Below are 272,547 nucleotides of genomic sequence, written 5' to 3'. Positions count from 1 at the left end.
GGACTTGGCTTTTTCATCTTTTAAAAATAGGATTACTGTTTTGTTAATCTGATTACGAACCTAAACTGTGTGGGCCTGTCAAGTGGGCTCTTGCCGGCTGGTCTGGGTGCTAATCTCACTGGAGTGAGTGGGATGGGAGCACGGAGACGGAGCACACATGACGTGCATCCTCTTCTGATTTTGGAGAGCCCTCAGAACATTTCCTCATGCATTCCCACACAGAATAGAAAACATGCTGCATAAAAATGTGTTTATGCTTGTGTGCAGTGTTATATGAGAAAAATACTGTGCCTTTTCATACATAGTAGCTGTAATATATAGTGTCAACTATGTATTGAGACTAAGAGCTGTATTAATAGGGGAAGGCACTTAAATGTGATTATGCAGTATGACCTTTCTCTGCCAACCAGATTAAAAACATACTCTAGGCAGGTAACGGCAGGGTTATAATTCAGCTGGAAGAATTAAGCTATGCTCTTCAAGTTTTCCCTTGATCTTCCTTTTTTTTTTCTCTCTCCTTTTTTTCCTATAGTGGAAACAGCGGCTGCTCTATGCAAGAACAGGGGAGGGGGCAGAAGCAGTAAAAGGGGCATTTGCCCACCTAACATTTTGGAACGTGAGTTTGGTGCAATAAATGAAATAAAGCGAGGCATTTTGATGTGCTCAGGAAGGATGTGTGAGCATCACAGCATTCCCAGGTGCTACCCCCTCTTTACAGCTGGATGTTGGTGGTGGACTACAGCCGGTGGTGTGATCTCACACAGCAGCAGTGTGAACTCCAAGTGTGCCTCCTCTCTGGGTTTAATCTTGGCACCAAGAAAGCACCCCTTCCTTCTCCTGCCCCTTCCCCAAGTGCCCTCTGCTCACCCCCTGCATGTGGCGAGGTCCAGGACTGTAATTTCTCTGGAGGCGGGGGGCGGTGGGAACGTGCCAAAAGAGAACTTGGGGCAGAGGAGATCTTAACACGGGACTGTACTGCTCTGCTTCATCGTTTCCATGTGTGCTGAAGTTGCATGAAGTTTTCAATTCTGATGACTAACTACTTTTGTTCATGGGAAGAAGCCAAGTGACAGCTCCTCAGCCCCAACCCTTCTCTTTTTTATTGCCTTTTAACCACGCTAGCTCTGCCTTTTCCTGTAATTCATAGGCCACAGTGGCTTTCCCTTGAATCAGGAGGTTTTTTACTGCTGATTTGGAGCACACCGAGAGTAATCCCATTCCTGTTCATGGACCTGCCACATCTGCCTCTCTTGGAAAGGAGTGGCCATACTTTTTATTTTAGCTTGAATCCTGTATTTCAAGACCTGATGATCAGGCTTGTGGGGAAGGAGGGGAAGAAGCAGTGTTTGATGAGGTTCCTTTTGAAGAGGCTTTTGAAGGTGGGGTAAATGATCCACGTGTGCAGAGCGGCACAGGCTGAGGATAACCCCAGGCTTTGCAGAAAGGGATCAGGGCACCAGTAGTTAGAAATAATAGCGAAGAATTGCAAATCCTGGGAAGCAGAAAGGAATTACGGGGTGGGGGGTGGCGGTGGGGGTGTGTGGAGAAGGGAGGATTTCCCCATATGGAAGGGATGGAAAGGACAGATAGGAGAAAAGGTTTTCTTGGTATAAATAGGGGTTTGGGGTTATTTTACTAGGAAAGAACTGAGGTGAATCTTGCATCCCATTCCCTGTTCCCTGGAGGAAGGTCCCAGAAACACAAGGGGCACAGCCCTGGGTCTGCCCGGTGCCTGTCTCGGGGGGAACACCTCCACGCCTTGTGCATTGGCAGCCTTTGAGGAGTCCTTTGGGTTCATCAACTTCTTCTCCGCCTGGTAGCACACGTGAAGCTGTTGGGAAGCTGTTAACATCGATTGCACCCAAGCTAGTGCTGTGTTTGTAGCCCTTCCCTGGTGTTTTGTAGCTCTCAAAGGCATGCGGCCTCAGCCTCAGAAACTCTTCTTGCCTTCCAGCTGGCTTCTGCCGAGTGATGGATGGTGCTCCTGTACTTCCCTGGCTTTACCTGCCTTCCATCTGTTCCATCTTGGACTTTTTCTTCCTTTTCCTGTCTTTCACCATTTAGTTCTTACATTCCCCTTCCCGCAAATATACATCTCACTGCTCCTGTGTTCTGCCTGTGGGCAACTGAAAGCAGAACTCCCGCTTTTCTTTCCTGTTAATTACTTGTATTTCTTCTCTAGTTTCTATTTATATTTAATCTTATTTTTGTTTAATACCAGAAATTGTGTTGGCGTTTCCCCTGTTATTTGTTGCTCCTGATATCACGAGAGTTCACTGGTGCTGACCTCTGTATGAGGATTGCACCATCACAAGAGCAATACAACCCCCACAAAAGCATTGTTTTCAAGACATATCACAGAGTTCATCAGATAAGCAGATCGTGGTATTACCTGCTAGTGCCCAGAGGCGTGACAGTTACTTATGGTACAAGGATGTAAAAATCTCTCATGTATGCCTCTTTTTGGCTTATTAATATACACCATTGATTTGGTACAGTTTTGATTTGGTACTCTTTTGCAACGGTTTTTGCTCAAGAGCAGGCTGCTGTTATGCTGAGGCTTTCTTCTTCTCAGTTTGTTGTGGATGACACCACAATATAAATAAATTTTAAAATGGGAAAGACTGGCAGTTGGAGATGTCAAAGTGCATAGGAAATGCAAGAAAGCGCCACGATAAGCAGGAGGTCAGCGGGTTGCACTAGATATGTTTCTTCTGTAAAGACTGGAGGCTTTTTTTCCTCCAAGATGTCAGGGGTTTTGGGGCTGCAGTGTTTGAAGCTGAAGCACTCTGTAGATGAAACGGGTTGGAGAGTTAGTGCAGACAAAGAAAAAAGCAATCTTCACCTGCTACAGCTAACAACTTATTCACTCCTTTGAGCAGTCATCATAGCCCCTGGATGGAAATAGACTGACCTATTTCTGGTCGGTTTAATTAGCAAGATGGGGAAAAAGCTGCCTGTGCTTTTGCTCCCCTTGGCACCAGCGTACATGCTGCATGAACACACCAGCGCCAGGTGAAACCAGGGCTGGGGGCCCACTCCTGACCGCTGTGACCCTCCGGCCCTGCACGCACCATGGGCCGCAGCGGGATGGTCCAGGGCCTGGGCTGCAGGGTCCGGCAGTGCAGGGCTGGGGAGCTGCGTCCCTGCCTGCGGAGACTCGGCACGAGCTGTGCTGGGTCTCTGCGGGGATGGGCGATGGACCTCTGCTGCTGGGCACCAGTACCTGGTGCCTGGCCTGTGTCGGGGAACTGGTCTCCCAGTGCCTCCCCATCCCGGCCCTAAGGGTCTAACTGGAGTCCCAGTGCTGGTCCCTGTGCCAGGGTTCTGTCCTGGGGTCTTGGTGCAGGGCGCTGGGCTGGGGTCCCTGCCCTGAGATTACACCCAGGGTCTCAGTCCCTGTGCCAGGAGCACCCACGCTCTCCCGGGCTCCTGTCCCAGCCTCCCGGTCTGGGCAGCAGGGCCGTGGTTCTGGGGTCCCCGGCTGGGGTGCTATCCCAGGGTCCCCGGCCCCTGCTGCTCCCGGGGCCGGTCCCTGCCCCGGGGGTCTCGGTCCCCCGCCCCAGGCCCCCTGTCCCGGTGCGGGCCGGGGGCGGTCCCGGCCTTTCCCGCCGCGGGGTCTCCTCCGCCGCGGCCCCACCGCCACGGCCGGGCGGGGCCACGGGCCGCACACGGCGCCTGTGCCGAGGGGCAGGGCCGGGGAGGCGGGCGGCCCCTTCCCCTCCCTCCCCTCCGCTTCCCGTCCCTGCCCCTTCCCCCATGGCGGCGCTGGGCGACTCGGCGCGGCTGGCGGCGGCGGCGCAGCGCGGGGCGGCGGCGCTGTGAGGAGCCGCGCGGGGCCTGCGCGGCGCGGCGCCGGGCGGGCATGGCGGGCCGCGGCCGCCGCGCCTGGCTCAGCGTCCTGCTGGGGCTGGTGCTGGGCTTCGTGCTCGCATCGCGCCTCGTCCTGCCCCGCGCCTCCGAGCTGGCGGCGGCGGCGCGGCCCCACCGAGCCCGCCCGCAGGGCTGCCGCCCGCCGCCCGCCGCCGCCCCGCCGCGCCGCCCCGGCCCGCCGGCCCAGAGCTTTCTCTTCGTGGGGGTCATGACGGCGCAGAAGTACCTGCGGAGCCGCGCCGTGGCTGCCCACCGGTGAGCGGGCGCGGGGGGGGCGGCTCCGCTCGGCTGCCTGGGGCTGCCGGGCTGGGGGCGGGCGGGCGCGGGGCGGGCCGGCCCTGAGGAGCGCCTGAGGGAAGAGCCGCCGGGCGGGGGTCTCCTGCGGCCGGGCCCTCAGGGCCGGGGTCCCCCCGCCGGCCCGGGGGCCGCTGCCCTTCCCGGGGCAGGTGCGAGCGAGCCGGAGGGGTCCCTGCGGGCGCGCTCAGGCCCGGCTCCCCTCGCCTCAGCCTGGGCACTCACCGGGCGGCCGGGCCGGGCTGTGGGGTGAGGGAGGAGAGGTGCCCCCGCTCTCATCTGCCGCCTGGGCGGGTCAGGGGCGGTGTGCGGGGCCTGGCTCAGCCGGGGGCTGGCAGAGGAGCCAGCGGTCCTGGCAGCCCCGCCGTAGTGAGGGGGCACCTACTGCCCATCACGGGGGAGACGTGGTCGCCAAAGCGCTTCCCTCACTGCCTGTGCCCTGGGCACGGCTGCGTCACGCTGGTGCAGCCCTCAGCTGCCACTTCAGGAGGGAGCCGGCGGCCTGAGCGTAACAATAACCATAAACTTTGGAGACCACTGTCACCCCATGGATAGGTTCAGAAAAGACCGCTGCGCCAAGCTGAGAGGGTGTGCTTAGGAACGAGACTCAGAAAACACATCTGGGAACAAAGAGTAAAATCCATCTCTGTTTGCCGCAGCTGTCGCTGAGGCTGGAGCAGGTAGCTGAACTGCTCGAATGGGGAAAGTCAGCCTGGGTGAAACGCTGGCGGCTTCGGCGAGTGAAGCTAGCGCAGGAACCGGAGTCTCGGAGCCATGTGTTCATTACCTGAGTGTGCCTGGTTTTGGAGCGGGGATGATGGTTGTGCTTTGCACCGCCTGCCGTCGCCCGTGGCGTGCTCTTCAGCTGTAGCTGGGTATGGCCATGAGTGCTGTGTGCTAACGGGAGTCCTGTCCAAAGCCTCGGCAGCATCGGAATAATCATCTCTTCTGTGAGAGATGTGTCTGTGGCTTTGGTGAAACTCTGCTCTGCTGAAATGTGCTTATTGCTTTGGTGTTTGCACCGCCAGGCCGTGCTGGGAGGCTGTGCAGGAAGCCTGCTTGGGAAATCTGAAAGAGTTCAGAGCTAAAATGTCAGCTTGGGTATATACCCCGACTAGGATTGAGCACTGCCATCAGAGGAGTAGCCAGGAGTGCTCTGGGGCAGATTTTGCTCTAGTAAAACATCGCTTTTAGTCTTGTGCTAGAACAAACCCTTCTCTGCCTCCTGCTGGCCCAGGTTGAAAAGCACTTGGCCCTATTGCCCAGTAAGATCAGGATGGCAAGACCCGTGTATGATGGACCATCTCCCCCTTCCTCCTCCACCTGGCCAGCTGTGGTTTGGGGAAAGGGTAGCTCTCTTTATATCGGCATCAAATGCAGTAAAATTGCTTAATTTGGGCAATCTGAAGCATGTTATCCACCAGCGATGGTTTTAATAGAAACATAATGCCTTCTTTCAGCAGTAGACTTGTAATTAAGTTACAGAGAGTGCATGATTGATGCTTTGAAATGGGTGAAAGAATGTGTTTCTTCAGGGTTATGTATTTTTCACTATGTGGGATGGAGCATTTTGGATTGCAAATCTCATGAGCCATGTAATTTACATTTACATACAGAAAGGCTGGAGTCGTGTTGGGACATCACGTAACAGGTTTTGTGCAGAGTAGTTTGTCTAGCATCCATCAGATTTTGCGTCAGGAATTCAAGAAAGGGAAATTTATCACAATACTGTCCAGAGATGGGTGTTAGTTGGGAAGCATTTCACTTTGCTGATGTGGCTGAAGGATTCTTGTCCTTGGCTTTGCCCGTGCTTGCTGAATGGTCCTGTGCTGTGGGAGAGCTGGGTTTACAGAACCAGATCTGTGACATCTACTCGCACAAAAAAACAACTAAAGATGCAACTTAACAAATCCAGCTAATGGAATTGGGCTCCTTCAGTCCTCAGAAGGAGATCTGAGTATGGCTTTTTACTGCACTGCTGTTTTGGTTTAACCTCTGGAGATGATGCCTGCTCTCGTAAGGGACAAATATAAAGAGACCTCTTAACGTTGTGGTAGGGCTAAATGCATTTTTCTCATCTCCTTTGGTAAATGAAATGAGCCTAATGTCCTGGTGATATGAGGGAAAGGTGGGGAGGAGGGAAGAGGAAGACAAACCTGAAATCTTAAAGGGCTTTTGATTGCCACGAAGTACTCAGGCAGACAATTGCTGGGATTACTACATTGACAAAGCATCCTGGTGAGCTGAATCGCTGGCACAGCGAGTGAAATGGGAAGCTGCTAGCAAGGCATTCCCGGGGTGGCAGCGTGTGCAGAGCCTTGATACCACGCTAGCCAGAGCACTGAAAGGAATTAGGGATTCAGAGGCTGAATACCTCCAAATTGCTGTGGCTCAAAGGCCATTTACAGACACAGCTAAAAGGGACCGGAGCGGAAAGCATTTGCTGATCCTTGCTGCTGTGAATCTAGATAGGGTCTAACAAGAGGGGAAGCAATCCACTTCCTGAACATCAATCATGAGCAAAATGACCACTGCAAGGCAAAACAGGCCTGCTGGATTTTCAGGAGATGCCGGCTCTTTGAAACAGTTGTGCTTTTGTAGTCTGGGAGGCAGAGAATAAGCTTTAGATCTACTAGTTTTCGCAGGGCAGATTTGTAGGTTCAGCAGTTATTGCATCTGACAGCCAGGTTAGCAGAGCTTCCCCTTCCAGGAGGCCAGTGAAGTGCAGCAGCAGAAACTGCGGTGTCACATCAAAGGACAAGAAACAGTCAGGAAAAGAGCCGTTCAGGAAGGAGTTAAGGTATGGCTGGGGTTCAGGGAAAGTGCAACAGCATGTGCTAATGGTTTTGCAGTTGAGGGGAGTTGTCCTAGAAGAGCTGCAGGAAGGAGAGGATGGGAAAAAGCAGTCTCCCAGAAGATTTAAGTCTGCTGTCTCAGGAACAGAAATATCAGGCAGTTAACCTTTTTTATTTTTATTTTTTTTTTTTTTTTTTTTTTTTGCATAGCAACTAGATTTCCTGGGAAACATGGCAGGAGACTAGTGTGAATGCAGCTAATGGCAAGATGTCAGAGGTTGGCCTTTGGCAGTATCTCTGCAGGCACGCAGCCGCAGCACTTCTCAGTTTGGGACAGTCTCCACGGCACCTTCAAGTGCCATGAGGCCACACGCACGAGGACATCAAACGATGCTGGGGCTTGTGCTAAGCTGTCCCATTCTTGCAGCAGAAGGATACCCTTTGGGAGGCTGCATTTCAAACATGCTGCCACACGGTTTGCGGTGGCTCGGAGGGAACAGACTGCACTGGAATCTAAACACCTGAGTGCTTGGAAAAGCTTAAGTGAAAGGCAGCCAGTAGGATTTGGGGTTTAGAGGAGTTTGTATTATCTGTCTAAGCCTGCACTAGCTGCTGCAGAAGTGTAATACAAAACATATTTTTCTGCTTATTTTAAATTCAGAGCCTGGGTCAAAGCTGTTGGGTGTTAGGTGGTTTTGGGCCTTTCTGGTTGCTAGTGAGGTAAGATGATGGCAGGACAAGGTCATGTAAGGTGAGTTTGAACATCCTGACAGCACAATACATGTTTTGCTTAATGTATCAATTGTACTGCAGTATTGAAATAGTGAGAACTCAACGTGTCCTGCTCTTGTATCCTCTAGCAGAACTATGACATACCTGGGCTTTCCAAGCGGTAAGCGTTTACCTAAAATTTGCAAGAATGTTTAAGGAACAGGAGGAAACAAATACAGTGAGAGCAACCAGCGTGGATGCATGGAGGAAAAGGGGAAACAAAGTCGCCTACATACCCCAAAATAACCATGTGGCTCAAAGCTCTGGGACACTTGGGCTTTGGTCTTAGTCTGACCCACTGAGTATTGGTGTGCCTACAGATAATGGATTGGTTTCTGTCCCTGTTTCCACAAGGAAGGTGGATGGATATCTGTGGACAGAAAACTGCCATCCTTTTAAATTGCAGGAGTTTGATTCAAAGGGTTGGACTCAATGATCTTCGTGGATCCCTTCCAACTTGACATTCTATGACTCTAAAGAGCTGTGGAAGCTGCTTGGGTGTGCTGTTAAAGCTAGATACCAAGCTGTCCTGTAAAAAATAGAAAGGAACTCTCCCTCAAAATCTGAGTTCTGTAATGCAGATCTTAACTGACAAGCCCTTTTAGACCTATTTGTAAGTTTTAAGAAACAGCTTGTTTTTCTCACCTCTTATAACAGTCATCTGCAGTACCATGTGCACTAGCAGTGTGTGGTTTCCATGCTCAGTCCTGGCTAAGCTGTGGTTCATTGCTTCCCCTGTAGGAAGCATTGCTGGAAAGATGGGACCTTGAGGAACAGTTATATAAAACTAGACATAATTCAACATGAAATTTAGCTGAACCATGTATTCAAGAAATCAGCCTTTTTTTGTTCGTTATCTCACTGAGTTCTTCACAAGTTATGATTTTATTCAGCATAATTATACAAGATGACTATTTCTCAAAACTTTAAATGGTTTCTCTGATCCTCTCAAAGGGAGGTTCCCAAGTTGCAGACAAAAAACAAATAGATTTTTTTGTAATCGTCTCCAGTTTGGGTCTCTACAAAGGGAGCACTGTCTGCATAAGACCATTGACTATGCTTCTGCTGAGTCTGCAGAGCTTATAACAAAGCAAGGTAATACAAATAAATAATAAACACTGGGAACTGAAGGTAAAATATTCCAGATCTCTGCTCCTCCTGCTCCAGGCTATGCTTTTGAAAGTTCTTTTTAAATGAAGAAATGATTTATGACAACATTTGGTGACTATAGTAGTGGTCACTTTTTAGAAAATACTGGGGTTTTTTAGCATTCTGATTGTGCACGCATTTTTCTGCATTGCATGAATACCTGTACCAGCTGTGACAAAATCTTTGCACCTAGTTTCCCTGGGACTTGCTCAGATTAGGGTACTCATAGGATATCCAGTGTGCAAAACCAGTTAAGGGATGGTAAAATCGAGTTGGTAGCCACCAATACTGGAACATTACTTGGACTAACGTCCTCTGCTATGAGGTTTCTTCCAAGGAAGCGTTACTGAATTTTTCTATGTTTGTGTTTGTTTAAATTGCACTTTGATTCCCTTGTCAACACTAGCTTCTGGTTTGTTGGAGTTATGTGCCCTGTGTGCTGAGAGAAACCAGGTCGCACAGTGTCGTGCATGTTTTCAGCGCTGCTCCTGGGGAAAGTAATAGAGAGGCTTGCTGTCCTGATTCATGCACATCCTCCTGTTTAACTGAGCAGATTCAGATTACACAGAGGAGATAAGGCTGGGATCTGTCAGAGCAGTTCAGTTGCTGGGTTTTTAAATGACCAGTTCAGTACACGTATCGGTTGTACTCAGAACCTGATATTTCTCTCTGGACAGAGTCACGATGGCCTTAAGCTGCCTGAAGCCACCAGTGATCACTGCAGCGGAGGTGGTCTTTGCACATGTAGATACAACATTTCTGCCACCAGACTCCTGTGACTGCATTTCTAAATAGCTGAGGGTGATGGGGAGACCTTGTGGGCGGAAGGAGGGCATCAAGTTTTGCTAAAAATATATATATATTTTTATTATTAATTAACAAACGTACAATTCATTTGCAGATACGATCTGCAAGTCTTATATTGGGGAAGTTTTGACCAGGAAAGCAATGTCAGCTGGTGGGGCCAGAGAAGCAGGAAGGTGTTGACACAAGAGCTCTGCCTAAGGAGCTGGCGGGGTCAGGTTGCTGCCCATAACCTGAGAGCAGACATGGTAAACTGAACTGGAGGTGGGAGGACAGGCAAGAAATGTAGCTCTTAAAACACAATCTGGAAAATAGCTTGTGATTGAGCCAGGTCCAATTCTTCACAATGTCAGATAAAAAAGTTAATAGTAGCTTTGATCAGAATTCATCTCTGCACTGACCAGTCCTTAGTTCTGCTGATAGCTGGGGTCAGAAAAATGTCCTTACAGTTCATCTTACAATTTGTGGTTTGGCTTCTTTGGCTGAGTGCAGCAACATGTTTCCTGAGCTAAGTGTTCTTTCTGTATTCTCTCCCCCAAAAAGGACCGCATCCAGCAGTGGGCTGTGGCTCAGGCATAAGGAGCAGCACGTGGTGACTCCCATTGTTTCAGTCTCTGCCGAACAGCGCTTGCGTTGACACAGGCACACAGGCAATTTTTCGATGTGGGAGCATATTTCATCTGTCTGAGTTCGAACAAATGCTCAAAGCTACAGTCACAAATAACACGGCGAGTTGTCTCATCTAGAAATTGCGTTGTCGCAGGAAATGAACAAAGGCTTAGTCAAGCTGTGCTGAGGCATGGTTGACATGAGATCCCAAGGCTGAAGTAATGTGGTGCCAACCCAAGTCTCATGCTGATCCTTGGGGTGTGGTTATTGTTAGGGTATGGTCTTTCTGTGTGCGTTGTGCTCCCCACATATGCACGAATATATGGGGAATATAAAACTTAAATATGGCCCTGTTCCAGGAAAAGATGGGGTCAAACTGGCTTTGAAGTGAGGGGTTTAGTGTAATGGGAAGACTGGGAATCAAGTTTGCCAGGGTTTACGGTTGTATGTGCATTTTGTTCCTTCTCCATTGAATGGGAAGTCTTCTCTTGACAATACTTAGGGGGTTCCTGAGGTTTAGGTACCTGGTTGGAGTGCAGGGAGTAAATTTAAGCTAGAAATCAACAGAAGGGGGGTGGTTTAAAAAAAAAAAAAAAAAAAAGTGTTGAAGATTGCTCCGCAAGGGTCCAGAAAGGAGCTAAAGCTTGGAGTAATGGAAGACATCCTGCATTGTCCATAGGTTGTAATCATTACAAAGGCAGATCTTTCCAGATATTGAGAGCAAGTCTGAAAATACATTTTTGCTTTTGAACCAAAAAAGCCAATAAGCAGAAAATTCCATAAGACTTTAGCTTATAACTTCATTTGGTGATTGTCTGGGAAGTGTCCTGTGTCCGCCTGCAGCTGCATTGGGAACTGGTCACAGTGGATAAGGTGAGATAGCATTTCTCCGTAGCTTCTTCTGCCTTATCTATGAGATTAAAATTTGAATGCCTCAAGCACTTCAATGGAGAAGCCTTTTAAACTTAGATTGGGAGTTGATATGGGAAGAGCAATTTACCATGTAGTCCTTTTGTTCAAGACCAGATGATTTGTATCTGGAGTGTGGGTGTCAGAAAATAAACAGCAGGACTTCCTTAATGGTTAGTGAAAGCTCAAAGTATGAGCGTGTCTCAACGGGCAGTTTTCAGTGCTTTAACGGGATGTGACTATATAATCAGTAGTACCGTGCATTAGTTGCATCACTGATGATTAAAGGCCTCATCAACTCTGTGGTGAAATCAACAGGAATGTTTCCATTAGCTTTACTGTCCTCTTCGGGGAAGCTGGGATCTAAACTTTTCCTATGAAACACTACCCATGGCAGTAGGAAATCCAGAAGACAAAGCTCTTAAAGTAATTGGGCAACATTCATTAAACAAAGCTGAATTAGTGTGTAGCTGTTAAGGTGTTGAAGTTGATGTTTAATTAGTACTAATTAAATACATTTGCATTTCCTGGTGGAACTTAAGGAATAATCTTCTGAAATATTTTTACATTTCAGACTTTGTATGGTAGCTACCTCTGGAGATTGCAAATTTCAGATGGTCTGTACTGCCCAAAATCTGCTCTGCTTTTGGCAAGAAACCTGTGTTGAGAGGTATCTGGTAAAAGTGGCAGTGATGGATTGAGGGAATACTGCGTCCTTTACTTTGAGAGTGTTTTTACATTCAGCTTTGAGTGTAGGTTATATTCTGAGCATAGTCGCCAAACATAACTAGAACATATTCTCCCCCTATACAAACAGGGGCAAAACCTGTTGGTTTACCAATGGACGTAGTTTTCTGTGAGCTCCTGTGAAGCATATGTGAGCTCTGCTTTTCCCCAGGTAGAATCTGAGAAAATGATACTGAAAGCTTAAAACTTATGATTTTTAGGGCAAGGCTGTACCAGTTACATGATTGAAAATCCTCCCTGGAGGAGGTTAAGTGTTCTGCAGTCTGCCTTGAGGAATCATCCTACATCTCTTCCTGCAGTATAAGTGACCCAGTTTGCCCACGCAGATGGGTTGGATTTGGCAGAGAGGAGCATGGAAGGTATGGAGCAGATGTCGTCGCTGTGCTGCTTCGCACAGAAAAGGCTCCTCTTTCGTGTTGTTCCTTTCTACTAAAATGTGGTCTGAAGCATGCAGAAAGCTGCTGGAGGTGTGGGTGTTGGTAGCACAGGTCATCTGTTGGGATTACATGATTTGCATGCATGGGGCTACTTTCCCACTAGTCCTTTGCTGGTGCAGGCAGACCCATTTGAGGTTACCATTGCTATCATGCTCTGTGCTTCTTTGGCTGTTGCAAACGGGCAGGAGGATTTTATTTCTGTCAAAGCCCTGCATGCTTCTCCACATAGCATCTGGAGAAGTTGCTGTTTGGTTGGTTTCCCTAAGGATATTGATTCCTCACAAGTTCGTGCAAAATTTGCCTCTGTTTACTCTCTAGAGTCAGAACTTCAGAGTGCTTTGAGCTGTTGGGGGACTTGGAGGGAATGGAAGGTGGATGTGATGCTGAATAACTTGCAGGGATGCTTTGGAGGCATTAAATCCAGTTGTATGTGAATTGTTTGCCCATTATGGCTCCTTTTGGCTTCGCTCTGTGTCTTGTAACCAACACCTATTAAACCATTACAGAGTGTGCTTAAGAAATCCTGCTTGCCACTAGTGAACTACTCTATTGAATTACCTTTTGATCAGATGGAGATGCAAAAATGATATTCAGATGCTTGTCATATCAGAACTTCTTGTGTGTTAACCAGTTGCTGTGGGTACCATGTGAATGTCCTTGTTTGCATGGAAAAAAATAACCCTTCAAGGTGTGTAAAAAGAAAATTTGTAAAGCAGATGAGGTGCATTTCCTTTGCGTGGTCTCTGGTAGCACACTCTGCCTGCCTTGGTTTACATACTTAATTAGTCCTTATTGTCTTTTTCAATTTAGAACGTGGTCCAAAACCATTCCTGGCAAGGTTGAATTCTTCTCCAGCGAGGGTTCGGACACCTCTATTCCCATCCCCATCGTGGCGCTTCCAGGTGTTGATGACTCTTACCCACCCCAGAAAAAATCTTTCATGATGCTCAAATACATGCATGACCACTACTTGGACAAATACGAATGGTTTATGAGAGCTGATGACGATGTTTACATCAAAGGGGACAAACTGGAGAACTTCCTCAGGAGCTTGAACAGCAGCGAGCCCCTCTTTCTTGGGCAGACTGGCCTTGGCACCACGGAGGAGATGGGGAAGCTGGCGCTGGAACCAGGTGAGAACTTCTGCATGGGAGGACCAGGAGTGATCATGAGCCGGGAAGTCCTGCGGAGAATGGTGCCCCACATTGGCGAGTGTCTGCGAGAGATGTACACCACCCACGAGGACGTGGAAGTGGGGAGATGCGTACGAAGGTTTGCGGGAGTGCAGTGTGTATGGTCCTATGAGGTAAGGATGAGGGCATGGAGAATGAGGCATGTGTTTTGGGGGAGGTGGAGGAGAGGGTGGGAGAGGCTGGCGACAGGGGATTGCTGTCGTACGGCTGCACAGCAGTGTCTACAGAGCTCACCTCCCTTCGCAACTTGACCATCCAACTGTGCAGTTTCTACACTCTTTGTTTCCTACAAGTGTCACCCTGGGAAAGACCTACACAAATACGGAAGTGCAACAGTAAGGAGGGAAATGGAGCCTGACATCAGGCACACTGGGATGGGGGGAAGAACACTGATCATTCATAACTGATGTGTTCATTTAGACAGAAAGGGAATAAGCTTAAATCAAAACAGCCACGGGTCCCTGCCATCTTGACTGTCCAGGCCTCTTTTATCTTCTTTAGCTGGGTATGTCACAGTATCAGTGTGGAAAACGGATGATACAATCACTGTGTTTCTTACTACAGCTGAAATGCGCAAGGCTGACAGATGTTTGCCCTGACAGTGACAATTTTTTCCCAAACTACAGCCATGGCAGAAATGTCTCATGGTGGCTGGTGCTGCCTCTCAGCCTGCCGGCAGCCCAAGTCTGCTACAGCTCAGGGGACTCGCTGGCAGCCCCATCCTGCAGACGCCTGCTCAGCAGGTCCTTGACGTCAGCAGAGACAAACCACCACTTTTACACCGAAACTTGGGGTCTGCCCACACTGATATTGCTGCAAATTTGACACCTTGGGGAAAAAAAAATGAGTCCCCAGCCTGTTTGTGGGACAGTTTCCTGCTGCTGTTCCTGCTGGTTATTGGGGGCTCCTCCCAGAGGTGAGGGGGGCTTCTCCTGCCCACGTGTGTTGGGCTTTTGAACTGAGTCCTGGGTGTTTACAGACTGTCTGATTGAAAACACCTGCTGGGTTTGAGCTGAAGTTTCTCTGCTAGTACCAGGCAAAATGCTGGTGGGTCTGTCTTAGAAATAAGGGAGAAGTTGAGAGCAGAAGAGAGGGATGAGCAGTTTGGCTTTTTACACAAACATTTATGACTTGTATGCAACTATTGCTTTGTCCTTTTATGAGATGTGGTAAAGAGGAGGATTCTTCTGCCCGCGTGACAGGGTAGCTCTAGTAATAGATAACGACAGATTACTGCTGCTGGCCTGTTCTTTCACTGGCCAAGACATGTTAAACTTTTGACACTTCATTTCAGTTTACAGTTCAGTGATGGGAAAGCCTTTGAGGAAGGGGAGGGAGCTTTCCAACTGCAGTAATTCATTCATATCTTTTGTACATTAAGACTTTTTCAACTAACACTGGCCTTCCACATTCCCTCCTTACAGACCTGGAGCTAGTTTATGTATTGCCAACATCATGCTTAGCCATTCATAAGGAGTCAGTAACTTTTTCCGCAGTTTTCAGCAGCATAAAATTTTACTGTAGACATTCTGAGTTGAAATAACTTCTGGTGTGATTGCCTGTACCATGTGGCATTTGATAACTCAAAGTCAGCATTTTGGTCCTACTAAAACTGGCAAAGACCTACTAAATTTGATGTGATCAAATTTTGGCTTGAAATGGCTAATGATAGCACACAACTGTACTAGGAATGCTATCAGGCAGAATTAGATTGGGCTTTTCTCAAAATCAGTTCTGTTTGATCAGCTTCTGTTAAATTATCCATAGTGCTATATTCTCCCAAGTGCCATGAATTACTTAAAATTGTTTTGTGTGAAGTGTATAAACTGTAAGATGTTCAGAAGTAACCCATGAGTGCGAGGTGTTAAGGCTCAGCTGTTTTGGAGAGAGGGAAGAGTTTTGGTGTTGAAGGCATGCTGCTTCTGCAAGGAGTAGGTCCACTCTTGTTTAGTTAAGGCTTTTCAATTTAAAAACCTGTCATCTTTTCCTTTTTTTGATCTGGTCCTTTCATTGCCCAGACAACTAGATTAAATGTGCCCGGTATTTTATTTAAGATAAAGCAATAGCTGTGTGAAATAATACAGCTGTTTTGACAGCTGTGTTAGGAAAGCTTGGTGTCAAAATGACGTTTTCCATGTCTTGTACCTTCACGAACATCAAGTAACAGGCCACTGTAAGTGAATTGGAAAGTGTTGTATTTCAGTGAGCTTCTGATGGAGCAAAAAGTTTATCTGTGCCTGCTCTGCCGGGGCACAGCAACCACATTTGTATAATTCCTGTTGAAAGGGAAGCAGCGACAGCATGAGGCTCAGCAAACAAAACAGTGTTGGCCTCAGACAGCCGAAACCTCCAGGCTTCTCCTTCGCTTCCTGCACTTCCTATTCTGGAGAATCTCAAGTGGCAGCACAAACAAGGAGCTCAGGTCTTTGCAGTCACCCCCCCAACTCTTTGGTTTTTGTTCGTAGCATCTCAGACATGGAATGCCCTGCTGGACCTCAGCGTGGGTGATTTTATTCCCTGTGCTGTTCTTGCGGTGGGCTCTGTGCCCAGAGTTGTTTTACTCATCTCCATGTCTGTCACTGCCCTCTTTCTCTGATTTTAGGATCCCACAATGTCTTTACTGTGCTGCTCATCTTCCCTGGGTCTGGCTTTGGTGGTGTGCCCAAACATGTCTCCAGGCCTGGCTCTGTGTTATTTTTTTCTGCTCGCGGCAGTCTGTCTCAAAAACCCCTTTTTCCCCCCTTCCTGTGTTTCTGTTACTTTGCCGCTCTGCCGTGCCTCTTAGACCACTTCATTAGTGGCACCAGTTATTGCCCGTTTCAAGACTTGTAAAGATTTTTTCACACTCTTTCTGCCATCAGGAGCTTTTCAGCAAATACAGTAAAGGAATTGACACCCTGGTTCTTTGGACTTCCTGTCTCATCTCAGCCCAGAAAAGAGGCAGCCACAGGACGTGCAAGCCTGAGGAGGATGGAAGCTTCGTGGGCTCTGGGGAGCTTTGTTGGATGCACCCAGGCTGCTGCTTTGGGAGCAGTTTGCAGCCCGTGATGGATTTTAGGTCCTCTGACCAGTCTTGTAGCTGTTGTCTTACTGGCTCAAGTGAGTCACAGATGAGACATACCTCTTAAAGTCTCAGGTTTTAACGGCAAAGATTATCATCGTTGTAAAAACAAACCCAAGACTGTTACTGCTATTTGACAGATAGCTGTGAAACTCAGCCGTCTATAGGGTGGAGCAGCCAAAGCTATGGATTGTACATGGCAAACTGAAAGAAAAAAAATCGTAAGAAGAATGGAGCTGTGAAGTCTTTGAAGCTTGCAGATGGGAGCTTGGCAGTTTATGAAGCAGTACAGAGCACAGTCCTTCCTCTTCGAGAGGACAAAAGGCTTGTACTACACTTCCTAGGACGTGATTCTACGTTTCTAATGAATATTGCTGTTTTGGACTTCTGGCCCACTGCTGGGTGTTTGCCTCAGAAAAAAGTTGTCTCCTTCCTTTCTCATTTCCTCCCACTAGTAGCTCTAGTTCATCTTGCATGGATCGCAGAGACATGCTGGTTTTGTTTTCTCATACACTGCCATGTCATGCCATGCACAGTCTTGGCTATTCAGCCTGGAACAGGTTTCAGCTTTGATGACAGCTATCTCATTTGCGATTTAAACATTCCCAGTGTATTGTTGATCTCAGTTTTCATTTTGAGTCTTACATTTTCTGTAAATGCACCTAAATTACAAAGCCATTGCTCTATAGCTTAGTGTTGTTTCGTAGCTGCTGCTGCACATTGTTCCAATTTGTTTTAATATCCTCACCTTAACAGTGCTGGTGACTGTGATACAAGCTCTTCATAGCTGCTAGAAATCAGGGCAGTGCTGATATATATCCCATTAATTTCTTCAGTAATAAAACCCTTCTGGCACACGTTGCTTTCAGGTGGTACTAACAGCTTTGTATCCTACAGCACAATAGAAATAACTGGATCCAACGGAGCAGCTTACACTACCTCTAACTACTGGTGCAAATGCCCAGATGTTTTGTCCGGTTTTCCTTCTGCTCTGGTTGAGGTAGAGGGAGAAATTAGGTAAGAAGCAGCAAGTGTGTCTGTGTGGAGGGGGCAGTGCTTTCCTCCAAACTAGCAGCAAGTACTCTTAAATGTCCTGAAGTGAGACAGGATTCTTTTATAATATACGTGGAACAGAAGCTACGACAAAGGGAGTGATCACTTCAGGAGACATGGGCATCAAGGAAGAGCAAGTCCAACTATTTGGACGTTGGCGAGGGGAAAAAGTAGGGCAGTGGTGACTAGGGATAGTGGGGGGCTTCTGGCAGAAGAGGGGTTTGAATTAACGTATTGTGTGGTCTTTCATCTGGAGTAACTTAAGATAATTGCTACTCCAAAATTCACTGAAGTTAGGAAAGCCCTTAAAGCGCACCTTATATCTGCCAAGTACGTTGGCAGTGCCAGAACATACCATTTCTGGAATGGACTCTCCCATGGGCCAACCTGAAGTTTATGGTTTTCTGTGAGATAGCATGAAGTAAAAAAAAAAAAAGTCCTGCAGCAATTGATCAGAACTGAAAGGCTGGGGACAAATGCAACTGTTAATGGCTAACCTTCAATTGCCTTTATCCTCTGGGAAAGAACCTTCCTTCATTAGTGGAAAAGGAGATTCATCCTGTTTGTAGCTGGCTGGTAAGTGGCATGCAGTGACTTCAGCAGCAAGAGCTGTACGTCTCGAAGCAGGGCAGGATGGGGTCTGTGAGGAGGTGCTTTGGGCAGGATGCTCTGAAGCACCTCTGTTCTCTGCAGTCTGTGCCGGGTAGTGGCGTTGGACTGTGATACGGTATCGCTTTTGTTCTGTGAACCCTTGCCTTGGACTCTAGGCAGCAAATGTAAGACTCAACGTGTCTTTGAGGTGGGAGCATCCAGCAGCACTTCTGAAATCAGATGCTTTAAGACATAGGTACTGTCCCAGCTTCAAAGCTTGTATGTTGTTTTGAAGTCAGAACGCAGAAACCTGGCAGACCCTGACAGCAGCAGATACCTTGTCTTGGCGTGTGCGTGTATCCCTTTGCACCTCTTCATTCACGAAACATACAATACAAATTGTAGGTGTGTGCAAGAGGGAGGGTACAAGCATGCCCGGTGTTTCAGGGTGGATGTTTAGAAATCATCTTTTCTTAAGCACAAAATTTAATCTTTGAAATACTTCAGAGATGTCTTTTTGGCTTCAGAGTAAATTGAAAGTGGATGGCCATCCCTTCTGGGGATAGATGGAGATTGAGCTTCACGGCGGTAATGAGGAATGGCATTTTGTTGGAGGACAGACAGGTAAGACTAGAGAAGAGCCGTTATCTGGGCAGGGAATGTGGTGCATGGGGCTCAGTGTGAGGCTGAAATACATGACTGAGTAACAGGGAGTCTGCGATGACAGTCGAGGAGGCAGTGTGGTATGACCACTGCGGTCTAATTTTAGTAGCAGTGTTTGCTGAGGAGGAGGGTGGAAGGTGATGTCAAAGGAGAGTAAAGGCTGCCGTCTGGGTTTGTGAAACCAAGGTGTGGGTTAGGAGGGTCTGGAACAGGTGACAGATCTTAGATCTGCACCCAAGTCCTGAGGTAGCTCTTTCACTTCAGAAAATAGTTAAATATTTGAGAACCAAATATTTCAAAGAGGAAAACTTGACATCACTAAGTTATTTCTTAGTGACTTCTGAACTCAGGTTGGTAAAGGTTTCCTGTTTCTTGTAGAAATCAGGAACCACTTTGTATGTAGCGCTAAGTGTTGTAACAGTTACTTGAGTCTGGACTTCGTGACTTTCTGCTGGCCATCATTTTAAAAGAGGAAGGCTATGTGATCTGTGCTTACACATACGTGCCTTTCCAGGCTATAGGGACTGTTTGAGACTGACCTAGTTTTTGTGAGCGCATGGTTAATCTGTCCCAGGTTAGCTGGATGACTTGATCTAATGCCTAAGCTGAGAGTTGCTGAAATGGGGACTTTGATGGTGTTGTGCAGACTCTAAGGAAGCTTCATCTGTGAATCCAGCAAACAGAAGTACTGCTTTTTTCCCTGTTGTTGTCATCTTGAAGTGCAGTGGGTCAGTTAGAAATCAAGATTTCCGCAGCCTGTTGAGTTTAGGGAGCCATCAGGATCAGTTTTTATCTTGAGGACAAGTCAGGAAAGGCTAATCCTTTATTGCACGACAGAACAAAGAACTAATAAAATATCTCATCATCCCTGTTTCTTAAGGCACTTAGAAGATAATTGAGGATTTGAGTTTGTTCTGTTGAGCAGCAATGAGAATAGGCAGAGGATGGCAAGTCTGAGACTAGAAGCCTTCTTATGTATGGGAGTCTTCTGAACTGATGGGAAAGCCATCCCTCTTTTGCTGAGTAGATACCTGTGAAACCCAGTACTTGGAGGAAATGACGTGCTGTGATCAGAGCTGCATGCTGCACTGCCTCTTGTAGGTGAATTCCGCTGGGCTGGAGACCTTGGAAGGACACTGTTACATTCCAAATCTAATCAACAGAAAACCCAGTAATACCTGTGTAGTCAGTTAACTCCCATGGGTCAATTATGTCTGACCAAACTTTGAGTTGGCAAGTTTCCTTTTCCATTTTATTTGGTGCTTATCTCTGTGTGTAAAAGATGAGGGTGGGAGAATAAACCACTTCATGACTACCTCTGTATAAACAGAATGTCTATGAAACGTCCCACGTGACTAGACAGTAAAAAGAAATTTTAAAAAATTGTCTTTCTTAGCTGAAGTGGACATGAACTGTCTTCAGCTGGGGCTCTCAGTATGGAAGATTTTAGCTGATCGATATGTTCAGGGTAAGTGTGATCTGGATATTTGGGGCAGAGATGGGTTAGTTGTGTAAATTTGGTGAGAATATTTGCTTTTCTCCCCTCAGTCTGTTAAAACCAAGTTCTGTGAGGAGCTTAAAGCACCAACAGCAGGGCAGTATCAGAGCCTGTAAGCACAGAGGAGAAAAGTCAGACTTCTTTGTTGATGGGAAATAGAAATTAAATGCTGATGTGGGGAAGGGGCTTAATAAAAACTAGCTGAGATCACCAAAGGGATGATAGAAACCTATTCAGCTGAAATAGTTTCAGTGCTAGCTGTATTATACTCGGAGTATGGTGTTTTGAAAAATACATTTTTTAATAAAAAAAGTTGAATTATTACAGAGAAGAAGCAAAAGGTGAATCTTTTAAATGGATGGATGGATATGATGGGGTTTGAGATATCTATTACTTTTTTAAAAGACCCTGAATTTAGTGTAAAACATCCTTTTCTTTTGAACTTCTGGTGAACGAACACAGATAACTATCCAGAGTCGCTTTAGACAGTGGTTATAGCCAGCCATGTTGGTGTGTAGCACTAACCTGCTGTGAAGACTTTTCTTGATGCTTTTGGTGTAACTAGTACATAGCAGGCTAACTCAGCCTTGCCACAGCACTGAGCAGCTGCTCCGTGAGCATTCCCCACTCTCTGCGCTGACAGCATATGCGGGCAGTCTCTGTGGACGCATTTGTGATCTGTACCATTCTGTTTTGCCAGTTCACTCTGTTCGCAGTCACCGGTCTGCTGCTGGTGCTGGGACATGTATTGAAAAGAACTGTTGACACCAGGTGACTTCACCTCAGCCCAGGAACTGCCGAGCCCCCTTTTGTTTCCCAGTGGCCTACTTCTGGAGTCATTATCCTCGATGGACTTCGTGGTCCCCCGGTGCTGACAAGGCAAAAGATGGCATTCCGTGTTTCTTTTTTGATAGCTTGCAGCTGCAATTGCTAACGAGAGCTGCATATTGGGAGTCTTGCCCTGAGTTGTACCCAAGTGCACTTACACGTCAGTAAGGAGCCTGGCTTTTTAGCTGTGGTAAGAGAACCATTGGTTTCATGGATGAACAGGGAGGATGCAGGATGACAACCTGCAACACCCAGTCCTTGCAGCAGACAGGTAGCAGTCTGACTTGGTGCTATGTGCTGTTGTCTGATGGCTCTGCGGGTAGTGTGAGTATGTAATTTGGCTACACAGAGGATTAATTGTCCGGGATTTGTCTAACCTCATTTCCTGTAGATGTCTCCTGGCTGAAGAGCTGCTGCTGCTGTTTTGTGTTCTAAAACCATCTGATTTGGAGCAGGGAGCTCAGTTCTACTTTGCTGGACTGTTGCACCATCTTTAATTGATCCTTAAAATGCTTAAAACATTTTAGCACTAATTTCCTGTGTTAAAAGCTTGCCTGGACTCCTGGCGGTGTGAACTTTCATGATTATCAGCTGGAGACCTCTTAAAATCTTGCCAGAAGTCCTGATTGCCTGAAGGGTGGGGATTATCTTCTTGCATGCCTAGACAAAAATGACCTTTATGTGTCACAAATAAGTTGGGAGTGTAATTGGAAGTGTTTGGGGAATAACTGGTTTTGTTTTGTTTTCTTAAATCCTGAAGTTTCAGCGGAAAGTGTTATTTGGGAGTCCTTGCAGAACTGAAAGTTGTGTTCTGGTTTATTACGTAGAAGTAAATTTCTGCTGGTGACCTCAGTGAAAGCAAGTTAGTTGTCAGTGGTTCTTTCAGATGTGTTTTGAGCAAGTTAAAAGTGCTGTCACGATAATGAAGCAAAAATAAAATCAGTCACAACTTTTACATCAGGGGATTCTTGAGGACCAGCTGAAGTTCATGCCAGTTACTTGCAGCTTGTGTGCTAATGGTGACTTCAGTAAAAGAGTCAAAGCCTGCATGTAATTTAAATTGCTGTTAGGGACCCAAAGTGTTTTTTAAGACTTTTTGAATTATGCTTTGTCCACACTGCAGTGTTGTACCTGGATGTGAAGTATTGCTGATAAGAGGAAAGGCACTACAGCGAGCTCTCTTTTCCAGTTGAGCACCCAACAGTTTTTCTGCTTCATGGGAAGCTTTGCATTCTGCGTAATACCATTTTGCCGGTGCTGCTGGCAGTGACTTGCTCCCAGGATTGCAGTGTAGATGAAGCTCCAGCAATCAGCTTCTGTGCTTGGTGGGCTGATGTCCTGGGAGCATTGCTAGGGTAGAGCAAACTGTTTAATTTAATGTCTGTTCTGGTTTATAGCTGAGAGCACATGTCAGCACAGGATGGGAGCCCTGAATGTTTATGCAGAGCTGTGAGATGAGGCTCCTAGAGCCAGTCCTTTAGAGTCAGTAGTTTAGAAAGAGGCTTAGGAAGAGGCACAACATACCCTTGTGTAATGAAGAGAGCACAGGTAGGGTCATGTCCACTGGATCTAAGCTCCATCCAAGTCTCTGGGTTTAATCCTTCCTACTGAATGGCTTTAGGGAGCTCCAGCTGAGTGCTATATTTTTGTTCTTGGAAGCAGTCTTCAGAAGCATCCGGTACTCTTTGTGGATTAAACACAGGTTCTTAGACAGAGGCTAGGATTAGCAATAAAATAAATGGGAACCCATAGTTTGGGTTCAGCCAGCAGTTCATTAGAAAGCAGAAAAGGGTAGTAGGAAGCTGCTTGCAGTTCCAAAAGTACTACTGTCACCTTCCTCCAGCAAAGAAAAGCACATTATCAGAAAAATAACGAAGCATGTTAATCAGAAAACTCATCTACTTTTGGGTTGTCCCAGCCTTTCTGGGTAGGCAGGCAGCCAGCCAGCATTTGGATGCTCCATCCTTGCCCGCTGTGCTCAGACCTTGTGCTGGTGTGCTTTCTGAAAGGCAAGCACAAGTTTCTTCATGAAAACTTGTTGCCTGCTCTTGTTTGTGGTTGCCACTTCAGATTGGTGCAACTGGTTAGAAAAGTGCTCAGAGAATAGCAGCAGAGTGTTAATGAAGGTTCCTCTACTCCATAGGCCTTCAATGGGTGTAATTACTTGGCAGTAACTTCTTTAAACCTTATTTGAATTAAAGCTACATGTTTTGGCTGGTTATGTCACCACTGTATTAGTGAGGAATGCAGGAGAGAGTGCTAGTTTGCATTAACTGAGCTGCCTTAATCCTTTGTAACCATACTTTTTAATGTGTGTTTCTGTCTTACAGAGAGAGAAAACATTTGCTCAAGGGACAGCAGAGTTCACTCCTCAGCATCTCTGCATAAGGGCAATGTTCTTTGTCCTCAATAAGTAGTAGGTGTTGAGAATTTTCTTTGTCCTCAATAAGGTGTTAAGAATTAATATTATGTGTAATTCTGCATAAATAATTGCTGGGGAACTGTCTGTATTTTAGGTCTGAGTTTTTTCCTATGGTCCCCCTGAATGTATGGGTGCAGAGTGGGTTAAATGCCTGACTCAATTTTTTTTTAATGGTTTCATACAGCCTTCAGGCCAGATGCTTCACTAAAATCAATGCTGTCCAACAGGAGTGACTCCAGAATGTACACCTCTCACGTTCATTGTCCAGGTCAGCAGAAATAATATTCCCTTGCATTGCCTATCTTTGCTGTCCTGACGAGAGAGACATTTACTTAACCTTATCACAGATGATTTGTCAAGAAACCTTACCCTTACTTTACCTTGTTTGTTTAACCTTATCACAGATTACTTAACTGACATACTTGGGCTTACGTCCTTTTCCTGTTGAAGATGCTTCCTAACATCTTTGGCCAATGGAAACTTTATTTTTTAAAAAAAACAAAAACCAACCAACAACAGAGAGGCAGTTGCAGATTTAATCTTTGTAAAGGCAGCAGAGCTTTTGCTTCTCTGGAAATGTCTGTGAGCTGCAGTGTTTGCAGGTTTTGGATAAAAGAATTTTTCTTTGACTTTTTCAAATAATTTTTTTTCCCCTCTCTGACTCCTTAGAGTTGAAATGTGAGCTGTAGTCCCTGCAAGAGCCTCTTGCAGTTGCACTTTGTTTTGCTGCTTTTTACTGGGTTCAACTGCAAGCCACCTCTGATTGTATGGAATAACGTGTTTGGCTGAATCCTGAAGTTTGTGGATGGTAGCATTGCTGGTGCATGTGCTTGTACCGAGAAGAAACTGTCCACATAGTTTCTTACCTTCTCTAGACTAAAAATAACACTGTAGTTCCTGCGGCCTTAAAGAATTAGCCTAATTTCAGAATTGGAAACTAGGGTGAAGATGAAAAGGATATTTCATAATATGTAACATAGGAGCTGGGTGCCTAAACATTAGGATGAAAAAAGCCTTTGTCTGGACCTTTGGATGGTGAATCAGAAGGATTTGTGATGATCTTTTTGCATGGATTCCCCTGCAGGGGCAAGTCTCTGCTGAATTGCAGGTCTGCTCAAATTTAAACCAAGTGGTGCAGTTTGATATGGGAACTGCAAGCAAGGAAGATGGAAGGTGAGGGCAATGTAATCTTCCTTCTGGTTATAATGTGGATCCTCCAGATCCCTGATGCAGCTCCACAGAAGCAAACGGGTCATTTCTCTAGCCCACGGCGTCTGCTTTGTGCCATCTGCCCTCATAGTTCCTGGTGCAGAGGAAGTGTGAAATGTGTAACCCCATTTATTCTGCTAGGTGGTCAAGGCCGTCTCCCTTACAGAAAATGCCTTGTTTCTGTTCAGCCAGCACAAAGGCTCTTTTATAGCTGCTTGGCTATACATCTGTCAAGGTGCCTCAGACTGTTAGCACTGGTTACTGTTTGAGGTATGCAGGCTCTGAGGCTGTGATGCACAGTGATATGTTGTTTATATGTTGCCTCCCTTTCCTTTTGAGGACAGGGAGCTGTGCTGTGTCCCGCCCTGAACAAAGCTGGTGTTAGTTATGCGATGGAGTGGTAGCCTGGAGATTTTCTCTTTAAAAGCAGGACTGGAATCCTTCTGTTTCACACTTTGAATTAAATGTCTGAATTTGGCAATTTGCAGGACAATAGAACTTTCTCTGGGGAAAAAAGTGTGTTGAATTTCTGCTCCAGAGACAGGCCTGACTTGAAAGACAGTGTGTGCACCAGTGCAGAGGGACCCCCGTCCTTCACAGGGTACTTAACAACTGGAAGAAAAAAGCCTGACTTCCTAAAGTTTTTGAACTGTATTGCAGCCTCTGGATTGATTTCCTCATCTTTTCCCCCTCTCCCCGATATTTTTTCTCCTGCACGTGTCCTCATACTTATTTCACAAAGAGACTTTGCTGAAACCGGTTCTGCCCAGAAATGCACAGTCATCTTTTGAAATGTAGGGGAGTGAGTGAGAGGAGGCTCTGTAAGCTGACAAAGTCCTGGTGAGTTCTAAATCTCTGATGTTGTCTCCTTTGGCTTTCAGACATCTTAAGGTTTGCCATCTCCTGGCTCCTGTGTTTGGTTTTCTATGTTGGTTTCTTTAACCCCACAAAGCTATCTGACAGCTCTTCAGTTCCATTCCCAAATAGCATTCTGATGCTGTCACTGCTGGCTTCTTGACTCAAAGTAGAGCTTGGGTGGAAAAACAATTTTTCATCAGATTGCCATGAGATAGGTCTCATGGGATAAAGGAAGAGCACAAGAGGGATATGCTCTGTTTCATGTTAAGTTCTTATGCTTTGATGTTCTCTTCTGCCCCATTAGTTGTGATGAATATTGAAATCTGGTAGCTGACTGTGGCAAAAGGTGACTTGGGGCAGGTCCGTGGTGTGTTCCACCACTGAGTCCGTGTCCCTCCAGAGCAGCAGCTCTGCCCTGCCCAGGCCCTGGCGTCAGCACCCAGCTCTGGCTTACGGACATGTGCCTGTACTTGCTCTCCTCTCTGGGGAGTATTTCTCATTGAAGATCTGTTTAGGCTTTGAAGATGCATTTAGGCTTTTTGTGGCTTCTTTCACAAGAGGGTGAGAAGTTATTTTTCAACTTAATTTTAGACTGGCTGTCATTCTTAAGCAAGCTTGAAGTGTGGTTTTGACCTTGCTCACAGGGAAACATGGAGGAACCTGATTTCCCAGTACATTGAGGGAACTGTTACCTCAGGTCTAGAATTTTATGCTTCAGCATCAAAGTGCTTTGCAAACCTTTCCCATGCTCTTTCTATCCTGTGGAACGACAGCTTTCCCTGCATGGCACGGGGTTATCTCCAGGGCACAGGAGGAGGTACCGTCAGGGCAAGGTGTAGAGTGTAAGAGGTCCTGACTCTGTGTCCTGCAGCCAAACCACACCTTCCCTCCCCTCTTTCACCAGTCACTTCAATTAAAATTCCACTGTCAGGGCTCAAGTGAGGTGAAGCAGGAGCAGACTTGTTTTCAGGAGGGAGAGGGAAAACCAAATTTTCAGCCGGAATGGGCCTTTTCCCAGAGTGGGCTCAAGAGATGTCCCCTCCCCAGAGGTACAGAAAAGTCACAGGTAGAAACTGCAAAAATAATCAGCGTTGTCTGCTTCAGTTCCCAGAGGGCATCAGAGTGAACGAACTGAGCTGGAAGCAGAGCGCCCTACAGAGACAAAAGCTGCGGTCCTCCATCAACCTTTCTGAACCATGGCCCAGAGCGCTCGTTAAAGATGATTTCTTAATAAAGCTGGGGGGAGCTGAGCTAGCAGGGTGCAGATGAGACTCTGGTGACACTGGGGAGAAAAGTGGAGGAATGGGGAAGAATCTCCTGAAGGTGAAAGGTGGCGAAAGCAAGAGAGCCAGAGTGAAACCCAGGGGGGTCTTATTAGTGTGGTGGAGTCCAAGTAATTTCAAATATTCTAAACAGAGGTCCCGTGAGTAGAGATACGAGGGAACCAAATTCCTTTGGCATTTGCAATATCAGACTGGCTAAAGTTACTGCTGTTGTGCAACGCTCTGCTGAGGGGTTATGGAGCAGATGTTGCTCCTTTTGTAACTACTGCTCAAAGTGAACCAGTTTCTTGCCATGAGGGAGTCTGGCTGCCTGTGTAGATCAGGGAGCTGTTTTACAGGTGCTCACCTCTGCAGAGGGCCAACACAGTGATAAAAGCTGAGGTCGGAAGTGCTGAGAGTGGAGAACAAGCAGTCATTTGCAGTTACTGAAGAAACTGTCTCCTTAAGGAGTATCAGGACAATATGAATCTTGAACGTGCTTAACCTTAGTGGCAGACAATTTCTCTAATGAGTGTATGGGAGCTGGGCATGTGGTGGGGGGAGATGGAGAAGGACTGAGATAAGCTTTCAGAAAGGAAATTGGTCTAAAACAAGTGCCAAGTAAACAGTAAAATGTTATGAGGTGCAAGCTAAGGAACAACCTGCTGTTTTCCCTGGCTCTTGCTGTGACACAGCTCTAATCCTTAAAGCCAGAAATCATATCTGGGTGGGCTACAGTAATCTTATTTTTTCTAGATGTAGAACTCTTCTATGTCTATTTCCTCTAGGCAAGGAGGAATACCTGCCAAGAAAGCAGTGTGCTCTGAGACTCAGCTGCTTTGGCATGCCAGCAAAACCATCCTGCACTAAAGTGACAAGCGTGGTGCCGATGGGACATGTTCTGGCATGGTATCTGAGTTATATCTAAGTGGGAGCACTCATGCACCTCCTGATGGCCAACAGAGAAAACACTGAGCTGCATGCATTGTAGCTGGTATAATGTCATGCCTAGTTTCAACTCCTTATCCAAAAACGAGGTTTGAAAGTGATGACTTATGAGTATGTTTCCTTCCTGTCCAAGCAGAAAGTGTGCAATGAAGAACACTGGCTTGGGTTTTGTTTTCTTTGGTAGCCAGCGTAACATCACTGGTTGTCTTTGTGTCTGCCTCTCTTTGTGTGGTGGGACAAAAAAGGCGTGTCCAGTTTGGGGTTGGTGCCAGTTTTGTCAATATGGTGATTATATGCAGAAGAAAGGAGCTGCGATGGTTCTTGTGGTGTCTTGATGGTAAATAATAGTAAAATATGGCTGTCTCTTGGTATTCTGGTTAAACTTCCCCGATTGCCACACATTGAAAAGCAGCCCTTTTCATGTAACTGTGTGTGCTCATGCACTCTGTGGTTAGCTTAAGTAAATGTTCACATCCTTGTGTGTGCTGGAATATAACAGAATCACTATAAAATATTCCAGACGCTGTTCCTGAGCATTGTCACTTGGATGATGCTATGGCAGGGTTTTTTTACATTTTTAAATCCTCAAGTGTTTTGTAGAGTTGCTGCATTCCTTTCTGCATCAGTCTTCAGGAATAAAACCATAGCTATAACTTTGAAACTGGGAAATATCCGTACAGGCTCAATCCTGCATCTCACACCACACAATAATGAGCACTGAAAGCTAAACTGAGCCCATTGATATGTTGATGATCAGTACTTTTTTCTTTCTGATTAACATTCAACCTGTGTCTTCTATAACATTTCAAACAAACCATGGGATTGTCCATTCTTCTTAGATCCAGTTGCCCGGTGGATTTCAGCCCATCCTGCCAGAGAAGTTGCTGGTGCTGTATCCTGTTAGGGCAGTATCCCTGTTGGCCCGTGGTGCTGTGGTTATATGTATGATCCAATTTGGGTTGTTTTTTGTTCCCTGAGAGCAGTCCTGGGCTGAAGGTGACAGACTGACAGCACGGAGAGAGTTCCTTCTGTGTTTGTTCCGCTGCAACATGGAGTCTGTAATCCTGTAAGGGTTGCTGTGTCCCTGCTGGGAGTCTCGATGTGGTGAAGAAAGTGCAGAGCACTGTGTGCTGCAGCTTTTGCTTTGGAAAGCTCACATGCCGAGAGACGTAAGAGAGGCACAGTAAATGGCAGGACACCACACAGTACTGTGGGCTGCACTGGCTGCTTTGCGTCCCCCTTAGCTCTCATCTGGCCTGTTTGCCTTGTCACTTCCCATGGGTGCTGCCATGGAGTGGCCACTGGTTCTCCCGTGGGATTGAGGGCTGGTTCCCTGCAGGAGATCTGCTGGGTGTGAGCCTGGGCTCACTGGAAACCCCAGACTCAAAAGGAGGCAGGCCAGTGGGCTAGCAGACTGCCAGAGCTTGGGCATAAGCTGTCCTGTGGCTCTTGAACATAAGAAGGTATTTGAATGAGGCACATAGCATTGGGAAGGCTGGCATCTTCCATCCCACGCCTTTGCTGTGTTACCAGCTTTGGGCAGTTGTTCTTTGGACTTTGAGAGTGGGGACTCAAATGTACCAGTTAACCAGGCTGGGATGGCACACCTCCTGGGTGTAAGGTATAGCAAATGTCACAGCGGCCTCCTGAAAGAGCAAGAGGAAGGATCCATGTCAGGTCACCAAATACAGCTTCCCTCCTGCCCCCCAGCACTTTGGTTGAAGGTCAGTGCTGAGAGGTCTGCTTTTCATGCCAGGATAGTCTGGGAAACTCATTGCTGTTTAATGTCAGCGGAAGCAGGAAAGTCATAAGATCTGAAGGGGAATTAAAACATAATGGCCATACAGAGAGTGCTGGGTCACACTCATCTGTGAATTGTACATTTTAAAACAGAGCTACCACTGCACAGGGCTTTGTCTGGTGGGCAAATGCCCACTTGCCCAAACCACAGCAAATTTAAGAGCATAATAGTTTGGAGAGGCGATAGATCACATTGTTTATTTCTCTGACTTTTGTTTGTGGGGAAATGCTGGGACAATTAGGAATTTGCACATGTGCATGTGGGGGGTGTGTGTATCTCCCTGCTCCCTGAAGGGAGAAGGTACCCTGCAGTCAGTGGTGGGGAGATGCTTTCCCAGCAGTTCTGCTAAATCTTCTCCCTGGGAGCTCTTGGGAACTGGAGCTGTCAGGAGGAGATGAGGAGGGTGAGGGGCAAAATAACGTGGGAGGCTCATCCAGATTTATTCCTTGCTCTGCAATAAAGATGACCTTGCTGGCTTGATCGGTTGAGGTTTGCTGCAAATCTCATCCACTCAGCAAGCTGCTAGAGGAAACTGCTGGCTATGTCTCCAGGTAACAGTAATAAAACTCCAAGTGATTATAATATTATTTAATTTATAACTGAATGAAATACATAGGGGATGGCTGCAACAGGGCGGTTATATGAATGGGCAGGAGGGCAGCACTCTGCTTTGTGGGAAAAGTGAAGGCTGGGGAGTGTCTCAGGCTTCCCAGTGCTCTCCATAGGCACAGCTTGGGATTTGAGCTTGCTTTTTTTTTTTTTTAAAAAAAAAGATTCCTAGGAAATGCAAGATGAAGTGGTCTTTGTTTGGACTGGCCACACAATCCTCTCACGAGCAAACACTTTACCATGCCAGTTAGGCTGTGATGAGTGATGTATTACAGTAGCAGGCTTGTTACTCAGTATAACTGCGGCTGCCTTCATAGCTAGAGAAAACCAGGCAGCGAGCTTGCTTGAAGCTGTTCAGTGCTAAATTTGCTGTTAAAGCCCTTTTAGGGGAATCCTTGTGGTAGAAGGCTTTCACGTTTATTAATCGGTCCAGTTTCTCTACCTAGGAAAGACGTCTTAAGTCATCCCAAAAGTAGAGAATCAAGTCCAGGTAAATTTATATTTAATGGGATAACATTATAACAAAAGGGAACATGGTAGCTATACAGAAATGTCTTGGCCTTTTGCAGTCATAAAATGGTAAAGATCCTTCCCTCTCCCCCCCCCCCCCCAAAAAAAAAACCCAAAAAACCCACAACCTTGCTAAACATGTCTGGACAACAAATGTTCTTTTGTAGGGATGAACACAATCTGGGAGGTTACATTTGCTCTGTAAGGCATTTGTACTCAGAGAATGCTCTTTTACACACACTTCCTGCATTAGAGCAATTAGCTTTAAAAGAAAGTGTTTAAGTCAGACTTCACATAAGCAAGGCTGTACTTAGCTTGTGGTTCCTTTTAAAAATGTCAGTGTCACTTAACAAAGCCCTTGATGCCTTCCTCAGCATTGCTGCCAGTCCCTTCCCAGACCTGGTGCATTGGGGTATCCATGAGCTCAGTGCATGCAGCCAGGCAGTTCTGGCTGTTGTGAGTTTGGAGCAGCCTGTCATAAAGGTGTATCTTTATGTACTCCCCGAGCTGTGCCTTGAACCCCTTTGCTACAACAAAGGCTTCCAGTTTGTAACTCACTGAAGAAGCCTTTCAGTCGAGGAGAACTTCATCTGAGCGGAAGCTCAACGCGAGGCTTTTCTCAGCACATCTTTCCCAGGAGGAGTCTACGCATGTTGTATTTTTAAAAAATTTCTTTTATCCATTCAGGATTATCACCCATAGGACTTTACCTGCAATGCACAGAGCAGACACCGCACAGTGGCGCTCCCTTTGCTTAATGTGAGCAGCTGTGTGTCCACTTACTGGCTTGAGTCACTCCTCTCCATGCATTTGGTTGCTTTTTTCCTCTCCCCGCCCCCCCCACCCCCCCCTTTTTTTTTTTTTTATTTTACAGATAGGTTTTGGCGACTGCTTTTAAAATTGTTCATATTTCCATCTTGACTAGATGAGGCTAACCACTGAAGCCGTCTTGCTTTTAATGCTATTCAGGATGTGTCTTTTTTTTTTTTCCCCTTCTTCAGTCGAGGCTACAAAGAATACTCTGTTTTATGTGCTTTATATGTATGATTTCTTCTTAAAGACGACTCATTTCCTCTACTTTAGAGGTATTTTCTTAAATCTGTCACTTCCTGTCTCTTTCTTGGCTGTCTGATTTCCCGGTTTTTACATTTTTTTATAACTGTTCTGCTCATTAACTTCTCAAATCCTTTGGGAATTACATTTTGCCCAGACGAGGTGAAACTCCATTTTTATTCTCTGGCATGAAATATTTGACGATTAATTTAATTGCTAAATTGGCTTCTAAGCAGAAGCAGGCTTGGAAAACTGAAAGGGGAATTAATCATGCCCGCTTAACAGAAGGGACTTGAAAATGTGGAGGCTGCACTACAGACGTCAGTGAAAACTGAGGTGCACAGTAGCTAACAAGCTTTCAGTATTTTGTCATGCTTTTTTTAATTTCTTGCTCTGCTTGAAGAACAGACTGTTCCCTCCAAGGAAGAGAGCAGTCTTCTCATCTCCGGAGAGCACTAAGGGGTGAAGCTTCTGGGCTTTTGAGTGAACACCTGAAAATTCACATACCAGCACAAAATACACACACAGGAACACCCACGGATGGAGGTGTGTGGGTCCTTGTGCTGCTTGTCAGAAACTAAAAATGTGGTACACAACCTCTCCATAGGTTTGGAGGGTTAAGACTTATTCCATGACCTGGTACATGAATGACCAGCAGGAAAAGCTCTGAGCTGCTTCTTGTAGCCTCCGTGTTCATGGGCTGTACTGAGGCTCTTGTCCTTCATCTGTCGTGCAACATAAGGGCTGGTTTTGCACTCTGGTTCTTTGTGCAAAGACAGCCTCAATCTTAGAAATGTAGCTCTTGAACTTTCTACAGACACGTCTTCATCAATTTGGATTGAATTGTCTTTAATATATACACAATAGGAAATTAATTCTGCTATAATAAAGGGCTTAGTTCAAAATGGTAAGTGCTGCATCAGATAACATTTAAGATTTTTTTTTAATTTATTCATACTGAAAGTGAAATACAAATGAATTACAAGAGCTACTTGTAAATACAACCTGGCATAAGGTTGAATTTTCCTCTGATGTAAATGGGCGTAATTTGATCAGGTAGCAAGGTTATGCTGATTTACATCAGCTAAAGATTAGGCTTAGAAATCTTGTATGTGACTACATACAAGTACTACAAGAAAACAGTATGGTCTAAAGGATGTTTTTGTTCGGTATTTTATTAAAACAAATTGAATCTCTTTTGAAAAAGCTTCTGCCTGCAAGACTGCATGTCTTGGAGTGAGCTCAATTTCATGGGACTCCAAAGACATTATTATAACTTTTGCAATTACCCAAAATAACTGTTCTCTACATAAGATTGGCATGACTTTAAAGCTCAGTGTCTTGGGCTTTTGCAGGACTAGGCTCCGGTAATGACTCTTCCATTATCTAGCTGGGAATCTCCCTTTGAGATGCATAAACCCCTTTATAAATAAGGGGTGTGTGGGGCATGTGTGTCAAGCTGTAAAATATTTTATTAACCATGTAAGATCTGCTGTTGGTAGGAGATGTCAGTAAGGTCTTGCATGTACTTCAATTTGGGAAGAAATGGGAACTTGGGGAGCAAATTTTGTGTTTGGAGAGGTAGGAGAAGCAATTTTGTTACGGGTTGTTACCTGTTTTGCCTGCTGTCTCCATTGGCAGAGGGAGAGATTAGCAGTATTAGGATATTAGATTTGCTGTTTGGAGGTTAAATTAAGTGGAGGAAAGAAATGAGAAATTACAGATGTGAAAAATGTTCTTACATGGGTAAAATCACTGAAGCTATTCCATACGTTAATAAATGACATTTCTTATAAAATGCACGTATAACATTAAAGCCTCCAAGATGACTGTAACTTGAAGAAATACTTTCCTGCAACCCCTAAAGACATTGAGTATTTCTGCATCGTTTGCCATGTGCTAATTCAGACATGCAAATAATGACTGCAAAACCTTAGTTCCATAGTGCAAGATGTCTTTTCTGAAGAGCAAGTAACTTGATTGGTACCAGCATTGTATTGAACATGGGCCTATCCTTTGAAAATCATTTTTTTTTTTTTTTTTTTGGCTGGTTAAACTGGCTGCAACCGCAAATCTTTTTAGTTCTACTCAATTTTAATTGTTTTTGTGTTTGTTTTTAAGTAAATGTTAATAGTCTGAGAACTGCAGTCTGTTTACCATTTTCCCATTATTTATATAGCGATTGGGCAGAACCAATATAAATCTAACTGTTTTGAGCATTGTCGTTAATTTTTCGGTGTATCATGATATAGAGCAGGTGTACATGACAACATAGCTGTGATTCGTGCAGTCATTCTGTACAACTGACTGGTTCAGTACTTACACAACTGAAGAAATGAACAGTTATCTGTCGCACTTTGTCACATAAATTGAGATCTAAAATGCCTGGTTGTGAGTCTGCATTGATTGTATGCACAAATTTCTGAAATACCATCCCACTGAAGTGTTGGTAAAGCATTGGGTGTCTGGCATGGGCTCTGACCTACAGATTGGAAAAGTAACAGGAAAAAATAATTATGCAGTAAAATTGAAATTTCCTAAATGGAATGGGACAGAGTGTTTTTGTAATAGGAGAGAGTAATGGGACTCAAGATGATGTCTATAAACTTTACTTTTCCTCTTCCTTGAAATCTCAAGGGAGAACCCAAGACTTCTTCCTTGCTTGTCCTGTAAGTGCTATGTTCTGGATGTTTCTGTGCATCTCAAGCACTTTTTCAGTGACTTTTTCATTAATCACTTGGAGATCTGGTTTTTCCCTTTAAGTTATAACCAAATAGTGTCTTGTCTTAGAATCAGGGAAGAATACCTTATTTACACTGTTATCTGGTCCCTTCACTTTCAGATTACTGCTTTACAAATATCTGTAGACATTTTAGTAGATTATACCTTGGCCTCTTTCAGACCAATGGCACTACTCGTTCCTTTGTCCATCTGTCCACGGTCTGCTATGTGCTTAGGTAGTTTGCTGCTCTGTTGGGTTTTTCCCTAACTCTTCTAGCTTTGCAGCCAGCTTTCTGCCAGGAATGTCTTCAGAAGTTGCAATATTGGCGTAAATGTGTGGTTTCAGCTCCCTGGCCCTGAATGTGGGGATACCATTAATACATCCCAAAGCGATAGACTTTCTGCTGCATTGTTGATTTCTAGCTTTCTAGCTCACGCTGTTAAGATGTAAAAGCACTGTGGCTGTCCTTTTGTGGGAAGGTCTGTCAGGGGCTATTAAACGTAATGGTCCAAATGCAGTCCCCAGCTCGGGAAACTCTTTGACTGCTGTCTGCGGCAAGCTGGAAAGCACTACAAGGGCAAGGACCATCCTGTTTCTGCCCTGCCACTTAGAGACTCCCTGGAGGTATTCACAACTGCCCACTGGCAGACAAGGCGTTAGCCAGGTGGACCTTTAATCTGGCACAGCTGGTCTGCTATATGTTTATATTCTTAAGTTCTTCCTCTCTGGTACCGCCTCTGTCTTACTGAGTTGTCCAAATTGTTTGCCAGCTGGATTGTAAATTCTGGATGTGTGTCATCTGGTTTCACTGCATCAATGGGATGAAACGAGATGAAATGCATTAACTGTTCCTCTGACCCTGTTTTTCCAGCACTGCAAGCTTCTCTGTTTCATGAGAAATGTGAGTGAAGACTTTTACTGGCTCAGTGTCACCTTTTGCTTTCTTCCTCCATATTTGAGTGATGAGCCCCCTCTCCAGAACGTTCCCTCTCCTGGATGGGTTTGTGTCACTGCTGATGTTTAAACTGTTGGCGATGTTTGCGTCTTCAAGAGCATTGCTCTTAAAAAAAAATTGTACTGCTACTTTGCATCCTGGGTTCATCTTCTCCTGTGCACCCATTTCTCCGCAGGTTTTAATTTCTGGTGCTTTTCAGTCTTTCCCTGCAACCAAATGACTTGTGTGCCATTTTCTATTTGGTTGTAGTGGATTTGCACTGCTTCAGCTCCATGCTTTGTACCGAGAAGTGACATTCAGCTTACATCAACCTGTTTTCCTCCTCTTCTTGCCACCTGGAGGATCTTGTGAGCTCGATTAACAGTCTTCAACCTCTACTCTCTACCTGTTAATATTTTTCTTTGGATTCCTACCATCCTCTGGAGCATTGCCTCTTACTAATTGAGAGCTAATGCTAAGTAGGGCAAACATTGTAAAGGGCAGCTTTTCCATGAAGAGCCTCTTTAATTGCTGGTGGGCGAGGGTTATATCTGTAGTGTTTCCTTTCCTTTTGCTTAATGCAGTTTCAAGTATTGCCCTTCCTGCTGATATGTGAAAACCCTTTAATAAAGGTTAGTGCTTTGTATTTGAAGGTAGTGATTAATGAAGCTTCATGGTATAGAATTCTTTTTGGTATTAGGAAAATGAATGGGCATCTGAATGTGTATATACCAGTGATATCAATCTTAAGGTTATGCAAGCACTTCTGAGATGTTGGAGATTGTGTCTTTCATGTGCTTTCAGAGAAGGAGATTACTTGGAGACAATAGACCAAAGGGACCCTCCTATATTAGGAAATACTAAGAAATGCCAGGTTGGTGGCTTCAGTTCTTACCTGCTCACTGGACGTCGGTAGATTTGCAAGCAGTATTCTGCATGATTGCCCAAACCCAGTACCAAGTTGTTTGAATGTGTGCTGCCTCCTGGTCTTCACCTACAGATCTTGTGCTTTCCTCCTCCTCCTCTGTGTCCTGGGAACATGAAGCATTCAACGGAAAACTTCCTTGACCAGTCTGCAATGCTAAATCTTGTTAGTTGAACTTTCAATTTATAGATGGGGCTGGGTTGCTTTTAATTAGAATGCCTTTTCTCATTTCTCTCCTCTTCCCTCTCTTTAAATCTGCCCTGTCCTTTACAGCACTCCAAAGGGCACTGCAGCAGAAAGGGAACACCTGAACAATGCAACGTGAAGCTGAGAGCCTTTTAAATTTGAGTTAAAAACCTTTCTTCAAAAAATTTGGCCTGGGGCTGGGTGTGTGCAGGTGGGAAAGACAGAAAGGCACATCTGCTCTTTTTACTGATGTCTAATGGTTTAAGAACAGTGCCTAGATTGTTCATTTTTCTGGTGATCAAGACTAGTGATGAATTGGGTTTTCTGGCTCTTAGATGTTTTTTGGTCAGATTTGTGTTTCTTCTCCCTTCTGTAGGAAACTGTTCCATGTTTTGAATAGTTGTACGGCTGGTTGACCTATGCCTAACCTACAGTACATGTTTTTTACCCTTGCGGTTAGTTGGAAAACCCCAGCTGGTGTGAGCACGGGCAGGGTGGGTGTGGGAGGATGGCACTTCTCACTGGCTTGGCCCTGCCAGGGGAAGAGCCACCGTCTCATTCCTGTCACCCCTTGGAAACCTAATTGTGTATGAACTGGTGTCCCATTTGTGTAAGGGTGATGTTAGCAGATGAAGGCATTTCTGAAACAGCAGGCACGTGCAAGGAGTGCAACAGATGTCTGGTGTCTCAGAGAAGATGCTTGGTAGTTATCACACCAAGGGGTAAGTTTTCAGCCAGATCAGCAATCTGAGCTGGCTGCTCCCACAACCTCTATGTGCCAGCGCTAGGGGAAGGAAGGTGGGCTCTTTCCAGCAGCCTCAGCTGGGTCTTAAATAGGCTCAGGCTGCTCCAGAGTCCAGTGCCCTTTCCCTGCTGCTGCACTTCTCGCAAAGCAGCTATGGACCTGACCTGCTGAACCTATCTAACTTGAAATGGTGGCTCATTAAAAACTAGATAGCCCTTAAGTGCTGGCATGGCCGTGAAAGTAGGGCACTGTCACCCTGGCTGCCTGAACTTTTCATTTGTTCAGAAAGTGATTTCTTTGGTATGAGTGTGTATCAGTGTTTAGTTTTAAACCAACAGCTCAAATTTAGTTAGGTTTTTGATGGAGGCAAAGGCTTTTGTGATTTGAGCACTCCTGTAGTAAAGTAATTTTCCAAGAATTTTGTAGACGGTTGGATGTCACTTACGTCAGAAGCTAAGGAGTATATCTTTGTGGACTCCTTTCTACCTCTGATATTATTCAGATAGTCATATCGTGGCTGTAAAGCTATAGGTATTTCTGATAAAGTTAGGCTGGTGTTCGTTCCAGTTGTGCACTGATCATTCTCTTTGTGTTGTGGGGTTTTTTTTAATGTTTCGCATGTGGAGTAAGGGGAGGGTTTGGTAGATCATCATATTTGTTAAACTGATGACATGAAACTGAATGTTTAAATTGAAGGCTTTTTTTGTGAAAAAAAGTTTTGAAAAGTGAACAGCTTAAGCGTTGTTTCCTTTATAAAAATCTGTTGTTAATGGTGATTTGTTGTAGATGGAACATGATATTTTTATAGTATTGACTTAATAATGTTGTCCTTTTTGCTTTGCCTGCAACCTTTAAAATAAATAGTATTGCTTTGCCTTATGAAAAGGCAAATAGCAAACCCACCTCCCCACCCCAAATTTTACAATACCTGCTGTCCCACAGACTTTTCAAAATGCTGGAGTTTTAAGGACAGAATGAAATTAGTCCTTGTTCGTAATCCTTTTTTCTATTCAGGATTATAGCTCCCACAACAGAATCAGACATGAAAAAGGGATTTTTGCAGCAGTGCTTTGCCTTTTCTGTATCTTAAGCACGAAGATAAGCATGTTTATGCTTGAACATGACGACACCGTGGAAAGTAATTGTTGATCTGATTAGCTCTATTGAGACGGAGCTTGCCTTCCTGTGCTTTATGGGTGTTCATCTGCCCGGGGCAGTGAGGGCTGTGTTACTAAAGCTTCTGCCTCATTTCCATTCTGCAGCAACTCAGAGAATCGAACAAGTTTGGACAGCAGACAAAAGGCAGGCCTGCAACAGTCCCTTCTGCATGTCAGGCTTTGACAAGCTTGTGTGTTTGAGGAAGCTGGAAGTAATAAAGGCTGAGCAGAGGAGACTTCTCAATATCTTTAGGAAGAACTGTATTTTTATTTTTTTTTTTTAAATGCTGCTTGTGTTGGTTTTGTTGTTGTTGTCTTGGCTGATTTTTTTCATGAAAAAATGGATTTTTATTTTCACCTCTTTTTCTTTTAATCCAGGCATTCAGGAAACCTGAAATTGAAATTGGCTTTATTGATGGCTAGATAGAGCTGAGAAGCAGACAACTGGAATTTCTCTCTCAGAAAGCAAGTATTCAGTTAAATCAGTAAATCCCCCTATGACAGTTTAATCCTAAACTGGAGTACAAAGTCTTATGCAATGAAACAAATGTCCACAATGTTAGGGAGGACTCTCAGAAGCCTCATTTAACTGCTGGAAATAAAGACATGCTAACATGCTGCTAATTCCATAAATATTTCCCGGTTGTAAGCCATAACAAGCAAATACATTACCTTTTGCCACGGTTATGATTAAAAATGGTAGGATTGCGTACAAAACTCTCTAAGAACGTGCACCCACGTGAGGTGGTGTCTTTCTCCTGTCCTTAATTTTTGCCACAGCTGAAATGCAAAGCTGGGGGCAGTAAAGAATGATACTCTGTCTCTGTGGAGTCAAGCTTAGGAAAATTACTTGTTCTTCGCGTTCACTCTGTTATTTGTGAACAGCAGTGTTGTGGATAGGGTGTGTGCTTAACGTATTCAGTCTGCAAGACCACCACATTAAGGGATAAAGTATGATGGAAGGATCTGTATTTCGTCTGTGTACTATCAGTGTGTAGCCCCATTTCCTTTGTATGTCTTTTCCAGATGTACGTGTTTGGTTTATTGACACCACTGCCCTGTGGTGCTGAGGTATTACCTCACCTTTTGCCTTGTGCTTTCCGCTCTGTCTGTACTTGTCCGTTGTGGGTCACCATACTTTTGATTTGTTAAGTTTGGAGGTCAGAGAGAGGCTGGGGTTTTTGTTGTTGGTTTGGAGGGGTTTTTTTGGGCTGTGTGTGCTTGGTTGGTGGGGTTTTTTTTTTCCCTTTTCATATTGTTACCAAGCCTGGTGGATTCTCATCTGGGGCAAGAGAGAGCCTTTGGCTATCCCAAGACTATAAATTGTAAAAAGAATTGTCTTTAACTTGCAGATTTTGAGCAAATCTTTCTTGGAGTAGCACTGGAGGTGGTGATTAGAGCTGAGGTTGGTTGTCTGATGGGTGTGAAGTTCTCACAGCTGTCTGGCAGAGCTGTCTGCTTCATGCAAATCCTTGTACAGTTGGCTTGGAATCTGTGGTAATAAAGTATCTTTTGACAAGTTCTTCTTTTTTCTTTCTTTCTTTGGTTTTTTTTTTTTTTTTTTAATTTTTATTTAATTTCAGCCATCTCTGACTCCAGCACATGATCTCAGGTCCTGCCTTCATGACAAAAAAATAGGCCTTTTCTTTCTGACAGTGGGCATTTCTGACTGCTTCCCAAATCTCCTGCTGTCCCACAGGCAGAGCTAGCGTGCCTAGTTACAGATGGCTCTGCCCAATCTGTAATACCACTTAAACAGTCTTTCATCTGGCTTATTGGATGCATGGGAGAGCAGTTTCTTATACCTGTCGTATTTCCATTTCCAATTTCTATGGAATAGACATTTCCCAGAAGTCATAAGGAATTTTATAGCAAAACCTTGACTAGAACCTGTTTTGAACAACAGGGCTTGTCTTTTAGTTTTTCTCTTTGTAAGGGATTGTTCTTAAAATGCTGGAGACACTCATTTAAATTCATCCCAGAAGTTTTGCATGCTGCAGAAATTTCAGATTTTTCCAGACACTTATCAGGAAAAAACTTTGGAAATAGAATTGCATGTAATTGGATACGTGCACAGAGATCCCTGCAGGGTGTGTGTTTCAAAGACACATCTCTTCTGTTAGTAACAGCCCAAAAGACCTCAGGCACCTATTTAAGACTTTTTTTACTAAGGAGCACAGCAAAAAAAAAAAAAAAAATTTAATGCAATATTAGAATACCAATCAAATGCGAAATTGACCTCTCTTATTTAAGATACTAGATGAGCCTGCAGTTCCTCATATTTGGACTTTGTTTTGGTTCTTATTATTTAAAGGAGGAGTGAGGGAAGCTGGTGTTTAAAATATCTGTGTGTCTTCTATTCATGGTTGCCTTCCAAGCATTTAGCAGTGGTGAGTCTTACTGCAGATTGTCTATACCTGGCACAGATTTCCAGCATCACTAGCTCTCACTCTTCAGGCCCTGCTGAAGGGTGCATGTGAATATACTGGTAAGAACCCTTAGAGATCCGTCTGCTGTGCCCTTGCCTTTCTGCAAGGACTGGAGTGCTGCGGTCCTTGCTGGCTTTGTGTGGCATGTCAGGCTGAGTGCCTAACCTCCTGCTTAACGCTGGGCAGCCTCTCTGTGTCCGGGCTTGGAAGCAGAAGCGGCTGCTTGGCAGGGAGATCAAACTCTCTTCTGAGAACTGCATGGGTGTGAGACCAGACACAAGGATGGGCGCAGTTCTAGGTTTCCTTCTCTGTCCCTCAGCTGTAGCTTGCTGTGGTCTCTGCTGCATCTGAGAAATCACACAAGCCAGTTGTCACCGTGCTGATCTTGTTTTCTTGCTGCTTGAGCTATCCAACCATGCCTAATTATTGGAGAAGATCTCCTGACAGTACCATAATTTGCTTTCTTTGGGTAAGGTGACCAGATTCTAAGAGTAATTGGCTGGGAGGGTGTATCTGTTATTCCTGCCAGTAGAGCATGCCTTTGGTGGTGGTGGCTGTAATGTGAAACCCTCCCAGAACATATCAAACCATTAAAAGTGACCTTTGGTGAAGAAGATACTTGTGAGCTTCTCATATCTAGCAATATCCTTAGCACAGCTCATAAAACAGCCACTAGCTGTCCTTGGTGGTTGATTAGATCACAGGAATTCCAATGTCTCCAGTGATCAGACAACTGCCTCCTTTAGAAGGCTGCGCAGTGGACACAGAATGGCTCATTCAGAAAGCCAGGTGGCCAGCCGAGATGTTTGCCGTTTTGAGCACACCTCCTGGTCCTGCAGCGTTTGCTACAGGAAGGGCACACGGCTGGTGTCTGCTCCTGTACCCTGCAGTCCCCAGGTACAGCAAGGAAATTCCAGAGGTACGCTGAGGTCATGTTTCCCCCAACACAACTCCAAAATGACTTTTTGTATATTCCCTCTTTCATCTTCTTTGAGAATACTAGTGTGTTCCAGTACGTCATGTGTGCAGTGGCAAGCTTTTGTAAGCTCTGCTTCCCTGCAACCCAGCCTAGCTACACAGCAACAAAAAAAAGGGTTCTTTCTGTGAAGCTTTCAGTCTGGAGGAATATGCATCTTCTCAGTGTTCTCTGGCTACTGAAGTGAGCAGTGGTTGGCAGTCCTGCACGTTAACAGCTTGAGGCTGGGGATACTTCTAGTCTAATGTGTGCTGGTGAAGGACATTAGGGCTGAGGTGTTGTGGGACAGGGAAGCAAAGGTTGGTGAGAGATGATGTGGTACACTTCCCATACATGGATTTAAGTTTTCTCATTGTGTAAAGAAAGGATTTGCAAACCTTTTGGTGTATTCAAATACACTGTCCAAAGGTGTATTTATCATTTAATGGAGTAATGTTGAAGCCTTGACAGTTTAAAGGTACAAATGAAGTGAAGTTTAGAGGAGGAGCCAAGTTTTCTTTTTCTTTTTAATATTATTTAGTCTGAGCAGAGAGGATTTCAAGCCAACAGCCCTTCTTCGGGTTGGAAAAGAAGACTTAGATGCTGAAAGCTTGTCAGTCTCTTTGCCTTCCCAGCCCCCCAGACACCTTGTTTGTATCTGTTGGTCTAATAAAAGGTATTACATCGCCTGAAAAATGTTTCCTCACTAAACATTTGAACACACTGGTTTGGATTTGTCAAAACTGTCTAGGCTAATTAGGCAGGTTTCCATAACACTCCTGAACAGCCTTTAAATCATGAAGATGAATTTGGAAATGCTATCCAGCTTTTTTTAAGTGAGTGGTAAAATTGTATGGACAATACAGAGGCCTTTAATGTTTCCGTTACTGAAAACCACTCTCATTTTGAAGTCTAGGTAGTGTATATTTAATCACTACTCAGCAGCAGATGCTTGCTTTGCTTTTCTTCCTTTTAATGCAGCTGGGCTTTGCAGTTACTGGAGCCTGCGCTGCATCATTGTCTAGTGTTACCTGCAGCTCTTGTTATGTGTTTCTGCAGAAATCTTTGGTTTCTTTAGTGCTACTGTTCACTGAACTCACAAAACTCTTCATTTTCCACTAGATATCCGCACGTTCCTGCCTTTTGGAAGCACTGAAACATGGTCTTAGCCAGCAGCTCCTATGTAATATAGCTCGTCTGCTTTACGAGGTGATGTGCCCTGATTAGCATTTGCTGCCAGCAGACTTGATAATCCCTCCAGAACGGACACCTCAATAAAATAGCTCCCAAAATACCGTGGACATGTCGCAAGGGATGAGAGTCCAGCCTGCACCAGGTCTGGGGCTGCTCTGGGTTTGTTGTCAGTGGGGAGAAGGGCTGTGCCAAGGTGGTGTGCTGAGGAGGGTGTCCCCTCCTTCCAAACACATGGATGCTGTGAAATGTCATGTTCTTGGCTATAGGATTTTTCGTATTAGCTGAGAAACCATATTCTTGACCACTGTTTCTCAAATACCTTCAGCAGGTGAGCCTAGAGGTGCTACTTTAAGGATTGTGAAACCATTAACATTCTTGTGACAAATTCTGACCTTTAAAAGAAAATGCATTTGGTCATATTTGCAACATGCAGGGAAGGAAGAACATGGAAAAGTTAGTACAGCCCTGGGTTTGTTCCCTTCCATAAATGCAGGAAAATTAAACACCCTGCGAGGAGCTGGTTCTTGCTCTTGCTGCACTGCTTTTTTGTATTAACAAGCAATCTTTGTCAAAGTGACAGTGTACCAGAATCTGTAGTCTATGAGACAGCTCGACTGATCTTTCTTAAAATTAATGTTGTTTTTAATCTGGTGAGTGAAGGTATATATTAGCTGGATCTGGCTATCTGGCGTTTGTGAAGATCTGTCTTTCAAGCATGCAGTGGTCTGCTTTTCAGTGGCATTACTGACATTAGTGTTTTAAAATTATTTTGAATGTATTGACAGATCTAGGTTTTTTTCCTTAAAGTGGGTAGTTACAGGCTTACAAATAACGGCTCCTGTGGATGGATCTGTAGTGCAGGCTGTAGGGCGGTGTACAAGCAGGGGCCTGAGCAGTAAGGTCTGAGAAACACATGGGCTGTGGCAGTTGTGTACATATGCAGCAAGCTTTCTTCCCACAGTAAAACTGCCTGATACCTGAGCTAAGGCATTTCAAGTCAGTCTGGGTGTTGTTATGCTGGGTTGTAAATACCCCTACTTGTTCTGTGTGGCTTAGACTTGTATCCCACCATCAGGGAAAGGACCACACGAATGCAGCAAGATGCAATGTGAAAGAAGTTGTATTTGAAGAAGCTAGCGGCATCTGATTTTTCTCATGCTGCTTGTACAGGCCTCTTTTGAATGCTGCAGTTTTCCAAAAGTAGATTTGGCCTTGAAAATGCATTTGCTAAAATTGGGTTTAATTGTACTTTTCCTGTACTTAGTTAATTTGTTCAGTTCCCCGACCCTAAAGAAGCACACTTAAAACTATCACAGGCACTTCCGTTTCTTAGCTTCTGTGTCCTACTGACTTCCAATTCCACACAAACTTCAATTTAAATATAAAGAGGTTTGTAAACTTCATTAAGTATCTCTGAGAAAAACAAAGTTAGTAGACTGAACTCAGTGGTGCTGAATATCTGAAGGTTGAAAATAACTGATTTCCAAAAAGCTGGTGCTTCCTCTTAGGTCATCTAGACAGAGTAGGGAGGTTTTGCATGGGAATTTGAGAGCAAGGTCCTTTGGGCTGTGAGGTCTTTCCTCTGAAATCATCTTACATTTTTTGGTGAGGACAGAGGGCTTAGTCTTCAGTTTCTGAACCTTTTGACCCAGAGGAATTTGGCCTCTTCCATTGCCCACAGGGGCTAGTCATGATCCCATCAGAGTTGGAAGACTCCACAGAAGATGGGTGGGACTGTCACTGCTTACTCCTCTGCTGCAGAGGCAGTTTCTTTTTCTGCTGGGAAGGCTTTTTTACTTTTTTGAGTCCCTGAAGTTCTCAGGAAGAAGTGACTGTAGGAGTTCAGTGCAAACTTAATGGTTTCTAAAACAAGCAAGCATCTTATTTCTTCACATCCTACCCTCTGTGGAGGTTTCCTGCTGGTACTGTTGATGACATTTATAGCTGTTGCTAACAGGGAAAGGGCAAAAAAAAAGAAAAAAAAGAGAGACTTGTTATTTTTGCTGTCATAGCAGTACTCAGGACATCAGCTTTAGGAAATTAGAACTGGAGAGTTCTCTTACTAGCTATTAGTCTTCCTCTCCTTTCCCTGCATGCTCCCCCAAACTTCTTTGCAGTATTCTGTAACGTGAGGTTTTGAAGCATTTGATTATTCACTTTAACCACAGTAACTGATTTATATGCCATAAGAGACAAAAATCTTTTTTCTTTCCTTGAGCAGCTGCTTTCGCATCTTAAAGCCACCAACAAACTCCAGAATACAGATTGTTTCAAAGATGCCAGGGAAAATGAAACATTCACCTTCTGTTGTGAGTTGAAGGGAATAAGGTGTTTTGCTTCCTGGCCTGTTCTTTAATATCCAAATAGCTGCTTAAAGGTTTTTTCCACTTCTGAGATGTCTGTGAAGAGACCAGGAGCTCTGTGCTCTTCCCCCACATGGGAGGTATTCCAAATGTTTAAAATGGTTTGAGAATGAATCTAGAAGAAGCCTTATAACAGACTGGTAAAGCAGAGAATAAATGTGCAGTATTTGGAAACGCAGCATTTGGTGTACAGTTTTTTTTAAAAAAAACAGCACAAAAGACTGAGGAAAATTGGCAGGGAAAAGGAGACTGGAGATCACAGTTTGTGCATGGAGTGGTGTTGAAATCTGCAAGCCCTCTTGAAATAACGGGTTTTAAAGGGAGACTTACTCTAGACCCCTGCCTTTCTGATGGCTCTGCATCTCGCATGACCCGTGTTTTTAGTACGCTTGCCATGTCACAGCACTTAACGTGGGATATTGTTCTATTGAAAGCAGTTAGGTTTACATATCACCACTAGAAACAAAATCGTTTCCCTGCTTTTGCCTCCCTCTTGGTTTAAAAGAGAGTTAAGTGAAAAAGAGAGCTGACTAAAAGCATGTTCACGCAGCCCTCTGCAGTAGTGGTACAGCTCTTTCTGCACGCACACTCGGCTGCGTTTCATCATCCTTGCTGCATCCTTAAGGTTTGGCTTCTGTGGCTGTTTGAGGTTTGCCCAACTTCATTTTAGAAGGTGCTGTTCAGACTTGCTGTGAAGCAATAATCCAAAGGGGGGATTTCTGATATTTCTGATCTTTTAAAGATACAGTTTAAAATTTGGTCTGACACCTTGCTGCGTTTTTAGGACTTGGTGTGGTGCCAGGCTTTGTCTTTGCACAACCCTGCAGAACAACCCTGCAGAATTTGAGAACTTCTCTTTTTTCATTGCATATCATTGCCTTGTAATTTATACAGTTTGCTTAAGAGTGCTCTGTGGTGGTGGTGTGTGTTTCCAAAAAGCTTTAGAGAAAGGAGTGCAGTTATGGAGACCTGTGAAAATCTAGGTAGGCTTTGCTGCACACTTGAGAAGACATCTAGGGGAAGAAAGTGGTTCTGGTTTTGAGCTCACCCTGTCATCCAGACAACACAATTTCCTTAGGGGTCTCAATCTTTTTTTTTTTTTCCCTGAAGTTACAATTAGTGCATTGCAATGGCAAACTGCTAGTACTTTTCCCCCCATCATTTCTTCCAGTGTTCTTGCTTTGTTCATGCTGTAAATATTAATATAGGGATTAATTCCTATGGTAACACCATGAAAGTCTTTTTTGGTAATTATTAAAGGTAACACTTCTAGTTTTCTTGCAGTGCTGCTCCTGATCCACTCCTTAATCTCCTTTGACTGAAATTGAAGGTTGCTGCTGAGACCCTAACAGGATGAAAGGGGGGGTGGGGGTGGGGGGGAGGGCAGCGGCAGGGTGGTGGTGGTGGTGAAGTAATGACCCAGCTTTAAAATTTGGTTCTTGCCAGTTTTCAGCCCAAATCCTTCCAGCACGACAAAGGAAGAATGATCTCTTTTGCTGTGCAGGCACAGAAGAATAAAATTCTGTGTTTGAGCTTTAAATGGATTTGCTGGCATGCACTTATAAGATGTTAAGGCTTTGACAGAGGGAGCTTTTATTGAAAGGAAAAGGGGAGATGTGGTAGTTTGTTTGGCTTCCCTTCCCAATTAGGTTTCGGTAAAATTAACTTGATTTCCCCCTTTCCCTTTTAATTTTGTTACATGTGCAGCTGGAAATCAAATGATGAGTGCATGCAATTCAATTTCACCTCTGGGAGAGCTTTGAGATTTCCTATATTGGTCATCGTGGTACTCTGCACTCTGGGTGAAGGAGCTGAACATCCTTAAGTCGTAGCAGCTTATGACTTTAACTCTTTCGTGTCCACAAGCTGGGATGTCTCAGGGAAGAAATGATGCTGTGCTGTTCTGTTGATCTCTGGCACCTTTGTAGCAGGGGCCAGCACACTGCCATGCCATGTGTGTCCAATGTAATGGTGCAACAGAAGGGCCTGAATTTTTAATCACAAGAGTGTAATTTATCTTGCTTGCAGAAATCGAAAGGTTGTAATCATCTTCTGAGAGAATGTAAATTCAAAGTGACACAATTGTAAGGTTGTTTGAGGGTTTTTTAAATATGCTGTCTCAAGCTTTGATTTGACCAGTCCACTCTTAGTTACTTTGCTTTTTCCTTCTAAGTCTGAAAACAGTAATTGCTGTGCTAACACTGTCATTATGCTTTTTACAGTGTTATTTCCTCCTTCAATGGTTCAAAGCCCGTTTAATTACACTGTTTAGAATGTTAGGCCGATTTTCTGATCCGTATCTGATGGGAGCTTTGTACCTCCCTCACACCAAGACCAGGACCTTTCAGGTGTCTGCACTGGTGGACTTTTCTAACAGCTCAGTGCAGCAGGAGAGGGACACGCTGGGCAGAGCATTGCCAGCAGGTCGGGGGCGGGGGTGTGTGTGGGTGTCCTTCCCCTCTGCTCAGCCGTGGTGAGGCACATCTGGAGCGCTGGCCTCCCAAGTACAAGTGAGACACAGTTATACACAGGCCTCAAGAAAGTTGGGAGGACTGGAGGACCTGGTGTACAGGGAGAGGCGGAGAGAGCTGGGGCTGTTCAGCCTGGAGAAAGGAGGCTTGGGGGGATCTCATCAACATGTGTAAATACCTGGTAGGGTGGTAAGGAAGATGGAACCAGTCTCTTCTCAGTGGTGCTCACTGACTGGATGGGAGCCAGCGGGTCCAAACTGGCATACAGGAAATTACATTTAAACATAAGATAAAACTTCATTGCTATGAAGGTGGTTACATACAGGAACCGGGTGCCCAGAGAGGCTGTGGAGTCTCCATCCTTGAACACAGTCAAAACCCAGCTCGGTAGGGTCCTGAGTGACCTGCTTAAGCTGCCCTCCTTTGAGCAGAATGGTGGACTAGACGATTTCTAAAGGTCCCTCCCTGCCTCATTCATTCTGTTTAAGTTACTGAAGTGTCTTAAATGGCCTTCAGACTGGAGTTTACCTTTTGCTAAACCACTGGAAAATGCAATCCTTTTGCAATTGCAAATGCAACTCCAGTTGAAACTGCTTACATGTATCTAAGACAAGGAGGCCAAGTTACTTGCTCATAAAACATCTGAGACTCGAGGCTGTTGGCTGCAAATTGGGCAATACATTTAAATTTGGGTTGCATGCGGTAAACCTCTATCTGTGTAATACAAGGGCAGGGAACCTTTTCATTGCTAATGGCCCAGTAAATGTTTTCAACACATTTGATGGGCCACATCTTGACACACACTTGTTACTGTGTGTATTGTGCTATGCATAATAAACTAAAACAAATAATATGGCTGTGAGCCATATGTTCTCTGTCATTGGCTTACTAAGGCAGAGATTTTCCGAAAAGATTGAAATCTTCGGCTTCCTTGTATGTGGCGTCTTGCTCAGTCATCCCTATTTGTGCCAAGTAAAACTGCACTTGTTCTTGGGGCTTGTGGTCTTGAGATAGAGGCTGAGACGTTAGAAGTTACAGGTCTGTTACTCTTTTGGCACCATTACACGCGTGACTTTTTCCCCATCAGGCTGGGGATTTGGGTGGTCTGCACCAGCAAGTGTCATGCAAGTCTGTTTAATCTGCTAGTTAGCACATGGACGTTGAACATTTGCAGGGGGGCAACCCAAAACCTATCTTCATTAATTTAAAATACTGCCTCAAAAGCATTCATACACAACTGGCGCGGTACCCAAGGAGTTTGTCCTGCCATTCAGGCAAAATTACAGCCTGCAGTAAATAGGACTGATTGTGGGAACTGCCTTTCCTGTAAAGACAGATCAGGATAACAAGCAGTTTGATGGGTGACTTTCCTTTTTGACCTCCTGCAGTGCTTTGAAAGCCTGGGTGGTCAGTTGCAGTGTCAGCATCTTCCTTTATTTTTTTTTTTAAAAAAAGGTGAAAAAAGAGCTTTTAAACAACTGTCAGTCCAAGAGGCCATAAATGAGAACAAAGGACTTGCAGAGAGATGTGGTGGTTAGTGCCTGGACCCAGTGCATGGGAGCCCTCAGAGGTGATGTCCTGAGGACACTGGGGTGAGCTTTAGGTCAAAACACATCCCTTTGGGGCATGCATCCAGCACCTCGCTTACCGAGCAGCACGCTTACTGCCCAGGGAGGTGCACCTGCGCAGGGCTCAGCGGTGCAGGGCTGACACTGGGTTTTTCCCTTCTGTGTGGCTGGAGCCCCCCCAGCACGGTGTCCGCTCCCTAGCAGGCAGGATGTGTGGGGGCAACAGGGCTACAGACCTCCAGCCTGCAGCTCCCAGCACAGCCTGTATGACTCAGAAATGAGCTTGCTTTGAAGAGCGTAGGAGAAACTTCAGGGAAAACCAGACAGGCATATATGCTATGTGGAGGAGGGAGAAAGATGTGTTTTCTCCACCTCCATCCCTTCTTTAATCTTTCCTCTCCAGCTGTGGGATCCCCTGGTTTTGGGGGGGGCTGATCCATGTATACATCTGGGCTTTGCTTCTCTCCTTGATAGCCCTTTGGAAGGCATCAGTCCAGCTGGGATGTGGTGTATGGTTGCAGTTGCGCAGCAGGATGCAGAGGCAGCCCGTGGTGGACTGCCAACTGTTGAGGGGTCCCTGGGGATCTGTGGCAGTGGTGATGCTCATTGAACCCTCAGTGCTTAAGGCTGCAGTAGGAGGTTAAAAAGATAAAAGTCTCAGGGCTAACTGGCAGAACTCAAAGATGTCTGAAGCTGAACAATCCTGGAAGCGTGTACAGTAACTTTGACTGTGCTTTCTTCCCCTGCAGCTTGACATGGCATGTGAATTAGTTATTTGAAAAGAAAACCCCCAACCCGACCCTGTTTTAGTTTTGGGGGGTTACCCCTCCTTTCTCAGCAGATGCAGTAGCCTGTGAGAGCAAAGAGGCTGAGCTGTTACCCATGTCCTGGCTGTGCTGCTGAGTGTGAAGCTCTCCAGCCAGCGTACAAAAGAGGGTGTGATGCGGAACAGCAGCTCTTTATATCTCCTTTAAGGTGAACAGCTGTTCTCAAAAGAAGTCCAGTGCTTCTTTCTTTCCTCTTTTTCCCTGAAGTAATGGAGAATGTAAGGAAGACCAGGGCTTTCCTTGCCAAATCTGATCATTTAAGTGGTTTTTCAGGATGCTACTGTTGATTAAGTGTCTATTTACAGAGAAAAACATTATGGATTAAACTGCCCTATTTTTTCTCTGATTACATAAAGGTTGGTTTGTATGTAGTCTAACAGTAAAAATGTTACAAATTGAATTGTTTATAACCCTTGTGCCTTAAACATATTTAATACCTCTACAGTTTGTTTTAAGCATGAAACAACACTGGTTCAGGGGAAGGCACATGTGTTAATATTGTCATGTTACTTTTGCATCTTTAATGTCTGACTACCAATAAACTTAACATTACCTAAACTTTCAAGGCGAGGAAGTGCTGTGTTACCCAGATTTTTATGCATGTATCTGTGTGTGTATTTATCGCTTTTTAAATGGGGAAAGTGGATGACAGAGGAGAAACTCTTCAATCTGGTATCATAGGTTATCAATAGGGGATTTAACGTGGTGGTGGGGATCCATTCAGACCAATGAAGGATAGAGGGGGGGATCATGCAAAAAATGTATTTTGAAGCAAACTGTTTTCCTTTGACTTAGAGGTTTGTAGAGACTCCAGTTAGCTTGGAGTTGGGCTGACACAAATGTTGTGCGGTTTAGAAGGAAAAAATGTAGAATTCTGCACATGGAGTGGAATGATGCCTGTGACAGTACTGGCTGGAAAGGGCATTAGGTTGGGTATAAACCCAGAATGCAATTCTAACAAATAAAGCAAGATGTTTATTATCTATGTTAGAAGCCTGGCCCGCAGGATGAGGGAAGTTCTTACCACTTCTGCTTGACACTGGTGATACACATCTAAAATAATATCCTCTCAGTTCAAAAGGTCGTGGAGAAACTGCAGAGAGTTTAGCAGAAGGCCACCAAGATAGCCAGAGACCCATGAGTCACGGATTACCTCCAAGGAGGAGGTGAGGGAGCTGGTCTTGTTTCCTCTGTTGAAGCTGGTAAGGAGTCATCTAACGGCCACCTACAGCTGTTTGAAGGGCAGATGTGAGGATGACGGAACCAAACTCTTTGGTAGTGCCTGATGGTACAAGGAGCAACGGCCACATAATGAAACTCATAGGGTTCAAAGCTGTGCCAGTAGCCCTGCTTCAAGCAGAAGCTTGGGCTAGAGCCCTTCAGAGATCCTTCATCAATCAAAGGTTCTGTAATCTTGTGAAGAGCTTACTCAAACTTGAGGGTAAAATGTGCAACAGCTGTCTACTGCTGTGGTCTTGAAGCAAACAAAACCTGATCTGACAAGCCTGAATGTGGCTTTGTTCTGATGTCTTCTGAGTGACTAATGCCGTGAGGAGGTGGGAGGTAGGCACGGACAGGGAACATCTGGGTTGTCACTGCTGTAGGCCAAATCGCCTACAACTTTGGCTTTCTGTTTGGCCACTTGCACCTATTTAATGTGACTGTGACTCTGGTTGTGTTTGGTTTAATGTTGCATTTTATTAAAATCCAAATTGTGATGAGCCTTCTGGTGATGGGTAGGAGCATTTTTTTAATCCTGATCTGAATGTCAGGCAGGAACCGGTTGGTGCATGAGGGATTGAAGTGAGACACGTTCTGTGGGCTTGCCTGCGCTGGAGACAACTTTAGGATGTTGTTGTCAGGGTTGAATTTTTAGGCAGGACATGGTGAGGAAGTGAAACAGATCTTGTTTTCATGTCATATGACATAGATACTCCACTGCAGTCCCTCCTCCCTACTACTACCAGGTAGAACCTCTTGTGCGTGTCAGGTTAACACCCAACAGGTTTTTAGGTTAACATTCATGCGTGTTTCTCAGCATGCCAGCAGTGCATGTGGTAAAGAAAGTGTCTGCTAAGCACATGGTTTTGCCCTGTCAGAATATTGCTTGGGACAAAATAGTTTCATTTAGGGCTTATCAGCTGATGTCAGGATATATGGGGTCTGGCTTCTATCCTGGGTCAGCTGCACCTTGTCAGGGCAGGCCAGCAGCTATTTCTCCTCTTTTGGCTCATGGGATAAATTCTTCCCTCGCAGGATCTGACAAATTTTTGTTGACTTCAGCATGAGTTTGTCGTTCTCTGTGGGAAGAAGTGAGTCCAGGACAGACACTGCTTCTCTTGAGATTTTTCCTCAAAGTTGTGTGAATCTATTTTGAATCATTTCCATTGTTTGCTACGGGCCTGGCCGTGCCATGGCGTGGCTGAAAAGCCTGATTCCTTTACGTAGGAAGTCAGAGCTCAGCTGTGTCTTGCACTCTTGGCTCTATCTTGGGTTTTCAATATGAAACTGATAAGCTGACCTTCAGGCTGAATATTTTTGAAGAGGCAAGAGGATGCAGAAATTATTGTGCAGTTGGTACATCTTGTATTAATTAAAGGTGAAGCTGTGCTTGAAAATACACTGTTAAAAGGCACTAAGGAGAAGATGGCTTTAGGAAGGCAAAGCTTGGAGGCTGACCACACTGCTTTGCTGAGCAGTGTTCCTGCATGTCTACAGGCTGTCCAGTTTGGTACTGATGGCTTAATTTAAGACTCTGCAAATGCTTATAAGACCTTCCTGAATGTGAAATGGCACAGTGGTGTAACATTGGCAGCACTGTTCTGCTTTGGCTTTATTTTTGACTGGTTGGCTTAAACTGTTCTATCTTGTGTGGTGACTTTTCGTGATTCATTTTTAGACAGTGCAAGCACGGAAAGTTGTCTGTCTGGCTTATTTTACAGATTATGTCCAAAATCTTCAGTAGCTTAGATATGACCACGGTCTTACTTCCTTCTGTCTGAAGGATGGCCGCCAGATTGAGAAGTAGCATGCATCATACCACTGACGCACATCGAGGGAAATCCAGGAGCTGTCTGCTGGAACAGCTGCTTGCCCTTTTTTTGAAGGAAACTAGAAAGAAAAACAGGACAAAATTGAGCAACAGTGTGTAATGCTTGAGCCACCAGTGCATAGACTGATTGTCTCCACTGCTGCCTTAATTGGACATTTGATAAGCAAGTTAGAGCAGCACTTGGGAATTTTGAATATAGTTGAGATGTCTTAGTTTATGAGGAGTTTCAGGGCTGTGCTTGTGGGCGAATTATTCAGAATAATGATTATTCAGAACTTGAAACTTCCAAATCAGGGAGGAAGGAAAGGAAACTTACTCAGGAGCTGAATTTTTTTATTATTTTACGTGGAAAAATTCTAGTCAGCAAGCTTTTAATTGCAAGTGATGCATTTTAATGTTTTTCCTTCAGCTCGTGTTGCTAAAGATAATTATTTCCGATACAGAGAATCTTCTTTATCTCACTACTTTGTCCAGAAGAAAGGTTGAGTAGCTGTTCACGTTCATGTTAAAATCCCTTAGTGCTCTTTCTGGGGAGCAGGCAGACAGCAGAAAGCACGGAATGATGAGAGACCAGCAGCGAGATCCTTTGCAGTGCCGAGGTGAGGGATGCTCAGTGCTGCAGGAAAGTGAGGACACGAAATGAGTAATGAAGTCCAGCTGCTGTCAGCCCCTCTGATGGCCTGTCCAGCGCTGTGTTGTAATACAAGTCGCTTATGTCAAGGTGGCAAAAAAGAGTGTCCCGGTTGCGCTGTGAGTTGACACAAGGAAAGACGTTGAAGCAGATCCTCGTATGTAGCACAGGCTAAAGCAAGCTAATGAGCTGTGCACTCAGCACTGCTTCTCGGTGTTAAAGCCAAGGGGGACAAAAAAGTCTGATTTCTCCAGGATTTCTTTTCCCCTGTGCCACGTATTTTTGCTGGGCAGTTGTGAAAATAACACCTCATGAGTATGAACACTGGCACTGGACTTGTTTAAAAGGAAAACAAAATTACTCCTTCCCGATAAACTTCTTATATCTGTCTTCTGCATCATCATTGCTTAATTATTGCCAGTGATTACCAGGGAAGTTAAAGGAGAGGCATTCATAGAGTCTGTAATAAAATCTGCAATTGTACAGTAAAGGAATAAAATCTCTAATTATCCAGGCTGGGAGTTCAGCTGTGATAGTATGGCTATGTATTCAGCAACCATTATATTCAAGGTTACATATCCTTCTGGACAGATCTTTAGCTTAGCTTGCTCGGTAGGAGGTTTCAGAGATCAAGCTAGAATCCTGTAGTATGTAGAGTACGTCATGCTAGGAATTGCACGTGCAACTTCCATCTATTTTAAAGGGTCATTTTCTGAAGCATTTTGTGGATGGGAACGTTTGAATTGATGGTCAGCAAGGAAAATAGCACAGCAGGGAATTTCGCTAGGGTTGATGCTACAGAGACATGTATATGAAATATTGCAACTGTATAAAATGCAGCTTGTATGTGTGTTCTACAGTGTGTACTTTGAAAGGCTTATGGTCCTGGAAGCTGTATCTCAGCTTATTGAGAGTATAAATTTTAAGCGTTTTTTCTTCCAATAAAAAAATCAGGTAAGTAGTCTAGACAGATGTGATGGAGGATTTCCCTCTGAACAGGAACCCAGTAGAAGCTAGAAAATGGAGTGAGTCTAATGGGAGAGGACAGGACTTGGGGCTGGTCGTCTTTTTTTTTTTTTTTTTGTTCCCTTAAATTTTTTCATACTGTAGTTAGCTGGCAGTCCATCCAAAAACAGCTGGCTATATTAATTCTTCTTAAGTGAAAGCTTTACATGGGTGTAACTCTTTCTTTTTTTTGGCAGCCAAACCATTTTTATTTCCAAAGGCAGAAAAGTCTGGGGTTTTTTGTCTTTTGGTGCCATTTCTAGGTAAGGGAGCTTCAGTTAACCCAGCACTTACAAACATTTAAAATGAAATTAAAAAAAAATAAAACTGAGGGAAAGGACTCAAATGCAAACTGGGAAACTGGGACAAGGGCAGCACTGCAGCTGGCTGCTCAGCCAGACGGCATGGAAAGGGCACGGTGGGAGGTGGCGTCATAACGTTTGAGAAGAAACACATTTTAAAACTTCCAAAGGCATGCGTTTTATGTAGCACCCATTAACCCCTAAACCTTGTTGCTGCAACATGCTGATCTGCCAAAGCCCTCCATGGGGTTCGGAAGGATTATGGCCAGATATCAATATTAGCCTTGGCAGCCATACTACAACAAAAAAATGTGCATTGGTTGTGAGCTTTCCTGTGCCAGAGAATAAGTTAATGAGTAAGTGGGCTTAAGAGTGACTCTTTCAGCGCAGGTACGGTGCTGAATGGAAGTGCCCATTCTTGGGAATCCCAGATCCAAGGAGATCTGGACCTGTCTGCTGCTCGATGCTCCAGGTGGGACTCTGCTGCTGATCTCCGTGTCTGTCAAGAGCTGGAAAGCAAGTTTAGTACATGGGGGGAAAAAGAGGCATCACAGGAGATGCTGGTTTGGTGTGAGCTCACTATGGAGACAGACCCTGCAGAAAGCAGACAGACCAGCCGTGTAATGAGCAGGTATGTGTGCCCTGTCACTGCCTGCACGGCAGCAGTGCAGTGGGGAAATCGTTCACTTGGGCTTCTCCTCTCTTTTCCCCACCCATGATTTCTCACTAAGAGCTCTCCAGAGGCAGAAGAGGCTTTGGTCATGTCTTCAGATCATAGTATTTTCCTTGCCAGGGCAGCAACAGGTTTTGTCTCCTTTTGGCCATGCTGCTGAGGCTCCTGAATTGAATCTTTCCTGGCACCTTCCTTGCAGTGTAGCTGGGGCCATTGGTCAGGTTATGGATCCCTACCCAGATTTCCAGAAACTCGCAGTCATCTTCTCAGCTGTGAGATGCAAAGCCTGAAGTCTCAAGGCATTGCCAAAACAGCAGAGCTCTTCTGAGCAGCCTTCTGTGTCCCACCGGGGACAGGTTGGTTTGGTGTGTTAAAAATGAGGTCGTGCCAGCTCTGTGGGGAGCGAACTGTCGGGGTGTACAAGCTATCACATGGAACAGCTCATATAAAATGTGCGTTTTAAGCTGCAGTGTCCTGTATTTCTCCTGTCCACTGATCTCAAAACATTATATGGGCTCGGCAGGATGCTTCCTTGTAAAAGAGGACTGAACGTTTGAATTCACAGTCATGAGGAGGGAGGCGTTGCAGGGTTTTTGTGCTCAGTGTGGAAATTGTGTTGTTTTGTTGGGTTTTTTTTTTATAGTACCTAGAGATTTTTTTAGCACAAGGACCATTTCCCCCTCCTTGATGTCCCTGGGAGCTGCAATGGTTTTCTGCAGGGGCTCGGTCTGTCCGCTGGCTCTGCAGGGCTTTGGTGCTCTTTCTGTCAGGGGTATTGTGTGTGGTCGGTGTGTCTGAGATCTAAGAGCTGAAGGAAGTAAAGTCTGTGTTCTCAAGTTGAAATACTTGAGGGGCAATAATTGACCATAATCTGACAGCAGATCTAGCTATGCAGAGGACAGCTCATCACCATGTTAACAGAAATGGGCTTTCTAACGGAAATGGAGCTGATGGATGTTTTCTAATTATTCCCTTGTGTTGCAAATGTTAGAGAGCCAGCTTGAAATCGCTGCCCAGAATTCAGAGCCTTAATTTGTTTGAGCTTTCCACTGCTAGAGACACAAGGCTGTATGAATTGCAGTCATCTCCGTTAATTTCTCTATTGTTCTGGGGATGCAAATGAGAGTGTTCTTCTGCAAAGACTGTAAGATGGCGATGCAGTTCAGTGGTAGGCAGTACTTCCCCGAGTGTGTGAGGGGAATGCTGAGCCATGCCTCACTGGAGGATGATCTTCCAGACAGGCTGAGGGATATCCTGCCTGACCGGAGCTGGAGTTTTGTTTAAATACACTGATGCTGGAAGGATTTCTTTCCCTTGCCGTAGAAACAACCAGATATTCTGGCAGATATATTTTTCATAGAAGTGCCTTGATTTTTGCCTTTGGAGACATCCATTTTGACAAGAATGGTACATTTCAGATAACATATCTCAAGGGTGTATAATGCTCCAGTATCATCAAAATATTATTCCAACTAATCAGCCTGAAACCCCTTTGAAAGTGCATGTGTGTTTTCCACTAGTTTATTGGGGAGACTTTTTAGGCTGGCTTGCTTTAATGTTTTAATGAACAAAAGATAATAGCTGTGAGGCATCTGCTAGTTCAGTTGCATGTCCTGGTAGCAAACGTGTGTGCATGTGTGTCGCTCTCGGTCTGTGAATCACCAATGGGTGCAGCAGTAATTTTTGGTAACTAGGAGGCAGATGAAATTGCTGGTTATGATTTGAAGTTTTGCCCACAGCAGAGCAAGCAAAAGCGCTGAATTAGAGACAGGAATAGTAGCACAGCCTTTTTTTCTTTTTGTGTGCAGGAAACCTCAAAGCATATAATAAACTATTGCCGTTTTGATTACCAAAAAAAACCACCCCAGCATACCCCACCCCAAAAAACTGAATGCAAAGATAAAATAAGAAAACCTCAAACTTAGTGGTTTTGCCAGCAATAAAAATACATCACAAAACAAAAGACTGCAGAGTGTTTTTTTTATAGCTTGTATTCAGTACACTGAATTGAAAAGAAATTGGCAATAGTATATTTTTAAAGTCCCCAGCTCGCCTGTAGTTTCTTATTTTTGCCTGGGAGGAGTGCCTTCATGGCTATACATGTCAGCAGCCAGCAATAATAGTGGCAAGTTTGGGAAAAGACGTCATTAGGATAGCATTAATTGCTCTTATCGGAGAATGTATTTTACAACAGCCTTTTAATTCAAGCTGCCCCACCACAGTTCCGTGCACTCTCCAGTGATGTCTGTTTTACTTGTGGAAGCTGCGCAGGGCCGGGCCAGGGACTTAAATGAAACCCGCCACTGCTTTTTGACTGCACTGAACAAAGAGCCATTAAATTACACAAACGCAAAGCTCCTTTGGGCTGTTCTGCACCGGTGGGACTTGTTTGAATCCTTATAAATACATTGAACTGACATAGGCACTTTAAGTAAAGCTTTTCATCTCCTTTCTATATAATGAGTATATCCTTGGCTGCGGCCAGTAATCTGCTTCCTTCTCTCATCCCTTCCCTTCCCCCCTGTTTGAACCTGCTGCTTCTCATTTATTGAGGCTCATCCCGCTGTCTGCAGAGCTTCCCCACATCACAGTGCAGCTGAGGCATCATGCGCTGCTGGCAGGTCTTGCGAGAGGGGGAAAAAAATTGTAGAGAATACTGGTTTTGGCTGGACACAAATGAGGCTGTATTTTAATGACAGTTTGCTGAGTTTTGGTGTGTTGCACTGATACAGATTCTCACTGAGTGTCTTCTGCTGTCTGTTGGAATAGCCCAAAGCATTATTTCTTTCTTATCCTCTTGCTTTGGGTGTGGGAACACAGCACCTTTCTAGCAGTACTGAGATGTGGTGGGGCGAAGCTAAAATCCTGAGTCAGCATTCCCTATGCACTGCTCTTTTAAAATCAAACTAGGGTTTATTTGGTCTCCAGCGCTGACAGAGGATACAGTTGTACTGCACAGCAAAGTGCCTTTCGGGGATATCTGGACGAGCTGCTGTGCTCCACCCAGGGTAATTGCCTAAGCAAAGCAAAATGCTGCTTAAGCCCAAGTCACTTTTTGTTCCCACAGCTTAACTTGGAGCTCCTGCTCTCAGATACTTGTCCTTTGGGGTCAAGGCTTGGATCACTTCAAACCAGTGTCATTACTGAAGCAGCATAAAATGTGCAAGTGGAGTTGCCGGTGCCGGGAGGAATATTGTGTCCTTGCAGGTTCATGGGAGTCGCCCGTCCACGTTGATGGGGAGACTGTGACTGCTTTCAGCCGATTCTTGGCAGCGTTTAACTAACTGGCTTTGTGCAGTGTTTGACAATGGTTTTTCCACGAGGTGCAGCATACGGCAGTGCCTAGAGCTGGCTGCTGTCATGCCATTACTCGTTATGAAATTGGATGCTTGTGGTTGGCACCACCGTGCCGTGCTCCCCGTAGCAGAGAGGGAGGCAGAGCTATGCTGCAGCTGATGCAGATCCACCATGCTGCAGCTGATGCAGATCCACCATGCTGCAGCCTTCAGCCACAGCTCTGAGTCTGCTCTTTCTGCATGGAGCATAAGCAATTGGAAAAGCAGGCAGTGCTTGCACTTAGAGTTGTAGCTTGTAGAGCACTTAGTCGTGTCCCCTCATGGACTTTGCTCATTTGATCTTGCGTGCATCACAGGCTGTTAAGTTCCACTCAGGTATCTCTGTATTAACTCAAGAATTTCAGTCTGATCCAGTTTTGCTAGGGAGAGACAAGAGAGAGGTTAATTCCTGATCTTTTCCACAGACAGATGATTGATTAGGTGAGAGGTGCTTAAGTGGTCGTCAGAGAGAGGCATATCCCACTTTGCAGTAGGAGAGCACTGTAGGGAAAGGATTTATTCTCCCATCTGTCCTGGGATAGAAATTATTCCTAACACCAGCTCTGGTGACCAACAGTGACCATCAGCATGGCTAACTAGCCAGACCTCTTAGAAAAAAGGACTGTATCTTACAGTCAGACTTGGTCTGGCATGAGATGCTCAGCAGCTTTTCAGAGCAAAGCACCTGTGCCCCTCTGATCTCCTCCACCAATACCTTTTGCTGCCACAAATATATTTAATGGCACCAGATCTTCCCTGATCCTGGTGGACAGCTGCTGAAGCTCCAGAATACCAGATCTAGTAATAAAGGTTTAGTAACACAGGGCTGTGAGCGGTAGGAAAAATCAGAGCAAGATAAAAGCAATTGAGTGAAGTAATGAGCTATACAGAGAATTTGTGGGTTCCAGTCCAGGTGGGATGGTCACATCTAAGCAGCCGGGATGCTCTGTGCACAGAGGCCATGCAACAGCTCCCAGAAACTTTACTTAAAGTATATATTTGTTTAAAAAAAAGGTTTTTAATCTAATTTTGAAGTCTGAGTAGCTGGGCAGTACTGTATTATCTTGCCCACTATCACAATTCTGGTGAAGCAGTTCAAAAGTTTAGCCACTTTGACAGTGTGGTGCCCCTGTTTTTGGCTCTTGGATCTCATTACACCTTTAAATCAGTAATGAAACCTCATTTCCATATTGTCAGAGAGTAACTGCCCACATCTAGTGTTTAATTTTTGGCTTGGCCTTTGTAAATGTTTTTTTCTTCTTAAGCTAATACCCATTCAACTAAAGAAAACGAAGGCAATCCCAGCAGTCTCGCTTGCAACCGCTTCTTTCCCATTCCTGTGCTTTTTAAGAACATCCTACCCTGTTACTCCTGCTTCATCATAAAACCACACTGCAATGGGCAGTACTTGTGGTGACAATTCTTTTGTGTGCCAGGCGCTGAAGTAATGTTGAATTTGCTTTGCCCAAGAGAAGTAGGTGTCAACAGCTCCTATTTCAGTTTCTTGTTCTTAAGAGTTTTTATATTGACTAGTTTGTCATCTGCCGTCACGGTCCCTCGGGTAGCAGAGGCTAATTCTGCCCTCCAGTCCCATTCTGAGGTAGAAAAAGTGGCACGTTTCTACTGCCAATTCAACAAAACAGTGACACATAGCAGCACTGCTCTGCTTTGTGGTCCAAAGAGCATTTGAAATGGAATAAGTCTTGCAATCTTGTTAAAACCATGCCAAATCACTTTCCAGACTGGGTAAATATTAATAGCAGGCTGACATGAGTTTCTTGCAGGCTGTCAACTCTAACTTTAGCCCCTTTGGGCAGGAGGATCTGCAGGGGTTATCTGGCCAAAACCTGTGAGGCTCCTTCTCTGCAGGGAAAAGGAACCGATGGTCAGATCTCCAAGATTATGTTTAGTATGGTCCCCATGTAAGCCATCAGTCCAAGAGTGGAAAGTCTGTGTTCCCAGATCTTTTAGAAGAGTCACTCTTACAGGATGAGGTTGCCAAGTCTTCAAAGACTTTAATTATCATGCTGTAATTCCATCTGCGGCCTTAATAAAGATGATGTCTTGAGGGTTGATCTGCTTTCGTCCTCCTTTTGCATACTGTGGGCTGATACATGAATGTTTGCATTTTTGGCATTCTTGATTTTTAAGTTTTTCTCTTAAAACGAGAAGAGAGACTGTATGAAAGTCAAAGGAAGTACAGTCAGTCGTCAATGCAGTCAGGGTAGAATTTGCACAGCTGCCAAAATGAGGTTCAGATATTTTACTGGGTGATACAAAATAAATGTTTAATTCATAGTGCATAACACTTTAAATAAATATAACTTGGCCACCCTCTAATGAGGATACGCTTGACCATGACCATTGATGCCTCATATTCTGAAGGTAGTTTCTTTGACTAATTTTTATGGAAGACGGCACATTTTTAGAAAAACAACATATAAAACACAATTCATTCAATCTCATCTAAAATGAGTCTTCAGTTTTGTAACATCACGTTTGAAACCCTACATTTCAATTGCTGCTTGAAGACAGCCTTCAGGATAAAAATTGGCTTTTATAGAGCAATAAACTATGTCATATACCAGATGGTAGTAACATATAGCTACTGCGTACTTTTAACTAAAGACCTTGATGTTTCTCCTCCATTTTCCCTTCTTGAGCGATGTTTGCTTATTCCCTGCATCCCATGCCGTGCTGGATTCACCTGCACGTAGGTTCCCTAGAGGTTTACCCTCTGCTTAAGGAGGGGGAGCAGCTATTTAATTTTTGAGCCTGGCTGCACAAAGGAAACGAAAGTTCATTTGGCGATTATTGTTTCCCTCCACAGAGACTAATGCTGATCTCCCTGCTTTTTGTCTGATGACTAGAGCCATTTCTTGTGCTAACCTTTAGCCGGAGAGGGAAGAGGAAGGGAAGGGAACTGTGAGCACAGAGCGGCTGCAGGGGGGCTCCTGCTGCTTCGTGTCGTAACGGGGGGGACGGCGAAGAGAGCAGAAGTGTAACTGCAGCCATTGGAACTACGGATTTCCTAGGTAAACAGGGATTCGTGTAGGGCAAATGTCATCCTCTGAAATGTGTTACTTGTTGCAGGTGTAGGGAGTCCCCTCTGTTATAGCCACGGCTGCCGTTTCGAATTGTGCTTTTTACCTTTTCTTAAGAGTTGAATATCTGATTTTGGGCAGTCTTAGTTCTTAAGATACTGTCACGTTAGTACTGTGCCCTCTCTTTCTGGGAAGATAAAAGAGTTAGGATTAAGTGAAGGCAGATAAGGGGGGGAGGCAGTTCTCGGCCGCCAGCGTGTTTGCTTTGTGGGGCTGTGGGCTCCTGCGGGCCCTCCCACAGCTTTTCTGTCAGCTTCCCCTGGGTTTATGTCTGCAGCGAGACCCACGCGATGCCGGTAACTGTTTGGCTATTTCAGTTTTGCTGAGGAGGGCTTGGCAAGTGATCCCAGACCTCTCCCAGCCATCTTCCCGGACTGCATTTACAAAGGGGCTGTAGCTCTTCCACGTAGTTCTTGGATGGAAAGCATTGCCCGTTCTGCTGAGGAAACCTGCTCCAGAAGCTCACTAGCACCACTCCCCCATCTTCGGGCACAGTTGTTTCTGCTGCTTGTGTCAACGCCAGGACTTAAACATCAGGGAAACCAGAATGTTTGCGCTGTGAGCTAATCTACTCTTTAAAGATGTTAGATAATGTAATAAAATAGCTCAGTGGTACGTTGCAATTACCTTTCACATTTCATCATGCCTCTAAAATTTTTGTCTTCTGAAACTAGGACTATATTTTTAGTACAGTGCAATCAAAAATGTCTGGCCAAGAACCTGATATAGTACCTAGGAAAATGGAAATATTCCTTTAAATGTCTTCCAGAGCTGTGGTTTCCTCTGAGTATTAAACTCCATTTGTTATGTCCTGATTACATACTTTGGTCTGGGTTATATACGACTTGGATTTATAATTCCATGTATATGGACAGTTTGATCTCTGTATTTTTAATAACAGAAAGCACAACGTAGACTTTTATTTTAGCATGATGTAAGCATAATTATTTAGTGGGCAAGAGACTAAAGATTACATTCTTCTGTTTGCCACTGAGGCTTACAGCTTGTTATTATTATTTCTTTTTCTTCATGGTTATGACCAAAAGATTCATGCTGTTAAAACCTTAACCATTATGTCAGGGTAATGGTTTCTGTAACTTGCAAGTGAGGAAAAAAACCTAATATAGAGCTGGCTAACTCACAGCGCGAGTGGATTTGACATTCAGATTTGACATCATTCAGCAATGACATGAATTGGTGCATTTCTTACAAACCTGCTTCTTGGTCAATTCACGCAGTTCACTGTTTCTGGCATTTCAGAGCGCAAATTATTAGCAGTAGTCCCAACTACTCTCATAAACTCTAACCCCTTACTGTGTTCTGCTCTTTTCAAGTCTTCAGTATATCTCTTTTCCTGTAAGGAAATTTCCAGGCTGGCATTTATCACACCGCTTCCTGTCTAACATGGTCTCTGTGCAGAACTGCTGTATGATCCCCTGCAGCTCATAAAGCTCCAACTGCCACCTTGAGCAAGTCGTCGGCTGTTGTTACTGTACACTTTCTCATGCCCGTGAACCATCTGATGCCTGTCTAGTTGCTCTCTTACGGCACATAAAGCAAAACCAGAGCAGAGCAGACCAGCTCAGGGAAATGTCCTTTCAGGACAGTTTCCAGTCTCAGTACCAAGTGGGCGTTGTCTGGAGGATGAAGATAGGAAGGGTGTTTTGGATAGGGTTATGTTTTGATGCGTGCTTTTCATGTTGTGGGGTTGGTTTACTATTCCAGTGTATTTTAGCCCTTTGACAAAATTGAGAAGCTGACATTTAATGAGTTGGGTGGTTTCTTTCTCATTCAAAATGGGCAGGAGGGTTACGCTACAGAAAGAACAACCTGCAAGGAGCCCAGGAAGCTGGGCTCTTAGGGTGTGTGTGGAAGGCTTGCTTTGACCTGCTTCTTGACTCATTGCAAATAACACGCTACATCTGCTAAGATGATGCTGTTACTCTGCCAGTGGGTCAAAAAACCTGGACACTCGTCCTTGCTGCCAAAGAGGACAGTGCTTTGTGTGATGGGAAGTTAGCAGCAGGCAGGTGCCGAGTGTGCTGGGTCCTTAGGTTTGGACCATATCACTTCAATTCCAGCCATAAAACCTTTTTCCTTAGAAATCTTCTGAGTGTGAAATCCCAGACCTCAAGAACAGGCAGTACTTTTGTTGAAAATCAACATAATGAGCAATCCAGCATGTTGTGTAAATCACATCTGTCTGTCTGCTCACCCATCCCAAGTAAGGCAAAGTAGTGTTCTTTCTGGGTTGATGGATTTAGTGGAGTTTGTATGTGATTTCTTTTAATGTGCTTCAAATTAGTCATGGTGCTTTATTTCCTAGGTTTCATTAAGCTTGTGGTCTGACCATATTGTGGTAGTCACTCCTAGCAGTTTACTGAATACTAGTTTTAATATCCGGATATAGATTTCTTCAATATCCTGCAATGCATTTTTCAGTGCTTTTCTGGATAACGCTAATACTAAACAGTCTGTGATGCACCAGGCCCCCAAGCTGCATTTTAAAGTTAGCATAATGCTTTCCATCTTTCATCTTTGCGCAACACAGACGGCTGTTATGTTTTGGGGGTTTTTTAGGACATAACGTACCCAAAAGGAGGATCTTGCTTAAAAAGTACTGGTTAGATGACACAGTGGTGCTGTAAGCTTGCCTCTTCTGGTCTGCCATTATGCGTTCTCCCTCCGTCTTTTCCCATCCTTTGCTTCTCTTTTTTTATCTGTGGGAATTATCATAATGATGCACTGTTTCCATGAAGAACAAAATGCCCAGGAGATCATCTCTGTATTCTTCTGGCTTAAAGACCTGTAGAAACAAATGTCATTCTGGAAGGGAAAATAAAAGTTCTCTTTTGACAGTTTGATGCATCAAAGGATGGCACACTGAATAGATTAGGCTCAGTTTGTCACCTGTGTTCCTGTGGAACTACTGAATTAGCTGTTAAAATTTCTGTGAAGGTGGAAAACAACCATTTTGCAAGTCAAGAGGTCAAACTTCCCTGAGAGACAGAGGGTTGTTGTTCACTGGTGTGTATTGAAGCACTTCTGGACCAGGTGTAGATTTGCCTTCTCCAAACAGAAAAAAGCCTTTGAACATATTATCATTGCCTTAAAAACAATAAAGAAAAGTATCCCCTCGGGTGTTTGACAGGAGGCCAGACCTCAGAGGACATCTGAAGAGGGAGAGGCAGGTTTCTAACATCTGTTTCGGGTGGGTGGATTGTATTTGACTTTGGCATTCGCATCAAGACAAGGCAAAGGCGGCAGCGGCACGGCTTGGTGAAAAGCATGGCCCAGCTCCCTGCGTGCTGACCCGCTGGCGCTTTGATTTAAAAAAAAACCCCAAACAGCGATGGGCAAAACAGGCATGAAATGAGGGGTGAGAATCCTGGGGTACATGCGTAGCTCTGTAGGCTTTAGAGGAAAATACTAACAGTGCTGGATTTGGCCTCCTAATCATCAGGTTGTTGCTATAGAGTATGTCCTTGACAGATGTCCTTGAGCGGCGGGAGAGCTTTCCTCCCACCCTGAGCTCTCTGGGTGCCTCCAGGCCCTGCCAGATGAGCTGTGTTGAACGGTACTGCTATTTTAAGATGCAAATAGTGTGTCAGTGTCTACTTTGCTTTCTGACACAAGGTGCTACCCCCAGGGCTGAGTCAGCAGTGGGGAACATGTCTCTCTGCCGCCAGCTGAGCCTGTTTGCAAAAACTTGCTTTCAGTAGCGGTTTTAAAGCCTGCTGTCGGTTGTGAGTTGGGAGCGCACCTATTTGCTCATTGGGTTCACGTCAGAGCCCTTATTAGCTCCGGCTCAAAACCACACTGAACTCGGGAACAACCTGCAGTTCAGATGATACAAGTATATCTCAGAAGAGTACTAAGGAAAGTGCAGCAGAAAGTAGTCCTGTGTGTCCCTCTGAAAGCCCCATTGAAGGGCTCTGGCTCCCTCGTGGACGTGCCTTCGTGGGACAGCAGAAGAACACAGTCCCCATCCATGCACCCTGCCCTCCCGGGCCAGTGGCCCGCCTGCGTCTGAACCGCGGCGATTTATAACACCCCGAGGAAGGGAGTACCCATTTCAATGCAGCTTTAAGCTGTCAGGCTGTAAATTGTCTTGGTTCGGGAGCTACTTCAAAGCAGCCCTGCCTTCCTGCAGCAAGGAGAAGGCTTTTTGGCAAACCCAGCATAAGTCATTTGCTATTCATGAGTCAAATCCCTGAAATGTCCTCGATCAACAACTAAAAATGGGTCATAAGAAGACAAGGCATCGCTGTCTGGTGAATGAAGCTGCTAAGTCCACCAGCCTTCTCCATCTGTTGGCTAAAGCTGCTTCTGCTTTCTCAGCAATGGCTTTTCCTCCTTCCCTGCCTTTCTCCGTTGTGCTCAGCACCCACAAGTTTTCCTGAAGCAATGGGACTTTGACCACCCAGAAGATCTCCATGTTTCCCTGCTCTTCCCATTGCCTCCCCCTCCCAGATGATGAGAAGTGTTGACGGGGTAAGGGGAAATCACTAATGAAACTGTTAAAATTCCTCCGAGCTGCCTGGTTTCCAAATCTGGAAGGGCTGCAGCGTTCAAGGGAGAGGGAAAGAAAACACTAGCTGGGTGCAGGGATGGAGGGACCAAGCAGCAGTGGCTGCAGGTAACAGGCACAAGTTTTGGAACTGGATCCACTCTCCCAAAACTGCACCTGTGGCAGCTTGGTCACAACCAGCAGAATGAAGTGTCCTCCAGGTCAGAAGCAAAGGAGCAAAGAAAACCCTACAAAGGGACCAGAAAAGTCTTCATGTGTGTGTGGCTGATGTTCAAAAGAGTTTTCAGTGCATTGTGTGAATATCAAATCCTTCACCAAGCTTGGGAATATTTGAGGCAGCGTTTATTTTTTTCCTTTCCATTTCTAATGGCTGCTAATACATTTACACTCAGCGTAACTGCATTTATTGATATGGACATCTGCTTTAATTTAGGGCATTACAAAAGCAACAGTTGAATATTCTTTTTGTCAAAACTACATGACGGATGCCGTACATCAGCAAAGCTTAAACCCACCCGCTCGGAGGTGAGCCCCGTAGTTTGACAGACCGTGTGTAATACAAGAGGCACTTGGTTACAGAGCGCTGCAGAGTAGCGCTGCTTGTTGCTTTTCCAAACTGTGCCAGACAGCAAACTTCCAGAAAACCTCGGACCATATACAGTTCGCCAGCAACACTATACAAAATCTTTAACCATATTTGAACGAACGGGCTAACTTGGACACTGTGAGGAGGGAAATGCCAGTCTGCCTGACAGCTCGTTTTAATAATGAGAAAGTTGTTCCACTGACAAGAGGACAATAAAAGCTGTGGCTGCGTAGAAAGATGTTGCCTTTCTTCTAGTTCTGAGCATGCTGGTCCCAAATCTGCATATGTGCAGCTGTGCTTTTCCATTCTTTCACTGCTTTTCTTTCTGGGGTGTTGAATCTGCACTCACTCTGCGAACCTGATCCAAATGAGGCTCCAGTTTACATTAGCACATTGCTACTTCCCCCTAAAATGTGCCTTATTTTAAAGATATTATCCCTTGTGCTTCAGCGAAGCAAGTAATAAAAAAGGTGAGCTTTGTGGTTAGAGCTATTAATGCACAATTTATGGGGCTTTTGCAATACAGGGCATGAAAGTCAAGTTTTTGAGAGATCATCTGCCCTCTGAATGGGCATAGTTCCTCTGCTGACTCCCCCTGTGTATTGCAGGTATTTTAGATGGCAGGACTGAGGCAGAGACCTTGTCACTGTACGGTTTTGGCAGTGCCACGTCTACACTGGACGGTGTACATATGTTTTCCAGCAATGAGACAAAGGATAGATTTTGCTTTTAAATTCAGCACAGAGTAGTGGGCAGGCTTTAAGGCCTGCGTGGTAGTGCAATGAGCACAAGAAAAACACTTTCGCAATCGTGACATCTCACTGTGGAAATTCTGTCTGCAGCAGCGGCGTTACCGCATGACGCTCTTTACCATTGCAACCTCCTAAAGCTGCGTTATCCCAGGGCCAGGGCTCAGCTATAGGATCCTCATTGGGTTAACTGAAACATGTGGCTTCTCCACATAAAACAAGGGTTTGTGGCTTTATTTCCCTCCCCTCCTCTGAGCAATTATTCAACAATTCTTTTGGCAAAAAAAAAAAAAAAAAAAAAAAAAAGCATGCGTTTAAAATGCACACTTCAGAACAATGCTGCGCAGCTTTAGTGAATGCTGGAAGTTGTCATCCTGCACTGCTCCCCATGTGAAACAAGCTGGTGATTGAGTCCAGGCCCTTGTAGACAGTCTTCAAACCGGCTCCAGAAATGGTGGCTTCAGCTGAAAAACCAGATTGAAGATGAAGAACTGATCTGAGCTTGCAGGCTGGTGAAAGAGGAGCAGTGGAACCATTGCCTGTGTCACAAATGTTACATATTGGGCACCAGTTCTGCACAGAGTTTGTAAGGAATACCATAGCTTGTTCTTATTTTCCACCAACAGGAATAAAAGGAGATGTTTTCCTAAACCCAGCTTAATTTAGGAGAAGCAGCCAGAGAACTGCGGAGTGAGTTCCCACTTCTTTGCTGGATGTCTGGGAGGGGTGTCCTGCTGACAGCAGTCCCAAGCAGGAAACCCAGCGCTGCCTCGTGCTGCCGGCTCCCCTCCCATTCAGAGCAGGCCAGCTTTCAGCGGTGGCCAACAAAGGCAGGCGGCCTCGCTGTGGCAAGCAGAGGGAGAGCGTGGTCTTTGCTGAGAAGCTTTTTGCTTTTGGGGGGCAGATATATAGTTAATCGCAGGGCCCGGTGCCTTGTGCTCAGCCACAGTGGCTCTTCCTAAGTTTGCTGAGCTGGAGGGGTAGTGGGGACACCTGGGGTGGCCAGCGGCCTTCATACCGTGCTGAATTACTAACAGGGCTGGCGGCCAGACGGGGGTGACTGTTCATCACAGTTTCCACCATGGAGGTCCCCACCTCTTGCAAGCTCGGAGCTGCTGCATGCCCTTTCTGCTGAGGGGCTATGGGTGTTCAATGCCTTAAGAATTGGCTGTTTCAGCACGACCCTGGAAAAAGCAGTTAGTGAGCATCGTGGTGGAGCACTTGTTAAAATCCAAGCCTGGAGGAGAGACGGCTGTGCCATCCTGTTAACACAGCACCAGTTTAGCCTTTACCTTGTCCTTTATGCTCTTGCAAACTGGGTGACTCCGGTGAAACGTGAGCAGAGCCGAGCATTGATCCAGCTTGTCCGTGCAGACCCAGCAAGACCAAGTGGATGGAATGAGCCCACTCTCAAAGTTTTAAAATGCTGGCTTGCTCGGTGTTTCAGACATCGCTGCCAGCATGAGGTGGTGTGCAGCTGCCACCTCCTAGGGACATTTGAAAGGAGCCAAGGTGAGGTTTCAAGAGTGTGTCCTGAACAACATCCCTCCTTCTAGCAGCTTGCCTGGCAGAGGCACAGCGCAGCAGCATCCGTGGGAGCAGCTCTTGTGGTGGCTGGGAGGAGGGCTTGCTAGCAGAGAAATCAGAAATCTAATATATTCCCTGTTTTCTGTCAGTTTTCATTAGCCAATACTGATGCTGCTGGCAGAGAAGTGGTTTTACCATCGGTTGTTAGGAAAGCGTAAAGCAGACATTTCTAAATGCAGTTAGGAAAGATGCTCTGTCGCTTTGAGGCTGTTCCTGGCGCTGCAGGTTGGAAGGGCCACAGCTTTGACACAGGCAGTTCAGCAGTTGGCCTTGTCTTGGGGATTTTATTTAGCCTTCCCAGCTCCCCTCTCACCCCTTCCCAAAAGATGTATTCCTGCCATAAGTCTTCGTGAGGGATCAGAAACAGCAAGTGGGCCTGTTGCCATAAAAAAGGGAGCTGTGTCCTTCCTCATCAAAAATGGTGCTCCTGAGGCTGGAAGTGCCAAAAGTCTTGAAAATTAATGGTTTTTTTTTTAAATACACCCCACCTTTTTACACCCAGGGAAGGAACTGCAACAGTAGCTATTGTGAGGCCAAGTCTTTGCCTAATTAAATTCACAGTAATCTTCTGTGAAGGCTCAGAGAGATTTAGAGCTTTGCAGTGGTGTGACTGCCTCTGTACTGTCCTTCAGCCCAGACCTGTTACTGTGACATTGTCTCTATATATGGTACTGCGTCCCTGCTCAGGGGTGGGGGTTCCTGAAACACCTTGCATCAAAAGAAAGCTGTGCTGGTGATGTGGGCAAGGCTGAAGGGGCTGGATCCTGCAGCTGGATTCACTGGGGCTGATTTTTTCCCCAGGGTTCTTGCAGAATCTGGTGTTGGCAGAGACCTGGAGACGTGGGCTGGTGTGTGCTACAAAATCACTGCACTCCCCATCCAGTCTGGCAGAGAGGCTACGCTGCTCCGGCTTTATTTCTGGTGTTGGGCTGTTGTTGAGATGATGAGTGGATGCCGAGACTGCAGCTGAAGTTTCTCCAAGCAGAGGGTTTCTTTTCCACCCTCCTGTAAGCAGCAGCTTATGGTAACCTTGCCAAGTGTTTTGGGACCAAAAAGGTTCATTGTGTTCATGGCTCACAACTCCTACAAAACCACTGGATGTGGAAAGTAGCTCCCAAATAGGGATCTTTGAATTCCATGGATAAAAGTATTTCTAAATGATTACATTACTGCCTCTTGAAAACACATGGTGGAAAATCAAAGAGCAATCCAAGAAGAGGTCGTCTTTTCTATAGTCTGCTCTGAGGAGACTGCGTCCCTCTGTTTCTGGCATCCAAAAAAATACTTGCCAGGGTATCAGAAGCTTTCTGCTCATCATCTCCAAGAAGCTACCCTTCAAGGGTCATGTGCTGCTCCCCTGAAATCTTAGCACTTTGCATGAGAAAGAGCAGATACACACTTCCAAAGCTGCGGCTCTTTCTTTCATGGGCCTGCTGAAATTCCTAATGAAAACCAAGTTTTTCTTGTGCTGTGCCTGTACTGCGGAGTGTTAAAGTGTGGAGTTGACAACAAGGAAAAGAAATCCCGGGATGCTGTCTATTCGGTGGGCCAGTATTTTGGCATCACCCCTGAGTCTGGCCTTGAAATGAACAGATCAGCAGCGAGTCCTGTATCCCTGGTTTTGTTTGGATCTGGGACAGAGGCTGTCCCTCTCAGCTGGAGTGGGAGAGCTGAATCATTTGCCCCGTGGGTCGAAGCTTTGACTTGAGCAAGGGAGAGCCATGTGCAGAACAGCAGTGTGCACCAGGGCTCGTAATTTTGACATTATGCTAGAAACAAATTTTGAGCACACTTTCTCGAGCAATAGCAATGATAATTAGTCATTAGCACCTATGATGTTCTGCTTCTTTAATAGCTGTAGCATAGAACATATGTTAATATTTAGTGGCGTTTTATTTGGTTTTGTTTCTGTTAAATCAGAACCTTTTGGATGAAAATGCTGCAATTCCATCCAGCTCTCCCAAGGTCTGCACAGTTAAATCCAAATATTCTAAAATGGCACGCTCTGTTTTATCTGGTTACTCCTAAGGTACAAAATGCTTTCAGGTTATTTTCTGCTTTTTGCTTTAAAAACATAAATCTGTGTCTCTAGAGAAGCAGTTCCAGGCTCCATGGAGTGCACAATGGCACCTGTGTAGTTTTTGTGTCAGCTGCACCCAAGGGGAAGGGTGTTTCACTGAATGGGCAGCCGCCTTCTTTCGAGAGCGTTGCGTGATTGCATTAGTCTTTCTTTTCTGTACACACCAGGTCTAATACAACTTGTCCCCCTTATCCAAAATAGGGGAGACCTGAGGAAGTAATCCTTGCTGCATTACTAAGAGGAGACCAGGATCCTGTATCCTTGTTTAGAGCAGGAGGATGAAGTTCAGTTTAATGCAGGGTCAGGGGGAGGGAAGTTTTCCTCTGCTTCATAGCTGGAGGATCTCGGTTCGCGAGTGCGGTGGATTGCTCCCACGTGTAGGTTTTGGTAATGAGATCGTCAAGCTCAGGGTCAGAGGTGAAGTACATGATGCCAGTTTTGAAGACACATTCATTTTTGCAGGTTTTCTTCTTTCTGTTGCCAAGCTGCAAATACTTTAAAGGCTACTTGGTTTGAGAAACTGTAAATGAATGAGTAATTTTTAAGCTCTTCTACTTGCTTGAACAAGAAAGGGTTGGGAGAAGGGCAGTTGTTTAATTAAACAGCTACTTGGTACTGTTAACAAAAGATTGAACTCGAGCAGTAACTCTCCTAATTTACAGATTCCTTGGGAATTCAATGACCTTGAGTTTGCTGTGCTTGAAACTTGCCTTAGATACTTGGCTTCTGTTCTTGACTGCTTTGGAGAGGAGAGCGGTGCAGAAGGCACCGCGAGGCTCTTGAGTGAGACAGGCGCTGTTTCGCTTAGTATCGTATAAGAGCCAATTGTGTTGTACAAAATAAAGCTCTTGCTTCAGAACATGCCTGGAGTTATTGCACTCAGAGGTCGCAGTATATCACAGCTGGATCTGCCTCTGCTTCTCCAGCAGTCTGCTGTGGAAATTTTGAGTAGGCTGTTTGGGATGTCCAGCTGATTTTCTTACCCCTTTCTAGCTTATGAAACAAAGTAAATGCGAACCAGTGGTACGTGATGAAATTTGTGCGAGAAGTAACTCATCTGAGGAATCACATCGTTTAATCACTCTGCAGAGCTCGGGGCTTTGCTTGTCAGCTGAGAGGGAAGTCTGACCTCCCGGTGCCGAGTGGTGTTTCCTGCATTCTTTCCTGTAGTGGCAACTGGGGAGGTTACAGGAATGATCGAGTGGCCAACTTCACTGGAAATGAGTGTTTATCCATTACTTCCCCGTGTTTGTCTCCACCATAATAATTCTGCCTAAGAGTGACTTCAGTCATGTCAGTGGTTAGCTGTGGGATCACTCGTAAAGCATTGGGATTTAAAATGAAAAGATCATCGTTAATAAGAACCCTGAATACACAGAGTTGTATCCAGGGGAGGTCACTTCGGTCTCCCCCCCCACCATAGGCAAGTCAGCAGTAAGACCCACTGCTCCTTCCCATGGGATCTAGGTGCAAAATATTTTATCAATTTACCTATATCAGTAATTTAAAAACCAGAAAACTGCTCTGTTTTGGTTAATCGCTCCAAAGTGGCAAAGCTGTGTTAGTGCAGCTACAATTATTTCATACAGTTACTTGGGATGTGGGTAAAAACATCTTTCATTTCACTTCCAACCAACCAACAGGAGTTGCCCCCTTGCACTGCTACAGCTGCATCTCTGGGAGGAGGAGCGAGGCGGAGATGCGGGCGAGCATCCTGCAGTTTTGGCAGCAGAGCTGTGGGGCAGGGTAGGGGCTGTTACTCCCACAGGAGAGCAGCGCTGCTCCAGCTGCAGAGGGGGACCTGCATGCATGCTCATCCTCCCCCCGAGGTGCTCGGGAGTTAGGTGACATTAGCCATCTTTCGAGCTTTTAATTAGCTTGGCTTTGTATTTAAAGCACATCTAGGGCATTTTGAAGCCTGCCATACGACATGTCTTGTCCATGATTGCTTTTCACGAGGCTTGCGGGGCTGCGTTTTCTGGGCTGTGGTAGTACAATCTGGAGCTGTGAGAGAAAGCCCTCAGGGGCTAATCCGTGGCTGCGGGCCAGTTTCTGCATAAACTGGTCTTATTTTTAAAGTCCATTTTCTCCAGTACACTTTTTTTGGCCTGCAAAAGACTTCTTCATTTAAAACGAAGAACGTAACACTCTCTCCTTTCAGTTGGTCTTTTGGACACGAGCCAGTAGTGCCCACAACAGCTGTACCACAGTTTAAACATTCAGTCTCTAATGGTTTGGGGAACATTAGGGTTTTTAAGGCTTCAACAGGTCTAGAGTAAATAGTTGTCAATAAAGAGTAGCTCTTCTTTGTATCCCTACGCTCTCAGTGCTCTGCACTAGAATAAAGCATGCTTAGAATATAATCATTGCAAAATTAATACCCATGAAAGGTTCTTTTTTTTGAAAAGATTCATAGAGAAACCTGTTTCACTAAAAGAAGAGTTTGCAAGAGTTCAACTCACAAGAGTCTGGTAACAGGCATGGGGAAGTTTGCACGTAATGTCTGTTAGAGACGTGCATGTTCTGGGCTTGTGTCTTTCCCCAAGTGTGTGCTTAACGGCTGCTACGTGGGGGGAATAAATTACAGGTATTACTTTCTCTGTCATCTTCTCCCACCCACCTACTAATGATGTACACAAGAGATAATTAGGAATTTTTGTCTTCCTTATGGCTTGCCAGTGTTGCATGGAATCAAAAGCCCACAGGTGCTAATAGGTAATGTTTAGCAATAGTGTTTTGGACCCAGATGAGGTAGAAACTACTTTAGCAGTGATGGGCGATAGTCAGGCGTTGTCCTTGGTAGTGACTGAACCCAGTGCCGAGGACTAGCACTGCCCTAAAGATTTAAGCAAATTAATGTTGGTAGACCTGTCAAACTGCATGGAGGGAGCTGCTCATTTCTTCCAAGTTTTGTAGATGTGGGTGAGAAAACACAAATCCGTGTGGGGCTCCTTATTGTGAGGGAAAACCCGCGGGCTTCGCAGTGCTTCGGTGGCATTGGGCTGGTATCTGCAGGCACCTCAGCCCAGGAAGGGTTAAATTGCTCTGTTGGCCACTTGCCGCTTGGACTTCATTTACAGCACTTCATGCCACTGCAAGAACAGTTTGTATAGTCGTTGTACTCTCTGTAGGGAATCGGTTAACTCCTTCTGATACCCTTCCCTGTGTTTCCTTCTGGCGGTGGCGTGGGGTGTACCTTGGTTCCTGGTGGGGGACCAGGGCTGCAGGACGCTGGCACGTCCCCTGCCCGCTGCAGCTTGCTGAATGTGAGGAGACAAGAGGGATGCTGGAGTAGGAGAGGGGGAAACTTCCTTGGAAAAACAATGAAAGTGCTAGCCTTGCAAGGCATTCTTCTGAAAAATAGGATTATATAAAAGCCTGGCTGCTGTGGTGCTTCTCATTAGTTGTACTGCAGGGCTGGCCAGAGCACAGCATTTGTTACAGTTGTCACCTCTTTGGCTGGAGCAAGGTGGACGTTAATAGATGTTTCAGTTGTAAATTGCTTTGTGTTGAAGCACCAGTAAAGTCTTGCTGAGATCTGTTTTATTTTCAGTTCAGTTTTCAAAGTTAGCTGGTGTTTGGAAGAAGCAAGAAGTAGTATTAAAAGTTCAGAAGTTAACCAGCCTCGCTGAGAGGTTACTTCTGCATGGCAAGCCAGAGCTTTAAAATACGCTTGTTAGTTTTATTTAGGGCCATTTGCTCAGGGTTCATATCTTTACTTCCATTGGGAAGTTTCATAACATTTTCCTACCCATCGGTATTCTATTAAAACGTTGTTGTGTAATCAAAAAGCCTTTCTGCTTTTCATGGTTTTGTCTTGTAGCGGATTCAGAATGCCCTAGATGGCAATTCTGGAATAAATGCATTCAGGCTGCGTGGTCTTGATTTTGTTTGCTTATAAATTCAAAACAAGATTTGAAATTAAGTCCTATTGTCAGTTTTCCTTTATACAATAATTGCCTAATGATGTGATTTAAGAATTTTTATCTAATGTGACAATACTCCTGGAAAAGTGTGCCTATAGTTGTCTCGTAGTTAAAATGCCAGTGAAATCTGTTACTGTACACATTTAATACTTCTAGTTCTATACATACAGTGTTAGAAAGGATAGATCAGTGGAGTCAGTAAAAATGTATGTGGGGTCCTACAGTGTCGGACTGGCCTTGCTCTTGCAGTGTGAGCCCTCCATTCTAATAAATTGTGCTTACAGGTCTGGCTGTAATGAGTGTGATTTGAGGTCTCCTAGAGCCCTTAACAGAAGCAGCAGAGGTTCAAAGTGTGGATAAAAAGTAAAGTGTTACTAGAGGAAACAATACAGGGATACAAATTAAGGACAGTCTTTGGGTGAGTAGAAAAACATGCTTCTTGGGAAAGGCGAGGTGCGTTCAATCTAGGCAACGCTGGTGAATATAGGATTGGATCAACTAACCTCTGCCCGTAGCGCTCCTTCAAACCTTGCAAGACTTCTGAGGGATATACATCTCGACAGGCAGCTCACCTGTGGCTTGCCAAGAGGCCATCACCAAGACGTTCTCCTTTGGCTGCGCTGCTCTGTGGGATCTATCTAATAAGAGACAGCCTCTGGCCCGAATTGCTCACAGACAGCACGAAAGCAGCAGGAATCACTCGGGGGAGAGTGGGCAAGAAGGTGAGCATGAGCAGGAAGGGAGAAGGGGTCAGGGATTGGTGACGACCCATGAAGAAAATGGCCTTTCTTCCTCAGTCCAGCTGAAATTCCTCCCTCCCTTCTTTGTAATGAATTACATTTTCAGATTAAACCTCGTGCTGCCCATTTCAAGTAGACACAGCTTGCTCCTGTGCCGTCCGCAGCGATACGCTGAATTTCAGGTTTCAGTATGCGCCCATCTGGTTTGTTAAGATAGCGGCAATTAAATCCAGGTGTAAGTTTATCCCTTAGATTCGATGTCTGTCCACAATAATGGGAAAAATGCAACTGAAGGCCTAATAAAACAGGATTTCTGCTGGGTCTGAACAGCTGGTAGAAGCATCACTCGTGCTGTCTGTTAAAGGGAGGCTTTCTGTGCTTGTGACTTTCCTTTTAGTGCTCTGTTTAATTGCCATCGTATTTGAATCATTCTCTCTTCTGTTCATCTTTTGGGTTTTAGCTCTTTGCTAATCTTCATAGCCTTTTTACTTGTGCTTTATTGACTGCATTACCTACAGCAGATTCTGCTGCCAATAACATAGATTGGATCCTGTATCGAATGAAATTGTCGTGTCAGCTCCTCTGGCAGGTTAATGGAATTTTTGTTGTGACATGGAATGAGCCCGTGAGCTTTTAAAATGTCCATTATCTAGGCTGGTATAGAACTTCAGCCTTGAGGTTGGGTTTTTTTCTCTAGGTTTTGGGGCTTTTTTCAGCTTATTTTCCACGTTATCATCCTGGTTTGCACATGCCTTTTATTATATCAGCTATTGCCTGAGCTACCGAGAGCTGTAAAACTGGTTTGCTTGCTTTTCTCAAGTCGTAGCTTTCCGTAAGGCTTGTGAATCTAATCTTGGCTCACTATCTTCCGTGTTTTGAAATAGCAATTTCCACTTTAAGGATGTTTTTATTCTAGTGTACATATGCATCGTGTATTACCTGCCTTCTGGAACTACTGCTAGGAATCTCAGGTGCATTTTACTTTCTATTGACATTTTAAAATTAGAGAGGAACTGTAGCTTTGCATTGCAGCACTTGAGATAACATATTTGGCATCTTGACTAAAACATTCCGCAGGCTGGATTTTTAATGCCTAAACAGCATTTGGGTGTAACGGAAAAGGTGTCGTCATACTTGCTTACTATGTACATGGCATCCTTTGTTATTGTTCTTTATTGTTATTATCATTATTATTAAAGCCCATGGGAAGCAGATGAATAATAGGAGTTTTGTAGTGAACGCTGAATGGTTTATTTTTTCCTGGTGATGCTGTGTTGTCGTGAAAAAATGAGCTTACAATCCACTTACTGCTCTGTTGTTGGACCAACGGTGCTATCTCTAGGATGGGCTGTAGTAATCCTGAATCCACGGTAGATGTTTCTTTCACCAGTTTACAACGAATAATCCTCTTAATTTCCTTGAATAGAAGCTGGTATTGCTACAACCTGTGCCTAAACCCAAGAACAGCGTATTCGGAAAGCCTTCTGGCCCTGCAAGCCAGGAGGAGTTTTTCTCCCCGAGGGGGCTGCGTGGGCTGACTTTCACAAGGACAGCGCTGCCGAGGTGCTAACTTCTCCTTTCTCTCTTCTAGATGCAGCAGCTGTTTTATGAAAATTACGAGAAGAACAAAAAAGGCTATATCCGAGACCTGAGGAACAGCAAAATACACAGGGCTATAACGCTGCACCCCAATAAGAATCCCCCGTACCAGTACAGACTTCACAGCTACATGCTGAGCCGCAAGATAGCCGAGCTGCGCCACCGGACTGTACAGCTGCACCGGGAGATTGTCCTGATGAGCAAATACAGCAATACAGAAATCCACAAGGACGACCTGCAGCTGGGGATGCCACCCTCCTTCATGCGATTCCAGCCCCGCCACCGGGAAGAAATCTTGGAGTGGGAGTTTCTTACGGGAAAGTATCTGTATTCGGGTGCCGACGGGCAGCCCCCTCGGAGAGGCATGGACTCTTCTCAGCGTGAAGCGTTGGACGACATCGTTATGCAGGTCATGGAAATGATCAACGCTAACGCTAAGACCCGGGGGAGGATCATAGATTTCAAGGAAATACAGTATGGCTATCGCAGAGTAAATCCGATGTACGGAGCAGAGTATGTTCTTGACTTGTTGCTTCTGTACAAAAAGCATAAGGGGAAGAAGATGACCGTCCCCGTCAGGAGGCACGCGTACTTGCAGCAGACGTTCAGCAAGATCCAGTTTTTGGAGCACGAAGAGATGGATGCCAAAGAGCTGGCCAGCAAGATCAACCAGGATTCTGGATCCTTGTCTTTCCTCTCCAACTCGCTGAAGATGTTTGTTCCCTTCCAGCTCAGCAGATCAAAAGTAGAGAGGAAGGAACTCAAAGACAAGAAGATCAACATCCTGATTCCTCTCTCGGGACGTTTCGACATGTTTGCAAGGTTCATGGGGAATTTTGAAAAGACGTGCCTCATTCCAAACCAGAACGTCAAGCTGGTTGTCCTGCTTTTCAATTCCAACTCCAACCCTGACAAAGCGAAACAGATCGAGCTGATGAGAGATTACCGCTCCAAATACCCCAAGGCTGACATGCAGGTTTTACCAGTGTCGGGGGAGTTCTCAAGGGCACTGGCTCTGGAAGTCGGATCTTCTCAGTTCCAGAACGAGTCTTTACTTTTCTTCTGTGATGTTGACTTAGTCTTTACCACAGAATTCCTCCAACGGTGTAGAGCCAATACAGTTTTGGGTCAACAAGTATACTTTCCCATCATTTTTAGCCAGTATGATCCAAAGATTGTTTATAGTGGAAAAGTTCCTAGTGACAATCATTTTGCCTTCACCCAGAAAACAGGTTTCTGGAGGAACTATGGCTTTGGTATTACCTGTATTTACAAAGGTGATCTTCTTCGAGCAGGTGGCTTTGATGTCTCCATCCAGGGTTGGGGCCTTGAAGACGTAGACCTGTTTAACAAAGTCATTCAAGCTGGCTTAAAAACTTTCCGAAGCCAAGAAATTGGAGTAGTCCATGTGCATCACCCTGTTTTTTGTGACCCTAATCTTGATCCAAAACAATACAAAATGTGCTTGGGGTCCAAAGCTTCAACTTATGGGTCCACACAACAGCTGGCTGAAATATGGTTTGAAAAAAATGACCCAAATTTTGGGAAAAGCAGCAATACTAATGGCTCAGTGAGGACAGCCTAATGTCCAGCTATGCTGGAAAAGACTTTTTTTTAATTATCTAATTTATTTTTGGGAAAATGTTTTTTGATAATTCACTTTTAAAAGACCACACAGGATATATTTTAGAAATCATCATTGTTTTCTTACAAAGCGCTCGTTTTGAGAAGAACAAGGCCGTTGGTTTTTTTGTTGTGTTTTTGGTTTTGAACAAAACTGTGATCAATATTTGCCTTCAAACAAAAAAAATTGTTTAAGCATTATCTGACCGATGAGCGGAAATCTGACTTGAATTAGAATTTCCTTATGAAACAAAAGATTGTTTCGTACCTTTTCCGTTGCTGTCTTCGTTGCTGGGATTCTGTAAATTGGGACCTGAGCGTGCAAGCCAAGTGACAAAATGGTGTGTCTAAAATGTTTTGTTGTGACTGCTACCGTGCAAAGATTCTGCTTCTTTTATTAAGGATAGCCATTATTTTTTAAGTTGCGTTAGAACAAAACGAATGGGTGTGGCGCTGGTAAAGGTATTGATCACAGGAGGGTGGTTTTTTCCAAATGGCTGATTATTTCAGTTTAAAAATACACTTCCACTTATTATGGCCAGGCGACTTCAAGGGAGGGAAGAAAGTAAGCACAACCTGCTAGCCAGTTAGTCCTCGTAGAAATTTTTGTCTTTTGTATTTGGTCCATATATATGGATGTCATGTTTTAAGAATCCGTGGTGGGTTCTGTGTGTTGTCCTCAACCGCTGTGCTGATGTGATCAAGAAATGCTGAAGCATCGTGAGGGAGGGGAAGAGGACGGGAAATGTGAATCTCTTGCAGCAAAGCGACAGTACGCAACGAACAATTAGAGATCCCTAACGAGAACTTTGAAAAATCTCCTATACCGAGTGTACTGCACCTGATTGCATTGATTTTGTTCAGTCGGTTATGTGATGTTAATGGGAACAATTATTACATTTGATTACTAGTTTTGTTTTGGGATTATTTTTTTCTGTATCTGATAGACTGTTAATTTATTTAATATCCATTGTTTTAGGTTCTTGACCTTTCCTTGAATATCTGTTAGTCTTTTTAATATTTTATATATATATATATGTGTGTGTAAATATATATATATATATTAGGAATGTATTGCATCTTCTCTCTGATAAGGTAGTGTACATCATACTTGCAGTAAATGATCTCCAAAGATTACTTTCTAAAATATTTTTTCATGGATCTTTTTTCCCAAATTTCTTTAACGTTTTTGGAATGACTTCAGCAAGCGTAGGAATTTTTTTGGTGTTCTAAGCGGAACTGGGGATGGGGAGGCCGAATACAAGGAAGGTGTGATCCCTATGAATTAACACCTAGCAAGGTAAGAGAAAATACACAAAATAAAGTGCCTTAAAGCCAGAAAGGGAACCCTTTACACTGAGATTCAGACAGTGAATGGACATTGTCGTTGAAGCAGATGATTTATTGGGACGTACCTACCTGTAAATATCTTGCTCAGCAGAAACAAAAAATAAAAACCAGCGAACAATATATTTTTCTATCGTATCCTCCAGCACCATTTTGTCTCATTGCTCTCAGTTCCACTTTGCCTACTCTTTGGGAAGTGGAGACTCGTGAAGGAACGGAGAGAAACCGATGCTTAGGTTGTTGCCATGTTTGAAGGGATGTTACGGAGTAATTGCTATTCCAGTAGAAGAAAAAACCATTGTTTACACGTGTATGGAATATGAACTGCAACTAGTGTAGAGTCGATGTCTTATAATGTTCATCGTTTTTTGGTGACAGTCCCAAGGATGTAGGTACTTGGATGGATTCAGTGCATGGAAAAGCTTCTTTTTTTTTTTTTTTTTTTTTTTTTTTTTAAGACTTGCTTCTAAGATGCAATAAAGTTTTTTGATTTGCAATCGGAGCTCCTCATGTCGTCTGCCTCAGTCCGTATCTTTCCATACAGCATGGGCACAGCCGCAAAGGCAAAGCAGTTGGGGGAAATAAGTCCAGGTAAAAGGATCTTACAAAGGGGTTTGACCTCTGCCTGGTGTTTTGGCCTGGAATAAACTTAATGCCGCATACCTTGGCTCTGGGGAGAGGGAGAACGGATCCGTTCATCAGACTCTGGTGTCCGCTGCCGTTGCTGCCTGCGCTGACAAGCTGCGTGATTCCGTGGGGCAGCTGGTCGGCTCTAACACAGGGCTTGGACTTTCTCCTCGCGAAAAGATTAAAAGTGCTTTTGTTGTCTGAAAACTTCCATAACTGTACATTTAAAATGCATATGATGACAAGGCTGAATAATTTCATCATGTTTTGTGTATTTGAAGCACAGTAAAAATAATTATTGTGTCAAGCACTTATTTTTTAATAGCTCTGCCTGTTTTATCACAGTTGTTCAATATTGGTGTGAGGCTTTTTTATGTAAAAATTAAGTCCCAAAGCAAAAATTGTAGGGATTACAGAAGTGTTTCTTCACACAAGGGAAAAGGGGGGGGGGGAAGCGACTGGCATTTGTGGCTGCAGAAAAGAGCTTGAAGAATATGAACCCTAAAGAACCATACCAAAAGAAGGAGAGGGAGGGGGAAGGCCTGTACTTATACTGTATTTATTAACATTTATGATTATGTAGGACTTTTTTTAGCCCATAACAGCCGATAAAGCAGGATGCACGTAAATGGAAAAAGCTGTTTAATGAAAAGCACCCACCTGGTACTGGGTGTTTGTCCGCTCGGTTGCCACAGTTCGGATTCAGTTACCAAATCTGTCCAGCATTAAAAGCATGTTTTACACCAAGCTTGCAGGCGACTCTTGAGGGCCCACATCTTAATTGACCACATATTTTATGGAGTCACAACTTAAGAGTAATCCATTTTAAAGTTAAATTTTGAATTATAACCATCTGTGATAAGGTCTAACCTTATAAAACCCATTTTATACTAAAGTAAGTGGTATTTGCTGCCCAAGTTGTAAGGAGCTTGACCAGGTGGAAGTCATCGGCTGGCAAGTGCTAACCCAGCCTCTGACAAAAATCCCTCCTGGGGCTGGAACGTTTCATTCACAGTTTACTCTGGTTGTTTGGTTCAGAGAGAAGTTTGCTTCGTGCCGAGGAGCCAGTTGGTGTTGGAAAACCCGGGAGGGTTTGCCTCTGGTCCATTAAGAAAAAAACACGGTGTGAGAAAAGGAGAGATGGTGTCATCCTAAAACTGAAGAACGTGGTGACCCAGAGTCATTTGCTGAGGTTTGCTATATATTGAGATGCTTCTTCATTAAAACAATTAAAAATACAAAACACTTCTTTCCCTCGTTCTTCCAGTGTACGTAACTCGTGCCAGATGCCGCGCTGATCGTGGGCACGCTCACAGCAACAAAACGCGCGCAAGCAGAGCTTTGCAGCCCTTCGGCACTTGGGTTTACACCCTGCCGCTTTTTCGGACGCCCATGGGCGCAAGCTCTGTCGTCAGAGCTCAGAAACACTTTGCCATTCCTGTCTTCCCAGGGCTTGCCGCGAGAGACAGCATCACACCGCAGTGTCTCACCCATGCTGGCACCGCTGGCTGTGGCTGGTGGCTCGTGCTTGGCAGGTTGGTGGCTCCGCAGGGCTCTGGGGGTCCCTCGTGTCTGCTGAGCCGCAGCCACCTCCCGCCAGTGGCTGGCGAGGGCCCGTGTTCTGAGGGACAGATGCAATGACCCGTCCCCATCCTCGCCTTTTGGGTATCTTTGCTCCCCAGCCCCACATTGTTTGTCAGGGACTTGACGTCCCCACCCTGATGCTCCCCAGGTCTGATCTCTGGCAGTGACCGTCCCCAGGGGTTGTCCTCCAGCAGCCTGACGGCTGCTCAGCTCTGGGGTAGGTTATCACCAGCAGAAGATGGAGCTAATGAACAGGAGGGGCGGAGGTGAACTTCGGGGGCACCTGCAAAGGAGCCTAAAGCCAGCCTTGGTCCTGCCTTCTGGTAGGGACGTTCGTGGGGCGGGTTGGAGAGCCTCGTTGTCCCAGGGTGGGCTGCCAGGGGGAACGGCCAAAATTCACTGTAAGCCTTGAGCTGGGGCGTCTGGAGGCTGCACTTAGCTCTTTGTTCATGAACGTTCATCAGTCACTGGAGTTAAATTGCATGTGAAACTTCAGGCAGAGGCAACAGCAGGGGAGCCAGATTTATTACCGCTGTTCTCTAAAAGCACTTCCCTCCGACAGCTCCTTTCCTTGCTCACGGCTCGACGATGGCAAAAGGAGGCAACAAGCCAGGGAAAGCGCGGAGCCGGGAAAGGCGGCGTGGTACTGCTGGTGACCGTCGTGCTCGATGCGGCTGTTTACAGGTTAACTAGATGTGACTTTGCAGAGTCACAGTCCATGGAAGGATTTCAGGGTTTGGGAATTTAGGCACAGTGGGGTTTTATTGCCCTGAAAATCCAGTGACCAGCTCCAGCCTCCCTGCAGCTTCCCCGAAGCCGGCTGCACGGCTCCTTTCAGCAAAATCAGCAAGTCAGTCCCGCTGACCCCAAATCTGCTTACTCTGAACTTTTGTTGAAGCTCTAACTTTACATTGCAAATTATTAGCCTAAGTCATTTCGCATGAATACTTGCTAAAAATACTCCGCTTGCACAGCCAGCCTCACTCGAGAGCTTTTTGGGAAGAAAATCTTTCAGAAGCATCAAAAATGGAGAGCAGGGTAGTGCCCTGCCTGGGGCAGATGCTCCCAGGTCCCACCGGGTTCCTCCTCCTCCGCTCGGGCGCTCTCTGGGCTGGGGGGACACCGCCCACCTTAGGCCCAGTTTTAAACAAATGTTTTTGTGCCCAGGTCTGCACTCGCCCAATGTGAGTCGTTGCGCTGACTGGAGCAAATTCAAGGGGTTTTTGGTCTCCTCCGTGGGGCATGGGCAGCCTTGGAGACATCCCAGAGTCCCCAGCCAAGGCGTGTTGAGCTGCAGTGCAGCCACATCCCACGAGGTATCCTCTCCCGACTCTTTTACTGGATTTCACCTGGCTGCTGCTGCCAGAAGCGCTTTTATTCCTCACGTCCAAACTGCGCCTGACACTTGCCCAGGTGCAAGAACCCATCCACATCTTTTCCGAGCTCCAACACCCATCTCCCAGCTCTCCTCCAGCCCATGAATCTCTACCACCCTTTAAATCACATTTATGAGCGGGGTGAAAAAAAATGAATTAACATCAGAAAAATAACAGACTGAATACAGGGCTGGCTGTATTTACTTTCACACTCTAATTCAATAAACCCCTCAACTTTAATTGACCTGAATCGGCTCCAACATTTCCAGCGTGCTGGGCTCGAGTGTCTGGGAAATCAGGGGTCCCCACCACGCGCCTGGGGGTGCCAGGAGGAATTTGCCCAGGCCCTGCTGCGCCTCTCGCCGGCTGTTTTAGAAAAGGAAGAAAAAAAAAATAGAAAAAAAAAAAAATCACCACCTTGGTGCTTTATTGACTTTTCAATAAGAGGTCTCGCACAAAGGGCACAGTTTAAAGTAATTACGCAGTAAAACAAACTTTGAAAGCAAACGGGCTGTGACACGGGGCAGATAAGGGCTGTTTGCTTCCCTGGCGCTGGCTCTGCGCGCGGCGGTTTGGGGGTTCAGGAGCGGCACCTGCCCCAGGTGAGCTCGGTCCCCACCCCCACCCATGGCCACATCCTCATCCCCCCAGCTCTCGTCCACCTGCCCACACAGCAAAGATAATTAATGTCCAAATGCAAACGGTGGTTGGAAGTGTGAGCCTTGGTGGAAAGGGCTTTTTGGGAAAAAAAAAAAAAAAAAAAAAAAAATTGCATTTCTGTAATTGCTTTTTCTCTGAGCCTGTGCTGGAGCTGCCCCAGCCCATGGCACAGCGGGGCCTTTGGGGTTCGCTCCCTTCTGGGATCGCTTTGGGGGGCAGGAGGGGGGTGGGGCGGGACACACAGGGCACCTCTGGGGGCTGGCCCCGCTCCCCACCACGGCTCTCCTGGGGGATTTCTCCACTCCTGGGCTGGGTTGCAGCTCTCAGGGCGATTGCTGGGCAAAGCGGAGCTGGATTTCACACCGCCCTGGTCTCCCGCCGCCCCGCGGGCCGTGGGTGTGCGGAGCTGCCGCCCCCCTGAGCATCAGAAGCCAGGCAGGAGCGAGGGGCTGGGCGGCATTTGCGTGAGAAGACCAGGTGGGTTTATTTTTTGGAAAAAATTCAGCCCAATTTAAAAAGTCTCGGTCTTGCCCGGGGCCCCACTCACCGCAGTGTGAGCAGCAGAACGTTGGCGCGGTGGGAGCGGGAGGGAACCCCCTTTCCCAGGGGTCAGGCCGGCGTGTCCCCGGGGAGGTGTACAGGGCCCGGGAGATCGCGCGGGAGCGTTGAGTAGCGGAGACGGGCCTGCATCTGGGGCACAAGCAGAGCCTGGGGTGATGGCGTGGGGGGCTGAGGGAACCCCGGCCTCGCCTGCGGTGGGGGCTCGGCCCCAGCACTGGGACCCCCCCCCAGACCCCCAGCCCAGCTGCCGGGGGGTTCCACCCTGCGACGCACCGTCCTCTGACCCGCGTGTAACAGAGCCGGGGGCAGGTGGAGCAGGACGGAGCCGCGCAGAGGAGCCTGCAGCGCCCGGTGTCTCTGACGGGGAGGGGGCCCTGCCGCAGGATGCGGCCACCTCGGTGCTGCTTTCAGTCAGCGTGGCCCTGTGGGGCCCTCGGGACGGGACGGGGCTCTCGGGACGGGGCTCTCGGGACGGGACCCTCGGGACGGGACCCGCAGGACGGGACAGGACGGGACCCTCGGGACAGGACCCTTAGGACGGGACAGGATCCTCGGGACAGGATGGAACGGGCTGGGGACAGGGGCTTTAGCCAGGGCCACATGTCCCCTGCCGGCAGCAGGAGCCACTTGTCCTCTGCTGAACGCAGCCAGGCCACTGTGGCCAAGGGACCTTATTTTGGGGGTGGTTCTTCTCTAATCCTCTGAGCAGGGCGGTGCTTCATAACTTTTGAGAAGGAAAATGGAGAAGGAAGGGGCAGATGCGTGACGTGGGTTAGTCTGTGGCTCCCACAGGTACACGGGGGTGCTGAGCTCCGCCTGCTCCCTGCAAAGCACGTGGCAGACGGGGGCAGCCAGCCCGTTTTGGGTAAGAACGGCAATGGACGGTGAAGGATGTTCTGGTGGCAGCCAAAGTACAGCAGTCAGAGGGACAGGCTCCTGTGACGGCACAGGAGCGAGGTGGGGACAGGGGCAGACCCTGATGGGGTCCAGGCCCTGAGCTCCCCCTGCCAGCCCACCAGCCCCCTGGGCATATGGTGGCCACTTCCCCGTGTCCGTGTGTCACCAAAGCCACTTCCATCCCTCCAAACCCCTATCCCTCCACCCATCCAAGCTGCTTTTCCTCCCTCCCTGCATCCCTCCATGCATTTACCGTGTTGATCAGGTTCTACTGTCTGTGCTGTTTCTCCAGAGGTCAGACCCCACCGCTCGTGTGACACAGACAGACAGACAGACAGACAGACACACACGCACCCCCCAACTCCTCAGGGCTATTTACCCACGTAGCAGGAACGAGCTACAGCTGCACATCGTCCAAGTCAGCCAGCCCACCCCTCCGAAGCAAGCCCACAGCTGCGTATTATCAATGTTCATTAACCCACTGCCCTCATCCCTCCCCAGGCGCATGCAGGGCGGACGACTTGCCTGGTTCAGGGGCTGGGGACACCCCAAGTGCCCCGTGAAGGGCCAGCCCCAGCCCCAGCCCGTTAGCTCTGGCCAGGGGGCAACCAGGAGGGGACCTGCAGGGGCCCCACAACCTGCCGGGGCCAGCCAAGGCTCCGTGACACCGGGGTGGTGGCACTGCGTGAGCTGCCTCCATGCCAGGCTCTGCTGGGGAAGGAGTCAGGGGGTCACAGCTTGGCATGGGGGACATTAGCAGGCCCCAGAGCTCGGAGGAGGCCGATGAGGGGCTGCTGTAAACACAGAAGCACAAACAGGGGTGGGGAATAAAAAATATCAGGGAAGCGCTCCAGCATGGGCAGAGTGAAGCATCTTCCCAGGGACACCAGTGCTGGGCTGGGGGGGAGTGGGACCGGGTGGTGTAAACCTGGCTGAGGGCTCTGGGAATGGCTCTTTCCCAGAGGTTTTGTGGTGGTGGCGGGGTTTTTAAAATCATTTTGCCAGGTGTTGGTGATGACGAGCAGCCACCTGCCCTGGCAGAGCAGCACCTTCTCCAGCCTACGGCAAAGCCAAGGCAGGGCCACGGTGCTGGTTAAGCCGCCGAAGCCTGACGGTGCTGCCGACCCCGCCGCCGGCCCGGGGTGAGCTGAGGACAGGCCGGCAGCCCAAAATAGCCATGATATTTCCTGTCTTTTTTTTAAAGATTTCTTAAAGAAAACTAATTTCCTCTGTCATTTCAGTAGCAGAATACAAAGCAGCCAGCGCTGCCCCTTTCCCCACGTCCCTTAAGAAAATTGCCTTAGTTTTTCCTTCCACTGGAGCCCTCGGTGCCATGCGGGATGTGGGGAGCATCCAGCTGCCGTGTAAATGCCGCCTGCCCCTGTCACTGGGGCATGGAGGTGGGCTTGGCTCTAATACATTAAATTATGGGAGTTTTCTGCACGTTGAAGGTAACAGAGAAGGGAAAAAACATTTGAGTCACCCAGCTCAGAAATGTGTAGCTGAAAAGGGAGCATCCCAGCTCAGCACCCGGGCAGGGCGAGCGCAGGGCGTTTTCACACCCGTGCGGGTTTCGGCGGCAGCGTGGCGTTACGGCCAGAAGGAAGGTGAGTGGAGGCAGCGGGGCAGCAGCCCCCACGCCAGCCCCGCGCCGGCCGGCCCCAGCCCTGCCCGCGCTGCTGGACGCTGGCGGAGCTGCAGAAGAGCCGATCTGCTCAAGGGGAGGGGAAATAAAGTCCTGCTTCTAATTTCTAATCATGCTGCAAGGTTAGAAAATATGATTGGCTTTGCTGTCCTTCCTGTCCTGCTGATGCCCAGCCACCGCCCCCAGTGCCCACAGCACCCCAGCTCCTGCGGAACTGCCGGTTTTGGATACCCTGAGAGCCGCAGCCCCAGGCATCTCTGGGGCTGGGACCGACCGGTGCGACCGGGACAGCACCGCTCAGGGCACCTGTCTTCTGCCAAGGTTATTTTATCCAGCTGGGACTGGAGAAACTTTTAATACCTTTAAATTGCCCTTCCTGCAGTTTTCCTTTGCAGGCAGTGCTTGGATTAGCCGTCAGGATGTGCCCAGTGATGGGACCTGCAGGGTGTAGTCCCATCAGCTGGGTCCTCGCACAGTGGGATGGGACCAGGGTGCCGGGCTGCTCTGGGAGCTGTCGTGGGTATTTGGGCCCGATCCTGCACTGCTGCCCAGGGCAGTGTGGGCAGTGGGGCAACGAACCAGCCCTTCTTCCATTTTCTGGCAGAATCAGCTTTGATGTTGCCCCGTTTTCCTGCACACAGAGGAGCTGGCTGGTTTTGGGCAGCCCCAAGCTGGTGGGGTCGGTGCGCCCACAGTGCGGAGGGCCCCAAAGAGCCCTGAGCGAGCAGGAGGGTGTGGGGCCCCGGAGATGGGGGGGACCAGCAGTTTGCATCCGCATCATGCCTGCACCCCCAAAAAAACATTCAGGCCGTGCCCCGAGCCCTGCCGGGACCGGGGTATTGGGCACGGCAGCCGTTCTTCGGCCCAGCGCCTGCCCCTGCACCCTGCCCGCTGCACGGTGCCAGCGTGAGCCGTCCGTGTCCGTGTCCAGATGGTCACTGCACTTACTCCTTCTAAAGGAGTTAAGAAGCAGCTGAGCCCTTCGGGGGACCCAGGGGTGCAGCGTGCGGCTCCTGCTGCGCAGGGGGCGGCTGGCTGAGCGGTTGAAGCCGGGGTGCTGGGCAGCCACGGCTGAGCAGCGGCTCCAGCACCGACGGCTCCATTAATCCCGGTGGCAGCGGGTCCGGCGCGTCCCACCGCTTCCTCGGTGAGTAATTAATGGCCCCGGCACCCACGTCCCTCCCGCTGCCGCTGCCGCTGCCGCTGCGTGGGGTTAATCTCATTTGGAGCATCCGTTTCCCTCCCGGCGCGGGGCCCTTTCCATGAGCTCCCGCTGCTCCCAGACAGGCTGGGGCAAACCTGACGCTGACAAAACACAACTAAGCTGCTTTCTGGTCTGCCCTCGCCCAGCTGAAGGACTAACCCCCCCGCCAGGCCCCTGCTCAGGCTTATTTTTAGAAGCTGAAATAAAATAGCGGGGACTGTGGTACACGCAGCTCCGCCAGGCCAAGTGCTGGTAACGGGTTTTATCGCCAGCGTCGGGGGGCTCAGGCAGCCCCTTGCCCCGAGGCTTTTGGGGCTTTTCCTGCCTTTGGCCTCGACCCCCTCCCTTTCCCTAGGGACGGATGATGCCCCTCATCCTCCACCAGTCCGGCTGGGAGCAGAACAGGCTTTGCTGGCCTGGGAAGGCTGGGAATGAGCATTGAAATCTCACTTGAGCTGTTTGAACTGGTGGGGTTTTTTATTTTGTTTTTAATTTCTGTATGGTTTTGCCCCTGGGGATTTATTCCTGCAGCACGTGCGTTGCTTACTTAATGGAGCCTTGTGCTAACGAGGTTTCAGGTTTGCTGAAGGGGGAGGAATTTCATCCTGATTCCAGGGTAGCAGCATTCAGGCTCTCACGTTGCTTTTGGGAACCCACCCCCCCATTCCCCCCCAGGTTTTGGGACACTCTCGCACCCATCCCTGCAGCAGGGACCTCTCACCCTTCCCCACAGGGCCCCCCAAGCCCGGCTGCCATTCTCCCACCGCGGCGCCCGCAGCCTCTCGTCCCCTCGCAGCCGACCGTCAGGACGTGGCCGGTGAGGGTGGCAGCGAGGTCTCCGCTGCAGGGACATGGATTTCGGTGTGTCGGGGGGAGGGGGTGTGCAACAGCTGCGTGCAGCGGCCCCGCGGCGCGGCAGCCAACAGAACAAAGCCCCTTTTGTGGCGGGGCCCTGGCTGGTGCCCACCGAAGGTTTGGGAGAGGCTCTGGCTGAGCCCCGCGAGCGCTGGGAGCCCAGGGGGGCACGGCCCCACGCTGGCTTTGGAAGCAGCGCGGCGCCCAGGGGGCTCCGCTCGAGAGGGACGATAAGGAACTGCTGCGGCTATTCCAGATGGGATTTTCTCAAGAGAAACCGCAAGGCTGAATGGAAGTACGAGCTGTTCTATAGCCCCTGTTGGGGCTTCATGGGTCATGGAACAGCACGTGTGTGTAAAAGGGGTCTGGCACCTGGAGAAGGCGACTGTGAGCCGGTTAGACCCCAGCTCAGGTGACAGGGCTGTGCGTGGCAGCCACGTGCAGGCTTCGGGCTGTGCAGCAGGGCAGGAGGTAGGTGACACAATTTCAGGGAAACACAGTTAATTAGCCCTGACAGACACAGACACAGAGCTACTTCACAGCTAAGCCTGAGTCAGGATAAGCTCTCGGGGCAGCTGTGAAAACGCCTGTCAAACCGCAGCCGCCGGGAAGGGCTGAGCCACCTCCTCCCCGTCCCCGAGACAACAGGCAGGAGAGCTTGTCCCAGTGCGGGAGAGCAAACTGGGATGCAGTGGTGCTGCCATAGCTGCTTCACAAGCTGCTGGAAGAGCCGCAGGGGGATGGAGACAGGCAAGGCCGGGTAAGGAGACACTACCTGCAAACCCGATTCAGGCTGTGCTCGTCAGCAGGACCTGTGCTTGAATCAGACGCTGCAAACCCCAAAGTCCTGGCAGCTATTGCAGGCACAAGTTGCCAATAAAAAGTGCCACCAAAGCAGTATCATCCTGGGGAGGAATCTGTTTATTTTAAGATACACTCTGTTTCTGAAGAAGGATATTTTAGCAGCCTGCAACAGAAATGTGAACCAGAGGGTTAACCTGCCCATTCGGCCTTGGCCAGCCTTGCCGATGCTCACACAAGTTTCCTTGGATAGAAAACAAAAAGGTCCAAAATTCAAACTGTACACCTTTTTACAGGGTGCTTAGCCAGGCTCTTTTTACACTGCTGTACATGCTTGGGATAACTAAGTGCAACTGTATTCAGAACCAATACATCACCTCGGGCCACTAATGAAGGTAAAATAAAAGCTGTGGTGAGCGGAAGCTGCACAGATACACAGGCAAATCAAGCTCATCGTGTTCCCCATACCCCATGTGCATTTACCAAGAGAAAGAGTGGAGCAAAGACAGTTTATAAACCTTCCTGGCCACAGGGCTCCCTTCTCTTACCCCAGGAAGTATCTGTCAAACCGAGTGGCTTTGCTTTGTATCAGCTCTATTTACAACTGACTTTGCAACAGTGCAATTAAGTAGCTCACTCACGCACGGAGATTGTGCAGTATTATCGGCAGATTATTTTAGGCTCTCTCACAGTAACACTGTAACGCAATAGCTTTTAGGAACCAGAAACGCAGTGGCCAGCCAAAGCTTATTGCTGGTTCTTAACACCTGGATGTCTCTACACAGCAGTCACAACAGGGGCTACACCTGAAGTAGCCTCTAACAAACCTGCAGGAGGTGGTCAGTGGCCCCGCGGCACAGGGCATCCAGCAGGTGCATTTCTCCCGGGAGCAGCGTGAATTAGCCCACAGCGAGCCGCACTGCCGGCCAGCAGGCAGCGGGGACTGGAACGTGCTCAGGCTCCCAGGAAAGAGCCCGCTGTGGTTAACGGAGCTCTCCCAGCTGACAAGATACACTATAAAAGCAGCAGCAGCAGCAGCAGCCAGGGCATGCTGAAGGTGAGGAAGGAATGTAAAATGGGAAGAGGAAACTGGAAAGAGAGGCATGAGCAGAACTGCAGCCACCTCCACCTTCTGCTCTCGACTACTGCAGGGGAGGGTGTGATGGAGCAAGCGAGTGGAGAGATGGTCCAGCTCCTGGGCTCAGCCCTGCCCTGCTCACACCAGTTTCTTCAGTCCCCGGAAGCCCTGATGGGGCTGCAGCCATGGAGACCCCACAGTGCTCACTAGCAGCACACCAGACGCACGCTCCCCCCACGCACCCCTCGTCCCATGCCTCTCCGGGGCTGTGTCTCGGAGTCCAGGCGTGCTCAGAGCAGGATGCTTTCATCGAGCCTCGGTTCCCAGTGCCACAAGCACTACCTTCTTTTTCGCATGCAGGTTTCAAGCCTTCCCAGCTCTTCATAGGCCTGGTAGAAAATGTCAAAGTCTCTGGCACTCCAGCCCCTCCAGACAGCCAGGCACCACTCCATGTTTTCGTTCTCGAAGCAGCACACAACTGTGTCCTTTGCTACAAGAGCAGCATCCACCAGCGTCCTGGGAAAGGAAGAACAGAGCAGGGAAGGGCATTACAGCGGAGAGCAGCTCTGCTAACACGGCACACTGCTGCTCATCCGCAAGACACTGACTCACAAGCTTTCATTTCCAGCTATCGAATCTCTTTTTTATAAGCTGCAAATCCTTGAGAAAGGAGAACGTAACAAAAAGAGGGATCAGAAACTATGTCAAGGCAAAACCAAGTGGCTCAGTGACATGTGAAAAGATTTTCAAAGGGATTCAGGTGCCTAAACACGCAGGTGGGTGCTTAAGTCTGCTGTGACATTTTGAAGTTGCTGCTATTCTCCCTATTTGCTAAATCCAGACTCTTTTGCCTGCTGCCAGCTGGGCACTTTCAGAACAGCTCTGTCGTGCCCCAGCTAACGTGCTGCCCAGAGCTTCTGCAACCTGAAATACAGTGTGGAAGTGGGACGGAGCCCAGCTGTGCCAGCTTAGGGTATGAGCTTTGAGGCCAGATCAGCAGGTATAGCTATGGCAACAGCCCAGGGATGCGCAAGGTTCGTGCAGAAGCAGTCCTGCACGGCAGCACCATGTTGCATGTGCTTCCCTTCATGGTCTCCCAGCACGTTACCTGATCAAACAACGGGGTTAGAGCAGGCCCTGCAGATACCCCAGAGGGAGGTGGCCAGGCAGAAGATGATACTTTCGTCCTCGCAGGGTTAAAGGGACAGGAAACCAGCCCTCTCTGACAGAGGATGGGGGAAGACCGGCCCCAAACTGTTTCTCCAGAAAGGCCCCTAGATGGGGAGCACCAGCAACAAGGGATGTCCTTGGCAGCTAGCTTTCATCACAAACTGCCCCTAAGAAGCCACCTCACCTCCCTACCCTACCTCTGCACTTGGAAGGGCTTGGAGGAGGCAAGCACTACTGGTTGGGCTTTATCCTACTGGGAAAACAGGGCGAGTCAATGGCCATGGTGCCTGAACCAGCCAGGCTGCGAAGCCGGGCAAGGCTGAGATGGCCGTGTCCTCACTTCATCTGGGGAACGCAATATCAACCTAACAGTACCTGCGAACGGTAAAGAGAATACTCCGCTCCCAACTAGCTGATAAAGACACTCAGTTCACAAGCAGAGGGAACGGCAGGAGCACTTTGATCTCTTTGTTTGTGTTTGCCTCGTGGCAATAAATGATAATTTATAATCTTCAGCACTGCTTAACCTCCATTTCTTTGGACACAAATAGTACAATCCCAGCCTGGTGTTTAAGTGATCAGCAGAAACACCCCCATCTCTCTAGCAGGTATTTATTTACTTGGACTCTTGTTCACTGTATGAAACATTTTAGATTAATGTATATAACTGCTCTCCCCTGGGCTCCAGGAGCCTTCCCCCAGCCCGTCACTGCCGACAGCACAAAGGTACTCATTTAGAGCAAGAACATCAACCTGATCCACGTGAATGCAGCCACAGACAAGCACTGCGCTCTGCATAAATACACCTCTTGTTCTAAACGCAGGGGCCGAGTCTGCCAAGCTCCACCGATCTTCTGCCAGGTGCCCTCAGAACACCAGCAGTCAGCACCAGGTAGGATCAGACCGGTGGTTACTGCATTGTGCAAGACACTCCTGCCTGTCTCGTTATGGGGGTACTTGGCCTCTGTGGCTTTTGGAGACCAGACCGTGGTTGCAGTGCCTTCCCCTCACCATCTGTCAGGCTATAAAGAGCGTGTACATGCCTCAGTGTGCAACCAGCAAGTGTGTCTCCTCTGGCTGGGACCTTTTCAGATGCTTCTGGAAGCCAAGAGGAAGCTCCCAGGAGCCCCCGGAGCCCACAGAGCCACCCTCTGCCCCCTAGTCCCCTTGTGCCCCCGGAGACTGGTGTGACAGGCACTGCCCAGTCAGCCTCACCCGTACGGAGCCAGTTCCCCTGCCTTCAGCACAGCAATCACTCTGCCCCGCTGGGTGCCGGATTCCTTCTCCAGTCCAATAACAATGATATCCCCTCCTCTCCTAGAAAAGAAACGAGGGACGTGTCACATGTACTCAGCAATGGGGACTGCTGACAGCTGAGGAAGATCCACGCTGGATAGGGAGGATCTCTGCTGCACTCCCTCCTGCAGTTACACGACATTTTGCAGGGAGAGGGGCACTGTGATGCAACGCAGGGGCATCCTGAATCCACTACAGTGAGAGCCCCCATGACAGGCAAAATGAGACTCCCAGTGGTTTCCAGCTCAGCAGGAGGCAACAGGACTTGCCAGGGTTGCATCTGAGCAAGGAAGCTGCCTGCTGTTCTTTGTTGCTTCAGTAGCTGGGGAAACAGGGCTTTGACTCTTACCGCCTGCCTTCTCATTCTGCTGGAATCAATCCAGCAAGCCCTTAGGTGTGGCCATTCTGCTTAATGCTAGATACCTTTAAAAGGGGGTAGAAAATCGATGTACCATTGTACTGGGAGCAAAAGTTCTTCATGGCAACTTGACTTTCTGGCCAGGTGAATCATACTGGCAATGCAAAAGTTCCCAAACCAGCCTGAGCTGATCTCAGGTTCAGCCCAAGAGGGATTTTGAGGAAGTGACCCGCTTACCTGGGGATCCATATGAGATCTTTTACTGGAAGAATCTTGACAGCTTGGAGATGCTGCATGCTGTCACCTCCAGGCACAGCATCATGATCCAGGGAAGGCTTCAGCTCACGAAATTTGTCAGACTCCTCAAAATCTGTGGAGAGTAGTGCACTGGAAGAGCTCATGGGCGAGCTGGGTAGGCTGGAGGGGCATGGGGTTACCCTGTTAGGAGGTGAGGAGGAGTAGGAAGACACAGAGCAATAATCTGTGAGCGAGTCCTGGTGGTTTAATATCTGGGTGCCAACCTCCGGGCTGTAGATAATGCTCACATCCACCAGCGGGTTATTCTCCACTGCTTTGTGGTTCACAGGTGCCGTAGCGGGGATGGCTGCCGAAGGCTGCTGGATTGTAAACATGTCTCTGAGGGGGCTGCAGTCTCCGCAGAAGTAGCGCGCACAGAGCTGGTAAGTGGTAACGTGATACATCACCAGGAAGTTGCTTTTATCATCCAGACACCACACCACCTCCTCCCCGTGACACTCGGAGTTGCAGGCGATGGATGTGATCATTGACGGCGGGCTGAACGGCTCCAGCCTCCTGCTGATCTCCATCATGGCACAGTCTATGATGAGGATGCCAGGACCGTTGCTGTACCAGACCTCCGCTCCGCTGTTGGTGATCTCCATGGCCTTCACGGGGTACGGGTTCTGCCGGGGGTCGTCATCAGAAATGTTGAATTTGGACCTGTTTGCTGTGTGGGAGCACAGGTAGGAGCAGCTGTCCCCTGGGATGCCCTGGGACACTGAAAACACCGCTACAAGTCCATCTGACAAGCCAGCCAGCACCACATAGAAGTTCTGCAAGAAAGAGAGAGCAAAATCTCCATATGGATTCTTTACTTCTCTGCAATACAGGAGCTTTCGATCCCAGAGACTCTGGCTGCCTCTCACAGTTCTGCAAGTACACTAGTAACTTATCTCAAATCACTCAGTGATAACATCAACATAAAAAGAAGTGATTACATAGGAGCTGCTGCAGAGCCATACTCCTCTCACCCAGTATTACCTCTCTCTTTATTGGCAAGGGAGGACAGATGGACCTGGCAGCCTGCCCCGAAGGTTAACAAACTCAAGCTGGAGTATGTTCAGAGACAGCCATCACAACCCTAAGAATCCAGCTGTAGAAACCTGGCTCATTTCCAAAAAGGAGTAAAGCTATTGCTGTCAGTGTAGGCAGGAGAGAAATGGAAGAGATGCAGTAAAAACGGAAAGACAGGGAGGCAATCCTCTCATAAGCAAGTGCATGCAGTGATCGCTCTGCATCCTATGCCTGCTGCTTTGACAGCACCACTCTTCCCAGGGACATGCTCTGGGTCTGGGACCCCTGGCAGCTCAGAGACATCCCAGCGAAGGGTGCAGAAGCAGCAGCAGTTCAGCAAAGCAGCTGCCAAGCGCCATGAACAATTAATTCTACAGGTAGTTAAAAACCTGCCCCTAAATGCACAGATGTGTTGGCTGCGGAAGCTGCGGCCGGCGTCAAGCTCTGGTGCAGTGCTCCGCGGCACTGCTGCGACGGATGCCGTCACGTCGCATGGACAGGAGCCGGTGAGAAGGCCATGGCTCACTGGGTCTCCGACTCCTCCAGCTCATCACATCAGTGCAAAATGCTGTTAAACAGACTGGGAAATGGATCCCTCGGGAACAAAACTCCCCATGACCTTGGGTCTGTACCAGAAACTCCCCCATCTGTGAAGCAGATAAAACAATACCTACCTCAAAGGCCTTTCTATTTCCTCCCCGTGGAGCAATAAATTCTAAAAAAAGACCCTTTGCCCAGGGCTTTTTGCTGTTGTTACAATCTGGCTGGACTAAGCAAAGCAAAACCAACAGAACCAGACTGAGCACTGCCAGCTGAACCGACACAACCTCAGCCCTCCGCAGCCCCGATGTGGCAGAGAGCCCTGCCTCCTGGGGTGCCTGGGGCGCCAGCGACGCTGCCCACCGCTGCAGCATGGGCTGGGGACTCAGCATCACCCCTTGTTGCTCATAAATTAAGGGAAAGCCGGTGCCCTTCCAGGGATCTCAGCTGTGCCAGCCCTCAAAGGTCGCTCCCAGGCTGTTTAAACCCATAAAGGCCAAAATCAATCCAATGTGAATTGCTCTCAGATAGCAAGGGGCAGATAGCACAGGGGTAAGTATTAGTTTAATTGATAGCACTGTTTGCAACGCTCATTAAGAGTCTTGGACAAAAAGACACTATCTGCATAAAAAGTATGAGTAAAGCCATGAGCGTGCTGAGCCCGTATGACTAATCCAAATCACAGCAGAATTTTACTGTAATGGGAAAAACTAGGGAAGCAAGTGGAAAGTTGTGAAATGGGACTTGGACTTTAACTCAGTCTAGTCCCAATTCTCTAACCACTAATTAAAAGAAACCCAAATGACCTGCAGCGTTCAGTGCCGTGTCCCCGCTGCCATGTGGATCTGGTGCAAAAGCTCCTGGATATGGCTTTGCCAGGGAGTTGCATCAATAGGTTGGCACACGGCACAACGCTTTACACAAGCTGGGGTTTGGGTTACTTTTTCTTTGGAAAGGAGTTTGATTATTTAAACCAGAACAAAACAAAGCAGAACAACCCACATTTTGCTGGTGAAAATGGTCCAATTTTCCAGTCCAAAGGACCCTGAACAATAGGTATTTCCTACTAAAAATGGAAAATATAAATTGAAATGGAAACATCTGAAATTAACCGAAATGTGGGTACGTCACCTGAACTGCTCCTAGTGTGACACAGGACACTACTAAAGTCTTCAGAGATGTCTCTACTTTTGTCTCATTCAATTTGAAAATGCTGAATTATCCAAACATAGTCTTAATAAAAAATATTTTGATTTCTTTGATTAGCGTCAGCTACTGCAGAACAGAATCCAGATTCCCTTTTGGGTTCCATAGGCCAAATTTCCACAGCGCTGAGCAATCGGCACCATAACTGAGCAGAGCTGCGTCAGCGATCCCCACCCAGCTTTACTGGTAATACCAACTCTGCCAAATTCTAGCCTGTCTGGCACGGCACAATGGTGGAAGCAAATCTGGAAGATGTTTTATGCTTTGGGTCACTTATTGCTCACTGCCTTGGCTATCAGGACCGGTTTCCATCCAGCCTATCTGTTGTTATCTCTCTGTTTAAGGAACAAGGAGTAGGAACTCAAATGCTGAGAAATGCCCTTAACCTGCCATCCCTTGCCTGACTGAGACAAGGAGGTGACCCCATTCACAGAAGACCACGGCAAAGGCCACCCAGCCACGGGTGCCACTGACTCGCCAGACTTTATTAGGTGCTGGTGCAGCCAGGCAGTGAGACAAAACTCTCCAAATCTGGGTATTACAACAGTGACCAAAGGCAGGCAGGGCAGCAGCCTCCAGAAACCTTAAGTAACTTTCTCAGAATTCATTTTCAACATTTGGGCTCCACAAAGAGCCAACAAAAACACACAGCAACAAAACTGCATTTGAAGTCTCCGTCCTGCCAGAAGTCCCACTGTGCCAGGGAGGAAGGCCTCTGAGCGGGGCTGTGATGGTATGTGATGTGCAGGAGATGAGCTGGCACTAGATGTCCTGTCCTCGCAGCTAAGGACAGCACAAGGCTTGGAGCCATTGGGACGGCCACTGCAAGCAGGTTAAAAAAAAAAAAAATACAGCCCCCGACACCACAGCCTTGGTCACCTCCTCCTCTCTTCCCCACAGGGTCTAGCACTGCTGGCAGCAAACGCTGCGGCAGGCTGCAGCCTTTAAATGTAGCTCTTGTTTTCATATGTTCCAGGTTTTTGCAAGAGGCCAGAGGCTTGCACCCATTCAAATTTCTCTCTCCCTCAACATCTCTTTGTAAGAAGATTGCAAACCAATTCAGACAGCATCTTGTTTTGCTGCTCTTAACCTGTTTTTTTGCTCATTTGGTTTTTTTCTGGAAGGAAATTTGCTGAAAATTTTATTGTTTGCCAAAACCAATGATACTGGTGACAGAAAGCATACAACAAAAAAAGCTTAAATTGTATAAGGCTTTTCCTTGGCTGGCGAGTTTTGGATTCTGGGCCCCTTTCTGCTGCTTTTAAATTTCCATGATGCTTCCTTTGGATGAAAACCCAAGTTTTGGAAACTATTTCTTTTGGATCAGTCTTCCCAAGGCAGTCATAAAGAATTCCCCTTCCCAGCAACATCCCTCAGCAATTCTCTGACTGCAAGTTACCTCACATCTCATCAGCTAAAGGCTTTCTTCCCAGGGAAATGCAAGCAATTCTCTTCTCTGCTGGGCAATAACGACTGTGTGATAGCTCAGATACAGCTTACTGTGCCATACAGAAAGTTTGACAAGCGTAAGTTTTCCACTTAGCTTTGCTGGATGAACTGGCTGTTTCAAAAAACGGTTTAGTTTCTTGCCAGCCTGGTCTGCACATCCCTATGGCTGCTGCTCTGGCTATTTCACTGCCAAACTCATTCATAGAAAGGAGAGAGGAAAAAGTAAGTCCAATAAACTAAGAAGGAGTGCGCCGAAGGGATGTGGATTTCTGGAAGGTTGGGTAGGGTCGGGGGAGGAAGGGAGGTGTCTAGACTCAATATTACTATTGTAGGGCCTGGCATTATTTATGACATTTTCTAGGCAAGCCACAAACTGAAAATAGAAACCAGGAGACATAAAGCCACTTGTAATCTCTGAGGAATGGCTTTGCAAGCTGTATGACAGTGGAAAAGCTGAAAGTGAAAGACTCGTTCGACTATCCTGGACAAAACCTCATGCAGCATGAAAAAGAAATTTGCCCTACACATCAGAAATGAAACTCCACGGCACTGAAACGCTGCAGGTCTGGGAGCCAAAGCAAGCCAACAGATGCAGTCTCCCAGCGGGTGAAATTCAGCCCTGTGCCAACTTTACATCTATGCCCTACTTTAGTCCTACTTACACCATGTTTGGAAGTGAAGCAGTACACCTTACACTAACCATCTGCCTTGGATCCAGTCAGCGATGCGGCAGTCCGAGCAAATGAGCCAGAAATGGACAATAACTCAGAACAGGCGTGCGGTATAAAACAGCTCCACTGTCACTCCGAGACCTGCTCCATATTGCGCTTTTAGACACATACCAGTCTGCTGGCATTTGCAAAAACTACACAGCTACCAATAATGTCGGAACATAATTACATGTTTTCGCTTAAGGTGGCTGTAAGCAACCCGGAGGTAATTTAGCCTGAAAACAGTTTTTATACATCTCCCAAGACTTGCCCGCAATAGGCAGTCATGTCAGATTTCTCTTGCCCATAACTGGATGTTAGCAAATCCAGAACTAGACAGATAGTATATAACTTCTGTTATTACCCATAAGAGTAATTATCCATATTACCCATAAGAGCTGTATTACCTAAGTGTTCTCATTCAAACCCAAAAAAGGAGCATGGCTGAACCTAGATAATATTTCAAGACGACTGTGCACACCAACGACAGCGTGCACACACACCAGGAAAGGACTGGGTACAAGAGCTAGGATATAACCAAGTCCTGCATTACCAGTTAATAAATCTCCATTCTAATTATTGTTTCTTGTCCTCTCTATTTTGCTTGATCAGCCTAAACCTTGCCTTCCAGTGATGTGGAAACACAGCTGGAAAACTTCCTTGCAGAGGAATGTGATCTATTTTGACTATTTTCCCAGCAGGCTTGGAAGTGCCAGCTTTGGTCCCCTGACTCAGGTTCTTGCCCACACCTCTGTCTTCTGGCAGAGGCACAAAGACCTGCAAACCTCCTCGCACTGCCAGAATGTTCCTGGGCATTGCAAAGTCCTTCAACACCAGCTAGTGACAAGCCGCGCAAACTCTGGCAGCTGGGCCCAGCTGCAGACAGCTTAGTCTCACTAATGCCCCTTTTCCTTTAGGTTCCTCCTTACCTTTTTCACAACAGGCATTACTAGAAAGCAGCTCACAGTAGCAGGAGTGTCTAAACCCTTCTGCGGAGACTTTAAAGGACACATGCCCTGCAATCCATACACAGAAATCTTCTGGTCCTGTGAAAGAGCACAAAAAATTCTGTAAGTCTCAATCATCTTCCATGCTTTTCATATTTTGTGACCTGAACAAGATCAAATTGGTTCCAAAACCAGTTTTTACTTGTATTTCTTGATATCCAAACCCTGGGTTTCTCTTTGTGCTCCCTGGAGAGCATTTGCCCCGCCTGTGGGTAGAAAGCAGGTGCTGCCTTCCCCAGAATGAGTTGTGGGCAACATACGCACGATCCAAAAGCCACCGAAACCACCACTATAGGTGTTTTATCACCACATCTAAAAGTAGCATTTGACAACCCTGACTGCATAAATCCCAAACATTCCAGGATAATTGAAACATGTTTTATGTTACTTTGTATTAATTTGTCAATGCAAGGAAAGCTAATTACAGTGTATGTGGAATTACACCTGCTCTACACCTCATAAATCCACTAAACTGATATAAAGCACCTGGTTTGGGGAATAGCAACACATTTCATTTTGATCAAAAAGTGGGAATACAATGCTTTAAGATTATTGAAATTTAACTATTATAAAAAAAAATAGGAATATTCGCACTTTACTTCTACTTGGGGACCAAAAAAGTCAAAATATCTTATTTTCCTATGGGGAAAAAAAAAAAAAAAAAAAAAAAAAAAAGAGTTCTATCTTGTCACTCAGTTACAGCATCCATGCTAGGGCGGAGTGAATGAACCAACACAAATTATTTATTCAGCAAGTGTGGCCTTTTTTCCCCCAACTCTGACACACCAAACTTCAGGAACATTTCCATTTGTTTCAGCCGGTTTTTGTTTGGTTTGTGTCAAACAATTGTGTCAGAACCGGCTGACACTTAATGCAGCCCTTACGGGTGGACAGGGCTCCGAGGGATAAACCAGCCGTGCTCTCTCACTCTTATCTTTTTAGCTGCAGTTTTCCCCGGTGAACACAAAACTTGGGTACCCATTTCCCACCGACTTGCAGATCCCTCGGGGCGCTTTCAAAACCCCACCCTTAAACACATGGTTTCTTTCACTGCTTTATCGCTTACAGATAAGGACATTTCCCAGATGAAACCCTGGGTAGAAATGCTACAATCCGGAGAGTTTTGCCTCGGAAAGCCGAGGTTCCCACGATCACTTTGAACACCAGGAGGCACGATTTTGGTCTAGGTACCAGCTATGTAACAGGTAGAAACAATACACAAAGAGAAAGCAGATGCAAAGCCTCCCTGCTTATCTGAGATGCCCATCGTCTCACTCTTAGCTTTACTAATTTCTCTTTCTCTTAATTGGTATCTCTTCCAGCGAGGCTCCTCTTGAGTGGGGCACTGAAGTGCAGGCAAGGCTCACCTCTGTGGCAGCCCAGAGGGCATTCTGGAATTTTAGTTGGCAGCACAGCTTCATTCCTGGGCAGCTCATCCTCTCCACTTCTATGACTCCCTTCTCCGGATTCACCACTGTATAGTTTCTGAAAGGAGCAAACAATAATTTCCTATAGCCAACATTCAGGCTCCACACTGCTACAGGATGGGACTCGGCACTTTTGGCCAAGCCTTTAACGCGACTGTCCAGATGTGGATGATGATGCAAGGATCTACACCCCTCCAAACGGTCATTGTAAAGGAAGAGAAATACAGATGTGCCACGGCTGGTCCTCAGGGGGCAGATACGCAATTGCTTCTGTGAAAATTTAAACTCAGCTATCTGACTTTGCACAGAAATAGATTAGGAGAACTTACATGGTCTGTTACTATAATTCAGCTGTGAGACAAATAGCTCCAGCTGAATAGCAGTAATTAATAGCTGGGAGGTCTCAGCCCATCTTGCCCATTAGTTTCTCAAGAGAGTATGTGCTCGTTCTCCAAATGCACTGCCTCAGTATTATCTGGCTTCATTATTTATTCTAGTAAATAAACAGAAGAGCATGATTCTTCCAAATAAGAGCAAAGATCTGTAACGTGATAAAATAATTTATAAATATGACTAATTAACATTTTCGTAACTAAAAGGTTTTTGTTCATTTGGGGTTTGGGGAAGTTTATTGGGTTTGGGTGTTTGAACAATAACTGGATATTCACAGCCACATCTGTGAGCCCCAGATGTTTTACCAACCGTGGCACAAGCAATTACACATCCTGAAATCTGCCACATATAAGTAATTTGTTATTCAGCAGTCTCCAGCAAGTGGGACTGTCCAGTCAGGAAGCAGATTCACCGAGATATATTGCTGCGAATATTTGGACAACATCCATGCATTCAAAATACATCTGTGAGTCCCATGTGTCTCACCAGTTTTAGCAGGAATAGTTATACTGTCTGCACTGAACGACTGACCAGGCACCACAAACAGCAAAGCAAATTGTTCATGAACAAACCATGTACCTTTCCCATTAGGTTAATGGTTACAAATAATGAACACATTAATATAAAATGTAGATCAGATTGTGCATGTTTCCAAATAAGATCGGGGCTATAAAAATTAGTAACAACCATAAAAATAAACCTAACTAGCCATGGGTCACATGTGGCTGAGCAAAATACCATCATCTCAGTCACAATTTAATAACATTTAAAGCACATGCCTTTTCACTATAGCACACATTTTACTGGTAGTATACACTTGGATGCACACACAGCTTCAGGCATGTGGCTAACTCCCGATGATTTCAACAGGATTTAAGCATGTGCTTAATTGCTTTGCAGAACAGAGATGGAACTGCAGCCTCAATTAGGAAAGGTTTAGTGTTAAATGGTCTCATTAGCAAAGGCAGAACACATCTGTTCTCATGTACAAATGCTTCATCCTGTGTGTGTGAATCATTACACTGCCCTAATCTTCTCCTCATATTAACTGAAGCAGAGTTAAGCTCATTAAATATCCTTTATAAAGCAACCACTGTTCCCAATTAAAAGAGTTTGGGAAAACCGTGTTCACCGTCTCCTTGGCATTCACCCAAATTCACTTTCACCTTCTTTACCTCCCTCCCAGAAGCATAAGTGAAGATGCTGAAGGATTTTTACTTAAAAAGAAAAAAAAGAAAGAAATTACTAATGTGAGTCATCTCACCTGGTGTCTTCCTTCCCATCCCAGAACACCACAGTGTACTCCTGTCCTTGGGAGCAGAAGAAGGAAGACTGCTTCCCACAGGATAGCAGGTACATAAATGTTGCAAAGGTAGGATCTTTCATCTGTCCTACCACAGAAATGGCCAGTGGACGCTGTGGGGAAAGGAGAATAGAAAGACATACGTCACACGAGACAGTTGGAGGTCTAGATGAAATAAAAGACTCATAATAATCATTATTGATTAAAGCTAGAGAGCCAAGAAGTAGGCCTACTTCAATAAATGCTTCTGCTACTTTCTCAAATCTGCATCAAATTCTCCTTATAAATCCCACCTCACTGGTTCTTAGCATCCTCTGTATCTCAGACACTGAAGCCAAATCTCTTCTGTACTTCCATGGTTTGGTCTGTGACTCCTACATATTTTATTGATTAATTTCTTCAGGCTGACAAGTTTTGGAAGCTGACCCACTGTCATGACAGTGTCTAGCTGTTTGTGAGTCAAGCTGGCCTTTGAAGGACAACAGCTCTGAAACAGCAACTTGTAATTAATCAAAAACGTAACGCAGCATAATCCTTTTCTCATACTTTGAACCCTTTTCTTCCTCATACCACTTTTTATAATCTTGGGGATTTTGAAGTCTTTGTAGTTACACTGACAGCAGGATGCTGTAGCTGTTTCTGGAAATTATGGGTAATGTCTCGCCCTGGTGAAATCAATAGCCTAACTGCGATTGACGCCAAGGGACCTTCATGTCACTGCAGATGTCTAAGGCCACCAATCTGCCATCATTTCGTTCATAAAACTCTCATTTAAGTCAACAGAAGTGCTGGGCCAAATCAGCAGGAGGGGTAAATGCGCAACTGAGCTGTTCTGCTGTAGGAAGAGCAAGCTCAGCTGTCCTGTGTGAAGAGGGCTGCTGGATCCTCGTAGCTACAAATCAGAAAGCACTGGTCACGAGGGCTGTCTTGTACCTTTTCTGGCTTAGTGTCCCAACACTCCATCATGAGTGCCTGCATCCTATATAGCTGCACCTCTTCTGGTTGCCCAAGAACGGGACGGATCCCTTTAGACAGCTTCTTTGCAATCTGGAGCTGGTGTTGTCCCAGCACAGGCCGCTGACCAGACAGAAGCTCATACAGGACCATCCCATATGAGAACATGTCAACCTAGAGCCAGAAACAGAGACTGAAAACCAGGGCAGAGCTCCCTTGGTAGGCAGAGCAGAGAGCAAGGAAGACCACAGCGGGAAAGCTAGTGCTGCAGCACCATGCCTGAGGGAATTCAGCCCCATGCACGAAGCCAGCCACCCACTGCTGTCACGCAGAGGCTGCCCCCAAAGATGTACCACAGTCACCTTCTCATCGTAGACTATGCGAGGTCTGATCTCAGGAGCTTGGTAGCCCGGCGTGCCTTCCACACCAAGCGCGCCTTCGTGGAATGACTGCCGGGAGATTCCGTAGTCAGAGAGTTTGATATTGATGTGTTCTTTAACGTCCAGGGACCACACCAAAATATTGTCTGACTTCAGGTCGCAGAAGATGATGTTCTTCTTATGCAGGTAGGCAAGGCCTGTTACAATCTGATACGCTATTTTGTGTGTCAGCATGTGCCCCAGTGGCACAAAGGAAGACCCTGGCACAAAGAAACAGCCTGTCTTCAGTTCTTGCAATAGCAATAACTGCTTTTTTTAAATCTTTTTTTCTTTCTTTTTTAAACTCCAGAACAATAACTAACAAACTTTTAAAACATCACTCAATGCCATCATTTGAAATGACACTGTTCGTGTTACTATACATGTCTGACAGTTCTATTAGATGCCTTTTTTAAACCCTTTCACTTCTAGACCCCTAAATCTTCTGGTGAACGTTAGTGTTTGACTGAAAGTTGACACAAAGCCAAGGTGCCAAGAGGGCGAGATGGCCTCAACCTATCTTGGAATTAGTGTCATTCATTTGACAGCAACAGAAATACAGATAATTACGAGAGAATTTAGAGCGCCAGACACCCATCTGCAGGGGGAAGAACAGAGCATTACCCACGCAGGACTGAAGCGAGATGCATTTCTTATTAATCTGCAGAGAAATTGAAAATCCAGGTCTCCAAAGTAGTTTTGAAAATCCTGCATCAATTTTTACCAGGCTCCCAAAGGCACAGTTTAGGAGCAAGTCCATCCCTCCCACTTCCCGTAGTCTGGAAAAAAAAAATCCCCTTCAGTAAATCAAGCAGTAATTTAAACGCTGTTGACCATTTGCCACTACCATGACTTGGAGAGTGAGCTCTCCCAGGAGGGACACCCTGTTTTTACCTTTGGAGTTTTCAGACAATACAGTGGTGAGGCTGCCCAGAGGGGCCAGCTCTAGGGCAAAGCAGAGAGGATGGATGCTGATGCCAATGAGGGAGACGATGCAGGGGTGTTGCAGGGAGTGGAGCATGCTGGCCTCCTGGCGAAACTCGGAGAAGTTCTTCATGGCATCCATAGCTCTCAGGTGTTTCAGCATGGTATCTGGCAAGACACACGAACCCCTTCTCACTCCCCAGCTGAGAAACAAGGTCAGAAATAATTCGGAAGGTGCTAATCACTAGGCAAATGCTGCAGGAAGAAGGCAGCTTGTGGGGTCATGCCAACAGCAAGGCTTTAAGTTGCATTGTCATGTTGATGCATGAACTTATTGGCTATAAGCAGGATATATATGGCTGTCTCAGGAAGAGAGTGCTCCCCTGGTCCTGTAACACCAACCTCAAGTGCGACTGGCACACACTGTTCTCACAGGTCACCTGGATGATTTTGGAAAACTCGTGCTGTGCTTTTTAAAGTAGGGACTCTCTGGGTGTGGATGCCACATCGCAGACCCTTTGGTGGAAGGAGTCTTCCCTACCCTTTCCCAGATGCTCTGCCAGAAGAAGGACCCTTCACAGTAATTGCCTCACTTTCCTCATTTTTGTTAGGAAAGGATGTAGTGAACCCCTGAGCTGTGGAGGAGGCCAGCTGCTGCCCCAGTGACAAATGACCTTTGGAAAGAGCAGACCTGCCTGAGCAGCCTGTGGTGTCCGATAGCAGAAGGACACTTTCCCCTATCCTTTGTCCACGGACTGAAGCTCTGCTGGAAACCTGGACAGACAGCATGTGCAGTGCAAGAGCCTGTCCCTGCCTGGAGGAGCTGGCAGGATGAGAAGGATTTCCAATATGCTTTCTGTAGTTGCTGGCACAGATGGAGTAAAAGACTTACTCAGAAGTGGAGACCCACAAGTCCTTCATGCAAACCCATGCAAATCCAGACTTCGCATTGCCAAATAGCTTGGGAAGAGGAGATGAAATCTTGCCTCCCATCCCACCTGAGGGCTCTGCCTTGGCACCCTGTGAGTCCACCCACTGACCTGCGGGAGAGAAGCTTCCTGCAGTGCCAATGACCTTCACTGCCACAAGTGCTTTCGTGAAGGACTCTAAGATGCAGCCTCCTCCTCCATGGAAACACATCAGTTTTGCTATATACTTCAAAGCTGTATTTAAACAGGTGCCACCAGCACTTTGGAGAGCAAAGGCTCTTTGGTCTTAAGTTGGGATCGCAGACCGCAAGAGCCGATTCCCAACACTGATTCTGTGTACTGTACCTGCAGCTGAAGTAGGAGAACCCTTGCATTTTTTAATCTGAAATCTCTTCACAGCCACTGGTTTTCCTTGGTATCGTGCCCGATATATAACGGTTCCACTTCCACCCTGGCCAAGAACATTGTTTTCATTTTCACTGCATTCCAGTTTGCTATTTTCCAGGAACAGTCTGCCAAAAAGAGATTGGAGCTTTTTAATTAAAAGTTTCAAAGACATTGTAAATGAATGTTTTAATGTGTTCACATTTTCACAAATCCCTAATAGGTTCTTGTCTAATCTACTGAGAGGACTGGATCAGCTAAACTACCTGGGTCATCTCAGTATACTCTCTGCTGGCTCATGGTATAACAGGTTTCTCAGAGAAAAAAGTAATTCAGGCAAATAAGCAAAAAAAGCTTTTTACTAGTTTATCCCACAAGAATCAAACAGATCTGGAAAGCACATAAGCTCCTTTTCCAAGCAGATGACACAGGTACAGATATTTGTACCATTTATCTGTATTAATGATTTTTTTTTGCTTCATTTACCTCCTGTTCCTCTTTTTCTCCACTGGGGCAGGACAGGACGTTCATGAACAGCCCCACACTCTGAAACCTGATTATTCAAATCAGCTTACTGTTTCCAGGCTGTAATTCATCATTTCCCTGCTCTTCCAGAGACTACTTTTACAGCTGTTCACACTTCAAACTTCTCCACTCACCTCATGCCCATCAAATAGATGTCTAGGAGATCACATGTGAGGAGGGCTGTCATGTCGAGCTGATGGGGTGTTTGCCCCATCATAAAATGACCCCAAGAAAGGAACAGGGGCCAGTGGTAGCACAGAAAGCTCTGATAGCAGCCAACAAGACACAGTTGGTCTAGAGGTCTCATGGCTCTGTATTGGGCACAGAAAGGTCTGAGAGAGTGTGAACCAAAAGAGACATTGGTCTCCTCTCCTGCTCGCTATCAGGAGGTCTCTTGCTCTACACGCTATGTAATAAGGGGTGTAAGACTGAACCCATCTGGGAATGCAGTTAAGCAGCTTAAGGATCTGGCAGCACTGCTACGGGTAGGGAAGAGCTGTTTCAGCTGTTCGACTGCCACACTACTACAATACATCTGACAGCCCTCAGCTGAGCAGGAGCCTCGATTCAATGTGAATTCTCTAGTGGTCTCTATATAAATTCACTCACCTACAGACTCTTCAAAACTAAAGGTGATTTCAGTGCCAATCTTGTGACGAAGCAGCACTTCCTTTTGGTTTTGCCATATTAAAATCTCCTTTCTGGGTTCCCCGAAAGACTTTGCCTACAGAAAAGCTCTGGCCAGAGTACTGGGCAATGCAGGACAGCTATGACTCAAAAAAGAGACCTTCGTATTGCACCACAATGATCTCAAAGGATCCCCTGAAGCGATGACTCCGGTCAGCACACAGCAATTGTCTAAGCAAGTATGCTGACCACCAGGAGTGCAGTTTAGGATGAATTGCCAGAGTAGGGATTGAGAGCAGATGAATTTGTTTCCTGTGGTCAGTATGTTCCTCTAGCAGAGATGACTTAGGAAAAAAACCCAACTGAATTACATAGGTACACTGAAACTTAACCAAAGGCTATCAAATAACATTACCTGGCAGGAAAATCAGTCATGAAAAGCTCTGGGACCAGCTCTTGGAGAGAAACGGGGATGTCAGGGTGGTTAGGACATGTGATGTAGTCCAGTTCAATGGCAGTCAGGACACAGTCCTCCATGTTAAAGTACTGCACGTCCTCCGCCTTCTCACCACACTCATTCTCCTCCGGCTTGGAAGCTGCGCAGATGTGGCAGGGCACATACTGCTCCATCAGCAACGTACCGTCACTCTCGGTGGCTGTGAGTGCTTCAAAGCAAGCAAGCAAACAGAGAACAACATAACCCACACAAACTGAGAAAGAACATCAGCTCCTAGTGCATTCAACTGCCTGCAGTCACTACCTGGATCCACTGGCTGAAAATGGTCACACTCAGGAAAGCAGCAATTTACTGCAGTGTATTGACTGGAATAACAAAACAGCATTTTGCAAAATATACACAGACAGCCAGCACTGAGGAGACAGGACTGCTGACATAATAGCTGCTCTGCTTTGGTCACAGGTAATGCACAGGCTTGAGAAGAAAATGCAGGACCAGTAGAAATTAGAAGTATATGAATAAAGCATCGGAGAGAACCTCCTTCTTGCTGGGTGTCTGTGAGCTGTATATAGGGATCACAGCGTATGCTAAAGAGCATGACCCTGCAGTAGAAGGATGGCAGCTGTGAGGCTGCCCAGGAGCCCCAGCCATGTCTGCTTCACAGACTGCAAGCTGCCGGGTGGCTTCAGGCGGAGAGCAGGCATGGGAATGGGAGTGGGAGTGGACTGGGAGGCACGCAGTGCTCAGGCTGAGTGCTTCAGGTGCAGGCCAGGAGTGAAGCACTCACCTGCAGCACCCAAGGTAGGAATACAGTTCCTGTGGGCTCCCTCCCAGGCAATGTTTTCAGTCCTGCTGGGGGAAATGCGGGTTCTACAAGACTAAACCTTTGGGAGGCTCACACCTCTCCCACTAACTACAGAAGGATTTTGTGGTGACAGGGACAGGCTCCATTAAGTGCCTACAATTAGCCAGGGTGAATATAGGACGTAGCCTTTGAAGTCACGACTCCTCTCAAGTTTCAGTGATTAATGTTATCATTAATTCGAAGGCAAATAAAAACTTGTTTTATCTGCATAACATCCAGAACACGAATATGTGAGAGTGCACAACCGTTTCCTCCAGAGAGCCTCCAATTAAGAGATTTTGGCACTGTTTTCTAGACCAGTGTGGGATGACAAAGAACACTTCAGATTTTGTTTTGATTTTAAACGAAGTGTACTGGGGTTGCAAACAGCCTGCTGGGTAACAGCAGGATCTGTCCTGATCACAGGAAAAACAACTGCAGGAGTCAAGGAAGTTACCTTGGCACAGAGTCCCTGGTATCATATTCACTCATGCCTCTCGCATCACAATTTATATAAATTATAGGGTGTTAGAAATGGTGGACAAATGCTGATCCAAGCTGATGCCAAAATGAATTCTGCCATCAAGGGACAGTGCCAAGTAGCTCAGGCCAAATCCTGCCCCTGCTATGAGCAACAGGAAGAGTCTCGAACTCCCACAGAAGCAGGTCCTGTTTCAACTGTCATGTTTCACCTGTGCTTGCTGTGACTGACAGACTGAAAGACACAATGTCTCGACCAAGGTGTGCTGGCAAATAATCTTGATCTGTCTGCAGGTTTATGAGCTTTTATCAAATGTTATTGGCATGAGACTGTCAGAGCCTGAGGCGTCTTCAATTAACACAAAATACTGCGCACCTGGACAGCTCTGTCAAAGAACCTTCTGTTAAAAAGACATAACACTGCACAGAAAATTGCAGTAGCTCTCTTACCAGGAAACCACTGGTCTATCAAAGAGTTGACATGATCTGTGATGAACGCCATTGCTGAGAAGTCTCTCACTTCTGACTGGGAAATGATTTTAATTCCACCACTTTTTTTCTTTTTCCAGTTCACATCAGAAGACTCGACACTGTAAGAAAGCCAAAAGACAGCCACATAAAGCTTTTGTTAAGTATCAGTGTCAACAGACTTTCTTTCTCGCAGGAAACCTGAGTTACACAATAACACGTATGAAAATGATTTTCACTTCAGTCTGTTCTGCAAATGACTCTTAGCAGAGAATTCTGAAAATACGTAAATGCTACAGAAGGTCAGACCAAGAGAAAACTCTGGCCTAAGTGAACTGAATATGATGGCCAGTTTTGACAGAAATGGCCCATACAGAATCATGGAAGGTTAGGAGTTTTAAAAATTCGTAATGAAACTCCGGTGCATAATAATAACACTGAAACTTCTAAAACCTGTTTGGAAAAGTTTATGGACGTAATAATTTTTGTGCCATTCCCATTTAAAAAAAAAAAAAAAAAAAAAAAGCGCTTTAATACAAAGAGCTGAGTTCTGTAACTCCCTGAAGTATGTGGGGAGATAAGAGTATGAACACCACCATAGTCCAGAATTAAGGATTCCAGCCTGAGATTTGCAAGTCTCTACCCAGCCGCAGACAGCCTAGATGAACTCAGGAAAATCACTATGCCCTTCTGGTCTCCAACCATGCAACAGCACCAATGGTTCCTATGGTTCCTCCCTATCTTGCCAGGGACTGAAAGAGCAAATGCATCTGCAGATACTACAAAGATGAAAGTCTTAAGTGGCTGTCTACTCTGAATTTGTGAAAGAACAGTGACAGCAGGTTTTCTTCACGCTTGCAGCTAGTAGACACTCTGCCTTGGCCAGCTTAAACCAGCAGTCCATAGTCCCTGCTGCACACGGTCTGAGAGCATAGAACACCTCCACTGATCCCGATTACTGCCACTCAGTTGTGAAGTTTGAGGATTCAGTGGAAAACTCACTGACGTAAGGAAATCTTTGCATGTGAAAATGCATGATTTTACGCTGGCAAAGAATTCTGCTCTGAATATCACTTTCTGTTTTCAGGCTTCTTTAAATTTGTGGCTGAATAACACATACGTTTCGTATATTCGGAACTGCCAAACAACCAGTTATTCATCATTTTTGTCACCAGTTGTTACCAGATGAATTATGTCTATTAGAAGAGCCTCCTCTTCTACTGATGAGTGAGCATACAGCACGAGTCAGGTCCATTCATCTCCATTCAAATGACATGTTTCATACACTCTATTAGTCCCCTGTCATGCATGCTGCATTACAAACACAAATTACCTAAGATAGCCTCCATCAAAGGTAACGAACAGACCTTCCTGCCAGTAAACAGTGTGAGTCCTTTTGACTCGGAACGTGCTGCAGCGGTTCCTTTGGGTGCCTGTGAAGCTGTAGATGGTCACCTTTTTGTTTCTTGTCTTGGTGTTCTTCTTGTTTTCAAAGAGCTGAAACAAGCAGAAAAGATGAAAATCACTAAATTATTGAAATTTCTCATAAGGATGTTGAGATGAAAATCACTAAACTATTGAAATTTCTTATAAGGGTGTTGTTTTAATTGAGCAACAAGGTGACTTCTTTTTTTGGCCTTCACACGTGCTGTCATACCTTCTCCACTATGGAGCAACTTGTGCTCATGAAAAAATTTTGCAATGGAACAAAAATACATGCAGTAGAAGTTGGTTTTGCAGCAATGGAAGTATTTTTCAATTCAACTCAAAAAAAGGAACAATTTTGTATTTGTGAACAAAGTTAATTGTATAACCGTGGCATTTGTTATATGAATTCTGCATTTGCAAAAGTCTTACAACCGTAAAGAAGAGCTAAATGTTCTAGGGAATGACTAAGTTTGCCCTCAATGTGGAGAGTTAACTTTTCCACCTGTTTCAGTAGGAGGAATATGGCTTTTCTCCAAGACACTTCAAACCAGCACTTAAAGCAAAATGTATTTTTGTTTTAAAATCAAAGACTTAATCTGCAGAACTCCACTGTACTCATTGCTCTAACACGTTTGTCTGCAGACGGGACTGGTGCCTGGGATCATTTCCATTCACTTCAGTGAGGACTGGCTGAGGTCCCTTACAAAGGTGCTCTAGGGTTATGTAGTGCCCCTGTGGATGTAAGCAAGGAGTTGGCAAGACAGAGTGTTAAAACAGGTGAAGTTATTCCATGGATTGAGAAGCCTGGAACACAGAGGATCTTCCATAAACAGGTATCGTGTTTTCCATGTTCTGTACATCAATGACAGATCACAGCTTAAATGGATAGCCGTTAAGAAGCTATCACAGTAGTACTAAAAATATTTTGTAGGCATTTATTATGGTTTCCAGCAGGGCTATGTTTCAGATATAAGCTGCTGCAAAAATACGTCTGTTAACAACATCACATTTCACTTAGCTTTCAGAACCTTACACACATTACTTTAACGATATGCATACCACTTGCACTAATAGGGTGCCTGCTTGCACTCATTATCCCGTTAAGGCAACAGTCCTGTAATTTTCTTCTGATTTAAAGCCATACAGATTCAGATAGCTGACTTCGGTGGAGCTAGTCCAGATGTCCTCTGGCAAATGACATGAGCAGAGTCTGGGCCAGTGGAACAGTCACGGACAAGAGTTGCAGGCAGGACTCCAATTACTTGTAATTGGGAGATGCTGGAGGTACTGAGACCTTCCAGGGGATCATGTTATAAAGAGGCTGTGGAGAACACTGGCTTTCTTCCCCAGCGCCAATTTGTTGTTCTAAATGACACCTACTACGAAAACAGAATCAGAGTCTCATCTCTCCCTATTTACTCAAATAAAGTGAGCCTGTGACTGAAGCAAGCTGGATGTGAAGACACCCACTTACAGTTATATTGAACAACAACTTCAGTTGTTGTCTTTTGCTTGCAGAGAGATACAGTAACCTACCTGGAGGTCCATCTCTGCCAGGCTAATTAACATTCGGGCTATGAACCTTTGCCAAAAGCCAACTGGGACAAAACTCATCTTGAAGACCCTTTGGACTGTGTTTGAGGTCTGGTGGCAGAGCCCGTGGATATCTAGTGCTGGCTTGGTAGGAAGCAGATGAGGGAGGAGGTAGCTGAAACACATCAAATTCAACAGCTCAAATTTTAGCTACAGCTTGTAACAGTGAGTACATTGTTACTGGATAGTAAGGCAATTCAGTTTCCAAAGAGATTTTTAATGTCAGAGCCTACTGCATATAAAAAAGCTTTTAGATTAAAGGCACTGCAGCAACACATGGAGAAATTAATTTACACTATGGAATCAAGCAGAGGCAAAACAGACATTACATAATTCAGCCAGGGCTATTGGACAGGGCTAAAACTGATGTAATGAGCAGGACATCAGTGCAATCACAAATTAAATGCATTAAAATATAAGAGTCATTAGAACAGTTGTGATGTTGGGACTTTTTTTTGGTATCTTTTTTGCTCGGTCCTGGTAGTAAGCAGAGAATTACACCTGTGCTCCTATGTGCAACAGAAGACAAACGCAAAAACAACCCACAGCAGCTCAGCTTGAAGGTGGGGAGAGGAGGTGTTGTGGGAGGTGGCAAGGAGGCAGTTGCAGGCTGCAGGGACTGGACTGCTTGGGCTCTCATCCCAGTCCCAGAACGAGAGCATCTCATGGGTCAACATGACAGGGTTTCCCACTGCACCATATTGCAGCTGATGGACTCCCTATCACATCCCTGACAAACTCCAGGGCAAGAGCTCATTTTGCCAGGCTAATGCCAGCAGAGACATCACTTGCCTTGCTCTGTCTCCTCCTGCAATCAGGTTATTTGGTTCTTTGCCCAAATGTGGAAGAGACACAGTGCTATCTGAGCCTGACTGATCAGAAATAACAGAGCTACACTGGTGTAGAAGACCACAAAGTTTTCAAATTATTTTCAGATCTCCTAGTAAGCACAGAATATTAATTTGTCCTGATCTTTAGTATTTGGGAAACTAAAACCTTTTGGAAGACTAGAACTGTTCTGAAAATTATTAGCTTATGGCTTTCAATACCTGCCAATAAATCTGTTGACAGTGATACTCTTCTGTACCAAATACATTCCAAGATGCCTAAACATCTTATTTGATTATAAGCAGAAACACTGCTGGTTTATCAGTGTTCAGCCTGAGAAAATGTGTTGGCATCTGGAGATCATCACTGATGGGCATAATGACAGAAATGAGGCAAACAGCCAAGGGACTTGACCAAAATAACAGTGGCAGGGACTAGACACACAACTAGAACTAATGCTGGGTCCAAATCCAATGCTTTAAGCCTATCATGTTTTCTCTCCAGCAGCTGCAGTATTCTGTAAAACCTGAAATATCAGCTCAGAAAAAACAGCCATCACTAGAAAACAGCTCTCTCCATATGTCACAGTCCATAACATCCGATGACATTTTACATGATCAAATTATCTGTTCTATGAAACATCTTTGGAATGCAAAACCTATAAAAATTTCTCTTTGACTTATAAATTAAAATAAGAATGGTCATAGTTTCAACTCTGTTTTAACAAGCAGAACAAAGCTAAAGCACATGTACCTTAGGCAGAAAAGTGGAGTGCATCAAACTAAAAGTTCTTGCTTTATAAAGGTAGTGGATGCATGCTGTGACAGCCAGTAAATTTTCCTCAGCGCATCCAAGAAAGGGTCTACAAGTGTAAGAAGGCCAGTGAGGCCCTTCTGGACCACAACTATATAGTGGATTATAATACAGATGGTGATTCAATGCTCTTGAACAACAGCCAATGCAAATTCTGAAAATATGTGAAACATGCCCCCATACACCCTTTCAGAAGGGAAACTGGCAGCTGCTTTCTCTAGTGACTGCACAGAAACCCTATCTGGCAATCTAGACAATAACTGCAGAAGCACAGTAACAAATAACTGCTCTGTGTCTGGCTAGAACATTAAATTAATCCAACCTGCTATAGCTACAGTCCATCAGTGGGAAAGAATATTCTGCTAATGTGGCTTGGATCGTTCTAAGAAAGACTGGGCAGGCCGTGAAAAAGCAGTTTCCTTGTTCCCGAGGCACAGACAATGTAATTGCCTTGGAGAAAAATGGCAGATAGTGACAAGGAGTCCAAAAGGCATTTTGGACTAAGCAGAAACATTGCTGCTTTATCTGTGTTAAGCCTGAGAAAATTTGTTGGCATCCGGGACTGGATAAGTGACAGGCATAATGACAGCACAGAGAATGCTGCACTTGTGCTGGCATTCAGAGCTCCCGAGAGGCTCAGGGCAATGCAGCCATGCTGTCCTGGAAGGGCAAGGAAGTGAAATGCAAATGCCACATCAAAAGTGCAATACGGCTATGGTTTCACCATTAACGCAACAACAGGCTGTCGCCAAGCAGATGGGAGAGAGAAAAATAGCAGGGAACTCTGCCCACAGCAAAAGAGATGGGGGGCAGAGGGGAGGAGGCCTCATTAACATTTAAAGAGAATGAGGTTTCCTAGACCATTTCTAGGAAAACTATTGATCAACACCTACTGAGGCTAAAAATTAAGGAAATCACATTGCCACTAAAGCTATAATTCTTTGGTTTCACAAGAAATAAAATACTACTACTTTCAGGGCTGACATAATTACTGATTACCCAAAGTTTTCTGCTATAGTCTGGAGTGAGGATCTTCCACTGGAAACAGATGACTCCATCCCATCTATATTTTAGGCCCAGTAGCCATGAGCCTCACATCCTCTCTCAGCTGCAGCTGTGCCAGCTGAGCGCTTACAGCTTCCACCTGCTCATTGCCACATCCCTGGTAGTGTCACTGCCCCTCCGTGCTGGTGGCTGAGTCTGTCAGCAGCCTCAATGCACCGAGTGGACAAAGACCTGCCTTGGAAAGTTTTCAGACTAGCTTGTTTGGAGCAAAGGATGCTCATGTCAGGAAATGCAGCCCAAATGGATGGGTGCCTTCCATTATACTATGTAACGAACTCAAATATTTTCTCACAGGAAGATCCTTGTCAAGACAACCACTTACGGTGACAGCCTCCCGCCTGGCTGAGCCTCTAATTAACAACATACCTGCTATTGGCCACAGGCAGTGCAATTTCAAACTTAGCCAAGAACTGGAAGTACTGCTCTTCGGTTTGCTCAGTGAAGCCCGTCCCAACCAGCAGCATCCTGAGATCCTCTGCTCTGATGACTCCATTCTTAGCTACAGACTTGGAGCTCTTGATGTTGAAAATCCTCTGCAGACACTCTGAGAGCCAGACAGGGTCAAGGAAGTAGAGGTTTCTTAGGCCGTGGCTTGTGTCTGGGAAGTGCAGCAGTGTACCTGTTTCTATGAGAAAATTAATCGCTGCAAAAAATAAAGAACTCTAGATCAGCAATAGACCAGCATTAGGAAACCACAGTGCAGATGAGTAAGGCTATGAGGCAGTCTGTGCAGTTTTATGCATACCAGATATAGCCAGCATGCAGTCAAGCCAAGAGAGTAACATTTATCTGAGGAGTGCTGCTATCTGGCACTCCACTTGTAAAACCCACATCTCACCCCTTTACAGCCAGTATTTGTCCCCATCACACCTCCCCTTTACCCTCCTCCTGCCATCCTCACAGGGAAGGGCTCCCCCAGGCTCCCGCAGTGCAAAGCCTCCATAAAGATCACAGGACTGGGGCCCTACAGAGAAGATAGCCTTGAAAACATGGCAACGCTAATTCTGCACAGAGCAGAAATAAAATCAGACAAAGCTTGTTCAAAAAAAAAAAAAAATTAGTAGCCTCAGATCACCCTTGGAACCTCCCAGCCCTCTCCCCACAAAGCCCCATTACTAATTTTGTATCTTAGCAATTTCCAAAGTGACTTCAACACTGGTATAGAGCACACCGTAACTGTTTTTTTGCACAGCAATTACCTGGTGGGCTTCCTTCCCCTCCCCTTTCTATTATTCATGGAATATTTCAATCACACCTCCTGATTTCCAAGAAATTACTGGTCTGCTCTGACCTACCAGTTTGCAAGTCTTCATAGTCTTTGATATCATTTTCAGGTGTTTGCTCAATGATCAGTTCTATTTGTCTGTCTGTTAAATACTGGACATCATCATTCTGACTTCTTCTATGCTGTTCTGCAAGGACAGCTTCTTGAAGACTAAGGTAACTTCTTGGTATCTACAAGCAACATAAGAAAAACAGCAGGATCAGGATCAGACAGCAATCACTCTGCTGGAGTTGAGCTGGCTCAGTCATCTTAGGGATCCTATAGTGCTGTCTTTTCCCAAAGCCAGATAGCTATCTTACATACTTCACATGCCTCCTACATCAACAGTAACTCCTGAAGTTCACCTCCCAATCCAAAACCAATCCTCAAAAACGCCCCACTTTGGTAAGGATCACCGCTAGAAAGAACAGTTCTCACCAATCTCCCTGCAAGTTTCTGTGAGCATATTGAGCTGCCAACATCCTTCATGTTGCAAGTGACGTGAAAAATCAGCTGTCGGAGTCCATCGAGGCCTTCCAGAGTCTTACATGAGAGCTCACTGCAAAAGTCATGCAAGGGTGAAGATTATCAAACCTTATCAGCACACTGGCTTCCTTTCCAGGCCCACTTTCTCTTATCAGCGACTTTAAATTTCCTGTGCCAGATGAATGGGAGGAAGGCTGTCAGTGAGCATTTTTAACTTTGGAGAAAAATACAAAGACGCCTGGAAAAGACATATTAGGCCAACCTCCGCTCTGCCTGCTTCATTCACTGTGCGCCGCTTTTCTATCCCCTGTGCACTGTGATCTCTGGGGACTTCCCTGTCAGACTAACCAAAGCCATCACCCACTTTCCCTTCAGTGCTGCACGCATCCTGGAAGGGACTGCAGGAGGGAGGAAAACATGGTGCTCCGGCAGTCGCTGGAGACAAGTCCAGTTCTCCCTGCCTTAGATCAAAGAGACACGATGATGACTACCAGACACCTTTTCCCACCCTCATTCCGGCCCTTGTTCAGCTGGAACCTGTGATCTGGGAATTGATGCTTAGATCCTAAAAGCTGGCATTCATCATCTCTTTAACAGCTAAAAGCCTGCTCTCTCCAACTCCTACTATTTTTGGTCTTGCTGTGGGCAGGATAAGAACAGTTCTCTTCCACTTTCCCCAACAAAGAGTCTTTCTAACTGATCCTACACATGTTCCCATGGCAGACAGAAAATAGTTTTCTAAAGCAATATGCTTTATCTTAAACCTTAGCTGTCAGTGGCACTGGGAAGTGTGCACTCACTGGAGTGACACTGGAGGACCAGCACTGATAAAAGCACTCCAGGCTCACCCACACATGGCTTTCACAACAAACACTCCTTACACTCCTCCGGATGCCCAGAGCACTGCTTAGAGGAGCCCCATCCAGGTGGACAATGGGGTATGAAGGAGAGGCACGGGAGGGAGGAGGTATGAAATCAGGCATGACTCCAGTGGGAAGAAATGCAGGGGAAAAGGAAGGTGAAAGGGAACGTGCAGGATGTGTGGCAGGTGGAAGAAAATCCCCTTGAGAAAAAATGACTGAGATCATGTTATGATGCTCTGTGGTGATAGGAAAAGAGGCTTGAAGAGACTGAAGCACAAAACTTTCTCCTTCTCATCGTGAGTCTCTGGGCCTCATGCTGGGTCCCTGGTATTTCTCCTAATGGGAAAAAGCCAACTGGGATGCTCGACTGAGCGCTTGCATTTGCAGAGCAGAGCATGCATGGGAGGTCTCCTGATGACTTTGCCAGGCAGCAGATGCAAAGTGCCGGGGACATTGCAAACGCCCTTCTTTACTTGCCAGCCACCACCTGCTTTTGCCCCAGGCATTGGCAATTTCACACTGTTTGGTGTCAGCCTGCTGAATCCATGCTCCACCTGTGCTGTGCGCTCCCTTGGCTGGCAGACTCACCTCTTTCCCAGCCAGAGAAGCCTCCTCTCTCCAAGGGCATTCTCTGTTAGCCAAAGGGAGGGAGCTGCAGAGGCGGCATGGCCTGACTGACACTGATCTTCCAGACAGCACCACCCCTCCGTTATCCCACCCGGTGAACTCAGATGGCACAGGTTTGAACTGCTGGGGGCTCAGGGGGCTGACCCACTCCTCATCCTGCCAACACTGCCACGTGAGCTTTCTCACATCAGGTAGAACAAGGTTACCACACAGCCCCCTCTTAACAAACCCTGTGGCACCCACACTAGAGCAGTCATGCTCTCAAGCTTTGCAGCATTAATTACTCAATCTTTAATCAATTACTTCTCTCGTTGTGACTAATAAAACTGTATCACCATTTAATGGTGAGAAACCTGAGTGGAGCAGGAGCCCTAAACCAGACTGGCCAAGGTCATGACTTTGGATCTTCCAGCTCTCAGGCCCACGCTCAGACCCCTGAGCAACACTGTACTTCTGATTATTCTACATTATCTCAGTCAAAAATAGATGAAACGCAATGCTGACGAGCCTTTAAATCAGTTCCGTTGCCAAGGAGATCAAGTATTATAAAATTGTTTGAAGTGACATAAAATAGAGTGACTGAGCTTCATAAAGGCACAAGGACTTACTGCAGGTGCTTGAATGTGATATCTGGGAAGCCAGTTGCTCTGGATCCAGACGGAGACCGACAGAGAGCCAAGACGTATGCCCTCAGAGTTGCTATCCTCTCGACGCGAAATTTTGTTTCAATTAAATCAAGGTGTGTTCCTACCACTAACACCACTGAATTTGGAGCTTTGGCCTGTAAGGGGAAACACTGATGATGATATCATCCAGATTACATCGTGGTAAATACAGCGAGGACATGTGAAAAGTATAATATTTAAGAGGGGGTAGTCATATACATTAATAAAATGGAATGTATGTAAAACGGAGGCAGCTTGACAACAGCAACAAGTGATCTGGGTATTACAGAAGTTCTCCTACAGAACATGCCTTAATCATCTGCTGCTACTGCAAAGAGGGAGACTGTCGGTCTGGCCTCATTACATCAGGGCTTAACATAAAGGGAGTTGCTATGTGGCATTAAGTTGCTACAAGTCAGTTAAATGGTGGGACTATGTCCACCCAGACAAAGGAAAATAAGTTAGCTTAACCTGTAGCCAGAAGATCTAACTCTGATGTCCTGAAAAAGGCTAGTTACACTCTGGAATGGATACCTGGGGAAGTTACACATACTTTTGCCTGGAGGTATATGGAGAGGTGAGATAAACTGCTAGAAAAGTCTCAATCTACTTAATCCTAAATCAATGCAAAGGAATGGATTAGATGATCTTGCGGTTTCTTCCAACCCTTCCATGATTGCATTACAGCACTGGAATGTATCCAGATTTCAGGGACCATGCTGCCAAATACAATGGGATTGCACAGGCTTAAGCAGGGGTCAGGCTGCCGATCCAAATTACTCTGACCACAGAAGACTATTCAGATGCAGAAATACATGCTTATTTGCAGTCAATCCATTTGTCTCTTATGACGCCCACTGAAATATCCTAACCTGAACGACACCAAACTCAAACCCTGTGCAGATGCAGAAGTGACGGCTGTACCATGCCAGACCAAGGGGCCCACTTGGCCCAATATTCTGCCTAGAGGCTAATGGAGAGTATAGGCACAGGGTAAGCATGTAGACATTATTTTCCCTGGTGTGTTCTCCCAGCATCCAGCAGCAGGCTGCTCATCAATTTCCTGACCACGAGATGGTATCTCTCAGTTAATAGCACTTGATGGATTTTTCTTCCACCAGTCTGTTTTTTCAACTTCTGATATCCACAGCACATCATAGTTCCAATATATTGCACAGGTTAGCTATCTGCTGTGTTCAGGATACTTCCTATTGTTTGTTTCAAAGCTACCATCTCATTATTTCATCTGATCTCTCCTAATTCTTCTATAATAAAAGATCATGAACAAAGACTCCCTTGTGGTTTTTCCCCTTACCCTGAGGAGTCTACATGCAGCCCTCCTCATTTGCCTTTCCCAAGCTGAAGAGGTCTATTTACTTGCTGTGTACTCAGAAACTTTTTCCATACTTTTAACCATGATGTTCATCTTTATCTGTAACTTTTCTGATGCTACTATGTACCTGCTGGATACATTAAGGACACAGGCACATCATACATTTTTGAAATATCATAGTTATGATTTCAGCTTTGTAACCTAGTTTGGGTTTTTGACTGCTGCTGACCATTAAGCTAATATTTTTGTAACATCAAGATGTTTCTTTTTTGAGAGGGACTGGCTCAGAGCCCATTTTTGTGTATGCAATGTTAAGACAGATATCAAATAATAAACATTTACAAAAAGTTATGAACATGGTATTATAAAAATCAACCAACACTAATGAATTCACTGCAGTTCTGAGTCCCAGCTGAGAGCTGTCTAGGAGATACTCTCTAGCTTACCTGAATCTAAAGTGTTAAAAATATAACCTCAAGACTAATGTGTGTCTAACCCACACAAGAAAGAAAATGCTTCAAACCCTCCTCGGAGCACAGTGTGGTCAAACACTAATTCCAAACTAAGTATGTTCAGCCTTACTTAGCAGGGGTTTATAAATCAGCTTTTGTTTCATTCTCTGATGTGTGTGAGGGAGAACAAAGCAAATGATAAATTTAAACCATTAAATATAACGATATGCCTACAGCATAATGGAAAATTAATTCCAAAAGCTATGAAAAAATCATAGCTTGCGGAATTTTTGAAAGCAGACCAAAAAGAATCTGTAATAATCACGTATCTTTGTGCTGAGCTACTACTTGATAAATAGATACCCCAGAGTCCACCAGTGACTTCTTACCTCAATGTTCAGCAACCAGAACTGTAAGTTTGCCACAGCTTCTTCCCCCAGTGCCAAGTTCCATACCACTATGTACAATGCTTTGTCTGTGAAGAAACACTGATTGACTGTAGACATGCTTGCTGGGCCTCCGATATCCCAGACATTGAACTCCACTGAATCAACCTACTTAGACAAAGAGAAGTGTTCAAATCAAACGGTTGCAGTAAATCACAGGGAGATAATAGCCAAAGTACAAACCTACGCCTGCATAATGTATGACACAAGAAGGGTTTCAATGTCCTAATTGTGCCTCCAGGAAAGATAAATCAACAAGCAATTGTTAAGCATGGCTACCACTTCCCCACAGGAAATCAAGACTAATTACTTGCTGCTAAAATGATAGAGGTGCCCTTGATGCTGGTAAATCTCCAGTTAATGCTGCGGATTCTCCAGTACAAACAAGGGTCTCATTCTGAGCCCAGTATTTCACTGCATCTGGAATAGAAACTGTTTCATCCTTGTCTGTGCCACGCTCGACAGGACTGTTGCAGCTACTTATCTGCCACTGCTATGGAGAACAGGAAACCCCCTGCTGAAATCACTTCCACTGAGCTCAGCCCTAACTGAGCCAAACAGAATATAAGATGCTCAGAAGATGAGAAACTTCTCAAGCTTTTCATAAACACCTCCTGCATGTTGCTCTGAGGCTTCCGATAGGTGCGTCACATCAGAGATGGGCCACAATTACAGCCACTGTAAATCTGACTCGCTAATTTTTGGGGAATCATCTAAACGGAGGCCTCTAGCCCTGGCTCCCTTCCAAGTATCTCAGCAGCCATCCTTCCATGCAGCCCCACAATAGCGCTAGGATGGAGCATGGCCCTCCTCTGACACAGTATTCAGGCTCCCAGTTGCAGTAGGAAGCACCTACATACCTTGAAGGCTCTGCTCCTAAATCACTTGGCCCTGGGGAGGCAAGAAGCTTGTGACTGAGCAGAAAAATAAACTCTGCTCCAGCCATCACCCTCAGAGCATCACGAAACACCAAGTGGGCTCCATTTACTGGTCCAGGTCCAAGTACTGACTGATCCCACATGACAAGTTACCCTATGAGATTTCAGCAAGGAGTTAAGTATCTCAGCAGGGCTCCTCGCATAGTCCCAGTTTGAAGCCTCCCAGAAACAGCTGGAATAACTTCCATATTGTTTAAACCAAGTCCTAACTAGCACAAGGACTGCTTTTTTCATCCCAAAAACCTTCAGCTGTGTGTCTGTATGGTGTCGGTGACTGTATGGTGTGACAGAGACTCAGAGGTAGGGACAAAAGCCCGTTCGGCACCTTGATCCCACTCCAGGTCTCTGAGGCTGTCTAGGTTTTTATTTTATTAAATTGCTTTTCAATAGAAAATACACAAATCTCTTCTCCCACCAAAGTCTTTTCTTTAAGGAGTCAGGCTGTGCTTGCTTTTTTTTCTTTCTGTCTCTGGCCTGGCACTCTTTGCTGTACAAGAGCTGAACTCAGCAGGCTCCTTCGTCCCTTCCAAAACAGTCTGGCGGTCATGGCTGTCATCCGGGAAGGGAGAGCCATGTGTTTGCACACCCTCAGCTCTACAAGACCTCAGGACCCTCAGGACCAATTCTGCACGCTCTAAACCCTGTGTTACTATGCAGGCGGTGGACAGGGCTACCTACAAATGCTTGAATGAATTCAGTGCTGTCCAAATGAGTTCAGTATGGGTTGACACACTCCTTGAATGAGCCATCTGAGATTTGGGAGTTTAAGGTACACAGTAGACATCCTTGGATCACACCAGAAGTCAGGCATCCTACCTTCTACCCACCTTCCCCACCTAGGACAGTTCTGATATCGAGAAAGTCCAACTTTAGGTACTGATGTCTCATTTTCTGGCCTCAAATGCAAGGACAATCTGCTTTAGAAAAGCTGATTTAAAACATTCTCTCAGAATTGGTGTCCAAAACCCACTCGAGCTGGTATAGAGTCAGTAATTTGGGCAGCCTACACATGGATTTTTCTCTTTAGGACACAAAGCTGAGTGCTCAGGAAAAGAGAATTGTCCTCTACTACCAATTGGAAATGAAACAGAGGAATTGTGATGGGTCTAAACCACATCACCTGCAACGTCTGGCTCACAGGTGATGGAAATGGTTCTTTGTAAAAGGGCATGCAATTTCAGCCCATAAGGGACACTGTAGGGCTCAAATACTCCAGTGAGGCTAAGGATCTTTGACTGTTTTTCACCTTTGCCTTGTGTCCCACTGGCTTGGGGAGCTCCCACTTTGTTGTACGTATGGTGGCATCGCTGTGCATCATCTGAGGGACTTTTCCTGTCTGTAGGATCTCAATCAGCGTTGACTTTCCCTGTCGTGGAGGACCGACGATGATCATCTTCATTAGCTTACACTTTTCTGCTTTGCGCAGCTGTGCTCTTAAGTATGCCAGCACTGTTTTAGGGCCTATGGGGGGGAAGTGAACAGGCTTTATCTGTGGTTAGCAGTTACAAACATACATATGTACAGCAGGACTGCACAAAACCTACTGTTGCAAACACATCAGCTGAATTAATATTTTCCCTACAGTTTCGCTGCGGGCTGAGGCAACCCAGAGAATAAACAAAGAAACCTCTAGTGACAAACCTGAGACAGAGACCCCAGAAAAAGGTCACTGCTCTGTGACTCTACAATGGAGCACTGTAAGAAGAAACAAATGCTGTGGCTCGTATGCTTCAGAAGCTGAAAGGAAACATAAAATACTAATTTAGTATTGGAAAATACTCAGTTTTTCCTTCTACTTTTATGTTTCCAGTTAAAATTAGATTTAGGCTTCAACAGTGTGTTGGAGAAGGACTAATTCCTAATAACTTTGTTCCCACAGGATTTTCTTATTAAAACACACAAAAAAGAAGACAGTACTGTAATAGATCCAAAAATCTAGCAGCTTACAATAGTCACTTCAATGTGACTGTGACTGTTGATCCTAAACACTTCAGTCTTTAGAAAGACTCTCTAAATACCCTAAAGTACACACATTCAGGAAGCAAGCTATGGAATTTATTCGGCATGCATATTGCAAATCAAATATTGCATTTATAAGTCATCGTTTTAACATGTGATCTATCTGAAACTGATCATATAGCCAGAGCTTAGCACTGGTTATCAAATTTGCAAATATGTGTAGGTTTCCCTATGCAATTCCAGTTAACCGCAACAAGGGCTTGGGCACACACTGTCTGTTCCTGTTCAGGACCGTTAAAAGGAAGCGATTTTCATTATATGTTCAGTCAATTTAATAAAGAACACACAGGATCAGCCTTACCCTCTTTTCTGATCTCTGCAGGAACGTTACTGATATTTAGTTCCTCGATATCCAGCTGCCAGAGATTAGCCAGCTGTCCAAGTTCTGGAGGAAGCTCTCGGATACCAGGGTTACTGTACAAAAACAAATAAATCTACCAACAACCAGGCTTTGTGTGTAAGTAGCTGCTCTCACGGACTCTCAGATTACACTATTCTCTCCTTGCAGAAATCTTCCATTAACATTTTAATAAAACTACTCAGCACTTTAATAGTAATTTCCATCCTAAAAGTGATGTATAACCTCAATTTATCCTCTGAGGCAGACAAGTCTAATCATCTTTACTGGATAGTTGAGGAAATAAAGGCAAAAATGATGAGTTACTGACTTTAATGCTACAGAAGCTGACAGCAAAAAGCCAGAATGAACTAGAGGCACATTAGATTCCCAGGCCTGTGTTCAAAGCATTAGATCATCTTCCCTAATTCAAAAGGCTAGCCTCCTCCTTATCTAAAGCAAATGATGGGCATAGGTTCTAACAAGGGGCTGACTATTTCCAGCTTTTTGACTTCAAAAGCACTGGACATCTGGGGTGGGGCTCCACAGAAGACTGGTCACTAAAACAACATGGAAATAATACTGCATAGCTTTTTCAGGACACAGACTTACTTTCCTAAGTAAAGTTCTGTTAAACCTTTCAGATGACAAACGGACTGCGGGACAGAGTCCAGCTGATTGTCATTCAGATAAAGGACTTCCAGAGAATCACTCAGAAATGCTGGAAACTCCAAAAAAGGACCTGGAACAAGACAGGAAACAAATTGCACCTTTAAAACATAACAGGCACCAAGGCTCTGAACCAAAAGCCTTCACCTTAACTTTGTAGGCAGGACATGAGGTCATGTTCCTTGGCAGGAATCACCATGAAGCAACAGCAGAAAAGCAAATGGCCTTCACTGGCAATTACACATCAACGCTCACATCTCAATTTTTTAAAATCACGGTGATGCGCATCTTTGAAGGTGATGGGCTCCAGGTGACTGAATTCTGCGGTGCTGAGGGAGGAACTCTAGGCCTGCCAAGATGACTATACATCAGAGGACAAGTGGCGTTGTGTTTCTTGCTGCTGAATAGCTGGTAATACCTTGTGAACTGTTTGTATTGCAGCCTAACTGCTGGCAGCCTAACTGCAGGCACAACTGGTTTTCAACATGTTTTTTCCATGTTGCCTGAGAAAAGCCAGAAGCCGGTCAAAATTTATGCTCAGGCCCCCACATTGCATCCTGGAGCAATTTATGGTGGATCAAAGTCAATAACAACAGAGAAGAAAACCCAAACTGCAGCTGACAGACTGCTAACCTATGTTGCCTCCAAAAACTGTTCGCATCTACCCCCCTGTTTTGTTTTAGACTGCAAGGTCTCAGGGCACTTCAGACTTCCTACATGTCTAAGCAGCAACCAGCATGTTTTGGGAGTAACCCAAGCAATAATCGCAACAACTGCATGGCTGAATTGCTGCTGCTGCTGGAGAAGTTCAAACAAAGGGAAATTCAGCTGATTTCAAAGAGCATCATTTCGCTCCACAAATTACTCCTGGGATAGGGGCATGAAAAGCTGCCATGAATTGTGTTGCTGTCTTAAGAATGTCGCATGTATCTACCAAGAAGCATCCTGAAGTCAAGGAAAACTAGGCCACACAGGGACAAGCAAATTCTGAGTCTCTGATTAGGAAAGTACAACCAGCACCATCTGCTGCTTCCACCGTCAATAAAAGCAACACCCTGATATGCAAGACACACCCTTCTTCAAGGATAGAATAGTGGCACTTCCACCAAGATCGCCTTCCCTCACACAGAAGACTTGAGGAACTGTAACCAGACTTAGCTGAAAAAGAAAAAAAGAAAAAAAGAAAAAGAAAAAAGAAAAAAAAAGAAAAAGAAAATGGAAGAAGTTTTCTCAGGAGAAAATTCCCCAGCTCTAACATTAACAGCATTTCAAGCCTGAACTATGATCAGAAAAGAAGTAAGATAGAGTCCCACTGTCTGCAGGGCTGTTTTATATACGTGACAGGACTCTCTGGTGTGGGCAGGCTGTCACAGTCCGCCTTTGAGTTTTCAAACAAAAAATCATCTTTGGGATTATTTTAGGAGAACAGCAGGCTTATTCATGGATTTAATTCACTTCCTTTCTGCCTCATCACTGGACTTAAACTTTTCATTGTTTCTCTTCAGTATGCACCTTGGCACAGACAGACTTAGTCCTCTTGGACACGTAGGAGCAAGCACCTAAAATAGTAGCAATACTCTCAATTCACCGAAGAGTCCCAGGTGGAAAGGAGTGTACTATATTGGAAGCAAGCCTGAGGTGTTTATGAATTGTAATTATTTATTCATGAGTTATTTATGATTTCTCTGGCTTCAGCTCAAATTTTCTTTTAAAGAACTGTAGAAAAAATAAAACAAATCCCATCTTGAAAATATATTTTTGGATGAGTAAACGCCACCAACACCACATGCGTGTGCAAGGAGTTATTCTGAGATTTATCGATCAAATATAGTCAGCATCCATAAATTATTCTCTTTAAATAATCTAGACTTAAGTAAATAGCTTTGTTGGTAAAATCATATGAAAACCTGCCCCCCACCTCGCTAGGAGACTTCTGTGAACAGTTGATGAACTCCAGCTTCTGTTTTCTCTCGATGTTCTTTAAATTCTTGGCCACATCCTCTAGTCTCACCAAGCTAAACTTGGCAGAGAAACAGACAGAAAAAGATGAGCTGGCTTTGCTCTGTCGCTGTGGCTATTCAAGCACAGCACAAGCCAGGTAGGCTACTCTGCACCCTCCTGCAACCTGAGGCAACCTCCAGCAGCTCAGCGTTGCACCAGGATAGGATGTGCCAAGGCTTTTCAAATGGTACTAATGCTCAGTCCACGCTCCCCTCCTTTATGTAGAGGGGTTATGCTGGGTTTGCAGCACATAGAAATTTCCATTAGGACAGCAATTCCCTTTTATAGCTGGTTTTAGCTGCCTTCGTCTGTTGCTCCTGCCCTTCTCTCCCCACTGGGAAACGCTGCTGTAGCACTTCACAGAGAAGATTTGAGAATATGTCAGACTCCACAGATTCACAAGATTCAGACTCCTTTTCCAATTCTTCCATGTTCAGGATTTCAGCAATGTGACACCATTTCTATTTCCATCTCCTACTTGCAAAACAGTGCAGACCAATCCTTTCACCTCCTCAGAATGCACACACAGCACCTGCTGCCACAGCAGCCTCTACTTCCATGGACAGAAAAATGAGGTAGGATTAGCCTTGCCTGGCGGTCCAGGTACAGCCTCTGCCACCCAGGTGAGCAGGACCTAACCTCCAGTCCTAACCCATAGCTATGGCTGTACTTGGTGCATTTACCAATTTTACTTATCCATGTTGACCTGAGCTTGTGCACAATTTTCAGGGGAACCGAGGAAGGCATTTGCTGCAGGAGAGCCTCTCCCTGCCGCAAACAGCTGAAGGCTGCTTGGATGTGCGTCATGAAGACGCCAGCTCTATTCCACTCTGCGATTTGCAAAGAATGCTTCAGAGCAAGCCATTCTTCAGGCAGCAGAAAATGAGAAAGCTTTCCAAGTGCTTTAAAATAAAACAAACAAACAAAAAGAAATGCAGATGAATCCCACAGAGAGCAGGAAGCAGTACAGATATCTTCAGATATTCCTTTGTTCTCTCTGGGATTTCACGTGAACTAATCCAGAACATCTCTTCTGCTCTGCCCCAAACTGTGGGTGCGAATCCCAGAGACGGGGAAAACATGCATTCAGCAACAGAAGGAGTCCTAAGAATATTAAGACTAATTATGAGTTAATTCCCCTTCAACACACCAGTTAGTCCTCTGGCTAAAAAGAATAACCTTCATGAAAACAATAAAAGCTCAGTGAAAGAAACACATTTCACTCATTCATCTTTCTATATTAATGGTACAAACCAGCTGCATCATTTCTTTAGAAACATTTAACCTAAACATATTTCCTCTTAATTTAAATGGTGCTACGCTTAAAATTGCAGGTGAATTTACACTGATTTCCCTCCAACCAAATTCCACAGATTCCTGCTGCTTCACAGGTCACCTGGCATTCTCAGCACTTGCTTTCCCGTGTTTGCACTGTCATGTACCTTACCTGCCTCTGGGCCACAGCGCACCCTGCTCTTCGTGGTGAAAAAGGGAATCCGCTTTGTTTTAAATCCTTCGTCACTCCTGCAGGCCAAACAAAATGGTAACATGTGCAGAAAAGAGCTTGGACGCAGCAGCTGAGAACTGTGCTGGAGCTGCATGCCCAGGACACTATGCAGTGCAGAGTCCAGCCCCAGACAAGGCCGTGGGATTCATGGCACAGCTCTTACAGGTTCCTGTCTGCTTTTGAGAGATGGGATTGAAACCTGCTGCTCAATGACAGAGCTAGACAGCACCGACACCTGTCCAAGCCCAATGGTTTTCCTCTGGCAAATTAACAGAGCTCTGCAGGCAGCACTTTCAGCTCCCAGGGTGAGAGCACTTGACCCCCGACTTTATGGGTGTCAAGGTTAAGTAGGCTGTCAAACAGCAAATTGAACAAGCTTCAAGAGAAACGCTGGAGAACCGGCCTGCTGCCGTTCCCTTCTTTCACCAGAGTCTCTGACAAGATGATCCAATAACATGGCTCTAGAAATGCACTGAGACACTCAAATACCAGTAATTTATCTTTTGCAACTGACACGGCAACTCGTAAGGAATCCAGAAAAATTGCTGGACAGACACCCAAATGAGAAGGTATGACACAATTCAGTGCAGTTCTGGAGAAGATAAGGGACCTTTAACACTCTATGTTAAACATCCCTATTGTGATTTCTAAACAGAAGAACACCACTCTTTTATTGGATGACCTTATTAATTCAGTCTTCTCTACAAACTTGCAGCTGGTTATACTTCCAATTAAAAACCAAAGATTTTTCATTTTTTCCAAAACAATACTCCCACGCTAACTACAAATTGCAGTCCAGCCAGATGGTTTATGGTTAAGATATCCTTCCCCCAACCTAGTATTTGTAGTGATGAACCACACACCGGGCTAAAGAAACTTCTACATGCTCTGAAATTAAACTGCTCTTATCAGTAATCTATCTACTTAATAAATGCTATAGTGTGCTAAATGCCAAAAAAAAAAATCAGAAAAGGATAATTTATCACTGTCACAGACACACAATAGACTTAGAGACATGGTATGTGGATATCAATGCCTTCTATCCAGGTAATTAATTCACTGCTGACACCCTTTGTATTACACAAGGGATTGAGTTTGCTATTATTTCTTCAGCTTTTGTTTTCTCAGACAAAATTTGAAAGAAACACTTACTTCCCAAGTTGGTTTTTTGAAAGATCCAGCGATTTAAGTTGTTTGCAATTCCACTTATCTTGTGAAGGCAATGTAACTAAATGATTTCCTAGAAGCTTCAGGGACACCAAAGCCTAAAAGAGGAATAGCCTACAGTTAGAAGACAGAGTCCATCAAACATACAGAAAGAGATTTTTTAGCATGGCTATTAAATAACAGAAACATGAAGAAAGTACATCTTATTCATCAGAACACCCTGTTCATGCTGCCTAGCATGCAAACATTTCCTTCTTGTCTCCAGCAAGTATATTTTCTGCACGAAGCAACACCACTATTAGTTCTGGGAGATTATTAGTCTACTTGCTGACAGATGCAATTGGAAACAACCCATATAAAAGGATATTTTACTTTCAGTGAGGAAACCTTTCCAAATGGAAAAGAACAGTATGATTTACCTATGCGGTATGACACATAATGGATGAGAGGTCTTATATGTGTATGCAAGCTCGTGTCAGAGTGAGCTAACACCTGTTGTGCAAGCATAAAATCAATTTTAAAAATGTGAGCTATTTCACTCAAGGAAAATTTTTAATTGTTTTGTTAATACATGTATATTAAAATGGAAAATATTTTTAAAGATTTATACAAGTCACTTATCTACTTTTTTTTTCCCCTCACACCAGGAACAGAAATTGTAAAAACAAGAAATTTAGCTGATTAACACCATATAGTTAACATTATACAGATAGGACTCAGCTGCAAACACCATGAATAAGGTTAAACACAAGCTCCACTTTAAATTTAATAAATTTAACAGAAAAAAATGCAGTTCCCATTCAGATTTATAAAGTTTATTCTCTTCCATCTGTCCTTAAAAATACTATCAAGGCTCACATGATCATTTTAATTTGGTTGGAAATCCAATTTTCCACTGAAAAAGTCTTCTATGCAAAGTTTCCAGCCAGGTTTATTCTGCAACTCCCCCCCCCCCCCCCCCGAAAACTGAGATAAGCAGAATGCCAGCTGAATTATCTCGTGCTACAAGTCCAGTGGTATTAATGAATTATACCCCGTGGAAATCATGCTTTACCAGCAGAGACTTCAGCTCTAAGTGTATTGAATGTTTTATGCCCTCCACATCATATAAAAGTTTTATGCCCGTTTTCACCTAGCACAATTAACGGTGTCTCACGAAGCCAGCCTGTTGGCCTTCCTCCCCTTTTCTCGGTTTGGAAAAATACGAGGTATCCATGTGACATGAGGCACGGACAAGGAGCAGCTGCCGGAATGGCAATTGCCATGCAAAACGCTCCCTCTAGCGGTCGGAGAGGGGCAGCACCGCGCCTTGGTGGGGCTGGGGGGGGGTACAGCACGACACGGAACTGCAGATAGGCAGAGCGAACCACTAGAGGAAAGGGCTGCACAATCGTACAAACTATAAAAGTCTCCCTGACACCTGAGTCTTGACAGCCAATGCTTTTACCATCACTAGTCTTCCACTGTCTTGAACTTCCCACTGGAAGGAAGACGCAGTCCTCCTCCGGCGCCTGGCGTCGAGCTCTCTCCATGGGGCTGTTCAATGACAATGCTTCAAACTTCTCCCCCAAAATACCCCTGAGCAGGGGGCTGGAGGAAAGGGAGGCTACACATTCTAGAATTAGCACAAACTTGGTTCTGTGTGGTCTAGCCGGGGTGCTTCACTTTCAGTCAACTGTATCCATGTTACATGATCCCCCCCAACACTAACAAAGGACACTCTCCAGGAGAGCTGAGAGCCTGGTGAGACTATATGCATTGCTTACGTGCCTGCTCCATAGGGTGAAAATTAGTGACTTTGAACTGGCTGTGGCTCTTCTGTACTTCTGAAGATCACTAGTCCTTGTTTTGCAATTGGCTCTTCTCTCTCATCTCCAACTTCTTCATTTTTGCTGCCTTTCAGGAAAAGAACGTGTGCCTCCAGAAGTGAGACAATGGCAGCAGCAAACTTCATTCAAACTTACTGCTGCAGCGCGCAAAAAGGGCTCTGGTGTGTTAGATTATATCAGAGGGACAGCACTGCAGCATCCAGTTTAAGCTCCCTCGGTCACCTCATGACGTGGAAATGCTGAACAGAGCCTTACCTGAATACTTCCATCCAGAGAGGGTCAGTTCTCTTCAAAAGAGGCAAACTAGTCTAGAGAACCAAGACGTGGCTTGGAACATGTACAGATGGTTCATTTAGAAGGTGACAAGAAAGCCAAGAAAGCCTCTGCTTCTCTTAACACCACATTTCTAGTATATACATCATATTAACAACTGTGAGCTGATCCTAGTCCTACTCTTAAGACCCCTCCACAAACCAAGCAAAGGCCAGTGGTAAACTACATGTCCTACCAGCCTAGGTCAGAAACATGCTTTCAAGTCACAGGCCTCCTCTGCTTTCAGCTTTTCCCAGGGAAAAGACAGCTCACTGTTGCTCCTACGTACTAACGTAGGAACATATAATGTTTCTTACGTCGTATGTAGGAACATGTTACTGCCCATTTCTCACCTTCCCACATCTACTTCTGGAGAGGGCTGGAGCGTGACTGCAGCCCTATTCACCGACACAAACTCTACAATCAAGGAGTAGTCCAAGTCAGGGCTGATCTAGGCATAGGCTTTCACCTTCCAGTTGCTCACCACACTGTAGCCCTTGGGGGACTGAAAATATCTGCCATTTCTTTTATGAAGATAAGGCTGAAGAGATATGCATAAGAACTGGCACTATTTAAGTTGTCACTAACTTCAAAGACAAGACACGAGCATCAGCAGAGATTGTACTGAGGTCTTCTCTGACACCCTGTACTGGTGCCTTCACATCTCTGCAGCCTCTGAGCAGCGGCATCCAAAGAAACGTGCCCTTGAAGCACCATCTAGTGTTTAGTATCTACCATGGTAGCTCCCACCCATGGAGCTTATTTTTAATGCATTCAGAAAAAAACCAAGTTTCAGAGACAATAGTCCATACGATTTGTTCTATTTCAGGGAAAATGCCAATTGAAAACAAATGGTTACCAGAAAGCAAAGCCAAATCTGCAGGAATCATTAAAAAGAACTGAGGGAGCAAATGACCCTCAGCTGTTTTCTTCCATGCAGGAGCAAGAGGCACCTTTGCAGCAGACTCCTGAGATCCAAATTGGACATGGATATGTGCCATCACTTCTCCATCCCTCCTGCAGAGGCCAGCAGTGAAAATCAAGAAACTTCCGCACAAAGATTTACCTCTGTTTCCATCTCCATGACCCTGAGTTTCACAATTTGGAAGGGAAGCTTGGAGGAAACCTGCAGGTTCTGCTTGGTTTCATGTTGAAACCATGTGAAGCCACAAATTCTGAAGGATTTTGAAGTAAAACTACGGATCTCTGATGCCCACTGGCAAGTATTTAATCTACAAGCTTAAAGATAAGACAGATGCCAACTAGCATTGTTTAGGGCATTCAAACATGCTTTTTTCAACACAGACTAATCCTTACTTACACAACACCGGTGTGCCGGATTAAGAAAAAACAACTATTTGTGAGCACGCTTGAGTACATCTCTATTGCAGTGGTTGGAGCTTGCAGCTGCAATGCAGTGGTTTGCCTTCTTCCAAACAGCACTCCCAAAATCAGAAAACCACTGATATCCAGAGTTCTCAGAAGATCTGTGTCAAAAGCTAGATACCGTATCACACCGGCCAAGGGCCTGAATGTAGCCATTCAGGGGGTTAGGGCTGCTCAGAGGCTCTGTGCAATTGTTGTGCTCATCAACTCAAAACAGCAGGTTGTCTCCTACCTACCTATGTAGCCACTGCTACAGCTTTGAGGTCTGAGTACGTGTCAAGAGAAGTACTGTGGAGTTGGAAGAAATGACACTTACTTCAAGCTGGAAGAGTCCTGGTGGAACTTCTTTTAGTGCGTTCTCAGAAAAATCCACTTCTCTGAGGTGATTTTTCCAGAAAATAGTCAATGCGTCAGGCAGAAACTCCAGTAAGTTTCTAGATGCTTTACAACATTTCTGGAAAACATAAAAGAAAAAACACCTATAGCATAGTAATCGTCTCTTTAAATAACGAGGTAAAGCAGCTGTCACATGTTTAAGGCACTAATAAATTTATTCTAGGTGATCTCTTAAGATATTTTGATCTAGATAAATCACTATGCATGCAGGCACATAGGATTTGCTGAGGACATGTACTCACTTAATTGATGGGCAAATTCTTTGGTGGGCAAAAGGTATTTCAACAGTTATTTTGAAAATTATTCCTATTTGCTTTTCAACCATAAACCAACACCTCATCAAAGTAAACTGTTCTCCTGCTACCCCTGTAATAATGAGGAATAAAGTGGCAGTGACAGGTGGATAGAGATGCCCTCATTAGCCATGGGTTTGGGCAAAGTTAACCTTGAATGTAAGCTGAGCATTCTGTAAAATGATCCTAACAATACTTCTGCTCATATGAACTATAGAGAAAATGAACACAGCCAAATAAGACATGTTTCTAGAAGTTTTCCACCAATGTCATCAACATGGTGAGATCAAGGTAAAGCCTCAGAAAGACTTGATCAGAGACCCATAAACTGAATCAGGCAGGGGCACTACCCCAGAAACAGAACAACCTTTTAGTCTAAGATGCCTGATAGCTTTTTAAGCATGACAGATTATTTTTTTGCATTGTTTCAGAATTTTTTTCAGCCTATGACTCTGTCAGAGCAGTTCAACTTACCAAGGGGCAGGCCCAGGGGTCTGGAAACACTTTCAGCTGATTTCTGGAAACATTCAGTATGTTGAGGGACTTGAAGCAGTACAGAAAAACCGTTGGAAGTTCCACCAACCTGTTGTCAGAGACGTCAAACTCCTGCAGCTTCCTTAAACCAATCCAATTAGTTGCTAGAAAACACCAAACATTACGGACTCGGTGTAAGTATGATAGCGGTCTGATCCAGCAAGATGCTGCATACTTGTTAGATAAGAGCCAACCAACCAGGCCTTTTTGTGTACTTCAGACACCGGACTGCGAGATGCTCAGCATCTCCAGGTAATACTTTCTTTAAGCCATTATTACAACAGTTTGGGGTTTGCCTTTACAGACCAGGCCTTGAAATGTTAAGCATTAATACTGGACTGTACGTACTGTTTTCCTCATCAAATAACTTCTCCATATAGTTTTTGGAAGCGATGAGTTTTTTAAGGTTTTTAAGGTGTAGGAATCCAGAAGGGAGAGTAGAGAGCCGGTTGCTGGACACATCAATCTCCAGTAACCTGTAAGTACAGAAGATACTCAGTCAGGCATCCATAAAATGCTAGCAAAGACTCCTGTTGCCTAGACAGCTGTTTTACCAGGACAGCTTTAGATCTAAATGAAAGCAGTTGGAATGTGTCCTCACAATGCAAAGCAAAAAACCCTACTTAGAAAATTAACCCTTCCAAGGGGCAGACAGAAGAGGTCTGGATAGACAGCAGATCAGATAATTGATACCAGCCCGCAAATATCAATCTGAGTCAGCTCAAGGCTTAGACTTAGAGGAGTGGAGCTCACCAGAAGTGAAGAAAAGGAGAAACGACATGAGATAATACAAGAATAAAGTCCCTACAATTGTCCTGACAACTAACTTGGAAACACTGAAAACGCAAAAGGGCAAATCTTAAGTTAAACCCTGTAGCAGACAGAAAATAAACCAAGAAGCTGCTGCACATGCTCTTCACTTGCACAGTTTCGCACAAGCACAACTGACTCATTTGCACCTGCTCTCTGTACAGGTTCATTTGCTGTAGGCATCCAGCACACACACCTTGTACATATAATTTCATCAGATGACTGTACGCTGGGTAACTCTGTCAGCTGATTGTCAGCCAGGCTGAGCTTCCTAAGGTTTATCAGGCCCCATGGGATGACGGAGGGAAGGGAGACCAGGCAGTTGGCAGACAGATCAAGCTCAGTTATCTGACAGGAGATATCAATCAGCCAGTCCAGATCCACCCAGGGCAGTTTGAGGTTTGACCAGTTCACACACAAAGCCTGCATATGTCAAAGAAGGAAGAGAAAACCATGTTAGTAAAACACCAGTTGCTCTCGGCCTGTGTTACACTGCTGGGAATCTACGGGATCAGAGCATAGACCATAAACATTTTGCTCACTTTCCAATCTGCTTCTAGGGATTAAATTGACTCAGAGATGAAACCGTGCCTGGGTATCAGCAGCCCTCACCATATAGCTGCTCCACGATCTCAGTCCGAAGACCATGAGCAAACACAAGCAGAGGAGCTGGACTTCTTCACTAGTCCACCAGCTCTACACCAGCTCCAGTGTGCCCCACAAAGGGTGAGCTGCCCTTGCCTGAAACCAGCACTCTCATCTGAGAGCTGGACAGACTCTTAACAGTTTGTTCATCCAACAATGTGCAGTGATTTCCACGGGACTCGGCTCCCTGCCAGATGCATTCACATCCTACACTAGCAGCATAATATGGACAGATCACGGAAACCACCTTAAATACAGACTCCACAGCCCAACCCCCACCATGTCTCTTGGACATGGTCTGCATTGCTGCTCAGATCTCCAGGGGACTCTGAACACCAACAGAGGCCAGGCAGGTCCAGAGGAAGCACTGTGGAGCAGTCAGCCTCTGAAATGCTTATGGATCATTGCTCGTGCATCTGTAGAAAGGGCAGGGACAGATCTGCTGAGTGTGGTAAAGATTTCTTAGGAAGAGGCCTGTTGCTGGAATAATTAATACATGCCCAGGGACTGCTCTTCCATCTTAAACATTCCAGCAACAAGCAGCCAAACTGTTCTGGTGAAAGTTTAGGTTTTGCAAAGCAACATCTGGGAAAAGCAACAAAAGGCAAACGCCCCCCACGTAAAGTATTTCTAATCACTAGAAATTTGCTCAGTATCATTTAGGAAGATATTTTAGCTTCTGAGAGACATTATTTTGGCAGTTGCCTCTTTTCTAGACAACATTCTGCTGCTTTTGACGGTAAGATGAGGAAGTCATTATATCCTCTTTTGGAAAAAACCCCAGTCTCTTATGAAAGGCATAACTACTTATTTCAGGCTCCAGGTTGGACAGAAGAAAACGTGAACACACAATGGTTATCAATGCAAGTAAACAAGCCAAGGCTTCATTTACAGTACCATATCCTTGCATACCAATGAGATCTATGTTCCAAACTACACATTTTAAAAATGTTAGTCCCAAAAAATTTTCATAAGCCCAGTGTTTTTGTCTTAGCTCATGCCAAAGACAGCTTCAATAAAGTGATCATTAATTCTCCACCAGGAGGCAGCAAGGACCCGACAGCAAATTTCATTTGCTTTCCAGTGCCCAGTATTTAGCTTTTAAGACTTTGAACCCCAAATCTAAAATTAAAATGAATATATTTTGGGAAGGGAGAAAAGGAAAAGGGAAACAAAGGTCTATCCCAAATGCTTGTTTGGGACTCAGAACTCCAACTAATGTAGATCACACAATTCAAATGTCTAGGAGAATGGAATAAAGGATAAGCACAAACAATTGCACTTTTTAGAAACAGCAGTTGCACTTGGTGTAGACATAGCGCTTTCCACACATTCAGTAGTGAAGCCTCAGGACAGCCCTGCAAATATGAATAAAAATATTATGCCCATTGTATCACTGGGGAAACCAAGGACAAGAGCACAAGCTCTTTGTTTGAAGCTACATTCACCGTCACGCCACAAGACATCCATGTAACACACAGCAAGCCAGCAGCAACAAGAAATCAAATTAAGCAGAGTATTCACTGCTACTGCAAAATGTACAGTACCTAATGGGAGTTACGCTGCAAAGCTTTCACACTGGCACTAAACATACACAAACTTGGAAAATCTAACAGTAAAGCAGAGTATCTAACAGCTTCCTGCTTACAAACTCGCTTTAAATTCTCTATGTAGTTTTCTGTAATTTTCTCTCACCTGTAACAGCCCAAGAACTATTTACATCACTGGACAGCAATCAGTTATGAGTTATGGTAATAGTATAAACACACAGGTCAGATTCCCTTTTTGATTCCTAGCTACCCCACACTTCAGGAGAGGTGTAGGGATGTGGTACTAATGCTAAGAGACTGGAAGATCTTCCCAGTATGAGGAAACCTCACCGGAGAGAGCACATTTGTGCTAAGACACCTGATTAGTTTTTTCTGGTTCCCAAGGGCTCATAACAGGAGCCAGATCCCTAAATTCAGATAATGCAAAAAAACACCTCTACACTACAAATAAAATCCTCAAGTAGTATTGATCTCTGTCTGGCTACTTACATGCACTTTCAGGGCACTACCCTACCTTATAACATTATTACTGGTTATTTTAGAGAAAGGATTTTCAGCTGGTTTAGCTCCCAGCCAAGGCCACCAAAAAATTACTTACAATGGTATGGATGCAAGAGGAGGGAGGAGCACATGGCTTGGGAGCGGAGGAAGGCAGCATCGCTGTAGCTCCATCCTAGATCAGCTAAAATTGTCCCTGACAGAAATATAGCTTAATCAGCAATGAAATTCTCTTACTGATATCATTTATACCATACTGTGGTTTACAGTGATGCCAGCAAAAGCCTTTTTATGTCAGGACAATTAAATATACACCATGACTTCTGCTCACACAGAGACAAAAACATCACTCTCCTATTTAACAGTCCTAGATAAAATCACATGCTCTGCATTAGCAAAACCACATACCACAAATCTCCTGGCCTAGAAGGAGTTAAGAAAGGGCCCAATCCCCAACAACTCATGCTTCACGCAGATTTTTAACAGGAATGGCCTCTTTCGGCTAGAAGAGAAAGGTGTAATAAAGATCGAGCTACTGAAGGTATAATACAAGCACAGTCTGCCTAGATATGCAAGAAACATTTTAAGGGAATCAGACATTTTAAGAACTAACCTTGGCTGGCAACGCATAGTTTGTCCTGATCCCTTCTTTCCAGGAATGCCAATTTTTCCCAAAAGCTATGCTGAGACTCAGCCAATGTGGGGGAAGAGGGGTTAAATCAGAATGAATACGGGAAAATCCAAGCTTTTAAAGCAGCAGGTCCAGACAACATTTCTATGGTCTTAAAAATTAACTGCCAGTAAGGAAGAGACTTCCCACTTACCCATATCATTGTCAAGACATGGGGTTTGGAACTGCTAACAGAACAGAGGGTTACAGAAAGGTGGATTAGTCTCAGGCTGTCTACCAGACTCATCAATTATCTCCTGTAATCATCACAAAGAACTTGCGCAGAGGGAGTCTAAACCTCAAAAATTAAGCTATGGAGATCAGCCATGCTCTTTCCTCTATTTCCCTTTGCAACTTGCCATCTGCCAACAGAGGGGAACAGCAACGCCCTTCACTGACACCTCAGGCAGTGGCTGAAGCAGCTTTTTACTGGCCCCACGCTACCAAGGTAGTAGATCGATCTGGAATGAAGATCTGGCTGTGAGACTGAAGTTACTTTTCACTCTGCAATGAGGAAAACAGTGACATTACATTCAAAGGTGGCCTCAGCACTGATATCACAAGCTGTTAATTATTACCCCATGTATATTATGATCACCAAAGACTAGCACCACATTGGGCAAGACACATAACAAAGATGTTGTCCAGAGGAGATTTACCCCAGAAGCTCAGGACAACTTTAAACAGTACACTGAGATGGAAGTGGTGGCATCCTGGCACTTCGTCCTCTGGCAACGGTATCACCACAATGGCTGTGGATGCACAGGATCCACACCATGGCCCAGAAAGAAAACAGGGAAGGAAAATTTTCCTGGCTTTTTTTTAAACATCTTTCAGTATTTCATTTGAACTGCGATGCCCTGTAGCACCTTTCCTAGATATGCACCCATGACCAGAGTATCCAACCCCTTGAACTATTCATATATTTCTCCTAAACAAAAAGAAGCAAGAAAATTGAGAATTACAGCTAAGAATCTGAGTAGATGTTCCACGCAAAAGGCTATTCACAGGTCCTTCAGTCACACAAAGGATGTATAACCATACAGGGCTTTGAAATTCTGGCAGGAATGGGAACAAAGGCCTGGAGAGCTGGCTTGTTTAGTTGGTTTCCCCCTCACAGGAGAAAGCAAGTTCTTATGGTTGAGATCCTGAATTCAGACTCCAGAGCCCCATATTTCCTGAGCGACACCAGTCACTGTCTCCAGCTACCCAGTCTCTGTTTGCTGGTCCATACAATGGGACAGTAACATCTCCCCTTCTCCCTGGGGAGCCAGGATTAAAAAACGTGCAACAGACTCCAACTCTCCCTTTTCTCTTCCTGCTAAATTAAACTGTGTACAACAAAGCTGCAATAAAAAAAAAAAAAAAAGGAAAAAAGAACTTGCTTATCCCCTCCTTCAGTTCCTGCTCTGTTTCAAGATGATGCTCTTTACAGTACAAAAAAGTACTTGCCCTTGAGTACACCAACCAACACAGTAATACTAAGATCCGTAGCCTGCTTTACACGGGTGCAAGCAGGACATGTGTCTACTGCTCATTTCAGACTGATACTCATCTCTATTTTGCATTTAGATTGCTCTGTATCATTTACCTCAAAAATGCAGAGACATGGCCTCAGGGTATTTAATGTGATAGAAAGATACCTGCAGAATTCAGATAGTGACTTCTAAAACCACAGACAAGATTGTGAAATCCAATACCTGCTGTCAACACTGCCTGGTAGGTGACCCCATCTCCTAGGCAGCTTTTTGAATCTCAGCAGTAAGTGCTCTTCCACATCCAGAGCCAAGGACTGACAGCGTCTCTTCCACCTGAGTGCTGCAAATTGGAGGATCAGCCAAGCCCCTTCATCTGATTTAGGGACAGTGAACCAAATTCATCTTGGCGCTAGTAACCCGATGTCAGTGGAATTACCTTAGGGATTTACTTGGCTCAGCACTCTGCGGTGAAAACATAATTAACTGAAAGAAAGAAAGCCTGACAGCAACGCCACAGAGAGGGGATTTCCTCCCCAACTCATACTTAATCATCTCCACTACTTTCCCAGAAAAGCCCGTTTCTTTGATGCCAAAGCTGTATGATGCTGAACTTGCAGAGCCCAGTAATCAGCTCAACCCTCCTCCATTTGGCACCGGCTGGTGAGCTCTGCACTCAAACAGGAGACGGTGTTCAGAGGCTATTAGCTCCTGGGTACAGCCTGACTCTGGGTGGCTTACTGCTCTTCAGAAGGGCAAGAAAAACCTCTGTAGATTTCCCTTTCTTGCCAAGGAAAGAATGTCTCAATACGAGTCCTGAAAACTAAATTGAAATCTTCTACCACAGTGATGTCAGGGGATGCACTGAAGAAGGCAAGAAGCTGGAAATTGTGCAGAAGCAAGAAACCCTGCTGCTCTTGGGAAAACAACGAACTATGAATACGAAAAATATTTACTTAGATTTGAGACTGTTTGGCAAAGTGATTAAAAAAGGCTGTTGTGCATTTCTCCTAAATGATGTGACGTGCCCTAACAGAACCTCGCTCTTGCTGTAGACAGGATATTCTGAGGACGGTGATCTAATTCCTCCATCAATAATGCTGCTGTGAATCTTGAGTAGAACTGCTACAGATTTCTTTACTGATGGTGATGTAACTAAGATTAGCCAAGCAGCAGATAAATAAATCGGAGGAGGATCACACACATACACATACATTTGTATGCTTGCACATAAAATTACTGGCAAAACATTTCCTAGGGAAAATGCAGCATTTTAAGCTCTTTTCTGATCTGTAAAGGAAAAAATAAACATCTCTCACACTGCACACACTGGAAAGTTACATGTGTATCTCCATACAGAGTAACCTACTGAAGTCTGGAATCTGTGCCCAGCCAATTTACTGCAGGGGGTCCTTTTGGCATTTGTTAATGGAACACTTCTCTCTTTAGCAAGACGGTGGTTTGCTGTGGGGATAAAGTTTTGTCCAAAAAAAAAAGGAGAAATAGATATCAGAAAAACGAGATGTAACTCCTCTTGTCTCATAAAGGGCAGCACTGCACGGTGCAATGGCTGCCTGGAAGGTGTGGCACCTAAACTGAGCTCTCCAACCACATTTTATGCATAGCTAGTAGCATTTACCACTGTGAAATCAACTGGAGATACAACTGTGCAGTGTTTTCACTCAGAGATAGAACAGATGGGACAAACCTTTTTGAAGTTCTGGACTCATTCTGAAACAATTGTGCTCAGCCTGTCCTGTCCAAGATGAGAGTCTATTTGACATCCAGCTGGCTGCCATACACATTGCAGTCTCCATACAATCCTTTTTCACTTCCTCCCAGTTCAAAATACATCACAGCACTTACACAAGAAGACTTACACTCATGAACCTTATGAGATATGAAGAAAGCACTGAGGCAGCTTGTTTGCAAGCCAAGAAGTCATGTTTTAAACAATTACCAGGGTGTGTGACTATCACTTCCCAGAGACCTGAGCTCTGCAGACAAACTAGGACAAATCTTCCGGGATTTGGCCCAGTCTGCCAAAATGAATTCAAAGAAAAAGCATTAAATAAGCAAACATATTAAAAATAAACAGCTACTAGAAGAATCAAAGTCAAGTTTCTGGGTCTGGCTTTTTTGGGTTTTATATTTATTTTTTTTTCAAACCAAGACCTTCTGGCAATTAGCTGATGTTTTAAGGCTGCGCTCTTTTTCAGTCAGGGTGTGACAACAGTAAAGCTGAGTCATTTATACAGCAGCTAAGTTAAATATTGCCAGCAAGTCCACATGGAAAACAGACCTCTTCCCTGTGATTCAAACAATTATTTCAAGTTTATTCAAGCTGAATTATCCAGTTAGTTGGATTATTTTTTTTTCCTTCTAAAAGGCATGTAGTTTTATCAACTCTTATCCAGAAACATCTAGGATTTAGCTTCCTTTTGTTTACCTGTCAATGAAACCAAGAATCCCATGGGGAGGGCTCTCTACATCTGCCGATTGAACCTAATAAAGTCAAGCTCACAATTGTGGACTGTAGTCTCTAACATTCACAGCATCGAAACGAGTGAGACAGGATTTTGGCAGGAAAACAGAGAATGGAGAAGTTTGTAAAACTATGAAAACCTCTCTGCTTATTTTTACTTAACACCAAAGCAGAATCACCCCGCAGAATTACCGGCAGAAAAATCAAACACTCTGCAATGTTATGAGCTGAGCCAACAGATACTCCACTGGCAACAGGATTCATGCAGACCGGGCCTTGATCAAAAATTTTCGCTCACAATTTTTCACTGCAAAATTTTATGACCCGGTGAAAATTATTGGAAGCTCAAGGCTCTGATGTTCCCACTCAGTGTCTGTTAATCTACATACTGAGCGGAAAAACAAAAAATGCCTGATAACTAAATTGCTGGATAACACTAGAAATAAAACAAAACACTATGTGCTTCCCTATAAATCAGTAACAGTGTGCGTCATGAGACATTTTTCAGTTCTGAATAAAAGACACTTGGATAATAGAGATTGAGAGAACAAAGAATATAGCCTAGTTATACAAAGATATGTGATAATCATGAAATGTAATAATACCCTGCATGAAAACAATGCCACTCATCTGTAGATCTCAAAACATCATCATCCTGTATTAAGCCTTCCAACAGCTGTGAGTTTAAATGTCCCCATTTTACAGTGGAAGAAATAGAGATACAAATGAATTACCAAAACTGTCAAAAGGTGGTAAGTGGCTAACTAGTGAACAGAGGTCTTGCCAACCTAAAAGGCTTCAATTGCTTTTTGTTGGCCTCTGTGTTCCATCAAAAAATATTTCTGTGAAAAGAGCACAGCTCAACTAATATCATCTGATGACACGATACTCTCCATGCTGCTCCAGAAAGCCAGATCTGTCCTGAGCAAGTGACAGTAAAGGCTACCAGCGATCTTTTACTAATGAGGATCTGAAGTAGGGAAGCTATTCTGAGCAGATATGAGCCTGCTCTACTCATGCTCCATGTTACCAAAAAGCCACATTGTACGTGGCTGTTTCTGAGGTTGTACGTGCTGTATCTGAGCTATCAGACACAGGGGAAGAGATGGGTTTACACACTCAGCTCTGCACCACGCCAACACTCCTGGACAGCACAGACCTTGTGGTATTACCTTGCAAGGAGAATGCATAACAGAAACCTAAATGAAGTGATTATCCTGGGGTGACAGAGGAAGCCTGTGGAAGTTATATTTCTCTAGAAGACTTTCAGCACAAAGTCAGTGTTTCCTTTCCACAGCATATGCCTAGTTCACCCGCTGATGTTAAAATTGCCAAGCAGAAGCTGCCGCACACAGCGTCTTGCACAATGATGCCATTTAAAGGCCTAATGTTTTACACCTTGCAGTTCAGCACTGGCATGAAAGCCACTTTCACAGCTTGTTCTCTAAATGGGCAGCAAACCACAAGGCTCTTAGTTGAGAAGAAGAATCACCAGCCACATGGTATGTGAAGACAAATACAAATCAACATGATGCTCCTTTAAAAGAACATCTCTTTAGACAGATAAATGGCTACTTACTGGTTTTGCTGGAGCACTACCCGGTAGTGAGCTTGTCTCAATGAAATACTTCCTCAGAAGGTGTTTGCTGGATTCAGGACTGTCCATCAGGATGTAGGAACAAAAGAAAGCTCCATTCCGCAATAAAAATACAGCTACATCTTCATTCCCTTTAGAGAAAAGCAGATTGTCTGTTCTCTTCTTCTCATGTAAATGAACCAACAAGGAGCTGAACAGAAATCCTGGGAAATAACCACTTCTGAAAAAAACCATGGGTGTGTGCAAAAAGGAAACTGAACTATATAAAGGCTGTTTCCTCCAGTGACAGGATTTAGTTTGGTCAAACTGAGACAGCAAAGACACTATGTAAAAGCACTGGCCCAGGCTCCCTCTTTTTTTCCTATCTTATTATACACACAGCTGTGCTTTGAAGTGTAAATTATTCAGCCTGAATCAAGCATGTGTGCCAGAGTGTCCATAACAATAATGCTTTTACTTGCAAGGTTTCTGTTTTTGAAGGATCTTTTCCCTAGGAGTTCATAGAGGAAAGTTCAGCCTTTCAGTATTTACAGTAATCTAACTTAAGAGGGCCCTGACTTAAATTTGGCTAAGTCAAAAGGCAGAGCCAATTTTATTTTAATATATCCCATTGGAAATCCAGGACACTTCCAGGCAAGCCAATCTACACCAATACCTTCCTAGATGTGAACAACTCAGCCCATTCTTTAAAAGACATTGCACAAAAGGGGCAAAGTTTTGAAGCATGCGAATACATACCTGCCTTTATAGCAGCATACAGGGGCAACCGTATAAGAACTGGAAACTCATTCCTCCTGACTGCACAGCTCTCTGGGTCAGCACTGTATGCACGAATCAGAAGTTTTACTATGTCCAAATGTCCCTGCTGGCAGGCTATAGCCAGCATCCAGTTCAGGAGCTGCTGGCAAGCACTAGGACCTACTGAAAAGATAAGGCATTTGACTTAATTGATGCCACCCCACTGTGATGCAAGAGTCATCCACAAATAATGGCTAAGAAAACGGTGTAGGATGAAGCCCCTGAGGACAAAGGAGCAGACTGCACTGCAAAAGTGTGTTACCGAAGAGCCCTAAGATGGTCAGGCACAAAGTTTTCAGCTTTGCTTATCTGTTCTTAATTACTTACCCAGCTAATGGGCAAACTTTTTTGACTGTCCCTGATCTAAGCACGCTTAAGCTAGCAACAGTGAAAGGTTCTGAGGATGCCTGCTAGGCTACTAGCAGAAAAATCAAACACTGAATCCCAAACAGAGGTGGCAAGGGATGACCAGGATTATCTCTGCATCCAGAGACAACAGGCCTGATCCAACAGACATTAGATCCAAACATCTGAGATAGTCCACTTCTTCCAAGTTCCTGAGAGGGGATGCAAAGAATGGGAAAACCAGCTGACCTTTCGTGTTACTGGATGAATAAAACAAAAATAAATGTTTCAGACAACACAAAATAATTGTTTTAATGTCTTTTCACTGCAACCTAAGGTCTCTCACAAAAAAATTTATTTACCCTTGAAATAATTCATTCTGGGTGAATTCTTTACTATCCCTTCACAGCAGTTAGACAAACGTCATTTAGGACTAAAACCGAAAATACCTTGTTTTGATTTCACAGGAATTTGCTAATGTTTTAGTCACCCCCAAACTGCTTTTTTTATTGAATTAATGTTTGCCCATAGAACACTGCCTTCCTCTAGGTGTGCATAATTCTGCGCATATAACTAAATGCCCATGACAGGATTATTTCTGCTAACAGAAAGCAGTCCTCAAATCTTCCCTGATCCACAGAATCACCTCCCTTTACTTTACAAACTCACATCCCCTTTGAAATGCTTACAGAAACGTCCACAAGCCCAAGTTTACAAGTCAACTTCTTTTTGCAGTTTCTCCATGCGGAAATTACATTGCTCTTTGCATTCTTAACAACTTGACTAAATCATTCACCCTTATGCTGCAAAAAACAGGCTCCACTTCAGCTGTAAGACACAAGAAGTTCACACTGAGCCAGACAGAATCACTGCAGTGCATTAACAAAATTGCAAATTCATGCAATTTATCCCTAAGCTCTGTGATTGATTTCTATGTAACTTCCAAGGGAAACAAATGGGAAGTCCTGCATAAAAACTTCCCAAAGCTGCTGTTTGTATAGAGCACCTCCCTTGACTCCCCTAAAGCAAGGGTTTAAGGGAATTTGGTCAGTTCTAAAACTGAGCTATAGTTTCCAGAAACTACCCAAGTCACTTTTCATTACTGAGAGTATTATACTAATATAATTTCATTTTTGCTACTAGGTTACAAAACCAGCATTGTCAGCCTCCTTTCTAGCTGAAGGAAATACTATGTTTAATTGCCTTCTCCAAACTGGAACGTTTCTTTTGCTTATTACAACATATATTATGTTTATACATTATAAGAGTTTAAGAACATCAGATAAGCAGGTTTCCCAGCAGGTTATTCCCGTTCTCACTGAGGTCACTGGCAAGCACATAGCTCCAGTGGGGACCTAGAGCTATATTGAGGTCAGCGATTGCAGAGGCCTAGCTTAGCTGTTGTGGTTACTGCAGTGTCTGAGGTCAAGATGACAGAAACTCACCCTGGCTGCCGTGCAGGTCTGCCAGACCCTGAATCCACAGAGGGTCCCAGTGAGAAGCAACTGCCAGGCCTGCAGGACACCAAGAGAGCAACAAGGGACCCAAACACCATTCCTGATACTGACTCATCGAGTACTGTTCTACCCCTGCCCTCACAGCTGCCTTAAGAATTGCGTCTGGGTCTAAAAATGTCTCTGTTCTGCTATATAATAATTTTTAAAATAAAATGTAACCAAAATGTAATGATGATTCCAAAGAAGGAATTACCCTGAAAGTAAAAAAAAAAAAAAAAAAAAAAAGCCAACAAGAAAGCATAAAGCATGTTGCCAGCTGTGCACCCAACTATTACTTGCCATACAGTCATGCTGCACTCTCACTCCCAGCACCACCGTGTCTGCTGGATCAGCAGAGTGGTATGATGCAGTTTCCTGAAAATCCCCTGATTTCTCTGTAGGATCTGGGATGTTACCCAGCTGTGAGGGCTGATGGGAATGAACTGTCTAAATGGCATCTTCCTCCACTTCCAATCTGCAAACATGGAATATTTTTATGTATGTGCTTTTCCCCCCTACGGGGGAAGTTTTCTTCAAACACAGCAGAGATTAGATCTCTCCACGCACTTTCCCATGCCTAGGTCCCTCCCTTCTCAAGGAATGACAAAAAATGAATAAATGCCTGCTTGAAGCTATAGCACACAGCTATGAAAAAGCCTGAGGAAAGGTAGAGGCAACCCAACGGTCTTACCATGCAAGGAATCCAGCAGCTCTTTCACAACATCCTTATGTCCAAAATATGCAGCCACCACAGCTGCATTGTCATCATTAGGTTCTGTTGGTAACACCACTAATGCTTCCTGCAGTAAATACCTCACCGCCTGCAGATCTCCATATGCTGCTGCAATACCTAAAAGCTGACACTGATAAAGAAAATACAGCAAAAAAAAAAACTCTGTAAAGGGAGTGGGCAAAGAAAGACAGCATTTCTAGAGCTATGTATTTGTTTGTGCCCATGCAAATGCATACCCAGTGTCACTGTGGTTAACTGAGAATGTCATAAACACTAGTAGCCATTATAATAATTAGTGTCGATATAATATATTAATTTGTTGGTTTTTTTGCTTCCTAGTTTTTGGTATGGCTTTACCACAAAAGTGCTCAAGGCACAGAATGGTGAGTGTAAATCCATTTTTCATGGACGAACAGAAAAAGCATTTGCACAGCTCTGCTACAAGATGTAGTATTTCCTGTTTTGGAGATGGCCAGTATGCTTGGACTTGACACATCGGTACTCTCCCAAAACACTAAGATAAGCTCTATGCAAAGAGCAGGCTCAAAATGAGGGCTCTGAAGGCAAAGCAGTGCAGAAGCTGGCACAGAGGATATAGCTCCAAACACAAGCAGCAAAATCTTCCCAGGGGGCCATTACCCATCTTTGTACTGATAGGGGAGTAAATTTTTTGCTAAGTCTATAAACAGCTTCCTTTTTATGAGGAAAAATGCATTTCCCTGTTTTAGTGACCACAGTACCAGCACCCCTCCTCGCACAGCCCCCTGTTCCTACATATGCTGTTCCCTGTGGTCTGTCTCATCTTTCTGATCAGTGTTTTCAAGGGCAAATACCATCCCTGAGCATGTTCCTGAAGTGCCCCACAGAGCCGTGTCTGGGATCCTGCAGCATCAGGATAACATATATAACAATGGATTTTCTGCATGACAAACAATGGATTGTTTTCTTTCTTCTATTTTGGTTTCTTTCCCCCCAAAAATTGCAGAAGAGTAGTAACCTAACCCTACCTTTTCCACCTGCAGTGCAGTCTCCTCACATGACAACTTAATCAACTCTTGGGCCTTACTGGTGTCTCCAGCTTTGTAAGCATCCTGAATGCTTTCTGTCACAGGTGTCTGAATTACGGAGACTTCGCCAACTGTGGACTGTTTGCCACCCATGTCCACAGTTCCTGCTGTAAAAATAGAAAAGAGGTGTCAGGAAGAAGTAACCTATTCATTACTCATGCACAGTTGCAACATCAATGCATCCTGGCAACAAAAAAAGGGAGCGAATTATATTCAGTGTAGTATTTACTGCACGCAATTTAAAAAAAAAGAGGCAGAAACCTGAACACTCAGTTGCCTGATAAAAGAACATGATAATATATAAAAGTACTTTCCAACAGGGACATGAAACTAAAAGGGACAGCGAGTTCCTCAATTGCTCCCAAAGGTGGTTTCCAAAGGATGGTGTGAAAGCTCACACAGGCAGAGACACCTACGCCCTGCAGCAGACTGCCATACTCAACCTCCTGCTGCAGGAACCAGGGAAGAGAAGGGCTTCCATGAGACTGGCATCTGCAGTACTTCTGATGCAGCAAGGAGTCTGCACGACCTGCAAAGCAATCCTGGTATTAGCCTTGCTTCAGTCACACTCCACCTCCAGACAACAGCCTAACAAAACCCCACTGTACTTCTCCAGCACTTTCAATCAGAGCTTTATACACCTCTATGAATGTGAAAGGAAAGAAATCGGGAATATTTTGACTCTGGGAAAACAGAGTAAAAGTAGATTACACAAGACGTCTAGTGGCCACCCTGATCAATCCTGGAGAATCTCCTAGGCTAAATTTCTGCGTTTTTTAAATGCCATTAGGAGCCAGAAGAGCTTTTACATGTCAAAGTTTAAAAGCTGCAAGCCATTAAAGGTGATGCTTGTGGTGGGTGGATAACAAAAAGGCAGCCATGAAGTCTCACGCCCACCTACGGACCCAACTACCAGGACAGGCAAAGCTGCAGGAAAGACACTTAATTACGAATAAGATATTCAGGTCTGCTCCTGAACAACATGCAAGACAGAGAAAAGAAGCACTTTTCACTTGAAAAGAGACCATTTCATACTCAATTTTCCCTGCTAAAACATTATTAATTATTACTGCTTATTTGCAAATGGTTAAATAAAACCCTTCAGCCCACAGATTTTCACATGTTAACAAGGATTTATTTTGTTTTCTAAATAGATATGTATGTCAGGCAGGACCTATTTTAATGCAGCCTGAAAAAAGAAGTAAATTTGGACTAATCTTTAACTGTCAGTAAATATCTTTGAATAATGCAGTCTGATTCATCAATATATTCTGACTAACGCTTCTCATCAATTATTTAAATGAAGCTCAAATCACTCAGACATCAGAGACGGCTCCAGAGATTCGTGCCATTAAAAATGTGCCCACATCAATAACCTTTCTTAGATGATGCAGAACCTGTGAAGGACAAGCAGCAGAAATCACGGCAGATAAATGTGGTGTTACATTACAGCATAATAAAGAGCATATCAGAGTTCACGTTAATAGGTGCAGTGCCTTCATAATTCTGTAGGTTTAGGGGGTATATGGGAAAAGAAATTCATCCAGCATTTTTTCCTGTCTTTTAGAGCAGACCAAATGCCTGTAAGGGATCTCTAAGTATACTGCATATGATTTAATTCTCTTTTCAGTGGACACCAGAGGTAGGAAATGCAAATGATTCTTGGGCAAGTAACTGTTCAAAACATGATAGAAGACAGGACGTTAAAGCAAAATAGTTCTGCAGTCTACACAACTCAGAACTGGACTAAGTAAAATCAGAAAGTACAAATCAAGCAAACACTGCAGTTACTGGAACATGCAGCCTCCCCACATTCAGCGCCCTGTGATGAAATCCTGAACCTAAAGAGAAGCACTGGAATTCCCCCTTGGAGGAAAAAATGCCTCACATCAGAGATACAAAACAGCTGGAAAGCTGAGCAGGAAGCCTTGCAAATCAGGGCTGACAGAGCACAGCAATTTTAATCTGGTTCCTAAAAAAATGCTGAAAGGACAGACAAGTTTTACTTCCTTCCAGCCTCAATCCTGATTTTGGGGACTATCACTCAAGACCCACATCTGCAGCTATTCCACATATACAGGCACATCCTTTTTGTCCAAGAATTGAGCAGGGCCATCTTTTATTTCTTTTTAAATCATGGCCAAGGAAGATGGAGGTTCAAGTATCTCACGGTCAGAGATTCATTCAGGGTCTTGGACATGCTGGTGTCGTGTCCTCATCTATTTATTACAGAGGTCTCCAGCCAACCTCTCACGCATCCTGCACACCAGAGCTCTTCTTACAGGAGCATCCTCCACCTCTCCTACCGGAACTGCCCCACTGCAGGGAGGACTACCAAATCAGTTGGCCAGGGAGCACAAGAAGGACCACAGTGTCGTAACCAAGGGAAGGAGGAACTCTGCAGGCTAGACCCTAAACCCAAGACTGCTTTTGTGTTTTATCAAACGACTACTTCACAAAACTACTTGGCTAATGTGTCATGCTTCCTCTTACATTTTTGGCCCCCCTCAAAATTTCCTAAGTCCTCTGTAGTACAATGGCTTAGTTACAACCACTGCTACCATCACCACTGCTTGGAGAACAGAGGCCGGCCATCAACCATTGCAGTCTACTCATGTGCTTCAGGTGTAGACTTCTAGGTTGTCCAGGAGCAGGAATGTCACAAATGGCTGGCTTCATGAAGTTCACATGCTCCCAGAGTTAGCTGGCAGTGTAATCAGAGTCTTGGGATATTAATTTCAGTCCTTAAGCTTGATTTCAGTCTTGTCTTCGGCATTTTTTTATTGATCTAACTGCCCAGTTTGAACATCTTAACATCCATCAAATACAAGTCAATAAAAGCTTCACTGAATGTAAGAAACCTGAGCATTCTACTGTTTGAAACCAATATATTTAAATATTCTTGGCAGAAAGATAATACTGCTCATCATACAAGTTTCTTATGTAACTGTCATCACAACTTCTATGATTGCATTCTGCAGAATAAATTGACCTCCTGCCTAAGACTTGAAGAAAAAGCTGCAAAAGGTCTTCAGGAAAAAACAGGTCTTGCAATTGAACTAATCACAAGCCTGAAAAGAGTAAAACTGATAGAGTGATAAAAAAGCTTGCCGACAACCAACAGCTGTACTCACATGATTCTGTCAAACTTAACTTGAGCTTTCAAAGGTTAAAAGAAAGGAGGTGGGCCATCCATTCCTAAATTCCCCAAAACCACAGCAGCCATCCATTGCAAAGCTAAGCATCTCACCAACCAAATTACCCAATTCACAGAAGACTTCCTGGTAACTTAGTAAATGATATATTGACTTATAAAATACAAATGGAAAATAAGCAGCAGTATGTTTTATAAGCTTAATTTATACTTACCAGTAGGAAAAAAAAAATCGGGAAAATTACATTCTACTGACTAACGACTGTTCTACTTCTACAAGATGCATGACTGAATTAACATCAGTACTGGCATTCATGTAGGTTGGGAATAAAGTTTTGCCAATACATGCATCAGCCATTTTTAGCAAAAATCTGCGCTGAAATCCAAAGAAATTCTGCCTATGGTTTTAACCCTACAAATCTCATGCTCTTTACCTGACCTCTTCACAGTTTTCATAATAGGTTCACCTCACTTACATATAGCCTTGAACAACATGCTATGAGAGCAATATTGAAGCTGAATAATATTGAACCTCTATTTTTGGACTTGATTGTGCAACATGCTGAGAACTTAAGCCTGGATGTAACAAAGCACTTTTAATTCTTAGATTGCATGGATTTAGGAACTGACTTCTGCACTTCGCACAACACAGGCTATGTTACATTACATTGTTATACGCAAAACGGCATAGCAAGTTATGACATTCTAGCAGTACTTCTTGTAATAAATTCCTGTAATAAAAGGCTACTAGAAACTCCAGAAACTCTTGCACATCTGTTGTGATTTCTTTTAGTTTTTGCTTTATTGCACACAGATCTGGGACAATATTCCTGTGTCGGCACAGGTTCATCTAAAAGCACTGCCCCGAACCAGCATCCCTCTTCTGAGCTCGCTGCAGGAAAGCAGATGAATGAAGCCTATTTGAACTGAGGTGGTATGGTGTGGTTTCATTTCTCTAATGTGTTTGAATGTCAGTGAAAATAAGGCCATGGGGTTTACTCCCTATCATTCAGTCCCTTATCTCCACATCCTATTTGTTTAAGTTCTCCATAGATCCATGGCTTCTTTTCTTTGCTTGCTTTCTACTAATGAATGTAAGCAAGCCAAGCGCTGTTTGTAAGGGGAAAATGGGAGGTATTTGCCAACACTAAAACCACATTCTTCATCTATTCCTCATGCCACCTAACAGCTCCTATCAAAGCAACTAACTTTGGAAATATTACCCACTCCTGATTTCTACGTTTTATACTTTGGAAGTACCTTTTAAGTTTGGCTTTGCAGTAACAGCCTTTTACAACAGCTAGGGCGAGACTAATTTTCTTTTAAAAAAATATTCCAATGGAGGCAGAGGTTGTCAAAAAAAAAGCAGTGACACCTTATTGCCATTCAAAGGTTACAAGAGAGTCAATCTTAAAGTGCAACAGACTGCTGTTCCAGCCCAGAGAAACAAAACAAAAATAAGTCTTATCAAGAGAATTTCAGAGATATATGTAGTTATACCCTGCCTCAGGCCTTGTTATTACAGCAGGTGAAAAAAAAAAAATCTAAAATTTCTAAATTGACAGTATGCCATTATCAGCAAAAAGGTGAAGGGGGGTTTGCAGGTCAATGCTGTGAATCAGCAAATGGCTGCGTAACAAAACAGCACACTGTGTAGATGATTATCATCTTTACATCCCAAATCACTGCATTCCTGTCTCTGACATACAAACTCACAGAATTTGTAAGTGCTACATTAGTCCCTTCGATAAAGTAGGAGTTCTTTGGCAACTAACTAGGATATTTTTATTTAGCAGAGAAAGATATAAATGAGATGCTTAACACCAGATAAAACAGGGCAGGAAGCTAACTTACTCCAAACCAGAATTACAATAATAATAAAACTTTAAAACTGCTACTGACCTTGTCATAATGTGTGCAGGTATTTCCAGAGACAGGAGCAAATCAAAACGATGACTTTGACATAGCATCCCATTCAGTGATGCTCAATTAAGCTATTAATTCCTTGGACTTAGCCACCCACCTCTGCTCAGCACAAGCAGCTCTTATAGTGGCCACTGGATGTAAATGTCTTTTGGCTGGCTGGCTGCTTCTTTGTCTGAATGAACCACTACATTTTAGCCTTGACAGTTATTTTCATCTCTATGTCCCATTACAGTGAAATCTAAGCCTCTGGTTCAGAGAGGATCTGAGGATGGGGGTGGGCAGGGAGGCTGCCTCTCTGGGCTGAGCTCAGACATTAATTCCTCAACAGCACCAGATGGCTACAGCTAACCTTTACCAGCTTAATCTTTTGCCATTTTGACTTCTGAGTGCTGCCACAAAGCAAATAAAAAAATGGGACAGAGATGAGGTTTAAGATGTGCCGAATATTTAAAGCCAACCCCCCCAAATGCTTAAAAACTCACAAGTTCACGGAATATTTTTCAATACTACTCTACAGAAGCTTTGGCCAGCTGGTTTGCGAAATTAATGGAAAGCCACGTTATTTCTGAGTCTTTGCAACAGGCTCGTGTATCTTCTGTTGCTTTGACAAACTTCAGCCTAAACTGAACAACAGCCAACGGGAAGCATCCAGGGATTTCAAAGGATGGATCTTTCCTACATTGCTCTTTCCACTTAGATGGGTAAGAAAAATTTTTCAGTCCTCTAGAAATCTTTGAGATACCGAAAAATATTTCCCATCCTAAACCAGGCAGAAAACCCCAAATCCTAGGGTTTTTAATTTTTTTAAAAAAAAGATTAAGATTTTAAAGTCAGCTCAAGTCAGTAAAACTGCTTTATGAAACAGCTACCTGTTGGGTTCCTTCTCTGATTAGATGACACCACTTTAAAACAGGGTTTCATTTGTTGTTTAAAAAAAAGTCACAAGGTTTCATTCATTCAATTCATTCATTTCTTAAAAGATAAAGTCACAGACCCAGGAGGGAAGCTGTTCCCTCCACCTGCCCAGATGCCCTCAGTCCATATGGCCCCACAGCCAGGACTTGGCCCAGAACCATTCAAAGGAGTGTCCTGCAGCAAGATTTAGGCAAAATACATATGGCTCAACCAATTCTGCTAGAAAATGTCCCCAGAAGGATTCAAAAATGGTCAGAACCACTTATAAACCCCGCTGTGAGAAGTCAAGGAAGGAGAGGAAGTTAGGGTAAATCCAACCCAGCGATAACAAGATGGTTTATCTGGGAAATTCAGCATCCTCACTGGAGAGACACCACCAGAACTGGGCCATGTCCCTCTGACCCTGATTAGTATCTCTTCACAACAAGTGAGACGTGCCAGCTTCTCAGGACAGTGGAAACCCTCCACACACTTTTTCTGTCTATTTTTTGTGGTTCCATTTCACACAAACATCCATTATTTCAGCTAATTAAAGGAGTGGCTCTGCACTAAGATCCTTCTGCCAAGGCAGTGGAAAAGATGATGTATTGAGTACAAAAGACACCCGCATCTACAACACAGCTTACAACCAATGCTCACTGCCCCAAAAGGAAACTTACAACCCTACAAAAGACCAGATCTAAACCACAGAAGAATGCTTCAAAGACAAAAATCCAGCACTGAAGGGATCTTTTTCACTATTATTGCATAATCTGGAATTATTTTTAAATTGTTTACATGCCAGTACCACTCACGCAAAGTGCCGATCTGCATTACACATTTTCCAGCAAGCACAGAGGATCTTGTAAAGGGCGTGCTGACAATTTTAGGTACAGCCATGCAAAGTGACCAATTATCACCACAGCCATTGGAAATTTTCTATTTAGAAACACTATTAACCTGCAAGGAAAAACGCGTTTGCTAATGCAAACCTGAAAGGAAAATAATAAGTCCCGGATGGAAAAATGCTCTGGACTCCTGCCTTTCTAAGGGGCTCCAGAACTGACTGACAAAAAACAGACACCTCCAAAGGCTTTAGCTCCACACTTATACAATCATTTCTTCATCATCCAAGACAATGGGGGAAAAGGGGACAGAAAAGCCTCAGATACTAGTATCACTGAGACTCGGCAGACTTTAGTGGGCAATATCACAGATGCCTGAATGGCTGTGTGAAGCTGTCTGTATGTCAGAGCCAGGACTGAGCTGAGGCTGAAAAGCTCTACCAGATCTGAGCAGGCTCCTGCATTTTTGTGTGCCTTGCAGAGCCCTGGGACTCTGGAAATTATTTGTATTGTCCAAGAAGTTAAAATGAAACCAAGCTGGTTGTTCTTACTTTGCTGAAGTACAAAAGAGGCTACACAAAGCCATTACAAGGCAAGGAGGGGAGGTTAGAGAGACCACAAAGAATTACACACTGGAATATGACTGTCAGAGCAAACTCATCATGTCAGTGTGCAAATCACATTGGAAAGTGCAAGATAGCTTCGGGGTCACGATCGATACAGCTATCCAGGAAAAAGGAACAAGGGCTACTACATGTAATATGTATAAGAATACTACATGTAGTAGCTTGGGATATGCCTCTTTTCTTGCACCCTGCAAGACAACAGCTCTACTTTAGACATGATGCTCCCCACTGTTTTATTTTTTTTTTTAAGTGCATGCACCATTTCTACTGCCTGGGCTATACATGATGCAAGAGGGGCAGCAGGACTGTGATCACAGAGTCAGAGCAGAGACAGCTCATCAGCACCATGACTGGGACCCCCTCCTCACGCTCGGTCTCTGGGGGCTGCAGCCAGCCCCTTGTGTACTGATAAAGCCTACACAAATCCCTGTCAGGCTGTGCATACCAGCACACAAGACTCCTATTGCTCCACCCCCCACCTTTAGTTTCACCCTCTCCATTTATAAAGAAAGCTTCCTTAGCTGCAATAGATAACAACAAGACAACCTCCACATCCCGAAAAAATGGCAGCAGCCAACGGCAAACACAGGGCTGTTGCCTCCTCCCCTCTCTTCTCCTTTTGGTTTTTCACCAAGCGGCTGAGAACCGAACACAAGCAGGCAGCCCTTTGCTAACTATGCCATCGCCAGCTTACCAGCACAATGAACTGGGCCGCTGTTGATGACAGTGATGCTTTTACTCTCTCCCCTGAGGACTAAGCAGCTTTACGTGCACATGTTCATCCCTTTTGAACTGTAGGAGCACTCAGGGGCCACAACATATTTCTCAGTGGTCAGGTTGTCTCATGAAAGCACCATCATCACTGCTGGACACACTACTAACTTTTGGGTAGGGAAGGAACAGAACGGTGACAACCTCCGGCAAGCACAAGGCAAAGGCTAGCTCGCACAGAGAAAGGGTTACCCCACGTCCCTCCCGAAATGCCCTCTTTGGGGCACAAAGGATCAGCAAAGACCACAAAGAACACTGACGGTGTTAATTTCCACCCCCCAGGGATAGAGATTGAGGGAACCAAGAGAGCTCCAAACGGCCAGAGTGCCAACTGCTGTATCGAAAATACAAATGACTCAGCTCTAAGTGAAAGTTTCTATTTTTGTCTTTTTTGGCCTCAGTAATTTGATTCCAGTCCTACAGCTTGAATCATTCAGAAATATGTTTTTGCATGCAAGGCCAGCTATGCCACTCTTGCTTTCCAAATTTTACATTGGAAGATATACATTAAGCATGCAAAAGCATGACTACGCTTTTGGATTTTCTTCGTGTTCGTTTCCAGGCATGGCTGGAAAGAGAGGATTATTAAATGATGAAAGGTGTCTCTAGTGAGACCATTCCTGTCCAACTGAATCAAATATTATAGCCATGAAACCGAACTAAAACTGGATTTCATTTGAAACTTCATAAAATAAAATTTCATGGATAACTTCAGTTTCCTTTGAAACTTTTCCTCTTCCCTAATGTTCAAGCTTTCATCAGAAGGAGAAAAATTCCACGCATCAGTGTTTTCTCTCTTTCAAAGAAATAATTTGCTCTACATTCTTCTAAAAGAAGTCATTAATTATTCAAATTGGGGAAGCACCAGTTCAAGGCCAGCTCCCTTCTGCTACATCCTCCTTAGACATCTATTTAAAGCTAGCTTTAGAAAGAAGCAAATGCTGCGAGTCTCAGCTGTGAGAGGTTACATCTGGAAGAGTTCAGGGAGGGACTCCCTGTGTGCATGCGAGGGGAGGAGGATGAGCCCAAGGTCTCTGCCCAGGTCTCTTTGTCTCTTCTGAGTCCAAGTCCTCTACTGGCTCTATCAAAGACACATCCAGCAACTCCACAGCCTGAGAAAAGCATCTCCTAAGCTTATGTTTCACTTTCATAACACACATAAACACCCTCCTAAATGGAAAACCCATTTACAACACTGCAACCCAACTGCTGGTCAAAAATAATAGCACAGAAGCAGCGTCCCTCCAGCCCCACATTCCCTCCACAGATGCTACCAGGAAAGACAAACCTTAGTGGGGCCTTCAGAGAAAGCTGGTGAAAGTGGTAGGATGAAGCTCATAGCTGCTCCAACAGGACCCCTTGGGCCACAGCAGCAAACCTAATTTTCCACCCCTCCATCACATGGCAGGGGTCCTGGGTAGCTGCTGTCACCTATGTGGCTACCAGTGTCCCTCCTCCCTTCCCCAAGGAGCACAGCAGGTCTCTTACAGATCTGCGATGTAGGAAGATTTTGGAAAGGCTAGTCAGAGAGGAGGAAAAAAAAGGGAAGACAACATTAAAAAGATCTGTAAAATACCTTGCATGACTCCAGTTTATCATGTTCAAGGAAAATTAAGAGAATCTAAAAGAGGTGGAGAAGAATAATCAAAGAAATGGATCGTCTAATTATAAGACTACAGATGAAAAGAGTTTGGCTTTTTGAGTCTGGAAAAACGAAGGCTGGACAGGGATGGGAGTACTGTCTATAAATACATCCAGAGGGAGATATCTGGAAAGAAGAGGAGTTATTATGTACAGGGTATGAATCCATTTTGGCTGCCAATTAGAAGAAAGTTTAAAATGTGGGAGAAAAGAGGCTCTGGAACAGTCTTCCAGAAAAAGCAGAAGCAACAGACAAGCCAACCTGGTTAAAACAGGCCTTGCATAAGGTTTAGGAGTGGGGACACCAGAACACTGACCTCCCCACACTCCTTCCAGCCCTACAGCCTGTGTTCCCACATTACTGATGTGCAGAAGTTAACCCAGCTACCAAGCACTAACAGTCATAATGAGACAATTAAAGCTCCACAGGCTACTTTGAGGGAAGTTTGTAGAAAGAGAGAATACCTTTTATTAAACAAACTGATAGATCTAAGGAAAAGCAGACACATCTAAGGGAAAGAGCCTTTCAAGAGATTTCAGGAGGTAAACACCCCTTGCAGCAAAATCCAAGCTTAGTATGTTAGACACAGTTCAATGTGCTTCTTTAACTGTACCTGCTAGCCCAATAAAACACCTTATTCTTTACTGCCCTCACTTCTCATTTATCACCAAGATAACGACTCTAGTTTAGGTAAAAGTGTTGCATGCAGAGGAAAAGAAAATGCAATCAAGATATTGGATACGGTTAGGCATCAAGAGTGTTGAACAGGCAATTTGGCAACAGCAGAGCCAAGGGAAGCACAGAGCTGGGAAGAACATCAGAGGAAAGAGATTAATATAATAGTCTGGAAAGGAAAAGAAAAGAAAAAAAAAAACCAACAAACACCCAAACTAGCGGATAATGCGAGGCTCCACTCCAGCTTCTACTGAACTCAATGTGAGCATGCACTTCCACCAGCTTCCATGTGAGTAGGAGCAGATCCTCTGAGATGCCAGTTTCTGGGACAGAGTATCTAAGAGGGAAGATCACCTTAACAGCTGTGGCTGAGGCAGAAGAGAAAGCCTGATGAAAAGACTTCTGCTGTTGGCCCAGACAGTGCTGGTCCTCAACCAGGCTGCATAGCAATGCGCTGCCAAAGCTTTAAAAGGGGCTACCAAAAAAAGCTAAACCTTCCCTCACTTGTGACAAAACCTACAAGCAGCAGAAGTGCCTGCATTTGCAGAAGTATTTCCTTTTTGTCTTCCTGACATCTGGGAATATCAGCATTCACTTCAGTGGACAGAGGACAAGGACTCTGCCTGGGAGGATGCATTCAAATGAAGGTACATGTTGTGAACCCGCTGCATTCCACAGCATTTTTAGGTGGCTGCTCCAAGGCAGAGACAGCAAAATCAGGCAAGGTCCATTTCATCCCCTTCCCACCAACCTCTGATGAGCTCTGACCCACTGCACCTGAGAACCTGGTCCAATCCATGCAAATTACTTTGATTTGATAGTTTTTATTGCCACCCTGCCATTGCATGAAAGGTCCAAGGTGCAAAACATTGGAGAATCGTGACCATGATTACAAGCCCACTTGAGGAGCTAGACATTCTTGTTTTTCAGGCTACATGAGATCTGAAAAGGGATCCTGTCCGTTAGTGTTAGGAGGGGGGAATAAAAAACAGAAGTTCCTGTTTGATGCAAAAATAAAAGCATTTTCAAAGGCTCTTTGATGTGCAAGACAGAAAGACATGCAGGCAGATTCTGGAGGAGGTCTTGTCTTCAGCAATTACCAGCACTCTTTTTGAATTTTACTCCCCAGACAGAATTTTTATGTGAAGTCAATAATCACACTGCAGAGTGTATCAGCTCTAAACCTTGTGGCTTTTCAGTTAAGCAGCAATAACCTCTAGTCTCGGGAATAAAACAAATAACTCCAAAACCAACTAACTGCAGGTGAAGCAATTCCAAAGACATACATGCTTTTAAAAGATTTCATTTTGAGCTCTTCTCGGGTAGCCATGCCAGTTTTCCAAGCGATACTCTGATCATTAAAACAAGCAGTGATGTAATTTCCACAGCGACCACAAACATACCAAGAATATTTGAGCTAAATTTATCCAGACTTCTTGATTGAATCACTGATTCGGTTCGTTATTTTTCCATGATTTTCAACTACGCACTGAAAAGGAGTTGTGGACAGCCTGAGACTGAGCTTTCCCCAGCAGTATCCAAAATGCCAACCTTTATGCTTGGGAGCCGTATGTTGACAATTAGAAACAAAATTAAGCTGCTCCTCCAGCTACCAACCCCAGCTCCCTGCTCCTTTCACCCTTTGCCTTCCTCCCGCCCTTCCTGTAGCAGACTGACCCTTGCCTTCACCCTTGGGTGACACAACATGGGGCTTGTCTGCGGCCGAGAAGTTCCTGAAGCTCACCACAGATCTGCTGCCCGCCCCACCCAGAGAGTGTGAACCAAAAAAAGAAAGGACCTGCACTAGATTTCACACTGCTCTGTGCAGCTCCGTGGCAGACCACAAGTCTGTCTCTCTGGAGCAACACGTCCCACCACCACAAGTACCTATACCAGAAGAGCTCAGGCTAGGGAAGGCTGTCTAGGCACCTTCACTTGCAGGTACCTGTAAAAAACACATAATCTACAAAGACATCACTGGGTTTCGCCTTCTCTTCCAACATGCACAGGGTGGCTAATTGTCATACTGGGAGGGATCAACTATTTGCAAAAAATGCAGCATAACCCCTGAGATTTTACTATGTCAGCTCTGCTGTTTTCAAATGGAAATCTTTTTTGACTGCCATACTTTAACATGGTCTGAGTATGTCCTTGCTGACTCCATTTCAGATTCATGATCAGACTCACTGAGTTTGCCTACATGTAGTTGTACATGTTTTGAAGGCAATTGGTAATTTCTGAAAGCACACTTTTTTTTTTTTTTTTTGAACCAGAAACTGCCATTACCCAGAGCCCCTCTGACTGCAGGAGGGCTTTTTGAAGGTTGAGGGCCTTCCTCAACACTTAAAGGCTTCTTTTGTAAGTTCTCCCTCTGAGTAAGAGCAAGGCTCAAACTCAAACCATGCACACACTTCTGTTGTGAAACTATCAGCAGCTTAGATAAAAGGGCTACTGCTGTGGTGACACATAATCATGCAAATAACCAGCTTCTGACCCACTAATGAGCACACAGATTTGGATTAAGGAAAGGAATTATATATTAGCCTAACGATGTAAAATATGAAACAGTTCCTATTAAGAGACAGAGTTCACAGTTAAGTCAGCATGTCTGGAGGTATTTAAAAGATGTGTAGATGTGGTGCTTCGGGACATGGTTTAGTGGTGGACTTGGCACTGCTGGGTTAACGGTTGGACGAGATGATCTTAAAGGTCTTTTCCAACCCACATGATTCTGTGATTCTATGATTCTATACAGCAGCTGGGAGCTGAATGTTATAAAATCCATCCCCCGCACCCTCATCGGCAATGCAAACATTTCCTCCCAGTTAGCTGCCTTCTGCCAAGCAGAGCCCTGGCAGCCCCTTTATCGATCAGAGAAATGAAAAACAAACAAACCGCAGACTTAATGCTGTAAGGATCCCTGAAGATCTGATCCAAGCCTGTTATGTCAGTGCAAAGACTTTAATGGGTTTTGGATAAGGCCCCCATAGGCTTTGGAGAGGATTAAAAAAAAATAATTCATAGCACTTTCTTTAATGCAAGTATAAAACCGCCTGCAACATCACTGACAAAAAAATAAATCAATTACAGGCCTGGTAAAGACTGAGCTGGTGTGAATACAATCAATTGCTTTTTCACACTGAAACAGGACAACGGTTCTATGAGCACAACATCAACTCTCACCTGAGAGCTACCTTATAATTACACATTGAGGAGTCCCTGTGTACAGGATTTTCTTTACTACCTCATCACCTTATCTTTTTTTTTTTCCAGGCTTCTTGATAAGAGTTGTCACAAGTTACATTTTAATGTAATACACCACAAATACATTTTAACTGAAAGGTGGAAAAATGAAGCTGTATAGCAGCAGACAATGCCAGATACAGCTCAGATAAATATCAACACTTTACTACTGTCTGTATATCAAACTGGCTCTCAGGTTGGACTCAATTAGCTTCCCAACGTCTGCACTGCACTGCTGGCACTCCCAGCAGCTCTGCCCTCCTTGCTATAGCCCTCAAGTTCAAGAGCAGGCTGGTTTTGACAGTATTTATTGGGAAGAAGCTGGTCCTGCCACTACTAAGGCCTAAGTGCTCCTTTATACCTCCTTGACTCCAGAAGGATGCAGCACCCGCAAGCCAAACTCCCACTTTCGACACACACAAGACGGCATTTTCAAAGGCAAATGGTTCTTCCGGATGCCTCTGTTTCAAAACACAAGGGACATCTTCTAGGGGTGTGTCTAAAGAACACTGCTTAGTAGCCAGACTCTGAAAATTAGTTCGGAGTGTCTTGAATTAGGCACCTAATTGTAAATGTCCCAGCATTCATTGCCCTTTTTGGAAATGCAGGCTCAGTTTGGTGAGAAGGTACAATACACAGCTCTACTACAGTCTGCATGGGAGAGCAGGCTAAACCACACACATTTTCTGCTGCAGACCAGCCTTCCGCATTAGCTTTTGGCCCCATGTACAGAAACTGTACCACTTCTGTATGAAGTGTGTATTTAAATATGTTTAAAAATATAAGCCTATTACTGCTTTACTAGTGTACTTCCTATTCCTGCCTAGCATTTCCTACTTCTCCTTCTGCAGGGCATTATGCAGTAAGACTAACTCACATAAGATACCCGTTTCATTTTTTGCCCCCTTTTTTTTTTTTTCTTGTAGGAATAACTTTCAATTTGCTGTTTGGACTCAAATTAACTCACAGCTTAATGAACAGGAAGAAAACCAGAAAACCTACAAGGCTCATTTAGTTTGATTATACAGAACTTCAAGCAACCAACACACTTTACAGGTCTCTCGTGCTCTGTGCACCCAGATCACCTTCCAGATGCTCTCCTTGTCCTCACTGCCACGCTGTCACAGTAGATTCAGGGTAATGTTACTACAGGGCAATGTGTAGAAAAAGCAGGACAGAGGGGGCAGGTACTTTTTCCCTGTTATACGGCACAATGTGCCACAGATGGGGCTAACTCAACATGCCCCGAGATCTAGCTGCTGGCCCTAACCCCATGGGCACAGCTGATGTAAAGATTTTTAAGGTTTACATGGTGACTTCATGAAGAACAAAGTGATATCAGTGGTGCCGCCAACCCTGATTTTCCCTTCCTCCTTTACTCAGCAGAAGAGATTTATAAGCAAGATATTAACACTACCAAATGCAAGTTTCTGCCCTTCACATTTAAGGCAACAAATCAACTGTGCACAACTATGAGGAAATGACAGCAAAGGTCTCATCTGGAGGCCATGTACATGCACATCCAGGAGCGGGTGAGCTCTGCCTGCTTTGATTGTTATAAAGAAGTCAGGTTCTTCCTGTAGACTTTTATCTTTTTAAGTGGATTTCACACTGCCAGACTGTCAGCCTGGAAGGCTCAGCTTATCCACAAAATGGAGAGCAAGGGCAGAGTCTCTGTGAAAGTTTCCATCCCTCCACCTACAGTCCCGTCACCTCAAACTGCCACCCTAGGACGGCTGCCCCAGCCACATTTGCAAACGTCCTGCCCTAATGCAAACAGGGCAGCGACGCTGGATGCACTAAGTGATGTCCCAAGAGAATAAGCTGTTTCATTTGCTATTAGCTAACCTTAAGCTGTCACCATTCAATCCATTGTGAAACTTTCCATATAAAATTGCACTAGCTCCTGAGCAATCCCTCTTGTTAAAATGACTCTTACTCTTCCAGTTAAGCTCTTCTTACTTGCACTGGGGACTTTTCTATGATTCAGGAAGCAGTGCTGCAGGCAGCAGCTTTCGCTCCAAGTCAGTACTGAGCTGAGCCATGGCCCAGACAGGATTGCAAAGGTCACCACCATCTTGGGTAGTGTCTTTCTGATAAAATATAAAGCCCTGTGAACTGCAGGGTCACCACAGCACTTCTGAAGCACAGCTTGAAGAACCTCTGGTCCACTCCAAATGCCAGCTGAAGTCATTATATTCTCATTACTTGTTTGCTCCTTCATTTTAATATTTAGGTCACTTTTCCAGGCATACTGCAATGTCTATCTGTGCCTCCCTGGACAGTCGAAAGACACCAGCTTACAACAGATCTGCCTCAAAAGTAGTTATGAAGGTTCATTCAGTTAATATCTGTAAAGCTACTATAATATTTCAAACAGGTATCATTGGCATCGTTGTCCCTAATTACATAACATTATCTATATAACAACATAACACCCCTTTTCAATGCTCATTTCTAGATTTAGCAGGAGAGAAGAGACATCTGGTGTGTTTGAAGGATAATCCAATTCTACCTCCAAGACACACACAAGTGGCATACAAACGTTCTGCAACTTTGAATAAAACTCTCAGTAAGAAAGCGATAAGCTCTTTAATAAAATTACCCTTACATTTCAGAAGACAATGATTGCTTTTCTACATCTTTGCTGAACTGTCTCCTAGAAACTCATATGAGAATTAAATCCTAGCTGTAAAATCTCGTAAGAATCAAAAAAACCAACCAGCCTGCAGAAAGGAGACGAATTTCTATTCTGTTCTAGGCATTCATACAGTGTTATCTTTGGGCTTCCATTGTATTCCCTACAAGATTCATATTATGTCACCTCCACTACATTACATAAAGCTCTTCAACCAAGTTTAAAAAAAACGAAACCCCATGCCTCATGAGAGACTGCAGCCACTCCCATATCTCTGCTCACTTTCTTTCTTTCAATTAGGACAGGATGAACAAATCTAGGAGAGGGGAAGCAGGGTCTGAGGAAGCAAGAGATGCTGACTGCACCCAAAACAGAGCATTATTCTGCACTCCGACAAACCCTCTCTGTGGATCAGCGTGCTTGGCCAGCATCAAGTCAAGCCCAGCACCTTCCCCAGAAGGTAGAGAGGGTCCAGTTCTGAAACACAGCTTGCCCGCTCTCAGGATAAATGGGCATCCTGCTGGGACACAGACACGATCACTGCTGCAGCCAAGAGGAACAGCAGGAGACACGAGTGGTCAGGTGAGCCCTTGCATCAAATGTTATATTTGCTAACTAAAGTCAATGATGCTGTCAACCTGTTATCCACATGAAGACCTAGCTAAATGTATAGCTGTCAGGAAAAAAAAACCCTAAAAATGTCAAGGCTTTCAAATGATCCAGGCACCGGGTACACACGGTACCTGCTGGAAGGTGCCTCCTGCACTGTGCCAGCTGTAATGCTGCACCGATCCAACTGACCTGTCACGGTGCCACAAGCACCACCGTGCTGTTTGTTAAACCTCTCACATCCACACACCTGTCCTTCCTGCCCGAAAAAACCAGACCCTAAGCTTTGCGAGCACTAATGAGGTCATCAGCATTAAGGAAATTATCTGTGATCTCACTCCACTTCCCAGTGGCTCCCTGTGAATGGAAGCAGAAGGCTGCATCTAGATTGTTAATAAATGCACGTAAACAATAGGTTCAAATGTGGAGGCTGAATGAGTCACTGCGTTCCTGTGTTCAAGCTGTGTAATAGGATCCAAATGCAGAACAAGGACCAGCTAACTTAGGGAGTGGACCAGCTAGCTAATGACAATTATTCTTGGCAGGACTCACACAATCCCAAAATAAAAATGAGTTTGAACATGTACAGTATGCTTATAAAAAGCAAATCCACGAGGGAAGTACGGATATTAAGCTTTCCTAGCATCTCTTTGCCAGTCTTCCAACACTGTTTATCAAATAAAATAACCCAGACATGTAAGTATAGAAGAGTTACACCAGGAAGATTTGTAACGCTTCCAGTTAACCAGTTTAACTGATTATATTTACATAACAGAAACATGTAATAAAGTTCTCAGACGAAAAACTGAACTCACAATGTAGAAAATATACCTCTTCTACTTTTCACTTCACTTTCACATTCACTCATAAACTAATTTATTTACTGTATTTTTAAGCAGTGCGAATTGCTATTGCAGTACCAAAATTTAGCAATTCTTAACACTTGCAAATCATTAGTGCAGATTAAAATTCTTCTCAGGGTTTATAGCTTAGTATTCAAGTGGAGATAATTTCTTCCAGAGAGAAACTCAGAAGAGAGAATTAAAGAACTTTAAGAATATTCAATAACCAAATACTCTTGATTATTATAGAAAGATACAATGCTAATTAACAAAAGCCAAACCAAACAGAAAAATCAGTATCACAGAATAAGCAGAATACATACAGAGAAAGGAAAGAGTTCCCACAGCTCCCTGTGACGCTGGTGAGAAACGTCTTCAAACAAGATAAGGCAGCCTCTGAATAAACTATCAGGTTTTGCTTCATAGTTGCTGATAAAATCCAAAATAAGGCTGCAGAAACATTAGCTTTTACTGAAGCCTGCTTACTCACTACAAAGCGTCAAACACACCTTCATCCCACACTCAAAAACGCAGATGCTGCCTCCTAATGAACTGCTTGTTGCAAGGGGGGAATACCGTTATACAATAACCAGAAGGCTATTTCTTGATGCAGAAACATAACTAGGTTTTGACTCAGAGAAATGCAGCAGTGCCTAGGAGCTGAGGGTTTCAGTGACAAAAATAATCCAGAAATAATTCGGCTGTTCACAAAAAAAATTAACAGGAAGCAACCTGAAGCATACGTTCCTTCTGAAAGAGACATTTCCACCTATGGATTTATTACATTACATAAACACAGACCTCCTAATCTAGCCCAACAATAAATCACTGCAAGCCACTGAATCAAAGCTGACAGTAAAACTGGAGCAGGTTAATATCTATTCAGCCTGAGAAACGACGCTCTGATTTTAGCAGCTTTCATACCCTGAATACACACTGCAGCAGTGGCTGGGAACATATTTGCATTCACACGCTGAAAAAGCACAGATCTTGTAAAACATATTTAGGAACTGGTGAGACGTGACACATATATTGACTAATTCCGTAGGCCTTTGGAGAAAATCAGTCTTCAGAGGAATGCTATTCTTATCACCTGAGCAGTTCAACATCATTCTCCTCGGAAGTAAAAATCCTTGTTCTGCCCTGTAAATTTTGAAAGATTAGGGCTCAAATCGCTCAAAGATCTTTCATATGTTTAAGTTTCAGTGAAACTCAGTGGCAGCTAGCTACTGAGTACTTTAAAAAACTTTCACTCCCAATTTGAACAGGAAAGAAAAGAAAACCTCCTATTTACCATTTTGTGGATCCATGTTGCTCTCTCTGCAAATTGCGGATTCCTCAGTTCCCACACACCAGTACATTCTGGGTCGCAGTTGTGAAGATCCAACAGACAAACTTTCTGCAGCACTTAAAACTGAATAGTGTTGTCAAAGTTGAATGATCTCCGTCAAGTAAACGCAGGAGCAGAGAGGCTGCTAGTAAGCACCATCCCGAAGAAACATCATTTACTCTGTTCAAAAAACAACAGCAAAACAAATTAATCATTCTAGCATAGAAATTGCAAGATGCTTACTCCTTTGCACTCTAACACAGTTGTCTAAATGTTACTTTGCAGAAATGCACTTATCCTATAAATACAATTATTTTCATGATAGTTTTTTTAAGAATATAACATGAATTAACAGAGGAGACTAACAATGTCTCTACTATAGAAAGATAATGTTCCCAATTTTTCTCCGCCAAAGCCGCTCAGTCTTTGGGTAGAGGGTATTGGGGGTGGGCATGGGTCACAGCTGCAGTTTCAGATTCTCCACAGGCTAGTGTAAAGGCAGAGCATTGAAACCATGCAGTGCAGCTGGAAATGTCCTAAATGCAACCTCAAAACCCTTCCCATCCACAGAGAAGACTGCGGCTCTTGTAAGACTCCACTGTGAGAAACTGAAAAATACTGACGTGGTTACTGAGACAATCCTCTGTAAAAAAGCAAAGAGAGCTAAGAGAAACACACCAGCTCCTTTCGCCTTTGTCCAGTCCTTTTAGAGAACTCTACTATCCTAGAAGCATCAGGCTTCTTCAAACATGTTCAGGGAGGCAAATCAGGCCCTTAGGACCTCTTTAATGGTTGGCTTCTTCTGAACTGCTTTGCGTAACAGCCAGCAGAAAACTGCACAGCTCAGTCTCCCAAAGCATTTCCTACTCCTTACCTCTTCAAAGCTGCACACCTGTAATTTTCTCTTTTAATGCATCTCCCCCACAGGTTAAAACTAGGATGCATTTTTAGTGTGCACCCAACAAGCATCAGGGCTCCTTCATTTTCTGCTTTTGGTTTCAGTCAGTAAACGCCTCTCAGATGTAACATGATGCCCCTCATCTTTGACTTATTAATAAGTTTTTCTCATCAGTGTGATGCTGAAGTTTTGATTAGAAGCTCTAATTTGGCAAAGCATGTAACCCACCGCCCACATCAGTCAGCAAGGCCCAAGAATATCCCTAACTTTCCCTGAGCAGAGCTAGCTTCCTGATTTGGGATCAAAGGTCAAGCAGAATATAAAAATATACTGATCCATCACCACTCTGCAGGAGGCTTTCTGCTCCTCCCTTGTTACATAGAGTTTTAACCACTAGCCAACGTTAAAAATCACTGCATGCTACATCAGTTGTTTCTAGGCAAATATTTGAAGTTTAGGTGCATTTACAGCAAAATCCAACTTCTAGTGACCCTTACTTTGTGGTGCCTGGCAGCAGGAACCAAAACTCACACCCCAAGCACTGCACACACCCCTGCACCCTGCGCTCTGGGCATCGGATGCTACCACAGCCAGTTTGATTCTCTGGGTTTTTTTCAGAGGTACGAAAAATAATTTGGGTGCCATATGGCAAACAAAGGTATGGACAGAGAGACCTGGGCCAAGATACGTGAAGCACTTACTTTCACACACATGCCACAGCTAAACACCTTCTTTGCAGAGGGATGACTACAACTCCAGATGGATACCGATGTCTGAGCTGCCAGGCATCCATCTCTCCCTCCCCATCAGAGACTGCAGCAGCAGCTTGTCTCCCAGGTCAAGCCCCGGCAGACCTCGCACCCCAATGCAGCAGCAGCTGGGCACATGTACGAGGCTGAATTTGGCAGCTTTCACCTACACAAGGAGGGAAGGCTGTGGATAGCTGCAGGAGGCTGAGATGGAGGTGGTCCCTAAGCTCAGAACCAGCCCGCGAACTGGTGAACTGGGCCATGCTGGTGGAGGATCAGATTCTGCTCCAGAACATGCCCAGTTCCCACCGGACTCAGCTCAGCTCTTGGGCCGAGCTTCTCTCAGCCGCACTGGCAGGCACAGCTGCTGTGCTGGGACCCCACATCTCTGCCATGCCATGGGTGTGATACCCCAGGCAGAGGTATCAGGGAGGTTCTCATGCCTCCCAAAAGCTGCCCAGGTTGTTAACTCTGAAAATGGAGGGGATGTGATGCTTCCAGCAGCTGCCTTCCCTGCACCCTTGCTGTAAATGCACTGAGCAGCTACAGTAAGAATAAATACTTCCCCATGCTAAGACCAACAGACTAGCTCTTTTTAGCAGATGCTGGTTTCTGAGGCATTTCCTTGCTGTGTGACAGAGGCACACCATGTGTGCTCACAGCAACTGCACAAGAAACACTGAAGGGGGGGGGGGGGGGGCACTGTGGAACACAGAGGCTTGAAAACCATCCCACTCCTGATTTTTAGCTTTCTACCCTGCTTATTCCCCAGGATGAAACTTTCCTCATATACACTGAAAGGAAAAAAACCTTTCAGGAAAAATCAGAGTGTGGTTTTGATCATCAGTTCCCTTTAATTCCAAGTAGGGCACTAAATGCTGTAGGCAAGTGATTTACTGCCACACAGCACCCATGTAAGCAGTATTTCCCTATTTCAGGACCTTTGTGTATATAAGAGGAAAAACCCTACAGTGCCGTAAAACGTGCAAACACCATGTTTTAATTTGATTTTGGGAGAGGGATCCTACGGGCTCTGCAGCATCTCATTCGGAAGGAGGAGGACCACACAGAACGCACCTGAATGCTGATTTATGCCCCGTTTCACACATTCCTGGGTTCTCTCCTGAGGGAGAGCAGCGATGGCCAGCTGTGTCCCAGCACATCCAGCTGTGCCTGTACCATCCCGAGCACCTCCTCTCCGCTTTGCCAGCCCATCCAGCCTCACCCCACGCAGCAGGCACCCAGGAACCCCACGGCTTGCCCAACACTGCTTCCCAGCGCACGAGAGCCCCGCCAACACCTCAGCTCTTTGCTCAAACCACCTGCTGCTTCTGAGAAGCCCAATCTGGGGCTGGGCACTGGCGACAGGAATCACCATGGACCTGGAGAGGCCCACCACACCGTGGGGATGGAAAGGCGCTGCGGGCCCGCTGGCTTGCCCTTGCGGGAGGCAGGGAGAGCCGGGCCTGGCACCGCAGCAGCCTGCCCCATGCCCGCCGGGGACCCCCATGCCCGCCGGGCCATGCTCCCCTCATCCTTTGGCCAGCCCTGCGCAGAAAGCGGCAAAGCAGCCCGCTTCTCCCCACACCACAGCGGCCGGCTGAGGAGAAACGAGCCGCTGCACCTCGACGCCGGGTGTCCCCGAAGCCTTTCCAGTCACTTTTCGGTTGCCGCTTCTCTGCCAGTTCAGCCCGGGGGCTGAGGGCCGCGCTCGGGCACCCCCGGGGCCGGGGGAACCAGCCCCAGCCAGCCTCGGGGAGGGGGAGGCCAGAGGGAGCCGCTCCCAGCCCGGCCCCGCTCGCAGGGAAGCGAGTTTTTCCTCAGGGCGAGCCCCGGGTGCTCCCTCTCCCGCCGGGCCGGGGCAGCCGGGCGGGGCCGCCAGTCTCCCGCCTGCCCTAGCCGGGGAGGGCTGCGCCGCCGCCGCCAGCGCTGGCTGCTCCACAAAGTTCCCTCCGAACTTTTTAAAAAGCTTTTTTTCCCCCCGCTTTCTCCACATGAAAAGCCCCGGCGTGCCCCAGCAGCCCCCACCTCGCCGCCTCCCCTCACGGCGGGGCAGGTGCCCGCGGGGCGGCCCGGCCGAAGCGGCAGCAAAGCCACGGTACCTCCTGCGTCCCGGGGCTGGCGGGGTCCCTGCGGCCGCGCCGCCGCCTCCTCCGGCCGCCCGCCCGCCCGCCTCGCTCTGCGGCGCGGGAGGCGGAGGGAGGGAGGAAGGAAAAGGAGCGGGGCAGCGGCGCGGCGCCTCCTCCGCCACCGGGCCCGCCGGCCCGCTGAGGGCCCGCCCGGCGCCTGGCGGGGCCTGGCCGCCCAGAGGGGCCGGGGGCGGCTGAGGGTGACCGGCCGTGGGCCGCAGGCCTCGCGCGGTGCCTCGTCTTTTTGCCGAGGGCAGAGCTGCCGGCCGCTGGGCACGGAGCAGCCCCTCTCCTGGGCACCTTCCCCAGCCGGCACCCACTCAGCCCCCGCCACGGGTGCCCGCCTGCTCCCCACACAGGCCCTGCGCGGGGTTGCTTTTTTGGGTTTTTTGGGGTTGGTTTTTTTTAGGAAAAGCCAGCCCGTGGGAGGTGCGGGGGCTGAAGCAGGGCCCTCTCAGCTGGCCCCCACAGCCAGCTGCCGTGCAGCCCCCAGGCAGGGCGCCAGTGGCGTGCACAGCGCTGGCACCGGTACCCATCTTCTCTGGGCATCACTTCGCCACAGAGGCCTGGCCTTACCCGTAACAGGGTTGATCCAAGACTTCTGTCTTTGAAAGTTGCTCCTTCCCCAGACCTCGGTGTGCCTGTTCCTCTTCAGAACAGCAAAGCGAGATTGCCCCCTTTCTGCCCACAGCGTGAGCCGTGCTGGGCTGCGGCGGGTGTGTTGGCGTTACGCATGCACGGCTTTTCCCCATCACAAACACACTGTCTCCGGGGGCCAGGAACCTCTAACGAGCCTGGTACTGCTTTATTTTCCCCACCCGTTGGACCTAATAAGAAAAGACCCTTTCTGCATGCCTTTTGTTTTGGTATTCAGAATGATTCTTAAATTACGAACAGAGGGTTTTTTCCTTCCCTGGTCCATACCAAGAGATGGGTTTCTCTGATGATTGCTGAGGATGGAAAAAGGCATATCCATTCACTTAACAGCTGCTGTGGGCTGAGATATGCCTACAGCATTTCTTTGATGTGATTATGGAGACAGAGAGGATGGATCCTCACTGGTGCTTTCACCTGTGTTCAGGTCCCCATTAATCTGCTTTTAGCTGCACTCATGGTACTGTTACCTGCTTTTAGCACCCTTTCCACCTCTTACCCAGCTGGCTTTTATGCTTCATAGCCTGGCTTTTACCAAGGCCTTTCTTACAACTTTTTTACCACGATTGTTTGAAAACCCATTAAAATAACTTTTTTCCTTTTATTCTGATAGAGACTCTAACTTCCCCTGCAAGAATTTCTCCACAGATTCAAGCTAATTAATTTTTTTTTGCCTTTTCCCCCCCAGATCTCATCCCACTCTTCCTGGCTTATGTCTCCATTGATCATGTCAGCTCACAGTAATTCCTTTGCATCTCCAGCCTTCCCCCTTCTAAAGTCTAAAAGCTTCTGAGTGCTGCTGTTAGCAAGTGGAAAATGCAAGGACGTTGGCTTGGCCTGTGTAGGGAGGTGACAGGTATTTCTTGAACACGTATCAGTTAAATCACAATGGTATGTTCTTGCTCTCTATCTACATTGCAGATGAGGGAAATAAGACAGGGATGGGAACACATTTAGCAGAATCATACTCCTGATGGATGTGTCTTAAAGGGGTTTAGGAAGCAGCCTGACCAAGGCAGGAAGCCTCCTCTGACAGTGTGGTCCATGATCCCTTAAAATTCTCCATTTTGAGGCTCACCTCAGAAGGCAAAAAGGATCCATCTGACTGTGAACAGGAAGAAGCTGTGCTTAACCCTGCCAGCAGCAGCTCTGCTCTCCTCCTCCCTCCGCTTACTGTAAATGGCAAAACTTATAAAAGTGACTGCTTAAAGGGCAAGCTATCAGACGCATGCTCCAGCTTTTATGTGTTAGAGCACTGACCACACTTTGGCACTTCTTTAAAATAGGCTAATTCTTCACAAATTGCAGAAATAAATACAAGTTCAGATTCCTTTACAGTCCCCCAGTAAGACACTGAACCCCCAGATACACACATGCAGTTCTGCCACGTGGAAAAAGTACCTTGAAATTATGTTGTCTATTGTGAGTCCAGTGCATGTTTCCGCTTGGGGACTACTGCTGGGTCACTGTATCAAGGGGAACAGACACAACACTGTTCAAGGAAGAGCCCCCTGTAACTACAGCAATACAGGGCCATTTTGTTTTAGGAGCATGAAACTCTAACCCTTTCCAGTGTTTACTTTTACTGACACAATGGGCCAAATTCAGAGTGAAATAAAAATACAGTGACAGGAGACTTGACTTGAGTGGAAGTTGCTTGCTGATGGAAGGGGTCTTAACACCTGCATTAGAGGGGCTGGAATTATTTTAAAGCACTAATCAGCATAAATAAAAAGGCATTCAAGTTACTCCTCTGTTAAAATGAGTAAAGTCAACAGAAGTTTCCTGCTCCCCCACCTTCCTTTCTGAGCAGTATCAGTAAGTAGCATTTAGAAACCGTTTCACAAAGTTAAACATTTATTAGGAACAAGAACTATTACAAAAAGATACCCATAGTCTAAATATATACATGAGGTTTAAACATAGCATTTTCATGTACCTTTAGCTATAAAAATACATTAGATTAACTGTATCCTAATTTATAAATATAGTTCTTTTTTTTTAAAAAAAAAACAACTAGTATTTCATATGAAAGCCTTACTGTGCAATGAAAGAATATATACCCTCTAAGGGGTTATTTTAAAGTTAGTGTCTAGTGTTATATAACTTAGAAAATTCAGTGTGTAAAGTCAAACCCTGATTTATACAATAAGAGATACACTGACTTTTTAAAAACTTGATAAGGGAAAACAAAAAAAAAAAGAGGTGAAATATATATCATACATATAAAGCCAGAATAGTAGGATTTTAAGAGTCTCAGATGATTTCAGTCTCAACTACTATATACCCAAAATACAGAGATACATCAAGATAACCAGCCTTTTACTGTTTGCCTTACCTCCCTACTGTCTGACTGCAGCCCTAGAAAACTGTCAAGTAGGCAAAAGTAAAATGTTTGTCTGAGAAGATGTTTGCACTCTAAGTGTTTTACAAAAATAGAAACTTATTTACAATGTTCCCATTTGGCCTTTCATGGGGAAGGGAGGACGTTTTCTTCACTGGATGGGGAGATTTACCTGTCTCACATACCCATGGGAGGACAGGCACCTAGATATACGCGACTGTTGGAGGTATGTCATTTAAGAAGTGAAGCAGTGTTGAAGTGCAATTTCAGCATTCACTGACTAATAAGGAAGTTTAGGCTCATGCAAACTTTTTCCTTACTTATCGCCACCCACATTCTTTCCTCCTCTAAAAAAAGGTCCACTCATGCAACAAAACTCGTTGCTGACTGGGTATATCCGTGAGCAAAGGAAGGTACCAGTTAAATCCTTGCTTGTATCAGAGAATAGCGGTTAGACCTGCATGCCTGGTTTGAGTGCTGACATCTGGAAAACTCCAGGCAGCAACCTTTACCAGTGCTCCATGGAGATCTGTTGATATGCCATAAGGAACCTCTACCAGTTTGCTCTCAGAGGACAATCCCAACAAGATCAGCTAAATTTCTTAACAAGCTGACACCGCTGACTCCTGCATACTTAGAGCTCCTGCAGTCATGGAACATCCTGTATGTTTGATAGTGGTTCTCCAGTACAGAATTAGGAGGAAGAAGAGGAAAAGTAGTGAACCCAGGAACTGAAGACAGCATGTGGCTTGTCATTAACCTCATTGTAAATTCTGGGCACACAAAAAAGTTACTGCAGGAGATACTAAGGCATGAATTTGGTGTGACAGCCACTCCATGGGTGCTATTCATGTACATGCATGCTTATGCAACTGTAAGGCCGTTTATTTCTCAGTGAAGGATCAACTACTCTTCTTGCCACAAGATGACAGCACTCACGAGGACAATTACTGCAAAGCTGCTGGCACATTTAAGTCCAGCCATAGCTTATTCCATGGTAACTGGTTTGTACACCCACATCTTTAGCACTCAGCGTGTGCTTGGGAGCACCTGCCTTTGCATACTGTACTTCCAGAAATGTATTTTAAGCTACATTCATACGGGATAAAGAAACAGTGAGAAGAGCTTATAAGTTTTACTCGCATAATAATAGCTCTGGCTCAAATAATTAAGAATTTTCACAAAGCCTGAAAGTTACAGAGAAAGAGAGAGCAGGACAGCTTCTTGCAGCTTTTCTGCTCCCTCCCCCAGATCAGAAGGACTGGCGTGGGATGTTTTCTATGGGGTATCTACCATGCTACATGCTTAGCATTCAACTTGGTGTCCTCACGGTAAGTACAGTGCAAAATCCTCTTGCAAAAAGTGCTACAGTGAAGGTCTGAGATACAATTGTAACTCATCCGGAGCCAGAAGGCTTAGCAAGTCAGTAACTTGCATTTGCAGCATGTGTAATGTGTGCATGCCAACATCAGGTTCCAAGGACACTTGAAAGTCTAGCTCTGTTGGGTGAAATCCTGGCCCCAAAGGAGTCCTCTAGGAAACTCCCACAAATCTCATTCAGGGCTAGAGTATCACTAATGTGGAGAATGCATGTATCTTTAGAGAGACCAAGATAGCTCTTTCAAAGATAATTTCTTACAGATCCTTCCACGAAAGCTTGCACTCCCATTCCAAACTCCAGCCGCAGTCTTCACACAAACTCTGCCAACCTCAGTCAAGTTGTATTAACCCTACCACTCAAGTCCCTTTACACCAAGTGAAACCCATATGCCTCTGAAGGTGTTTAACAGTCCATGCTAACGGTACCAAAAGTCTCTCTAACATGCCATTGATGTCCATGTCCTTCAGGGGTACAGTTTGAAAGCAGATGTCCTGCAGATGCTGTGACTGACCAGCATTTTAGTCACAGGTAGCAGACAGATGTACAGCCAGGGACTTGTACAGTACAAGTGTGTGCTATGCTGCCAGTAGGGTCAGTTAAATCAGTTTTCAAAGAGCCAGTTGACAAAATGGAGTCCAGTAGATTCAGTGTTTCTAGAGGAATAAAACTAGGTGTTTCCATTTTCCTTCCTACCCCTCCCCTCCCCCTTGCTCTGAACACATCCCCCATGTGTCACATTCAGAGTGTCAGCATTTTAGGCCTTCTGTTTTCATGGACTCTTCTGGGAGAGTTTAATGGTGACTGTTTTCACTTCGGTATATTCTGCCAAAGCATATTCACCGCTGGAAAAGAAGAGAGAGGAGGGAAAGGGACAAACAATTGTAGCACGTTAATGTGTACTTCCCTAGTAATTAGGGATTTCTACACAAGTGCATGTTAGCCTCTGACTGGCAGTTCCTGTAGATGACATCAGGCCACTAAAATCAGATCTGAACTAACTTACACCAGCTACCAGTTTGGCCCACCACTTCTAATAATCACTAAGGACACGCATATAAGCACACACAATTACACCCCATTGTAAAAGAAACATGGCATGCTTCTGGTCACAGTAACGCACAAGATGACACCTTGTGCCTCTACGCCTAGTGAAAACCAAGCACTGTTCTAGAACCCACAGAAGAAACATCCATGTAAATATAGTGCTTAGGCAGTAAGTGAAGTTACTTTTTCACTGAAAGTAAGCTTCTATCTACAAGATGCCATAGAATCAAGAGGGCATGGTTGCTCCAGAAACAATGACAGACCCCACCACTGCATTATGTCTTGGCTGGTGGAAACTAGCTCTATTCCCATGCTTTGCCCAAAGGATAAACCCCTGACAACCTTTAATTAGCCAGGCAGTCAGGCAAAGTAAACCATAAGGTCTCAATATATATGTCCCCATAAGGATTCATTCATTTGCTGTGCTTAGCAAGTGAGACATCGAATGTCTCAGAGCAGCAGATGCACCAGAACTGCTACTGGAAATGGTTCCTGGAAATAAATCTGGCTTATGAAAGAAAAGGTACATTAGATTCCTCTGAAAAGTCTTCTGAATGGTGCAATAAAACCTGCCTCTCTTCTTTACAAGAAGAAAATTAAGATTTAAGTCAATTTCTCAGCTCTACCTCTAACTTATAGGGTGAACTTGGTTTAAAAATTTCTGCATTAGTAAGTGATTAGGACTGGAATGTCTGGTAACCATGCTGCAGCAGGTCAGGCTGGGGAAGAGGGACAGAGGGTCATTCTATAATTTAGTAGGAAGCTTGGAAGGTGGGAGGTAGCATGATTTTGGAGATCATTCCTTGTTGTTCTAGCTCCGAGATTAGAAAGTCAGAGGTGGGAAGAGTTCCAACTAGGAGCAACAATACAGCGGTCAAGGGAGGCCCAGATAAAGATGGAGGGGGCTTGGGGTGGATACCAGTGGCCCCCAGCCAAAATGCCATACTTATCCCTTGATCTAAAAAGCTAACTAGTAAGGAAAAATGCTTGCAAGTGGAATTAGTTGCACTCTAGTTATCAAGAGCTTATAAAGCAGGTGAAGGTACTCCTAAAGGCATTGCTCACATTCTCACATCTGTGCTTTACATCCACGCTGTACTGCCTTAGCACCTCCCTGTGCAGCTTACTGCAAGCCTGGTAGTTTAAAAGCACATTCAACAGCATTTTCACAGCCACAATTACTGCAGTCACCATCCACATATAAACAAAATACTGAGCAAAACTTACAGTTCTCTGCCATTGCCTGACATTTTAAAGCCACCAAAAGGAGCCTGTGCATAGAGCGCATTGTAACAGTTGATCCTACAATAAAAACATCAATTGTAAAAAGACAATTCATACCATGGAGAAGCATGAGGATGACAACAACAACAATACAAAAAAGGCTGAAATTTGTCAGTTTTCTCTTTATACAGTTCATTCACTTGAGAAATTGGACTTTAGCAATAAAATCTTATTTTCCTACAGAAAAAGAAAACATTTGAGTGGTACTCAGTCTGACCTGCATCTCACTTCATAGTCTGTAATGGCTAAGACATTCATGCTTGAGCTGGAATTTATGCTGCGTTCAGAGCTGTGCTTAAAATAAATAGTCCAACCTATTCCCTAGTTTCATGAAACACATTCTGAAATGAACATGTTTGCTCAGAAAGCTCTCTAAACACCCACAAGCAGACCCCACCATCCACTTCCAGGTATAGAAAAAAGTTGGACTGCATTAGACAACTGTGTCGCAGTAAAAGGAAAGCACAAGCCCCATTTCTATAGATAGCAAGTAGAAAAAGCTAATGCAGATGCTTCCTCAGCATCTCAGTAAGATCAAATGACTGAAGAGAGACAGGTATGGCTTCGTGCCGTGCACCTTCATGTATGTACAGCACATGTATCATTCAAAGCCCAACATCCCATTTTCACGTAACTATTACTCAGAGGCAGATTGTTCTGGTGCCAACTCTTGAGATCAATCCTCTGTATGCATCAAAATCAGACATCAGATCAAATTCCTATCTTGAGTGGGGGAAAAAAGTCAGGATTCCATCTTTAAAATGCTTTTAATGTAAAACAGAAATTTTGAAAGCAAAAATAGCAACTTATATTTCTGACAGTGATGTGATGCCATCTACTGTCCATACTGATTTGTGCAGCTAAGACCTCATCTGAGGCTACCTCAAGATCGTAAGAATTGCACTTTTCTGCATACAGGCTTTTGAAAGGCATCATGTCTGGTGGAACTTACTACATTTTCAGAGTTTTCCAGATGAAGAACAACACTGATTGAATTAACAAACAGTTCATTTCTTGCCAGACTGTCTGGTCCTTGCCACCTCATTTGGATGAATAGATGTTGCTTCTAAGCAGAATACCAAGAATTAAGCAAACTACTAACGCATCTTACCTCCAACACTTGCACGTGATTCCAAATCACAGATCTCTCTCCCCTCCCAGGAAACAAAACCACAACCCACACGCTGGTCCCACACTGCTTACCAGACTGTTCCTGACTGCAGTGCAGAAGCTAGCGTTAATGCTCTGTCCAGATTCTTGGTGAACACTGCAGCTGTAAGTCCGTACTCGGTACTGTTGGCTCTTTTTATGACCTCTTCTATACTCTTGAACTTCATAATTGGCTGAACTGGCCCAAAAATCTGCACATATCAATTAAACATTACTACAGGAAAACCTTTGCAAATCATGGTAATTTTGAAGTAATCAGAATCAGATCCTTTGTTTGGATACTATATTTAAAACGTTACATCTTAGCCTTCTAGAAGTCACTGACAGACTCTCTTAAAAACTACTAATTAAATTGACTTCAAAGGAAGTACAGTGATGTGTTATTGTAGTTAATATATACTAAGGTCCAACAACTAATGGATCATCTATAACAATCAAAATAAGCAGAGTTAGATCTGGACACGTTTCAAATGATTCATCCTTACTCTATTTACGACTTTCCTTTTGAACTCAGAAGTTGAGTATACCCAAATAGTAAATGATATATTTCAAGGATTGCAAGTCTTCTTCCTTGGTTTTAACTCTGATTCTGACAATGCATGCAGTTTATTTGCATGCATTGCATTTACCACTTATTTGTTTGACCACAAATTTGGCTTCCCAGGTTGCCAGTATGAAGGCAGCAGGCATACACAATACTTCCCAACTTCTGGGATGGGGTTTCTTATCAAGTACAGTATCAAAGGTGCAGCCCTTTTCTGGCTGCATGGTCTTGCAGTACAATAAACTGGGAAGGATAGCACAAGAAACAGGAGAAGGACTTGGAGGTGCTGGCAAACGAAAAGCTCAACACGGCCTGACAATATGTGCTTGCAGCCCAGGCGGCCACCCCATAACCTGGCTGCATCAAAACCCGTGTGGCCAGCAGGTTGAGGGAGGGGATTCTCCCCCTCTACTCCAGTCTGGTGCGACCCCACCTGCAGCACTGTGTCCGGCTCTGGGGCCCCCAACAAAAGGACATGGAGCTTTGGAGCAAGTCCAGAGGAGACCGTGGAGATGATCAGAGGGTTGGAGCACCTCTCATATGCAGACAGGCTGAGAGACGTGGGGTTGTCCAGCCTGAAGAAGGCTCTGGAGAGACCTTATAGTGGCCTTCCAGTACCTAAAAGGGGCTTATAAGAAAGATGGGGACAGACTTTTCAGCAGGGTCTGTAGCAATAGGATAAGGGGGAATGGTTTTAAACTAAAAGAGGGTCCTAAATTTCTTCGTTTTGGGAGACCCAGGTACTCAACTGGAGCCTCGATCCTAGGCAAAAGACAAATGTACATTTGCAACACAGCCGCAAATGAATGAAACTGGATAAGCATCATGAATCATGACTTGGGATTTGGAATCAGTTCATTAAAAAAAAGGCCTGTCATGGGATTTCCAGCTCTTATTCCCTCTATTTTTAGAATGTAACTCATGCCCAGGCTGACTGATATCTTTCCCAGGTTCCTTAGAGATTCTGTGGCAGATCTGAGACATCTAAACATTTTGCCAGGAGTGAACAGTAAGCAGCCCCATAAAAAGCACTAGGCTAAACTATAAAATACAAGTGCCAGTTAGACTTTGGCAACTACTTATTTTCCTTTGGGAAACATGATGAAAAGTAGATTAACTTCTATTTCAAAGGAATATCTCAGGATCTAATCACATGCAGCTTGTTCAATTTTTCTGCATATGAATAATGAAAACCAGAGTATTAGATCTGCACTTTGCTGGCTTCGACCATGTTTTCATATAGGAAAAAAATGGTCAGCCTCAGGGGATTTCACCATGAGAACAGAATCTGGGATTATTTCAGACACTACGGCTACTCGAGAAAAGCTCTTCAGTGGCAGTGTAGCAGGGCCATTCCTTCCCTTCTCACCAGCTTCAGATCCCAGAGTTCTTGTCCTACCTTTCTGCAATAAAGCAATTCCTTTTTTACAAAGAAGCAGAGCAAGAACACCTCTGTCACTTCGAATCGGGATGTTCTGCAGCTGAGCAATTTCAAGTCCGCTCAGCAGGAGGTGCCTAAGAACACACAGGATGCACAACCATCCATCTGCATAGAGTGGGAGAGCTTAACTTTGTCTCCAGAAAACCTTCAAACTTCAGGGCAAAGAATACATAGAATTGCTCTAGCCTGCCACAGTTTCAGTTATTTTTATTCCGTCCTTTATATTTCAAATCAAGGATTCAGACAGAAACCCCTCCACCAACACTATTTCTTATTCAGAAGCAGCATTCACACAAGTAAAGCATGTACTTATATATTCTGCATTTATCAAGTTCTCCTGAAATGAGACCCAAAAACTTTAGGGTAGTATTATCTACTATGTTCTTATCTGGGTTTCTTATTGTCCAGTGAATGCACTCACAGAGCTACTTCCCTTTTGGAAAAACAAACAAATGAGGGAAAGCAGCAAGACGTGAGAAAGGGCTGGCAAACAGACATCTATTAATTGCACAAAAATTGCTGCTAAAACATTTTGACAGTTTTTATGCCTGTTCTGCTCTCCCTCTTCTCCTCCCACAATTCCCACACACACACTCATACACTCCAAATTGAAGCCAACCTTGCAGATACTTCATTAGTGGAATCAATTTCAGCGTTAGGCACTTGTTAGGACACTGAAATAAGTGAAACTTCTATTCTTCTCTCAGGTTTTCACTTCAAACCACAACCATACCTCTTTTCTTTCCCATTTACAGCAGCAAACACATATACAGGTTCAGGTGACTTGTACTGTACCTCTTCTTTGGCGATACGCATGTTGTCAGTGACCTCCGAAAACACAGTGGGTTTTATAAACAGGCCTCTGTCTTCAATGGCAAGACCCCCACACTCCAGCTTAGCTCCTTCTTTCTTCCCACTTTCTATCAGCTCCAGGATTTTATCAAACTGTTTTTGGTCAATCTGTCAGGCACAAAATGAAAAGAAACAGACAGCGCCTTTATTATCCCTGTTCCAGAGACCGGAGCCATGGTATGTGGCCCAGGGGCACATTTGCAGGGCACTGTCAAAGCAGGTAAGTTTACATCTCATTCTATTACACAGCAGTCAGGCAATAAGCCCGCTGAAAGACAGGACGTGGGCACAGCCCTGAGCCACAGAAAACAGAAGGTGAAGTTACACATGATAGTTTAATCTGATCTAATTGTTTGCTGCCACATGGAGGGGGTACCCCTGCTTTCCCTTCCTCCACATCCCGGATATGCCCTCCCATGGCTCACCTCACGCCAGCCCTGGGACTTAGTGGCCTTCTCCATGCACTGATTTAGCTCAGTAGCACCATGAGAACAGCCTGGGACAGGGTTTGCTGCGCTAGCAACCTCGGCGAGCTCAGCAAGGGGTCTGACTGCAAAAGAATCAGCACAAGGGAGGGAGACTCAGGGTCTAGGAACTATTAAGTTGACATTGCTGTAATCTGCAGTTTCACCCACAGCTATTCGTCCCCAGCTGGAAGAACCCAGCGAGCTCTGCCTCCATCTCTTTCCACATGTGCATGCTATATGAACAGCCTCAAAGGTAAGCCCCGTTAGTGGGGTTACTTCAGAAGAACTACTGCACTGAAGCGATACTTTTACAATCAGAACCACCTTTCACAGATCTTAGAGACTAGTACCATGCCAGCATTTTTTGGTTCTCTGGACTGGGAGCCATATCCTCACTTTTAACTACCAACCTTGTCTAGCTCCTCCTCACCCACACCTAAATATACGGTAATTTCATATAGCCAGTACTGTTGTGTTACGACCTTTTAAAAGACAGGTTTCAGTAGGGGTAGGGAAAGGCCAGCCCAGTTACAGGACACTGAAGTTGCACAGCTGTGCAGCCCTGCGTGAGGACTTGGAGGAGACATCACATACTCCACAAGCACAGTGGGTCATGGGCTGGGAAGAGGTGCAGAAGCCCACAGCACTTTTGATCAGCACTGATCCTTCTTTTGCGTTCCACATGCAGCAGTGTACTGCAGGTACTGTCAGGTTTCAAGCAAATAGATGTGGCTATTCGCATGATGCATAATTAAGCGATGAAACACCTCACCACTGCACACTGTGGATGGTATAAGACTTATGGAGATGTTTAAAAAAAGTAAAACTAACAGAAACTTTGACAAATTCATTGAGGTGATTAAACGAAAGACTTCACCCATTGGTTCAAGGTGCCCTGGCAGCTTGGGAGGTTATTCCGGATGCCAGGTATCTCCAGATGCTTGTACTGGCTCAATACCCTTCTCTAAGCATCTGTTTTTATTTCAGCAGGGCCAGTTGCCAGTTGGGACTGTTTACATGGAGTGTTCCACGCTCGACTCCTCCAGATTACAGACTATATCCTGTCCCTAGTTAATCCTGGCCACACGCAATCCAAGTTTTCATGCTTTTAGACAAGTATCAAAGCTTCAGGAAGGTGTCCTTGGGGTACTTCTGGTACACAGCAAAAACAGAGAACAGCACATCTCCTGTCACACAGATGTGCGTATCATATGCACTGTGGACAGCTTGTACTAAGCACTCATGTGCTCTCATGTGTTAAGATGCTACCCAAGAAAACACTTAATACATGCTACTGCAGGAGGAAATGTGTGCCCTTGTGTAGGATACAGCATGTCAGATAGTAAGTTTGGCAGGTGTCATACATATCGTCTGTTTGTCTGGTTGCTTAGTTGCCAAATGTAAATAATTTGAAAATATCTGCAAGTGCTTTCCATCCTGGCATGTCTGTGATCCAGACCAATCCAGTTCATCCACTTCACATCACAGAAAACAAAACAAGGATATTTATACAGCTGTAACTTGTTGCAAGGCAAACTATAGTTAGATGAAAAGACACTGGGGAAAGAAAACATTTGTAAAAATGACATGCAAGGGTGGAACTGTTTGTCATTGTAACTAGAGCTTGCAAGGCTTGTTTAAATTCTGTCCCCTACTCCACTATTATTTATGGATCGAGCATTGACTTCTATTAAAAACACATGACCTGGTAGAGCAAATTCTACTATTTGTCCATCTAATTCAAAAAAGAAGGTGGCTTCTAAGGATCACCGCAATACTGAAAATCTGAGACCCCTCCAAATCTCCATATCTTGCTTCATTTAAGTCAAGACTGCAAGGAGCAGATTTTCCTTTTCCAAACCTAGCCTTTGTAATCCTACAGAATCACCCCACAACTGTGTCCAACAGACTGTTGGACACAGACTCTTTCTACTTACATATTTTACTTTCATGCTTTAATCCTAAAGAACACAAGTGTCTACAGTCTAAGGAAAATATTCACCATTCTAAAAGATCAAACAATAGGTTTGGGTCTGAATGACTACTGGCTAGCAAGTGCCATGAGGCATCCTTAGTGCTTATTTTGTGCCTGTAGACCAGAACTTATAGTCCACAAATCCCAGTATTTGGGGTTCTACAATAGCAAAACTAGTCTAGTTGTTGTTCTAATCTAATCCCTGTTCTAGTCCATGAGGATGTTAGTCTCATCTAACACAGCCTGCTGTTCACAATTGTATAATGCACTGGTTAACCAGTTTACCATCTGTGCAGATTTACTTTATTGCTTCCTGTGATACAGCTCACAGGAATCCAACGTTTAAAAATGCCCTTGGTCTGCATTTGAGGCTGGCACCCTACCCAAACAGTCCTGATCGCCCCTCAGGTTTCTTGTGGCGTCCTTTGAATTCCAGCCAGCCAACATAGTCAGACACATGTGAGTTTTGGAGAAGTCTCATCAGAAGCATGCCTCATTTCTGTTTAAGTTTAATACTGTTCAAATGTGACCTAATTTTGATCAGAACAGTGCAGCTTATATCAGCATAACCCAATACTGCAACTGACACGGTCTTTTCCTCACACCCATGCCACAAGCATCCATGCCAGTGCACAGTAATCCACATCAGGGAACTGACCTGAGTAGAACCTTTCTTCCTCGCTTCCAAAAAGGCTGGATTAGACCTGAATTATCCAGTTCCCCAATCTAGTTCATAAGCGCATTGATTTAGGAAGAAACAGCTGCACACAGGACCACTTTTGCAGGACTAGCTTATGGCAACTTTAAGTTCTTGGGGAACAGCATTATCTGTCACCCCATGCTGTTCTGCACCAGGTTGTCTCAGCAGCTACTTAGAGCACTATGGTCAGCTATGGTGCGGCTTGGTTTCACCAAGCACTAGCTCTAAGTCTGGACTGCAGAAGCTCTCCTGTTTCACATTTTCTGAACTCTTTATAGGTTGCAGGTCCTATTGTCTGGCTACAAGCACTTGGAGCTGATGTAGGACCAGGAAGATCATGAGCTACAACTACTGTCAGCCTAAAGGCTGGCTCAAACTCCTTCCCACTGTTGGCTTCTAAGCCAGTGATCGTTCCAGAGTGGGATCTACATAGAGGTATGTGGCCATTTTTGTAATGCTGCTGTGTATGTTCACCCTGACCCACACAGAAGGAGGAAAGTAACGGCCTGGATCTGAAGCCACTGAGGCCTGACAGAGAGAGATGAAGGAGAAGAGGAAGACATTATTTTTCCTGGTGATTCTCCCTTATCCATCAGTTTGAGATTAAAAAACTCTCACAGCAGAACAGGTTACCTTCAGGAACAGAGGAAAAATCTTATCTGGAAACGTCACATTTGAACAGTAACTTGTGGGCAGGTGTGAATCTTTGCTACTTTTGGAGGTATTTTAAGCCCCTGTGACACTGCATCCTTTCTCTCTTCTGCTTGAATTTGTGTGTTCCATTGTACAGCACAGGGTCCAGACAGCAAGCAACCATAGCTGCATAGGAAGTGGTTGTTCCCTTGCACTGGCAGCCACATGGAAGTTTTGAGATTAATGGTTCCCTCCCACTCCAGCAACACCTTCCCATCTTGGGCTTGACAGCTGCATGCACAGAAGTTCAGGCGGGTGTGTGGGGGGTGCTATCTCTCCTAGCTACAAGTGTAACAGGTAAGCCAGAACAGGGAAAGAGGACAGATGGGCCACACTTAAAATCTGACTAGATGCTGCTATTTCAACTTAGTTACCCTTAATTATAGCTCTGTATGCACAGTCTCCCTTAAGCCCCAGCAGTGATACCAGGGGATGGTGCTCTGCCATAGTGCTCACTGGGAAGTGCTCTGACAGCCTGGTAAGAACTGGGATGAACTGAAATAAGCAGCCCAGTTCTATATGTTCTGCTCACTGCAGTGTTTCACCCTTTGAAACCTCACAGCTACTCCCTGTGATTTCCGGGGCTCTTCTCATAGAATCAACAGTGTCTGTCACAGCAGTCAGGTGAACATTGTCTTGATGGGACAAACTATAAATGCAGCTCACTTACTGCTACTGCTGGATAAGGTTTAGGATGATGTAATATTAAAAAAAAAAAAAAAGAAACAAAACAATGAACAAACAAACCTGAAATGCTGACAGCCCTTAACAGAAGGTAAGAGCAGAACTTAAAAGAGTTTGAGGGTCAGCTCATCTCTGCTGAAGCAAGTTCCAGCATGGGATTATTTTCCTAAAATTGCTAAGCAGTTTGAAATCTCTTTCTAGGCAAGTTACAGCGACAGATGTTGCCCTAGCACGAACAGGGGATATACATCACCTTATTCCCTGTGCATGAGGACATGCAATGAGGCTTTGCCATGCATGAATCATGCGCAAATGGGCCTAGATCCAGATAAGGGGAGGCAGACATCCTCATAGCCATCCCTTCTCTGAGGGATCCTATATGGTATCAAGGAAGAAAAACTCACAGTGCAGTACCGAGAATAGGAGGCCTAGGGTATAGATTCCTGGGATTCCCCCTTTATTTTTGGTGGCCAACAGTGGTCCTGTTAGAAGATCTGACCCCAGGATCATCCCTCTCTAGAGCTCTCCACCACAGCTCAGATTACTTTGGAAGTTAAAAATAAGAGGAAGGCTCTGGAAGCATTGATGAGGCTGGTCATGACAGCAGCTTGGCATAGTTCTTCCTCCTAATTCAGCTGAAACTTCTCCAAAGAATCAGAAAGGGAGCAGAGGAAGAGAGGGAAAGTGGGGACTCGTGAGTCCCTGTGCTCTAACTGTCATCACCAACACAGCCAAGTAGCTGAACGGCCATTTCCACAGCTGTGCTGCTCTTCTGTGCATTGCTATAGCTCAATGCAACATGCTTCGTATTACTGTACCAGAGAGACAGCCCCTTCCATAAAGCTGGATAAGAAGTCAATTAAATACATTTGTGTTTAAAAAAATTACAACATAACATTTCAACGGTTGTGATTAATTGATATTTAAAATAGAAAAATAGAGCCATGGTACATTACTCACCCCTCAGCAGTTCTTCTGGGACCATATTTGTAAGGATAATATTTACACAAGGAAAATTAAACAAAAACACAACCAAAAACCAAACAACTGTTCTCAGACATACAGTTACCTGGGGCCCTTGTTCAGTTCTGGCATCAAAGGGGTCTCCAACAAGTCGCTTCTTGGCATACTCCACACTGCGCTTGACAAACTCCGGATATATCTGCTCCTCCACAAACACTCGGGAGGCAGCCGTGCAGCACTGCCCTTGATTGAAGAACACGCCTTGATGGGCACATTCCACTGCCAAGTCCACTGCAACACAGCCCAGGAGGGGAAAGTGTTACCACATGCACAGTTTCAGCCTTCCACTGTTTCCAGACTTGTTTTTTTCCTTCTCTTTTAAAAGCCCCCATAAAAAATGCTGACAATGGTCCACACCCATTGAAGGCACTCACAAGGCCTCATACTGCCCCCAAACCAGATCTCTTATTCTTTCCATCCCCCTTCCTGCCTTTTGTCTCAAGGTCTAGTTTGCCATAGCTCCTGATACTTTCTTCCACAAGGACTCACTGAGGGCAATAACCAGTTTTTCTTGCTGTGGGATTTCAGATGTGGAGTCCTAGATACTGTGTATTGGCTCCTGAAGACGAGTTTCAGCAGCCGTTGTTTGGAAAGCAGGGTGCCCTTCTGTTGTACAGCCAGCTCAGACCAGGTCCTTGCAATGCTTACTATTAGCAGATGGCACAAATACCTTTGGCTTTCAACCTCTGCTCTGCAGGAGAGTGGAAAGTTATTTTCCCCAAGCCAAGTAAGTTTTTTCCAACCACTTTGGTGGTCACAAGTCACACGTATCTCCTAGCACTACTCACTAATGCAACAAAGTCACGACAGAACATGCAAAACGAGTCCTGCAGACCCCCAGGAGGGAGGTGAAGGCTGGATTAGATCAGGTCCTACAAAACTCTGCTGTCACAGGAATCCCTGCAGAGGGGCTGCGTTTTAGAAAACTGCTTTTCTCCAGCGGTTGGCTTAGGCTCTGCAGTACTGCCAACCAAAAAGAAAGAACCACAAAAACAGAAATGCATGAATGCAAGATTGATCTGCAACTGCAGCCATCCCCAGGGAAGGCAACAGTATAATGATCTGTTCATTTGCCATGGGAATGGTCCCTGTGCTGGGCAAGAGGCTCCAGCAAAGCAGAACTGTATCCTGCTCTGGGACAGAGGTTTCCTTCAGCCTTTGGGGTGGATACAGTGGCAAACACCAGCCCTGCTAGCTGCCAAAGGACAGCAGAGACACACAAAAAGCACCATGCTCAAAGTCTCTTACAGCAAATAAACACAGCAGCCAATACTTACAGTCCGCATCTGCACACACAATGCAGGGGTTTTTCCCTCCAAGCTCTAACGTCACCCTTTTGAGGTTGCTTTTAGAAGCAGCTTCCTTGATCAGTTTTCCAACCTGTAGCATTGAGACACAAAGAGGACATGAGCTGTTTCCCCTGAAAGTCTTAACTCGGTGTGTCAAGTGTGATGCTAACAAGGGCAGAAGAGCCTGGTGGGTGGCTGAAGCAAGCAGTAACACTGAAATGATTTGAGTTTCCTACTGCTGTGATCTGTTGGGTCAAAACCAGCCCCAGAATTAATGTTTGGTTTAGGCAGATCTGAAAGGGCAGCCTATATGGGAGAGCTAAAGGAACCATATCCTGAAGTTATCTGCTACCCAGAGCTGCAGAACAAGGCATTTCCCACGCAGTGTAAGCTAGATTGCCAGCATTGCTCACTATGGGGCTCTGAGGTTTGTGAGTTTTGCTTTTAAAAATTGGGAATTCAACTTCTTAGAGTTGAGTTCTGTTACCACTCCCATACCAGAAAGCGATATAGAGATTTTGACATTTAAGAGAAAACTACTTCTTTCTGACAGTTTAGGCTGAGCTGCTCCACACACAAGAACAGTTGAGACATGTTTCTTCCAAGGCATTACCTGAGGATATCAACAGACAAACTCTGGCTAGCTCTGCTGTGACACTTTCTGCCCAGGAACCTGCTCTGACCATTTGGTGGAATTTATCTGGCCACCCTCTCCTGAAGGAAAGGATTTACTTTGCTTCCAGAATTTAATCAAAATAATGTCAAATCCCCCCCCCCCCCCGAAAATTGTTTCATATCAAATGTTTTCCCCAGATTCTGACTGAATGTGCTATTTCTTTTTTATACTGGTAACACCAAAACAGCAATTTCTCTTTCCATTTTAAAAAATGAAATTCCTCACAAGAAGAGCATAAACCAAACGTCCAAATCATTTAGTAATCTAATTTTGTTAGAAACAGTATGAGTTAAAAATACTTTTTAACTGTGGTCTTATATTTGAATTTCCTTATTTTGTAACTGGTTTTCTTTTATTTTACCTTTGTGCATGGCAATTTTAACTTTATTTCTGCCTAAAAGTACTGTTGCCCTGGAGTTGAGCTGTGAGCAAGGAAAGCATGGGGCAGCTGGCTGGCAGTTACAGGTCTGCACTTCTCATGGTTTGCCTTTGTAACTTAAGCAAGACTCCCGAACCTAGAAGTACAGATCATCTCTAGTCACTCAGCAGCCTAGTCCTAGAGACAGCAGAAATAAGCGATGCATCATGCTGCAGATACACATAGCTTCACAGGAGGCATTACTACAAGCTAGCTGGCCGAAGAGGAGTAAGTTAATAAACTAAGGGAAAGGAAGAAATCTAGATGGGAAAATACTCGTGGAGTTTAAGATCAGTATTTCCAGGCTGGCACTGAGCCCAAGCTGGGGCTTAAAAAGTCAGTCAAAATATATTTCGAATTAGCTTCACTTCCTGGCTCAGAAACAGTAGCATTATGCTGCAAATACTGCAGAGATGCAGCTGAACTCACAGATGGGTGGAGGGGGAAGAAAACACTTCTAAATTACACATGCATTAGCAAAGAATCTGTCTCCCTTGGTGTTTCCTGCACACCCATGGATTAGGAAGACAAGCACAGCTCTATAGGAGTTTTTTGCCTACAGGCTCCAGCAGCTGAGATTTTCCTTCTGCCCCTAATCCACTGGATACTCCTTTTTCATTAAAAACCCAAACAGATCCATGTGGGCTGGATGAGTCTATAAGCTCTATTGTTTTTCACACAGCCAGCGTCTCATCTGGACTAAAAGTTTATGATCTAGGATTTGGAGAGAAGCATGTAACTGGGTAAACTCCAACTATCAAGAGAGTAAAAGCTCATTGTGAACTTTTACTGTATTGCATTGGTGTTTGTTCCCATGATCCCTATATAGAAACAGAGGCTTAACACACCTCCTCCTATGGGATAAGCAAAGCAGTGAGCATGTATACGAAGCCACTAGATGGTACTGTTGTTAAATGCAGCAGCTTTTGGCTGGTTGGTTAAGAGTTGCCTTTACCGACCAAGAATACTATTCAAGGTAATTTGTCATCATTATACATTTAGATTACACTCTGCAATTATGAGGATAGACATAAGAATTCATGAATTTGGCAAATGCTCAACAAGAACAATGTTAATCAAAGAAATAAAAGAGAAGAGACTATATTTGCCTCAACTGCACCCATTGGTGTCAGCATTTCCATTCTTTGGACATTGCCTGTCTTCAGGGGGTGTGTGTATATGGTAAGAATATATATGTGTGTGTACAGAGCAGCGAGTGGAAAAAATGTTCCTATTTCTAAGCAAGCTTTTGTCTCATAATTTTCAGCAGTGATTACTGGAGACAAATTTGTTTGCATGTCACAACTGTGCTCCATTCCATGGACTAGGCCAAGCCATGTGCTCCCTTCCCCCATGTAGGTACAGAAGATGGCTGTAGGTGTCTGAGAGTGCACTCACTTCCACCGCTCTCGTAAGGAAGGCAGCTGTAGCTATTTACAGGTAAAAACTGAACAGAAGGTGCTTTACTGTGCAGGTCTCAAATGAAGCTCAAATGTTAATCCCATCCACGTCAGCAGAGGAAGTCTCAGGCACAGGGCCATGTTATTATTTAAGTCCTAGTTCCTCAGAGGTAACTAAAGCCGAGGAAGAATTGTTCAGGGCTCTGACTGACATGTTTTCCAGCCGCACATGCTTGCAGGGCAGGACTGGCAGGCAAACTTGCCCAGAAGCTCCAACAGGTCAATGACATGATGTCAAGTCACTGCCAGCCTCCCATGTAGACTGTCTTACCTTATATCAGAGCATCTACTACTTACAGTTCTTACAGAAATGTGGTGGTTTGGCAAAACCCAGTTTAAAAGAGATGTGGGATTGTCACAAACATAAGAACCTGAATTAGACAAGTCCCAAATGCTTCTGAGAAATCTTTTTGCACGGAATATGTTGGAAAATGGTGTTCAGTATACAGAAATCACCAACATTTCATTGGTCCAGTCTTATGTGGATGACAGTTTTAGAAAAGAATGCAAAAAAGGAACAGCAGGTGTTTTATGAGAAATCCATCACCTACCTTCGTTGATCCAGTAAAAGCAATTTTATCAATGCTGTGATGGGTAGAAATAGCAGCTCCAGCTGTGGGGCCGTAGCCTGGCACAATGTTCACCACACCTGGAGGGAAACCCACCTAAAACAGAGGTTAAATACAGCTCTGTAGAGAGAGAGTTTGAGCACTCTGGCGCGGATCTGCACTCTGGAGAGTGCAATTCAGCTCTCAGGAAGCTTGAATTAGTTGCACTATATTCCTTGCAATTAAGAATTGCACATTGCAGACAAGAAGCCCATACCAGATACATCACTGTTTTCCAGACTTTCCAGTAACATGGCTGTGTGCTACCAGCTGGAGCAGATGTGGGTGAAACTAACAGCCATGCTTAAGAAATGCCAAGTTTCAGTAAGAATTCTTGGAGAAGTCCCAGTTTCAAGTCAAAAGAGAGTGAGTCTTTTGGCCAAACTTGGCCCCCAGCTACTGCTGTGCAGCTGGAGCCAAGGGGTAACTGAATGAAAGTTTGTTTTGAACAAAGGTTGACATTTGTGGTTCTTCAGGGGCCAGAGGGATTAAGAAGTCAGTAAAACCTCACTAGATGATGAGGCTAATAAAACAGGAATACAAGAGCAGATGGTAACAGACTTATGCCAGTTTCCACCACATTTACAACCTAGATTAGCCAACTAGTAATTTTGCCAAGAGAGACAAATGGCAAAACTTTAGGTGAAATTCTAGTGTGAGGAGAACTGTGGGACTTACTGGTCTGTTTTTACTTCCTGAAACAAGAGTTTCAAGGATTATGCTCTTTCAGGTTAGCCTTCTCCTACTACTGATTGCACAAGGTTATTTTCCCCACAATTTCTAACAATAGAATTGCAGAATATTAAACGGTCACTTCATTTCTTGTGGCTTTTTAATATAAAATCTCAATAAATGCAGTTGCTCCTTCCTAATACAGAAAAAAATGGAAGCAATTGCTCATATAGTATCTTGCAAAAAATTATCTTCCTAAGATTTTTTTTTCCTATTTTTTCTTTTCATAAATTGAAAAGGCAGTCTGATTTCTTCTATGGATGTGACAATGATAAATGTGAGTTTAATAGACTTTACATCTTGGCTAAAAAGTTTTCAAGAAAATATCGCGTGTCAAACTGTGCAAGTAATGGTGTTTGGAGCCAGCAGCAAAGCCACAAGGAAACAAAAAATTGGTTCAGGTCATCCTGAGCCAAAAAGTTTTTTCTGTTTTTCAGCAAAAAAGAAAGCCCAAATATTTCGGTTGGCCCAATATTATTTCATTGAACCTGACACATAGCTTTGTTGTGTGGTAACATCTCCTGCATCCTTTTAAAGATGGGGAAAAAAAGTTTAACTTTTTCTTCTGAAAAACTGCAAAGAATTTAGATAATTTTGGGTGACAAAGGAGAATCTTCAAATAAAATTATTGTGCTCTAATTACACTTCTGCCTTGAAGTTCAATTGTAAGAAACAGGTAGCTTAGACTTTCAGGTCAAAAAAAATTAATTTCACCACAACTGAATAGTTCTTTTGGGGGGAATGCTATGTTCGTGTTTGGGGAGCTGTACATCAGAGTGAAAAAAGCGGTGGTGTGGCAGGTCTAACTAGAAGTCATGACTACTGCACCCTATGCTCACTCTTCTTCTGTAATCTTACTAAGTCAATTAACTGTAGGAGATACTTAACTGGTAGTATTTTCGCACTGCCTTTCCTGATGGAGGTGTCCTAAGTGTCAATTATTAACATATCCTTCTATTTTCTCCCAGGCTAAACCAAGAAAATACAAAATCATCATTATCATTTGACTGAGCCTACAAACAGACTTTTCCATCTGAGAGGCAAAAGTGTATCTACAATCCTTTTAGTTTTCCTCACAATCTGTTACACACGTAGCTACAGGAAGCTGATGTGCTGACCAGTGCTGGAAGGTACTGTACACCTCCTGCCAGCTCTGTATGATTAATAGATCTGAGGGCACCTGAGATCGTACCTGACAAGACCTAAACCAACATTTTGAAATCACAGCCTATGATCTTCCCTTTATTTCATTATCAAACTGGTTTTACAGGCCAGGCATAGCTAAATTATTCTGTGAACTACAGAAATTAGGAAGAATGTTCTCCATTGCACTCTGTCTTGGTTGAATTATCATGCCACTTTAAAACGGTACAAACACAACGCTCATGTCTAATCACACCCTGGTTTTGTCCCACTGTCTAATAAAACTGAGCGGTAGTCTTTCCCTCATTTGGGAGGGGGGAAGACAAGGCAGAGGAATAAAAGCACCATTTTTCCTCTGTGCAGCTTCCTAAGAAAGGAAAAAAAACGTACAGGTTTTGTGATCTTTGCTACCTGCCATCCAACTTCTGACAGTCATGAAGGCCTTTTTAAGAAAAGACTGAAGACAGAGGTTGTTCTCTCTTTCCTCTCTGAGGCTTTAATGTCTTTTAAACCTAAAAACCTACACAGCCAAGTCAAAATACAGTCTTGCTTATGACCTTAGAAGAATAGTATCTAGACAGCATGTTCAGATTGCCTTACCTCCTTGATCAGCGAGCCAATGTACAGCGATGTGAGAGGAGTCTGTTCAGCTGGCTTAATAACCAAAGTGTTTCCACAACACAGTGCTGGTGCCATCTTCCAAACCAGCATTAGTAACGGGAAGTTCCACTGCAAGAAAACAAGGCTGGTGTCAGATCAGCCCAGCACAGTCACCAATTCATTTCCATGCAGCATTTCCCCCACCTTCACACAGCCCAGGGAGAAAGAAGCAACTGGGAGAACAGCCACAAAGAGAAGCATCTGCTTACAATACTGTGTTTGCTTGGCCTATGGAGTATAAATTCCTTGATTTCCCCCTGAGATCCCAAATACTGCTGGCAATCCTCAAGCTAATCCTGTAAGTTGGACAAACCTCTGCATGATGTGACCTCATTCTTTACAGGAGTCTGATCACACTTTGTATCGGATTTTGGCTGTTCACAGAAATAGCATTGGAGGCAGTGTCCCAGTGCTCACTTTTGTACAGTGTCCTTATGTGGAGGAATTATGAGGTGCAACTGCTCATTGGAAAAAAAAAAAAATCATTTTTCTGTGTTAAGTATTGGCTGAGTAGTTTGGAGTTACATAATATAATTTTACATAATATAATTAAATTCCAGGTTTATAACTAGGAAACTTCAGTGTGTTGTTCAGTCATAGAAATCCAGGAGAGGTCTTAGACTCCCTTCAAACTATATATTCCTCTTTTCCAATTAGTTTTCTTATTTGGAATTAGGAACCAGTCCACATCAGTTTCCTCTGTGCTAATCTCTTTCATGGTCATGTGTATTTGTAGATCTTGGAGACTAAGCAAGAAGTGGAAAATCTAGCTCACACTGAATCTCAGAAAGGTCATTTGGCAGCAGAAAGGATTTCTTCATTAAAAATAATTAATGCTGCTTTAGGGATGATGGAAGCAGGCCAACAGTGAGGGGACTTCTCGTCAAGACTCAAGCCAAGGGCCTTCAGCTATCGACAAAGAAGCCAAATATGTTAGGAATCTACAAATTCACACTTACAAATAGATTTGCAGTGGAACTTTTAAAAGATGAATTCTGTTCAAACCCAGCAGCCCTGAGACAAAGCAGAATATAGTCTAATGTGCTATTCTTCAACTTGCCTCTCCCTCCTTCCCAGACCTCTTCCGTTTGAGTGATCTTCTCCAATGGCCGCATCCCATGATTTGCTCATTTGTCTTCTTCTCCTAAGCCTTCTTGAAGGCTTGACTTTGCAGCTTGAGTCATCCACACCTACGCTACTCTTCTACACTTTCAGAGTATGACATAACTCCATTAGGAGCTTTCCATGGCAGAATGGCTGGTGAAAGTAATGGTAAATGACTCCAGGGCTGCCTCATGACATCACCTTGGGATAAAGTTCAGTCATATGCTGCACTTTCTAAGCACTTCCCTTGCTCAGAACATTGGTTTAAATATAGTGAAGCCACAGGAAAGAGGGAGACTGTTAATTGGTCTAGGGAGACATATGCAGGATAGTGACAGAATCTCTTTAAATCAAGTAGGAATATACAAATCCACAGACTGTTGGTGTTAAGAGATCAAACTGGGGAAAAAATTGAAGGGGGTTTGTTCTAAGTAAACTGAAACCAGATGTGGTTTTGTTGATCCAAATCATCCTTTTTACAAACACAGTGTTGAACTTGAATCAAATCTGGTTCTGTTCTATTGTATTTATCACTGATACAGAGTCAACCTGATATGTCAAAAGTCCCACTATGTCCCCTTATAGTGGCCTTCCAAAGCATCCTACGTGTAGGCTTTTAAAGGGATAGCTTCTAAAGCACTGCTGAGTGCCAAAGGTGGCTAAGTGTGACAGGGAGATAACTTTTAATTGGCGATCAGTGTGAAGAACCTGATGTTTTGATCTCAAACCATAAATTCTAGTTGCTCAGAAGCAGTCACATTGTTTGGTCAGCCAGAAAAGCTGTGCAGAAGTCATCAAGCCAAACATTCGATAACTAGTACTGACCATCTCCCACTTTGCCTCAACCTGACATCACTGGATAGACTGTACCATCTTATCACTGGGGATATAAACTCAGTCTTGCTGAAGGAAAATGCAAAATTTCCCCAGATACCTTTCAGAAGTGGTCCAGACCTGGTATTCCCAGGATCCAGCAAATCCAACACCCCACAAACACCTCTTTCAGTCTCTCCTATTACCTTATCCCAAAAGCCAAAATATCCCATGGATTCTTATTGATCCGAGTATCCCAACAGAAAACTTTGGCACAACACCACTTGCCTCATGACCTGTAGGATACCACATTCAAAGCATTTTACAACCAGACAGGAACCAACTATGTCTCTCATGTAGCTGTAAAGTCCTCCTAGCTGTCTGTTTAAACAGAGCAAGCAACACGCACTGAAAATGGAGGTATTCCACAAACTAGCCACACTGTCCCCTCAGCAGAGAATGAGACCTCAAGGAAAAGAAAACTCTATTCAGTGAGATTTAATCACAGAAAGCTCAGAGACCAGTCAGGCGTTATTAATAGCGGATATGATTTAAAACCCAAAACTATGCATCAGAACTAGGCAGCAAAAAGCTAGCACACATAATGACAAGATGGTTGCCCCAGCAGTACAAGAGTCAGAGAGCTCTGACTGGTCTCTGGTGGCTGGTGTCAGCCTTAGAGGAACAGAGCATCTGATTAGGAGACCCACCCTTCCATTGCAGAGGACTTTGTGTTGCCAAGAGCAATTGGCATGGGGGTAAACCAATAAACTACATCAGGCAACTGAAATGGGAGTTCCCTGCAGAACAGCTGTACTTAACTAGGAAGCAAATGGCTGCAGTAAAAGATGGGGTTGTGTACTTCTTCCAGTTCTAAGGGAGATGCAGGGCACCATCACTGCTACTTACTGGAGTTATAGCTCCACAGACACCCATCGGTTCATGCCTGGTGAAACAGACAAAATTTTCATCTGCGAGACAAAAGAAGAAAAGATGACAAAACAGTCAAACCCCTTGCTTCTACAGAAAAAATGTTAAGTCATCTGCAAAATAACAGTTTGGGGACAGGACTAAAACCATATTAGACAAAGAAGCCTATGTCTGTTCATCTTAACTCATGCCTCTGGGGCATCCCAGGCAGATGAAGATCTCTTTGGGACTAGGTCTTATGTTAGCCCTTGTTAGTCTTGTTAGTTCAGCCCTTCAGAGTCCTTCCTCTGGTGACTAATTTTTGTCTGCAGTGCCTGTCCTTCCTATCGCCTCAATGACCACCCGCAGGAACAAAACAGGCTGATTTTGAAAATACATCATATTGTTCATTGTGCCATATGGATCATCCATTGCCTTAACTTGTTCTCTCTAAACCCATGTTTGAACTTATATAGCTGAGCTAAAGTGTTCTGTCTGTCCCTGCCACAACAGTGCCATGCAACTGCTCTGGCCCTGCAGTCTAGGAAACATGTTGAAAAACCTCTTTCAAGTGTCAGAAAACTTGACAGGGTCCCTCTAAGCTCAGTGCTCTGGCTCCTGAGAGGAGTTAACATCTCAGACCTTCTCTGTAACAAAAGTTAAAAAAAGCACTACACAATCTCGCTAAACATCTGTAAGCTGGCAATGTTAGGGATGCAGGAATGTCAGTGAGGTGAGAGATAATGGTGAATTCCACATCAACCCTCTTCCACATCCCTGTGGCATCTAAGACAGCACATGCTCTGTTGCCTTCATACAATTCTCCCTAGAAACCGTACTTACACTCTCTGCCATCTTAATTAATGTCAGTGATACTTAATGAATATACTCCCCTGTAACATCAGGCTTTTTCTTTAAGAATTACCCTGAATTTTAAACCAAAAAGGTTTCTCTGTTAAAAAAGCGACAAAAGAGCTCATCCATTATTTTCCAGAGATCTATCCAGGCATTGACATCGTTCTCTCATTAGTGTAGATCTTGAAACCCAGCGCAGGCTGTTTTTGTAGGTTTTCAGAAGCCAACCTTTCCATACATCTTCCCAGCAGGCCTCCCTCCCACTCCCTCAAGCCTGATCCCATCCCAGGTGTGAAACCGGGTCTGAAGGAACTTACCCACTGGGATAGTTCTGCCCTGAATTTTATCAGCCCATCCAGCATAATATCGGAGTGTTTTTATACAACCTTCCAGGTCAATGAAATAAGCCTGCAGAAAAGGTTTTCCTGTATCCATTGTTTCCAGAGTCTGAAATAACAAATTGCATGCGCTGTCAGACAAGTGAATGTTTTCTTCCTTAAAAAAAAGCTTTTTGAGAAACTTTCTCAACTTTATTTTGCTTTATGCTGCAGACATGGGGTTTTCTTCCCTTTTATTTAAAGAACAAGCTTGTTAACACAAATAAGGTAGAAGGGAGACTAGACCCAGTAACCCCGAGGCATGCACAAGTTGCTTTATTCAGTGACTGCAATGAAAGCACATCTTTTGGAAGCCCCCAGAAGGTGGCTGTGGGTGGGATACAGGGCTGCAGTCTTGGGCACTGGTCAGAAATGACGTGAGTGTTGTGACTTCACTGTAACTGACCCTCTGACAGAGATGTTCTGGATTCCAGATGGTGTCACTGAAATCAGTCAGACCCACTTTCCTTTTATTTGAAAATCTATTTTTTCTACTTCACAGCCCTGAAACCAACTGCTGAAAAGCTTCTTTTATCCACAGGATGATAGAGAACACATTTCTCACAGAGTTCTGGTAAAGTAACCTTTGGGCTCAGATCTGTGCTGAGACGAAGGCAAAGCAGAAGTTGCTTCACTAAAGCTGCACTGATGCTGAGCAGCTCTAAATGAAGTCCAGTCTCAGCCTGTGTCCCTCTCACTGTTCTGGACATTAGTTCAGTGAATGCTTTGTTCTCTACTCAGGTCATTAAATGTGATATTGGTGCAAATAGCCAGCACATCCATAAAGGAAGTACTATCCCTTGGTAGATTGAAACATCTTTGTTTACATATGAAGTCATACCCTGTCATCTTCCACAGACATTAGGGTCCAAACAGCACTCAAACAGACATTCCCCTTGGAATGACTAGGATTGTTATCCACTCTGAATGTCTGCTCGAACAACTGATTTTTTTATAAGTCATTACTTAACATGCAGCCAAGGCAGCTATGGCTTGTTTTCTGCAGTAAAAACAACAATGCCAAACAAGCCCTCCCAGATCAGAAGGACAGCAGAAAGCTTGAAATGAGTGCCCTGGTTGTGGAAAAAGGAGGGTCCTCTGAAGTCATATCAAAAAGCGAGCAGAAAATGAACAGGGTGTATTCACACACACAAATATGTATTTCTTCCCTTTTAGTTGCTGGATAGAACTGCCTTCCGACCTGGATTTTTTCAGTTTGTCTTGCTGAAACTGGAAGCTGTCACATGGTTAAGAGACACTGTGTTAGAGAGAGTGATCCAGCTCAAAACAGTCGTGCAAGTACAGGCTCCTAACATACAGGGGATATGCTTAAGTCCCACTGACCTCAGTGGGACATTAACTCAGGAACTTACACATCAAACAGCACCAAATGTCATTCCCCTGAAGATAATCAGAGCCTAAGTACAGTGTTGAACTGGTGAGTGCTCAGATCCAAGACCTTAGGTATGAACAGACAGCAGCTTTAAAGTTGAGATGCTAGGATCTGTGGGCACAATTTGGAAAGATGTACAAGGCCCATAGAGCCTAAAGGCTTCTACCAACTGCAGCATATTTTAGCTCAGGTCCTACTCCCCTTTTCTGCACCAGAAGGACTCCTTCAGGACAGGATGGGGAATCATCAGCAAAAGCTCATCAGTGTAGAAGTCCAAGTTAACACAGCTTCTTGGTTATGAAGAGATTTTCCTGAGCCAGTACATTCAGTAGGGAAAGAAACAGTTCCCACTTACATACATTTTAAACTTTGGATGACATCCAGCAAGAGAAAAATTCTCTTTCCAGACCCCCATTTTAGGGGAAGCAATTTGCACAGAAGTTGAACAGGCCTTGCATTTTTGTAATAAAGGATCAAGTCAGTTGTGGTGGTTCGTGGGGGTTTTTGTTTCATTGTTTGGTTTGGTTTTGTTTGTTGTGGGGGTTTTTTGTTTGTTTTTTTAAGAGAAGAGGTAGGACAGTTATGAACATTGATGGCTGATAAATTTTCAAAGCAATAAACTAAGAAAATGTTTAAGTAATCACTTCAATAACTAGCTGAAGTTTTGGAGAAGTCAACTATATAGAAGAACAGCCAGCCTTCTAAGACTCCCTAAAATCATCCTGCAGAAAGAGGAAGGCAAGCCATGACTCCTGCATACTCTTCTGCCCTTCAAAAAGGGAGAGAAAAGAAAAGCATTAGGTAGGTACGGATACAGCAAAATCAGAGGGATGGAGCCAAGTTACCAGCCAGCTGTCGCCAGTTTATCACTGCTCACAGTACTTACTGCCAAGATGACTCTGTCTCGCTCGAGAAGATCAGCCAGCTTGTGAAGGAGTCTTCCTCTGCTTAGGGCATCCATCTGTCTCCATGGAGACCCCCTCTGGAATGCTGCCTTTGCTGCTTCCACTGCATTATCCACATCAGGCTGGAACAGCCACATACACAAGAAAACTTTAGGTTACAGGGAAGGAGGTGGACAATGGCACAGAAACCCCACCAGGCTGCTTCCTAGATGACGCTGTGGTGGCTAAAACCACGTTGTCTGACAAAACCACTTCCATTTTGCTCCCGGATTTGGACCCAAGCCTGCAATACATTTCTGATTTGGCCCAGGCTCAAAAATCTTGAGGTCAGAGTAGCAATAGGGTCTTTCAAAGGTAATTTTATGCAACTGGTTTGCTTATAAAATAATCTAGAATCACATTCCTGTCAATACAGAATGTAAGTGACACAGGGGGAGGATGGAGAAACAAGATCCCAATTCTGCTCCCATTACAGCTTCTCTAAGCATGGCAGGCTATTGGCCTGCACAAATCATCCTCCTCTGAACAAGTGTGGGAAGGAAAGCCCCCCATGAAAAGAGATCACGGTCTTAGCCAAGGGAACAATCACAGATCAGATCTCACCATTCAGTCCCACTGGAACCCATGCCAGTAACAGTTAACACGCTGAGGAAGCCCCCTTAGATCCTAGATCACACTGCCAGAACATTTCTACCAGATTGGAATGGGGTTGTCGTTCAGTGCTGTAACAAAGGTATTTCACCTACACAGACTGTGCCCCTCTCCCTTTGCCTCCCAGCTGTTTTACTGTGCTCTGGACCAAATCTAACTCTGCTTACCCAAGTTACTAATGCTCAGGTGGGCAGCAAATTCCTTCTTCCCACACTGACACCGCCAGAGAAGCTTCATGCATTGCTCTGGCTACAGTATGCCCTCGACTCCTCCCTTCCCCCCACAAACATTGATTTAAAAAAAAAAAGTGAAGCCAAGGGCAACCTCCCGACAGAATGAAATCAATGGGAACACTGCCATCAACATCCATGAGGCCAAGACTGTACCCCAAGCATACATAAAGCATACTTTGCCCTGGCTTTCAACAGAATCCTGCTGTATGTAATGTCTGGCACAGCCCACGCCTCACTTCAGCTGATGGAGAGCTTGTACCTCGCCACAATATGTGGCTCAGGGGGGTTGGAAAAGAGGGAGGGTTTCAGGCCTTTATCATTCCTCATAGCACTTTACCAGTTGCTCTCACTTATGTCTTATCTCAAGTCTTGTCTTAATACAGTGAAAAAGTACACCTCTGCACTGATCCAACAAGGTCTGGCCACTCTCTCCTCATGGGGAAGTGTGTGGTTGTCAAACAAGAAAAATGTTATTGTGAGGCATGTCACTTTCCCACAGCAGAAGTTCATGGACAACACAGCAAGTCATCACCCATGGAAGTGGCACCTTACACTAAATTCAGCACCTTTTCTTTACAAGAAGAGTACACAGCTTTAAAATAGTCTGACCTATACTGCTGGGAAAAGAAATCCACCCTCTTAGAAGGGCACTGATGGGGGAAACCATGGAGGAGATCTGTGCTCCAGTCAAGCAAGGGTGCTGGCAAGACAGAGGTGGCAAGCAGCCACGGCACAAAGGCAGGCATGTCCTGCCTGGGGCCCATCACCCACAGGCAGAACAGGCCTTCAGAACGGTTCACTTCAGTTGAGTTCATCCAGATTCAAACTGGCACACCACAAAAGCCAGAAGGCGCTACCAGCCACCGCACACTTAGGTACTCCCCATCCTGCCTGCTGGAATGAAGGCTAAAGCTGCAAAAAGGCAATATTTTATGTGACAAAGCAGACAAAGAAACACAGGAAGTGTGTTGGGTTTAAACAAGTCTTCCCTTAGCAGCAGTTAATTAGCTTCTGTGACTAGGCTGGAAGAACTAAGGTGCAGAGCATTGGGTCTGCAGTGGCACAGGCCACAGCACCGCATGCCCTTGGTACTGAGGGACTTTCCACTGCCCTGGCACTCACAGAACAAGGATGAGATTGGCTCTGTGGGCAGAGGACTTCAGTGCATGCCCAGATTTTTCCCACCATCTAAATATGGGAGCACCTGAGCCCTGCAGATACTAGTTGTCTTCATTCTCGCATGTGCTGGCTACACAAAGCAGCCTGGAGACTGCAGTCACTATCACACAACCAAAAAGGCTTTCCCAGAACAGCCTCAGGGGTAACACCACCAAGTGAGATCTTGTGAGTCTGCACAGCCTCAATAGGCCTGAGAGACCAGCAAAAACAAGGAAATTCTTCAGAAAGGTTGAAATGCCATTCTTAATCCATCCTGTTATGACTAGGCATTAGGGGAGTCTGAATGGCATGTTCATTGCAGGCATGTTGCAATAGGTAGGCACAAGGCGTGACAAAGACTTGTAACTGTCAAGGTGCCAGGGACACACTGTGGTACACAAACAACAAGGAGGAGTTCTGTGCATTCGGGTGCTCAGTTCTGATCTATACAGAGTTACTGAGCATTATACAAAAAAACTCCACTAAGAGAATATTAAGACTGCGAAGTCAAGCATCACAGTGTTGGGAAATGCCTGCAAACTGTCATACCCACCTTGGATGTTTGCATTATGATACAACCCCCAGTTACACAACTGCATATCATCTTCCCCTGAACAAACTCACACCGTTCTTTGTTCTAAGCTACCTCCTCCACCTGAAGTCCTGCTCATTGCTGCTCCATTTCTTTCCTGCCCCTTTTTCCTCTCTCCTGCCTCCACAGCAGGCTGCTGAGCATGGTGGAGACCATCACCTCACTGGGTCTGTGAGTAGAGAAAATGCCTGCAAAAGCGCCTTGCTCTGTTTCAGGCTCAGTGTGCACAACACTAATTCAGTTTGGCCAGTAAGGAGACATGCCAGGGATAGAGCACACTCACTGGAAATTGTCTTTCTTCTATTGAGGTACTAACTTTTTCCAAAAGACTCCACTATGCATGTCTTTGGAAAGGCACATTTCTGGCATAGGGCATAAGCATGCCAAGTTTCTTAATTAGAAGAGGTTCCCTGACCTGCTCCCTCCCCTGCAAACAATCTACACATTGTGTTGCTCTAACTTCTAAGCCTAAGTTGAAAACAGTACAAACAGCAACTTAGAAGCCCAAAGTGCCTTTATTGAGGGCATTGCAAGTTTGCTGTAGGGAACAATATTCCTGCAGCCTCTTACCTCAGCCTGCCACTGCAATCTGAGGAGGGCAGGATGACTGTGGACAAAACCCTCTTACAACCCTTCGAAGATCCACACGGGAGAGAACTGCTTAATGATCATGACAGATGCTCCATGGCATCAAGTCTGCTTAACAGTCACAGCTGTAGACCTGCTCCCCATGCTCTGTGGCAGCCAGCTGAGCTGGGCGCTCGAGTCCTTTCCCCCCTTGTTAACATGGTGCTAGAAGAAAAGAGCTTGTCTTCGAGTGCTATTGACAGCCCCAGAGAAATGACAGTGGCACAAGTATTTTTGCCTTCACATGGTAACACGAAGACAGGGTGGAAGTTCTGGGGCTAGAAGTCTAATGACGTTATTCCTTCTCTGTTACCAACCTAGCAAACACTTTGCCACTAAGCCATTATTTGGGAGGCAGAAAGACTCCAAGCCTCCTGTGGAAGGAAGCATTTGCCATTTTCTTTTTGGTGCTTCTTTTTCCACACAAGACTTTCCTTTATCCCCCAACTACCCCATTAAGGTAAATTCTATAACTAAAGAACAAACAACAAAACCTCATAAAGCATTGGCCAAGTTTCAGCACTAAACTAAATTGCAGTCTCTGAGATATCAGCTGCCAAATTCCCACCCCTCACATGCAGCCTAAGCAAAACACACTCTGCACAGCCAGGGAGGGGCAGGTTTCTGTTCAGGGCTAGAGAAGTGGAGTCCTGCTCCCAGCCTGCACAGGATGGAGAGCCAACCTTGGCACAGCACAGCTGAAGCCAGAGCCAGCACCAGGAACTGCCACCCCTGCATGGTACTGACCAGCACAACCAAGTACGGTGGCACGATGCTGGAAAGCACCACCAAACACAACTCACTGCTTTCAGCAGTAACTCTAACAGGCTGGAGTTACAGACCTAGGAGGGGATGTTCAATCAGGGCAAAAAGAAGTCTCAGGGGACTCAGTTTGCCACAGGACAGTGGGACATGGTCAAGTGTCACCAGTAGCCAGTTTGGGATGCTTCTCACCCATGACTCTGCTTTAACTAATCCAGATCCAGGTCTAACACCACTCAGTCTCTTCCAAAAACCTACTTAGAGAAAAAAAATTATTATTTTTAAAGTGTGATGTAGAGGGGTGGAAGAAGCTTTCAGCACCCCAAGGTGGAGATAACTTATATTCTTGCCTGCAATTATTCTGTGCACCAAGGAGTCAGCCACCTATGCTGAGTATCCACGGGCAGAGGGCTCCACTTACTAGCCCCAAGGAGAGGTGTACAGTGAATCTCCCACAGCTGCAAGTTATCCTTGAATTCAGGCAGGGACAAGTCTCAAGAAGGCAAGCTGCAGAACCGGCCTTTTAGTTCTGCATAACAATTTTCTTTAACCAAGCCATTAAGAAGCTGGCTTGAGATACTCACATAATACTCTGTAATGCTTGAGGAGACACTTAGCTCGGGAACAATAACATCATCATTTCTGCCTAGTAATATACGGTTGCATCAGAGTTAGCTTCAACTCTGCTGTTTACATGCCACTGCAATTAAACACAGTTGTGTCCTGCCCAGTTAGTATAAAGAAGTTACATATTACATTGTTTGGTTCTGCCTCGATCTGCAATTGTCCCATGCAGATCCCCCATGGCCGTATGTCTCAGAGGCTGCTTTGGTGCCATACAAAAAGAATGGCTACCTTATTATTTTCGTGCAGGCTGGAGACTTGCATTGCAAAGCAAGCTTGCTCCCATCTCCAGAAGAGTCAGGCTCTACACTTTACACAGTATAATACCAGAAAACACATTGCCCCTAGTATCAATCCTGCCAGGAAAGGATGCTCAAGGCAGCTACCTGGTTGGAAACCAGGCACTCTGCCTCAGAACTGTTAGACAGGTTTAGATACCCAGAAAAAGACACCACAGTACAAGCAGAAATGCCCACACCACTCATCACTTACTGCCCACATCAATGAACAGCCAAAGCCCTGGTACAGCAGGGAAGCTGTGAATCACCTTCCCATGACATACCGCAAAAAGCTGGCTCTTGGGCCAGCCCTCTCCCATAGATCAGGCCAAGTTGGCCCATATGCGATGGGCTGTTTTGGATGAAGTGTCACATCCGATTGTTTTTCACCTCAGACTGTTACCAAATCCAAGCAGTTACATCCCAGGCTAATTTACAGCACACCAGGGCCAGGGACTACTAAAGCTCTTGAGAGATACTGGTTTGGTTTTAACTGTGAGTTACCACATTTGTGCAGGAGGCCAGAACCCACGATACCAGTTGGAAAAGCAACACCACACCTCTAGCAGAAAGTGGGCAGTGTTTGTATGACTGAGCTTGAATTCCCCCAAGCACTCTGGTCATTTGTTGATTGTGTTTAAAAATAAGAGTGAGTTTCTGCCTCCAACAGGCTGCCAGGTCACCATGTATAAACCACTCCCAACACAAGGCCCGGGTTCTGTCAGGGATGTGCATACACCATCATTGCTATTTCTCAGACCAGCTGCTTTCTTCCAGTCTATAACACAAGAATGAGGCTAAATCTCATTTCTCTGATAGTGTTCAGCAGGCAGTTCCTACCAGGGAAAGGAACTCTGCAGAGCTGGACAGGATTGATCCCACCCACCCTGGGTAATACTTGAGCAGCACATCCAGTGTCCCAGACCTCCAGCTCAGTCTGGCCAGATGTACATTGTCATTAAGACAGCTTTTCCTCTGTGTGCTTCCCTACAAAAGGGAGTCCCTCGGAAACTGTCTTTTGCACTGCCTTTCCAACAATATTTACCTTGTCTCCTTCTTCAACATCACAAATTTTCTCCAGCGTTGAAGGGTTGTAGGTAGGGAACTTCTTTCCACTTGTAGACTCATGCCATTCATTGTTAATAAATATCTGAAGAGAGAGGAAGGAGAGTGGGATAGGGAGGAGAACGAATAAAAAACAATGTAGACAATGCAAAAAACCCACAAGTACTCCTCAAAGGTCCAAGGCTCTTCAATTTCCATTGATGGCAGAGTCAGGCATGTTCAGTTTCTCTCCCAGGGAGACTGTTTTGCGATACAGACAGCATTTATCCAAACTAGAACCTCAGCCAGAGAACAGATGAAAAAACCTTCGTGCACCCAGTTAGTTTTGAGCAAGAGAAGACAGAGGATGGGGCCCACACAGTATAACACCATAACTTGGCAATGAGAAACAGACAGTTTTTGAAATACATCTCCATGGGAACAGCAAGCAGATACCGAGAGAAGCTCGTATGGTTCAGGCAAAAGGAGCCCCTTGTTACACGCTACAAATGAGATGTCAGTGTACAGTGTTACTTGGTTGTTTGTATCTGGTCCTGGGCTACTTCCACAACTTGCCCCCCGCATCCCCACCCCCCATCAGAGGCGGGTAAATACTGGCTCAGTTCTACCCCATCATGCCTTGTCACAGGCTAGATCAAGCCTCCCACGTCACTTGGAGTCATCTGTGACAAGATTTAAGTGTTTCAAAATATTGCATTTCCAGAGCAAGAACAAACAGTCCCAGTGTTGCGTAACTGAAAATGCATTAAATACTAGAGTGTTGTTACTCACTGTAAACAGAACATGAATACCTATACACAATTAATTGATTCAACATGCATCTTATCCACACTGTGATCTAACTTGGCAGTGTTATATTTTATAAATATACTTTAAGTAAGATTAGATGAAGTAATCTTTATTAGTAGCCTGTTAGTGGCTGTAAGCTAGTACTTTTACTTGGAAGTCATCCACATTTGCAATCTTGTTTATGAGTCTCTACACACCACCAGGAGATTAATGTTGCATCCCTTACATTTGGAATTCCCACTGCTTTGGGTCATAGTTTTCTTTCCTTGGGCAGCTTTTTTTTTTTTTTTCACACCCCCCCCCCCCCCCCCCAAAATGAGTTTCTCCTTACTATTTCTGCAAAAATCATTCAAGTTGTGACTGGTGTAGAAGCTGAACTTTTGGACCCACCTGTTGCAGACAAGCAGAGAAAAATAAAATTTTGCCAAAAACAATTCCAAGTGAAGCCACAAGGAAAGATACAACGTTAGAAATATTAACTAATTTGACACTAATGCTCCTAAACTACCACCATGATCCAAATGTTGCATTTTAACATTTACACATTTTAACTTCAGTTTTCCTTTGTTTCACTGACGAAAAGTCACATTATAAGTGTGGGAGATAGGGCAGGTACTGCAACATTATAGAATTGGGTATATGCTCACAAACTAAGGATTGGGGAAGGATGCAGCTTTTCCTCCACATTCAACCTTAATTCTATGTGAAAGGGTTGGGACAGGAAAGCGACGTTTCTGTAAGAAGCAGTAAAACACAAGAGTGACAGGATCAGGCTGTTTTAAATGCAACATACACGCTGGCATCATTCTGGGAATCACACAACATAGCCCGAGTCTTTGGTGCCAGGAGTTGAAATTGAACAGAATAGCATATTAGCCGTACATACTTCATACCCAGGATTTGAGACACAAAGTTGTGGACAGATAACTTCCATCACACAATCCATGACAAGCATTAAGCTGCTTTTATGAGTAAGATCTTTGTTGAGACTTTTTCCTCTCCCCCAGCCCCATGAGTCGCAGAACCGAAAATAAAAATCTCCACTAAGCAAAGTGTGCCATCAGCTGTAAACATCTGGTGAAACTCAGGGCTTTTAGAAAACCCCTCACAGTTTTATGAAAACTGACTGCTGCTCATTACTTTCTCAGATGCACTGGAAGCATCAGATCAAATGTCCAACTCACACTTTTAATTAACATTGGTTTCCCCTTTTAAGAGAGTACCTTGATACGTTTAGTGCACAGAATCTCCAGCAAAACTCTGGAGACTAAAAACTGTGTGTTTTAAAACATACATGGCTGCAGGATCAGCTCCCTAAGGAGTATTTAAAAGTGTTCACAACAATAAAAATAACAAAAACCAGAACATTTGGATGTTTAAGAATAACTGTAACGGCCGTGTCCATTTTGGATGCAGGAGAGAGCTGTTTGTGCGGCATTACACCATTCTGTAGTCAGCAGCTGCAGATCCAATTTGCTGCTAAATGACAAGTTTATCTTACAAAGAAAGAGTAGATAAATTTGGGATGTTAAAAATTAATCTCATCCAGTGATTACCACTAATTGCTAATCTGTTTCAGTCTTCAGATGCATAATTCAAGTCAACACCTCACTGGATAAGATATTGCTGTTTACTCCTTCTCACCACAAGAAATAAAACTAAGTTCTGCTATCTTTTATTTCATACAGGAACGTAACAGCAATTAATATGCTCATTGAGCCCCTCCAGCTCTTTTAGTCCAGCCACATAATTCAAGTTACGGCAGTCAAGGCTGCGGAGCAGCGTAACCAGCCGGAATATTTTCCCCACTGCGCAGGACAGTGGGGTCAGGCTGTTGTGGAACAAAAAGCGACTCTGCTATCACAGAGCCACAGCTGCGTTAGGGAGCAGGGATTTCTGCAGTAGTGCTCAGCTCTGCACCAGCGCCAGCCTCACCTCTGAGCGACCGAGCTATTGAGCTCAGGAGCCTTAAGTTAAATCCAAAAGATCAGAAGCGACTGCTGAAAGGGAAGCTCGATGGAGAGGTGCGGGTTTGTGTGAGCTTGCTGCCCGAGTCCTCATCCCGCGGGGAGGCCACGGAAGAGTTCTGTTGGGACAGCAAGCCACCACCAAGATGTGTGCTAACAGCACTCCTCTTCAGGAGCTGCAGGGTGGCCCCAGGCCCACCACAGAGCCCTTTCACAAGGCCCAGTCCCGCAGGACACTGGCCCCCCTCCATGCTGCCATCACCCACCCGACCCAAGCCCACCCTAGTGCTGCCCCTCTCCAAGCAGGGCCCCATCCACCAGAGAGACGGGAGCTTCACACCAGGTCAAGGACAGCTGAACACAACCCAGGCAGGCAGCTTCCTCACAGATAAACCCCTTCTTGCCTCTGCCCAAGCTCACCCCATCCAAATCCGATTTTGCTGAGAGCTAATGTGATGCTAGAAGCATTTACCGGGTGGGCGTGCAAGAGCAGCACAGGGCTCTCGGGAAGATGGCCGTCACGGAGGGGACAGCCCAGCGTGACGCCATGGCCCTCACACGGCTGGCCTGCCACCGGTGGGCCCCAGGCCTGCCACACAGCCAGGGAGAAGTGCCACTGGGCAGCACCACGAGTGTGGTGGGTTGTTGGGGTTTTTTTCTCCTTAAAAAAAAAAAAAAGTTGGTTTCCTGGGCCTTAGGGATTGGAGCAACAGCAGCTCCCACAGAAATGCCACAGTCACCTGCTTGCTCCTATCACTCAACTGCACTTACACCCCCATAAGCTTACTGTCTAGGGCAGCAGGAAGAACAAAAAATAATAAATAAAGCAAGGGAGAAAATTCTATATTACAAAGAAAAAAAAAATACCTCACCACCAGCCTGACTCTACCAAGCATGGGCGATGCCGCGGCAAAGCCCGCTGCCCGCCTTCCCCCGCCAGCTCACCTTGGTGTACTTCACCTCCAGGCTCCGCAGGGGCCGCGGCAGCGGCGGCACCTTCCTGTCAGGCTGCCCGTTCTCCACGGCGCCGTTGAGGGCGGCCATGGCCGCGCCGTCGAGCCTGCGCCGCCCTCTACCGCTGACAGCCCGCCGCACCGCCTTAAGAGCGGCGCGCGCCGGGCGCCGCCGCCCGCCCCCATTGGCCCCCGCCTCGCCCCGCCCCCGCCCTCGCCCCGCCCCCTCGCGCGGCCGCGGCCCTCAGGTAACGGGCGGCGCCGCCCCGCCGAGGCTCCGCGCCTGCCGCCGGGGCGGGGGGCGCCCGCGGACCGCGCCGGCCGGCTCGGGGCTCCGCGGGGCTCCCGGCCGCCTCGAGGGGCTCCCGGCAGGGCTGCGCCGGCCGCCGCGGGGCTCCTGGCCACCTCGGAGCTGCCTCGGGGGGCTCCCGGCAGCACTGTGCCAGCTGCCTCAGGGCTGCCTCACAGCTCCCCGCTGCCTCAGAGGGCTCCCCACAGGGCCACACCGGCCACCTCGGGGCCGCCTCAGGGCTCCCGGCCACCTCGGGGCTGCCTCAGGGCTCCTGGCCAGCTCAGGGCTCCCAGCAGGGCCACACCGGCCACCTCGGGGCTGCCTCAGGGCTCCCAGCCACCTCAGGGCTACCTCAGGGCTCCTGGCCAGCTCAGGACTCCCAGCAGGGCCACGCTGGCCACTTCAGGGCTGCCTCACGGCTCCCCACTGCCTCGAGGCGCTCCCCACAGGGCTATGCCGGCCACCTCGGGGCCACCGCAGGGATGCTTCAGGGCTCCTGGCCAGCTCGGGGCTTCTAGCAGGGCTGTGCTAGCCAGCTCGGGGCCGCCTCAGGGCTCCTGGCCACGTCGGGGCCGCCTCAGAGCTACCTCAGGGCTCCTGGCCACCTTGGGGCTGTCTCAGGGCTCCCTGCAGGCCCGAGGCAGGGGCAGACCCGCAGACCCCTCTGCTCGGAGGCAACCATCAGTCGGGCCCTCTCCCCGGTTGAGGATGGTGAAGGAAGGGGCCGCGCCACAGCCAGGTGGGCTGAGGGGCACACAGCAGCCCCCCCAGCTTCTTCCAAGGGGTGGCATCAGGGTGGGTGTGGGAGGATGTGCCCTCTGCTGCCTTCTGCCTCTCCGTCCCACCAAAACCCACCCAGAAGTCAGTCACCAGAGGATGCTTGCATGGGTCTCCACGGGAATGCCTCTACTCTTCCCAGGCGTGGTGCCAGAAGCAGACTATCTGGAAGGCTCTCCCCTCACTTGTCATGGTACACCATCTACCTCCAGCGACAAGGGCCTTTTTCTGCTGTTCCTGGTGCCCTGATTTCCTTGCCCCAACCTGCTACACCCTGTCCTTCCCTCAGTGCCCCTGCAGAGCCTTCCAGGGCTGATCAGGGAGAGAAGGAAGAAGCATTACATCAAATGTCTGATGTATAGCTAACAGCAACTCTTCCACATCCAGGGTGCATACACGAGTCTAGGACCGACTTGAGCACCTCAGTCTGACTATCCCTGTCACAGGACTTCGGCTGTAACTTCCTACAATGTTAACCAACATACTTGCATCCCACACGGGCAACCTCCAGCACGGTGCTCGTAGTAGCATACTCGGAACATCGAGAAAGATGCTGTCTTTCAAGAAGTCCTAAAGGATATGGAACATGTCTAAAGTGACAGATCTAGGCTCTGCGCCTGAACAAGTTCATTATGTATTGCTTAACTTCATTCTGAATAAAATATGTGTAAGCCTTTGCAGGCTGGGGGCCAGGATGCTAGGAGCACCCTTACACCCACACACACATGGAAGATAATACAACATATTTTCCATATAACAAGTGGCAAGATGCCAGAAGTTATCTTACAAAATGTTTCACAGAATCTGTAATCCCCAGCAATAGTCAGCACTTTGCCGTTAGAATGCATAAAAGTACTCAGTGCTTCCAAAGGCAGATAGCCTGTGATATAGCGGCGTAAGAGTTAGCGCTGATTCAGAAGGGAAAGTACCACTGATTAATCAAACCCTGCTTCTCGCAGCTTGCAGGATATTCCTGGAGGTCCTCTGCCCAGGTGAAAACCTGCCTGATGGTGCTTGGTTCCTGAGAGCTGCCAATAGCACAAAGGAAGATTTACACACACACACACACACTGAATCAATTTCTATTGAACTGCCAGTACTAAAGGACTCATCCTGCCTAGCGGTTACGAGATAAAATTTTCTCTTTAGATAGGAAGGTGCTTCAGTTATAAATAACTTGGGTGAATATCCTTGAATGCAATGGCAGAATCAAATGAGCATTCTCAGAAATTAAAGGGATTCATTACAAAAGCAGAAATGTTTATTTCTAAGCTATCCAGTCCCTATTTCCTGAAAAAGCTACAAAAGCATCAAAACTAGAAGAATCTTTTAACCAAGCCCCAACACACTCCTGGTCCCAATAAAGACAACTTTGGATCCAAGTTATCCTTAGATGTCATCAACAAAGCAATCAGGTGACTGATAGGATGTGCAAGTTGAAGTCTGAGGCAGAAGACATTTCTGTCTATTAGCTCTGGAAAAGACATGGCCACTGATCCATTTTAGGGCCAGTGGCATGGGCTGGCAACAGAACTTTCTTGGGCCTCTAGTAATTTGCCATTTCTGTTTTTCGCAGAACGTATCACAACACTCTAGGTGATAACTTGATAGTTCAAATATCAGGGAGTGAGGAGGAAATCATTACAAAGATGACACAATATCAGAATTTATCCATTTCTGTCTGATTTTGCCCACAGAAATGCTCAACTGAAGTGGAAAGTACTCTGGTAGTTAAGCACAAAATACCTGGAATTAAGACAATGATGAATAAGAAGTTCCAGGACAAGCAGTGTCTAAAGAGATATTCCAATGGGTTGTCTCATGTGGAATGACCTTGTCTCATGTCTCATGAGGAAGATTTTTTTACAAGATATTCCTGGGGGAAATTATTTTAGGTGCTATTGCTTCTTCAAGTTAATGTTGGTGCAGTGTGAGATATACCTAGGGCAAAAGTTCCACATGCAGGGTTTGAGGGTGTGTGTAAGACTTTTAAAAGGCTGTACAAAGTGAATGAATTGTGAGTCAGTGACATATCAATGAGCTGAAATAATAAACTTTAACCAATATACATAGCTGTATGCAATATTTCCCCTAGTAACGTCACAAGAAGAGTAACAAAACGTTCCACCGTCACAGAGTTTTGCAGACAATGACTGGTCCCTTGTTGGGCAAACTCAGTCCTACCATAAACAGGAACAACTCCACCAGCTCCAGGAGATGTGTCTTTTGTCGCTGGTGCTTGTGTCAGATCCACAGAGGTGGAAACACTCGCTCCTCCAGACTGCTGAATGGTGAGCTCAGCAGGAGATGCCCTAAAAGCAACAGCAGAGCCCCAATCAGAACAAGTGAGAGATGTTTTATATTCATCCCCATGCTCCAGGAGGGCCATACCACCATTCAGAGCGAAGCACTGAAAAAACGGGTTTTACCTAAGTTTGTAACAGTTGATAAATGTGTCAGAAACAGACACAAGAGGAAAAGTGACTGTTAATGCAAGGTCACATTACTATTGAGTCACCCTGTTATGTTCTACTGTTGCAGCAGTGTTTGCAGAGATGTCTGCAATATGTATCCTTAACCTGCTGCACTGAACGCAATAGCTGTGAATTCCCTGGTGCTGCGCCGCTCTGCAGAGCTGTATCTCACAGAAAGTCTCTAGACTGTGAGTACACCAGCTCTTCTCTGCCAGCCAGTGCAAAGATTGCCTTGCCTCTGTTGGGTCAGACATATACTCTCTTAAATCTGCCACCATGAATTAGACCTGACTGCACTTCTCCGTGCCAGTCTGTCCGTCCGTGCCAAGCGCAGTCACAGGACGTGCTCATGCTATGATGTAGCTGTCTCCCTATCTGCTATGGATGCCAAGGGTCTCTGTAGGAATTAATTTCTCTGACTTCCTCACCTCATTTAAACATAACGAAGGGAATACTGCTGGTGGTAGCTCCTCCTCCAAATACACTCTACTCCTGTATACATGAGTCCTATGTTGCACACAGGGAGTGCAGGGGGGTTGTATCCAGAGGATCAGTGAAGGTGCTTGCAGATCACCTGAAAGCATGATGCTTCTGGACAACTTCGGTATCCTGCCCCATGGATGAAGACAGATTTGGCAGTGGGGCACATACTCACCTCCAGGACAGTGGTTTGCCCAGTCAGCAGCGGTGTAGCCATTGAGAGTTACTATGCAAGTTAATCAGCTGATATTTCAATGATATTTTGCATCTAGACCTCAGCCTATGCTTCAAGCTGGCCAGAAGTCTCATAGCTGTGTAGAGCAGTTAACATGGCACAGAGCCAAAGCTTACTCTGCTTATTTTACATATACCCTGAAGCATATACACGCACAAACATAAATATGTGTGTGAAACAATATACTCTAATAGGCTACTGAGGCTGTACGCTCCAGCATTCCACAGCTAGGAGTGATCAGAATTTGCCTGTTTTTGTGCATCCTGATGAACTGCAATTGAGTTATCCGTGCCCTTTTCCCACAGGCATCCCACTCACTCCACACTGGCAATGATTGCTGCTCCTCAGAGAGCAGCTCCCCTCATGATTTATTCTCCTCTTGTTTAATGTGCAGCGATGGGGCTTTTTACTGCCTGTTATTCAAACTGTGCTTTGGGCACAAAATTATTCATTTCCGTATGGTTTTTCCATGGTACTCATGACAGCAGTGTCTGAGTGTTTCACATGCAGCATTTCCATTTCCAGTAATTTTGAGGTGATGCTGACCCTGTATTATCAGTGAGGAAAGAAAGCAGGCAGTGATAAATTAAAAAAAAAAAAGTGTTCATTGTTTTGGATTCCCGATGTGAGTCACCTACAGACTGAGTACTTTAGATGATAGGCATTCAGATGTCAGCTCCCACTGAGCTCAGCTACGGCAGTAACTGCGCAACAAGCCGGACCTGAAAATCTCCCACCTAAACGTCTAGATGAAGCAGAACACACGGCTGACTGGGCCTTGCTCCCCAGTGACTTTAATCAAAGGAATTTTCTTATTTTTCTGTGCCAGATTTTGTAAACTTGCTATTCCTGTAACTTTGTTTTCTGTGGGTAGTTTTCTAGGGTTTGAGTTAATTTTTCTAAGCAAACTTTAAAATCATAAATTTCATCACTCTTGATCAAATTCACCACAATATGGGTTAGCAGCAGGATGGATTGTTTTGAACTACTATATGACTGACATTTTACAGGCTCCCTGGTAGCAGTAGTGGACTGTTTAATTGATATAGGCTGGCCATTTGAAGGGAGCGAGACATATGCTTTGTTTTTTGGTTTGCTTTGTTTTTCCAAATACTTTCTGTCTGCAAAATCCCAAGATCCATTCCAGACCCCAGAAACAAATAGGTTCTAGTGAGCTCCCTCAACCTGGTCCCCTCTTACCAGGCTTGCTTCTTTATTCCAGATGCAGAGAATACAAAGATGGAGAAACAGTCCCTTAGATACCCATTGGAAGAAGCTGTTTAGTAACAAAGGCGGCTCTTGCTTCTTTAGCTGTCTAAACAATTATGTAGCTATCTAATGGCAATTACTGCTGCTTAAGAGTTTGGCTTTTACACAGGTTTTTGCTGAGTTCGTTGAAGCCAAACCTGATCAGCAGCTGTATTAAACAAGTAGGAGAAATGGTGATGACTGAACTGCTGTCTTCAGCTGTGAAAGACATTGCAAATGACACAAAATTAATGAAGAAGTCTGCCGTTTTATACCAAGACAAGTTCTATTCAGGTTATCAAAGTATTCACATGCAATTTCAAAAAGATTGGAATCCGGAGAGATGCCTTTAAAAAAAAATAATTAAAAAATCAGTCTGTACTGAAGATCCTTTGGAAATCGTGTATGTTACATGGGGGGTGGGGGTGGGGGGGTGTTAAGTTATTCCAGCCTTGCCTGGGCTGTGCTGAATGGTATTAGTGGGGAAAGGTTGTTGGCACTGGCTGTATCTGGGAGCCTGAAACAGCCTTACCCCATGAAGGCAGCACTCCCCCCGTATTTGCATGGCCCTTCTTGTGCCCTGTAGGTTAAAGCTTCCATTTTAACACATCTGGGGCTGAAGGAGAGTTTCTTTTCCCATTCCCCTCCACCTCCACAAAATCTCTCAGTGAAGGGGAAGAGGAGCGATGCAAGATACTGTGAGATGGTAATTGTGTGAGCATTTGTAATCCTAAATATGACCTCATGATGCAAACCAGGACTTCGGCGGCTCAAGACAAAACACAGCCTATTTATACTTTGCACTGTAATTACTTCATGAAGCGAAATCCTCAATCAAATTAATTTTCTTCATGCATATCATAGGTATTAAACTGTGACTGTGCACAAGGACTGGCCTCCCCTTTAGTTTGCCTGGCTCCAAGGGTAAATTGGAAAAGTTAGTGGCAAGGAAATAACAAACAGCTGAACATTTTGAAGCCTTTTATGTTAAAACAACTCCTATTTCCTCTTGCCTTCACTTCTCCCTGCCAGGCCTACCTAGTGTTGGAAGATGAGGAGAGTGGGAGCAGGAACAGAAGCAAGTGCATGATAACCTACTAAGATAGTGTCTGCGCTGTGAAGAAGTTCAAGGACCTGTTTCATTACAAACCATTCAGTGTGTCTGGCACGGCGGAGCCGATGGGAACCACTCCCTGCATTGATCTACCGATGCAGACCTGAGGATTATTTGCCCACAAACAGCTATTGTTTGCAGGATTGGCAAATGAAAAAACAAATATGTTTGTTTTCTCCACAGATCGTGTTGCTTCCTACTTTCTCTTGATAAGAGGGATTTGGGGCCAGTGCCCAGGTTTTGGAAGCCGTGGTTGCCTAGTCAGGAATTGAGGAGCCTAAAACGTGCTTTCTTCTTCTGCTCCTTCCTCCCTGTCTCTTCGCTCTCCCTCATCGTCACATCTGTTCTGGGCCCAATGCCCAACAATTCTGCATTAACGCCTCAGTACACACAGGCTTGCACAGCTGAACAGTTCGCAATGCAACGTACCCAACACCATAATGTCTTTCCGAATCAAGCTCCTGCAAACAATTTTTGTTTACGGGAAGAATCATTTGGCTTCATAATGCCACTGGTGAGCTGTGCCCAGCTGATTCTAGTCTCTTCAGACTAGAATCTAGTTCTCTCCCAGAGAGAGAGAATCAATCTAGACTGATTCTAGTTCTCTCCCAGACAAACTTTTTTTTGCAGGGCACAGTAACGAATCTAGGAAATACAGAACAGAGCAGGTAAACAAATATCCTTAGAGAAGATACTGTCTCAGGCCTTGATCCTGCAAACTCGCACAGGCTTAACTTTAAGCACATGAGCAGTCCCAGATGACTTCAGCAGAGCTGCTCACATGCTTACAGTGCACAGCATTTGCCAGATCAGAGCCTTTATGTCTAATTGCAAAATAAAAGGCAAGTCTCCCAGTTCTATCAACTGTAATGAATTGTTATTAACAGCACATTTTAAAATAGCTGTGGGGCAGATCCCAGGCAGACCCACTGGGGATAAAGTGATGCGGACTTGTTGCAACAGAACCTGGAAATACTTTTTCTTGGGCAAAGTGCCGTGCCAGTCGTACTGCAGCGAGGTTGTTTTTATAGGCTTTGACCTGTGCAAGGCTTTTTTTTTTTTTTTTTTTTATGGCTAATCTTTGCACAGTCCCTCTCTTTTCCACCTTTTGGGTTGAATTCTGCCGTTTGAACCAGGAGCTGGAAAACTGCTGCCCTCCTAACCTTGGGGGTCCTTTCTCAGGGATTTGCTGTTTTTTACAACGTTCCAACATACCTTGACGAGCCACGATGGAACAAACCGAATCATGACACATGTCCGCCGGGTTCTTTCACATTGGGTCCGCTCATCCACAACCCTGGCCTGTGGGGTCCCATCCGTGTCCTCTCTGGTGAGGGGCTGAGCAGCACAATAACCGACATTGTGTCCCACCCTCCCGCAGCAGAGCCCCTCGCTTCCACTAACGGCGAGGCGGGGGACAGACAAATCTGGGGGCACACAAAAAAAAAAAGCGAGTGCAACCCACCCAGGTTTGCACGCTCGCATTACACGCCTGTTAATGAAGATGCAGCCGCGGGCGCTCATTAGGAGGGCCCCGGCGCGCACACGCCGCCCGGGCCGTGCCCCCGGCCGCTGCCCGCTCGCAGCCCCCGCCCCGACAATGCCGGCGCTCGGGGCAGAGCCGCGGTGCTGCCGCCGCGCTCAGCGGGCGCGGAAGGTGACGCGGCCTCTCCGGGCTGGCGTTTGCACCTGGGGCTGCCGCGGTTTAATGGACTTTAACACATGCAAACAAGAGCTTTTGTTGGCGGGCACAAAAGCTGCCCCCGGCGCGGGGCTCTCCCCAACACTGCCCGCATTGTTTCCCCTCCGCTGCTTCTTGTCACCCTCCTTGTCAGAGTTTAATGAGGACAACGAGATTTCGCAGGCTCATTTCGCACTTCAGCAACTTCCTAACACTTTCCTAACGAGGGAGAAGGGGCAGGAGAGCTCGGGGGTGCGGGGGAGGAGCCGCCCCGGCCCGGCTCCGTCCCCGCGGGCAGAGACCCGCATCCCCGGGGCCGGGGCAGGTGCGCCGGGGCTGAGCCGGGGTGCGGGGCTGACCCCGGCCTTCCCGGCGCCGGGGGGACTCAGCCCAGCCCCAGCACCTCGCCGTGGCTCCATTTAATAAATAAATAAATAAATAAATAAATAAATAAAAAAATTAATCTCGCCGGTTTTCAGCTCGGCCGGGAGGGTGGGGGCGTCCCCGGGGTGCCCGCAGGACCAGCGAGGCTGCGGGGACCGAGCTGGGCAGCGGCTGGGACCGTCCCCGGAGCAGGTAGCATCCCCCGGGCACCAGCTCCGAGCTTTCTGGGCCGGAGACCCGCAGGTTTCTCACCTCCCCGCCGTCCTCGCCGAAGCCGAGCATCCCTCCTACAGGAGAGGAGTGGAGCGGGGAGGATGCTCGGCTCCTCTCCCCCACCCCCGGGGCCGTTTCTCCCCATCCCGGGGGTGCTGGGCACCGTCGCGACATCGCCGAGCAGGGCCAGCCGCGATCGTGCCGTCGGTTGACCCCGCTCAGCGCGTTTCGGTGCTCCGGGGGATGAAGCGGGGTTCGCGGTGCCGGGCGGGCGGGGATGCCGGGCCGGCGGGGATGCCGGGCCGGGGCCGGTAACGCTTCCCAGGTTCGGGATTTGCGCAACTACCGACGGACCCGTCGCTTTGCCAAGGGGCCGTGTCCTTCGCCGCGTTTTAACCGCTTTGGGTTTTTGAGGAGAGACCCCTCCGCCCCTAAAAGTGGACACCCCCTCGGGCTGGTTCTGTCTCTCCCTCCCGAGACAGCCAGCGGTCCCGGGCAGGTCGTGGCTGCGGTTTGCGGTGTTTCAGATGGAGATTTCGGGGAGGATTTGCCTTTAGCTTTTGCAAATCTCCGTCTCTGACTCCTGTTCCCACGACCGAAATCTCCCCTCCGCTTTTTTTCTTACTTCCCTCTTCTGTGCGTGTGAGAAATTTGGAAAACTCGAGAAGTCGTTCACTGCAAAGGGAATTTAAACACAAAAGTATGCGGTGAAAGAAAAAAAACCCCACAACCCAAAACAAAACACACAAAACACCCCAACCGCCTAATTAGATATTTACCGGAGGAACCATTACAGCCTGCTGGGCATAACTCAGAGTTTGTAAGTTCTCTGGCCACGAAGAAATTCAGTAATTATTTTTTTTTTCCTCTCCTTTACAATGGGATGAGTTAAGGATGGAGTGTGATAAACTTAACTCTGTCCCTGGGCTTTTTACAGATTAGCCTTTGGCATTCGTTGGCAAATAGCAAGTGAATAGAGACTGTGTGACCACAGTCCCTTGAATTAGGGACAAACATTTCCTCTGTGCATTTTAAATAATGCTACTGCCAAATATTTTGTTACCAGAGATCATTATCCTTTGAATGAAAACTCGAGGAGTAAAGGCATTGGTTTTGTCTTTGCTGGTGTGGAACAGACTATATGATATCTAGAACAGCAACAAGCTTTCACAAATTGCTATATGATTTCTACTGCCAGGTTCTGTGATATTGGATACGGCATAAAAATAAAAAAGCCAGGCAGATAGACACAGAAACTCACAGAAACCACCTGTATATTTTGTTTCAAAGGGAAATCTCAGCTATTGTCTTACTGGCTCTGGTTCTGTTAGGCCTTGGATCTGCTTAATCTTTAAAGCTATTCAAACAAATTGAATGATACAAGGCAAGTCTCCTATAATTAATCCGGATTCTTGAATTTTGATACAAACTTTTATGTAACCGAGAAGTTTCTCCCTTTTCCTTGCAAAGACACTAAATAGACACTAAGTCCTTCTGTCAAGAGTGCTACCACAAACAAAGTTAAAAGGAACAAACCTGGAAATTTTCCCTTCGCGAGGAAGAAAGGGAGGAATGTTAGAAAGAGATGCAAACATAAAGTTATGGGAGAGTTGGTACTGCTGTCTGGACAGAGACCAAGGTTTAAAGTGGCCCGTATGCTACAAACTGCCTGAATGTGAACACAGAAACGGTGGTTTGTCCCAGGTAAAGCTTTTGCAGGATGTTATTTTGTCAGTTTATCTGAACCTCATAGGGACTCAGTGCTGGCACTCAAAGGTCTCATTTGAACCTTTTGAAATGTTTGTTCTTTCACTGCTGCAGACCAAAGAAAACCAAAACGATGCCGCTGTGTATGGAAGAACTTGTGATAATGCTGAACTGCCACCACAGATGATGAAGCTTCACTGCTGTCTGCCCCTTCTCACATTATGCAATTTGCTTTCAATATTTGGCAGAACTACTCCAGAAAGAATACTTTGCAGAGCTGCACATCCTGCGATGAGGCATTGCTGAAATCCCCCAACATATGACTCCCTTGTAGGAGTCAGTATTTTATCTGGATTATCAGGAAAGGAAGAATGATGGTGTTTTGTTTTTTGTTTTTCGTTTTTTGGTTTGTGGTTGTTTTTTTTTCTGTGACAGGCTGTTCGGCCTTTCCACTTCAGTGGAAAATGAATACTCAGAGAAAGGCCTGAAGGCCTGGACCTGCTAGATAACTCGTAAGTTGCAGATATAATTTCCACTGAGGCTGCATAAAATTCTCACAGACCCAGCACAGACTCAGTGGTGCAGGCAACTCTCCAGGTGACCCTGTCTCCAGGAGACAGCCCCTGCATTCTGACTTTCTAGCTTTCCTCCCCCTTTTTTCTTTTTTTCTTTTTATCATGTCAGATTTTTTCTTTTAATCATGTCAAATGCCGTGAAAGAAAGAAAACCTTCTGGTTTTGGAGGCTGATGTGCCTGGCAGTGATGGTTTATGCAGTACAGTTCTACTGTCAGGCATATGGAAAAGGACTGTCTGCCCTCAGGGAATTATGTGCTGGGTTGAATGAGTTGGGTTTCCTCGAGTTTCTGAGCAGATGTGGATGTGATTGTCTTGTTGTGGTGCTGACTGTACAGACAGAGCAGAAAACTGTGCCCGGGGCCAGCCTGGTGTGCAGTCTTGTCCTGGGTCACATCAGGTGACTCCCTCTCTGATGGATGCCCTACCCCACATGCCAGTCAACGGTTCCACCTTGTACTCTTCGAGGTGTAGTTTCAAACCATGTGTCCAGGATGCCGGTGCTCTGTGTCAGCCCTTGGCCACTCACATTACCAGTTTGTCCGGAAAGGCATGGTAATGCCCAAGGCTTCTCCTTTCTCTACAGAGGTGTCACCACCTCCAGGTTGTCTAAAGACCCTTTGTAGCGAGGCTCTTCATTTTAGCATGGGAAAAGAAAGAAAACACAGACCAGGCTGGTTTCCCTGGTCCCCATGGAAGAGGGGGACCACCCAAAGCTACCTGGGTAATGGCCCAGATGGGATGGCTTTTGGGTGCCAGCAGCTCCCAGGTGCTGCTGCCAATGCCAATGCCACTGGGTCTTGCCGCAGCTGCTTCACGGGCCAGCCCGGAGAGGCCACTGCTGATAACACTCTCCAGGTGTTCAGCCCGAGAACAAAGGGCCTTTCAGTGGCTGCTGAGAAGGAAGAAGCCTCCTTGCTGGTTGCAAAATGGCTTTCCTGGATGGCAATATTTGGTTACAGTAAGATCTGTTATTTCAGAAGAAGCCCCGCAGAAGGGAGGGTAATTTGACTCAGGCATGTAAAAAAACATTGCGGGGACTCTTGTCTCCCCCCTTCTTCTCCCTAAAGTACTAAAGCGATGTTGAGTTGTAACGTTTAATCGGAGCAAAGTAAAACTGGAGCCTGGGACCGCAATGTGCCCCATCTCGTTGTGCCCATTTACATCAGGGTGAGTTAGTTCATCATCCTCAAGATCCAGGGCTTCCTGCAGGGCCACACTTCCTTACATGGCTGGTTAGCACACTAACCAGTGTCTTCTGAGCACAAAACCGAGCTGAGAAAAGCTGTGTGCTGTCATGAGCACAGCCGAGAGAAGACTTTTCCTCAATCTTTGGACCCAAATTTCAATACTTGTGTTGGAACACCTTAATCAAATGGTTTTACAGCAAAACCTGTGCTGCTTGCACAGGGAAACCTGAAAGATAATTTGGTCCTGTGGAAGAGAGTAAGGAGGTGGTTTTGCTTACTTCCCAATTAGATTAGTCTTGATCCGTGTACTCTGTGTGTTTTGGTACCGGAGAGGTTTCTGAAGAGGAAGGTACTTGCGCAGGTGACCATCGATCACAGCTGTCTAGAGGTGGCACATTCTTCCCTTCCCACACAACCAGCTGCCAAGGGAAGGAGAACCCCTTGCATAGGCACTGCCCTGATGTTGTCCATATATTTTCAAAACCTGTGGTCCTAGCACCAGCTGAAGGCTTTCTGTGGTCTCCTGCAACCCTCACCACGGTTATTATCTCCATGAGATACTCCCAGCATGTTCCTTTACCGTAGCTGCTCAGTCTGCCCCTACGTTTTCCCTATACCCCATAAGCTGTTCTTCCCCACAACAACGAAGAGATGGTGCCCTCTGGTATGTAGGAGGTGACTTATTTAAAGTTATTTTCCCTACTTCCTTCAGGTAGATGTGAGAAGGACAATCCAAGGAAACTTCCCACTGGTGAGACATTTCCCCTCTATGAAAGAAAAGCAGAGGGATGTGGTGTTCACCCAAATGCACATGCTTAGTGGAAGAGCAACAACACGTAACTTTTTTTTTTAGTATCTGCCAAGCTCGCCATATATATATATATGTATATATAAAGGTGAACTTCTCATTTTAAGTAGAACACTAGCTCAGAAATTGTGTTTTTCAATCAAGCAGTATGATTTCCTATTAGAGACAAGGCTATCCTAATTCTTCAAATGCACCAGCTAACATCTATACAAATAATGGGATTTGGCTGAGTACAGTTAAATATATTTGATTACTTCCCTTTTATCTAGTTCTAGGTTTACTGTACTTTTCCTTGGATGGCAAATAAGAAGCCCTTTTCTTCTAAGTGACAGCAGGGAAAAGAATCAGGTTGCTAATTTACCTGAGACCCAGGAGTGTGTAATGATAGATGTGTGCTGGAAACTCCGGAGTGGGCTTTCTAACTCTGGGGGGAGGAGAGAGAGAAAGCATGAGATTCATTAATCTTTCAAATTGATCGCACTTTTGCTGATGGACTTTAGTGGCTGTAATTATGTGCACAGCAGGAAACAAATGCTGTGAGGAGATCAACTGGCAGGAAGCTGGGACCTGACAAAACGTGTCATACAGGAAGCAATTAAAATGGAAAATCACTGTTCTCCGGACAAACATGGACACATCATGCTCGTGGGTACTTGCAGTATCTCTGCCAAGGCAAAGGTTAGACTTACCTGTAGTGTGGTAAGAAGGAAGCTCTTCAGAAGTAAGCACACACATGGTCCAGGACGAGTTTGGTTAAATAAGCAGAAATCCTTGTATGGATGTTCAGTGTTGGTCTTCACAGATGAGCAGCATTTGGATTCAGGAATCAGAGGCCACCCTGGGAAACCACAGCCTGTGAAGTGGCTCTGTGCTTCTGCTGTCACCAGTGCTTCCAAGGGCCTATGTCACTTGGCTCTTTGCACATTAGTAAACGGAGACTCAAAAGGCTCCAAAGTCTTCTTGGAGATATGGAAGGAAAATGATTCTATAGGCACGGTTTAGTGGTGGACTTGGCAATGCTGGGTTAGCAGTTGAACTTGATGATCTTAAAGGTCTTTTCTAACCTAAATGATTCTGTGATTCTATAAAAAAGGCAGGTGAGGAGGGAGATAGGAGGATGGATTGCAGACAGGCACCGAAGGGTCACGCCTATTGTTTAGGTTTGTTTCAAAATGGTGATGTTATCTGCCCAAGGAAAAGCAAAAGCCCAGCACATGTCCACATTTCCATGACGGCCAGCTAACATGAGCACAAGCAGCTTTAGGTGAAAAGTCATTCTCTATGTAGGAAAAGGACGTGGCAGACCTGAATCTGAGGCCAAGTTCAGTTTGCAGTGCAGATGTGCTGTTAGTCTGATTTAGAAGAGCTTATCTCCTCCTCTCCCTTCCTTTGCCCTCTTCTGGGATTTCCAGGCTTTCACCTGAAGAGGTGCGTCCATACAGCCAAGAGGAGTACTAGAGGGTGAGATGAAGTGATCCATCCAAGTCACACAACAGGTGAGTGCCAGGGACAGTTTGAGTGATCTGATGCAAAATTGTCTAATTTTTTTAAAAGATTTTAGTATTGCCTAGTAAATGATACCTTCTTTTTGTTCCTTAGGAGATTCAATATACAAGTTCTCCTGGCTCTTTTTCTAGCTGCTTCAGATATAATGTTGGTTATACAGAAATGCAGAAAGATGCCATAATTTACTATAGGCACGTCTGTGTGTATTCTACATTTCCAGCAGACCCCATTTCCCTGAAGCATCTACAGAATCACCAAAGTGGGCAAGAAGCTTTTGTCTGTCTTTGTTGTTTCACAGAAAGAAATCATATCATGACTTTCAAGTAGAAAAAAAATTAGAGAAATAATAACATGACCCAACTGCAAAAATATTTTTTTTTCATGAACTATACCCAATGAATTGGAAATGCAAGTAGTAAAATGAATTGCCAAAAGTATCAAATATATGTGTTTTCAATAACTTTTTTTTTTTTTGTTACCTAGTAAAATATTTTCCTGGAGAAGGGTTGTTAAACCCCTCTGTGCAATATAAAGGTGCAGTGATGTATTGTCTCAGAGGTGGTTTAATGGAGTTTTGGGGTCCCATTTTTGTACATATTTTCAACACACACAGTGTGTGATCAATTTGGATTTATAAAATCCTATATATTTCTTTCTAAGCAATGATCTTAACTTTTAAAGAATGTTGCTTAGTTAGGAGTGCACGTGTGTGTTTGCATTTTGGCAAGGCAGCAAATAACATACAATATTTATGTCATTTGAGAAAAGTATTTTGTGCATTTGCCAAAACCAGTCTTTTCTAAGAACCTAAAGGTATTTGATCTGCTCTAAAATATAGTCCTGGGAGGAGGATTAGGTGTGCGGGAGTAGTGGGCAGAGGGAAGGTCTGTCCAGTCTTTACAGCGTGAAAGGGCAGGATTTTAAAGGAACAAGCCAGATCTCATTTCAGCTCAACCTCTTTGACTCTGTTTCAGTAAAAATCTGTCTCAGACTTAACCTGTGACTTCACTGCCAAAGACATGGGCTTTTGCAATCGGATTACTAATCCAGGTTGGGCTGCACTGGGTAAAAATCCGACCCCAGCTCTCCTGCCACAGCCACTGTGAACAACCCAGGGCAGTCAACCCTCCACAGGGAGCCTTATTATTAAACGTACAGAGCAAAGATGGTAAAAAGACTGTGTCTTGTGTTACACCAGCATTCCCCCCTTGGTAGCTGACCCACTTCAGCTGTCTAACTGGAAAAAAGCAACCAACAGCTGACAGTATGGAGATAGGGAAGATGGGGGAGGTTGTACGACCGTGATTTTGCTGTATCGTGATCTCTGTTACTCCTGCTTCCCTTACCCATCAGTGTGATGAAGATCAGGATCCGTCCTTGGCCACCTGGCATTAGCTGTTGCTTGCTCGTTTCAAAAGGCTAAAGCCCCGGTTAGCTGTATAGACCTGCTGCACTGAAATCTTTGTGCCAAATCCAATGATATAACATTTCATTTGGAGAATTTCTTCATTTCTCCCCCCTCTCCCCTTTTCTTTTTTGCTTTATCTCTTCCTTCTATCTTCAGCCTGTCAGGACTTTCACATACCTATGGCTGACAGCTAAAAGATCAGGAACTTTGATGTTGTAAGGGATATTTTATCTCAGGTAATTCTCACCAATTCCTACCTTATTGTGTAGGATATCCAAGGACTCCGAGAGTGAGCAACGCCTTTGTCTGGTAAGATCAGAGCAATTTGCAAGCTTTTCTGGGAACAAGGTCCAATAAAGGGACTTTAGAGATATAATCTGTCAACCCCATTGAGCAGCACTGTGACAGCAGCCTTATGATTATTGACAGTTTAAGCATTGCCCAGGACAGAACAGGGCTGGGGGTATGCAGTCATTTGCGGTAAGACATTGTTTGCTGAGGAAGCAAAGGAAACCTTTTATACCCCAATCCACCAAGTTTTTGCTGTTTCTCCTTCATACAAACAACTGACCCTATCGGGAGCTGCTGCTTTTTGCTAGAAGTTTGAGGAAAAAAAAAAAAAACCCACCCTTTGAGGTGCAACCTGTAATTCACAAAGGTGACCTGATTTTGTTGCACTAGTTTCGAAGGGGCAACCCCGTACAGCCAGTCCCAAGCCTGCAGCCACTGGGCGGAGGGTGGACTGCCACTCCAGTGCCCCAGACTCTCTGGTGAGCTTGTCACCTGTGCTGTGTGGCTTTGGCATCGTGAGCAGATGCAGCTGTGAGGACGTACAAAGCCTTTTCTGTTACCAGTTCTATAGTAAGTACCGCGTGGGGTAGTAGCAGCCAGGGCTGCGATGCCCTGAGCCCTGTGTTTGAAATCCTCTTCTACACCCTGTACCTTGCTCTGTTCCTTTAAATCTCCTCATTCCTGGTGAGTCATGCTGAGGTGGTGGAGATTTTACCTGGGATCAGCCGTCCATCATCTCTTCACACAGCTGTGGCGTGGAGCTCCCTAGAAAATGACTGATGGGAGATGCTCAGTGGGTCTGTCCTCTGTTGCCTTTGCTACCCATCGGCTGGCTCACCTCACTGGGGTCTCTGTTTCACCATACTTAATTCTTGAGGAGTTTCCATTATTCACTGTATTTCTCCATTACTTTTCCCCCTCACTAGGCAAATAATTCGCTTATTGTACGTGCAAAGACATGAGTATCTGCTTTTCCAGTAACAGCCAGGCCTGACAACTTTACAAATCTATTAACAGACCCCAGCTCACCTTCAGTGGCCACAGCTCAGTCTCTCACAGCAGTGATTTCAGGATAAAACTTTTCAGTAGAGGCAAGTAATGGGGCTGTATCCTTCCACCCCTGGTCTGCATCCATGCCTTTGTTTTCTTAGTCATGAAGCTGATGTTAAGATGCGCTCCTGGTATGTGTTTAAACTTCCTGAGTAGTTGATGTCTGCTCACTGACGATCAGGTAGGCGTGTCAGTGTCGGTCTTCATGCCAAAGCACAACCGAGCCTTGGATTGATCCCCAAGCTCCTTTTCTCTAGCTGTTCTGTCAAACCTTTCCTCGTCCTTCGCTCCACATTCTCTGCCCTCATCAAGGACGTCGCTGTCCTCACCCAGCATTTTGAAGCCAACACTTGGTGACCTTGCGGTAGAAATCCTCCTGTGGCTCAGCGGCGGCTTTGCAGAATGAGCTGTAGCCCAAATGCCGATGATAACAGCCATGGGGTTTTGTTGGGTTTCCAAGAGAAATGCTAAACCGGCTACAAACTGTCTGGCAGTTTGCAGGTAGCCCTGTTTCCAGCCCCTCCGCTATGCCCGCCGAAGATGCTTCCTGACGGCAGAAGAGACTCACCCTGCGAAGAACTGTGCAAATCTGTGCCCACTGGCAGAGGCACCAGGCAGTGAGCAGGGAGGGCAAACATCTGATCGGTCAGCCAGAGCAAAGGGGCCATGAGCAGCTAGACCACCAGAGGGGAGGAAGCCAAACCTGCTGATGGATGCTGAGGCTCTGGCCCAGGATTGCACAGGTGCAGATTTCATGATTTCAGTGTCTCTGCCTGCTCTGGGCTTTGTTTATCCTGGTAATGGGTGTCTTGGGGAAGGCAGATGGCAGGAGGCAAGCAGAAAGCAGCTGCGGGTGGTATAAGAGGAGAATCCTGCCAGCCCACGTTGGACATGGATCTCGGCTCCTGCCCCGGAGGCAGAGCTGCTCACGGCCCCGGGAGCGAGGTGCTGGCTGTGCCTCGGAGCACCTACCCGACGGGAGGCTCCTACCCGACGGGAGGCTCTTGCAACAGCTCCAACGTGTCTCCTCAGTAATGAATTCTAACTTGTTTTCCCAAATTGCCTCATAATGACTCAGTTTGAATCTAATGATGCAATCCTGAAGGGAATCATTAGCTCCCCAGCTAGGAGGGTCGGCCATTCTCCAGCTCCAGCCCATGTGGCCGTTGATCACGGCGGCGTTTCGCGCAGCTCTCCATACCCTGGCGCAGCTCGTGCCAGCTAGCGGGTTTTCATCCTTTCTAGAGATACCTCACCCCATCCCATTACGGCTCATGCCAGTGCTTCCCTCCCAGTCATCAGGTGCGGGGTGGAAAAGGCCAATCTGTTTTCGATTAGGTGAGAACAAACGTGGTGGCATTACCACGCTGCTGGCTATTTGCTGTTCAGTCGCTATTATCCATCCCTGACCCAAGCCCTTCCTCACTGCAGCTTGAGGACCAGGTGGAGAAGGGACTCAGGGAGAGTTCTGCAAAGCAAACACCTTTTCTGCTGCCTGCTATTCGTGCAGAGAGAAAATCTGACCAAATGCACAACATAAGACTGAAAAAAAAAAAAAAAAAAAAAGCCTTTTCAAGCCATCATTGGCATCACATCTGTGTTGGGAGACATACAAGAGGTTCATCGCCACGAGATCCAGCGCCAAATTCAAGTATTTCTCCCAGTGAAATGACATTAATTTGCACCTTCCAATTCATTACGTACTCCAGACCTCCTGATCCTATCAGGGCAGTAGAAGCCTGGCAGTGACAACTTTACCGAGAGTTACACGCTGATGTCATTTGTACATTTGTTCACTGGAGTTTGATTTTCCAGATTGTGCTGCAACTTCAGCACAGTGTGTTAAATGATTTACTGCAGAGGGACACTGGCAAGGCCAAGAATAAACCCCAGGTATCGTTAGTCCCAAGATACCATGATAACCAGCTGGTGTTAGAAAACGCTGCCTGCCACTGCCTCACACTTTTATTTATCAACAAAAACATTTTTTTTTTCCTTATTCTTAGCAAGACACTGTTTCACTGGAGACCACTTAAAGTGAGATTTATCTCCCTTGGAATAACTACAGACTCTTGCATTTGTAATTCACTCCCCTCCCATTTTCTAATCTCATTTCTATTGAATGTATTGTTTTTCTTTCCATTATTTATAAAATGAGATCATTAAAATGAATATTGGAACTTGACAGGTTTGGGGCAGGAAGAAACTTCACTGCAGATGCCTCCCAAATATAATACCTTGGATTGCTGCAGAGCCTTTCGCAGCTAAATGGCAGAAAAGAGCTATTTCTTCTGCCACTTATGCCTCTGTTTTGACATTTTGGGGACAAAAGGAAAAAAGAAATTGGGACTCCTGGAGTCTACGGTACTTTCTGCAAGAGGCAATCCTGCTCACACGACAGCACTTACCTGTGTGAGTGCTTCAGAAGATGAGGCTGCCGGGCTGGACTCGTCTGCTTACACCGATGCTGGGAATCTCCCATCCGATGCATCTGACCTGCTGCTTTCAGTGCTGCACTCTGGGTGCAGAAAACCGCGGCTCCTGCAAGGGCTGCAAGGTTGGGATCTGCACCTCCACTGACTCAGCTAAATCCAGACAGTAATTACATTTTGCCTAAAAATAAACAGGCAGTCTCCCCCTCCGGTCCCTCAGCTAGTTTTTCAGCGTTTTTCTTGTGTCTCTCCATGGACCCAAACCTTCCCTACCCTGGTAAATCCCACAGAGCGTGAGGTGGGCTTTGGGAGGGCTTTGTGGGTGTCACCCCCTGGTTTGCTCAGCGCTGCTGGGTGCTGGCGGCGTCCCTGCTCTGCTCCCAAACCAAGCAGTGACAAACCTCTTTCTTCTCCTTAAAAAGCAGCTACTTTTCATCTCGAGTGGGCTGGATATCAGGGATGGGTGAAGCAGCTCCTGATGGAAAGAATCTGGGGGTCCTCAAGGATGCTCTATTAATGCAGGTCATTGTCTGACCCTTAGTAATACAGCAACAGGCTCCAGATGGAAAGAAGAGCTTTGGGGAGAAGGGTTTTGGGGAACTTCTTTTCTTCATTAAGCTTCTATTTAAAAAAATAAAAATATAAAAAGGGAGCAAATTCTGATCTAACAAAGCTTAAATCTGGAGTAAATCCACTGCAAACTATGACTTTACTCTGGATTAATACTGGTGTCAATTAGACTAAGAGCTGCAAATCCCACCTCTTTCCCCACTCCTGAAAGACAAACATTAAAGTCTAAGCATCTACAGTTATGTATTGCATAAAATATTTCCTGGCTAGCAAAATCTTGTGGGACAATGATCAGGAACAAGATGGTGCAAATAATTAATTTAATTGAAAGTAAAGGCACACCACTAAAAGTAAGGAGATGAAAGCGGTTTTTCCTTTGCCAGTTTTAATACGAGCAATATTAGTAGCAGCTGCATTTCAAGCCATTTTGCAGATAACTCTGAGAGGGGCATTCTGAAACCTAAACAGTTTAATTGCATAGCCTACCCTTTAATTTAGGGTGGTGAGAATGATATGAAGGACTCATTAAACTGGGGCATTAACCATGGCAGAAAATAAAGTAGTTTCTTTGTTGCAGAAGATCTCGCTACCCTGCAATCACTACAGTAAATTGTTCATGGGAACCGCGGGCAGGGCAGGATGGGTAGATAGAGACACGTTGAGATAGAGGGAAGCAAATGAAAAATAATTGGTACAGTGCTCTGCAGATTGTATGTCACTGCAGACAGTTATTTAATAACTCTCCAATTATTGCTGCCAGCTGGGGCATATTAAGACAGTGCGAGAAGTCAGGCCAAAATCCCCAGGGCACGGCTGCTGACCCGGCTTCCTCCGCCGGGACGAGGAGGGGGCACACCAGGGGCAGGCTGCGGCGCGCCGGGCAGCCCGGGAGGGACTGCTCGGCTTTTCCCAAGGGATTACCGTGCTTTCCCCACCCCTCCTGCCCCTAGCTTAAAATATGAGGTGGTATAAAGCCAGTTTGGGTTCTCCTTCCCCTGGGACACGGGGCAACTCTCGGCAAGCGTTTCAGCGCGAAGGGAATGAAGTGCGGCGTGACGGGCAGCTCATTCAGCAGCAGCAGGGCTGGTGTAAGCCAGCAGATCTCCCCGCTGCCCCGGCGCTGGCTCAGCGCTCCCGGCTCTAGGCTCATAGGTACAAGTCTGCACAAGGTACATCCGCGATGGCGGCGAGACTGGAGTGCTCCAAACCATCTCGCTTTGTTTCCCCTCTCGGCAGGTGAGTTGGTGCTTTGAACGTTTTCCTTGGGTTTCACTCTCCCCTCCTCCCCACCCGCTGCAAGAGCTCCATGTCACCCACTTCATCGGTTTATTGGGAGATACTGAGCCCAGTTCACGTGCAAACCATGGGTGACTTGCAGACCAGAGTCCATGGCTGGAGGCCAACAGCTGCTCGTGTCAGAGTGGGCCAAAGGAAAGGGCTAGCTGCGCTTGGAGCTTGAAGCCAAGAGTCCAGTGGTCACCGTGACTCATGGAAGCAGCCAGAGGGATGCCAGCACGCCTGGGGCAGCTGCCAGGCATCTCTGCAGTGAGCCTCACAGCCTTAGGGGCTGTCATTTAACCTCTGGAGACCAGAGTCCTGTGGCTACACGGCCTTCCCCTCTTTTTAAGCACTATCTCAAATCCAGCAAGCACCACCACCTCTGTCACAGCTGCAGAAGAAAGCTCGGCATCGTGAACCTCAAGGGCTCAAAAGCCCACCTGGAAACCGAGAGCCCAAAATATATCTTCTGAGACCTGCCACTGTTGGGTGTCACCAACACCACGGCTTCACACCAGGCAGGCAGCGCCAGCCCCATGGGGACAAGGGGGGGTCAGCCCCTAGGTCTCAGGGTGCCAGTCCCAAGGTGGGTGTGAATACGGAGTAACCTTGCCCTTATTCCCCAACAAAACAAAGCCTTTTTAACAGCCCTTTCCCCAAGCTCAGGATTGGGTCCATAAAACAGAAACTGTACTTCAATACCAAATGAAAAACATTACTCACAGACTGTAATTTCTTTCTGCAAATACCGGAGGAGAATATTTCATTTGGCAAACAATTGAGCCTTACAGTTTAGAGCTCTTAATGTGATTAGGGACAGGTTCTGCAACACATTTGTAACTCCAGGTGATTTTGCTATATCTTTTTGGACTGTGACCAGACATAAAAATGCCCTTTTGCTAGACTTGGATCCAACTAAAATTGAGGAGAATCAGATGTCGGCAAGTCCTTTTCAGTTTGATCTTTACCCAGGGGTATCACAACATGCTTCAGCTACAGGCTGCACCGAGCACCTTTGCAATCTTGGGCTCTTTTTTGCATTAGGCACATATCTCCTCTGACGAGTGATAATTCTTCCGTAGCACATATTCTGTAAATGAGCACGTGCTACTTCTCTGAATTATCGTGATGTACTTAGAGGGTGGAAGAGAGCGCAAATACTTCCATTGGCTCTATGAACACAGCCTCATTTCCTTTTAATCTTCCTAAATTGCTTCAGAAAGTGCCCATCTTGCTTAAAATGAGAGAGCAGGTGCTCCCTCCATTTAGAGGAGCCCAACATTCAATCTTGAAAGCAAAAGCCCCAGGTTTTGCAGAATCAGACCCCTTCTGGGAAATTTTCTGGTCTCACACACTGTCTCTGCCAGTGTTTTTCCCTTGGCTACCAAAGGTAGGGCTGCAAACAAATTAACATTAAGAGCAAAATCTATAGAGGAAGGAGGTGGAATGACAGCACCACAGAGAAAAACTGAATTGTTCGGTACATTGAGCAGAGAAAAAACCCAAGCCTGACTTTTTAAACTATCAATAAGAAGAAAATCCCTAGTTTCTTGTTTGTCAGGACTCACATGCCAGCTTCAGCAGCACCGGTGGTCAGGCTGTCCGCTGCCTTCCCCAGGCCTTGCCGGGAACTTCTTGTGGAAGTAACGTCCATTGCTCAGCCAGAAACTGGATCAACCTCTTAGCCTCAACCAGCATCATCGTAAGATGATCCTATGGAATATTTATAGCAAGCTGTAAAGCAATAAATAAAAAAAAAAAAAAAAGGAGGGGAAAAAAAAGCAAATTCACGTTCTAACAGATTTATCACTTTCTAAGAGGAGGAAAATTGAACTAAGGACAAAAGCACATCATTTTACCGAGCAGGTATGTCAAAGAAGAGTCAGCGATGGGAAAACCAGACCAGGGCTGCGCACATTAAAGCCTTGCTTCCAGTAAATGGCCATCACAGCCAAGACACAATGCAAAGGAATACGCTTGAAGTATTTTACGATGTCGTTGATCTTTCTGACCCCGATAGCTCTGCTTTAGTAACACTGAGGGAAAGCAAGCTGGATTAGGACACCTGAGGTGCGTGCTTCGTTGGGTGGCGGTGGCCGTCTGGATATCTGATAACCTGGGGCTCTTCACCTCCCTCAGGAACAGGCGGAAGAAGGTCTAATGGCAGGAATTCAAAGTCAGCAGCATTCAAATCGGAGAGGAGACATCTGGTTTTGAATGAGGGCAGCCAACCGCTGGAACACGTCAGGAAGGAATGCGGCGGATGCCTCAGCCCTTGCTGTCTTCAAAGCACAGAGTGAATTTCTCTTCTGCAGAGATGTGATCCAGCGCAGCTACGGGTTACCAAGGCCAGTGGGGGAAGCAGCTTGTTCAGCTACTCTGAGCCCACAGGGCTGCCAGCGGTCAGAGCAAACGGTCAAAATCTGTAAGTGTCCATCTTGTTCTGTACTACTACTGGATGCTTAAAATCTCACTGAACAGGCCATATATGTGACTAATTCCACACACGTGTGTGGATACATGTGCAAAGCCAGGGGAGGGTTTCAGAAACCCTGGCACCAGCAGCAGGCAGAGACAAGCCCAGCACCACTTCACTAAAACTAAATAAACCAAATATCTCAGGACTTTGTCCTTGTGTGCTTCTCCAGATAATTTTTTTCCCAATGCTTGGGACAAACATTAAGGCCAAACCAACATATCTGCCCTTTACCGCACTTTCACAATCCAGGCGCGAGGCCAGATTGCAAAGCAGGGGTGTCCAGGGCTGTGGTTTGGTGCTGTGGCTGTGCCGAGGTGATGGTTGCTCTGACCCCAAGGGCCAGGCTGGATCCTCCACCGGCACCATCCCGCGGCACCGCCGTCAGCCCAGCCTCACCCAGAGCCGCTTCAGCTGGCTAAACCAGGTGAAACTCCTTCCCTTCCTCGCACAGGGCTGAGTTTCTGGTTGTTTAGGTCCCTGAGCCATCTCAGCCTGGGTCAGATGAGCGACGGACCCTTTGGCCAAGCTGCAGCTCCACTGGATCTTACGGATCAGCAAACCCCAACTATGGTGACTGCAACGATGGCCACGAGCCAGGCTAGGGACGAGCTGCCGCTGCGGGGCTCTGCCAGCCCCAGACCTTCATCCTTATTTCTGCCACCTTGCTCCTGCCAGCACCAAGGCTTGTCCAGCCACACAATAAGCTGAAAACCCACCTGGTTTTGGCATGCCAGATTCTCTCTTGGCTATATCTGAAGTTTCCCAAGAGGGTTTGCCACCTTGGCACCCAGAGCTTTCACATTCAGAGGGTTTTCTAGCACGCAGGCACAAGATCAGCGCTGAATAAAAGGCTGCTTTTTTTCCCACCCATTCCTAATCACAAACCACCCCCACACCCCCACCACTCCTTTTATTTTTTTTTTTTTAAAGCATTTATGTTATCCTTCTGTACCACATGCAGTTGTTGGGGCACTCAGCTGGGATGCAAGAGATGCAGGTCCGATTCCGCCCTCTACCCCAGGGGGTTTCTTTCAGCTTCTGCCAAAACTATATCTGAGTGTAACAGGCACGAGAAAAAAAAATATTAAAAAATCAAATCACAGTTCAACAGGTCAGAAAGTCACACACAAACAGGCCAGCTCCTGTGACCTTACAGCCGTTCCCAGGCGGCAATACCTGGCAAAAGCTTGAAGCAGCTGCAGTGGCCACGTTAAATCTCCTCAGATCCCTTCAGTTCTCCCGGGGAACCTTCAAGCTGCTCTCTGCAGCGCCTGACTTCAGCTACCTGCGTCCTGAGGGAGGCTGGTTAAAGTCTCCTGGTTAAAAATAGCAAATTCTTATCTTCAGCAAGAACATTAATATCTCAGAAGGAAAACAAAAGCTCCTCTTCTTCTGCTTCACACTTCCAAAGGTTTCTTGAAACTTTGTGAGAAATTCTTAATAAATCGCATAGGTCTACATCAGCCAAGAAATCAGTAACTAGAATTTAGGATGCTGAACCAGTTCTAACGAGAAAAAGTGTCTTCTGTTCATCCAGTACCATTAAAATAGTTATATACACCCTGCCCCCACCTCCCAATGATCTGCTTTAACATTTTTTCAATAGTTCTTGGACTTCAGTGGGCAAGAAGCTGGGTTATTTTTACTGCCCAGAATTTAAAAAAAAAAAAAAAAAAATCAACTTTTTCAAATATTTGCAAACCCAGATGCCCCAGTAAAAGTTTAGTCTGTTTAAAAAAAAAAAAAAAACACCTTATTTCTTAAAAAAACGTTTTGCATAGAAAAATACCAGATGTAACAAATATATGAGGCACTGCGTAAGGACCACAGGCTCCCCGGCTCAGCCCACAGGCAGGACACCCAGCACTGCAGGGACAGACACAGTTCAGATTGAAATGAATATGAGAAGCTCGGGGAGATGTGCTGAATTTGGACCAAATCCTGCTGGGTGCTGAACAACCTCAGCTTGCTCAGGCAGCAACTGTGGGGAGCACTGGAGACCAATAATGAGTATTCGGAGAGTCTGTCCCAGTGGGACCGAGGAAAATCTGAGGGACTTCACTGCATGGAGATACATGCACCACCTGCCACATCTTTAATCACCCCTGACATTTTTTATTGCCCTGGCAATTGAAAGGTTATTTGCTGGGAGCCTGCAGAGGAAAACAAACGCACAGCACCAGAGTGCTGCCATCCCTAGCCCTCGGCTTTGAACCCTTCCTGATGCCTTTCGAAGCAATTTGCTTCCTCAGGATGGCAAAGCACAAGACAAACGTTTTAGATGCGGAAAGCACAAGGAACCGAATATCCCTGAAGGTGCAGGTCCCTGTGCCAGAACACTGGGACAGAACTGGCCAGCTCCGGGTGCAAGCACTTGGCGATCAGCAAAGTCGTTGCATTTGCTCTGCGCGTGCATGTGGCTGCACGCCCAGGGCAGGGCGGGAGGGTGGAGGAAGGCAGGGGCAGCTCTCCTGGCACTAAGCTGAGCAGCTCAACTTTTAATTAATGCAAGGTATCTTTCGAGGAGGACGTCAGAACAACAGGCTAATTGCGCAGACAGCAGTCTCCTTTTATTGGCTTCAGAGTGCTGCTTCGTTTGCAGTGGCTTGCAATTAGAAGAAATAATTACCATCACCATTAAACCTGCAAAATCTAAATACAGAGCAAGATTTTAGAGGAGCTGCCTGCTCCCTACAAGCTCGGGGGTGCTCATGGCGTTTCTGTAGCTGTAGCCTTCCCCCCATACAAGCTGTTTGGTGAAGGGTGAGGATGGAGGTTACGCACAGCCTCTCACAAGAGTCAGGCTTCAAGGAGATGTTTTTATGAGCTTTTTCCATGGCTTGGACCCTCGGAGAAGCTTCCAGGAGCACCTTCCCATTGCTCTCTTAGTTGCAGGACCGTAGGGATGTGCACGTGGGCACACAATGACGAGGGAATGACAAGTCACAGAGGGGGCTAACCTGGGAAATTCTTCTTCTGACTTGGTTGTTCACCAGAGCCCAAAGGATAACCGCTGGAGGTCACAAGAGATTCTCCAGAGAATGCAAATACCAGCACAATGGGAGAGCTGCAAGCAGGGCAGATTCCTCTTGCAGGATGCCCACAGGTGGCCACCACCCACCTGCCCTGGGGGGCTCAATGCTGCCTAGAACCTTCCGCCGCCCTCCCCCAGGGCATTGCCAGCTTCTGGCTTGCAGAACTGTTAATTAACAAGCTTCCCACCACCGACACAGCATTTCAAGGGACACAGTCATGGAATACCCATTTTCAATCAGAAATTTGGGAAGAAAAATGCTTTACATACCTTGAGACTCCAGGAGGAATGGATGGGTGATGGTGATGATGTTGTTCCTTTAAATAGCAGCAGATGTCAAGACCAGAAGGAACCATTTTTCTTCCAAAAAAGGAAGTGGTGACAAAAAAGATGTACCTTCATTGAGCAAAAACCTGCATTTTCTCCCATCACAAAGGCTCAGTTGAGCCAAGGCGAGGGAAGAGCTCCAGACACCCCTTCCCATCACTGAGCAAACCCAAGCTGGCCATGACAGCCACACGGCGGGACGTCCCCAGCTGCACAGCCACCAGAAGAGAACCAGCTCCTGGAGCACCATGACCCTCGTTTCAGCCAAGCGTCTTCACTCCAAGACACCTTCAGCCAGGATACAGCCAAACCTGCATCGTCCAGGTCTTTTTAGCGATACACGCATGGGCACTTCCCCTGGCATTAACACAGATTTGAGCTCAAGCTACACGCTTTGGTGGAGAAAAGCCTTCACAGAAACGAAATACTGTGGTTCCCCAGTGCAACAGAGGCAGATTTTTGAAGGCACCTCAGTAGAAAGTCAATGCTTAAAAACTTGACCCTGGCTTAGAGCAATCGGGCACTTATTTCCCGGTGCTGTGGGTCTGGTTCATGTTTATGCTACGGTGTGGATCCAGCTGCAGTGCTGTCCCCTTTGCACGGCCAGAGCTGCGGGATCCTTGGCTTAACAGGAACAGGCTGCAGGTATTTTCCCTAGGGCATTGGTGCAGATGGGTTTAGAACAGCCTGATCATCTGAAGACTGCCAAGGCAGCTCAGCAGAAGGGAAAATACACTCGATCACAGCTGGAGTTATTAACTTCTTTTTCTTTTCTCCCCTACCAAGACAGAAACGCTACCTTCATCTCCCGGCGACAGAAGCAGGACAGAGAGCGTGCAAGCTCAAGGCAACCACAGAAAAAGCCTGTGCTCTGAAGCCAAAGCTTGGAGTTCATGTAAGCCCCCCGGGCTGGAATGCCTGCGGCTGGAGCCCAGGACACAGAGGCTTCGCCTGCAGCCACCACCCCACAGCCCCGGCGGGGGCATCCAGCTGGTCCGAAGCAATTTCTAACTCCGCACCAGCAGGAAGAGGGTACAGTTTGTGTTCTTCCCCCCGCCTCCCATCACAGTACTGTAATCAAAATGCTTTTTGTTTTGCTGGAGCTTAATTTTCAGTCTATGACTCCAAACTTACCCTTCTGGGATTGGGTTTCAAACTCAATTCCATATTGGAAACCACTAATTTTCCTTGTACCATTTTCGATGTGGTAGAACTCTGCTTTTAGAAGACTTGGGCACAGGAAAACTGCTTATTTCCATTATTTTTAATAAAAAAAAAAATAAAAATCAAGAACAATTCAACAGATTTCATCGCTCGTGGCTCTCAACCCCAGATCCAGTTTCAATTCAAGCACAGCCCTAAAACTTGACCCTCTATTCAGCCTCAAACCCCAAACCTTTCCATGGGCTCTGGGTGGAAAGTTACTGACCCTGTATCTGAGCCAATTTTCAAAAACACAAATAACTTGCCTGATGAAATTCTTGTAGGAAAAAAAAATTATATATATATATATGCATGCATACACATACACACACACACGCCGTATATACCAGAAGGGATTAAATCCTCATGTTGCAAGAATTTAATTTAAAAAAGCTAAGACATTGTAGGAATGCAAAAATATCACCTCAGCCTGGTAACCTTTGGCTTAGGCGTGCACTTCCACAGCTAACAAACGGGAACGTTTCCTTTCCAGCGCTGGGAGGACCGGTGCCACTCAGGAATGCCTGGCTTCAGCCCAGTTAGAAAAGGAAACCAGCAACCCTTTACTAGTGGGGCCTCCGCGGGCTCCCGGAGTCAGCCTCTCATCCCAAGGGCTTGTTATAATTCCCACTTTCTTCATCACGCTCCAAGTGCCCCATTTCCAAAGGTGCTGCTAAGGAGGACCAAAGAAGGGTCTTTGCAAAACACCGCTATATATTTTCCCGCTGCATATCCAGGTTATTATTTTTTGTTGTTCTCGGGAGATAACGCACGATTTGCATCCATATGCTGAGCTCCAGGGGGTTAAAAGGAGAACCGTGCCCGCTGCTGTCAGCTCACCGGGGTGAACGCCATCGAGAAGAACAAACCGGTGCCTCCAGACGAGTCCACTCCAACCAGACAGAAACAGTCCTCAGGAAACATTCGGTACCTGCACGGGGGCAGGAATAAGTTCACTTCACACCAAGGTTAAGCGTTTAATAGGACCCTGTGCATTAGCAGAATTCCTGGCACGGCTGAGCCTCGTTTAAAAGGTGGATGGGAAACTCTCTGCCTTTCGGTCTGGTCTGATCCGAAGTTAATCACAGCAACCAAGGGACTGACCTACAGGAAACAATCCTCCAGGTACTGACGTTACCCAAATAAAGCTAGCAGTTTCTGTACTTTATTGGCTGTGTTTTCCCCCCCAGCAGGCTTAATTTATGGTAATTACTAGGAACTATGGATTAAATTAATAAAAAGGAAATTATTAAGGTTTCCTGACCCAGAGGCCAAAGGTAAGCAAAGAGAAGCAAACTGCTCTAGATGGGAGCACTTCCCTACTGCTTCCAGGGCCAGCAGAGAAGGTCTCTCAGCACAGCAAGAGAGGGTAGGTTTTTGGGAAGAGGCTGTCTCCCCTCGGATGCCGGCATGCTGGGGAGGACCATCCTGGGAGCATCCACCAGCCTGGGGAGCCTTGAACCATCACGCACAATGATTCCCTGGCAGAGGAGTGGGCTGCTGCCACCTTCTTGCCTGAGCTATGCACAGTGTACGCAACACAGAGTCATACGCTTTACGTTAGCAAAGAAATAGAGATCTCTGTCGGACGGGAAGAGACTATAAAAATAATAAAATGCAGAAATCCAGCTTAATTCAAACTACACCAAAGCCCAGAGTCCTGTTCTAAATCCAGCTCTGCCAGCTGATCAGAAGAAGTAATTCTCTCCTGCCTGGGTTGGAACACATTTATTACTGCTTATAATTCTTATATATGTCTTATACTTTAAATTAGCATTTTGAAAGCTCTTACGCTGTTGCAAAGTCAGACCGTTAGTATTTGCCAGACCTGGCCCTGCAATCTCTGCTGGCCTGGGTATAAATATGGAACATGTTCATCAAAGGCAGAGCAGGGTGTACCAGTGGCGGGCCAGAGGGGATGGCTCCTCCTCTGCTTTCCCTCCAAGACCAGTGCACCAGCAAAGACACCAAGTTTTGCTCTCGATAACGACCTTTGAGCTCATCACCGCTCTCTCCTGCTGAGGCCCTCCCTGTGTTCGTTTCTGCGACAAGCACTTTCAGCTTCGTTAGCCCCGTTACCTGCTCCGTGTCCAGCGTAAAGCCTATTAACAGCACAACCTGAAATCCATCTCACGCTCTGCAGCCAGCTTTGGGCTCTACAAACAGCTTCATCCATCATGACCTTTGCTCTACCACGAAGTCTCACAATTTTTAATACCACGTATATCTATCTTAGAGAGCGAAAAAAAAAAAAAAAAGTCTGGATAGCCTTTTGATATGAGGTTCACAAGAATATCTAAAATCACCTCCCTCCTTATACAGATCAATTAAATGCAACATGCCCTCAAGTGGCATTTAAGAAAGATCTGCTACAAGCTTGAATCCTGAGAAATGCAGCGAAAAGCTCCTGGAAGTAGCTCTGGCAGGGCAGGCATGAAGAAGCATAACCAACATTTACAGTGGCCAATTGTTACAGTGAAAAGCAGCCTGCCAGATTGTGTGTCACTGGGGAGGGATATCAGCGTCTGATCTAGGTAAGGACGGGACACGGGGGTACCTGCAGCCTTGTCAGGCTCAATGCTCTTGTGTAGTAGGTTGAATAACAGAACAATGTTTACATTTCCCCTTGTGCCCTAAGTAGTTTGGAAGCTGGGCACCTGAAAAGCATGAATGATTTTTAAAGCAGCGCCAGTGTCGGCTCCTGATCACTAAAGCCTTGACTGCTCCTTTCCAGCACCCAAACAAATAAAAAAGAAAACTAGAAAAACCAAAGCAACCCCAAGTCATTGCTGCTTCTGAACCTGGGTGTCCAGTAAAACCCATATAAACGATGGAAAATTCAGCAGGTAGCTCATCCTGTGGGTACATCAGCCATGCAGCACAGTGAATATAGCAACTCGAAACACAACCATTCTGCTGAGAACCCGATGAATTCTAGCCAAGAAAGAGGTTTTTTTGAGTTTCTTCCATATTAACACACTGAAACTTCACATTGAAAGTCCTCTAAATCGACAGACAAAACAACATGCAGTTAATGGCAAAAAGCATAAATTGAAGCATGTAGGAAACAAACCTGCGTGCATTGGAGGGTGATAAATGTTGTTAGGGGAAGCTATATAACAAAAATAGATATACTGGGTGGAAGCAGTAAAAACTGCAGAGCTTTAATCGAGAGGATGGGAGGTCATGACTGCATTTGTCCCTTGGGCCAGTGAAAGATGGGGTGACTTGTCCGACACATTTCTCATTTCTCCTTACCGCTGCCCTCTGTGCACAGCATGCCACCTTCCTCCGTACTCTTAAGGTCTCAGCTAGCTCTGATCCTCACAGAGCAGGCACCTAGGCTCAAGAGCGATGTCCCCCAAAACCCCTCACCTAAATGATGAGGGTTCTAGGGAACTGCTAAAAGGCAGAAAAGAGATTTTTTTCCTCTAGGATCCGATTTCACGGTCACGTGTCTGCTGCAGACATCAGAGATGTCAGAGCCCTGAACTTCTCCCACGGCACCATCAGGGTGAAATCTCCGTGTGCTGCACCTCCAAGCCTACCTGACACAAACCAGGTCTCCTCCAGCCTCGGTCACCACAAGACTCGTCCAGTTCTTTGCCCTGGTTACCAACACGGTTGTGCTAAACGTGGTGACAAGTGCCGTAGGACGGATGCTTCAGGCGCTCCGACAGCCGCAGTTTTCCATCGTTGTCAAATCAGGGTGACCACTTCATGGTGTAAAACGTTATTTTGCTGTTGCCAGCCTGGATCCCAACAAATTTCAAAAGGCAAATGGGTAGTTTCAAAATTCAGCTCCATCAGTCTCATCTAAACTCCGGTGCTCTCCGGAACAGTGAGTCCTAACCCAGTTTGTACTGGACCATTGAATCTCATCCCAGGCTCAAGTGGTTGTCAGTCCATCAAACACTTCTTTGAAAACTGATTTCTTGCAGATGACCACGATTGCTATAAAACAATATTTAAAACCATTCTAATATTTGAAAAGAACTTTCCTCTTATATCAACCACATGTTTGAGAAAGGGCCTGGGGTTTACCACTGCTTGGTGAGAAAAATAGCAAGAAAGAGAAAGGATAATGGGGTGATAATGGCTGGAAATGTATGGATTGAATTTGGGACCTATTTAAATACAAGAAGACAATTTGCGACTCAGTGGTATATGCAAACACAGAGAAATGTTTGTGGCCAAAGCGTGTATTTGAACATAGAGGAATGTTTTGCGGCAAACTGTTTTTCTTTTGGCACAGGCAAACTTGACCAAGTTGCCAGCTGCTGAAGTTGTGGTACCCACCCCAGTCCAAGCAGATGGACTGTGTCTGCTGGGGAATTTCTCAGGAGACTTCCTATTTCACCATCCCCACTGCAGGACGGCAATACTTTGCAACCACCAGTGCTGACCCCCATCACACTGCAGACCATAGCCAGGACCAAAGCTCCTCCTTCACCATGTGCCTCCAGCCTTCTCCCTCTGACCTATTCCTAGGTGACATCGTAACTTAGCAGTAATTAGCAAGAGAGCCAACAGGAATCTATACTTCAGTCAGGAGCTTCACTGCAATGGGATAATTTTTGTTGTTGGACATTGATGCAGTTGGATTAGATGATTGTTGGGGGCCCCTTCCAACTGGAAAGATCTTATTCTGTGCTATTGTATTCTATCCTGTCCTTATGAAAGAAACCATAGTCACCAGGTCCGGTCCCACTTGACTCAGAGAAGCGGTGCCTTGTTGTCCTCGGAAGGCTCAGGGCTTTGGGGTTTTTTTTGCGGTGCTGCGTTTAAGGAGTTTGGTGACTGCCGACAACACTTAAACCTCAGGTGTAGTCACCGCCAGGCTTCTGGGAATCTGATTATTTTGATAAACAGTTTGTCACTTGCTCCACTAGAGGCAGGGAAGTCAGGCTGAATTTTGCCTTTAAAAACTATAAACCATGCAAAATAAAATTGCCTGAAAGTGAATTGTAACTTCAGGGATGCTGCTTTGTGATCCCTTACATGAAGTCTCATTTTAAAGAAGATTCACTTTGAGTAAAGCCTCATTAAGGACTGAACTTTTAAATCTCCATGAAAACTGAGGCATATTGAAATAAAAAGTAAAAAAAAATAGTTGGTGCCTGAAGAGCACATGAAGATGTAGAAGACACACACAGAGCCGCCACACAAGACCCTAATGGCTCTCATGATCGTTCACAGTTTCACTTGTTCTTTTCCTCCTTGGTGTGTCCCATCTTTCCAAAAAAAGATGCAGAGCAGGAAACAGGCCAAGCACGAGAGCACAGAGAGGCTTATAAAAACATTCTTCCCTATTAAGCAACTGGGCTGATTTTCACTGTATAAAAGATGAAGTAGACCGAACAAAATGCTTACCTATACATCTCCATTTCTGATAGAAACCCTAGATTGCTTTTGTCACTTTAGCACATGAGCACGAGGCCAAATGAAACACATGTTTACAACTATAATGAGGATTAGCTTTGCACTAAAAAAGTTGAACTACAGTCAAAATTAGATGGTGACATGGGTATTTGCCAACAGCATTAAATGAAAAATAACGGAGTATGAGGTTTCTGGAATGAATAGAAAATGTATTGTTTAGAGACCTTTTTGGCCAAGTATCAACATATGCCAATACTTAAGACTTCTTGTTCTTATTTACTTACCCCAACAATAAAACAATTGTTGTTTTGTGCCAACAGCCTGACGGACTGGTCCTGTACCTTAAGAAATAGAGATTGGATATTATTTCTTCCGTATCAGCTTCAACCCACTTTGCAAAAAAGAAAAAAGAGAGATGGAAAGTAATTGAGTCCAGAAGAAAGGAAATAAGTGAAGGAGGTAATCGATTTTAATAACACACAGCATCAACACGCATTAAGAAAATACATAAACCAGAGAGGGAAAAAAAAAGCGCTTTCCCATCGCAGAAGACCAGGCAGCGTTCAGCATTTGCAGCTTCATCCAGCCCCAGGCAGAGGTTATCGGTGAAGCCTCAACAACAGCAATGACTGATCTTCCCCCAGCGCCCTCCGCCAGCGCAAGCCATCGTTCCCGTTACAAAAACAAGCAAACCGGTGAATTAAAAAACCTAGGAAATGCTCTCAAAACCAGAGAACTTGAAATGCTCAGACTCCTTCCTGGTCTAACTGCTTCTCTCCATGGTATTGCCCGCTGCCAGGCCACCCTCGCGTTCAAAATGAACTCACTCCTCGCAGTATTTCACACTCAGGAGAGTGCCTCTGTCCTCGTGCCATAACGCTACAGCTGGAACAGATAGAGACCCCAGCCAGAGCTCACTCGATTTTAAAACAGATATTGCTAATAAAGACATCAGGAAAGCCTTCAAATTTTGGCGTGGTTTTCCCCAACCCTCTTTACTACACCCAGTCCAAGACAGACTGGCTCAGCTGGTCTTCAGGTGGCCTCTTCACGGGTGCGACATGACGTGGGGTGGATGGGGGCTGACCTCGTACCTGGCACAGGAGGGTCCTGCTATTTACACCGGGATAAGGTTCAGCTCTGTTAACGGGAAAATCAGCAAAACTCCTGACTCGCGCTGTGCTGCATCCAGTCTAGCACGCTGAACGACTGCTTGTGTTATCGAAAAAAAATAATGACATATTTCTCTGACTTGCAGAGATGGAGTAAAGCTTAACTCATTCATGTTTTCAATCAAGCCACCAGCAATGGGTCCTGTGGGAATGCATGTAGAAAAAGCATCATTAATTATTAGTTAACCTACTCTTAAGGTCGGTTTGCAAACTCTCTGGTGGAACATTTCTGGCAGAAAACAATTTGTCAGTGATCAAAGTGCTCCATGAAAATGTCAATATGGACAACAGTCCCAGGGAAAACAGGCAGGGTCCCAGCAGAGCCCAGCCTGTCACACCAATCTGAGTCCTGCCTGCTGTCACACCAGACCATCTCCTGGACAGTCTTATGGGGGGGATGGGAAGCAGAGAGCCTATGAGTCCCAGTTCCAAAGTTCCCAACTTATACTGGAGTACCTGGCCCTGGTCTGAATGGGAAAGCAAACTATGGGCCTGATACAACAAGCACTTAGGACCTTCCCTCACCATGGAAGATAACATCAGTGCTACGTGCCCTGCAAATCAAATCATCACAACACCTCCAAGCCCTGGATCTTTGTGGTCAACCCTTCTGTTGGTCTGACAAATTGAGGAAACCCTACTTGATGTCAGGAGAATCAGCTCTGTAACTTGCAACACCTGGATCCTGAAGGCAGGGAGGATATATGAGGTCCTGGAGCCTTGCCAGTTATCTGGCCAGTTACCTGTGTTTGGATGGTGGCCTCACAGTCCAGGTCACCGTCCTCTGAAGGGGGATGATCTCTCACCAGCAGCCCCCCACCTCCCCCTCAGAAGACACAGCAAGGCAGGAAATGGGGTTTTGTCTCTATTTGATCACTTACAGCAACAGAAAAGATAAAAAGTTCATCTTCTGTCACAAAACCACCAAAGGACACTTCCAGTGAAATCTGCAAGATACACAAGTAATCACCAACCAAATATTTGAGATTAAGGAAAGAGATTTATCTCTAGGAATGTGCATCCCTGAAGAAAAATATACAGTCTATGCAGATCTGTAAAGAGAGGTGTCATGTCTGGGTGCCATCATCATGGTAGCACGTGGTTAGTGACCTACTAGAGCCTGTACCTTTTGGGCTACACGGTTTAAAAGCTCGTGCCAGGTGTCAGTCCCTCGCCCCGAAAACCTGCATCAACAAGGGGAAAAAAGAAAGTATTTTCAGCATTTTATAGACCAGGAGCTGTGACACAGAAGTGGTGTATTTGTGCCATTTAGCCAGGATCTCCTAAACCAAACCCAGCAGTCCCAAGGGCTACTGCCCATTTGTTGCCCTGCCCATCACAGCACCCACCCTCCACGGCCACGCAGACACGGCCGTGACCGTGACTCAGAGAGGGGCCCCCGCACAGTCCTCCACCGACTGCCCCACTGCACCCCCTGTTCTCACATTCCTTTAGCACCAAGCCACCACGCTGGGGGGACACACCTTTTGCTGAACAAAACCTTGTGGTAGGGGGAGGGCAGATGGAGAAACCCTGTCCCAGGCTCCTGGGAGGACCTCTGCACGGGGGGCTGGGTGGGCACACTCCCCAGCCCAGCCTGTTGATGCCCGTAGCAGGTAGAAGGACAAGCAGAGGAGAACTTAGACTTGCTAAATGGATGATTTAGCTTTAGAGCTCCTCGTACTTGGGTACAGACCCATAAAGTCTATGTAATGCAATGCCTACAGTATCCACGCATTAATATAATGTGTCGATAGGGGCTGTATACATTCACCTCCTCCCTTGCGTGAGCTGTCCTGCCATCCCTTAAAAATAAATAAATAAAGGTACTGATCGCTTACCACCTGCGCTCTGGACTACTATCCTGCAAATGTTTTTGCTCTGGGAACATGAAGCAACATATGCTAGCATTAACTTTTCTGCCTTTTTTATATAGCTATAAACAGACCCATTGACTCCCCCTCTCCCCCACCCTTTTTTTAATTTTGCAAAAATAAATGCTTTCCTGGACAGTCAGAGTTCATTACCGAGACAAAGCACAGCTCCCCTTCTCTTGCGCACAAGAATCACAGAGTCATTTAGGTTGGAAACGACCTTTAAGATCATCAAGTCCAACTGTTTAACCCAGCACTGCCAAGCCCACCACTAAACCATGTCCCCAAATGCCACTTCTACGTGTCTCTTAAATGCCCCCAGGGATGACGACTCCACCACGTCCCTGGGCAGCCTGTTCCAGTGCTTGACCACCCTTCTGGTGAAAAAGTTTTTCCTAATATCCAGTCTAAACCTCCCCTTGTGGCAGTATCGTCTCCTGTCGCCTGTTACCTGGGAGAAGAGATCGACCCCCACCTGCCTACACCCTCCTTTCGGGTAGTTGTAGGGAGCGAGAAGGTCTCCCTGGAGCCTCCTAAACCCCCCTGGTGCCCCCAGCTGCTTCCCATCAGCCTCGTGCTCCAGCCCCTTCCCAGCTCCGTTGCCCTTCCCTGGACATGGTCCACGCACAACAGCGAGAGCAGCAGGGGCAGGCAACAAAGGGGGTCACCCAGGGTAAGGGGGTTTTGGTTGTAGGTTGGGTTTGGGGTTTTTTTGTGCATGGGTAGTTTTCTTGGTTAGTTTTTTTTTTTGGGGGGGTGGGGTGGTGGTGTGTCTGGGTTTCTTTTTTTTTATTATTTTTACTTTTTTCCCCTCAAAATCTTCATGAAAGCGGCAAACGCTTAGCTACGGCAGTGAGAAAGGAAGACAGAGCACTGCTCGCATCAAGACCCCTCCCAGGTAGGAACCAGCCCTCAGAAACTCAACGCTAAGGAAGCCACGCTGCCCTCCAGGAGCTGCTCTGCTCCCACGCGCCTGCATCCTCCACTTGGCTTTCACCTTGGCAGCCTCCAGAAGACCCCAACTAATCTCGTTTCATTCACATCGGGTCAGAGCACAAGCTTCCCAACAATGTAATTGCCTGGAAAACCCAATATTCCTGCAGCTGGGTCTCCAGGAGGGGTTTTCACACACCCTCTTGTTTTGCAGCAGGGGACAAGGACATGGGACCGGAGGAGGCGGTTACGCAGCATCTCTTCCTACTCAATTAACTCAGCGAGCCCGGAGGAAAGCTCACCATCTGCACAGCCCATGAGTCACTTCAGGACTCAGGCAGTTTACTGTATATATTAGTCAACAGAAACAAACAACACAAATCCCTAGACGTTAAAAGCCTTTTTACATATTTTTTTTCTCCTCCCTCCCCAAAAATTTGGCTACAGATCCCTAATTATAATTTTCTGGAGATTTTAAAAATATTTAATTGTGGTTTCTATAAACACAAAGATAAATTACTACTTCTAAATATTGGTTCTCAACAGTTACTAATGCCTCTCAGGGGGCTGCTTTTATTTTACTAAGACAGAAAAAATAAGTTGTAAAAGATTTTCTTTGTGTCTGTCTCTCTCATCATAGAGGGGAGTGGGGTTTGAAAAGATTTCTTGTAATCGCCACCGAATGCTTTCTAGCTGATGACTTTTGACAGTATTATTAAGTAAACTAAAGGGGAAGATTGATTTCCAAGATGATACATTGTAAAGTCATGAGAAATAAAATCTTAAGCTTTTATTCCAGAAAATGAAGAGACAGTAAATGCAATGAAGACACTAAGACAGACACTGTACCACCCACCAGTTCCCCTTTTAAAGCTTCCAAGCTGACTGGCAGACAGAGCTGTAATGAGAAAATTTTAAAAGTTTTGGGGCTTGGGCTTGGATGAGCAACACAACGTGTGTGAGCATCCCTGAGGCTTATCCGGAGTGTATGAGCTTCTTGGATCTAACTCCCGGGTTGCAAGATTTACAAGGACATGCCGAGGTATCGCATACTCACAGCTTCGCGTTGGGTTAAAAAAGTGCCCTAAGAGCATCATCTGTTCCCATGTTGCGCTGTTACGGCTGTGGATTATCAGTCTGCAGGTACGGATGAACGAGAAAATAGAAAGCAACTGGAGAACAGCCCTGACCAAGCATTTCCTAAACGAAAGCAGCAGCACGGGGTTGTACCAGCTGCAGTTACACCTTACAGAGTTTGACCTCCCAATGTTTAAAAAAAAAAAAAAAAAGTCCCTAGAAAGGGTGAATCAGGAACTGAGGATGTTATCAGGAACTGAAAATACTGTGCTTGTGTTGACACAGCTGAAATACTGCTGCCAATCCTGCGAGTCCTCCGACACGGCCACCGGAGAAAGCTGTTTCTGTACCACACGTGGTTTGCAGCCAGTCTCCCGAGGTCACGTCATGGGTAGGAACCCCCCTGAGATGCGGGCACGGGGCATCCCCTCCCCGAGCATCCCCTCCTCTCCCAGTGCACAGCATCCCTCTGCCCCCCCAGCACAGCCCTGTGCATGGCCACACTCAGAACCAGCCTGAGGAACTGCTCTGGCTTCAAAATAACTCCACATAAACATCCCAATTTATGAGTAACTTCCATGGTTTTAGTTTTTAAATCCCAAATCAGTTCCCCGGTCATGGCCATAGTGCCATGCGCAGCTGCGGAGTGGAGGCTGCAGCTTGGGAGCAGGAGCAGACAGAGAGGAGGTGGAGCCATCAGCACGACAAGCTGAAACTACCACCCAACTAGACAAAAAATAGCCAGCCAAGACAGAGAGGGACATGGAGCAGAAGCCCAGAGCGGGAGAGGGCTCCCAGGTCTTTAGATGAGAGTGTCGATCAAAACCAAAGCTTCACGAGCCAGGAAGACATGGACCCTCTGGGCCAGCAAACTGAGCTGTCACATAGGGGCTTGGGGACTACTTGCCCACAGAGACCCATCCACAGAGCTAACGCAGTTACCTTCTCCGTGAAGCAGTCCATGGAAAGGGATTTTTTTGTTTGTTTTTTTAATGCAGTGATATTTTGCCCCTTTCACCCAGGCTACAGCTTAGCTGTCCTATGATGAGTTTACCTGGCCCAAAGCAACCACAGCCCTTGCTAGGACAGAAAAACACACGGAGAGGCAAAGCTCAGTGACGGAGCTGAGAGAAAAGTTCCTTTTGCCTGATTACGAGCAGAGCGCCAGCCCTGAGCTACCCTGCCTCTTCCACCAGCCCTTGGTGTGCCCAGCGCCCTCCAAACAGGCGCCAGGAGATGTGGTTCCCACCCAAGACAACTTCCAGGCTCCAGCTGGGCAGAATACAAGGGAAGCACAAACCACGTATCCAGCTATATTAACCATGCATTCATAGACACATACTAATAATAGAGTCCAGAAACTGCTCCCAGGTTACTCATCTTGCATGTCAAGCCAGTCCTCATGGTTTCCATAGGCATAGGGGAGAGGTGGGTGTCTTGCTTGGTTTCATAACAGTGCTGCATGCTGATGTGTAATAAATAAAGATGAAATGGAAATAATCCAACCCATTCCTCTTTGAGCAGAGTTCAAGAAAAATATTGCAGCCAGAGACTATAAGCAGACCCAATAAATTGGTTCCCCCCGCCCCCTTCCCCTTTTGTTATTAGGGTGTGACTAAGACTTTGCAGCATCAGCTTTAGATCTTAATTAGAGATTCTTGCTGCAAGCTCAAGGAGTATTTTAAAATAATGTTAAAAATATCATAGGAAGTTGCAGCCTACATGCAGACATGACACAAACCTGTGAACTGGGCTGGCTGAAACACGCCACCATGGTCCCGTGATTTTTCCTCTATCTTAAGCCTCTGAGTCCTCTGGTGTTGTATTATCTCCTGTGGATATTGTACCAAATAAAGGCAGAGAGGGTTTAACAGACTGCATCCGACTGTCCTCAAATATTTATATCCAAAGGACACCTTGATTTTGAGTAAAAAAAAAAAAAAAAAAAATATGGAGAAAGTGGGGCTGCATTATAAGAAAGAGCTTATTATCCGGGCTACTGCTTAAGACGTTATTGTCTGACTGTGCTTTCTACCCAGCACTCGCTTCAGACGACTGAACTTGACCTATCCACCCATCATAAATTAAATTCTTTGATCTCATCTGTAACAACACAGAGCCCTAATAACAATAGATCAAACCGTGGCAGGGACAATATGCTTATTCTTTACCAACTAAATTTTAATTAGTAAACAGCTCAGGGAAAGAATCCACCTTTACAGAACAAAAAGGGAAAGAAAAAGCATTTAGTACTTGAAAGAAATCGCTGATAAAGAGCAGAGGCATCTTTCAGAGCTCTACATCCTTGTTCTGTTCATCTGAAAAAAACACATCATCCCCAAACCATTAAAACCAGGATGAATTTCACATTGTAAGAAATCACCATGAAAGCAAACATCAAAAGGGGCTGGGGAGGAGGAAGCAGGTCAGGTGGGAGAGAAATAGCACGATGCCTTTTATCAACCGTTCATACAGCAACACCTTGATGATTATCTGCCCACTGCCTTGCTTGGGCCGTGCCGGGCTCTGCGGTGTGTACAGTAAGCCCGGCTGTGGCAGAGTCCAGCTCCCACACCTCACAGGGGTGTTTAATGTTTGCAGAGCAGCTGGGAAAAACTGCACGGCTCCCAGCATCCTGTTCATCTTCTGTTTGCGCAGGGTGGATTTATTATTGCAGTGATCTTCATGGCTTCCCCCTTAAGCTCACCTGGAAATAATGAGCTGACTATTTAGCGTATCTGCTGCTCAGCAGCGTGCCTTCTTCTAGGCAAACATAAATACTTAAAGTTTTCCTATCGGCAGTAGCACTTGTCAAGGCAGGGATTTTGCGTGGCTGTGCATCTCGGGTCGCTTTGTGCCAATGTAGGAGCAAATTCTAAGTAAAGCTTCTTTTCCTGGAGCACCCACGCCACCTCCCTCCCCGCCCGCTCCCTGGCATTGCACAACAGGGTGCATCAACAGCTCAGCTGGTCCCTCGGTTGGAAGCTAGCACCCGCCTCTCGCCTCTCCCTAGCCCATGTTTTGCAGACCATCACTGGAGATAAAGAACACGGACTGACACAGCCGGTGCGCTCGTGCCGGGCTCCTTCCCTTTGAAAAGCTGGCTAAGCCCCCAGCACGGCTCAGTGCAACCTGCCTGACACAGGAAGACGACAAGCCAAACCCAACCCAAACCGTTTACGCGGCGTTACCACATCCCAAGCAAACAAACCCAGCCCGCCGCAGACCGCGAGCGGGAGGCGAGCCCACGGACGGGGACACTTCACTGGACCTCTCTGAGCACAAAACTCCAAGTTTAGCCTCCGCCATCGCCTGTTGTGCCAGCAGTGCCCTCACTGGGGCTTCAAAAATACCACAACACTCCACATATTCTGAGCCAGGTTTGATATTGAATCAAAACCCCGCTGAGCTAAGGTATTGGGATTTCATCAGCTCTGTGTGTCTGGCTGCAAACAGCTAGCTACTACCTTAAAAAAATAGTAACAATCCAATTTTAAAACAATAATTAAACTAGAAAAAGGAAACTTGCGAGCAGCGAATAAATAAGCCAGCTGCAAACCCTTTTTTCCAAGCTGGATGTCAGTGTACTTGAGCTACTTTACCAACCGGTTGTAGCAAACCCACCCATGTTGTGTTTGCCCCCGAAACGCAGCCCCTCTGCAGTGCACGGCTGCAGGGAAGGCAAAGAAAAATCTGGGTTTCAGCTGAAATCACAGGATGAGTTTCATGTAGGAAAAATCTCAATAAGCAAGCTGGAATTCGGTCTGGACACTGAGGCTTTTATCAAATATCAAGTGACCCTTAATGATGGCACGTGGGCAAGCTGGCCTCATTTGTGTCCATCAGCCGCCGATTTCCAGGACAGAAAACACGACGTGTGATACCCCACAGGTCCTCCCTCTGCTCCCTGTGCCACAGGATGGGAACTGATGTGCAGGCAGGCTCCAGGTACGGTTCCCAAACCAGAAACATTTAATTTCCTTCCTATGTTTTAAATGTCCATTCTTGAAAAGATATTTCATTTTCACAAGACAGATAATACGCAGACCAATGACAGATTTCATTAAGAGGACAAAGGCGACTGAGAACATGACCACGGCTATTTCTTCAGATGAGTTTTCAGTTGTTCCCTTAGAAGTTAAAAAATAAACAAACATGGTAAAGTTTTCCCCTTGAAGTCTCTGTGAGCACTGACACAGGATGAAATCCTGCCCACACTGAATCAAATAGCTGGCACACAAGTCGACGTTTGTGTGGCACACACACATACGTGTAAGCCTTGGGACACCGAAAAAGCACAAACCCCTTTGTGAACTGCACAGCCACAACACCCAGGAATAACACGAAGCTAAAAGCAGCAAAACCCACCCAGAGCACGGGCAGGACCCACTTCAGTTTGTTTGCAACTGGAAGGACAAAACGGGGAAATCCACCACTTTGTGGATTTTAAAACCACGGTCACAACTCGTCTCCGTTAATGACCAACACAGCTGTAGCTGCTGGGCAGTTCTGAGAACCAGAGGCAGACATGTGGCAGGAGAGGGACTCGTTCTCCTCCCGTCGCCGCCACGGATGGTGCCGAGGCCACGCAGCAGAAATCCATTTTCTTCTTCAGTGGAATAACAGATGGTTTTGCCACCTACCACTACTCGCCGCCTTGTCAAAGCCTCGCGTATTGTGTGTGGTCCGGAGTTGGGTCATGCAACCAGCCAAAGCCCTCTAACTCCATTTCCAGTTCACATCACTCTAATAGGCCCTCAGCTGGCCTGAGAAATTCCCAAACATCTCTTTCTACAAACAAGGAATTGGGTTTCTTTTGTCTTGCAATCAGGGGAGACAAATTCTCCCCTTAACCACAGTTTAATTTATTCCTTTTGGTTGTTATTGCCTCCACCTAGTGCAGCTGTCTAGACTGGGGTGGTGGCGGGGGTTTTTTTGGTGGTTTTTTTTTTTTTTTTCCTTTTTCTTTTTAGTTTGGGATTTTTGGAAGCTGCCTTTGCTTCTTTCCGAAACAAGTTTATTTTTAGTGTCACTTTTTCCATTGGCAAGATGTTACAACTGTGAGAGCTGTTCTCAGAGGAACCGCTCTGCTTTCAGCATGAAAATGAAGAAGGCCTGCCTGGTTGGAGGGCAGGCCAAGAGAAGGTCGAGGTAACGGCGCGGTGGTCCAAGTGAGCAGGGTCCCGGCCTGTCGGCGGAGGTTGGCTGCTGCCAGCACATGCTGCCGTTGGGAAGAGCCCGAGCCCCTCTTAAACCCAAACCAGCTTCTCGAGGAGGGTCACGGTACCTCCTGACACCCTCTTGGCCTGAGCTCCACGTGGGAGGACGCTGACGGGACTTGCACCTGCCCAAGCCGCGGCACTCTCAGCTCTTCTCCTGGTGGCTTCCAAGAACAAATCGAAACTTGCCAACGAGCCACCAGAGAGTTTTAAATCGTGGGTAGCCCTGCCACGTGAGCCTTCAGCCAGCACTAAACGGTTCTCAGGTGGTCTCTCAGGAAAGGGGGTCACAGACACAGCTTAAGTTGTGTGGTTTGGGGTTTTTTGGTGTTTTGGTTTTTTTTTTGCGCTTTGCTGTTTACCACCCTACAACCTCCTGGCTGCCTTCTTGCCATGCTGACTTTGCTTGCCTCTGCTCTTTCAGGTCAGTATTTATTCTATTCTTTCTCTAAAACATGGATCCCCTCCGCTCTTCCCACAATTTTGCTGGCCACCAGAGTTCAGCCCCGAGCCCCCTTCTCAGCTGCAGAATTTAATCTCACCGCAACGGTCATCTGCTTAATTACCACCAGTTTACCACCTCGCAAAGACTAAGGGTGCAAAAATCCAACACTGCTTTTATAAAGGAAGAGGTGGACTTGAAATAATTGGATAAAAATAAGACCGGTCTCTTATTTTTTTCAGCACCACTTTTCAGCATTCACAGCCCCCAGAGGAAAGGTTTCCTTGCTCCTGCCATCAGCCCAGCTTCACCGTCGAGCACGACACAGCCCAAATACAGCAATGCCAAGAGAGGAGAGGGGGAAAAAAGGCGATATATTTTAAAGCAAATCCTGTAGGCTTTGAGATTGGCAGTGAGGAGGTGGGGGAGGGCTTTAAAACACACACAAAACCCCAGAATCAAGCAAGCGAGACCATTCCAGTTGAGCTGTTTCAGCCATTGTCTTGCAACAACTTTAAACCCAATTGCTTCTTTTTAATGAGGTATTTTCTTCCTCTTAACCACCCAAATCTAATCCATGATGTTAGTCCAACTCAGAAAACTTAAAATCAGAACATTGGGGCCTTTCTTAATCCTCTTAACTTGCCAAAGGTTTTCTGATCACACACCTCTTCCTTCCTACTTAAGACTGGGGTTTTTTTTTCCACCACCCTTTGTCTTCTGTTTACAGCTGTGAAAAATTAGGATCCATGCAGTAAAATCTCTACACAACGAATGAACATTTAGAGATAGCTTGCACGTTTCATTGAAGGAAACCAGGCATATTTTCCTAATTATTTCATCAGATCATATGTACCCAACAACTCCCTGGGCTCAGATACTCAGCGTTTCTTGAAGGACATTCTTTAATCCACAGTCTTTGGTTCCTCTGAATAATTACCTTCAAAAGATAAACCCTGTCTCATACTATGGTCACTTTGCACCTCTCGCATGATGTCGTAGGTCAGTACAGCTGTTGCGGTGGGACAGGATCTCACGTGAAATGCGGGAATCCTTGTCCTCCACCTCTTACAGGCCCTCCTACCTCCTGAAGCCCAGCATCTTGGGAGAGGATGCAGGGCTTGACCACTGCTATGGCCTGATCATTCCAGGGCGATGGCAGGGCTAACTGGCCTTCTCATATGAAGAAGCTGGAAAAGCTCTGATCCGGCACCGATTGGTTTCGGGGCTCATAGGCAGAGGCATAAATACATTCAAGATCTACTGTCCCCCTAAACTTGGATCTTCATCAGCTCGCGGCCAGACTAGCACAGAAGACTGACACTATTAGGTATCTAAAGAACACCCTGCTATGAAGACAAGGAGCCATACTGGAGTGAAAATTGCACATCAAGCTCTAAGAGGAACCCACTATCCATGAAGTTTAATGACCATGGAGGACAGCTGGTGACCTCAGTGATTTTCCAAGCCTAGCCACTCCTAGATTTGCCTTAAAACTCATGAAGTGTTAGAGCTGCTGGCTGAGCACTGGCTCCTGGAGTCACCCCTTGCTGTTAGACTGTACTGACCAAACCAAGCATCCGTTAGAAACCTTTCCCATCCCATCAGCACCATGCTGACAGCGTTAGCTGCTTTCAAGATGAACTGCACGATAGAGAGTAGGAAGGGTGCTGAGCAATACAACAGCCATGAGTAAGCAATCATCTAAGGGACAATCCCCATCACATCCTGGTCCAAATTATGTCTAAAAACAAAAACAAGAGACTTCCTGCCTCTTGCTGCATCAGTCTTCTCAGAGGTATGGGGTTTACTGAGTGGGCCACCGACTTGAGACAAACTAGGAGCCAAGCAAAAGGCTTGAACCAGAACATGGCCTGGCACCTATCCCAAGTTCCTTTCGAGTTTGGTTAACATTCCCCACCCATCATTTTTCCTGTGCATGTGCCACATCACTTCCTGGTTCTGATTTGCCTGCTATTTGCCCCACGGGTAGGGTGTTACCCATCAAGATTCAAAAACCAGCAAGTAACCCCTCCTCCCCCTCCTCATAAACCCCACACCCATCTCTGAGGGATCCAAGCATCCCTAGCAGGAAGGAGTCCAAGAATTCTTTATGCACATAAGAATGTCCCTTTGCCACATCATAATCCTGTTTGCTACCAGTGCCACACACTGATGGTCCAGGTCAAACTCCAGATGTTAATAAACCTCAGTAACAACTGCTCAGAGAAAATGTAGATAATTAGTCACATACCTACTATTAGAAGAAAAAACAACACACCAACAAAATACATGACAAACAAAAATGTGCAATAAAAAAAAAATGCATCTTGGTTGCTTTTCACATTCTTTTCTAAAAGCTAATTTTAGCTCTCCGGCTGGAGCCTAAAGGCAGATGCACATCTGGTGTAATCTGCCAGCTTCCATCCTTGGGATGCAAAAACATAGAGGGTTAATTAAGGAGGGATTTCAGGATGTTGCCCTGTTCCTTTTCAGCTTTGGACAAACTGGGATGATGGTGGCCTCCCTGTGGCCAGGTGCTGACTGTAAGACAGCTTCATTCCTTTTCTCTCACCACTCAGAACGTGCCTGGGTCGCCCTGTTACAAAGCATTAATATTTGCCTTGGTGTCACCATCTGTTTCACTACCTTTGCTGATACTGCGAGTTACATAAACGTGCTATACTTGGAAGAATCCACGAGCAACAGGCAGAAGGCACTGGCCTGGGATGCCAGCCGTGCTATCTGTAGGTGCATGTCTTCTGTCTTTGAATCAGCATCATTACCATATATGCCCTTCAAAATTAGTTTCCAGGCAGATGTTTATATTTTGCCACTGGATTGGCTGGGGTTCTGAGAGGATCAGATACGGTCAAATCCTGCTGCTAGCACAGATAATGCAAATCCCCAAAAGATAAGTGAGGTCAATTATCTGCACCAAGTCACAGGAGTTACACGCCAAGGAAAGAGTATGGCATTAAACTAGGAATCAGTTGTATGGGCTGAACTCCCCATTCACCCTAGCAGTTGGCAACGTTATTGATCAGTGTTATTTCCCAGGGTGTTTCAGCCTTTGCTCATTCCAGTCACAACCGGTTCATGTTACTGGTTTGCAGGAGCGTGTTGCTTACCAAACTTGCTGTTTCACTGCATGTATTATATTAATACGCAGCATCAGCAGTGCCCTAGCTGCTCCAGCGACGACATGGGCTGCACAACACAAGTTAATGATTTTGGACGTGTGTTTCTATGTGGGAATCATCACATTCAAATACCTGAAACACAGCAGCCACTTCACCACAGCTCTTGATTTCCATGGTGTGCAGAATAATCCTGCCCAGGGAGCGTCTGCAGTAGGAGCTTCATCGGGCACCTGAGGGCGAAGCGAGCAGGTCACAGCATCACCAGCTTTGGTGATTTTTCACGGTGTACCCAGACAGTGATCCAGAATTGCTGTCAACCCTTTTGGAGATATTTTTAAAGCTCTTCAGGGCAGGTAAACGGGCTCTGGAGAAGTGCCCCTGCAGGTTTGTTACCCGTGTCCCTCCAGGGAAGGCAGGTAATGCTGAATTTGTGAAACTTCCTTCACACCCTGGCCTCTGAGCAATACATTCGCCCGGGATCTCTCCACTTGCCAGCCCCTCATTCACGACTTTGCACTGCTATTGTCACCCCACAAGCTGCATGTCACACGGATATATAGGATATATGCAGTGAGCACCCAGTGGGCCACACCATGGCCAGCGTGGCCCTCCTCTGACATTTGGGCTTGCACCTGATTTCCCCTACAACAAAAAAAAAAACATCTTAGATGTCCACCTTGTGCCCTTCAGTCCATCCTGCCAGACTGTTTCATTAGGTGTTGGGTTTTAACAGACAGAGAGTTGCGAGCGGCACTTATTTATTATGCTATTTACAGGGAGGGAATTTACAAAACATGTTAAAAACTTTACAAGGAGAGCAAATCCTTCCAAAAAAACCTCAGGAACACAAGCTGAATTTTGCCAGAGTTTCGTTGCTTCACGCCAGAAACACAGTCTCCGCAGGGCTTTGCACCACTGGGACAGGAACAGCCCGAGGGTGAGGAGCGGTGCTTGTCCCTAGGGCAGACACTTTGGCCATCAGGACTTCCTCCAAGCTTTACTTTTTAATTTAGTGTCTGTGCATGGCCTGTTTAGGTGAAACAGTCTTACCCTAAAGAGGACAGTCAGATGCCGGAGCATGCAATAACTTCATTTACAAGGAGAAAGGGGGCAGCTGGAGAAGAGGGGGAGAGGATGTGTGAAACCCTGAATCAGGCAGTTGTTACCCCAGCATTCTTCAAGAAATTGCCGTGGTCTGTATAATGTGGGTAGTTTGGAGCAGTTGTGCAGTAAATATTTTTTCCCAAGCACTTTTCATGCTCGAGTTTTAGATTTTCAGAGGGATTTTTTATTTAAAAAAAAAAAGTTTTTTTTTTTTTTTGAAGGAAGATCAACGACTTAATGAAAAAAGTCTGAGATGCAAGAGCAAGGCTATCGCTTCAAGAGTGCTTCCAGATTTACATAAATAACATTCCTGCTGCATAAACATCTTGGCAAAGGCATAGCATCTAACCCCTTCCTACTCTATTGGCCTCCACTAAATTCTGCAGAATATTAAAACCCCTTGATGGTAACATGTTCTCGGCCAGAAACAAATCATTAGTTTGGATGAGGGCATCAAACTGCATCTGCTCTGTTCCCTGAAGTTCCAAGTGCAAGAGATTTAGTAGGGAGGGGAGAGGATTTCTTTGATAGAGGGATTTAGAAAAACAGCAATTGATATAATTTTAAAGCAGATACAGATACAAGGGGATGCGTTCTTTACGAAGACACATGGGAATGGTCTGGTATAATTAAAAGTGGAGATGGGCTCAAGCTGTGGAGTTTGGAGGTGGATCTGAACGCTCAAGATTTTCAGGTCAGAGCTTTTGTTCTGCCTGCTACACGCAGCTAAGATGGTCCATAGATCAATTTTATCCAGAGTCAGGAAAGGGTAAATCTCTAAGCAAAAAGAAGAAAAAAAAAATCCTAAGAAGAGGGAAGCGATGAAATACTGCAGGGGCCTGTACTCGGCTGGAAGAAGGCTGCAGCAGGGCAGCTGCCCTCCGCACTGCGGGGCCAGCTCAGCCCTCGGCACGGAGCTCACAGAGCTCCAGGAGCGCTCCAACACATGGCAATAAGGGACTCTGTAGTCCTGGCTGTCCCTGTCACTGCCAAAACTGCCCCAAGAGGAGTGGCACAGATGAAGCTGTTGCCAGTTTTTAATTCCCCTCTAGGCTTGCTTGCACAGAAGGAATTATTTTGGGGTCAGTTCTACTCTTTCAAGGAAGCAGCACATGGCCAAAGCTACCCAACGCAGCCTCTGCCTACCAGGGCAATAAGTATTGATCCTACCAGGGGAGGAAATCTCCTTTACCAGGAACATTAACAAAAGTTAGGGATGGTTGAGGGTCTTTTTTCAATCCAGCCTATGTCTCTCAGGTCTTTTTCCCCTCCAGAAATGGCCAGCTCTCTGCTTCCTCAGAGGTTCTTTAAGCCCACAAGAACATCCTGCGTGGATCTGCAGGGACAAATGATTTCTTGAAACATACTGGTCTTAATCAAATCTAATCTTTCATGACAGGACAGAACAGCCTAGACAGCTATTAGATTTAGCACAGCTACTCTGAGCAGCACTGTTATGTCAAAATTATGCAACCTAGGCTTTGATAGGCTTTGGGGATTTTCTCAATGGTTCCTTATGAGCCTGTTGGTGCCCCTCACATTTCAATGACCACAATATGAACATTAAATGTATTTCCTTTCCCACAGCTGGAGACTGTCCCATCTGTTCTGAGACAGCCAAAGTGTCAAGTAAGCCAGACAAGGCAGACAATTTTTCATGCAAATCTGTTGACTTTAGGATTTTTAAATATATGTCTTTTTAATAACCCACAGATTATCTCACAAAAAAACCCAGGTCATTTGCAAGAGTTCCTCCAGCAGTCCTTGGCATCGTTAGCTAACATTGCAACGTACATACATTATTCTCAGAAGAAAACCTGGCAAAAGGACAGAAAGAGATGCCATATATAGTCAAACTAACTGTTTAGCCTGGGATGTTGCATCTGACAGCACTTGGTCTGGATGCCTGAGAGAGATGCACATAACCCCCTCACCCACCACACCCTCGAGCCACTCTCCAGCTGCGCAGCACAGGTGGAAGGGAGAAAATCAGATGAAAAGCATTGCACCAGCCCCAGATGTGGGGGATCAAGATCTTGTCATAGATGTGGGCTCATTCCCTGGCACCTTCAGCATCCCTGTGCCCTCCTGTGCTGGGGTGGGCAACTCAAGACCACTCTTCAGACAGCACTGCATGGCGTGGGAAGCAGTAGCACGCACAGAATCAGGTCTCAAAATCATTTACAAAGCCAAGGAAACAACCTGTTAAATCACCCAGTATTACAGGTAGCTGGCTCAGTACAACCACAGAGCTCACAGTTAATTTAACTCCAAAAAGCAGCCCATCTCACAGCCTAGGACCCGCCTCTGCTCAGCATGCACCGGCTCATTTACTCATTGGATCTTTTGGAGCAAGGCAAGGGTTTGAACAAATGAAGTGCCTTGTGACTATGAAGTACTGCACCACAACGACACAGAAGAGCCTTTCTCGCCTCTTTGGTTTTCAAACCACCATTTAAATCCCCTTGCTTTTTAATGAGATGCTCCACAATAAAACAGACTGGAAGAAGCAGCTGGCAAAGCATCCTGCAACAAAAGCCAAAGACGTTCACTGCCTTCCTGCCATAGTTTATATGATGAATTTGCCCTCAATTAGGGATGCAAAACCCCCACCTTGCAGGAGATGATGCTACGGGGAGGAGGTTGTCCGCAGCAGCTTCCAGCCTCTGAATTCTGCGCCCCGTTCCTGGGAGAACCTGCTCTGGTTGGCACCCGGAGCACACCTGGTCCTGCCTAGGGTCTGGTGAAGGACCAAACCGAGCAGAAACGGGTATCCACCTCAGGCAGACACATACCTCTCATTCCTTTAAAATGTAGGCGGACATTTGACTAATCCAGGTGGAATTCACTTCTCCATATTTCAGGGTTGATGTGACAGGACCCAGTCCAATGCTAGGGAGCTCATAGCAGCTGGGGCAGCAGGAGGTTTCCATCCTCTGGAATAACAGGAGAAGGGAACTGGCTGCACTGAAGGCCTCTAACTCCTGCTAGCAGCTTCTCATGGGGCAGCTCTGCAATCACAGAGAAGGTGCCTGTCCAAGCACCAAAATTACCATGAAAGAGGCAGGCACGGGTTACATGTGGAGTAAGCAAGCTTCACATAGACCCAAGGCACTGGTTTAGAAAGCAGGCCATTCCCCTTTCCCTAACACATGATTTTCCTGGGAAAGAAGGGACCATAGGTCTCTGGATATCTTGGGAACTCTGCCACTTCTTCCATTTCCCTCCTTGAAAAAACCCCACCAAAACCCCAAACCACCCTTCTCCAGCTTTTTTTCTGAAACTCCGCTTTAAAGAGCTGAGTTTCTAAACCCAAAATGCGTGATGCAGAACAGCTGACTTTAAGACTTATTAGAAACAGTTCGTTGCTGAACTGCGATTCCATGCGATGCACCTCGTCCAGAGCACAGGCATACGCACGGCGTACGTACGTGCACGCACCACAGGCTGGCTAAGTGCAGAGTTTGCTGCCTGGGGCAGATCCTGACTCAGAGATTCTTCCACGTTATTTTCCATGGGAGGAAGCAAGAGTTATTTTGCAGAGGGTCTGAACAGACTAGATGCCAGCTTCTTGCTGGTAAATACCACTTCCAACCTCACTTGCAGTCTCCAACAGATGTTTCTGCTTTGCAGAGTAATGGAAATTTTATGGACCATTTTCTCCTCCTTCTGCTGTTCCCTAGGAGGGAGCAGCAGACCAAGAATGCCCTTAGAAACACAGTGGTCTCCTTCCAAAATGCACTTCAGAGCTGTGTCTCCAGCAGATCAAGGAGACAGAGTCAAACCACTCAGTTGTGGATTTGGTTCAACTGGAGAACCAGACATCAGTGGCGAGCAGACAGTGGCATGAAGGTTTAACTTGTCCAGCAGCTTTCACTGGAGAAGCTCAAAACGCCTCCTGAAGGGTGAGCTAGGGCTCCCAAGCTGGGTAGCTGACAAAAGCAGGTTAAAAAGATTTAGGAAACGCAACATTAGGTTTTGGTTGGTGTTCATTACAGGTGGGGAAACTGAGGCATGTGAAGCCGTTTGCTGAGGACACACTGAATCAGAGCGGGGCTGGGGCTGAATCCACACGCGTGAAGCACCGGCACGCTCGTCGTGAGACAGCGCTTCCTCAGCAAGAGCCAGAACACGAACAGCGTGATGGGACAGAGAGGGAAAACCTTTGCCAATGTAGACAAAGTATGGAATAAAAGTCTGATATGCATCCTGAGAATCCACATTTTCCCTCGCCAGACTCTCACGTCTCCAGGCTCACCCAACTGCGTGCATCAAAATTGCAACACCGGCATCTCCCCAGACTGCTCAAATAAACTGGGTGTGTTGCAAAGCTCCTTAAGCAAAAACCAAACAAAAGTTGGGGAATCCCATTGACTCACACCTGTTTTAATTATTTTTTTTTTTTTTTTTTAAGGGCCCAGGACTCAGTGAATGAGAATATTATCCCATGGGGATTGAGAGCACAATAGAAACAGGAAACTTTTAAAAAGCATTTCTGTGGAGATATTATCTCACTGCTGTAGGACACAAGATTTACTTAATTGCAGCCAAGGAAGTTTTAGATTACGCTTTGCAATGTCTGCACGAAAGTCTCAGCTATCACGGGGAAGGCTCCTTGCATGGCTGTTTCTTTTAAGATATGTGCCTTGCCCTCAACATGTTAACTGGAGGGGATTTGGCGATAATGCAAGTAGGTTCAGAATACTTCAAAGCCTTAAATTAGATTCAGGGCATCACAACCTATGATAAAGAATATAAAATTGCTTTTTTAGCAGATGACATCCTGCTTTCTTTCAGTGAAACACAAGCCTCTATTCAATATCTTGGAGAAGTTGGAGAGGCTAAACAATCCTGCTTCTGGTTCTTTTTGTGAGCATAAATATGACCAAGACAGAGGTGATGCCTCCAGGCACCTCCCCAGCAAAATCCCTCTTAATTTTCCATGCCAGTAGTCCCTAGAAGGATTCAAATCAATAAGCAGCCAAATCTCTCTTCACTTAAATAAACTTATAACAGTAAGTCTCCAACCCTTTTATGTGACACACATCATGATTTTCAAAGATGATCTAACTCTCCATTATCTATGCTTGACTAAGTCCACTTACTGAAAATGGTTATCCTTCTGAGCACTTCATTCTGAGCAGCATCCCCCAGTACTTGAGCCTTTAACAGTACATGAACCTAATCCCACTCCCCATCCCTCAAAAAAACCCCCAACAAAACACCAAAACAAAAGGCAAAAAAAGGGGAGAAAATTGAGAATACTCAACCATTTTATACAGGCTTAGATGGGACCAATTTCATCCTAATCAGCATCTAAGAATCCAAGTTCCCTGTACTGCAGCGATGATGGAAACTGATTCAAGTGCAGGTTTGTGTCCTGTGTCCCCAGTTTTTACTCCTCATCCATCATATTCCTACTCCTGCTGCCTCCGGTGTTCTTGGACCACACAGCTAGGTCACCGTGGCTTGCCTACAGCTGTGGGGAACCGACCACCTCCAGCATCCTGATCAGCTCCTGATGGTTGAGGTGACCACCTATGACCACTCAAGCTCCACCAACCTCATCCGTGATGGGAACACTACAGCTGGGCCCCCGTTATTCACTCACCCATCAATTCTACTGAAGTCTGCTGAGGATATAGTAACTTTGGGACCTCCACTCCTTTCTTTGGTGAACTGGGTTAGCGGGTCCAAACATATTGGGAGAACCGATGGATAGAAACTAGCCCATTGTTAACTGATTTCATTTTAAAGGAAAACTCCAATAGTTTCCTCTGCTCTGCACTGGAACAGCAACATGCTGTCTTCTGTTTCAGCCCAGCTTCTTGTTGCCACCTTGCCACCCCAAGGAAATCAGATCAATGACAGGGTCATTCCGCAAGTGTCCTGGGGCAAGTGACTGCGGCAAAAGGGCAACAGTGAATGAGTGACCAAGCTTCTGTATACCAGGGGCTTCCAGTGGAGCACGGAGATACTGGCCATACCTCCAGCACAGCTGTGCTGAAAGCTGTTCGAAGTAATTGCCAAAAACATACATGAACTCGCCGCAACACAAGAATTGGATCTAACACTGGAAGATACCAACTCCAGCCTTCGGAGCCAAGACACATGAACTGAACAACGCCAAACTAAGCAGCCCAGCTTCCTTGGATCTCTGTTCCCTTTAGGAAGGATGCAAGGTTATCCAAACAGCAACGAGATGATGGGTTCAACAGCGCAAAGCCTACGCACACATAGGTCATGTATTACTACATTCCATATACAATGGGTCAACAGATCGTTAGCGTAAGGTCCCAAAATCTCCAAGGCAATCATTCCATACCTCTAGACATAGCGATTTAGAATTCAAAACACAAAATAAAACGGAAAAAAAAAAGCAAAAAAAGGACTAAGTTGTAAGAGAGAAAGTGAAGACATGTTCGTGTTTACTTTGTTTTGAAGAAGAAAGCAGAGCTTAGCATTTGTACCCAGTGAGTGCTTCTGGATCTGTTATTACATCTGTTCTACCAGATTTCCCTGCAAGAGTTCCTCTCTTTTTCCCCAGAACAATAAAACCCATGAACTGCATGCCAAGTGGCGAGTGTCCCATGACCTTCTCCAGCTACTAAGAAGCTACCGAGAGGTTTCAACAGCTACTATGAAATGATGCAGCCAATTACTTCATATGTTCAAGGTATCAAAAGAACCACCGTCTTTCAAGTAACATTAGAAGAGTAAATAAGGATTAATTTTCCAGCCTCATTACTTCTTTCCTGATGCTGGAATAGCAAGCTAAAGCATTTCTACAGCTTCTTCTGGAGACTTCTGTGCCTTTGAACATACCCTCACACCACAGTGAGGCTCTGATGCTCCCACAGAGACCTCAGAGCATTGCCAGGGTTATCTACCAGTGGTTATCCAGAGCATTGCAGTGGCTATCCGCACACACTCAGCTGTGGCCAAAGAGGCATCCTTCCAAGGAGCTGGAGCTCTGAGCCTCCTTCAAAAGGTGTCATCACCAGACCCCAGCACTGCTGGTTCTGCTACTGAGCAGAACAGATCTCCAAACAGCCAGAGAAGAATTTCACTTTTATTTTCCACTAGGACATGGTCCAGTAGGCTGGCTGTTGCTGAAGCTGACTTTCATCGGCACTACAGCTGGAGCCCCACATTCATTTTAAGCTCATCCAAGTGCTGCCTGCTGACAACTCAGGCTGATCTGTCGCCTCCTGGCCTCACAGCCTCCCTCCTGGCTTTCAGCCAGCACCAGCCCTTGCATTGTTAGTGGAAAAAAAAATAAATAATATAAAAGTCAAGCATAGTGCCTACCAGCCTACTGACAACCATAGGTTGGCACACTGACCTTCTGGGTACTGGCGTGAGAGAACAGGTGGGAATACATGGCTTGGAAGAAGAGGGGATGAGACCTTGCCTCTTGGCAGCATCTGGCCTTTTTATCAACTTGAACTGCCCACAACATACCACCCGAGGGACTGAAGTCACAAGTCACTGGCTGCTTTTTGCAAACTCAACCTTCCGCAAAGTTATGCAAACAAGAAAGGAGTTTGAATGGAGATGTACAAAGCAAGTTCATTTCCCCAAGCCTCAAAATAAACAAAAATTTGTTTATTTTTCTTTGTGCTCCAAACTAAGATTCAAAAAAGATCCTCTTTCACCCAGTTAACTCATCCTTCTTGCTAATATGAGGCGATATGTCCTACGAGAAATGCTGCCCTCAATCAGTGCACGCAGCCATTTTAATAATACAGTGGGGTGGGGGTTTTTTTGATTGATTTTGGGTTTGTTTTCTTTAAACTAAATTGGAAATACCTAGGCATTCCTATGGTGACCTGAGCAGCTTTGCTGCCCTGGCTCATGGTTGCATGGCTTCCATCAACACTCCCAGTGGCTGTAGACCAGAAAGAAGACACAAAGCTATTCCCTCTCACTGCTGACTAGCACTGACCAAGAGTTATTAGCTTATTTAGCAACAAGAAAGTCAATTCCCACTGCTTCAGTGGATAACAATTCTTTTCAGTTTCTGCATCAACATCATATAAGTTTGCTCTTAAAAACAAAGGACTTTCTAGAATATTGCTCATTGAAATATCTCACCACTTGAGTGAACAACATTAGTTTTATTATTAATAAGCTTCATTTAGAGTTACAATCAGGAACGGTAATGAAAAAATGTATCCAAGTAGTTGTTTATCTGCAAATCATATGAATTTTTCCAAAATAAATGAAGCATACTCTGCTTGCTCGCTCTCCCCCTTTCAGCTTCCCCTGCCACAACCCCCACAACCAACCTCAAGCAGAGAAGAACAAGCCATAATGCAGAACAAAACCAAAATAAAATTGAAACCTGATAAGACCACATTCTCAGGGACAAGCCATGTGTGAGATATTTTTGCTTAATTATTTCAAGAAACGTATGGCCCCTTGGCTGTCACCAAGGTTGGCCTCGCCAGGCTAATATCATGAAGAACTATGGTGCAGACAATCACTAGATACTTCAAGTATTTGAGACCCAACTAATTGGCTCACATTTCATACTCATCCTCTGAATTTTACGGTGAAATAGAGCTCTTACAGTTTTGAATCAAGCTCTTTTTCTGCTCTTTTAAGTGCTGGATGCCCTGTTGCAGAGATACGAGACTGTCTGCTTGCAGGCACACCGTTACATTGCTACCATCACTGGTTCAAGAGCACGTTTTCCTAACGCTTTGCAGTCTCCTGGAAATGCAGTATGAAGTCTGATGGCAGGTAAATAGTGATTGTGGATTATGGCTAAAGAAATAACTCTGCAGGAGGGCATTCCAGTGCCCGGGTTTCAGCCAGTCATGCCTCAGTACCTTGTACATCTGGCAGAGAAGACAGGTGCTTTCAGTCCTAAATTATACGGGATATTGAAAGAGCACCCACCGATGATATTAGAAAGGGAGCTGTCTGCTTTCCAAACAGACCATCCTTGGGCTGAATTAAGTTGTAATATCTAGAGGGCACAACGATATGATTTTTTTCCTCTGTCACACAGCAGAGTACATAACAGACATCATTTAAGTAACCAACTGCATGATTTAACTCTGCTTCCGTGAGCTTCAGCAACCTTGGAGGACGCAAAGGGAAGTCTAGCTGAGACATGCCAGAACACCTTGCTGTGTAGGAAGTCTCCACCTAACTTTATAAAGGCACTAGCAATAAGAGAAGAACCCCTCATCCCAAGTCGGAGCTCATTAACGAGCTTTAGTGTTTTTAAGTGAAGCAAGTCAGAAAGGTAAGGGGTAGGGGAAGCCATGGCACTACTGAACACAACAGCAAAAAAGACTGTTGTTAAGGGAGCCTCTACCATTCACGCACCTGCATTAAGAGCAGAGAGCACTTTGGCGAGCCTGGCCAGTGGTGTTGCTGAGCTGACCCTGGCAACATGATGCATGGGATTCAAAGGTCAAGTGAAATCACGGCTTTAAAGTTTTTTTTAAAAAAATCCATTCAGGAACATGCTTGCTCTGCAGAGAGTCAAAAATCCTGCAGTAAGACAGGAAGGAGATTGCTGGGAAAAACTGCTGAACATCAGCCTAACAAGACTAAAAATGCCTTAGACCAGAATTTTGGTTTCCAGCCGCTGACACACTACGTAACTACACAAACACCTGAGGAAAGGGAGCAGAACGGGGCAGAGCTCCCTCCATCCACATACAAATTACAGCATATAGATTTCACCTCCAGGAGCAAGTGGATGCTATCACGTACAGCGGTACCAGCACAGAGATGCCAGCACAGCTCTGCCTTCGGTACGGACCTGCTGGCTCACCCCCAGCAGCACGGGTACAGGAGACCTGTCCGTGAGCGCCTGTGCAGACTGACTCTGGTAACAGACTGCATGATGCAAAACTTTCTGATTTTTATTTTCTTGGCTCTCATGGTGTCACTGTCATAACTGCCCAGACTTCAGGACGGAGAAGCCAGGTAAAACCTAGTTTCTAATGCATATAGAAATGGGGTAAACAA

General features: G+C 45.5%; 3 protein-coding genes and 1 long non-coding RNA gene across 18 annotated transcripts; 1 reads left to right on the top strand and 3 right to left on the bottom strand.

The window, feature by feature from the left end:
* The first annotated feature begins 3,742 nt into the window (after nucleotides 1-3,742).
* Nucleotides 3,743-81,790, top strand: CHSY1 (chondroitin sulfate synthase 1). Its single transcript, XM_056346637.1, has 3 exons — nucleotides 3,743-4,128; nucleotides 13,199-13,694; nucleotides 78,316-81,790. The coding sequence occupies exons 1-3, from the start codon at nucleotides 3,866-3,868 to the stop codon at nucleotides 79,906-79,908; spliced, it is 2,352 nt and encodes a 783-aa protein (XP_056202612.1). The 5' UTR covers nucleotides 3,743-3,865; the 3' UTR covers nucleotides 79,909-81,790.
* A 9,815-nt stretch (nucleotides 81,791-91,605) lies between these two features.
* Nucleotides 91,606-174,853, bottom strand: LRRK1 (leucine rich repeat kinase 1). 7 transcript variants are annotated; one of them, XM_056346362.1, is made up of 34 exons: nucleotides 174,733-174,853; nucleotides 170,345-170,560; nucleotides 151,126-151,292; nucleotides 150,077-150,248; nucleotides 147,485-147,667; nucleotides 146,729-146,877; nucleotides 138,023-138,249; nucleotides 137,365-137,492; nucleotides 136,957-137,120; nucleotides 136,110-136,247; nucleotides 132,252-132,364; nucleotides 131,040-131,116; nucleotides 127,535-127,664; nucleotides 126,887-126,999; nucleotides 125,813-126,027; nucleotides 123,572-123,736; nucleotides 121,341-121,513; nucleotides 119,195-119,315; nucleotides 118,788-118,947; nucleotides 117,859-118,135; nucleotides 114,730-114,901; nucleotides 113,099-113,262; nucleotides 111,748-111,887; nucleotides 109,932-110,181; nucleotides 108,326-108,492; nucleotides 107,022-107,219; nucleotides 106,071-106,348; nucleotides 105,688-105,882; nucleotides 104,716-104,867; nucleotides 102,999-103,116; nucleotides 101,554-101,670; nucleotides 95,643-96,478; nucleotides 94,967-95,068; nucleotides 91,606-93,097 (listed from the first exon to the last, which is right to left on the bottom strand). In XM_056346362.1, the coding sequence occupies exons 2-34, from the start codon at nucleotides 170,409-170,411 to the stop codon at nucleotides 92,920-92,922; spliced, it is 6,006 nt and encodes a 2,001-aa protein (XP_056202337.1). In that variant the 5' UTR covers nucleotides 170,412-170,560; nucleotides 174,733-174,853; the 3' UTR covers nucleotides 91,606-92,919. The 7 variants fall into 7 exon arrangements, with proteins under 7 accessions (XP_056202337.1, XP_056202338.1, XP_056202336.1 ...); XM_056346363.1 differs by lacking the exon at nucleotides 174,733-174,853 and adding an exon at nucleotides 174,130-174,320 and having other exon boundaries at nucleotides 147,485-147,664; XM_056346361.1 differs by lacking the exon at nucleotides 174,733-174,853 and adding an exon at nucleotides 174,130-174,313.
* A 1,796-nt stretch (nucleotides 174,854-176,649) lies between these two features.
* ALDH1A3 (aldehyde dehydrogenase 1 family member A3) lies at nucleotides 176,650-213,564 on the bottom strand. Its single transcript, XM_056347382.1, has 13 exons — nucleotides 213,446-213,564; nucleotides 209,725-209,829; nucleotides 203,736-203,876; nucleotides 201,397-201,526; nucleotides 200,225-200,286; nucleotides 197,339-197,467; nucleotides 194,807-194,920; nucleotides 191,690-191,792; nucleotides 190,459-190,643; nucleotides 184,814-184,978; nucleotides 182,067-182,224; nucleotides 180,807-180,881; nucleotides 176,650-179,377 (listed from the first exon to the last, which is right to left on the bottom strand). Exons 1-13 carry the CDS (start codon nucleotides 213,542-213,544, stop codon nucleotides 179,305-179,307), a joined length of 1,539 nt encoding a protein of 512 aa, XP_056203357.1. The 5' UTR covers nucleotides 213,545-213,564; the 3' UTR covers nucleotides 176,650-179,304.
* Nucleotides 213,565-242,571: 29,007 nt separating this feature from the next.
* LOC130153017 (uncharacterized) lies at nucleotides 242,572-253,021 on the bottom strand. 9 transcript variants are annotated; one of them, XR_008823175.1, is made up of 5 exons: nucleotides 252,627-253,020; nucleotides 249,877-249,946; nucleotides 249,644-249,709; nucleotides 248,611-248,730; nucleotides 242,572-247,931 (listed from the first exon to the last, which is right to left on the bottom strand). It is a non-coding gene; the product is annotated as an uncharacterized LOC130153017 (long non-coding RNA). The 9 variants fall into 9 exon arrangements; XR_008823174.1 differs by having other exon boundaries at nucleotides 248,611-248,904; nucleotides 252,627-253,017; XR_008823178.1 differs by having other exon boundaries at nucleotides 242,572-243,312; nucleotides 245,757-247,931; nucleotides 248,611-249,946; nucleotides 252,627-253,021.
* Nucleotides 253,022-272,547: the final 19,526 nt, after the last annotated feature.

This window comes from Falco biarmicus, chromosome 7 (genome assembly GCF_023638135.1).
Source record: "Falco biarmicus isolate bFalBia1 chromosome 7, bFalBia1.pri, whole genome shotgun sequence".
Lineage (NCBI taxonomy): Eukaryota > Metazoa > Chordata > Aves > Falconiformes > Falconidae > Falco > Falco biarmicus.
The sequence above is the reverse complement of the archived record's forward strand: the minus strand, read 5'-3'. Positions and strand labels throughout refer to the sequence as shown.

What these genes read in the sequence shown, in the direction of transcription:
- CHSY1 (XM_056346637.1), top strand. Translation starts at nt 3,866, where the DNA reads ATGGCGGGCCGCGGCCGCCGCGCCTGGCTCAGCGTCCTGCTGGGGCTG. An exon ending in CGCGCCGTGGCTGCCCACCG is followed by an intron (nt 4,129 to 13,198) that starts GTGAGCGGGCGC and finishes TTTTCAATTTAG; the next exon opens with AACGTGGTCCAAAACCATTC. An exon ending in AGTGTGTATGGTCCTATGAG is followed by an intron (nt 13,695 to 78,315) that starts GTAAGGATGAGG and finishes TCTCTCTTCTAG; the next exon opens with ATGCAGCAGCTGTTTTATGA.
- LRRK1 (XM_056346362.1), bottom strand. Translation starts at nt 170,411, where the DNA reads ATGTACTGGTGTGTGGGAACTGAGGAATCCGCAATTTGCAGAGAGAGC. An exon ending in GTATGCTGCTATAAAGGCAG is followed by an intron (nt 146,878 to 147,484) that starts GTATGTATTCGC and finishes TTTTCTCTAAAG; the next exon opens with GGAATGAAGATGTAGCTGTA. An exon ending in ACAGAACTTTACTTAGGAAA is followed by an intron (nt 127,000 to 127,534) that starts GTAAGTCTGTGT and finishes GTTTTTGTACAG; the next exon opens with TAACCCTGGTATCCGAGAGC.
- ALDH1A3 (XM_056347382.1), bottom strand. Translation starts at nt 213,544, where the DNA reads ATGGCCGCCCTCAACGGCGCCGTGGAGAACGGGCAGCCTGACAGGAAG. An exon ending in GAGACAGAGTCATCTTGGCA is followed by an intron (nt 201,527 to 203,735) that starts GTAAGTACTGTG and finishes TTGTTATTTCAG; the next exon opens with ACTCTGGAAACAATGGATAC. An exon ending in GGGCAGAACTATCCCAGTGG is followed by an intron (nt 200,287 to 201,396) that starts GTAAGTTCCTTC and finishes TTTGTCTCGCAG; the next exon opens with ATGAAAATTTTGTCTGTTTC.